Here is a 288,358-nt window from a genome sequence, read left to right as displayed (position 1 = left end):
ATCGCCTTCTGTAATTGCAACTGCTTTACTTTTCAAAGTCACTTCTGCTGTAATCTTTTGCCCACCTACTTTCTCCTGTGCTCCAGGCAGCAGCGTTATAGGAAAGTGCCAGTCAACCATTCAGTTGCATCCTGGAGGCCATTGGTGTTTAAGACAACATCTCAATATTGAACATGAGCATATTAACTATAGTTACTGAGTCAAGAACAGTTTTGTGCTGTACTGCAGTTGGTTTTGCAGGAGTAATTCATATGATTGACTACAAAATGATGAAATGGTACACATGTCTATTTGCTTGCAATGTCTTTGCTTACCTCTGTTGTGAAGTGTATTATTTCATGAATGTTCGGATGGTTTATAAGGCAAGTAATCTCAATGAATTACAAAGTGCCAACAGCCAGATCAGCATAATGTGACCAGAATATAGGTGAGATGACAGCTTATTGTGAACAATATTCACCCTGGCCAAAGGTATGTGCTCATGATAAACAAAAGGCAAAGTACTACAAATGTAGGAAATCTAGTATAAACACAGAAGTCCCTGGGAACATACAGCAGGTCAGGCAGCATCCATGAATTAACATTTCAGGTCAATGACCTTTCATTAGAACAGGACAGTTCTGACGAAAGGGCATTGACCTGAAATAGTTAACTCGTTTCCCTCTCTCCATGGATGCTGCCTGACCTGCTGCGTATATGTTCACGAGTTTGTTTTGATCCCGATGGTACATTCAGGCAAAGACTTGGGATGTTATAATCAAGCAATATCAGTTTAATTAACTCACATTAGCAAATTATATATCTAGTAGTTAAAGATGATGCTTACAACTGCCATGTGCAATTCAGCATTGCTAGGCAATCCAGTTTGCGTCCTGGAGAAGAGTCAGAGTTAGCGTCTTTTACTGTTGGCCTGTGTATCCTTTGCTTGCAGTCAGTGAGTCTGTTGCTCTTCTTGCTCTTCTATCATTGGGCACATCATTATCCCTTGTAATAATAATAATAATCCTTGCATTTGATATAGCGCTTTTCACGTCGGGAGGACATCCCAAAGCGCTTCACAGAATATACAGTAAAGTGAATTGACTGTATATTTGTGGGCGAATGCGGTAGCCAATTGCGCACAGCAGTGTCCCACAAACAGTCATGGATTGAAAATGACCAATTTATTATTGTATACCTTAATTGGTCGAGCATACCAGTCTGATCTCGTCAACCCGTCTCTCTGAAACAAAGCGGATTCTTTGGGACTGATCCCATCAACCCTGGCTATGAGTCCAATATGGATTCTTTGGGGCTGATCTTGTTAACGGAAAGTTGACCTTGTTACCTTCAATCATTGTTTTTCTCTCCTGAAGGGTTCTGGATCTCACAGTCCATTCTCTAGTTGATTGGCAGACTTAGTGGCTGCCTGTATAATTTAATGATCTTCATGATAACTCCATACTTCTCAGGACTTTAGACATGATCACCTTCATGTCCCTATTCAATTAACTTCCACAGATGCTTTAATTTAATACTTTCCACTTCCTTATTCCCATGATTGTCAACTTATGAACTTTTGTGTTAGTTTGTTTCACCGTTTTACAAAAGCAACATATCGTTATTACGAATTCAATAATCAATACAAATTGTGTGAATACAAAGCATTTAAAAATTAATTCTGTCAAAGTTCCATTGATTAGCATATCATAATCTTCTTCAGTAAGTAGTTCACCTAAATCTGTCTTTGCTTTATTCACAGCTGGAAATGCTTATCAAATGAATATCTTTTCTGTTTATTAATTGTTCTAATTTAAATGACAGCAGTGCAATAGTTATATTCAAATCAGGTGCATAATCGTTCACACCTATTGGACCTTCAGCATTAACCATACTTTGATTGTGATAAACGGGAATGGAGTGATAAGGTGAGACCCATCCTGGCAATATGGTGGGTTATGAAACAGAAGTTTTCTTGGGCTTTGCAAGTTATATTTTTATAGAAAAACTCTCTTTGGTTAGCTACCATGCAGTATTGTCCAGCCATGTTATATGTTACTTTTGTTTGCCTATCTTTCCATTTTGTCAATTTTATCAGACATTTTGTTTGTAAGTCTTCTGTGTCATTCTCCTAATTCCACGTACATACTCATTGATATTAAACACATCACATCTGCACACATGCTGATTTCCCATCTGAGTACAACAATCCATATTTGAAGCTTTCCATTTTTGATCTGTCTCTGTAAATACCAAGAGTGTTAGGAGGTGCACTTGTTGCTTATACATTTCCTTCTCCAGTATTTCTACAGAATGTGATTTGGCAACGGAGTCATAAACATTGAGCTTAATATCAACTTCTGGTATTGACAATATGAATGATAGGTAGAGGTCATCTTTTGGTTTTGTCTTTTCTCCGTTTTCAGAGCTTGTGACTAGGTGTAATGTAGTCAATCCCTGGCTTCAAATCGTGGCCAGCGGAGGTATGCTGTATGCACACTCTCATCCCTTCTTTGGGCAGTACTATTTTGTTAATTCCTCATCCCTCATCAAATCCGGTACATTACCGTCCGCAACATCCTCTAACCACCTGACCACATTTTGTAGCACATAGGTTCCATATGCAGTTCAAATCATTGCATGACTAATTTTGTCTACACTTTCTTCCAAGCTGAATAATAATTCATCAATTTTTCTTGGGTTTAGGTGAACAATTCTGCAATATTATACATGGTACATATTGTTAATCTTTCTCTCTGCGCCAGGCCTTATATGCCCGCCAGGATTGGGCGAGTAATCCCTTTCACCGATGCTTGCTCAAAATGGTAGATATGCTGTTTTATTAACTGTACATCTACCCTATTCCAAATGGACATTCCTGGTCCAGAAATGCCTCATACCGCCCCCACCATGCCCACAATAACTAACAGTTTCCTTGTCTGAATATTCCCAGATTGCGTTGTCTTTCCTTAACTTTAATCATTTCCTGACTTTTGAAATGGAATGGAATTCCATTATTAAATTTATTAGAGAAGTATTGCATACCTGCTATGGCTGTAAGGTTGGCACAAGTGCCGCTTTACTCCATTGGCCATTATGTTAAATTAAACAGAATTGGGGCACAGATATAATTGACAGATATAGACAGTATGGACCCATGTAACACAGTCCAAATGGGCCAGGAGAATCATAAACCGTCAGAGTGACTTGTTGGTCAACACCAAGTTCAACAGGTTTGGCCATGTCGTCCAAATACATAGCATTACTGGTTATAGATTCGGCTGTGTTGATTGCGACAAATAGATGCATGGCATTGAGATACGTCAACAAGTTGGAGACCTATTGCTCATGAGTATTTCAGGGTCACTTTGGTTGAAGAGTCTTAAGTGTTCTGTTGGATGAATCTGTTGTCCTGTCGTGATTTCATGTGGGGATAATTTAGTCATTCTGGATCGTTTTGAGTGGATAGCCATCTGATACATTGGGAGCAATTGATCTCAGCAACAGGCATGTGTTAATTGTCCAAGTCATATGCTCCACAATTCCAGATTATTGTGGATGGTAGGAAATGTGGAATTTCTGTTGGATACCCAGGAGTTGCATTGAGTGTTGTATGACTCTTCTGTTAAAATGTGATTCTTGGTCAGAATCAATTGTTCAAGTTAGTCCCCACCATGTAAAGACGAGTTGAAGTAAAATTTTAGCTGTGGCCTATGCTGTATTATTTGGAACTGGGAATGCTTTAAATGTATCTATTACCACTAAAATGTGGCGATTGCTATGTGCAGTGGGGGAAAGCTCCCACATGATCAATCTATAGGTCATTCCAAAGACCTTTGGTTGTCCGTTTATGCTGTACAAATGCCTTTTTGGCATTAGGATCTGTGTTGTACTAGGTTGTACTGTGCACATGCAATGCAATTCTTACAATAATGCTCGACATCATAATAATAATAATTCTTGCATTTGATATAGCGCTTTTCACGTCTTCTAGACGTCTCAAAGCGCTTCACAGAATATACTGTAAAGTGAATTGACCGTATATTTTTGGGTGAAACGCAGCAGCTAATTGCGCACAGCAGTGTCCCACAAACAGTTGTAGATTGAAAATGACCAATTTATTATTGTTTTGTTTTTGGAGGGATTATTATTAGGCATGTGGAGTAAGGAAACTTATGTTGTTGAGCTATTTGTATGATGGCTTGTAAGAGGAATGCAGAGGGTAAGGAATTCCATCTGCAGCTACTCATTTCCTAGCTTCCCATATGGGTGAATATTCAGTGAGTGAATTATATATATATAATATCTATATATACAATAAATCTGAGTAAATAGTCAGGGGTAGAATGAACATACTGATATTTTGCAAAACATTATCAATAGCAGCTAATTCTGCAGTTTGTGGGTTAGCTGTAATTTGAGTTTAAGATTCAAATTGGGAGAGTATACTCCAAAACCAATGAATCGCTGACCATCTTTTAGCAAGCCAGCTCCATCCACATAGACTTTAGTGGGTCAGGTATTTTGAGGGCTGCAAAGGAGCCCTGCATGTGCAGGGTAGAATTTATCTGACAAAAATTAGGCTCTCCCTCATAAAACAGCTAAAATGGAGGGTGAGCCAAATGTTTTACTGTTGTGTCTCTGCCCTGCAATAGCAGAGTCTAGCTAGCCAGATGCACTTAGAGATGGATCCATTCTTGAGATGACCATCTAATAATAATTTGGTGGGGTGTGACATGTTAGTAGTACCAATGATGAGAATCCAATAAGGTAAGTGAAGTGTTGTCTGCCCAAAATGTAGCTAATAAATGTCCCTCATAAGTTGAATATTGGCGTTTAACAGGGCTTAGAACCCTGGAGGCATAGGCAATTGGACATAATTTATTGTGTTTGTATTGTAACAAGATAGCTGAAAGCCCCAAATCGGTTGCTGTAGTTTTGAGATAAAATGGTAGTTTCCTATTTGGTTTCTGCAATGTAGGGCTGTAGCTTAGGGGTTAGAGCACTCGACTCGTGAGCGAGAAGGCCTGTGTTCGATTCTTGAGGGACAGGGCACAACTTTGGGCAAGTTTCCTTACTCCACACGCCAGTTTACCAGTAAGTAGGAACCCGGTTGTTTGTTGATTGGCTGATCGCTTTTCTGGGGTAATAATTCCTTAAAAAAATTAATTTAATCATCACTCAATCCACCAACTGTTTGTGGGACACTGCTGTGTGCAATTGGCTGCTACATTTCCCCAACAAAATTTAGTCAATTCACTTTACAGTGAAGCGTTTTGAGATGTCTCAAAGTCATGATAAATATCAAATGTAAGGATTATTATAGGGTGGAAGTTAAAGCTTATTCCAGTGTCTGAACATGCTGGGGTCTAATTAAATGAATTCCCCTTTTTTACCAGTGCCTACAGTGTGCTGATATTGGCAACGTTTTGATAAAATTGTGGCAGTACCCCACTAGACCTAAAAACAATTGGAGTGACGTCACGGAGGTCAGTAGTGGTCTTTGTATGGTTTGTATTTTATGGTCATCAGAACTGCCATCGCCTTTGCCAATTTGGACTCCTAAAAAGGTTACAGTGTCCTGGGCCACTCAAGCCTTTTTATGGTTAACTTTCAATCTCTCTGCTTGTAAACAACAAAGGGGAAAATCCATCATCCTGAGTGGAGGAGGTTTAACAGATCATCCAACAGCTGAATGTAGTTTCCATATCTGGAGTATGTAACAACAAACCGTCGACATAGTGAACAAGCGCACTAGGATGGATAAATTACGAGAAGCAGTATTGTTTCTGTGGATAACGTGGATCTGGGCCAACAATTTAACTTGTCTTTCCATTTTCTTACAATCGTGTTTATGGCCAGCAAATGTAGCTGTGTTAGACGTTAGTACTGCTTGTACATTCCTATCGGCATGTTTTAATAATGCTTGTTCATTTTATCCTTCAGTTTTGCGATTAAAACACAGCCACAGCCTTTCAACAGTATAATCAGTAAAATGGCTTGCGATTGAAGGGAGGTAAATTCAGAACGCATCAACGGAGACACTATTTCTGTGAGGGAATAGTAAGCCTGTGGTATATATGTCCTGAACTACTTAGGTAGTTCGCGACATATGTGCATGCGACTGCCAGGAAGGTGGAAGGTGAACTAAATGGACCTTTGCCTTTTCTCGTCCTTCATTTCTTATGTTTTAATTTTTCCTGTATCTCTAAGATTTTGCTTCTTGCCTCTCTAAACTCTTTATCATTAAATAATTTGTTTTTTAATTGACTATTGTGCAAACTTAGTGCTTTCTCTGGTCTCTTCATTTTTTTCTCTGTTTATCTTCACCGTATATTGTTGTGCTTATTGCAACCGGGATTGGACTTTTTAGTGTCCGGGTAAATTGTTCCTCATGATGGGTAATCTTTTCCGCTGTATATTCTCCTATCCTTTGTTCCATATCTATTTTACTTTGTCTTATCCTTCTATTGTACTGGAACCTTAAATTCAAATTATCCCGTTCTGTGCAATCACTCGCTCCGAATGGTAATTCCTTTATGCTTCTAATTCTATGCAATACCGGTCTTAATCACGTTTGTTAGTCTTGTTAACGGTATTATTTCTGGTGTCTATCTACCTTTAAACCATAGGGTCCTGCTCGGGCACCAATTCTGTAAGCAATATTCACCCTGGCCAAAGGTATACGCTCGTGAGTTCGTTTGGACACCGATGGTAAATTCATGAGATGTTATAATGAAGCAATATTTATTCAATTAACTTGCGTTAGAAAATGATATAGTAGTTAAAGGTTATGCTTACAATGTGTAATTCAGTATTTGGAGTCCTGTAGCTCAGTGGTTAGAGCACTCGCCTTGCAAGCGAGAGACCTAAGTTCAATTCCAGGCAGGGCGAAACCTTGGGCAAGTTTCCTTACTCCACACACCTAATAATAATCCCTCCAAAAACAAAAATAATAATAAATTGGTCATTTTCAATCCACGACTGTTTGTGGGACATTGCTGGGCGCAATTGGCTGCTGCGTTTCGCCCACAAATATACAGTCAATTCACTTTACAGCATATTCTGTGAAGCACTTTGAGAAGTCTAGAAGATGTGAAAGGTGCTATATCAAATGCAAAGGATTATTATTATTATAACTGCTGGGTAATCCAATCCATGTCTTGGTGAAGAGTTCAATTATCGTGTGCTCAGCTGGCACAGACCTCTTGTTTGTCCTTTATCCCCTCTGCTCCACCATCAGTAGCTGTGCTTTCAGCCATTACACTTTGAAACCTTGGACTTCTCTCCCTCAATTCCTCTGCTTTGCCCCCTCCTTCTCCATTTTCAGATCACACTTGAAGACCTTACTCTTCGGCCATGCTTACAGTCACCTCTTGATGCTGGTGAGCCAGGCTGACTGTGCTGTATCCCCCACCCCCGGCCAAGAGGATAGTCACTAGTTGGTCGCACAATATGCGACATTTGAGCTTGTATTAGGTGATGGAGGAGGTCATATTACATTACTGCTGATTCACTATGTAATCCACAGAATCCTGCACAACACAGATAGTATGAGGCATTGTAAGTCAAATGTTTAATTACTGAAAGAACGTTTGACTTGATTAACAATACAGTCCAGTTTTCTAGAGAAAGAGGTGCTCCTCAATGTGTCTCACAGGAATGTAAAATCTTTGTTTGCTATTTACTGCACATTATAATCATTCAAATTGGCATGTCTATGGAGTTAACTGAGGAAAACAATTATGGAAATTGTTGTGTTAATAATAAGAATAATCCTTGCATTTGATATAGAGCCTTATCACATCTCAAAGCGCTTCACAGAATATAGCATGAGGTTAATTGACTGTATATTTTGTGGGAGAAATGAGGCAGCCAATTGCGCATGGTAGTGTCCCACAAACAATCATGGATTGAGTAACCAAACTATTATTATTTCTGAAGAAATTATTACCCTGATTTGCCAATCGACTAACAACCAGGTTCTTACTTACTGCTAAGTAAACAAAGGCGTGTGGAGTAAGGAAACTTGCCCAAAGCTTTGCCCTGCATGGAATCGAACCCAAGTCTCTTGCTTGTGAGGCGAGTGGTTTATCTACTGAGCTACAGGGCTCCATGTTAAAACAGGAACAATAATTTACATTTGTATTGTCCCTTTCAAGTTGCGAGAAGGTCTCAAAGGGCTTTATAAAGGATGAGGTAAACCCAAGATGGAAATTGGTGGGGGAGGGGGGCAAAATGTCAAGACTAGGTGGTTGAAGGCAGAGTCAAAGAGGTGGATTTGAAAGCAGAGGGAGAGATAGAAGGACTTCAAGTGTCCCAGAGGGCAGGGGCAATGTGGGTAAAAGCTTATCTGCTGAATGTGGGAAGGAGTAGGAGGGGACAAGAAGCAGGCCAGAGTGGAAGTAGATTGCAAAAATAGCAGTTATCAAGTGCAGGATTTAAACTTGTATTCTTGGCTGATTTACCAAGTGCAGTACGTACTGCTGCAATGTCAGAGATTCGATTCAGTATGGCAAACTGTGAGACATAGTTTGGACAGCAGCATAGCTGATGGAATGAATTCTAAATTGGAAAGCGCAACAGAAGGTAGATGAGCAGAGAGATCTAGAAGTCCAGATACATAAACTATTAAAAGATAGCTTGCAGATGCAGGAAATTATCAAACAGCATGTAAAAGGAAGGATGTAGTGTTACAGTTATTCAAAGTGGTGGTAAGATCTCATTGCGGTATTATAATGATTTTAGAGACCTCACCTTTGGAATGAATGCTTGATAATTTGGCCCTTAATATTTGTGAATCACCTTCTTGATAATTGTTTAGTAATCAGGTAAACTTTGAACTCTCTGAAACTTGATTTGTTTTTTTTGGTTCAGCCTCCACTTTGTGAAAATAAGTAAGGGACTCGCGTTTTTATATTGCCTTATCTCAAAGTGCTTTACAAGTTACTACTGTGAAATGTGGTGACAGTTTTTCGAGCCAATTGTCGCAATTACATTGCAATAGTACTCAAAATCAATTTGTAGGAGTAAAGCGATACATTTAGAGCTTGTTAAACTGATTAAAATAATTATTGGAAAAGTCACTTGATCATGTGGTTTGACAGTAGTAGTGATACATCAAGAGTGTTAAAAAGTCAGCTAATCGTGTTGGCACTTGATTGATAGTTAGGTGTTAAAAAGGCCAAATAAACATAATGACCAGCCATTGTTGTTGACTTCCCTCTCCAATGATGCTACAATATTAGTACTTGATAGTTAAGCAAAAATATGTTTTTTTTAGAAAAATATAATTAAATTGAGAAAAATTCTATATAACGAATTGTTAAAAGGGAATCTTAATGATGACATTAATTTCTGAAGGGTTCATTTTCACTGTTCCAAAAACTAATGCTCATATCTTTCAGAAACCTAATAGACTAAGAGTGATTATTCAAAGGCCTGTAACATTATGGAATATCCCATTACAATTCACACCACCAAGGCCTTAAATTTAAAGACCAGCAGATAATCTGCACTTCCCCAAAGTTTTTAAATTTACCAAGCTCATATCTATTATAATTTACCAATAGATCATAATTTTTTTGTCTGAATTAGATAGTCGGACTCATAGGGTTCGAGTGGGCTACCTAGCAAAACATAAGACTTGCAAGAATACAAGCCTGATGGAAATGTCAATGTATTATTACTAATTCTGGTTGTTTAGTGGCTTGACTGATTTCAGATGTAATCCATATATTAGCTTTGTTGAATTAATCTGCAATTTTAATTGAGTACAATCAATTTAGATAAATGTATACCTGTTGTAAGCAAATTTGTAAGCAATCCAGTCAGTTGCTTTTCTTTCATTGTATGGAATTCCTGATAATGATCATGCTAATCCATAAATTTTATAAAACGCCTTAGGTCAGTGTCTCAAAGGGCTTCATAGGATTTATTGTAGTGTTGTATACAGTATTTTGTTGGCAAATGGTTAATTTGCCCACAGAAGGGTCCTACATATAGCCATGAAGTGAATGACCAATTTTTTCCTGGGGATTGTTGGCCATGACGCTAATTTAGTCATAGTTTCTGAATGCCAGAGATCTGCTAAAAGAATGCTTTCTCAAGTATGTTTATTAAAATGAATATTAATATTGCAGTGTACAATGTAACTAGAGCACAGCAATATGTTGCAAACACTAACACATTCTTTGTTTTTCATAACAAGCTGGTTTGTTTTCCTCAATGCTCAGTTTAGACAGTCAGAAACAGAATGTTATTGCTTCCTGTAGTAAAGTGATCATGAAGTGTAAAGTTTGATTTATATTTTATGGAAGAGAGTTCTGCTTGAGCACAACTGAGCAATTGCGCAGAGGTCCATTAACTGATACCAAGTGCTGAATAGTTTTCAATGTAAACAAACAGTTGGAAGTGCGACTTGCTCTTTAATTACAATACAAATGGTCCCTTAATGTTCTTGATCCAATTCACCACTATTGAGTGAAGTTTGAATTGATTTGCATGGGTGCAAATTGATATTCTGGTGAAACTCTCCTTAAGGAATGGTTTCTCAATCGTATGAATTGAAGCTGATTTCCACTGCGGCTTTGGCACTGATGAATCATGATGAATCAAAGGTACATTATTAAGTGAAGAAATTGACATTGAATTACAAGATTAGTACATCAATTAGACATGAATGATCTTATACAAAGTTTACAGAAACTAAACATATTATCTTTGCAAAAATATTTCTATTGACATTCTAATTATATTCATAAGCTTTCATTTTTGTTGTGTAACAAGAACAACTTGCATTTATATAGTGCCCTTCATCTGGGGTAGCATCCTGCAGTGTAAGATTTACAAATGTATGTAATACAGAATAAGAAATTAATTAAACTTCTAGCATTACAATAATATGGTCCCAAGTTCTTATTAAGAAAGCTATAAGATTACCAGAACTGCAACAATCAGCAAATGTATTGCATTATTATTACTCTTCCATCTTCCAGACATTTTGCTGGTGTATGGATTTCACTTTGTTAAAGATCCAATTGTTAGATCTTGTACTTTGTGTGTGATTTTCAGCCATTCCGTGATTCCTTTCCAAATGTTCATAGATATTTGTAGCTCAGTCGTTTAGTTCAGTGGTGAGAGCACTCGGCTCACAAGCGAGAGACCTGGGTTCGATTCCCGGCAGAGCGAAACGTTGGGCAAGTTTCCTTACTCCACACGCCTGTTTACCTAGCAGTAAGTAGGACCCGGTTGTTTGTCGATTGGCGGACCACTTTTCCGAGGTAATAATTCCACGACTGTTTGTGGGACACAGCTGTGTGCAATTGGCTGCCGTGTTTCTCCCACAAAATATAATCAATTCCATTTACAGTATATTCTGTGAAATGCTTTGAGACGTCTTGAAAATGAGATAAGGTGCTATATCAAATACAAGGATTATCATTATATTTTATAGATATCTAAAATCTTTGGATCTAACAAGATCATTCAGTTAAATTCTAGCCCACACCCAATGAGCATTAATTTCACCTGCAGCTAACAATGTCGCCACTGTCAATGTATTAATCTTCCCGCAGCACTTGTCATAATTAATTCCACCAAGGAAAGAAAAAGGACAACGTATTTCAATTCTTATTTTCTGGTATGAAACAAATTATTGAATGCAATGGTTAGACAAAAGGGCATTTACACGCAAGGCTGAGTGCTTTCATTCGACAGAGGTGTTCTATTCAATAAAGGAACTTTCATCTTTATAGTCTTCAGTAGATATTTTGATAGATTCAGTCAGTGTACAACATTTCAGATTTAAATAAAATTCGTAGAATGCTGTACTAAATCATGATTTAAGTGTTGCTTGTTAATTAATTTAAATACATCATTTCAATAATCTGTCCACTAAAGACATAAGGATAGCAGTAGGACATTTGTTCTGGAATAAGGCCTTCATATCCATGGAAAGTGCATGAGCTATTCTTCATTTGAGCTTAACTATGCCCATAAAGGGGGTCAAATTTGTATTTCTTCAATCAGATTGCTTATTAAGGAAACCAAGAAAGGACATTCTTCAGAGGAGAAAATATTCCATCTTCTATGATCCCACTAGATCTTCCTCCCACTGAAACTAAGCAATCCTTAAGATCTTCCTGATGGTAAGTTACTGATCCTCTGAGGTTCTGCATAATGCTCATTGGTGTCGACCTGATTCAATTGATAGTATTCTCGCCTCTGAGACAGAAGGTTATGGTCAAGCCTCATGTCATGACTTTGAACTCAGAGTTAAGATGGCTTTCCAGTGCAGTGCTGAAGGAACGTTGTATTGTCGGAGATTCTGTTGTTTGGATGAGATGTTGAAACTGAGGTCATGTCTGCCTGTTCAGTTGTATGTTTAAGGTCCCATGGCACTATTTACTTCAATAGAAATGTGCTTCAAGACCCCACTTGTCTGATGGGTGCTATATAAATGCATATTCTAATTAGTAGATTTCTCCTGGTCTCTGAGACAATTCCCGAGCAAAATTGATCATTCACTTTATGGCTGTTTGTAGGACATCTGTACGTACAAATTGGCTTTCAATTTTTCCTCCAAAAAAAGTCTCCACATTTCATAGTAAATCTTATGAAGCACTTTGAGATTTCCTCCAGTGTGAAAGGTGCTATATCAGATGTAAGGATTGATAATTCTGAGAGTTCCTAATTGATTTTTCACCACTAAACTAATGTCTTGTTAGGCACTATTTTTTGTTTTTGACATTACCCAATGTGGGCAGCAGAGAAGAACAGTAGTGTAGGCAAAGAAATGGTAGCAGTGGTTTTAAAAAAATCCATATGAATAAAAAATCCTTGACAACTGGCAGAAGATTACTGGCAAAAATTCAATCTTAGGATGCAAATGAATATCTCCTCAAGCTTGCCTCTCAAGATTTATGATGCCATCCTAACTCCTCGATTGTAATCCTCTCCCACCCATCCGTTTCCTCCATTTATTCCACATACTTATTGCTGCCAATGAATTAAGCATTTTGCATGTGGTTCATTCATTACTGACTAAACTTGACAGTAAAGAAAAATGCTAAACAGGACTTTTCAAATTTGAACTTCACCTTCACAATCATTCATTTTCTTGCTCAATTAGTTACCCATTTATCCTGTCACTTAAGAAACTAACAAATCTTTCCAAATCTGTTAGTTTATTGAGAACGCAGCGCCATTTAGATTCTCTCATTCAGGCCTTTTGCTGCAGTATCTTGCAACAATTCTCATAAATTTTATTCCCACCCTTCCAGATCCCCCTTTTGCACCCATTCACTTTACCCAAGAGATTAGTAGCACTACAGATTCCCCAGCGAACAATATAAAGCATTGATGGTGTCTCATCCTCTTTGTAATGGTTTAATAATCCTTGCATTTGGTGTAGTGCATTTCACATTGGGAGAGGACATTCCAAAGTGGAATGATTGTGTATTTGTGGGCAAACACCATCCAAATTCTTTGACTGTATATAAAAAATACCCAATAGATAATTACCGTAGTTTGATTGGATTTTATTTAATCGGTGAGCTGCAAATGATTGCATTATTCTGATGTTTTTGCTTTCCATTCCAAGATTGTATCCCTGTTCAACAATTAAAGCCCATGGACTAAGCTGAATCTCTAAATACATGGTGCTGTCTTGATGCTCACTTGTGCCTCTTATTCTCCAGAATAATAGATTGTTTGCATTTAAGAAGGAACATGAGTAAGCCATTTAATCCATAGCAATTGATGCTTTTACAGTCCCCAACGGGGATATTTCACATCAGCAGAAATAAAAATATTGCACAATATAGAAATACTGCTTAACTATCACACCAAACCATTATGGCTATGAAGACAAAATAAGCAAATATCAGAGAATTAAAAATTTCATAAAAGCAACCAACCTTCAGCATGATGAGCATCTAGAATCAAAAACAATAATTTGTGCTTATGTAGCACCCTTCAATTAGGGTAGCATCTCGGAGCACTTAACAGTGGTGGAATTTAAAGCCGAGCAAGGGAGAAAGGGCAGGCGACAATAGACATGGTCAAAAAGGACCATAAGGCATGATTTTTTAAGAGAAAGTTGATTTACATTGCCTACAATTTACAAACAAGTTTAAAATTCATAAGGTCTGTATAGTTTAATCTCAGAAAGACCTGTGCCTTGGATTTGATCAAACTTTTCTGAATTATTATTGTTTGATAAATTCTCTGACATATAGAAAAAAATTAAATTTCACATTTTAAGATATATTAGTATTTTCACTGATACAGAAATACAGAAATTTGATCTGTTTCAGGAACTTGTGATATAGCTTTCTTCTTTGCTTTGAGTGTATTTTTATCTGTTCTACATTACATTTTGTTAAAATCCATCTCTTCAACAGCCCACCTTTTGGTAATTAATGAAACATTCATTTCTATGCTTTTTGTTGTTTTGATTTAATCTTTTCTGCAGCAGTGTTCCTCTCTTTACTATGAATTGCATATTTAACGAGGTCTGCGTGCTTTCTTCAGTTAGATTGTCTGATACAACAACAAAATTACATTTGTATAGCGCCTTTCACGTCGGGAGGACGTCCCAAGGCCTTGGACAGTCAGAGTTTTGGGCCCGAGCTGGGGGTTGGGATCGGGGAGGGTGGAGGGCAGAGGAGGGAGACTGGGTGATCAAAAGCACGGTCGAAGAGGAGGGTCTTGAGATGGGTCTTGAATATGGCAAGAGAGGGGACAAGGTGGAGGGACAATGGGATGGAGGTCCAGAGGGTGGGGGCGGAGTGGCAGCAGGCCTGCCCGCCAATAGTGAGCTGACCGAGATGAGGGACGTGAAGCAGGCTGGAGCCTGCTGAGTGGAGGGAGTGTGCAGGATGGGTGGAGGTCGCAGAGGTAGGGGTGAGCAAGACCATGGAGGGCTTTGAAGATGAGGATCAGGATCTTGAACTGTATCCTCTGTGTGATGGGAAGCCAGTGGAGTTGGGTGAGGATGGGGGTGATAGGGTCATGGAGCCTGGTGCAGGAGAGGACACGGGTGCAGAGTTCTGGATGATCTGCAGCCTATGGAGGGAAGAGTTGCAGAGGCGGACAAGCAAGGAGTTTGCCGATGTAATGAAAGCGTGTATGAGAATTTTGGCGGCCTGTGGTATGAGACAGTGGCAGAGCCGGGTGATGTTATGGAGGTGGGGGAAGGCAGAACAGGTCATGGCACAAATGTGGGGTAGAAAGGATAGTTGAGGGCCAAACAAGACACTAAGTTTCTGGACTGGCTTAGCAAGGTGGAGTTTGCAACCATCGATGGTGATGCTGTCAGTGCCTGAGGTGAGGAGGTGCTGACAGGAGCCAATCAGGAGAGCCCCAATCTTGCTGACGTTCAACTGAAGAAAATTAGCTCTCATCCAGGCTTTGATGTCTGACAGGACTGTCAGGACAGCAGTGGTCGTGGAGTCCACGGTAGAGGCAGAGAGGGACAGTTGGATGTCATCCACATACATGTGGAAGTTGACCCCATGTCTGCGGATGATGTCACCAAGAGGGAGCATATAGATATACTGAAGAGGAGGGGACCAAGGACAGAGCCCTGAGGAGTGCTGCACAAGACAATGCGAAGGCTAGAGGAGAAACAGTTTGAGGAGATGGAGTGGAGGCAGTGTAAGAGGTACGATCTGAACCAGTCAAGGGCAGAGCCATGAAGGTTGAGGTGAGAGGAGAGTCGGTTGATCAGGATGGAGTGCTCGACAGTGTCAACGACAGCAGGGAGGTCAAGGAGGACGAGGAAGCATAGGGAGCCCTGGTCGCAGATGGACAAAATGTCATTTATCACTTTGACCAGGGCTGTTTCTGTGCTATGGGCTGCACGAAAACCCAAAGGGTTCATGAAGGGAGTGGCGGGAGAGGAAGGAGCGAAGCTGGGAAGCAACAACTCATTCCAGGACCTTGGAGAGGAAAGGGAGGTTGGAGATGATGCGGTAGTTTAAGAGTAGAGATGGGTCTAGGGAGGGTTTTTCAAGGATAAGAGTGATGACGGCCATTTTTTATGGAGTGGAAACAGTACCAGTGAACAGGGAGAGGTTTATGATGTCTGTGAGTAGTGGGGCAAGGAGGTGGAGCTGGGAGGTAAGGAGAGGGATAGGGATGGGTTTAGGGAGCAGGTGGTTGGTTTCATACGGGTTACAGTGGTGGTGAGAGAGGAGTGGGAGACAGTTTTGAAAGTGTGGAAGGAGGGATGGTTAGGGGTCAGGGTGGGAGTGGGAGATGGGGAGTTGTAGTAGATGGAAGGGCAGAGGCAGCTGAGCCATACACTTTGACTTTGGATTCGAGGAAATCCTGCAACGTCTCACAGTTGGCATTGGAGGTGAGAATGGGCAAGGCATGCGAGGATGGGCGGAGGAGCCAGTTGGTAATGGAGATGAGTAGTCTAAGGTTGTCCTTGACCTCCAAGATTGTCTTGGAGTAGAACGATAATTTAGCGGAGGGACGGTGGAGCTTTAAGATTTGATGTGGTCCAGCCAGTTCTGCTGATGGACCATTAAGTTTCATTTAACCCTGGTGCTTTCAGCAGCATGCACCTGTGCTTTAAGGGCGTGTAGGTGGCTGGTGTACCATGGTGACTTACGTGAATAAGAGACAGTTCGGGAAGAGAGGGGAGCAAGATAATCGAGAGTGGAGGAGAGGGAGCTGTGGAGAAGAGTGACTGAAGAGGATAGGTCATTGCAGGAGGAAGCCCAGAGGGGAAAGAGTTCAGATGACTCCAAGGCAGCCGAGAGGAAGGGGGGGAGATTTTTTTTCAGGGGCGGTAGGAGATAGAGGCTATAGAATAATTAAAGCTATGTGTCAGGAAGGTCTTGTACACTGGGATAAACTGCATTTTGCCCACAAAAAAAATCCACTTTGCAATATAACCTGTGAAACACTTTGAGACATCTCAGTTACATGATATATTGAATGCACGAATTATTGTTCTTTCCAAAGTGTTCTATTTCTTTAAGCAATTTTCTATTCACCATCTTTTCCTCTTTCCATTTGGTTTGTTTTCCCTGTGCCATTTATTAAGTTCCTCCCTTAAAAACGGAGCTGATGACATTGATGCAGATTTCTTATGTGGAACCATTATAGCATCTAAAACATATTTTAAAGAGACCTTCTTATTGTTTAACACAAGGGTAATATTTAACTGGAGGAATACAGACAAGAAAAAATATGGTGAATAATTCTGCTCCATGCACCCATATTATGTGTATATTTATGTGATTTTAGCACTTCAAGATGATATCCTATGTGAAAGTTACTATATAAATGCAAGTTGTTGTTTTAATGGCATTCTTCACCATTTGATATTTGTTTTGCAAATTATCCCTGAGTACTTAAAATAACTCATACTGGAAATCTTTAGTTTTAAATTACTCTATATAGGAGCATGACTTTAGTAACATTTTTACTGTTGAATCCATATGAATCCACAGGCATGGGTTCAACTTCCATATGTATGTGGATGACACCCAACTCTATCTTTCTGCCTCCACCCTCAACTCCAGGACCACTGCTGTCCTGACAGACTGCCTGTCGGACATCAAATTTCCTACACTTGAATGTGAACAAGACTGAGGCCCTCCTGATTGGCTCATGCCAGCGCCTCAGCACCTCAGGCTCTGGCAGCATCAACCTCCTTGGTTGCACACTACAACTCACCAAGGCAGTCAGGAACCTGGGTGACTTGTTCGACCCTCAACTGTCTTTTCTTCCCCACATCCAAGCCATGACCTGCTCTGCCTTCCCTCACCTCCGTAACGTCACCCATCTCTGCCACTGCCTCATCCCTCAGGCCGCTGAAATTCTTGTTCATGCCGTCATCACCTCCAGGCTCGAATATGCAAATGCCCTGCTTGTCAGCCTTCCCAACTCCTCCCTCCACAGGCTGCAGATAATCCAGAACTCAGCAGCCCATGTCCTCTCCCGCACCAAACTCCGTGACCCCATTTCCCCCATTCTCGCCCAACTCCATTGGCTCCCTATCCTTCAGAGGATCCAGTTCAAGATTCTGGTCCTCACCTACAAAGCCTTCCATGACCTTCTAACCCCCTACCAACCCACCCGCTCTCTCCACTTAGCCGGCTCTGGCCTGCTCCACGTCCTCTGACCCGTCCCGCCCCACTATTGGCAGGAGAGCCTTCAGCCACTCTGCTCCCAACCTATGGAATTCCAGCCCCCAATCACTCTGCCTCAAACCCTCCTTAGCCTCCTTCAAGTCCCGCCTAAACACCCTCCTCTTCAACCATGCCATCGATCACCCCCCTTCGCCTCCCCTCCCTTCTCCCTCCCTGACCCCAGCTCATTGTAATCTGAAATGCTGTACACTGTTCAGTGCCTTGGGCCGTCATCCCAACGTGAAAGGCGCTATACAAATGTAATCTTGTTGTTGTCGTGTTGAATGTATCAAGCAAATTCAGTTCCAAAATTGTTGTTTGTACTGTCCTGTAATAACCATCGTCTTTCACTGGAGCTTGTATTGATCCCCATCTTCGCTCTTAATTTATCTTTGAGTACAACATTGAAGTTTGAACAGCTGCTAAATATTAGGATTCACATTGTTCCTACAGTATTATCCAGTGTCATATATTTCACAGTATCTCTTCCAGAGTGAGAGTCTAAGAAAGTCCCTGATGAGATCACGTGCCATTTGGAGCAATTGAATAGATTGCTGATGCAGTAAAAAAAATTTAGGCTGCAATTTATCAGTTGAAGTCATCTATAAATAATTCTCTTTTCAAATCCCCATTGTTTTAAAGGCTTGGTTGTAAATTACACTTAACCTAGTTGTATGTGAGAAAGAAAACTGTCCCAGATCTGTGGTTGTGGAAATAACCTCCAACTGGTTGACATACTGTCCTGGTGACTTGTGAAATTGGCCATGACAATTGGAGAGACTCACAGAAATCAACGAGCACTACTGCTTCCTTGACCATTTCTGAATTTGCACATTTTGTTCACTGTTGTTTCGGTTAAACAAGTCCAAATTGATTCTAGTAACGGTAAGAATTAACTGAAAATCTGGGACCTGACAAATTTAGCCCAGAATGAAATTAAAAACTGCTAGTCTGTGCAGTCAAGAGCGTTCGTCTGAATCTGGGATAAGATGGGGGCAAATTGGAGTTGAAAAAGGAGCATACTCAAGCCCTGTGGTTACTGCGCTAATTCTGATCATATGACTCAAATTGCCTGAAAAACTGGAAATTGAGATCGTACAACTTCATAGAAAAAAGTAAGAACATTTCAACATCCTATCACATTTGGAGAATGATGCTGTCCTATCCACTCACTAAGAAGTTAAGGCACAAATAGAATATTCATACGACACCTATTCAAAAGTGCACTGCAACTATTCAGAAGCCTAACATTGCTGCCAGTGATATTTCAAGGTTAAGTGTATTGACAGTGTGGGGAAAATAAACCATGTAATTGTATATAGAGTCCATAGTGTGAAAGAAACAGTTGAAGCACAGACCATGTTGGCATTCACCCAAAAAGATGATTGTCGCCAGGCTAAATCTGGATAAGGAAATCAAAGACAAATCTTGCCAGGTTAACAAGAGCAAATAGAAGAAAAATAATCTGAAGAGATACATGCATTGTTGCTGCTTTACTGTTTAAAAAAAACTTTTTTGTAAATGGTTACCATAGAAATGATTATTGTGAGAATTATTCCCCATCTGGTTTAGAATACTTTATACATATTTACTCTGAGTATATCATACATGTATCTCACATATTAACTATAATAATAATAATAATCCTTAATAATAACTATAATAATAATAATAATCCTTAATAATAATAATTACATATTAACTACTGCCAGAAGCTGTGGTTGAAGCAAATAGCGTCAGTGTATTTTATTTCTGGAGGGAAAAGGGAATATAGAGGGATATAAGAGAGGAGAATAAGAAGGGTGGGGTTCATATGGAGTATAAACACTGGCAGGGACTAGTTGGATTGAATGGTTTGTTTTTGTAATACATATTTGTGGAGTCCTGTAGCTCAGTGGTTAGAGCACTTGCTTTGCAAGCGAGACACCTGGGTTCAATTCCAGGCAGGGCGAAACCTTGGGCAAGTTTCCTTACTCCACACGCCTAATAATAATCCCTCCAAAAAACCCCAAAACAATAATAAATTGGTCATTTTCAATCTACGACTGTTTGTGGGACATTGCTGTGCGCAATTGGCTGCCGCGTTCGCCCACAAATATACAGTCAATTCACTTTACAGTATATTCTGTGAAGCGCTTTGGGACGTCCTCCCGACGTGAAAAGCGCTATATCAAATGCAAGGATTATTATTATTATATTTCTATAATTCTATGAATATAAAAATAGTGGAAAACCGGAAGAAGCCATATAGCCCATTATGCCTATTCCACCAGTTTATGAGATCTTGCTGATCTTTTATTCCCACTGGATCGCCCTTCCACCATATCCCGTTTTACTTTTAAACAACCATATCCATTAAATATTTCATGTTTTTATTTTCAATCTAGTCCGAGATGGCAGCAGGGTAATCATACAGAAATATGCTTTTATTATTGTATTCATATTTGCTTTCCTTATGGACTGAGAACAAAATGTATTGTCATCTGAACAAATTTGATTACATTTTACTTAACACTTATCTATGGAATCTAATTTGTAGCATTTCTTAACAAAACATTTATTAAGAATTGCATACCTGTCAAATTTCTAAAACATCAAAATGTAATGATCCATTAACGTATTTTATATAAAGAAATCTGTTAGGAGCAATAGGTTTAAACACTGTGGTCCAATGATGTTCTGATCACTTTCCCGTTTGACATCAAGGTTTGGTTGTATCGAAATTTCCTGCAGCTAAATATGGACAAGACAGAAACCATCCTCCTTGGCTCCCGCCAACATCTCCTCACTTTTTGCTCTGACCTCTTCAACCTCTCACTGTCACTCACACTCAAACTCACTGAACCAGTGTTCAGCCTTGGCGTCTGGTTTATTCCTCATTTCTCCTTTCTCACTAACATCAGGTCTCTGACCAAGACTGTTCTTCATCTCTGTCCATTGCCTGCTCCACTCCTAACTCACTTCAAATGCCACTAAAAATCCACTCCTTTGTTACCTCCCAATTCAAGTTGGTGGGAGTGAAGGATGAGTTCAGTCTAATTTGTATGATCTCCAGAAGACAACAATGTTCTTCAATTTGAATAAGTTGATTTCATAGTACTGGCAGATCCAACAATGCAAAGGTTACACTTCAATTGAATTATAAAGCTAATGAAAGGAAACATGGTTGTCAGCCAGGAAAACTGAGCTTTGTTGAGGATATCCTGGATGTTAACCATACTGTGAGAATATAATGTAGTTAATACAGAGAGGAAACACAACCTGAGCATAGTTTTCAGTTAATGTAAATAAATTAATGAAACTTAAATTAAAACATTCCTACTTGACTGAAGAGCATGCACTGTCTTGTCTAATTGAAGGAAAGTTGGAAGATTGATAGACTCTCCCTTTTGTCTCATGTTACATTTCTGTAGCCTCTGTTAGGAAATACTCTTCCGACAGCCCAATCAGCTCATAACTATTTTGTTTTTGTCTTCTCGGGAAAATTCTGAGAATTCAATCTTGGATCTGAATAGGTTTGCTTCAATATATTCTGAAAACTTTTTTGGCCAAGTTGAAATGGTTTTGAAGAGCAGTCTGTAACCTTGTTGAAAAAATATGTTTCACCCCTGAGGAATCTGGTCTGGACAGATAACAAAACAAAGTGATGGGTAAATGTTTTGACAAAAATAATTTTGTAAATGTGTGTGTTTGATCTCTCCAATTTCACATATTGCTGGGTGCACATGAATTCAAGCTGTCTGTTTGTGATGGTTTGGGAGATTTATTCCTCCAATCTATTGATGTGCTTGGCCTTCAAGTGCTCTTAATCTGGCCATCAATTTCTTGTTGACTGAAAAAGTCTGAAGCTGTTTTCCTCTTGCTTGTACAACAACAAATTGCATTTATGTCGCACCTTTCAAATTGGAAGGAAGTTCCAAGGTATTGGACAGAGAAGAGCTTGCATCAGAGCTAGGGGTTGGATTCGGAAAATGTACAGCAAGGGGGGTCCGAGTGGGGGTGGGGTTGGGTCTGAGTGGAGGGAGGTGGGTCCGATTGGGGAAGTTCCGAATGGAAGTGAGCGAGGGGTGGGTCCGAGTGGGGGAGAGGGGGCGTCGTCTGTCCCGGGCGTGGGGGTGTGGACCTGGACACCGGTGGCCGGTCCCGGGTCGGTGGTGGTGGGGTTGTCCCAGGTGAGGGGTGTGGGAGTGTCCTGGATGTGGGTGGGGGTTGAGGGTATGTGGTTCTCCCGGTGGGTTGGTGCGGTTTCCCGGCTGGTGGAGAGTTGGTGGTTCCGAGTGTCGTTGGGGCTGGGAGTGGGGTTTTCGAGCAGGGCAGTGGGTGGGCGTTCCCAGTGGGGAAGATAGGCTGAAAATCCAGCTGCCAATAAGTGAGGCAGATATGGTGGGAGGGACATGAAGCAGGCAAGTGGGTGGTGTGAGCGGGTTATGGGGTTTAAGAAGGTTGCAGAAGTAGAGTGGGACAAGATTATGGAGGATTGAAAAGTTAGGATGAGGATCTTTAACTCAATCTTTGGGGGGATGACAGATAGTGGAGTCAGATGAGGATGTGGGTGATAGTCTCACAGAGCCTAGAAAATATGAACTTGTAGAGTTCTGGACGGTCTGCAGTGGGAATGCTTGCCAAACAGCAATATCAATGTGTGGTTTTAGCTAGTTAGACTCCAGCAGTACCCCAATGCAAACCCTGGGGTTCCCAAGCTTTGGTTCTTGCCAACTTGCACCTAATACTTTCCGGAATTAGCTAAGTGGGATGTGTCCCTCCAGGGAGAGTGTGCACATTCCATTCCAACAATCTATCTCTGGAATTTGCATGTGTAGGTGGGCTGCATGAAATTCCCAGTTTAGTTTGGATTCTCTTAAAAGCATGGTGATACGTTTTCAGATGTATCAGACGCCTGGCTGAACAAAACAAATTAATTACTTTTGCTGTTTGTCATCAAACTGCCCTTCACAACCAAGTCAATCTTATTGTTCTGTGGTTTTAACCCAAGTAGCCTGAGTGATCCCTGGAGCTATCCAACTCAACAGCAAGTTCCTTTTCTTACTGACTATGCTGCACTATGATTGTCCCAAATGCATTTCAGAACAGCAGCAAATTAAAGCAAATTGCATTTGATACTTGTGCAAGTTGAAGGGCAAATGATTCACAGGACAGAGCCTTTCTGATACAAATCAGTGATGGGGAAAAAAGGGACGCAGGGGATAGTTACTGCTGGAAACTGTGAACTTGGCAAACAGATAAGCAAAATGTCTACGATGTGACAGTAAAGAGCGAGGAAGATCACACATATCATCCAAAGAGCGAAAGAAGAGAAAGTCTTTCCAACAAGCTGTCAACATCAGCACAGAAGGGGGTGCAGAATTTTATGCCAGATGAAATGTATTTTATTATTGCTCCATATGGGGTGAAAGAAGGATTCGAGACTCTCTGTTTCATGTATGTGTGAGAGAATGTCAATGTCAGACATTTTTTGAAAAAAAATTACATACCTATTAAAATAATGTTTGAAGATGTCAAATAGTGGTTATGTGTTATATTTGGTGCCAATCATGTTTACAGTTCTGGTTGGTCAGAAATAAAATATATCAAGTTTGTGAAGTCACAGTATTTGAGGTCCACATTGTGTGAAAACTGAAGCTTTTTTTTGAAGAGTTGATTATAAAGTAATGTGATTGTGCAAGAGTGGAATACTAGCATTATTTTTTTACTTCAATATGCAATGAGAAAGATGATAATTTAGTAACTCCCACTGCTTGTGTGTGTTTCAGTTTTAACGTTTCTACAGTACCATATGCTGTAAACTAAATTAGATATATACTTACCATGGGAAAGCTGATACAACATCTGTATAATTGGTGGACATCCTTTCATTCACACTAAGGTGAGTGACTCTTATGGTATGTGGTATGATATATTTCTAACTAGGCAAAAAGACTGTTCTGTTATAATGTTAAGGCATATAAATTAACATTACTCGCAGCACATTTATCAAAATCAATGTCGTCTCCCATTAAGGCCTTCACTATAAATCAGCCCTTGAACAGGCAGATGTCATTTTGTTCATCACAGATACTAAAAAGTGTCCAATGTGCAATATGTCAATATTATGGGTTGTTGCAGTATTTATTTGCATTAATTCATTGGCAATCAAAATCTAGGAGTTAATTCTACAATGTGTTCATTTTCAGCTGAGAATGCATTCTGAGCTTTCTTCAACCTCACTGAAGAGATTTTCAAGTCATTCACTTCAGTCGACTCGCATTGTTGCATTCTGTGCTTGTAATGAGAACATATCATCACAAATAAATCAAGGCATAATTTAATTCATTATTTCACAAATAAACTAGCGTGCAGATGGTGTACAAGTTGAATACCCAATGGGAAAACTGTGGAACAGTAATAGTCCGCTCATGATAAAGACAGGATAACTGTAGGAATAAAATCTGTATTCTCCCAGTTCCCTGTTGAATATCATCTTATTCATTTTCCATGACTGAAATTTCTCTTTTATTAGAATAGGGAGAAGGGACATCAAGTAATAAAGGTATCAAAGACGGTCAAACCAGGCAACCACTACTTCTCTGGAACAGCCCTTTCAGTGTATGTTCACACACCAACGAACCCTTATTCAGAGGCCACCAAGTTGCTATATCAAATGCAAGGATTATTTTATATAAAGGCTGCTTTGAACTAGTCCCCTGAGAGGTTGTTGAAGATATATTTAACTACTTATTTATATAATATATATAATATAAAAACACAGAAGTCGCTGGGAACACGCAGCAGGTTAGGCAGCATCCATGGAGAGAGTAAAATAAGTTAACGTTTTGTTAATCCTTTTGTCAGAACTGGGGGCTATTGGAAGGGAGCAGATTATAAAAGCAAGCAGAGAGAGGGGCAGGGAAAAAAAGACTAAAAAAACATTTTTGGATGGAGGACAGAAAATGATGAGATAAGAGGTGTTGAAGGTGCAAGACAAAGGAAATAGGGGATTATAGAATGGACAGATGGACCCAAAACCAAATGAGATCTCTCTCGTAAATATAGCATATGTTAATAAAACTTCTGATTTCAAGGCTTTAATCTCGCTTTGTAGTCCACTTCCATCTTCATGATACAAGGGAGAAAAAGGTGATGTGAAAGTTATCACTGATTGATTTTCCAGTGAAATGGCACTGGAATCCTGGGTTCAACAGGATGAATGGGCACACTGGACCAATACGTTGATAGCCAGAAATAGACTGAGCATGCATCAAAATGAGCGGAATTTCTGATGATCACTGGTGTTAATTATCGCATCACATTTTTCACCAATAATGTGACTTGTTAAATGTGTTCCTTTATAACTGCCAGATGTCAATCAATCTATATGTGCACCATTGCATCCAAACAAATCACTGTCTTGCAGCCATTGTTGGGTATTGTGGAGTCCTGTAGTTCAGTGCAAGCAAAAGACCCGGGTTCGATTCCTGGCAGGGTGAAACCTTGGGCAAATTTTCTTATTCCACATGCCTGATAATAATCCCTCAAGGAAAAAAATAAATTGGTCACTTCAATCCACGACTGTTTGTGGGATACTGCTGTGTGCAATTGGCTGCTGTATTTCGCCCACAAATATACAGTCAATTCATTTTACAGCGCTTCGAGATGTCTAGAAGATATGAAAAACGCTATATCAAATGCAAGGATTATTATATTATATCCATCAACCCAACAATGGTCACAAGACAGTATCTTGTGTCTTGTCCATGTATAGTTAAACCATATGTAGTTAAACCTGCTTTCACCAACCATGCAGAGGACTGGACCAAAGTGGTCATTCTGCAATGGTGGCTTCTGCGTAAGGGTTTGTTGACTGACCCCAACAATTTTTTAAAAATATTTTCACTGGCCCTTATGATGACTCCTGCTGGACTCCTATCACATTTACCAATGGCGCCTCATGTACAGCTTCCCATCTCACCAGTGAGAGGGGAAGCTGTAGGGATCATTCAGGCTGCTCACCACAGCTTTGGCAAATGCACGAGGAGTTTAGCGGGAGTCTACACGAGAGCCTGTGGAAATTGGTAATGAATTATCAATAAGTTCACTTCAATTCACTTAGAACTGGATGCTGAAAAGGGTTTCTATACATTCACAGTGACTTTTTTAAAAAAAAGAGTGGCCACTGGTTGTGTTAGACAAGTGGTTGGTAAATAAAGATGGTTCCTTAATATGTTTGACTATCATTTCAGATGATCCAAAAAATAAAACTGACCGACAAGCATTTCATGAATATTCTATGTTAATACTGTGAAATGTTCTTAATTCATAATCTACTTACAATGCAAATGTTATTGATAGATGTTTAGATTTGCAGGAAACTGTAACCTTAGCCAGGAACAAAATATACATTTTCTTACTGTTAAAAATATTGTCTAATTTGTGATTTGTTTTAATATGTGGAAGCGGTGCACTTTTTAGCTCTCCTACAAAAATGGTACCTCTCTAGTGCTATATTTAGCTCAAGCTACCAGCAAAGCACTACAGTACAGTAATTTGTGCAAATTATTTTCTATTTCTTCCTCCTATTTAAATCCTCTGTGTTCTATTACTCCCACTGGCACTCAGCAATCAATTACTGGGAGATGTGCAAACTCGGTCTGAGGGGATCCCATCTTGCACTCTCTCCCCAGCTGCTGGGAAGAATTTAGCCATTGTTTTACGTGGCCCCTGATGTCATGTGGGAACTGCCCCTTGACAACATCACTTTATAGTTTGTTACCATCTCTGAACACAATTATAAACTGGGGCTCATCCAGTGCACCCATGCTGCTGTAAATTACTATCCCTCTGTGTATCAGTGTACAAATATTGTGTAAAAGAATAACTTTAAATAATCCTTAGATATTGAATAAAAAGTGAGGAGAAACACAGAGTTATTCTGCTATTTTTACTCCAAGTAGCAAATGTATTGATGCAGTCTAAGCACTATGTGATACGATTGCGTTTGTGCATTTTTTAAATTTTGCCCTGTGTTTTAAATAACATTAGGATACTAGAGCAGTGGTGGCCAACCTTTATAGTCAGCCAACAAAAAAAACATTTTCTTGATTGATTATTTCTTGATTGATGGCACAAATCAAGAAATATTCAATCAAGAAAACCCGAAAACAAGCCACTATTGAACACTGACACTTGTGAATGTTCTGGGGTGGGGGTTTGGGGGTCTGCTTCTTGAAACCCCCCTGGGCCACAGGTTGACCATCACTGTACTAGAGGTTTGCCTGTAGCTTTTGAACATTACCTCCAGCACAAGAACATAAAGCTTTGAGCGCTCCATGTTCAGACTTTGATCTCACAAATAGCTGATATTATCTAATGCAGTGGTGGAGTGTGCTGTATTATTGGAGATGGTGTCTTATTATGTTGGCAAAAATGCTTCACAGGATATGCTGCAAAATATAGTGACTGTATTTTGTAAGCAAAAGCGGCAACCAATTTGCACATAGCAATTCTAACTGGGTGTTGTTGACCAGGACACAGGGAAAACTCCCTTCTCAATAAGAATAATGCAATGGGATCTATAATGCGTACCTAAACAAGGCAGACGGGACCTCGGTTTAGCATCTCACCAAAAGGACAGCATTTCTGACAATCCAGTGCTCCCCCAGCACTATATTGGAATGTCAGCCTAGACTATGAGTTCAACGTTTTGATGTGTGGCTTCAACCCACAATCTGCTGACTTGGCAACAAGAGTAAACCAGGCATATTGCATCCATTCTTATGATCAATCCTGTTCATCTGTCAAGCTTTACAACTCTATCCTTGCAAAAGATGAAACTCAGTTAACCCCACCTCAAGTCCTTCTTTCACACATAGTCATGTTACTGTGATGGCAATCATGCCAATACTTTCTCTTCAGGAGAGGAGGGCTTAATTTGGAAAACCTGGGGGGTTGGAAAGCTATAAACATGTGAGGCTTTTAAGTTAGACATCTGTGGTTTATAAAATATATATAATTGTAATTGGCACTGCCTGAATATTTGTAGTGTCTCTGCCTATAGGGCCTACATACAATAAAAAGCTCTAAGTCTGTTGCTTTGCTCTTCTGGGACATTGACCCTATTCATTCTAACATTCTAAACTGTACAGTATGTCTGTTCCATTCATTATAAATTTATATTCAACAATGTCTACCACTGTCTTCAAAGAATTAAGAGGAGCTCGGTAACTGTGTCATTATCCTGTCTTTCTGTACCATCCGAATTCTGTTTCATTGGTGAATTGTCTCTCTATTTGGCTCTGAAGTTTGCTTTGTAGTTTTGTTCTGACCATGAAAACAAAGTTAATGCTATAGCTACAATAATTATTGCAAACTTATAGCCTTTCTATAGAATTTTCAATAAAAATAAAATGTATTTAATTTTATAAATTAATTTTATATATTTATATATGTAAAATAATATAAAAAGTTTACAATATTTATTGTAGCCCCACCACTAACTTTTGTCACTTTCAGAACAACGTTACAAAGTGAAATTCACAACGTAATAAATAGAGACGATATACCAATGAAATTGATTTCGGGTGTCACGGAAAGACACCTTATATAATTCAAAGGCCAGTGTTATTTCCTCATTTAAATAAAATACATTGAAATCGCTGGAAGTCTATGTATTTGTTTATCAGTATTATCAATATTAATAATTTTTGGAGAAATTGTTTGAAGTAATAGGAATTCAATGAAATGTGTCCAATATAATAAACATTAATGATTTACTTCAATGGATCCTCACAAATATCTGTGCAGGCTTGAATGTCCAAGTTAGGAAAACAACTCAAAGCACTTCACATATTTAACTGGGAACCTTGAGCTGGCTGAGGGGTGGGAAGCTGGGTGGAGCAGGGTGGTAGATGGGCAAAAGTGCAGTCATTAACTAACATCCAACAATTTTTAAAGCACATGCAGTGTACAATTATGACCTTCACCAACGAGGCATACATTTTGCTTAAATCTTGTTGTAAACCTGAATATAAGTATCTGTGTTTTCCTAGCTTTATTCCTCAGGCTTCAAGGTGTGAAGGTCATTTCTATAATTTTTCAATTGCTTCTCCTTCCTCCCTTTCTTTTTGGAAGGCAATAATTCATGGTTCCACAGATATCAGCCCTCTGATGTCTTTTCTAAATGGTCATTCTTATATTGTGATCCTAGACAGTGACTGATAACGGATGGTTCAACCTGACAGCACAGCTGACCGATTTCTGTTCTCACAATCAGGAGAGAACCAGGGCCAATCTTCCTCCACCATAGCCCGGAGCCATGGGCACTAAACTCTGTAATTTGATTAAGGTGAGCACAATTGAGATAACCAAAACAAATAATTCTGAGGTTCTGTAGATCATCAGGGGAAGCAATTCAGAGAAGAGTAACAAAGATAATTTGTGATTTTGGCTACAAGAGAGAGGATCACAAAATTTAACTTGTTTTCATTAAATGAAGGAAGATTGCGAGGGACACAATGCAGGTGTCAAAGGAAATCAGAGACAGATATAGTACAGCATGTTATTTAAATTGGAATGTAATTGTGGAATGAGAGGGCATAAGTCCAACAATAACAAGGCTCAAGCGAGACAAGAGATTAGAGGAAATTTTTTTTTCCCATAGTGGATACATTGAACAAAAACACAGGTAATGTTCATTGATTCCTTTAAATAAAATCATGGATAAATACCTGGTGAGTAATAAGATTGATTGTGCACAATGAAAATCTGAACCACAATGGTTCCTGGTACCCTGGAATTACAAATGCACAGTATCAACAGTAAAATCCTGTGAAGTCCCATGAGATAAAGTGTAGGGGACTTATCAAATGCAAAGTTACAACTATATTTAGTATCATCCTATGGAATACAACTGGTGCAAGATGAATAAAATAAATTACAAGATTAGAGAAATATTCTAGATTTTTTCATGAAGTTGAGCAGTGATTGGGTGAGGCACAACCTTGCCTAGAATTCTCATGTCTCGCAGTGAGAATTACAAGACCAGCAAGTTGGAGAATGTCAGCAGGAGAAAGACCAAGACATTCACATGTGTGAAAAACCCATTGTTATGCTAACAAGATATGTTGTTTAGGCAAACTCATAGATTGCCAAAGAAGTGTGCCTCACATGCCAAAAAGGTCATCAGACTCCAATGAGGGTAGGATGAATTTTACTTAAATAAAATACATTGTCTAGAGTCCATGATACTGAAAATTGTGTATGGCTGTGAAAGAAGAGATCTAAAAGCAGAGGCATTTTTTTTCATTCCAAATGTTCTTTCAATTATACTGAGCATAATAAAGGAGTACCATAAACAACATGGGTACACCAAAAGGAGGAATAAATTTGACAAAATTATTATGTTGATCAATACTGTATGCTATTTGGCAGGCTCACAATTCTAGATTGTGTCTGTAGATACATAGGGTGCTCACCTTTTAAACTCTGTTTTCTGTTGACCCCCATTCTTTGATCAGTATTGCAGCACTTGAATTTGAGTAGCACTCACCTAATGCACTTCAGTGGTGCCTAAGTGTAATACTACTTCACCAGATGAGTGGTTGGATCAATATCAGGGTGGTGATTCAGTTAGGTCAAAACTTGAATGTAATTGAATTTGGAGATCTATCATTCTATATATTCAGAAACTCAAACTCCTGGTATCCAACGGGAACAGTTAGGTGAGTTCAATAATCAGATTATTTTTTATATACATCTGAAATGCAACAATTTTCACTTGTATAGTACCTTTCAAGCAGGGAGAACATCTCAAAATGCTTAACAAGGTTCCATTGGGAGTGGAAACCTGAGCTGGGAGGGAGGGGACTTTAGTGGTGGAAGGTGCATCAATGGATTTCTAAACAAGAGAGAGGGCTTGAGGTGGAGGCTTTTCAGAAGAGAGTTACAGAAAGCAAGGACAAAATGACTAAAAGCTCGTCTGCTTATGAAGGGGTTGGGGGGGCGCTTGATGCAGACTACAATTGGTAGAGCTAGGTCACAGTGAACAGGGTCAAATTGCCACAGAGAATAGCGTGGGGCAAGGCCATGGAGGCATTTGAAGTTATAGACAAGGAACATAGTCTATAGGCTGAGGCATAGAGTGCTAGAGGTGTTGGGTAAGGATGGGAATGCTAGGCTCCTAAGAGCCCAGGATGTAACAGAATGTGGGCTGCAGAGAGTGGAGCTGTGGATGACATGGTGCTGGGGAGGCCAATGAGAAGGGCATTAGAAATGCCAAGATTGGAGATGGCAAAGGGATGGATGAGATGTTGAGCTGCATTGGGGTGAGGTAATGGCGAATGCAGCGATGTTGTGAAACGGAGGTAAGTGATTGAGTGGCATCCACATACAAATGGAAGTGAACCCTGTGTCTGTAAATGATGTTCCAAAGGGATGAGAAAAGGGAGAGGACTGAAGATAGAGCCATTAGGAAAACAGACACTTGTCCATGAAGGGGCAAGATAAATCATTAGAGGAGATGAAGCAATGGTGCTTGGACAAGTATATAAACCAGATGTGGGGATGCATTAGGGAGGAGAGACAATAGAGAAGGATGATGTGGTCAAACAGTGTAAAAGGCTGCAAACAGTTGGAAAAAGAGACACAATGAACCCTGTAGCTGGTAGATAAGTTATTGTTTGTGACTTTGACCAAGGTTGCTCTTAGTACTGTGAGGGAAGCGAATGCCTCATTGCATAGAGTGAAGATGGGAGGTAACAATACATTCCAGCACCTTGGAGAGGAAGAGCAGACTGGAGATGGAGTAATAACTGAAGAACTTGGAGGGGTGCAGTGTAGATTCTGAAATAATTCTGTTCACCTATACACACTGGAGACTCAAAAGGGTTTGTTTTACATTGAAAAATAATTCAGAAGTACAAAAAGCACAACATAAATGACTTCCGTGGTCAGAAAGAAAGCCTTTTTTTTCAATCTAGAGAAACTATAACTGGCAGAAATGGCTGTCAAACTGTTAATGTTGAATGTCCCATCGCTTGACTTCTTATCTGAAGGATTGGTTAACATTATACTGATCAAATTTATAAATGAGGTTTTTTTTAAATGCATGATTACATACATTCCTAGTTTTCTCAATTTGCTTGTAGTCTTGGAAACCTTACAATAACAATTTGGAGCATTCTATTTCTCATAATCTCTGCTTAAAGGACACTGCCTTTTCTTATTTCGTCCACTGTAAGGCATAAGAAGATCAATCACATTGAAGAAAGGCTCCTGCCAAGCATTGAAGGATAGACTAAAGTAACTGCTTGGCTCCTCTAATTCAGATTGTTCTCTTCTACTGACCAAGCTGCACAACGTCTAGGAAATCTGGCGTCTGTGTTGATTGGTTTCTCGGTAAAGAATCACACAATTCAGATGTTTACACAGTAAGTGTGATGAAATACACATCTGTATTCCATATGTTTTGGAAACAGTATAGTTTGTATAATCCTGCAGTATATTTTTTCCCTTTTCTTGGAAATTGTTTCCACCTGTTTTCTCCCCTTCCCTTTTTCCTTTTCTGAAAGTGTTTTACCTTTAACTGGGATGCAATGTCACATCCTGTGTCACCCTATGCTACCTTATAATAATAATAATAATAATAATCCTTGCATTTGATTTAGCGCTTTTCACATCTTCTCGATGTCTCAAAGCGCTTCACAGAATATGCTGCAAAGTGAATTGACCATATATTTGTGGGTGAAATTCGGCAGCCAATTGCGCACAGGAGTGTCCCACAAACAGTCGTGGATTGAAAATGATCAATTTATTATTGTTTTTGTTTTTGGAGGGATTATCATTAGGCGTTACCTCGTGCCATTCCAGGAGAATTCCGTTATCTCAGTACTGATTGGGGATTGTTTCATGATTCTATCTTTTATTTAAAACCTAACACAGTAATAGAAGAACACTTCAAAAAAAATCTAATCACTATAATAACATTGGAAAGACTAGTAAAATTCCCTGGAAATGTAACACGCATTGAATCTAGGTTGGAAATGTAGTGTGAAATGTATTTTCTCCCTCCTTTCCTACCCCCCTCCCCACCTCCCCACTTTCAAATTCGGCCTGAAGACCTTCCTTTTTGATCGTGCTTATAGTCACCTCGGTCAGACACCGCCACTGTCAAGCACTCTGGGACACGTGAAGGGCGCTACATAAATGCAAGTTGTTGTTGTGACTCTGCCTTTGAACAAGGGGCATAAGTACAGTAGAAACAGCTGAGGTATAAGATTCCTAATGAGGAATCTGAGTCATGTAAATGGGCACTCGTATCTTGCAACCAGAAGTCACACATACGCACAAGAATAGCATTCCGGCGTGATCTCATTCTGGAATGGAGTTCCTGTGGCTCGTCAGGAATTCTACTGGGATTTGTCATTGAGGAATACGTTAAGGAATACCTCTGAACAAGGTGCAGCACCCATGGAGGATACAGAGTCATATAATGCTACATTACACGAGAAAAGGCATCCTTCTATGAATATTTCATCTTGTTTGACACAATGTGAATTTTTTTCATTGCATATTGAATATATTATAAAACACATGTAATCTGGACCTGTGGTCGAGATCTTTCCTTCCAAGATTCAGAAACTGTTCTTCCTGTTAGCATTGCTGTTGCTACCATTCTTATTTAGGCAGGGGGGATCCTGTGGAGAGCTTTACACATGCTGTCAATACCCCTTAGTGATCAGCTGAGGAGGTGCACATTGCAAAGATAGGATTGTTTCCAACACTGTCATTTCCTGGAATGATTTCTGCATGAGTAAATCGTTCAATTCAGTCCTCTCAGTCATGCCATCGGGGGCTAATGTTTAATCAATAATAGTAAAATAAAATCAACAGAAATGGACAGGAAAAATCAAAGGTCTAAATTTAATCATCATTTTTCATAAGAGTTTGTGGACAACATCCCAGTGCCTGTTTAATGCTGATTAAAGCAGACGTGGGAAGCTGGAGTGAGACTGTGAATTCTACATTTTTAATTGTTGGAAGCTTTTATTTTTCTATATAGGTCCTCTGATGTTTTTCACTTTTATTCTTTGAAATAATTATATTTACACAGCTCCATGAAGGAAGTCCTGTCTATATTCATTTTAGTAGAGGGGACACACTTGGATGATGTATTGCAAAGGGATTCTTGTGCAAGCTTGCCTGCTGCACAGTATTGACACCAGTGGTTTGTTATTTATGAGATGTTTACAGACTGTATTTGAGCCATTTTGAATTCCTGTCCCTGCTGAATATTTTCTAAAAATATTAGATATAAAGTAAACCTGTGATAAAATTACATAAACATACTGCAACATTGACTGCTGATAGTCATTACGGTAAATTCTGTGAAGCTCTTTGAAACGTGAATGCAATGCAAGATTATTATAACACGCCATTAAAAACAGCAACTAAGGAATGAGATGTTGATATTCTATTATGAAGCATATAATGGCTTTTCATAACCATTTTAATCTGATAATTATCATTATTTGTCTACTTTCCATAACATGCCAGCCTAGCTCAATTGATAGCAATCTTGCCTCAGTCAGAGATTATGGATTCAAACCCCACATCCGACTTTAAACTCATTGTTCAGTGCAATGCAATGTTGGGAGAGTGCTGCAGCATTGGAGGTGCTGTCCTTCAGGTGAGTCATTAATTGATATTAAAGACCTCATCACACTGTTTGAAAAGAAAGGAATTTTTTCTGGTTTCCAGACCAACAATCTCACATGAAAGCTACATATTTTACGCTAATTTGTGTACACCCCCTTTGGCTGCCATCCCCATCTTTACTCCTTGTCAAAACCTCCTGCAAGTCAAAACCTCCTGCAAGTCAAAACCCTAATGGATAGGGTGGTCCTAGCTGGACAAGTAATGGGAAGTTGCCGGACAGTGTCTGAATGGCAACCTATGTGATTTTAGCTGGTTAAATTCCAGCATTATACAATGCATCCTCTGGGGTTCCAACATCTTGGCTCTTGCCAAAGTTAACTAAGCAGGGCGTTTCACTTCAGCGATATAGTGCATATTCCACACAAAGGGAAATGGAGGTCGGTGGCACAAATACTCTACCTGACTCTTAAGCATGGTAATGGGTTTCTGCAAATGTCAGACACCTCACTGACCAAAACCAATATGACTAAACAGTCAATTCATAGGATACCACCCTAACTAAAAAGACAAAACTGTAAAAATTAATGTCCTGCTAACCTGTGGCCAAATCACATCTGGCTTTTTGGCACAGCCATTGAAAGTGTGTGTGTGTGTTTGGAGGAGGAAGGGAAAAATCTGCCTCCAATATCACCCCCTTGGATGTTAATGTGTCATAATTTTAACACTACACATTGTAGATTACCATGTATCTTGTTTTCTGAAATAACAAATTAATGTCGATAAAATAAATGATCTCATTCAAATAGAGTAAGGTTTGTTTTTAAATAATTTACATTCTGTTTACAGAAAGCCAGTGTAAAAGGCTAAGGCTTTTTTATGCTATGCACTATTTTATACTTCATGATCATCCAAAGTATTTTGAAAGTCACCAGATTGAGGCATGAACTGTCTGTTTATAAATTAAATATATGAGACTGGAAGACACATTGAATAACATTAATGTGAATTTGCTTTTGAGTGTAAGTGGCATTTCAGTGAGGAAGATTAATAAATGGGGCAGTCTTGAGGCAATCTATAATCTCAAAGATAAGATCATTGATAATCGTGGAGTCCTGTAGCTCAGTAGTTAGAGCACTCGCTTTGCAAGTGAGAGACCTGAGTTCAATTCCAGGCAGGGCGAAACCTTGGGCACGTTTCCTTACTCCACATGCCTAATAATAATCCCTCTAAAAAAGAAAACAATAATAAATTGGTCATTTTCAAACCACGACTGTTTGTGGGACATTGCTGTGCACAATTGGCTGCCGCATTCGCCCACAAATATACAGTCAATTTACTTTACAGCATATTCTGTGAAGCGCTTTGGGATGTCTAGAAGACGTGAAAAGCGCTATGTCAAATGCAAGGATTATTATTATTATTATTTATTATAGTAAGAATTTAAGTCTCAGCCTAATTTGAAGGGGAACAAAAATATTTCTTCCATGTAAACTCTCTTTCACAGCAGCTGAGAGGTATGGTTTGTTTACTGATTTGTGCAGAAGGACATCCAATGACATTAATGTTGTTAACAAGAGCTTGTTTTAGTTAGTACTGTAACTGATTGGAAGAGACGGCTCACCAACCTCATGTTGAAATGAAGAGACATTTTTGTTGCCACTTTAAACCAATGACTTCCTAGTCAATGTCAGCCTGGCTGGAGCTGGCGTTAGGTCTAAAACTACAATAATGATACTACAATAATGAAAGCCACAAAGCTTTCTCATCAAGGGATGTCCAAAGCAGCTTCTTCTTTTAATACTTGATCGATGATTGCTTCTCACTAGTTTTCACTCAGTGGCTCTTGCTGAATATTTCTGAGGTTTATACAATAATGGCAACTTGTATTTATATAGCTCCTCTGGTCAACTGACACTGGCCTCCTGCTCGTTCTTTGCACCCTTCGCCCTACCATGGGAGATTGCGCTTTCAGCCATTACGCCCCAAAACTCTGGAACACTCTGCCTCAATCCCTCCTCTCCCCTTTTTCAATACCCACCAGAAAACCTTCCTCTTCGACCGTGCTTATGGCCACCTTACCCACCCCCCCACTTCCAGTTCAGAGTCAGGCAAGTTGTTGTTATATAGCGCTCTTCACAAAGGATAGAGTCTCAGAGCACTGAAGCAGGACATTTGTAGATCAGTGGTTAGAGCGAGAAATCTAGGTTCAATTCCCAGCAGGGTGAAATGTTGGGTAAGTTTCCTTACTCCTCTGTTTCCCTAGCAGCAAGTAGGAACGCGGTTGTTAGTCGTTGGCTGATTGCGTTTCCTGGAGTAATAATTCCTTAAAAAAAAAATTGGTCATTCAATCCACTACTGTTTGAGGGATACTGGCTGCTGTGTTTCACCCACAAAGTATACAGTCAATTTACTGTATAGCGTATTCTGGAGATGGCTCGAAGACGTGATAAGGCGCTATATTAAATGCAAGGATTAATATTATTAATGGTGTTAGTACTTTGAATTCAAGATCCTCATCGAATTCAAGATCCTCATCCTCACCTACAAGGCCACTCACGGCCTTGCCCCCTCCTACCTCTCCGACCTACTATCCCCCTACTTACCTGCCCATACCCTCCGTTTCCCTGGCTCCGGTCTGCTCCACATCCCCCACCCCAACTGCCCTACCATCGGTGGCCGGGCTTTCAGCCTCTCAGCCCCTCGGCTCTGGAACTCCATCCCCCAGTGCCTTCGCCTTGCTTCCTCCCTTTCCTCCGTCAAGGCCGGTCTCAAGACCTTTCTCTTTGACCGTGCCTTCAGCTCCCCTCTCGACTCTCTACTCACTCCGCGCTCCCTCCCTTCCCTCCCTTCACCCTGACCATTTCCCCCTTGCTCGGGTCCTGACCCAACTGTCCAGCACATTGGGACGTCCGCCCGACGTGAAAGGCGCTCTATAAATGTTGTTGTTGTTGTACATGACTGGCCCCAGTCTGTATTGGTAGACCTTAGCCATTATTAGTTGACGTGATGCTGTAACTGGCTTTAATACCCTCGGGAGAGTAAATCAATTGATGGTCTAGCTCCTGATTGCTATCCAGTGACCACTGTGGGAATGTACACCAGTGGATATGCTATGTTAACAGGATCAAGCTCGGCTGTGAACGTCTCCTGGGTTAAATGGTCTGCCGTTGATCATTGCCAAAGCTCTTGCAGGATGAATGGTGAATGGGTTAGGGCTCGAGGGCTGCCAGACACCTTGGGACTATAACTTTTGCAAGAGTTAAGAGCTTCAGGAAGGAGAGAAGAAAATTACAAAGAAAAGTAAGGGAAAATGTTCACACACTGGCTTGTGCTATAGTTGTCTCATTTAACCCCAAGAAATCCGATGTCCTTATTGCCCTAAAGCTTCAGTGTAGCCAAGATAGCTTTACCTTAATTAAATTTCCAATACCTTTGCATCTCTGTACCTGTGTTTTATATTCAGAAGGGTGAATCAACGTCTCGGTAAAGCCACCTCCTCAAAGTGATTTAGGAAACTGAGCTCCAGCACTAATCTGATTGATGTAGTGTTTGTCACAATGTTTTGAAGTGGTAAACACAATTTAAAGTAACATGAGAAAATATTGGATAAATAACCCAATAGGACTATTTGCTGGGTCTATATTGCATAGCTTTATTCTTTCATTAAATTGACAGAGCTCTCAGTTTTGTTGAATAACATAAAATGCAGGACTGAATTTAAAACCTAAAACTATATATTTTAGCTGCATTGCTTTTGTTTGTTAAAAAAGTTTGTGTATTGAATGTTTGAAAGATGAAGGTTATAGATAATTAAAAGCTTCCAGATGGCAATACTGAAGTGTTTTTCTCACTTCAGAAATACTGTACTAATTTACTTAGAGTGACTTGTGGACTAATAGACAATGAAAGGTAGTAGTTTTCCTCAATCAGCAGGGAAAACAACAGTACTTTATTTACAGGCTTGAAGGGAAATTGTCAATGTATGCAGTTCATAAATTGGCTCTATGGCAGACATTGTTCAAACCACAATGATATCTTACAATGTATAATAGTTGAATGCAAAATCAAACGTTGGAATTAAAATTTAGAATAAATATGCTTAAAGTTGATGATATCTATTATGCTCAACAATGGGGGCTATTGTTCATCTTTTGCAGTTTGGTTGAAGACTTTTATAAAATTCATGAATGCCATATGGCAGTTTCCCTGCTTCTTTAATCTGAAGTTGTGTTCAATTGTTGCAGGAGCACAGCTGGTGAAGGTGACATGCATTTTGTGCCACAACCAGACTGCTGGGACTCAACAGATGTTTGGAGAGCCATGAGCTCTTTCCCATCATTCTGTGTGTAGATTTACAGACATTAAACTATGTGGCCAAGTTTTCATAAACAGGAACTCTCTGTCAGACAGACATACAATTAGCAGCTAATTGCTGCAGTGAACGTGCTCCACTACTAAAATCAGCTTTGCCTTCCCAGCATGTCTCTCCTTCAATTATTAAGCATTTAAACAAGGTAAATATTTTCCTATTTGTCTAGCGATCGTGTTGTTCCTTCAGGGCAGGATATTCAAATTGGAAACATGAAGGAGCCATTTGACAGAATGCCAATGCCCATCAACTATTCTACATGTTTTGTTTATTTTAACTAGAATCCCTTCCAATACAAAATTATTTTGTCTTACACAAAATTCCTTGTAAAAATGTATATTTCATTTTAACAGATCCATCTGTTGGAGTAATCACAGCTATCAACCAATGAGGAGGCAATTTTCTATTTCATCTGCAGACAAATGCATCCTTAGACAGCTCAGAATAAAGCTTTCACTTGTAACAGACAGTTTTAATAATAGATGCTTGAAAGTGAGTACAAGGCAGCAATCTCATCAAGAGGGTTAGATAGGATCCTAAACGGTGAAAGCAAAACCCCCATCTGTTCTTTGAACAGTGACTCCATTTTTTTTGTTATAATACTTCTAACTTATGTGAGTTATTCTTTTAAGGTTTGGGTTTTGAGGTTTTACCTCAGCAACACTCTAGGTTTCAGCTAACAGCCATTGCACTCCATTTTGAAGCAAGGGTTAACAATCCCTTCAAAAATCATACTTCACAACAGCCAGTATGTGTTTTAAATGTCTATTTCAGAGACTTTATGACCTCCTTACATTATAATTGCATATGTCATGTCAACTGCACTATTTGTTTAACCTGAGGCAGTAAATAGTGAGGCTAGGGTGAATCACTGCTCTCACTGCCTGATCTTGCTCCTCACTTGCTAAAAAGAAAAATGCACCTGATATTGAATCAGCAGTATGTCTAGGTGAAACCCTTCTCTCGCTCCCAAACCTGTCATTAAAGGCAGGTTTTAAGGACATGTTATAATTGCATTATCACTGTTGATAATTGTCACATTTTTGCATTTTTCGTTCAATAAGAAGTTGCATTTGTATAAGCACCTTCCATGTAAATGGGCACCTCAAAACACTTAGGTAGTAAGCTCTGAGCTGTTAAATATAAGGCTTAAAAATGCTGATCAAAGATTTTGTCAAAGAGATGTGTTTTATACATACGTGCATGGTAGGGAGAGAGGTATAAGGGTACAAATTCTGTTCAGTGTTACATACTAGTATTTTGGGCCCAGTGACATGATGGTCCAAATGTCCATTTGTATGGCATAAATTTATAATGTAGCATTTTTGATGATGCACACCTATAATAGGAAAACTTATTAGTATCTGACAATACCAAGTGCATTGCCCATAGTACTAAATAAAATGCTTACCCTATAATCTAGAATTGGGAGAAGTGAATAATATTCTAAACTGATACTATAATAATAATCATAATATAACGAACAAAAGCGAGTTTCTCCTGGTATCCTGGCCAACAATCCCCCAAATAAAATTGGCCATTTCTTTCTTGTCTGTTTGTGGGACACTGCTGTATATAATTAGGTTTTGCGTTCGTCTATAAATGCAGTCGCTCAACTTCACAGCATGTCAAGCACTTTGGGGCATCTCCCAATGTGAAAGGCACTATACCAAATGTAATCATAATCCTTGCATTTGATAAAGTGCCTCATAAGGTCAATAAAAGGTCTTAACACACTTTATAGGATTTGACTCTAAATTGTAGTCACTGTCTATTTGCAGGTGAACTAATGAAATAACTTAATAAACCGATTAATAGCATTGCATTATAAATTGGCATTGGTGGGATAATGATGTAAACAAACTATTTTTCTCATCACATTTGACCAACAGGGGCAAACTTTAATTAGCTGCTGCATCACAAGCCAAGAGCATTTTGGGCCTGTACCGCACAACAATCTGCTGACAACAACCGCCAGAAAAACTCAACCAATAAAAGGGCAAAGGCTGAGAAACAACATCAAACCAGACTAGACTGGGCAAGCACAAGACAGAAAAGTATAATTCCACCTTTAGTCAGAAATTCCTATGCCACCAGACCATCACGGCACTCAAATTACATTCATTCATACACTGGAGCACACAAATCACACTACAAGGTAACAGCAAAATCTTAGTCTCCCCCAAAATAAGTGCACAATTTTCCATTTTCCTGCATTGTCTGGCTAAGTTGGTAGCATCTTTGCCTCTAAATCAGCAGATTGTGGATCAAAGGCCCACATCAGGTCTTTGAACTCTTCTGCTCTAGGCTGAAACTCCAATGTAGTGCATGTGCTGTATTGTTGCTGTTCTTTGGATGAGTCATTAAACCAAGATCCCGCCTGGCTGTTCAGGTCGACAAAATACATAGTCAGTCCACTTTATAGTATATCGTATGAAGTGCTTTGAGATGTCTGAATAATATGATATGTGCTATATCAAATGCAAGGATTATTATATTAACATTAAAGATCCCATGGCACTGTTGAAAAAGAGAAGGGAGTTTTTTCTGTTGTTCTGGCCAACAATGCCCCAGGTAAAATTAATTACTCATTTCTGTTTGGGGAACATTGCTATGCACAAATTGGTTGTCGTGCCCCGGAACTCTGGAACACTCTTCCTCTATCCCTCTGCCTTTCCCCTTTCTTCCCCATCTTCAGGTTATGCCTTCAAACCTTCCTCTTCGACCTTGCCTATGGTCACCACCCCTCCCCCCGGCTCGGAGTCATGCTCCGCCTCTGTCAAGCGCTGGCATGCTACCCTGCTTGAGGGGCGCTATATGAATGCAAGTTGTTGTTGTCATCGGGTTTGCCTTTAAAAACAGTACTTGAGGCATCTCAAGATACATCAAATGTAAGGATTATCAATTTTCCATACAAATTTCAATTTTAGACAAAATAACGGATGTGGCAGGAGGGAATCTTTAACAAACCATTCTCCTAAGTTTTGATGCAAAAGAGATTCTACACAGAGAATAAAAAAGTGGGCTAAACATATTTGTAAAAAGTAAATTATTATGAAACAAGATGAACAATCCAATGAAAGAATGACTTTAATCTAAAGAAATGTGACCCGAAGGAAGGAGTAAGTAATCATAAAAACAAATCAGGCAATTACAACTCTGTTAAACTGACAAATGTCTGATTTTCCTGCTTAGCAATATCTACCTTGTCATTTGTGAGTTATGAGTTGGTCTTCTCACAGGAAATAAAATTCCCATAAGGTACATTCTGCTGATATAACAGTCATTTCTCGGATCACTTCCTTTTCAAAACAAGATCACACCACATTGTTGTAAAGTTTGAAAGTGTGGAGGGGAATGGGGGCTTGATCACAAAGTAAAATCAAATAAATAACCTACCCATCTGATTAAAAAAAAGTATTGATTTGTACAACTCCCCCACCCTTGCCCTAACCAAATAAACATTTTAGGGTGAGGGCTAAGAGAGGCAGGTGGTTTGTTTGGATATTATCTCTTCCATGGGATCTGGGTTAGAATTCTGGCAGGTAAATATCTCATGGTATCTTGAAGGTTGTAACAATATTAAGTAAAAGCACTTTAGCCAATTACAATTGGCATAAATCCATATCATAAAGTGCTGAAAGGTTGGCACTAATTGACATGAAATGTGTGACCTGTGATGTGTTAATTATCATAGTTCAGAATTGTCACATTGTAGATAAATACAGTCAATGAGTGGAGTTGATGACTAAAAACTTGCTCCAGGTGTGACCGACCCCACTCCCCTGGCTAACTGTGTCAAAACGTTTTAGCTGGCACACACCGTCATTGCACTTACGGCAGCAGAATCATTGCACTGGATTATCGATTCTAATGATAGTGCCTTGAGTGGAATCCAGCTGTTTGTCATTAAAGTTGAATGTGAGAGACAGCATACAAAAATGACATAAAAATGACTACTGAGAAGAATTTTTGTGTATGTGGGAGAGGGAAATCTCATCTACAGCCAGTCTTCAATTATGGATAATTCTATTGAATTATAACACAAGCCACAATGTTCAGCCCGAAGTGAGGATGAGTAGAGTAGGAAATGTACAATGCACAGGACAGACACCAGGACGTTTTCTTTCTTTACTCAGAGGGTAGTCAATGACTGGAATAGGTTGCCAGGAAAGGTGATAGAGGCCAGGACATTGGACTAATCTTAAAAGCAGCTTGATACTGTGATAGAGGGATGCTAAGGGGATGCTTTGAAAGCATGAGATCAGATGGGCTCAAGGGCCTTCTTCATCCAAGCCCATCTTGTGTCATTTCCCTCATTTATGCTCAAATGCAGATCATGCATTTGTGAAACTGTCCATGTATACCACAGGCCAGTTTCATGAACAATACAGTAACCAAGTAGCTTCACTCCCATAAAAGTCGATGTCTGCTCCTCATCTTACTCAAATGTGCTATCAGTTGCCTGTGAGGCACACTAAGTTACAATTCACAAATGTGAGCCAAACCATTTGATTCTGTGTTGGTCAGAAATTCTCAAAATAATCTTACTTAGGCTTTAAAAAAGAAAAACATCAAATGTTCTTCCTCTCCTCCTTTCCTTTTTCTTTCCAGCGGGGTATTGTTCCACAACTGCTGGCCACTGTTCAGGATCTTGCCTGTTATTTGTATACAGGTCTTTAGAGCAAATGCTGACAGGTTGGTCAACCACAAAGTGCTCGATCCTGCCTTCCCCTGATGCCTACATTTCCAGCCGAGAAATCTGTATAGCCATAAGGAATGGGACTCTGATGGATTTTTCTACCCCTAAAACATAAGTGCGTTAAGATAATTGGAAGTGACCCAGAGATTAGCAAACTCCGCACAGACCAGAAGTAAAATGTGTATCCTTCCAGATTGTATGGTTTGGTACTGCACCAGTGAGGGGTTTTTAATCCACACAGTAGGGTATTTAGGTAGCTAAGGCTGGGAGATTTACTGATGATCAGAAAATTATCCCTGATTATTTGGGAATAAACAGAAAATGTTCATCTGTATTCTGACCATACTATTCCTGGTAAAGGGAGGATGTGGTGCTGACCTTTGGTAAAGAATACAGGAGGCTGTTTGAATTTAAGCTCATAGATCACTCGCCTTTCAAAACTCAATTGAAAGAATTAAATTAAAGATCTGTGCTGACATCCTGCTTACTCATGTTTTGTTTTTGAGATTAGCATTCTGGATACAGATCTGATAAAAATTCAGGTGGTCTGAAACCATACTTGAACTTTTAGCTTGGAATCTGAGTTCAGAACATAAAACCTATCAAGTACTGACTTCTGCTTCTGAGTGATTACAGAATATAAATTTGACACTTCACATTCTGCTCTTTTCATTAAAATTCACACCTTTGAATGAAGTTCAGTAACAGTGAGTTTCATCTGTCATTGCAACAGCTGTTTAAAAGTACTGCGAAAGCCTCTCATAAGTGAATTAATCATGCACAAACCATATGCTGCAGTTTATCCTGCTGTCTTGCTACAAATAATCAGACCCAATTATCTGATGTAATTTTGGGATTACCTTTTAATATTTTATCTGCTAGCTATTATCAGGAAGAACATTCATATTAGGATGTGTGCAGAAATATACAGGGTATGTAGTGCTGGTGAATGCTTGAGAAATGGACATTGTATATCACTGTGTATGCAGAGTCTTTAATGTGAACTCGTTTTGGTCTGAAATCCGCCTGAATGTTGTTGCTTCCTTCTCTTCCATGGTTATGATTCAAGTGGTTCCATTCTGACTTTCTCGAAATATATGAAAGTGCAGTATTTAAAAATAATCTGTTTCCAGAGTGCACTGAGTTAATATCATAATGAATTCTGAAGCACCCCCTAATATTCTATTTTTGTTTATAGTGTACCTTTGCTCTGAAATTGATATTTGTATGGTTTGCTTTTGAGTAGGTTGCACTTTTTACACAAATTTGAATTATTGGTTCTGATAACTCTCTTCAGAGCTGACAACCGCACTATTACCAAATGCTTAAAAAAATCTCTCAGTCATGTTCTATCATGCATATGTATAAGCTTTTTAGAGCATTGCATTAATATGTTTAAAAAATGAAGTCACCATGTTATTAAATTGCACCATTGCCAAACGGCATTATTATATATTGCTGATTTTCAATGGGAGACGCATCATCCAATTTAAATATCTTTTTAACACATTAAACAGGAAAATAGTCCTTTTCAACAATTTGACAAGCATAATAGTGTATGAAAATGATTTGCAATCTGTTGCTTTAGAATCTTCAAATTCATCAAATTTAATTTGTGAATTTTTAACCTTCGTGTCCTACAATATCCATTTCAAACCATTTCAAACCAATGATACAATCTGTAGTAGATGTATCAAATTCCTTTCTAACCATAATGTGTAGTTTGATAAGGAAAGGGAATGTGGATGTGAGAGAGGGAAAGAGGCAGGGTAACAAAGGGGTGAGTGAACTCGCTAATTGAGCTCTTGTATGCTACCGATGGTTGATAATTACTTCACTTACTATGTTCATGTACAATACACCTGCTATTCACAAGAAATAGTAAATAGAATATCAATGAAGGAAGCTTTCAATTCACGGAAATAAGATTGAAAATGCAATGTTTCAGTGCATTGAATCTTATAAGAAACAGACCAATTTCAATTGATAAACTGGTTTCAAATATGTACACGTCTTCTCTCATTGATGAAACAGTTTGGTTCAAAGCCAGCCTGAACCTCCAATTACTGCCATTGTTTCTCTTGCTAGCAGCAATTACCATTGTTTAAGATCACAGAGAATGCCACTTGACCTCCGCTTCATCAAATGCCAACCTAATTCACCCCTAATTCACTCAAGTATTTGATCAAAAACCTAATTGAGCAATATGAGTCATTTACAATTTTTTGTAAGAAAGAAAACTTTGAGAAAGGCCACAATGGTCTTTTCTGGACCTCTACATTACTATGTTCCTAATCCACAGCTGTAATACAGTACCATGGTGATAAAGGCCGGGGCACTTCAATCATTTTAAGAAATTGCTTTATGCTGAGATGAGAAAATGGTAGAGCAATATTCTGAAAGGATGAGATTAAATGGACCAGGGGGCTTTCCTCATCAAAATCAGTCTTGTTGTCTTTTGAAAGACAATGTTGGAAGGTCCTATTTTGGAGTAATATTATTTCCTGGGAGAACAGACAGTGTGATACTGCAACGTCCTTTGGGAATTAGCAGCACAAAGCTGGATCTCTAGGTTCCAGAGGAAAGGCAACAAATTGGGGTTAATGTCTCAGCAGTTGTGTGCAATGTCATTGAGACAATGAGGCAAGTAGCTTGGTGGGTTAAAGAGAGACAGGGAACATATAAGTTGGTCTCCGACAGTCTTACAGCTGTCATGCCAAAGGATTAATCAGGAAGAGATATCTGTGCTGGTGGTTGGAAAGAGCGTTACCAATCCAAAATCGAAAACATCTACTGGTGAAGAAATCACCAACATACTACTCACAGAATGACACTCACCAGCACACTTATCAAATATGAAACATGACCAACAAGAATGAGCAGGTTCAACTTGTGCTCTCTGAATATATTTTCCACAGGGCATTAAAACAGAAAGAAAGGTATGACACTCATTCAATTTGTTGGCACTGCATCATGATGCTAATCTTTTGGATGGGAATTATCAGATATATGGTAATGTTGCCATCTGCTCACTGCTGAGCGAAAAATTGTAATTTTGGCAGGAAGAATACTTTTGGCAGTATTACTGCCACACCACCTTTCCTGACGAGGGTTTAAACTGTTGTAATTGATATCAGATTGTGAACTATAAACACCAACTAAGCCAATTGTAAAGGAGAAAATCTTATTTAATTACTGATATTGACATTTTCCAAATGTTTAAACCATTAATTGCAGAAGCACTGCTGAGGTTGGCTTGAATTGTTTACTACAGATAGGATTCTGGCCTTAGCTTGCTGGACTAAAAGAGAACTCTGAGCAGTTACAAATGAAAATGCATGTTAAATGTTGGAATTAACATTTGAACCCTTAGTCCTGTAGCTCAGTGGTTAGAGCACTCGCTTTGCAAGCGAGAGACCTGAGTTCAATTCCAGGCAGAGGGCGAAACCTTGGGCAAGTTTCCTTACTCCACACAGAGCCTAATAATAATCCCTCCAAAACCAAAAACAATAATAAATTGATCATTTTCAATCTACGACTGTTTGTGGGACATTGCTGTGCGCAATTGGCTGCCGCGTTCGCCCACAAATATACAGTCAATTCACTTTACAGTGTGTTCTGTGAAGCGCTTTGGGACGTCCTCCCGACGTGAAAAGCGCTATATCAAATGCAAGGATTATTATTATTATTATTATTAGAGCAGAACTCAAGAGTCCTGTAGCTCAGTGGTTAGAGTACTCGCCTTGCAAGCAAGAGACCTGGGTTCAATTCCCAGCAGGGCGAAAACTTGAGCAAGTTTCCTTACTCCACATGCCTGATAAATAATCACTCGAGAAAAAAAATCAATAACAAAATTGGTCACTTCAATCCACAACTGTTTGTGGGACACAGCTGTGCGCAATTGGCTTCTGCGTTTCGCCCACAAATATACAGTCAATTCACTTTACTGTATATTCTGTGAAGCGCTTTGAGACATCTAGAAGATGTGGAAAGCAATATATCAAATGCAAGAATTATTACTGTTATTTGTTTAATATTGCTGTGTTAAATTACCAGACATCAAGCTCAATTGATGACTCTGTGGTAAAGTCACTGCCTGTGTGAAATAGCCACACAAACCAGGAAGGTCCTAGTTTTGATTCTGTATTGATCTCAGCAAAAGTGACAGTAGGTGCCCTATAATTATAAATATACTTTTATGAAACAATTCTTACATTAGGGTAGGGTCATGCTGGGAGGTCATCTCAAAGTGCTTTAAAGAATATACTGTAAAGTGTAATGACTGTATTTTATAGGTACCGAATTTGCATGCAGCAATGTCCAATAAACATTATTGAAGTGATCAATATTTGTTGGGGGATTGTTGGCCAGGACACCAGGAGACACACCCTCATATTTTCAAAAAATGCCATGGGATATTTAATATCCATCTAAACAGGTAGGTAGAACCTTGATCCAAAGGACAACACTTCCAACAATGCAACACACCACAGTATTGCATAGAGTGTCAGCCTGGACTATGAATTCAAAGTTCTGATGTGGGACCTCATGAGTTATCAAGAATGATAATCCTGGCATAAATGTGTTTGAGCCAATCAATAATTATCAAATTGCTGCAGATATAATTCTTCCCAACTCTATTACAATGGTGACATGGTGAGCCTCAATGCCAGCTCAGCTAAACAAAATAAACCAGCCAGGATTAGCATTCCTGCTGATTGCTATTCCCTGCCTCCTGCTAGAACATCTCAACAACAGTGCCTTATACACCACTATCAAATAATCAAAAGAAAATTGAGCCACAGAAATATAGGGGTGAAAATTCTGAGTAATATGATGATGATAACAATCACAGGTGATAATTATCCAGAATATAGAATTATCATTTGTGATAATTGTCACATAGATGTGATTGAACCAATTAATAACTATTAAATAGCTACTAGTGTGATTCTTCTTGACTCTGGTCACAATGATTCTTTTCACAGCCAGATATTTCTAGATGCCATCTTAACTCAGACAATTTTGCTTGTTAACCTAGTGATCAAATCTGGCTCTCGGTTATTACTGGTATTGCAATGGCATTATTGGAAATGTTTATTTATGTTTTAAGCGTACTCACATATTCAGAAACAACTTTGAATATCATGTCTTTATGATCTATTCCATCACTTTCATTATTATTATTGATATGACTGTACACAATTAATACAGGAATACAATAAGAAAGAGAGAAATATCAACCAACCAAATAACCCACAGAAGGGATCACAATAAACCATTCACTTGCAGCCGGATTAATCATTACAGCACTAATATCACAGGACATGCTATAAAAACGTCATTTCTGAGATGTAGGTCTGGGACCAATGTGCTTGGTCCTTCTGCCCATAATCTTTTTTGAGTCAATAATCTGTTAATCTATCCTTAATGTAATATTTTACAGGACAGATCATGGGTTGGTTAATTTCCTTTCATTTCCTCACATTGAAAGGAAACATAAAATACTAATTACTGGAAGCTGTCATCATCTATTCAGTTCCATTAGGATCAGCCTCTCTGTGGCATTCTCAGCTCTTCCTCCCCAGTCAGTAACAGATCAATCAAATCCCCCCAAAAAATTATCCTAATGGGTAATCAATTGTTTATGCCCAAGGTCATGCAGCATAGAAACAGCCAAAATGTAATTTAACATCTGAGGTATGAAGTACAATGATTTGACCAGTTACCCTGTCTGATTTCCACCAGTTTAGATTTCTATGTACTTACCAACATTATTCTATTGAGGACCTGAGCAGTATTTTAAACTGTAAAATGTAATTGGAATCACCTCCTCTCTCCTCACAGCACTACCCGCTGCCTCCACTCTATTGACTCCAGCCTTTCCTTGTCCCTCAAATCCTCCGCTCCACCATCAGCTGCTGTGCCTTCACCCACTATGCCCCGAAGCTATGGAACTCCCTCCCTCAATCTATTCGCCTTACCCCTCTTTCCCCATTTTCAGGTTGCGTGTGAAAACTTTCCTTTTTGACCGTGCCTATGGTCACCTTCCCCCTCCCCCTGGCTCAGTATCAGGTTCCACCATTGTCAAGTGCCACCTAGCATGGAAGGCACTACATAAATCCAAGTTGCTGCTGTTGTTATGAAGGCCAGATACACTACCTTATTCTTTCAAGGCATAGTCTTCCTTTTCAGAGTATGTTGCCTTAAAAATTAAGATTGAGCAGAATTGTGGACAATTTTTTAATTCAACCTTAATTTGGAAGCTGGTACTTTTACGGACTGCAAAAAAGGGCTTCTGACTAAAGACTGAATTTAAGAATATTGCAGAATTTTGGGCCATCTTAAATTTTAAAACACAATGGCATTGCAGGCTAAGACCAGGTGGAAGTTTGGGCCTCAGGTGCCCACAATTTGCAGAATCCAACAGATATTTCTATAGGGTTGATAAGGAATTACACAATTTAACTCAACGAGGTCTTGCTGCAAATTGATACCTCTTTGCATCAACGTGGTGCAAATAAGATCACACACAGGAGATCAGTTTGTCACATTCTTTGTTTTCTATTATTTTTCTGACATTTCTTCATAGTTGACAGCAACATTCTTGTCAGTTGCTAGTTGTGCTCAAGGCGTGTTCAAATGCCTTGCTCAGTTATAATAATGTTGTTCAGTTATAATAGGAGAGGACGATATTGGTGAGTGGATTTGATTTCTTCTCATCTTCTCCATAACTTGGAATACTGGATGAAAATCAAGAAATATTTATCTGCTGATGCAATTTACAAATCCAAATGATCACCTCCAACAGTTAGCGAATATGAAAGACATCTAATTTCTGAGTCAGGACTTTAGTTTTTCCAGTCTGGTCACTCATGCCAGTAAAAAGCTTAGGATTCAGTATGACCCTTTTATCCTGAAGACCACTAATCCATTGATTACTCCTACCGTGGCACAGATAAACTCCTGTTTACTGTCAAACAGCTGCCCAGGTTAAAGAAAGTTTGGTCCTAAATCTTTCACCAAAAACAATGAATGTGCATACATTTAAAGCGCTCTGAGACGCCGTCCGGCGTGGAGGGCACTTTATAAATCCAAATTGTTGTTGTTGTACAAAGGATTTCTCATGATTCTGAATTGACCAGTGAAATAAACTATTAACTGTTCCTCCAGTTACTGAAATAGAACATTTTTATCTTGGATTTAAATTGTGCACTGCTGTGCTGCTTGATTTATTTTTAACTTTGCTTCCTGAGTCTTGAAACGGTATGAGATGGACGAGTGCTCAGGATTTATTCTTTCTGTGTTGGTTATATCATGTGTTCCTCCTTCTCCATTGCTCAGGATCCAACTCCGCCATTGTATAGTGCTCCAAGAGACTATCCTGTATGTAGGGTTCTACATCAATGCAAATATTGTTGTTGCACTGAGAGGAGATTAAGTGATGTGGAACCTCCTCTGTAGGAGATGTACCTCACTTTGGATTGGTGGCTGGGGGGGGAGGGGGGTGTTGGAATCAGGTGGTATCCTCAAACCACTGATGCTACCGTTCAATTCAGAAGAACCCTGTCAAGGTCTCAGAAGTATTTCTTTTGCTGATCTGCAGCTACAATTGATGTGTGCTGAACGCAAAAGCATGGAAGTGAATGAAAATGCAAAACTTTTCATGAATAAATATTATAATCATTTTCTGCTCTGCAAGCGCCTAGCCATAGATAAATGATGGTGGCACTTTACAGATTGTCTCCAAATTTCTAACTTTTCATGATTGATTCTTGAGTCCCCAAGTAAAATATTAAGTATTGTATGGTATTCAGTCACAGTTGAATAGTGGATCTTATGTATGGAAATAGAAAAAAACACCCACATAAAGATTTTCTTTGAACAATGTGAAACTTTTTTTTCTTTTAATCCCTATGAATCATTTCCTATTATCATAAAAATGGTTAGAAACTGAGGTTTACCTGTTTTTTTTACAACCACATTAATGTGTTGCAGTTCTAAAATGTTAATGGAAAGCTTTTGGAGGTGTTGGTCAGTGCATGATTCCTTTGTCTTGTAATTGAAGAAAATAGATCGCTCAGTTACAAAAAGTGAGCTTAATGGTCTTTGCAATGGATTTATAAATTGTTTGTGTCCATTCTTAAGACTCATTTTTAATCAATAATCAATAGAAATTGGCATTGTTAATCTCCATTGTCTTTAGGGTCTTGAAGAGAGTCTAAAGGCTATAAGTGAAGCCTCTGGAATTTCAGTTATTAAATGGGGATAAGTGTTTGAATCAATTAGCACTTCAGGAACAGAATCTATCTTCTATCTTCTATTTTTTTTTTTTTAAAATGCTTGCTCTAACCTACCTCCCTTAACTATTCTAACCATTTTAGAACTAGGAGAAGCTATTTTTAATGATAATTCTTCATTTTCTGTAAACTTGATCTGGATGGGAAAAAAACTCCCCGATCATAAATATATAAAATCTTTCCCCCAAAAAAATTGTTGTGATTGATGTGGTAAATTATAAATTATGGATGCTGGTGCTAGGTAATAGAACACTTTGGGGACCCTTTGTCCCCTAGTGCACCAATATAATGTTTTCCAGCTCCAATTCCTGGTTTGTGCTAAGATCCCGTTGATCATAGTTAGGTAAGCACTGTAATTCGCTTCTGGACTATGAAGTTAAAAGACACCAGGCCTCCTTCATCTGTGCTCACTATCCAGAGACCAGTGATGGAACATATAGGTGTATGACCACATCACTCCCACCCTCGCTCGCCTCCACTGGCTCCCCATCCCCCAGAGGATTGATTTCAAGATCCTCATCCTCACCTACAAGGCCATTCACGGCCTTGCTCCCTCCTACCTCTCCAACCTACTATCCCCCTACCTACCTGCCCGTACCCTCCGTTCCTCCGGCTCCGGTCTGCTCCACGTCCCCCGCCCCAATCGCCCTACCATCGGTGGTCGGGCCTTCAGCCTCTCAGCCCCTAGGCTCTGGAACTCTATCCCCCAGTGCCTTCGCCTTGCTTCCTCCCTCTCCTCCTTCAAGGCCAGTCTCAAAACCTTTCTCTTTGACTGAGCCTTCAGCTCCCCTCTCGACTCTCTTCCCCCTCCTCGCTCCCTCCCTTCCCTCCCCTCACCCTGACCATTTCCCCCTTCTCGCTCCCTCCCTTCCCTCCCCTCACCCTGACCATTTCCCCCCTGCTTGGGTCATGACCCAACTGTGCAGCGCCTTGGGACGTCCTCCTGACGTGAAAGGCGCTTTATAAATGGAATCTTGTTGTTGTTGTTGTTGTATGAACTTGATCAGGCTCATCGGTGATGGTTCCTATGGCTCAATCACATACTGCCACTTGCTGTCTAGTTTCACAAATGAGGAATTGTCTTGGGTGAAGTACAGCATTATGACTACTGACCATGGAACTGCACTGCAACATGAGTCGGCAGCTTCAGGAGAGAAAATATAAAACAATAAAAACTAAATATGCTATCAGGAACTCCACTGATACAATAGAATCTATATTTATTTTGCTTTCAATATCCCTCTTCAGGAATATCCTTCCGACTTTCTATCTCCCAACATGAGGAGTTATCCTATTAGAAACGATTTTTAAGTGAAGGTGTTGTTATTGTTGAAGGCCCTGCAAAATGTTTAAATGAGTATAGGATGGATGTTCTCTTCACTGATGTATATGTCCTGCTTGTGACCCAAATCTGTTAGATCAAACCTGGTATAGAAAAATTGCTGTGCGATTAAGCATGGAAATGGCTTGTTACTTTGTGGTACAAAAATGAGGGGTTAATAGGTGGAACAATGCTATAGATAAAGAATTAACTAGCAACACTTAGGACGAAACTTTCTGCAGCCAAACAAAACAAAATTGTGAAATTCTCTAAGTTCACATTAAGTTGAAATATTTAACCAGTAGCATGTCATCAGATATTTTTTATAAAGGACTTTGAGACTAAGTATTTCCAGTTTCACTCTCACCAAACAGGGATGTTTAGGTGAGTGGTAAATGTTGCCAACATCAGGATGATAGTATGTGTGCAGATAGCCCAGATGAGGAGGTCTCCCTCTCTCTCCTTTAGTTAACTAAACATAGTCAATATTCCTTCAGACTAATGGGTAGATAAATACACATATAATAACTGCAGCTGATAATGTAGCCACCATGTTATATGGAATGGATATGGCAAAATCAGCATTTGTTTTGAGTCAGCAGAGATCTTGTTGTAACATTTTATGTTGAACTGATGATCTTCTGTAGAATCATTAGCCTTTATACAGAGTACTTTAGGTAGAAATACAACACAAAAGCAGCTGTACATTTCAAATTGAAAGAAATCAGCCAAGCACATACAAGCCCAACACAGATGATCGAAAGGACGGTCAAAGAGGAAAGTTTACAGAAAAATGTAACTACCAACTTCCTCATTCTGTTATTGGAGTATCCTATATTAATACACCAACTACAGTAGTTCGTCAAAACTCTTAAAACCGGTCACCATAGTTTTAACAGTAAATGTGTCTTTACATAACAATAACAGGCAAACATCTCTGTGACGGCACTTCCCATTACAACTACCCCCAGCCACTCAATCTGCAGCCTGTTTTGTCTCTCCATTATCTATAATACTGGTAAAGACTTTAATCAGCTTTCAATCCAACTTCCAATCAAGATACACCATATCTCTCTTATTATCATAATGCTTGATTATAAATTTTGTGAGCTAATGGTCTCCACTCTTGATTAATTCTTTATGGTCTATTTTAAAGGTTATTTAACTCATAATCCATTGTGGTTTACAACATATTTTGATTGCACAAATCTGTTATCCAAGTACCACTTACTATTAAATGATCAATTGCTTGTCCCTGGTGTACAATCCATTGATGCAGAACTGGTACTGGAACATTAATGCTTTACTGAGCTGCCTGACAAATGATATATGAGTAATGAAGGAAAGCTTTATAAAGAAGCTTTGTACTTTTCACCTGTAAAATTGGGTAAGTGAAGAATCCTTTATAATGCGTAGTTATAGCTTTGGTGGAGATACTGAAAATGGATGATAATGTAAGAGTAGAAGTCTCAAGTACTAGTCCACTGTAGTACTGGGTCTGTGAGAACTTAAGCCACATGATACTTAAGCCAGGAGATGTAGTACATTTTGAAAAATACATTCTTAATGGGGATGATGAGAGACTGGGTAAATATGAATAATATTCCCTAGAGCTGATGAGGTTAAGTGGTTAAACACTGATTCAAACGTCTAAAATAATAAGGGAATTGGCAAGGTAGATAAGAGATGACTCTTCATTATAATGGAGAGATGCAAGGGACATTAGGGGTATAATCTGCAATGTTTCTTAATGCATTTCTTGTGCTAATTATACCACGGAACCCAGCACAAAAATTTGTTCTTTGACTAGATAGCAGTGGTGTAAAGTCACCTCACTTATCTCAATATCGAGAATACTGCTCCTCCTCAGCCACACAACATGATCCTAAAGTCTATCCACTGTTTTCAAAATCTTTGGAAGCTAGGAGTCAGCAGTTCCCAGCCGGCCTCCAAAGCCCACTAACAATCACGTTAGAATGCTGCCACAGGCCGATTTATCAGAGTATTAAGGGATATGGAGAAAAGGTGAAGAATTTGGATTAAAATCTGGCACAATCTAATAAAATGGCAAAACAGACATGTATTGGTTTCTCCTCTTCCTATGATATTTTAAACATTTGCTGATTCGGTTCCTGGTTTGTGTTACGCAAAGAATAATTTGAGAATTTAGCATATTGAGATTAAACCAAACTCACCCCCAAAGAAAGATTTGATTCTTTTCTTTTTAAAATAAATTCTTAAATGAAGGCCTTTCATCACCCAGACTATACTGAGATCCAGAATTCATATTCTAGAGCAGAATTAATGTGAGCATATCACCTACAACCCCTATCTTGATCACTGTTAAAGCAGTTTAAGGATTTGATTGCTTCCAGAAAAGGCACTCACTAATCCTGTATAGTTTTGCTTTTGCTTTCTTTTCCTTCTCTGCTTTTGAATACTCAGATTGGTCAATGCTTATCATTCACGTGAAGGGTAGTTGACCATATACAGGAAGGAAGGAGGCAGACAGACTTGTTCTTTAGTTGGCTTATTTTTTTCTCCAGTTTATGAAAGGTTCTTGCTTATTCTGTGGTATAGTGGTTACATTAGCAAATGTTTATGCCTCTGAATGCAGCTCAAAGCAGAAGCAAGGTATAAAATGGCTGAATACTTGATTTACAGTTCCATTCTATTTCCCCAGTTTTACAACAGCATTACACAGTCAGCTGACTACTAAATGAACCGATTTTGTTCCAGCTTCCTATATTGTAAATTCTGCAACATTGTACATCATAAAAATAAAATAATATACAAACATTATGGGAAATACTTTGTTTCTTTGTGCTGTTTCTCAGGTGACTTAGTCTTAGCTAATCTTATCACATAGCAAAACAAAAATGTATTTTTTTATATAAACAAATGTAGTATAATTCAAGTTGAGAACATTCCTACTAATGGACATTCCACTTTCAGGGGATACCCTTTAAGTATAGATGAATAAAACCTGAAGTTGCTCATGAATTTTCATGATATTTGATGCATACAATGACGAGATGGTTTCATTTTTTAAGAAACCTACATCAAGAAACCAACACTGATTGAATGCTTTTAGAAAGATGAACAATGTTTAGAGTGCGTGAGCATTGACTGTAAAACTGCATGCTAAATATACAAGAATGAAAGTTGCAGGGTGGGATGTGATCACAATGTCAAATTATATTTGATTAGTTGAGAATTTTGTGCTTTTTTCTCTCCACCCCCACCCACCCAATGATTTTGATAAACTGGTTAAGTCTGCGGCTGATTGCTACCATTAGAGTTGCTGGCTGCAGACCAAGGTATTTGAGTATCATTTGTTGTAGTACCTACTTAACTCATATTTTAAGGTCAGTCAGTAACCTGTGAAACTCCACGCAAATGCTGCTGGCATTCTTCAATGATAGATTCAGTCTGCTGAAGTCTGAAGTGGGTGGGGGGGGGGGGGGGGGGGCAGCAGGCGAATGAACAAAGGCATCACATCCATGACATTGAATATGCATTTATGCATTTGCTCCCTGATGTCTCAGACACAGCCCAGACTGTTAGAGAAACAGATATATCAAATTTGTAGACCCAAAAGACAATGTGGAAATGGGATAAGTCAGATTAATAGACCTTAACTTGAATGGAAACAAATCACTGTTGCTGGATCCAGTCAACCTTCAAGTAATGGAATAGCTGGATACGTTACTAAAGTACTATGTAAATTAAATGGAATCGATGGATACATCAACGCAGGACTAAAATATGACATACTATGGTTGTCAGACTGTATAACAACTATTTATATTTTATAAATGATTGGAGCAAGTGAGGTTTGTAATCAAGCTAATTTGTGCATGTAAACTAAATCTGATTAACATAATTCATAAATACATTTTCTTTTTAGCATACCAAATATCCCCTCTAGATTTAATTAAAAATAACACTTAAATAGTTTTCTTATTTATACTAGAATTAACTATAATTAACTCAATCATTCATGTTATCCCTATTGGCATAATAAATCAACAATCAAGGTTTCATAAAGACAGGCCTGATGATGAGATTATTCTGCTTCATTGTTTCAAATTCATTGTCATGGTTTTAGAGCCATTCAGCTTTATTTGCTAAGTGTCTACCCTTCATAGCATGAAAGCATGTATTCGGCCCATCGTGTCTGTGCTGGCTCTTTGAAAAGAGCTACCCAAAGCAATCCCACTCCCCCACTCTCTCCCCATAGCCCTGCAAACTTGTCCTCCACAAATAATTAACTACCTCTCTCTTAAAAGTTGTTATCAAATCGGCTTCCACCTCTCACTGTGTGAAAAATAATTTCCTCATCTCCCCTCTGTTTCTTTTAACAACTATTTTAAATCGATGTGCTCGGGTTACCAATCCACACGGCAGTGGAAATAGTTTCTCCTTGTTCACCTATCGAATTCCCTCACGATTTTGAAAACTTTTATTAAATCTCCTCTTAATCTTCTCTGCTCCAAGGAGAATAATCCTAGCTTCTCTAGCCTCTCCTGATAACTGAAGTCCCTCATTCCTGGTACCATCCTGGTAAATCTCCTTTGCACCCTCTGCAATGCCTTGACATCCTTCCTAAAGTGTGGTGGCCAGAACTGAACACAATACTCTAGCTGAGGCCTAACCAGTGTTTTATAAAGGTTCATCATAACTTCCTGACTTTTGCATTCTATGCCCCTGTTTATAAAGCCTAGTATCCCGTATGCTTTTTTGACAGCAATATCTACCTGTCCTACCACGCTCAATGATTTACTTAAAATGAACCGCCAGGTCTCTCTGTCCCTGCACCCCCTTTAAAATTGTCCCATCTAGCTTATATTGCCTCTCCTCATTCTTCCTCCCAAAATGGATATATCTAAATAGTTTTTAAAACAATGATTTGTTATAGTTGGAAATAGTCAGAATCATTCCATCTTGTAGCCTGTTTATATTGCCTCTTGTGCATGTGGACCTCTAACAGAGCTTTTTTTTACTTTCATCATTACTCATTTCTGTTGACCATCAATGATCATCAGTATCGTAGAATCCGTTTTACAAAAATGTCCTAAGGAATTTCCNTTTTTTTAATGTGGGAAGCTGGGCAATTAGCACTGGTATCTGAGTGTACACTTGTGCCATAAGTGTGTCAGCTTGACTCAGTAGTAGTATTCTCATCAAAATATTGTGGGTTCAAATAATATAATAATAATTCTTGCATTTGATATACTGCCTTACAATATCTTCGAGACATCTCAAAGCGCTTGACAGGATATACTGTAAAGTGAATTGACAAAAGTTCATAATTTTGTATGACATTGGTATGTGCAATTGTGCTGCTATGCTTGCCTACAAATATACAGTCACTTTGTTTTACAGTCTATTCTGTGAAGCATTTTGAGACCTCCTCCTGCCGTGATAAGGTGCTGTACCAAGTACAATAATTATTATTATTGCAATAAATGGACCCAACTGCATTCCAACATTGTGGTCCTCTAGTTATTTGCATGATTCAAAACTGATGGCATCCGTGCGTAGAAAAAAAATTGTATATGCACAAAACAGAATCCAAATGATCCATTCAGGTATGAACACATTCTTTAGCTAGAACACTTGTGCACAAACCTGTAGTATGTGGGATGCAGCAAAAAAAAAGACGTTAATGCTACAGTGGCACGATTTGAAAAGAAATGGAGTTTCTCCTGGTGTCCTTTTCACTTCATGGGACAATATTGTGTGGAAATTGGCTGCTGCGTTCATCTACAAAACATACAGTCACAACACTTTACAGTATATCCTATGACATGTCTTGAGAAGTCCTCCTGATGTGAAAGCCTTTATATCAAATGTAAGGATCATTACTATTTACCATAATTATTAACCAGTCCACTATGACTCCTTGACTAACACAAAGATGTAAAGCATGAAAACAAAGATGTGTCAGATCTACATGAAAGTTAAAGGACTGTCTTGTGGATACTGTAGGGAGCCATAAATATGGAACAACATAAATTTAATTATTTTTCACGGAAACTACAATCTATAAATTGTGTTTTTAATTAAATATAGCAATTCTCCTCCATATAATAATTAAAAAATAACTCAGGCTGGATGAAATGGACAAAAGCCAAACTTGTCTTTCATTTTCAAGTGAATTTTTTTTAAATTACCTTTTCTGATCTTTTCTGCTGTCCTGAAGATGTTGGTTCATATTGGGGTTGTCTCTATAGTTGGGGTCCATTTCAATACCTGTTTGCAAAAGTATTCTTCTTTGTGAGAGAACATTTGAGGAGGGGAAAATATAGTTTGTCATATTATCTCTGGTATTAAATGTTAGATAAACCAATACAGTCAAAAGCAATCAATAGATATCACTGCTCAGGAAGGATAAGGCATAGGGGAGCGGGCAGTTCAGCCCCCAAGGTCATTGATAGATTTTAACTCTGTCTAGACACAGTTTTGGTCACTATGATATTTATCACCATGATAATATCACAATTTGTATTTCTGTTTATAATATTGTAGTTGGGGCTGATATGGCCACACAAGCAGACTTTCACTACAACACAGGTTTACTCCAAGGTGAGGGAAAACCAAGAACAGCAACACAACAACCACAGAGGAGTTGCAGGCTCCTGGGCTCGTGGGCGAAACGTGTCACCCTTCTCACAAACCCGCTCACTCGCAATAACACCTTCCCCCCTCAGCCCCCGCTAGCCACACGGCCTAGGCTTTTCTTTATCATCCAAAAATAGAACATGCTACTGCAAACATGGGAGGAAGGGATGAAATGCAATGTATGATGAGGACATAGAAAGTGTGCTTTGTGTTCTTAAATCCTGCTCTTGACATCAAGGGCTTCCGCTCCCATTTAATTTGCTCCTCCCTCTAATGCCCAGCATTTCTGCATATCTCACTTGAAAACAACAGGAAACTGACTTTATAGACACAATAGTCAAGCCGATTATGCAAGTATGCAATACTTGCATTATACAGTAGTATGCAATTTTAGGTCCAAACATGAACTTTAAAATCAGAATTTCTTTTCAATCCTACCATTGTGCCGAGATCTGGGATAGAGTCTGGAGGAGCTCCACAGATTATATGAGTGAATTTCAACATAACGTCAATTATTCAGCAGAAATATCAAACCACTTCATACTTTACACTGGCACTAAATAACACATTGAATGGGTTAATGAACTGTTCCCATTATGAAGATGTACTCCACTGCAGCAGCAAGAGCATCATTCAGCTGTAAGAGTTAAACAGTGCAGAAAACACCCAGATTAATGATTTCAATTTTGTCAAGCCAACTTTCTCAATTAAATATACAACTGTTCCCTTCACAAGGCATACTGTATTGTCAGTTTTGACGTTAAAGTAATTTGTTTGATATTATGTCAGGTAAACCACAGAGTTACTGTATTCTTGTAAAGTGAAAACAAAGGACCAAGGGATGTGTTCAGGAGGAGACAAATCACTTTGTTCAAGGAAGGATTATTTATTGCAGTCCCAGTGCTACAGTGATGCATTGAATTCTTGCTGTTACTGTACAAAAATCAATGGAATTCAATCTAAGAGAATTGTGTTGCATGCATTCAAAGCTGACGGTTGCAGATATCAGTACTTTTTTAAGTGAAACAACCCAAAACTAAACTATAATGATTTGCATATCTTTGGGCAGCCAACTATGATTGACATATTTTTCTTGATAATATTTAATTTGTGTTGCAGTTCCGCTAATCTGAGACGAGTGCATTGGCCTTTTCTCAAAGTTTGAAATATTTATTTTAGCAGCAGCTTTGTTGGCAGAAGCATGTTTTCTCCAAAAGGACACAGGGCTGTGGTAGTGACATTCTCCAAATTGCTTTTGCTGTGTCCCCTATGTCAGCTGTGGCACCAAACACCGCAGTGCTGTGCTGGCATGTTCCAATCTGTCAGTGGATGATGGGTTTCAGAGGTTCTTGGCCATGCTGCTAAGTGGGGCCTCCCAGCTTGGGGTTTAAGCTGCCACTCAGTCAACGTCACCCTGCAGTTATTCTACCTCCTGTGAACTGAACTTTAGAGCGACAACTGGCATCAGAAAATTACTGAGGGAGAATGAGATTGAATGAAGGTGAGTGAGAGGAAATGTGAGAACAGCAAAACTTTTGTTTATGTCCTACTTAAGATATGGATCATAAAATGTATGAATTCAGTGGGGAACAATGTCAGTTAGTTGGCATTAGATATTTTCACCATGAATATGACAAGAAGCAGCTTCAGTTTCATAGCATGAGTGCCTTTGACTTGATCCTTTTACCAAGTTGATGGTGCATCTGTTTGCATCTGCTAACAAGCCAGTCATTATGTCGATATATGTGTGTTTGCTCAGTCAAGCACTGTGAGTTAGCCCTGTGAAACAGACCATAGCAAACATACAAGAACTAAATAATGCATAATAAAAATAACATGTAATTGTGCAGAACACAATGTATGTAGCACAGATGAGTCAATATTGCATATCTGTTCTGTTGCATTATTTTGACCATGAATGCTATTGTGATTATTTTGTGTGGAGGACGTTCTATGTTAGATTCGTTAGTTTCTATTGCTATCTACTTAGCACCTCATTTCAAGCACATAAACAATATATTGTCTTCTTTTGTAAATCCAAACTAACTGTCCTTGAAGATAATCTTTGAATTCCTAGCCCTAGCTTTTGTTCAGGGAGTAACTTTAATTTTTATCTTGCTCGATATTCCTATTTTCATTTCATTTGTCTTAATATTTTGGTTGTTTTTTTCCATTCTTTTAATTTTCTCTGTATTTTCATTCATATACATTAACGTATTAGTTGAGCCAATGGAAAAGTGCGAACATTTTTACAAAAAAAATTGTGGAACGCTTCACAAATCACGGAGGGGGGTGCTAAATTTTGCAGGGAGAATGCTGTGGGTTGATTGGTGCTTTTGAGGTACATTTTACTGCTACATTTTTTTACTTTATTGATAAAAACTAAACAGAAGGATATAACATATTAGATTCTTGCAAAAAAAATATTAATTGTTTCCTTAACTAAATTGGGTGGCCATTTTTTTTTGTGTGTGAGTTGTGAGGGGAGGGGGGGGGGCAGGTGGACACCAGCCATGCTACAGGAGATCTCAGGGTTCAGCACAGACCCAGAGAGATAGACAGACACTCAGAGACACAGAGAGAGACACACATACTCACGGACAACAACAGACAAAATTACAGTTGTGTAGCACCTTTCACATCAGGAGGACATCCTAAGGCACTGGACAATTAATGTTTTGGACCTGAGCTGGGGGTCGGAATCGGGGAGGGTGGAGGGCAGGGGGTAAGGATGATGACTAAAGGCATCATCGAAGAGAAGGGTCTTGAGATGGGTCTTGAAGGAGGCAAGGGAGGGGGCAAGGTGAAGGGACTGCAGGATGGAGTTCCAGAGGATGGGGGCAGAATGGCAGAAGGCCTGCTCTTAATAGTATCTATTTTAGAGTGAGACTGAAAGGGTTTTCAACTGAACACAGAAGCAAAGGATGCAGCTAAAAACAAAGTACCATTGCTTTCAAAAAAAATCAGGAAGATAATAAGGGACAAGTGGAAAGCTTATCCAAAAAAGAATTATCAATATGGTGGAAAAACACAAAATATAATAATAGTAATAATTTATAATTATTATAATCTTTGCATTTAATTATCAAAGTTTCTTATCAAGTCACCGAGACGTTACAAAAAGCTTTATAGGATATACTATAAAGTGGATTGACTGTGTATTTTTTATCTGGCTTTCATGTACGTGGAGACCTGTAGCTCGGTGGTTAGAGTACTAGCATCACCGGGTTTAATTCCCGGCAGGTCGAAATGTTGGGCAAATTTCCTTACTCCATACGCCTCTAGCAGTAAGTAGGAAGCTGGTTGTTAATTGATTGGTGTATTGCTTTTCCTGGGATAATAATGCCTTCAAAAAGATATAAATAAAAAATAATAATAATTTGGTCACTCAATCCATGCCTGTTTTTGGAACACTGCTGTGAACAATTGGCTGCAGTGTTTCGCCCACAAAATATACAGTCAGTTCACTTCACAGAATATTCTGTGAAGCACTTTGAGACATCTTGAAGGCGAGATAAGGTGCTATATGAAATGCAAGGGTTATTATTATAAGGATTTTGCTCTGAATCACTATTGGTGATTCTTGCTGGAAGGTTTCCTTGCATGGACAAATGAGGACAGGATTGGACTGAACTGTGATATACTCACCTCATGGATGAATAGCCTGAAATCACTCACTAGGATTTCACATGCAGGGTATAAATGCTGAAACTTTGCTGTAAGCGCCTATAATGTGAAATTGTAGCCTATGCTAGTTCCCACCATAAGAACATAAGAAATAGAAGCAGGAGCCTACTCCGCCATTTAATAAGATCATGGCTGATCTTCTAACCTAATTCAATTTACCTGCCCTATCCCCATATCTCTTAATCCCTTTAGTTTTTAAAAATCTATCGATCTCAGTCTTGAATATGTTCAATGACTGAGTATCCACAGCCTTCTGGGGTAGGGAATTCCATAAATCTGAGTGAAGAAATGTTTGAAGAAATGCTATTTTACCATCAGGGTCTTGAGAGATGGATCTTGTGCCCTCTTAAAGAAATGCCGCACCCATCCCCCGCCCCCACCCTCCCCCCCCAGTCACGGAGTTAAAGTAGTCGAGCCTGGATGTGATGAATGCATGGATAAGGGTCTCAGCGGCTGAGGGAATAGGCAGTTGTGGGGGATGAAGCGGAGGTGGGGGAAGGCAGAACGCATGATGGCACAGATGTGAGGTAGGAAGGACAGTTGAGGGTCAAACAGGATGCATACAGGTAATCATACAGGTAATCAAGGTAGATGCCAAGCAATGGAGATGTAAGCTTGTGTTCATGAGCCCATGCCCCAGGTTCTCTGCTCCAAATAAGAAAAGGAATGGTACAGGATACTTTAAATACACAGCCATTGGATCACAATAGATATCAGCCATTCTTTATGGATAATCAGCAATCGAAGAATAAAACCACCAGTGACAATCAAGCTATAGACACCAGAAATCTGTAACATTGAGCAAGTCACTGCCAATCACACAGGAAACAACGAGCACACAAACCCACACAAGTGTTAGCATGTCTCAGTGTGTTTATTCTATTTACACTTTGTCAGTGTTCCAATTCAAATTGTATAAATTGGGGAAGAAAGCTATTTTTCCAAATGACATAATTTAAATTATTTCAAATATTGTTTGAAACTAATCCTATAGCATGCACATCACGAATAAAGCACATTTCCTTTACTGAGGAGAAATAAGAAGATAGCTGTCCCCACTCGTGTGTACACAAAAAAAATGTAACTTTGTTGTACATGACACCCACAAGTGTTCAAATCTCCACACAGATTTGTGCTGATGAAAGATTAGGCTTGTAATTCAACTTGTAATTCCACCGTAGTATGAGGTAGATAGTTTACTTCATATGTTTTACTCATGTTAACATACATGAAAGCTAATTTATCTCTTGTAAAGGCACAGACTATGCAAGTGAACCAGATGTACAATATAGCTTTGAGCAATGCTGCTTTCAAATGCACTTATTGGATAGTGACTTCACTACAAACACTGCAGCGAGGATGAATGTATAAAATGGTTCACTAATATAAGTAATTAAAGCGATGCTGTTCACTGAAACTGATTTTTAAGATTCTTTTCCAGATTGCAAACAGAGAACTGCTCTGTGATATAATTGTGTTACTGATTGAGTCGTCTGGTAAAATTAATTCTAAGCATAAACCAAACATAATTGTGACACAGAATTAATTTTAACATCCTTTGCAGTAACAACATACTGTGGTACCAACTCACCATTGGGTTTGAGTGATGTGTTCAGAGAAGGTGCTCGTGGCTGTTCCAGTAACATAATCTGTCCCAAACACTCACCAAGTCGGTGACAAATGGCTCTTTCAAAAATCCAGTCAAATGCAATATGCAGTAATACCATAAAAAATGGGGTATGGTTGCAACAGTGCAAAAGTCACATTTTTATGCTGGGTGGCCAAGCACGATCAGATTGTTTTTGCACAAGTGTATAAGGAATACGTCTGAGGTCATAATGAAAAATCTTCGTGTGAAGGTGTGATTTATGCAGTGGATTTTGTGATGAATTAATGAAAACACACAGCGGACCAACAGACAAGCGATTAAAAACCTGCATTCTAAAATAATATAGAGAGTGGATCAAACCAGGACTACAGGAATCCTGAAATAAAAACAAAATTTGCTGGGAACACTCAGCAGATCAGGCAGCATCTATGGGGAGAGGAAAGTGAGTTAACATTTCAGGTCAATGACCTTTCATCAGAACTCCTGCTCTCTGCGAAAAAAATATTAACATACAGCAATTAGTAAAATTCATGAACTAGAGGAACCCAACTTTCCCCCCCACCTACCCCTCGATGCAGAAAGAATCTGAGAAAGCAAAATTAAACAGAAAGCAGTACAACAATGCTTTAAAATGTATCAAATGAAATGATTGTCAGCTCAGGTTCACAAAATGGCGGTATGGGAACCAGGAGTGAAAAAAACCAATGATGCGGTGTGGGCGCCACCTGTTGGTGTTCCTTTAAATGTTCCTTAAATAAGTTAAAGAACACTTTAAGGAATACTACAAATTTTACCTCTTTATTTCTGAAGATATTTAATGCGATGGACAACACCCCTTGGGTTAATTTACAACCCTTTTTTTATTGCAGCATTGAAATCACTGTGTTTATCCTAACCATAATACTTTGTCTGATCCACAATATTTATTATGCCCATTCTTGTGAAGTCTTCATCACTCGTTTACTTGTCACCCAGGCTGATTTAGTTTGCTTATTGAATAATAAGATGCTTCTTTAATAAAGCCTTAAATAATAAAAGAATGCCAAAGTGTGATTAATGGTAATCTAGTTTATATTAACGCAGGATCAGTACTAAGGGTATTTTGACAGAGAAAGCCAGGTTTTTAAATTATGTTGTTATGGGAAAGCTGGAGGACATGGCTGAAAAGGATTTTACATTCAGTGACTCTGGCAGGGAATCTTACTCTCTATAAATAACCTATGGAGCAGCTGGCAGATCCTTACTATCTAACTTCTCGTTAACGTATACCATTAATGAAACACAAGCTTAAGTCAGGCATTGTATTTGTACTTTTCAATCCAAGACTGTTGGTGGGACACTGCTGTGCACAATTGGCTGCTGCACTTAACCCACAAATATACAGTCAATTCACTTTACAGCATATTCTGTGAAGTGCTTTGAGACGTCGAGAAGACGTGAAAAGCTCTATATCAAATGCAAGGATTATTATTATTATGTTTCAGGCTGCATTGTGGAGTGTCAGTCATGTTCCCTTTATGGAGTGAAACATGTGATATGTGAGGGTAAATCTTGCATTTGATATAGCGTTGTGAGGATGTCTCAGACAATTTTACAGGATTTTTCTGCAAAGTAGAGTGAATGTATTTTGCAGGCAAAACACAACAACCTATTCCAGTACTATTTTACAATACAATCTACATTTATATAGTGCCTTTCACAAGCGCTTAACAATCCTGAATTTGGCACCTGAGCTGGAAGTGTGAGCTGAGGGAGGTGGGGAAGAGAAACATAACTGAAAGCACAGTTGAAGAGGTACGCCTTCAACAAGGGGAAGGAGCAAGTCAGAGGGACTCTGAAATGCAATTTAATCTTTCTTCAAGAGGTGATTTTTAGTTTTTCTGAGGCAGCATCATTGTGGTAGACAAACATAAGCATGTGCTGCAGTGACCCATCTATGCCAATGCCAAGGCTGGATGTCACATATACAGAAATCCCTTGTCATCCTTAAGTCTTTAGTTCCAGCAATCGAGAACTGATAGAAGCTGAATTTTTGTTTGCTTGTTCTAGAGTGTGCAATCCTTTTTCAAGGACTGTTCACGAATCTAGAGAATACTGGTTTGGCATTTGCCAAGGCATTAGAGATCCAATTATTTCAGGACATTTGTTATTCTTTTAACACATGGAATCGAGCAAATACAATATTGGGGAATCAACAGTAAAATTGTGCTCTGAAGCCGGCAATTCTAATAGCAGCCAACAAGGACTTTGGACATAACCATTTCACCAAAGTCTTGAGGTGGGGGAGGGAATTTATATCATGTCAAGAATTAAAGGCTTACCTTGACTAAAGTTTCCAATAACGTGATGATTATTAAATTTGGGGTGCCGTAGCTGAAGAAGAAACCATTGCTACGGTGGCTGACAGTTTGATTGACAAGTTATCAGCCAGATTCGTAGCTATCCAAATGTAATTTTGTTGTTGTTGTATAATTAGATTGATGTTTGAAAGGCTATCTCTTTTTATTCTGGATGTAAGGTGTTCAAACAGAGTTCCATGCATCCCACTTACACATGGATATTCCAGAGATATTTATTGGAATGGAATGACCACTCTCTCCCTCGAGGGAAGCATCCTGCTTACCTATTCCGGAAAGTATTCGGCACAGGTTGGCAAAAGTCAAGGCTTGGAGACCCCAGAGTGTGCATTGGGGTACTGCTGGATTCTCATCAGCTAAAACTTCATAGCTTGCCATTGAAAGCACTGTCCAGCTAGGACCACCATATCCGTTGGGTTTTGGCTTGCATGGTTAACAGGAGCTGAGTGACTCTTCCAAGTCCTGCTGATGAGCCAAGTTGGCTGTGCTGTCATCAACAGTGCCCTTGAGCACTGTGGACCCATTTGGCTCAGGTACTGGACTACTGAGATCGCCACCGACTTGTTGGTTCGATTATGACTTGATTTCAAGATCCTCATCCTCACCTACAAGGCCATTCACGGCCTTGCTCCCTCCTACCTCTCCAACCTACTATCCCCCTACCTACCTGCCCGTACCCTCCGTTCCTCTGGCTCCGGTCTGCTCCACGTCCCCCGCCCCAACCGCCCTACTATCGGTGGTCGGGCCTTCAGCCTCTCAGCCCCGAGGCTCTGGAACTCCATCCCCCAGTGCCTTCGCCTTGCTTCCTCCCTTTCCTCCTTCAAGGCCGGTCTCAAAACCTTTCTCTTTGACCGAGCCTTCAGCTCCCCTCTCGACTCTCTTCCTCCTCCTCGCTCCCTCCCTTCCCTCCCCTCACCCTGACCATTTCCCCCTCCTCCTCTCTCCCTCCCTTCCCTCCCCTCACCCTGACCATTTCCCCCCTGCTCGGGTCATGACCCAACTGTGCAGCGCCTTGGGACGTCCTCCTGACGTGAAAGGCGCTCTATAAATGGAATCTTGTTGTTGTTGTTGTTGTATGACATTCCGTTGCCAAACGTGTCATCTTGGAGCAAGTTCAGCCCCAAGGAGAGCATACTTGCCCCCCTCTCCGCCGGATGATAGTCACTGGTGAACTGTTTGACATCTGACAAGTGTAGTTTTGAGCCCTCACTCAGTTGATGATAGGTACCAGGAAATCTTTCCGAGCTTCCTGGTGGGTAACACAATTCAGCATGAAATGTGTGATGGTATTGTCATCAATGTGGAGTCCCGTAGCATAGTGGTTTGCACGCTTGCCTTGTAAACAAGAGAACCTGGCTTTGATTCCCTGGCAAGGCGAAACCTTAGGCTAATTTCCTTACCTAAACACTCCTCTGTTTACCCAGATTAAGTAGGAATCCGGTTGTAAGTCGATTGGCATATCACCTTCTGGAAGTAATTATCTCTACCCCCTCCAAAATTAAAAAAAAATTAATTTGGTCACTCAATCCATGACTGTTTGTGGGACACTGTACACAATTGACTGCCGTGTTTCGCCCACAAAATACATAATCACTCCACTTTACAATATATTCTGGGAAGTGCTTTGAGACATCTCAGCAACATTATAATAGACTATATCAAATGCAAATATTATTATTATTATCTTCCTGTCCACATCTTGGGCATACGTCCCTTCCCATTGAATGATGGTTAGAAGTGTGGAGTTTAAACAGCAGGCCAATCAAAGTGGATTCCAGGCACTGAATGTACGAATGTGTGTTCACAAACTCGGACTCCAGGTAACACCTGCCAGCAGCTGCCACACAGGTTTGGTCAATATCATTTCCATGAAGACATTGCCGTTTTCAGAAAATGTGGGTGCTTCAATCCAGTTCAAGTGTTTTGATACCAGGTTCAATGGTGTGCGGCCTCTGTAAAAAGTGGTATGTCAGCCAATAATTTAAGATGTTACTGAGCATAAGACAACTGTTCATTTGATTCTAGTTGCGGTGCTCAGCTGTATGCAGATATTTAATTGTTTGTATTGTTTAGTATAATTCCTGTTTAGCATTGGCCTGCAGCACTGTTCTCTGTGTCTCAATAATCTACTTTTATTTTTCAATGCATTTGAGCCCAGTACTTATTTGGAGCTTGGAAACAAAATGGAGTTAGAGACTGCTGTGAGTATCAAAGTGTGAGATCATGAAACCTCCTGCAGTGCATTCTCCTCCATATTTTCCTCCAGTGGTGCCAGGACATACATTGCATTGAAACATCACAAGGAACGAGGCTTCCTTTCACCACCCTGTGCTACATCACCAAGCAAAAAAAAAATCATGTTAACTTTCCTTGTTCAGCCAATCTCAGTTTACTGCCAGTGATCAGCTAATTTTTAAAATAACCTTTTGAATATCACTCATTAAAATACTTGCCTGTATAGAAGTTTCTTGTACTACAGATGTTAACTAATTATCTATTACATTGGGATAGGCTTGATATCAGTCCGGCTTTTGGAGAGCACTAAACCTCACTATATGCACAATATCAGTTTAACTTATGTAAAAGTATTTGTGAGTGAAAAATGTGATATGCAGTCTCTGTCCTATTGGTATGATTTTATACCCTTCATGCATTTTGTTCATAAATGCCTGTTTTATTATTAATTCTAGATTGTGTAAGTAAAACTACATATGCTTGGTAAAACAATATTTAATATGAGAAATGTGATAGTTATGGTCCATGCCATTTTAAATTATCCTGGTTCAGTTGATAGCACTCTTGCCTCTGAGTTGGACGATTTGGGGTTCAATCCCCACATGAAAACTCACAATCTAGTTTGACATTCCAGTGTTTTGCTGAGCGTGTCCTGCATTGTTAGAAGTGTCGTACTTTGTATAAGATGTTAAACCAAAGTCCTGTTTGCCTGTTCAGGTGAACATTAAAGATCCCATTGCATTTATTGAAAAGGAGAAGGGAGTTTCTCCCATTGTCCCTGCTAGCAGTATTCCAAAAATATGTGGTCATTCACTTCAAGACTATTATTGCTATTCTGTGCATAACTTGGCTACCACATTTGTCTGCAAAGACACACTCACTACACCTTACAGAAAATCCTGTGAAGTACTTTGAGATGTCATTTTGATGTGCAAGATTCTATGTCAAATGCAAGGATCATTATTAACTATGGAGTAAAGTCACAGTTAAAATTAAAATAAAAATGTGGTGACATTACAGCACAATGGTTTCAAAGTACAGTAACCACGTAGTGAAGTTGAAGTAACAATGGGGGGGACGTTTTTTTCGTAACACTTTATAAAATGTTACAAATTTCATCCCATGGTGTTGTGTCCATCTAATCACATTTGCTACTGCGATAAATATCATAAGCATCATTGATGCTAATCTGTTATTTGGACCCATCTCAATTTGCATGGTATGCACTAATGAAAATTCACGTCATCTCCCTGCCAGGTCAAGAGTGAACCAAATAAAAATGAATCAATTTAATGTCCCCTTTAAGTGTTTGCAGTTACTAAAAACTAATCCCTCGTCACTTTTTGATTTTTAAAAAATATAAAATTGCATTGTTTTATGGGATTTTTATTCATGCTGTCCCATAGATTTAATTAAAATATCCAGAATATTTTGCTGATGTTCATTTCAAGGATTTATTTTTAAAACTTATTTTTCACTTGTATTGGAATAGCCATAAATTATCATAGGATAATACTGAAATATAATAATCCTTGCATTTGATGTAGGGCCTTATCACGTCATTGAAACGTCTCAAAGAATTTCACAGAATATATTGTAAAGACTTTATATTTTGTGGGCAAAACAATGTATGACAAAATTTATAAGAAATTACTGAAACAAATGTAACATTCAGAGTATTCCTTAAAATCTTCTTTAAATTAATTATAGAACAATTTAAGGAACACAAGCAAGTGACGTGCTTCTTCAGGTAAGTTCCACTTGAAGTTCTAAACTATTGTACTTGAGGGGAGGGAAGTGGGGTCTCCTTGGGGCTGAGCTGACTTCAAGGTCACAGAGAAAAAAATGAAGTCTATTACTTAGTTTGGAATAACTATGAATCTTTTATTATTCAATGACCAGTTTAAAGAATTACAAAATTATTTTCAATTCCTGAGCCAGGTGGGTCCACCATACTTCAAGGCGATGCTGATGACAGACCATCCGTAGTCAATGGGATTTAGATGGGCAGTGATTCTTCCCATTCAGCACCTGTTAAATCTACCATCCAAAGCAATAATGGGTAGGATGGTGCAGTGGCAAAGTTGCAAGACAGCGCTCTTAATTGTAAGCTATGTGGTTTGAGTTAAGCTCCAGCATGTAACCCAATGGATACTCTAGAGTCCTCAAGCCTTAGCTCTCATCAACCTACAACTAACACTCTCTGAAACTAAGTAAGCATGGTGTACCCCTCCAGAGAGAGATTCTGCATTCTGTTCCAGCAGGGAAATTTCCATGTGTATGTGGCATGCATATGTGGAATTCTCAGTCTGATTTGGATACTCTTATGCATGTTGATGGGTTTCTGCAAAATCTCAGAATCCTAGTGCTGTCATGTTGTCATTTATTGTTCCTGAGTTTATTGTGATAATGTTATTCTCTGCATTTGGCTCTAAGTTTTTTGTTTAATATTTGCTGGTTTTGACGTTCTTAGGAGAAATAAAACCCCACACTTTCAGAGGCCAAATGATTAACTTTAAGTTGCCGGGCAAGGCCTCAATCTTACAAGGTGATTGCTAAGAGTTATGAGTTTGGCCTAAAAGTGTAGGTTTTAGCTTTCCTGGGCAGGTCAACCCTGGGAAAAAAACAGTAAACAAAAACAATCTAAATCTTGATCTAGGGCCTAAAAATTATAAGATATAATTGCTTTCTTCAGGATTACAGAATTGTGCTACAATCCTGACAGGAACAAATCACTTTCTTGACGAGAACATGATATTCCTTAAAGCATTCCTCAACATTTAAGGAACACTAAGGATTTACCTTAAATTCTGTCCAACCATTCCAATAATAAAGAATGACTCGTTTTTAATGTTAAACACATTCTCCTTATAGATCATATGAATGATATTAGCTACATTATGAGTTGGGATGCTTGCCAAGCATGGATCACAGTTCCAAAAAGTCAGCCAAAAATAGGATTATATTTTAATAAAATAAATTCTGCACAGAATTAGACTTCAGGCACAAGATCAACAGTGAAGACACAACTGGCTGCGTGAGGATAGATAAGAGGAGATTAAACTTTATGGATTGGATTATTTTCCCTGGGTGAATGTCTCATCTTTGTTACCTGTTGAAGACAAGTATAACTTGATTTGTCTCAACACTGTTATTTCAGCAAACAGATTTGTTTGAGTTAAATTGTTTTAGAACCAAGAGTTTTAGAAATAAAATGGTTGAACTTGAAACTCTTGTTGGGATAGGGGGATATGATGTAATAGCATTAATGGAAATGTGGCTTCAGGATGGGTAAGATTGGGAACAATACATTCTGGGTATAGCATTTTCATAGAGAATGAAGAAGGGAGGTAAGATGGAGTGGTGGTGCCATTATTCAGAGCTTTGTTGCAATTTGGGGATATACAGCCTTGAGGCAATGGTATGCATACTTGGGTAAGAAAATACATAGCATTATAGTGTTTTAGATTTTTGGGATCAATATGCATACTATTGAAACAGGTTAAATATGCCGACATTTTTTATTACAAAAAATTAGAAGAATGTCATGCAGGAATTTTGCTGTGTTCAGATCCACTTTTGAAGTTTCCACAGCATTAAGTGCATGATGTACTTTCAGTTACCAAAAATAGTCCCTGCTCAGCCTTCATATTATAGAATTCTGTTAGAAATCACTGCATCTCCGGATGAAATTGCTTTATTTATGGTGTTGACTATAAGGTAAGAGTTCCACTGCTCAACTTGTCACATTGTGATTAATCTTTGAGGACTCAGCAGTAGGATCATGTCAGACAGATGCATTAAATCCCTACCACAGATGGATGTCCCACATAGGTTGTTGTTGCATGACATCACAAGACAAGTAGCATTTGGTGACAGTATGCATTGTCTTAGAAAACAATAATGCAGCTTTTTTAAAAACTGGTATTATTTGGAGACTACACTGGACTGTTAACATAGACAGAAGTTGAATCCCAAAATAGGACTTGAACTCACCCCTTCTGACCGAGAGGCAACAATGACCCTAACTGAGCCAAGCTGACAAACAGTTGACAAATTAAGCAAACAATAAACAATGCTTCATTTTGTGATGAATGGTTTGTTGACATATGTTAGTGGTTGTTACACGATTAGTTTTAAACATAGAGTTGGAACAGTTTTTCATGGTTACCCAGTGTATGACAGAGAAATCTATGCTGCATTGGTTATTCCTGTACCTGGCAGACTCCTCAATGTAGTATTGACAATTCCATTGTGTGAGACGTGAGTGTACAAAGGGAGAGGAATTATTGATGTCAGATGCTTCAGATTAGGGAATCTGTTTCTAAGTTTCTCATTCTAAAACGTTCCTTTTGCATTATTGCAGTGTTTTTATTGTCATTCTGGAATACTTAGTTAACATCCCAATGGATCTATTGGTGGATGTGAAGAATAATAAATAAGTGGAAAAGAATAACAAGATAACTGAAGGTTTCAGGGGGAAGCATACCTCATTTAAACACTATATATACCATCTGCATGTTCTTCCATAATAATTCTTATTTTATACAGCAACTGAGTTTGGGTTGAAGGGTGGAAATTGTCAATTTATGATTTTTATCAACTCTTCAACATTGTTTTAGATCTTTGTGGACTGACATCAGCAACTGTATATTACAAACATCTCGGTGTCAGCATAAATGCAATCAATTAGTCAAGCAATTGGGAGAAAGGGCTTCTATTTGACAGATGAGAAAGACCTTGAATTATGTAACTGTTCATATTATAGGAGATGGAGTTCTTTCATCTGCAAATATTTCTCCATTATTATGACTAGATTGAAGCCTGCAAGCATATTCCTTAATCTTTAGTATATTTTTATATTCAAATCATACTTGAACACTATAAAAATAAGACAACAACATTCAATAAATCCTTCAAAGGACTGAATAATATGACAAGAACATACTATACTGCATCCTAATAGACCAATTACATATTAAAGCAAGCTATATTACCAAGCTAAGACAAATCATAAGCATAACTTATCTATGGTTCAATGCAGTTAGCTTTTTAAAAACAAATTTTAATAGGTACAGCAGCCTCATACCTCCCACTCCATGTCCTTACCAGCACAGGAGCTAAAGGTGCCATACATACACCAACAGATGCCGAGAAGTGGGGGTTTGCCTCTCAGTTGGTGAGGAGTAAATGCTGCAAACTTACAATGACACTTTCCAGTCAATATTTTCACCCAAAAAATACAGAGTCAATTCACTTTACATTATTCTGTGTGAGACGTCTCAAAGACATGAAAAGGCACTGTATCAAATGCAAGAATTATTATTAGCATCAAGTTCCAGGTTAGGCTACCAGTTGAAGATGGGTTTGCTCTTTCCATTTGTGTAAGAAAGAAGGAATTCCACTGGGATTTTATCCTATGAATATGAAAAATGTGACACGAATAATTCACTGGAGAGCTTTATAGTTACAGCAGCATTCTGACATTTTTAATGAATACATTTTCTAAGCCCTGCACTAGTGCTAGCTTCATGTTTCTTCTGGATAGAAAAGATCTGGACAAAGACGTTTTTTGCACAGAAGAAATATGATGCTATGCAAATAATCTTGCTGCACTTGGATAATAACTTCAGCTATTGTCAGAACATATAAAGGAGACAAGTCTGAAAGATAGTAAAGGAGTTGTGGATTTTGCCTGGCAGCAGTCAACATTAGCACACCTGTAACTGTCTGTGTGCCAACTGTCTGACACTCATGGCACAGCCCTGCACCTGATTCAGAAGTCATGCTATGCAGAACAATCTACATCCCTTTCCCCTCTTGTCCCCCATATTTTCCACTATCTGCTAGTCACTAAATAAAATATTTTTATATCCATCAATTTGTGTGCAATTCACTAAAAACAATGACTGCAACTTTCACAAGGATGTTGGGTACACTAACAGATTAAATGAATTGGGAAAGAAATTCTAAAATGCAATAAAATGCATATCAGTTCATATGAGGTACTGGTCAGTAATAGGGGAAGAGATGTAATAGTATACTCCATATACACTGTAATAAGAAAATTGAGAAATGAATACCAAAAGATCAGAAATAGAAGTAACAATACACTGGGGTTATTTTGCAGCCTGGTGAGTTGTTTTGCTTTTTTGCCCTTTACAGTGAAAAGTAATTCACCCATAGTTAAGCAGTTAATTGATTAATGAAATTTTCTAACCCTGTTGCAACCTTTCCCACAAGTCTATGTCCTACCTACAAATATCATCCTGACACATAAACTATCACCAACCACATTATTGTTTTTATTAACAATTATAATATATAAACGTGATATAATTTGTCTGTGCTATACAGGTATTGATCTTGAAAAAGGAGATTCTGAAAGAAAGTCTTATTAGTTAATAATATTATAAATGCTAAAGATTGATAAAATATATCTTAACCAAAGGTTGTTAAAGCTCTTTCAGACATCACGTCAGGATGATCCAATCATGAACTAAAGCAAACAGCATATCCGTTTCATTGCTAAATCAATGTTCAGATCCCCAGAAATCATGTTCAAGTTACATGGTGTGTGATTATGTTACACCTGGAATACTGCTTACAATTCTGGTCAGAGAATATAGCAAGGCTTAGGAGGTGCTGCAGAAGAGAGCAACAAAGCTGATCTTAATGTTGGAAAGATAAGCATTGTTGAATGATTAGATAATGTAGGGTTCATCCATGGGATATAATAAAAAGAGAACCAAATAATAATAATAATCCTTGCATTTGATATCGCGCTTTTCATGTCTTCTAGACGTCTCAAAGCGCTTCACAGAATATACTGTAAAGTGAATTGACTGTATATTTGTAGGCAAAACGTGTCAATTGCACTCAGCAGTGTCCCACAGACAGCCGTGGATTGAAAATGACCGATTTATTATTGTTTTTGTTTTTTGGAGGGATTATTATTAGGTGTGTGGAGTAAGGAAACTATATGTTCAGAGCGCCAAGAAAGCAGAGGTTCGGGGGATTAAAAAGCAATTCTAAAAGACGTATTTCTTCACACTGAGGATAATCATTAGCTGGAATAGAATACTAGGGGCGTGGTTAAGATTAGAATACAGAACTCATCCAAAAAACAACTTATGTTTTTGTGTTCCTAAATGCTACCCCACTAGCAGGACATTTAATAAGTGGAAGTTGCTACTGTTGATCGTATAATGGCAAGATACTAGAGTTATTGGTATTTTGGAAGTTTGGATCAAATGGGCCAAATATTCTTCTTCCAAAAACACAAATTCCTCTGTCTATCATATGCACTTAGAAAGGGAGTAGGACACTGAGAGTAGCAGCATCCATACCTACTGTTTGTTGGAGGATAATTTGAAATAGTATAGGGCAGCACTGCAAACAAGTTTTCTCTTTGGTTACAAATCATCTCCAGTTGTGTAACTATGTGAGTTGTTTTTGCTGGATTGTATATTGTTGATGGCTGTCTTTTGTGATTTTTTTTAACTTTTCATTTATAAAGTTAAGAGTCAGTCCTGACCTAAATGTGGATTTATTGATTCCACCTCATTATCGTACAGCTATGGTTGACTATTTCAGTCAAGAGAGATTTCTTAATATGACCTCTCACTCCCTAATGGATTCAAACCTTTTTAAAGCATATCTTTTATATTTGGGGGTTGATATGCTTTGGTTGGAATTAGTTAGCTACAGAGCAAATATTATTATGTTCTCACAAAAAGGAAACTTCAGTAGCTTCTTTCATGTAAATAAACATGCTGAAGTATTTGTTGGATTTAGTAACAAGTAATGAGTAGAGAAAAGGGAGCTTTAGAGATTTTCACCAAAGGCATGAAGGAAGAGATGTATTTTAAGAGGGTTTTAAAGGCAATGATAGAAGCAACGTGACAAAGTGATTCTGGAGGAGAGTTGCAGAGGACAGAAGAATGGTCACTGAAGACTCTGAATGGCAGAACAGAGTGAACGTCAGCAAACAGACCAGAAATGGAAGAGTGGAGAATACAGTCAGGATAAGGCGGGAAGGGAAGAGAATATATAGACATGGAGGAGGAGTTCATGAAGAGATTTGAAAGTCAGGACAATAATTTTAGTCAATTGCTTGGATACTGGGAGTCCATACAGCTTGACAAAGATGGGAATTAATAAGTTTGCGGGAAAGAACTCAGTCAAAAATAAGTTCAGTGAGTTTGATCTTTGGAGTCTTTCTTTTCAGTATGTGAAATTGTAAAAATGAGTTGGAAGTGAAAAGAAAAATACACTGGATACAGAAATGGTGAAAATAACTTTTTATATAAATCAGAAGATAACATTTCCATGGGTAACTAAATAAATTCTGAATTGCAAATTAATTCATTATTGTGTTCCGTACCTTAACTTTTACATTATTACAAAAGTTATTTAAAAAATGGAAAGATTTCTAGACACAATGTGAAACAAACCCAGTAATGTCCACAACCAGAAAAATACCAAAGAGTGGAAGATTTCTGTAATGCAATAGATCTCAACAATAAGTATTAAAGATAAACTCCATGTAGGTGTTGTTTATACATGGCATTACCGTTGTCTGTAGGGCATTTGATTGACCCATCACTGGTGTTTGTATATACTGCACAATTAATGTCAATCATATGCATGGTGTGGAAGTTAAAAGTAGAATATCAATCAGTTGTTTGGAATATTGATCTGATTTGGAGCCTGAGGTGGTTTCAGAAATGGAGCCTCAGAATCAAATCAATGCTCCTAGAACCTGATTTATGCTGTACGTTTGGAGTTCAACATAAAACCAGCATTGAATTCACACGAACTGCGCAGTAAAAAAATGGTGCATTAATGAACAAAGGTAATGTGTTGTGTGTTTGGATGGATAAGGATTTAATTTGTTACTTTCACTTGCATTGGAACTTCATTTAAAATAAACTCCATTATATTTTCCATTGTGGACGTCAAAGTAATAGGCCTACAAATTCCCAGATCTTGTTTCTGACCTTTTATAAAAACTTGAATATGAGCTATTTTGCAGTTTGTAGCTATTATCCCTACAGTCGACGATTCAGATTCTACTTCTATTCCAAATTCTTTACCTGCTCTCAGATGAATTCCATTTGTACCTAGATATTTATGGATATCTAACACATCTCATTCCTCTACAATTACTGACCTGAGAATACTACCAACACTTCACCATGAAAAAAGTATTGAAAAGTTCCACCACTCTGCTAAATGTCAATTGTCTCATCTCTCTTGTTTGTCAGGGGTTCCACTTTTTTGATACTTTGCAGCGCATCAATGTACCAAAGAATCTAATTTAATTTCCCCTAGTGCCCATTCAATTTACTTTTCCAATTTGTTCTTTTCATCCATGATTAACTTTTGCCATCTCTTAATTTACAACCTTCTTCTTTCTTCATTTACTTAAATCTTTGAAGACATTTTTTTCTTTTCCGTTCACAGTTACTTTAACTTCTCCATTTAACCAATCAACAAAACAAACTATTTCCTTATCTGATCAAACTGAGGTTTTTCTTCTCAACAATTCCAAGCTGGGCGGTCTGTCTCCACACACCTTTGTGATAACAATACAAGACAAGCAGGAAGACAAATTAAAATGATGGTCAAAATGCAGATCAGACAGGAGAGGAGGACAGAATAAGTTTAGGACAAAGTGAAATGGTTTGTTTAACCTTGAAAATTCGGACTGTGATTAAATAAATGCAGATGACATGGTCAGTTAGGATAGTGACAGGAGATTAGGGGAAGGAAAGTGTTGAACCCAAAGGTCATCCAAAACTCTGCCTGACGCATTCTTACCCACACCAAACTCCGCTCCCCGATAACCCCAGTCCTTGCCAGACTGCACTGACGGCCTGTCCTAGAGAGGATCAATTTCAAGATCCTCACCCTTGTCTTCAAATCCCTCCACTCCTCTGCACCCCCCCTACCTTTCTGACCTCCTCTCTCCTCACAACAGTGCCCGTTGCCTTCACTCCACCGAGTCTGGTCTCCTTGTCCCAGAATCCTGCGCTCCACCATCAGCGGCCGTGCCTTCAGCCATTACGTCCCAAGGCTATGGAACTCCTTTCCTCACTCCCTTCGCCTCGTCCCCTCTCTTCCTATTTTCAGGTCTCAGCTGAAGACCTTTCTTTTCGAGTGCGCCTTTGGTTACCTTCCTCCCCCTCCCCCAGGCTCGGCCCCGGGATCCATTACTGTGAAGCGCTCTGAGACGCCGCCCAGCGTGGAGGGCGCTATATAAATCCAAGCTGTTGTTGTTATTGTTCAAACCAAAGTAGCACCAAAGGTAAGGGGTGTGGGTGACATAACAACAATAGTATGAGGCTGAGACATCTTTTGGTAGTGATAAAATGAAGTACATAGCACGGTATTAAAACAGAGACCTCTCAAAAAAACATAACATTTAATGGTCATGTTAATTGTGTAGGTTATCAGTGCAAAGAATATAAATTGCATGGAACTTATCCAACCTCACCCATTTGGATTTTATCTTAGATGACTGAGGTCACATCTAAACTTCCGTCATTTCATTGATAGCTGCAGGTAGCTTGGTGAAACATGAATACTGTTTTGGCTTAGTGCAGATTTCTGTTCACCAGGCCTCTTGAAATGTTAGGAAAATTTGGACTCCAAACCCATAGACTCCAGCGATTCAAGTGCAATCTTCACCCCATAAAACGTAAGGGGCAGCATTGAGGAATATAACATTTTTAAATAGATTTATAATCCTGACTATAACCTTAAATAATTTCAATAGATTACATGCATATAGTCTGACGAGGATAGGGTGGGAGAAAGCGGACTAGCCTTGCAGATACTGACTGGAAGCCAAATACCAGTAACAGACATTAAAGTGTTAGTCTGTAAACAACATCTGAGAGAAAAAGCAAGGATTAACTGATTGAACTGATAACTGAAGCAACGCTGAAGAAGTGAAGCTACAGGCAGATGGAGGTCATCCTGTTAAGAAGCAATGAGTAAATGCATGAGGCTGTCGGAAGCAATCTAATAAATTCTGCTTCTGCAGGTTAATGGTATAGCACTAGAACAGCAACACATGACAGTTAGCAGCATGGTAAGATTAATTTTAGTGAAGGACATAGAATGGTCAAGTTTTTGCTAGGGAGCAGCGTAAGCATCAACATAACGTTCCAATACTCCACTTATGAATTGATGCAGCTAGTTTGGCAACAGCCGTGATTAGAATAGATCCCTACTCTTCCAGATTAACTGTTGGTAAAAATGTGTGTAGATGGAGGATATTGATTTACAAATGATAAAATTATATTGAATGTAAGTGTACGTGAAAGCTGGGAGCATAATCACAAGATCACAAAATTGGTTTGGAATGGAGAAGGGCCTTCTGCCCATCTGATCTCATTCTTTTTGAACACTCATTCATCCGTAATCCTGTAACACCATTCCTCAGTCATTTTTAAATAAGTAAGGAATATAACAAATCAGGAAGGCCCTATATGTCTGGTTTGTCGCATTTTTAAAAAATCATTGCTCTCTATCTCTCATATTCACTGTCAGAATAAAATGATCTAGCTTGCTCTTTAAATGTTTCCAACAGTAAATGTTTGCCCTGAGGCGATTATCCAGACTTTGCTGATGAGATGTCCATAAACTGGCTGCTAAATTAGCTGTTAATTTCACAAACTGGAAGTCACAGACTGGAAGTTGAGAATACAACTACAAATCTGAATATTGTAATTTAGACCTCAAGATGCACAATGAATGGTTTGACAATGCAGCAATATCCCTGCATTTGGTATAATGCATTTCACATTGAGAGGAAATCTCTTCACAGGATTTATTGTAAAGTGGAGTGACTGTGAACTTGTGGGCAAATGCAGAACCAATTTGTGCACAGTAATGTCCCTCAAAAGCCATGAAGTGAATGACCTCGGCCCGGGAAAAACTCCCTTCTCTTTACGAATAGTACCATGGGATCATTAAAGCCTACCTGACCAGGCAGCTGGAGTGTCAGAATAGATTGTGAGTTCAAAGTCTTAACCTTGGGCTCGAATATAAGGCTCTGACTCAGACTCGAGAATGCGACCAACAGCCAGATTGATGCTGATGCGGTGTATAGTGTAAGCAACCAGACAGTTTTGAAGTCTTCACTTGTTTGATAACTTGTTTTGCTTGGGGAAGAGGGAACAGAGCATCACCTTTTATGATAATAATAATAATCCTTTGATATAGCGCTTTTCACGTCTTCCAGATGTCTCAAAGCGCTTCACAGAATATGCTGTAAAGTAAATTGACCATATATTTGTGGGCAAAACGCAGCAGCCAATTGCGCACAGCAGTGTCCCACGAACAGTCGTGGATTGAAAATTACCAATTTATTATTGTTTTGGAGGGATTATTATTAGGGATTATTGTATGTAATATTACATACATTATTGTATGCAATATTACATACAAATAATGTATGTGGTGATGCTTTCTGATGTGATTTATGTGCATGCTTTTTCATGGTTAGAGAAAAGGTTTCTCTTTTCATATTCATCAAGATACTGTTCCTTTACTTTCCTTAATAACAAGCTGGCATTGAATCAGACTCCTGTAGAGCTGAATTATTCACAAACTGTTAGATCACCAGATGCACACCTAGGTGTGAGATATACCAACCTCTTTAGCACAGCAGCAGAGTGGAAAGCCCTTGTTGAATCCACTGAACTTCAAAGCTGTACAAGGTAGCTGTAATTTTTTTAAACAAAACATAACTTTTATTTAGCCAGTATCTAAATAAAATAAGAATAAAATAAAAATGTAGCCAGTATCTAAATAAAAAAATTCTGATCATTGTCTTGCCTTGTCTTCTCCGTTGCTCTGCAAATTTCACTCCCTGACACATACACAAATCCACACATGGAGAAGAATTTGCCAACAGGTCTCTTAGTGTTTCGGTGATGTTGAGAGAAGCAAACAGGATTTGAAAAGAAAAAAAGAATTAGTGGGGTTAGAAGAAATTAGAAGGTTAAACTTATTTTGTGATAAGAGAGAAATTTGTTTCATTAATGAGCAGGGTTTATGGTTGAGGAGCAGTGGACCCAATGATTTAAGATGATCTTGTATATTTTTGTCAATTTGGGGTTCGCAAATTTTCTGTAATTTTCCCAATCCATATTTGAAAACTAGAGGTAGAAATTCGATTAAGCACTAGCTACATTGCCTTTGGCAAAGTCAGCCTTTAATAGGATTTCCCATTATTTACACAGAGCGGCCAATGGAATTTTTACCCATGGAAATCACAATTAATGCAGTTTTTAAAATATTCCAAATTATATCGCATTATTACAATAATACATAGAAACACACCACTGTAAGCCTCTCAGAATTATAAGACTTCAGGCATGAATAGCAGAATGCACAGAGATAAAGAACTTTCCAAGAACAAAAGGCAGCTATGATCTTTTTTTCTATCTGAGGCTGTCTAACAATATGTTTCAGTGTTGTGTTGTGCAATGTTTCACAAACCTCAGCACGGACATTGTGGTTCCAGAGGTACTTATAATGTTGCCTGTAATGGCACTTGCAGCCCACCACTCTCTCACCAATTGTCTTCAACAGGTTTACTGGTTGATGCATCTGTTGGGGTGATTTTCGAGGCTGAAAGGTATGGGATACTAGAAAAGATAAAAAAGCTGATTTTAAAATTAAGTCAAGAAAAAAGTGTTGAAAAATTCAATGTTTCGTAACAAATATATAATTGTCATAATGACTCTGTTAAGAAACAACAGAATTTCAATCAATAATTATAGAATAATTTTGTCTGGTAGGTATCCAGCCTGGATTTTGGCACAATGGTTTGGTCTTAAAACAACTTTCAAAATTGCTCAGTCACCAACTTGAATACTCACTCAGTAATAAAAGGGTTGACGTTGAAGGTTGTGTTAGCTGGTATCCTATTTTAAAACTGCTAAACCGTGAATAAGAATGTAAAAGTCTTTGGATCCAGGCATAGGACTGAAGTGAGAGGAAATTCTGGGTTGTGCTCTTCCCCCTGGGAAGAGGTAGCACTCATGCTCTTAGTCAATCTCATTACATTTCATATTATCAAATGCGGAAAGATAAACCCTAGTCTATTAGCTTATCACTGTGCCTCTAATATTTTTTCAGATAATTTCCATACTGATTGAAGAATTATTTCACACACAGAGCAGTTAGGATATGGAATGTCCTTCCGAGAGTGGTTGTGAGGCAGAAACAGAAAAATAGGGAACTAGAAAAATATCTAAAAATGAGTAAACTACAGGGGTATGAGGAAAGGGCAGGAAATGGTACTGAAGGAGTGCTCTTAAAGGAGCCAGACAAATGGCCTTCTTCCATGCCATGCATTTCTATGATTTCAATTTTTCTGTTTGAAAACCCACCTCAGTCTATTTAATATGCAACATAAAATAATGCTGCAGGGATTTTAGAAGTTCTTGATCATTTCTAACCTTTCAAGTTAAACATGTATACATCATGCTTTTCCTAGAATTCCTTCAGGGACTTTCTGCTTCAACCTAAATTTCTGGCAGTGACTTCCATATCCTTACCACCCTCTGTGTTAATGAATTCTTCCTAAACTCTCTTACAGCTCTGCTAGAGGCTAACTTATATTTATACACCTTTGTTATGGAATCTCCTCACAAGTAGAATCAACCTTATTGAATCCACCTTATTGAACTCTTTCATAATTTTAAACACCTCTGTCAGGTTCCTCAACAATCCTGACCAGCTTCCGACCATTTGGTTAAACCATGCATTTCAAAGACTCAAGAGTAATTAGCACACTGGTCCAAACAAATTGTTTCCACCATTCCTTGTTGCTTTCGACCATTTGTTCAAACCATATATTTCAAACACTAATTAGCAACACAGGTCAAACAGTTTGCCTTGACCATTCTGTTTGATCTTTGAAAACCTTTGAATTCAAAGCCATAATTTCAGTTGTGATTTATACAGTAAACAAATCCACAATGCTTTGGGTCTTCTTTGGTTCATTCCACATGAACTCTGGGATAATTTACACTATCTTAACTGACAGGGAAGGGCAGAAATGAAAGGTTCCAGGTTTAGCAGGCTGCTGGGGATAGGGGAATGGAAATGAGTGTCTCCTCCCTCTGTTTGTAAGCACTGCTTTATTACTAAAACTGACTGCAGCAACTGGCGAGGTGATCAGCTTGTCAAGAGGCTACTGCAGTATGACACCTGAGAACATGCCACTGAAGGTACTGGCTCAACAGCAATGCTGTACAGTATTAAATTGTATTTTGAAAGCAATATTGTGTGAACAGAAAATGATTTAGCGAGCAACAATGTTGCAAAAGATGGATTAGAATAGCTAATGTTCAACCTTCTCTACAGTAAATGATAACACAGAAACCCCAGTTTGCCGTACAGCATCCAAGGTCAAGACTCTATTAAGCAAAAAAAAGAACAAAGTGGCATATGCTTCAGTTAGCAGTTACTTTCCAGTTATTTACTGGGAGGTGCAGGGCCTTCAGATTCCTGGACTTCATTATTGCTCAGACATAAGATACAATTTTTATTTAAACACCAAAGTCGGCTCGCAGCCAAAAACAATGTTGTAAATGTCATAAATGTCATGCACAATGGCATGTATAGCTCAACACAGTAGGAATTTATTCTTTATTTTGCAGTTTCACTTTGTTTCATTTTATTTTCTCAGCTTCACACACACACACACACACACACGCACACACACCAGCTGTAACAAAGCAACTGGACGAAACAAAAGAAAAGATTTTTGTTTCTTTTAATTTCCTCACTAATCCAGGAATCTGCAAATTATAGGTAAAATCGTATTAATACCAAAGTATTTAAAGGTTGCAATAGTTTTGTTTTATTTGGCGGTATGCATGAGGCAGTTTTCCTCAGTAGCTTCATTTTCATTGCAACCAAGCATATCAAAGGCAAATTATTTAGTGAGATAACGCATGATTACTATTTCCTGTGCTTATGAGCTTCCAATGCATACTACCTTCTTGATGCATCTCAGTGTCACCCTTAATATGGTGTGAAGAGGGCGAGAAAGCCTTTCCTGGCAAGTTATCTGATAACAACAATTCCAAATAGTGTAAGTAATATTCAGCAAAAGCTGTTCATCGCTTGACTGGTTTTGGAATTGACTAAAAATATCTGAACGGGTGTATGATGCTGTAGGCACATTTCTGTTATCTAGAGGTCGAACAGAGCTTGGTGATTTAGAATGTGTAGAGCTGGCATCTGTCATCGAGGTGCATGACTTTTCATCAATAAAAAATGGATGAGCATTCCTTGTACTCACTAGTTTTAGTGATAGAATTGATACGCTTGAAACAGGGTGGAATGTTGGGGGTTTTGAAGTCTATTTCCACCGAACTTGTGTGCAATCTAGGCTTCTGGTTCGACCCCCAGATGTTCTTCCTCCCCCCACATCCGGTCCCTGACCAGGACCGCCTTTCTCCACCTCCACCACATTGCCTGCCTCTGACCGTACCTTACCCCAAATGCAACTGACACTCTCGTGCATGGGTATGTCACCTCCCGCCTGGATTACTCACTCGCACTCCTCGCTAGTCTCCCGAGGTCCACTATTCAAAAGATCCGGCTCATTCAGAACTCTGCTGCCTGCATACTGACCCGGACCAAATTCTGTACCACATCTCATCAGTCCTGGCCAGGCTCCACTGGCTTCCCATCACAGAACGGATGGACTTTAAGATCCTCACCCTCATTTTCAAATCTATTCACTCCCTGGCACCCCCTACCTCTCCGACCTCCTCTCACCCCAATCTATCACCCGCACCTCAGCTTAACTGGCACTGACCTCCTGCTCATCCCTCGCACCCTCCGCCCCACCATCGGAGGTCGCGCTTTCAGCCACTATGCCACAAAACTCTGGAACACTCAATCCCTCCGCCTTACCCCCTTGCTTCCTTTTTCAAGTCCTGCCTGAAAACCTTCCTTTTTGATTGTGCTCCGGCTCAGAGTCAGGCTCCACCACTGTTAAGCGCTTTGAGACACTACCCTGCATGGATGGCGCTATATAATTGCGAGTTGTTGTTGTGCTGTTGCTTCTGGCAATCCCACTACTCTAAAATTGGCATAATTTGACCAAAATAGACAATTTAGAATGTTAAGGCTTTGTAAAAGGCCATTAATGCGGAAGTGTTACAGGCAGAGAGGGTTCAGTGAAACAGCCATTACCGTCAAACTAGAGCCTGTGTCAAAAATCAATACCAGCATCAGAAATTAATTGAATAGAACTATTTTCTACCTGACATCATAGTGCAGTGGTATTGGTGGATATTTGTAAATTTAGAATTTTTCATGACAAGTGTATTTTTGTTTGTTTAGATTGTCACAGGCTATGAAAAGATCACTAATGACAAATAACACATTGATCAAATATCCAGGCAAAAGAAAGTACTAGGCATGCGGTTAATTCCTTACTTCAAGGTTGTCTCAGGAGATACTGAATTCATTTTAATGTTTCATTATAATAGTTCACCACAATTTTGATTGTTATAATAATAATTAACTTTGTATGTTGCATTTTCCCTTTAAATTGTATTTGTTCCATTTTAAAAGCAATTGTTTAAATAGAAGATGAATTATAGGCAAGAATGTTGTAAAGAGAGTTTAGGATAATTGGCAGGGTGAAATGTTGGGCAAGTTTCCTTACTCCACACGCCTCTGTTTAACTAGCAGTAAGTAGGAACCTGGTTGTTAGTCAATTGCGAATCGCTTTTCCTGGGGTAATAATTCCTTCAAAAATAATAATAATAAATTGTTTACTTCAATCCATGACTGTTTGTGGGACACTTCTGTGCGCAATTGGCTGCCGCGTTTCACCCACAAAATATACAGGTCAATTTACTTTAGAGTATATTCTGTGAAGCACTTTGAGACATCTCGAAGACGTGATAAGGCGTTGTATCAAATGCAATGATTTTTATTATTAATGTCCAACCTTCTCTGAAGTAAATTGTAAAAGCATAGCATTTAAGATTAACACAATATTAAGCCAAAGAAAAGGGACAATATGGCATACATTTAACTTTGAGTTTTCTTCTCAGTTTTTTGTTGAGCCAAAAATTTAAAATTATTTTAGCTGCAAAACCATTTTATATTAACATTTTGGATTGTGCAGAATTATAGAAAATTGTTACATTCAGTCTTATTTTGGAAGCCAAATTTTTGCAGTTCTTTAAAAGAACCAGCTTCCGAATTGAGATTGATATTACGAACTTTCCAGAATTCTGCTCAGTTTTAAGATTTAAGTCTGGTTCACACTGGTTGGAATTCCAACGCAGCAGTGTGGACATGATTGTCATTCAGTTAAAAGGCACATTGTTTTATTTAAACACTGATGTGGCAGCAGAACAAGATATTATTGATAAAAGCATCAAAGTAAGATCAAATTTAAAATTTACCAAAATTCAGTACATCCATAGAACTAAGACACTAAGAACTTTGTGGTTCAAATCAAATACAAGTTGAGTCAAATCTTATCCCCAGCCTGCTCACATATAATAGCCACTTTACACAGGAATTCCAGGAAAGCAATCAGGACTAGGAAGCCAAACTGAATGTCTGTATCTTTATTTGTTTTGGTCAGTTGGGTGTCTGACACATGCAGAAACCCAGCTTAAGAGAATCCAAACCAGCCTGAGAGTTCCATGTATGCCACTTTTCTTTAAAGTTTATTGAAATTAATTAGGACCCTTTCCATTCCCTCCCTGACCACTGGAATCTAGCTTCCCTGAATGTTGTACAGGGTGACCAAAAAAGTTGCGATACCATTATAATGTCTAATAAGTATTAAATAATGATTTTTTTTAGATAATATGGTAGTTATCTTGCCTTTTTGGTCACCTTGTACATTGCCTTCTGAAACATCAGGGAGGGCATGTTAAAAGTAACCTCTGTATTTGATATAAAGCCTATAATGTAGAAATGTCTCAAAGTGCTTCAAGATTCATTGCAGTGAAGTGGAGTTTTTGAGCATTTGTAGGTAGCCACTTTTGCTTACAGAAGTGTTCAACCATGAAGTGGTGTTCCTCAATGCCAGAATGCCTTTGAAAAGGTAGATTTGTGTGGCCTACAGATTTGATCTGTTTCAAAACTGAATTGAGTATGTTACGAAACTTGCAGAATTTTGCGAGAGTGGAGAGAAGAGTCATTATTTGAACATCAATACATTTAATAACCTTTTTGGCCAGGCCCACTGGTTTTTTACTGCTCTGTAAATTCAATGACCTTGTGGAGTCAGCTTAAAAAGGATACTCATAGCATCAAGGTTAGTAAATTAGTAAACTTACCAACCAGTGGAAAATCACATACACTCTCTTCCTCCTCTCCCCTAGACAGAGAAAATTAGCCAAGGTTAGAGGCAAATTGTTACAAGATCTCTCAGTGTTTGTGAGTGTTTATCTAGCTGTATCTTCCAGAACTTTGTAACTATACTGTTAACATAGCCATGTGAATTTTAGTGTTTGCCCATTTAATTAACAAAAACAGTGTTTTACAAGTTGCTCAGTGTTTTAGATGGTAATTCAATCATGATAAAAATATGATTGTATTATTGCAGTTCTAATTTAAAAATGATTTTTATCTGTGTTGCTGGTTACTGGAAAAAGTCAGAAAGTACTTTGCTTTTTAATTAAATGTATTTTCCCTATTTTTCATGTAACTGTTTTGTGAAATGAGCTGACTTGCAAAGTGAGTGGTACATGGGTAACATGTGAATAATGAAATTAAATCAATGTTTACTGCAGAATGTGTACAGAATTCGATTTCCAGGCAGGGCAAAATGTTAGGCAGATTTCCTTACACCACATTCCTCTATTTTTCTAGCAGTAAGTAAGAACCTGGTTGTTAGTTGATTGGCAGATCACTTTTCCGGGAGTAATAATCCCTCACAAAAAATAAATAGAAATAATAATTTTATTATTATTGTGACTCAATCCTTTGTGGGACATTGCTATGTGCAATTGGTTGCCATGTTTCACCCATAACATACACAGTCAATCCATTTCACAGTATATTCTGTGAAACACCTTGAGAAGCCTTGTAGACATGATTAGGTGCTCTATCAAAGTAAGGATTATTATTATTATTAAGATAAAGACTCTAGCTGTTGAGTACCTATGTAAAATCACACAAATTTACTGTTAGAGTCAATAGACATATATCATAATTAAATCATAACTTTGCTATGCAGTCACTTCTTCCAAGGAATATATGAGGTGCTCAACATAAAGCATCCTTTATGTTTCCCTAACTGCCAGGATCTCAAATTAGCTGGTGTGAAATAATGACAGCGGGAAACAAGAGCTTTTAGACTAGAAATCAACTGGACTTTCATCCATTAATGTTGTGAAGGTAATATTTATGACAAACAACAAGAAGTATTGCTTCAAAACGCTGGCACAGGTTACTAGGAAGAATGGTGGAGGCCAGGATGCTGGAACTCAAGGTGACCAAAAATTCAGGATACCAGTACATTGTTTAATAAGTCTCAAAGAAATTACGATTTTTTTTAAATAATAGGGTAGTTATCACGACTTTTTGGTCACCCTGATTGTAAGAAACTGCTTGATTCTGTAATGGGAAGACAATAGGATGATATTCTGGAAAGATGAGATCAACTAGACACAAAGGCTTTCTTCAATGCTATCTCTTTTGTGATCAATACTGAGAAATGTTGTCCACTAGCTTTGTGAATTTATTCAGTGAGTAACCGAGCCTCACAAATGGGAAAGTTCCAAGGTTTAGTTGACGCTTAGTCAACTAAAGTTAACCTCGGCATTGGTGGTAGGAAAATAAAAAGTAGTAATAATCCCTAGTCCTGATCACAATCCAATGACAATAATAAGGCTTGCATTTGATATAGCGCCTTATCACGTCTTTGATACGTCTCAAAGCGCTTCACAGAATATACTGTAAAGTGAATTGACCTGTATACTTAGTGGGTGAAACGTGGCAGCCAATTGTGCACGGCAGTGTCCCACAAACAGTCGTGAATTGAAGTGACAAATTTATTATTATTATTTTTGCAGGAATTACTACCCCAGGAAAAGCGATCTGCCAATCAACTAACAACCGGGTTCCTACTTACTGCTAGGTAAACAGAGGCATGTGGAGTAAGGAAACTTGCCCAACATTTTGAACTGCTGGAAACAAAATCAGGTCTCTCACTTGCGAGGCGAATACGATAACCACTGAGCTACAGGACTCCACAATGATCCCTGCTGGAGGTGCACATGTTTGTGATCATCAACCGAGGGCAGGATCGGCTTAGTTGAGATTTTCCCTTTGGTGAATTTCCAGGATTGAGTCTAACGTGCAAACCTTTTATTCTATGCATACTATGGGAAATCCCATTATGTGTGAAATCTGTTGTAATCACAGAATGAAAAGTTCACAAGCATTAGCGAACAGCATAAGCTACATCACACTGTGAAAGCTCAAACTAAATAATGACTCTTGTGGCTTTACACCCAGTAGAACAAGAGTCAATTCTACTAGGACGTAGATTTGCTCTATTTATGTAGCTTTTTTGAACATCCAGAATTTAGCAATTTGTTAAATTTAGCCTTAGCTTTGAAAATGATTTTCTAAAGTTTTCAAAAGAACTGACAGATTTCAAAATTTAAAAAAATATTGATTTGTTGTAGCAGTATTGAAGAATTAGTGAAATTCTGGGCTCTCTAAAATAGGCTCATAAATGAAACAAATCATGACCCAAGAACAACAAAATTACATTTGTATAGCTCCTTTCACGTCAGGAGGACATCCCAAGGCGCTGGACAGACAGAGTTACAGACCCGAGCTGAGGGTTGGGGTGAGGGGAGGGCAGGAGGGAAGCAGGGAGATTGAAAGCACGGTTGAGGACGAGGGTCTTGAGGTGGGTCTTGAAGATGGTGAGGGAGGGGGCGAGATGGAGGGACTGCGGGATGGAGTTCCAAAGGATAGGCGCAGAGTGGGGGAAGGCCAGTCCACCGATAGTGGGGCGAGCAAGGCGGGGGACGTGAAGCAGGCCAAAGCTCGCTGAGAGGAGGGAGTGAACAGATGGAATTTCTCCCACAAAGGCCTTTAAGAATGTAGAGTACAACAACAACAACAAGATTATATTTGTATAGCGCCTTTCACGTTGGGAGGACGTCCCAAGGCACTGGACAGAGTACAGCATTTCAGAACCGAACTGGGGTCTGATGGGGGGGGAAAGGAAGGGAGGGGAAGGGGGGTGGCTGATGGAATGGTCAAAAGGGAGGGTCTGAGGTGGGACTTGAAGGAGGCTAAGGAGGGGGCAAGGCGGAGTGATTGGAGGATGGAATTTCAGAGGTTGGGGGCAGAGTGGCTGAAGGCTCTCCCACCAATGGTGGGGCGGGTGGGTCTGGGGATGTGCAACAGGCCAAAGCCAGCTGAGCAGAGGGAACGGGTGGGTTGGTAGGGGATTAGGAGATCGCAGATGTAGGGTGGGGAGAGGCCATGAAGGGCTTTGTATGTGAGGACCAGGATCTTGAACTGGATCCTCTAAAAGATAGAGAGAGTCAGTGGAGTCAGGTGAGAGTAGGGTAGATGGGGTCACAGAGTTTGGTGCTGGAGAGGACATGGGCTGCAGAGTTCTGGATTATCTACAGCCTGTGGAGGGTGGAGTTGCGAAGGCCGACAAGCAGGGCATTTGCATAGTCGAGCTTGGATGTGATGAAGGCATGAACAAGAGTTTCAGTGGCCTGAGGGGTGAGGTAGTGGCAGAGTTGGGCGATGCTACGGAGGTGAGGGAAGGCAGAGCGGGTCATGACTTGAATGTGGGGGAGAAAAGACAATTGAGGGTCGAACAAGACACCTAGGTTCCTGACTGGCTTGGTGAGTTGTAGTGTGCAACCATGGAGGTTGATGCTGCCAGAGCCTGAGGTGGTGAGGCGCTGGTGCGAGCCTATCAGGAGGGCCTCAGTCTTGTTCACATTCAACCGTAGGAAATTTGCCCTCATCCAGGACTTGATGTCCCATAGGCAGTCTGTCAGGACAGCAGTGGTCCTGGAGTTGAGGGTGGAGGCAGAAAGATAGAGTTGGGTGTCTTCCGCATATATGTGGAAGTTAACCCCATGTCTGCGGATGATGTCACCAAGTAGTAAGGGAGAAAAATGGAAAAAATCAGATAATAGATATTGAGATGTAAAAGGACCTTTGCAATAACATTTGCATATTTTAACACTTGCGTTATATTAGCATATTTAGATACCAGTCAATAACTGATTTACAATTGATACCTTCAGCAATCAAGGAAATAATCTGGGTTCATTGGTTTGGTCCAATTTGAATCAACCCAAGTTCTTCACTGATGTCTGCCCCAGTTCCCATATATCAACTCCTGTCTCTTCCAGTCCCCAAGTCCCTTTGGCAATTTGTCCTACCACCGCATTTAGACCATCTCAGTCCCCAAGTCCTTATCACTGATGATGAGCAAACTGTCTGCACTTGACATCACCCTTTAAAGCAGCAAACCCTTAATATTGGTTGTTATATTCTGTGGAGAACCACTATAATTCCTCCAAAATATTTGAAGGTTGATCTGTTTTAATAATGATAGTGGCTTGTTTATAATGTAGCCAAGGGGAAATAAAATGCCATCAAAGTGCAAGCAAACCTGAATCTTTAAGAACTAATATGACTATTCCGGAATGTCAGTATGAATACTCACACAGTCAGAAGAGAGATTCAGAAGAAGACCCTTCAACCTATTTAATCTCATTCTTTGAAAATAATAATAATCCTTACATTTGGTATAGTCCCTTTCACCTGAGAAGACATCTCAAAGCACTTTGCAGGAAATATTGTAAAGTGTACTGACTGAATTTTGTAGGCGAAATCACATATTGCAAACAAACTCTGCCAGTTGTCTTTATTATATTCTGACTAGTTATTGCATTACTTTCATATTTGGACTCAGAGCTGCAAAGATACCTTTTTTGAACACAAAGCTTATGAATTGTCTTGGCTCCTCAATAGTGTTTTCAAAAAAAGGTAAACTTTGTTATTTCAGGACTCATTGCTCAAGTAAATTATCTTTCTCCTGATTGCATGCACCAGCTTTGCCTTTTTCATTTGCTACAATGAACTGATGTCTCAATCTTTTTATGTTTTAAAACTAATTTGCCCATTCTATGTGATTAGATTACACCTCAAAATAGACATGCTCAGCTCCGCTGCTGATTTTTCTTCATGACCTGTCTCATCTTTAACTTCTTTGATATATGTGTCTAAACCAATAGCACTTCCTACTCATGGTATTGTCTTTCTGTCAAATTCTTCTACTTTCTTTACATTGACAATATGCCTTCTTATACAGTCTTCCATCCATGTCATTCTGGGTCTGAAATCTGAATATCAGTTGTCAATGGTTGCAGGGAGTTCAGCATTAGTCTTTTTGTCTGTTGAATTGAAGTCATCAGGTTTGCTGTCATTGCTTTATTGTAAGGCAGTCCTTTCCGTTCTTCAATCAACAGCTGATTGTTTCACTGCAGTTCACCTTTACTTGTTATTCCTATATATTGAAACCTGTCACATCTCAACACAGTTCTTACTGTGTTAAGACGTAAAAAAAACACTTCATTTTTTTGTTTTTTTTGTTGTTTTTAGTCATTATAACTATTATTCTCAAAATAACTGACTAGGTCTTAGCAATGATCTGACCTAAGCAATACAACATATCATATTCTATTGTGTGACAGCAGATGATTTTTGCTCTTGTTTGGTTTAGATAACATTTGTTTGTTGTATGAGTGCCATAAATATCTGCATTCCGTAAAACACACAAACCATTATGCAAATTATTCCCTTTTGAAGTCGGAATTTACTAATGACCAGATGTTAAATCAGCTGACCGGTTCTGCCTTAATTAATTGGTGTGCTCCTTTGCCTCAGTTCTTTCCATGAGGTCCTTGAACCAACAATCTACTTTTTTTTATTCTAAAGTTCATACAGATGTTAAAGTCAAATATTGGGATGCATGCTGTGTAATTCAAATAGTGTCTGCCTGGCTTAGTTGGTAGCCATTTTTCACTCTGCTCTCTTTCAAGATGCATCTCAAAACATACCTCATTGACTGTACGTTCAGATATCTTTCCTCTCCCCATTCCCCTCAACTCACACCCCCAGCTCGGGTGCTCATCCAGCACTGGGAATGTGCTTTGGGACATCCTCCCATGAGGACATGAAAGGCACTATATCAATATAAATTATATTGTATTTCAAAAATGTCCTACCCAATTAATGTTAGGTATGTTTTTTTCTGTAGATATGTATGTTTGACCTACATATCATTAGCAATATACTGATAAATCTATGAATTGGTTTGTTTGGCTCTGCATGCTTAAGATAATTGGAAGATTTTACAAGCACTAATCATAATCTATTTCAAACATTTCTTTAGCTTAAGACCTTTAGCAGGTCTTAAATATCTACTGTTGTTCTAGCTTGATCATCATCAATCAACTGCATTAGAACTAAGTATATTTAAGAGACGTGCTTAATTATCAAAGTTATTGTCTGAATAAAGGGTTCTGACAATAAAGCATATGAAAATATTGTAGCTCTAAAAAGGTAATCTCTACGCAATAAGCATCACAAGAACATCTCAGAAAGATCTAAACTCATGAATTTCAGAAAAAAGAAGGCATTAAATAAATCAGAAAGAGATGAGAATCATTAATTACCTCTAATGTTGTGTCCCTTGAGCAAAATCTGAATATGCTCAAATCTTTTGTATACTTATATACACATGAATAGAATAATTTTCCTGGAAGCATAAAAGCTTGTGAAAACACAATGATTCATTTGGAAATGTTCTGAAGAGGGGATAATTTTGCAATCATTAATTGTTCAGCTTTAAAAATCTAATAAATCCCAATATGTCATTTAATTTTAAAACTGTATATTAAGCAGTTTTTTTTATTGGACTTCTCACCCATAGTAACATGCTGAGATCTGTACATCTTAGGTTTTATTGGCTGCAATATGTATCTAAGTGATAAGCAAATGAAGTAACAAAGCGGTATGGAAAGTCAAAGAAGATTGCAACCAGCTATGAATTATTAGCAATAAAAGTGGTCAAAAAAGAATCTGGAATGGCTCAATGACACAGTGTTTTATAGACAGAATGCAGTGGTGGGTTTGGCTAAATGCCCACTTGCATCATCTGGGAGCTGCTGATCTCAGTTGCGCTATTGTGAGAAGATGCAAACAGATTTGAATAATTTGAAGAGTCAAAAACGAGGCAAGGAGGAAATATCATCTATGAATTAATTTAATTGTTTAAAATAGTCTCCTTTACTCATGCTTTCCTTTAAGTATTTCTGCAGCACATACTATGCGCACCCAAGCAGTTTTTTATCAATTCCACTCTGAATTCTGTCACTAAATTACTGTATTATACTAAACTTGTTATGATGGTTCTTCCAGTACTTTCAACCTGGGAAGATCTTAGCTGATACTTCTTCACAATATTGCATTAAAAGTGAACTTGGAACCAATGCCTTGCATGTACTATACAAATGTAACTTTGTTGCTTCATCTTGCATAAAAACACAATAAAAGATCGCACTAAGCTTTAAGGCACCCAGCCATTTGACCAAATCCTAATAATTAGCGCTCTGAGTTGTATAATTGAACAATGTCACTTAGAGCTATTTACCTTTGCATTTAAAGTGAATTTCTGAGATTACCTGCTGCACTCTTCAGAACAGGCAAGGCATTAACTGAACAGATCTGCTACATGGAAGGAACTGAAGCGCAAAAGTATTTTCAGTGCAAATGGAAGTACTAAAAACAAGTAAAATGATGGTATCTAGTAAACAAAATACGGATAAATGGAAGCAATTCTTAAAATAATCATGAAATGAAATATAACTACATCAACGACAACTTGCATTTACATAGCTTCCTTGACAAGAGGTAGAGTGATGTGGCAGCTGGGGTGGCTGCTCTGGGACAACCCTCGCCGAGTGCTCTGGTGAGCCCGGTGGAGGATGCCCAGGCTGAGCAGAGGGAGACTGTGCGAGAGTTCAGGAGGGAGAGAAGACGGGGAGTGCGGGAGGAGAGAAGGACTGAGTGGGAGTAATGAAAGTTGGGGTGTAGGAGCGGGGGCATTTGGAAGGGGCTGGCTCAGGTCAGGCACGCCAAACGCGTACACCGCCACACATTCTTCTTCTTTTAGAAATGAGATTCAATGTGTTATGAAATAAACTCCGAATACCTTTTGAATAGTGGCCGTCCCCCAATTTGGCAGAAACAAATCAAGTTTCCTCCAACTTGATTGCCACTTAACCGAGATAATATTTGAGCCTATGCCGGTTCAATATCCTGTGAATAAGGTGGAGTAGCCATTTCTCTTATATAAAACCATTTTGCTGAAATATTTTTCATACACACAAATGGCAATAGAAAGCCCTGTGTTTGGGCTTTCTATTACCATTTGCGTGTATGAAAAATACCTCTCATCTTATTCACTGACACTCACATTGAATTGGGTCAGCAGCTCTTGAATGAACTTGCAAAGGTCTATTTTAGAGCTTAAATATAATTCATGTTGAAATATAAATCAAAATCCAGAGTATAGTTTCAGGCTTGAGTAAACTATTAGTCCGTCTAGTGTACCTACAACTTCACATATTTACTTCAAAAACAGAAGTCACTGGGAACACTCAGCAGGTCAGGCAGCATCTATGGAAAAAGGAAAGTGAGTCAACGTTTTGGGTCCACGACCCTTCATCTGTTCTAACGAAGAGTCGTGGACCCGAAATGTTGACTCACTTTCCTTTCTGCCTGACCTGCTGAGTATTCCCAGCGACTTCTGTTTTTGTTTAAGATTTCCAGCATCTGCAGTATTTTGTTCACATGTTTACTTCATCAGTTAATAACACAAGAACATTTATTTCTCAGAAATGTTATGATATCCCTTTTTCACCACTTTGGTGGAAGAAAACTTCCTTTACTTTCTGTTCAAGGTGTATCTGTTTGACCTTGTTTTTTCCTCTCATCCTTCCCCTCCCTAGCTCAAGTGCTTAGTCAGCAGTGTCGAGCACTTTGAGATGTCCTTCTGAAATGAAAGGTGTCGTATAAATGTAATTTGTATTGTATTTTTTCATTTTTGCTTTTTTGGGTGTCTGTTCATTATCAATCTCGAAAAAATCCTCTGATAATTTTTCAGCTACTGGGATTTGTATATATCTCAGTGCAGTCAACTGACATGCAATCACATGTTAGCAGATGACTTCTGATCCCGAAACCTGCACGTGCTTCAGGAATCATTCTTGGTGCTTCAGTGTGTGGCTTAAATCGATCATAATTATTGCTTGTAATATGAAAATAAAGGAGCTGTTTGGAGTTGTGCAGTGAAAAACCTTGTGGTGTTCTCTGACAACCCTCAGCATGAGCATGATCGGTGGCAGATTTGTACAGATTTTCATCAAATTTCCCCACAAATTTTTAGGTCAAATATTGATCCTCAATATTATTAATTTTTTTGACACAAATGATAGACGATAAATCCCTCCCCAAAATATCTGCATTTTTATTTTGTGGATAAAAAATAACTTGAATGGTATTCCGTCATACTAGGCTCACTCATTACTCTGGAGTTTCAGACACTAATGTAATGTCATTAAAATACCAGAATACATGTGAAACATATTCTTTGTTTCTAAGTATCAGAAGAATATCACCCTCTTTTATCTTAACATTTCTATTTTATCTCTGTTATAATTTCATTTGTGGAGTCCTGTAGCTCAGTGGTTAGAGCACTCGCTTTGCAAGTGAGAGACGTGAGTTCAATTCCAGGCAGGGCGAAACCTTGGGCAAGTTTCCTTACTCCACACGCCTAATAATAATCCCTCCAAAAACCAAAAACAATAATAAATTGGTCATTTTCAATCTACGACTGTTTGTGGGACATTGCTGTGCACAATTGGCTGCCGCGTTCGCCCACAAATATACAGTCAATTCACTTTGCAGTATGTTCTGTGAAGCACTTTGGGACGTCCTCCCGACGTGAAAAGCGCTATATCAAATGCAAGGATTATTATTGAGGAATTAATAATAAACCTTGCATTTAATATAGTGGTATATCATGTTGTCAAAATGTCTCAAAGCTATTCATAGGATTTTACTGTAAAGTGCAGTCATTATGTACATGTAGGTGAATAGTAATATAAGTAGCAATAGACTTATTACTGCCACATATTTTCTGCAAATTCCTTGTGCGTGCTGTTGCGAATCAGATGTATTCCTTGCCCACAATTACCACAATTTGGCAGCAATCTTGAGCTAAACACTGAGGCACCTTCTTCTGGTGCAAGATCACTAGTAAATTGGATCAATTCATATTTTTTGGTAGGTTAGAAGAGACATTTAAAAGGCTGGCAGCCATTTAAATTATAGTATCTTGTCACCTGGGACATTTCTATCATTATGTTTGGGTGCTACAACAGTTGGCAATGTCATTTAGAAAACTAGCTGAACTTTAGCAACTAAAACAAGACTCTCCAGATTGTGAAAGTTTATTGATTGATAGGCCACACAACAAAATATTATGAATGTATATTACTTGCATATGTTTTTATAATTTCCTTTTTTTCCACTCTATCTCTAGGCATTCTGAATCAGTTGGAGGTTATTCCTTTTCCCAGTCTATTTGATATTCCATAACTTCACCTAATGACATTCTTCTGCAAGTGACACCAAGTAAGTTGCTTTGAAAGAAAATTACCTTTCTATCCCAATTAAGAACTGAGGAATGATAACCAACACTGACAGATACATTCGGGAGTTCTGCATTGTGAGCTCCATAATGTGATCCATATGTTTCCCATGTCCACATAATCTACGCATTGTATTTAGCAGCAACAAATGAATGTGTGCTCAGTATTACAAAACTCGGTAAATTGGACAACATAAAGTTGGATTTGATCATCTTTCACACTATACTCAATTTGAAAGGGATTGCAGACAAAGTACTTTACTGCCCCTGAATTTCATTTTGATGATTTTTACATATCAAGACTTTAATTTTCTTCAATCCGTTCTATTTGTAAAGAAGTCCAGCTCCTTATCATTGTAGTTTAATCCAGTATAACATACCACAACTGTGAAAATATCTAAATATTCTTAATTGAGTTCACTTCTATTCAGTTGGAAACTAAGGACATTTTATCAGTTTGGCATCTTTTGTTTGGTCAGCCGAGTGTCTGACACATGTGGAAATGCATCACCATGCTTAAGAGTATCCAAACCAAACTGAGATTTCCTTGCATCCCACCTAAACATGGAAACCCCAGAGATAGATTGTTGAATGGTATGGACACTCTCTCCCTGGAGGGACGCATCTTGCTTACCTAATTCCGGAAAGTATTAGACCCAGGTTGGCAAGAGCCAACGCTTGGGGTCCTTCAGGTCTGACACTATGTCAAGAAAATTCCCCTCCACTGACAATAGTAGAGTTTGAGATGATCCTGATTATAAAAGTACATTTTACGATTTAAAATTCTGTTCATCAAAAGTTGACAATGTAATAATTGTTTCCTGTAATTTTGTAACCACAATTTGCTGAAAGTTGAGAGATTATGGGGTGGGGTGGGGGGGTGGGGGGTGGGGGTTGCTAGGTGGGGACAGATGCCATAGGAAACAGAGCAGATTATAATGACTAATTTTACTACTGGTGAAAATTCACGTCAACTTTTAATCACAAATTTCAAACCATTTCGTACTTTAAGTGAGCATTAATTAACACAATGAACAGGTTAATGACGTATACCCTATACTCCTTTAATATTGCTACATGTATCTATAGTGCAAGAAAACTAACCAACTCTTACATACTGTCAGCTTATTCTTTTTGCAGCATGTGCACACAAAGATTAACTTAACATTCTGACATGGACACCTTCATGTGCAGGAATTGTTGATGTTTTTTTCAGACAAGAGGAAGGTAGTATTATTAAACAGAGCTGCTTGACTTCTCGCTTGTCTTCTAATGAAAACAGTGTTAAGTGCAGCAAGTGAAAATTGTCAGCTTTGCATATTCACATTCATAGATCTTGGATAAATTTGTGATGCACTCATTGGCAGATGTTTCACGTGTTTCATTCAAGTTCTATAAGCTGTAGAAAGTAAAGTCACCAAAATGTTTCACATGCTATTGCTGTCTCCAGCTACTGCCTTTCCCTGCACCAGAATAAGATGCTCCTATCAGCCAACAACAGAAGCTGACTAAATTGTACAATGCGACATTATGTTGTCTCTAGCTGCCAATAAATTTCCCACTCTAGCAGGGTAAGATGATTAAACTTTGCCGTATGGAGGCATATGTTAAAGATGCTCCTACCTGCATCATTTGCTCACAATGCCTTGGTTGTTTTTAAAACCTCCGGTGACAGATAAACTGTATTTAATATCCCAGCAGCTTTTCATGATGCAAATACCAGGAGCAACATGTGGACTGAGCTACTAATGTTCAGGCTGTGATAAGTAACAAAATTTATTCAATGGGATCCCAGCTCGCTGGGATTATTTTGAAGTTAAGCGTAAGGTAATATGACGAGGGTGGCGTAAATAAATTTGTTAAAGCTTTTAATTCACTCTTTAAGCTGCTGATTAAGTCCGCTGATGCCGCTGATTAAGCTGTGGAGTCCTGTAGCTCAGTGGTTAGAACACTCACCTCGCAAGTGAGAGGACTTGGATTCAATTCCCGGCAGGGCGAAACACTGGACAAGTTTCCTTACTCCATATGCCTCTGTTTACTTAATTGTAAGAAGGAACCCAGCTGTTAGTCGAATGGCAGATCGCTTTTCCGGGGATAATAATCGCTTCAAAAAAATTTAAATAAAAATAATAATAATTTGGTCACTCAATTCATGACTGTTTGTCATGTTTGCCCCTGCTCGGGTCCTGACCCAACTGTACAGCGCCTTGGGACGTCCTCCCGACGTGAAAGGCGCTCAATAAGTGGAATCTTGTTGTTGTTGTTGTTTGTGGGACACTTCTGTGCCCAACTGGCTGCTGTGTTTTGCCCACAAAATGTACAGTTAATTCACTTTACCATATATTCTGTGAAGCGCTTTGAGATGTCTCAAAGACGTGATAAGGCGCGATATCAAATGCAATGATCAAATACGAGGATTATTTTTATATTAATTAGAAATCCATCAAATTGGGACTGTTTGGGGGAATTCTTATGTGTTCAGAAGTTATTTATGTAAAGCCAGAATATAATCCAATTCTGTTGCTTTAAGGTTCCTTTACTTACATAGCAGATCCTGAAAATATAGTCATCTCCAATATTATAGACCTCAAACACAAAGTTGTACTTTTCCCAACTTCACTCATTGAAAGTTTTATGACCAGCTGAAAAATTAATGAATCTGTGAAGTATTCTTAGCATACTTAATGGCCATTTAATAATCACTGTGATACATCAGAGCATCTGCTTGGAATATTCCTCTTCACTGGGTTATTAGTTCAGATTGAGAGTTATAGAAGCCAAGAATCATTGCAATTCCCATGTATGATGATCATCTTGGCAACAAATACAAAGTTGTGCTCATAGTGTGCAACTGCTAGCATTCTTGAAAATTCAACAAAGAATTAGTTTAGCTGTTGCTTTGTTGAGATGACGATGTAAAGGGAGGTCTGTTCTTTTCATGAATATTGGGCAGACGTGCTGCACACAGGTTGGCACATGTAATGAACTGATTGATGATAAGAAATCAAATGTATATTAGAGCATCAGAAATTCATTAGATCCATAAAAAATTATATTGCATCCAAGTTCCTGACATCAGGGAAAAATACAATAAAGTTATTCCAATTCTTGTTGCAAAAAACAGAAGCAGATGGTTGAGAATGCCTTTTTGATAAATTTAAATCTGATGTTTCAATGTTGATCATAAATAATTATGTAGTCACTGCTAGCGTCATAAATCTCAGCAATCAAGAATGTATCACATAGAAATAAGGTGCTTCCTCACAAAATAGGAGAGGTAAATTGGGGCCTTCAATCTTATCTCTGATGCATCTTCGAGTGGCCAGATATAGAGTAATTTTAGAAAAATGTTCAGGAGTAGGTAGCCTTCCTCCCTCCCAGTGATGAATAGTGGGAAGTGAACCTAAATAGACTGAAGGACAAAATAACTATGAGAAAGATGGTCACATAATTTACAGAAATGTCCTTTCTCAGAATAACTTTCACTTTGGTCCAATTGAGGGATGCGGACACTGGAGAATTGGACACTTTCCAGCTTGAGCACTTCTTGTCAGCATCAAACATTAAATGTTATGTATAGAATGGCTTGATACAAAGTGTGTTCTTTGGGCAGCTGAGTGTTGCTCTGTATCCAAACCAAACTTGGAGTTTTACAAATCATTGCCACCTACATATGGGAATTTTCCTGTGTCTGCAAATGAATGCAAACTCTCTCCCTGGAAGGATTCACCCTAATCATCTAATTCAGGAAAGTATTAATTATTGACCAGAGACAAGGGTCAGGTACCCCTGAATGTGTGTTGGGGTACTGTTAGAATTTTACCATCTAAAACCACATAGCTTGCCATTGAAAATACTGTTTAAGGAATCCAATTTGAAAATGCAGTATTTGATGAATCCCATTAATAAGGATTTAAAATGCTTTAAGGACTTTCAAGCACTTGGGACTAGCAAACTTGTGAAATGTGTTCAAAGTGAACTGGATTGGTTGTGTTAAGCATAAAATAAATATTGTCCTGTATGTTCCTAAAAATCCTATAGGATTACCCTTTGACAAACATGACACCAAATGGTTCCTCACTTACTTTCAAAGTCTGCTGCGCTTGCCTACAATGGACACAGTCACTGCATTTTACAATAAATCTTGTGAAGCCCTTTGAAATGTCCTCTTGAAGTGAAGGCACTGTAATAAATGTAAGGATTGGTTTGCTCAATAAAGATTACTGTTATTAGTTTAATATATCTCACTGCTTTAGCTTGGTTACATTTCAGATAATTGTGCTGTTTGCCAGCTGTAGACAATAAATCACTGTTAAGTGACATAAACAGAACCTAAAAGAGATTTCAAGATGTGCAGGACAAAAAACACATATACTTTGTATGTGACAATCAGGCAAAAGACTCAAATCAAACAATATTGCGTAAAATTGCTATGGATAAAACTTACTGATCTCAGACAATCTTCCAGTGGGTGTTGAGTGCCTCTTTTGGCTGCAATTCTTATTTCAAGGCAGTTGTAAATGAGATTGATGTTTGTGCAGAGTTCTGGCGGCAGGTCAGTGAAAGACACATTTAGGAACTTGCAGGATTCGATATTTTGAGTTCCTATTGCACTCTGCATACACTTTGTTCACTTTCCACTTCACAGGCCCTCGAGAGAGAGTGTGGGATTTGATTCGAATTCCACTCATGTTGACTAACACTATTGTTCTCAAGATGAGACAACATGAAACCACCATCTGAACCTTGATTTTGTTGTCAAAAGTCATGTATAGAAGAATGACCACTCCCTTGTTACATTAGCTATTTAGAGTTGAAATTCTATTGTTCTCAAGATGAGCCAACATGAAACCACCATCTAAATCTTGTTCTTGTTGTGAAAAAGTCATGTATAGAAGAATGACCACTCCCTTGTTACATTAGCTATTTAGAGTTGAAATTCTAAAACTGAGACAAATCCATTGCCCCACTACTGGAAAAGACCACAGCAAGCAAAAACATTATAAATTTGCCAAATTGAAGATTTGCCACTGAAGCCAATTAGCATATTTTCCAGGAGTGATAGTCTTTTCTTTCCTGATGATTTTTCTGGATGTGTTTCCTCAAATAAAATAAAAATATTAATCCCTGCATTTGATGTACCACCAATATTATCAAAACGCTTCAAAAGAATTCACAGGTAATTCCTGCAAAAAACATTGCAAATGTGTCAGCCTATTTGCACGTAGCAGGTCCCACAAATAGCCAAACAATGAATGATCAATTTATCTAGAGGATTGTTTGTTAGAAACAAAGGTGTCATCAATTGAGCAAAGCTTAGATATTTGCCTCTGTTTGCCCAATGTAACAAATTCATTGATGTGTGCAAATTGCTATTTTCTTTCTTTTCACTGCATTAAGCAAATGTTTCAGTGTATGCTTAACAAGAACCTGGAATGTAATTTTAAGTTATAAATGTAAGTTTTATAAATGTAAATGCAAAATTCAATTATTTATTAAAAGTTATTTACGCGCACACAGGGTCAAATTCACCCACAGTGTACAGAGCAGAATAGTGCTCAGCTCACTTGAACACATTCACTATATTAAGCAAACAGAGCAGAATAACCCCAAAGAGATGATTTACGGATTATTCTTCAGACCTGCAGCCAATCTATATGCATTTTTCTGAAGCAATAAACATTCCGACACAAGGCATTTGTGTTTTATTTTAATGACGACCTGTGGGGAAGGAAAAGTGTATGGCATTAAAGATTTGGGTGCCATGTCAGTCTGCCCTCAGTGCTGTATTGGGCAAATTGTACAGCACAATTAGTTTGCATTCTGAGCCTTCTCTAATTGTTCATTTGGTTTGTGAAATAAATATTTGAACGGAGAGCTAAAAAATGCATCTGGACTCACAGCTAGGAAATATATTTGACTTTCCTGAGTGAAAATCTATTTTGTAATTCAAATTTAGAAGATTATTGAAACATTTAAATCCCTTTCACTTTCTGATTACAAATTATTGTTTATTGCCAAAGGCAACACTGCTAATTATAGAGCTGAAATTCAACCTCTGCCTTTTTATTTGAATTTATTTCATGGGTATTTTTTCCTGTTCCTATGGCTGGCGCCACAGTGTGAGCTCAATTACAGAAGATACATGGGGAACTGTGAATATCTCTACATCGTCCCTTTGTGCCTAAGAAGTAGGGAATGCAGTATTGGAATTGGACATGAAGCTTTGGTTTCTCCTCTCTCCCTCCCATTACTTTATTTTCACACAAAATGGATTCAACAGTGTATCGAATAGGGAGGCTGAGATCAGAAACTGACCTTTTGGTAAAGCAAGTGTTAGTTGATGGCAAATCTTGGTCTTGAAACTGGCTTATTCAATCCACTAAAAATCAAACTAATGTGCATCTGTCTCGGTAAAACTTGTTTTTTTTACAAAGAAAAGTAACACTGTTACCACGTTTCATAATTAACTTTAGAATTAAAAGATGTCTTCATATTGACTGCTGTTATTTTCTTAGTGTGCTTATTTCAGCTCTCAGAGCACTATTGTTGAGTATGACTTATATTCCATTATCGGGCCATAAGGCACCATATATTGTATGTGCCAATGCATTCTGTGTACAAGCATTTGCTTCAGTGGATTAGACTCGAAGTTGTAATTTATTTTCTGTTATAATTAATGTAAAGTGTGAATTTCCTATGATGTTAACATATGCCTAAAAGACTAAAAGATAGATATGCCAAAAGGATACAGATAATTACTAAAAGATAATTGTGGTGCTTTCATTTGCCTTAGCATCCCTAAACTTCGAAGGAAAAAAAATCTGCTAGATTTCAGTTTCAACTAATAATAATACTAAGATTTGATTTTCCTACTTTTCATGTCAGGAAGATGTCTGAAAAAGCTTCACATGTTATTATTGTAATGTGGTGTGATCCACAAATGTCCCACACACAATCATACAGTGTATGACTAATTTTAACTAGAGGATTGTTGGCCAGGACATAAGGAAGAGCTCCTCTCCTCTTTTCAATTAGTACCATGGGGTCTTTTGATTTTCAGCTGAACAAGAACACAGGACCTCGGTTTAATGTATTGTGATGGTTCTCACCCCTTGATGTACGGGCAAATTTTATTAATGCTTTTGTGCTAAGTGGCCTCTGCTTCTCTCCTAACCCTGTTAGTGTAAGTCCTTATTTCAAAGGTGACTCAACCAAGTCATAGTCACACACAGACAGGTAATCCCAGTTAAACCCAATGCTCAGTAACCGGAATGTCTAACCGGAGTCTCCTCGCACAAGTAGACCTCTGATGTTGACAACTACTCTGAAATGCTTACTCCTTTTCTTGTTTAGACTACTACAGAGACTTGAGGATACATTCGGTAGAAACAACAGCTTTGTTAAAAACTAGCAGCCCTAGGTTACCATGCATATAAGGAACACAACAATGGAAGATATACAACAATGTGAGCAAATATAACAATCACATATAACTGTAATAAATGGCAGCAAAACACTACCTCAGTAAAGAAATATAAAACCAACCCTGACTGTACAGTAGTCCTGTATGCGTCAGTACATACCAGATGACAACCATAATATACAATCAATTCACTTTACAGTCTATTCTGTGAAGCGCTTTGGGACGTCCTCCGGACGTGAAAAGCGCTATATCAAATACAAGGATTATTATTATTATTATTATTAGTGAACGACCACGAGGAGCGCTGAGCATTGCCTTACATAGGCGTCTGGGTCCACCCACCGTATGATGCAAATGTAAGGATTTTTTCCAGCGCTAGCTCCCAAGTGTTATTTTACTCTGCAGGCTGCACGTTAGTGACTGTTCATCAAGCAGCCGTGGATCTATAATTTGTTGCAAACTCATGTATGCTCCTTGATAACTCTGTGCTGCAAGCAGCTTCTGCAACTTCAAATCTTTCATAATCCATTTAAAGGGGCAGGCCTCCCAATTCCCTTAAATAATATTATATAGTTTTATATACATATTATTTAAACATAACAAAAGACTGCAAGAATAAGGTTATCATGACAATATCATCCAAAGAATGCCACTTCCAACAATACAGCACACCACAGTACTATATTGAAGTGGTACTATGGTCAGCTATATTATCGTGTATTACAGTGTCCCAAGTGTTGATGTGGGACTTGAATCCATAACCTTGTGACTCCGAGACAAGAGTGCTACCAACTGAGCCAGGCTGACGCATAATGTCCACTAACCTTTCTGTAATTGCTTGGTTCAATTCCTACTTAACCAACCACCTCCATTTCATTTCAGCAAATGGTTTCTCCTCCCACCCCTGCTTGGTTACCTGCAGGGTATCCCAGGGCTCCATTCTTGGCCTTCTTCTTTTCCTTATCTATATGCTCCTTCTGGGCAATATCATCCGCAGACACAGGGTAAACTTCCACATCGATGCGAATGACATACAAATATAATTTGCCACCTGCAGTACCAACTACAGGTTGCTGATGTTTTATCAGCTTGTCTGGCAGACATCAGGGCCTGTATGAGTGTAAACTTCCTGCAGCTGAATATGGACAAGACGGAAGCTATTCTCCTTGGCTTCCGACAACGTTTTCACTCCTGCAGATCTAAACTCCTCAACCTCCCTGGGCTCTCCCTCAGACTCACCGAACCGGTGCACAATCTAGGCATCCAGTTTGACCCCCAGCTGTCCTTCCTCCCACATCCTGCTCCTGACCAGGACTGTCTTCTTCCATCTCAGCAACAGCCCGCCTCCGACCGTACCTAACCCTCGTCATCTCCTGCTTGGATTACTCAAACTCTTTCCTCGCCGCTCTCTCCAGCTCCACTATTCAAAAGATCCAGCTCATTCAAATCTCTGCTGCTCACATGCACCAGTTCTGACCAGGCTCCACTGGGCTCCCCATCACCAAACGGATCGACTTCAAGATCCTCACAATCGTGTTCAAATTCCTTCACTCTCTGGCACCTCCCTACTTCTCCGACCTCCTCACTCGCCAATCCACCACTCGGCGCCTCCGCTCGACTGGCACGGGCCTCCTGATCAACCCTCGCACCCTCCTCCCCACCATTGGAGGTCATGCTTTCAGCCACTACGCCCCAAAATTCAGGAACACTCTCCCTCAATCCCTCCACCTTGACTCTCTCTCCCCTTTTTCAAGTCTTGCCTGAAAGCCTTCCTCTTCGACTGTGCTTACGGTCACCCCAAACCCCCAGCTCAGAATCAGACTTAGCCACTGTTAAGTGCTCTGACACGCTACCCTGTGTGGAGGGCGCTATATAAGTGCAAGTTGTTGTTGTTTGGTTATTTAATTTTTCCTGGAATGAAATAACCTGCTAACTTTGGCTGTCTATCAAAAGTGGAGAGTTGGATGAGTATTGAGGGATGCTGTGCCCTGGTACCATATGGTAAGGCAGTGACTTTAATGACTTGAGTCAGCGAGAAAAATTCATCTTATTTGACTGATAGAATCAAGTGAACAAATTTGCAAATGTATTTTACAGTGTAACACTTATTGTTTTTCTGTATTTTAAATGCTCTCAGTTCTCTTCAATATTCTCAGAAGTTTCAATCTTTCAATATGCTGACTTGCACCAACACATCAGTTAAAAATTAAAGCTTGCCTTCATTTCCAGTTGCATCCCCTAACTGCACCAATGATGGAATTTATTGAGCAAACTAAGCAGTTGTGAAATATTTTACTTGTATTTTGTGACTGGCTTAAAGAATTTTACTAAACTGAGTGCAACACAATGCAATTAATATATTGAATTGCAATGCCTAGATTTGGTAGCTTCAACAGACGGAATGTAACATCTGCAGTTTATCTCTCAAGTGAAGCAGTGCATGAGACTATAATTTTGACAAAATGGGGGGGAAAATTGCATGTGATATGATATTTCGTCATAAGGACAGAATTTGCGGTTATTTGTGTCCAGAACGTAGAATCTGGTTGGTGGCTGAAAACCCTTCCAACTTCTTCAGACTACAAATGTGTCCTGTAGTTTATTGGTTAGACACTCGCCTCACAACTGAGAAGACCAGGGTTCAATTCCCGGCAGGGCGAAACATTGGGCAAGTTTCCTTACTCCACATGCCTCTGTTTACCTAGCAGTAAGTCGAAACCCGGTGTTAGTCGATCGGCGGATGACTTTTCAGGGGGTAATAATTCCTTCAAAATAATAAAAATAAATTGGTCACTCAATCCACGACTGTTTGTGGGATACAGTTGTGTGCAATTGGCTGCCGCGCTTCACCCATAAAATATGCAGTCAATTCTCTTTACAGAAAATTCTTAAAGAACTTTTATACGTCTCAAAGACGTGATAAGGTGCTATATCACATATATATATATATATATTCCACATGTCCTCCCAACCTTTCACTTTGGGAGGACATGTGGAAGTCTTCACACATCTAACTGTGAGCAGGAGCTGGAAGGTGCTGAGGAGGAGGGGGGTGAAAAGAGGATTTGATAATTTACACCTTCAGCTGATTCAGAACTGTATTGAATTTTAATATAATTGATAATTTTAATTCAGGAATTTTAAACAGTCGATAATTTTAACCTTAATTTTTTGCAAATTTATGTTAGGCCACTATTTAGTGAAGAAGTGTGGAATCTGTACTTTCAAGTTTTTGCAGATTTACCAAGCTGGTGATAATTAATACATCGCATACCACAAATTTCTCCCTACGTGTTACACATGTTACTTAACTCTCAATGAGCGGTGTTGTTTTTCTTACATTTCAGAGTCCCTGTATGCATGAAACGAGTAATAATCTATTTGCTAATATGAAATTTGACTTGACCAACTCAAGACAAGGTAACAGTCTAATACCAGTATCTGAATCTTATGATAATATGCACATCTCTGCTGTTTAAATAACCCATTCTATCTGCAGATTGCAGCAACTTCTGACTGAAGCCTCTGATCACACGTCCAATTGCGAGATCCTTAAGCTCAAGGACAGGCGAGATATTATGGTATACACTTCCACTTCAGTAGCTGCACAGCATGCTTGTCATTGTAACAAAATTGGAATTACATGTTTAAAATTCACGGGAAGCAGAACAACCCGCAGTCCTGTAAAGGTCTCTGAATACTTTGCTGCCTTCAGTCCAATATGGTAACACGGCAGGGTATTAATTCCATTCTGTTAGTGGTAACAATGACAGGTGCTTGGTGGCAGAGGGCGACTTAGGTGGTATTCCGGAAGAATAGTCAGACACCAGGGATGTCATCATATCACTATATATGTGTTTTTTGTTTTGTGCTGAGGAGTGAGTGAGAGTGTTACTTGTTCAGATACTGTAACAATGAAAGAGATGTTTGTGGATGTTCATGAAAATAACCAGCTTCCACATTTAGACCGAATTGAGCAATTGCCCATAATTCTGAAGAACCTTACATTTTAAAACAAAATGGCCTTTAGGTTAGGCACATATGGAATCTGGGGCTTCTGCTCCCCCAACTCCACCATCTGTTTGTCCCTCGTCCTCTCCGCTCCACCATCGGTGGCCGTGCCTTCAACGATTATGTCCTGAAACTCTGGAACTCTCTCCCTCAACCCTACTGCCTTGCCTCCTCCCTCCCCACTTTCAAATCCTGCCTAAAGACCTTCCTTTTTGATTGTGCTTACAGTCACCATCCCTCTCCCCTGGCTCCGGGTTAGAATCCAACGCTGTCAAGCGCTCTGGGAAGCTACCCCGTGTGAAGGGCGCTATATAAATGCAAGTTGTTGTTGTTGTATTGCAATGATAAAACTGATCCCTCTATATTGCAATTGGTGAGGCTGACATAGACCAGCAGATGCCTTCCCAGCATTATTATTATTCTCTCTTCACAGTAACAGCAGCCATTCCCATAGCAGGAATGAGAAAGCCAATAACTGTTTCAAAGAACTAAATTGCATCATGATATATTTAGAAATCTAACACTGTAATAAGCCCCTCAATTCTATTAATCTAATATGCTTAAAAAAATTAACTTTAACATCCTTCATAATCCTATCGCATAAATGTGTCACATAAAACGGATTATATAACCTAGCCTTGTCAAGAGCTAAGCACTATCCCTTAATCTCAGACACCTGGATTTAAATATAGTTCAGGCTGATGAGGTGAAGACCTTTCCTTTGATTGATGTAGATGGTGCATCACAATAAAGTGACATGGAGACTTTCTTCCATTATGTGCTCGCAGTGTAATCCCGTCACAATAAAAAAATGTCAAAACATGCCTAAAAAGTACAGTTCCAAATATATATGATCCAGACTGAATACTAATTTCACTGTTAAGCCTCACACATGTCAACACTAAACCCACATGAATTTCCATTGATAGCAATTTCCCAATTTACTTAATTTAAGGCTACCTTAGGTATTTTGACTAAATGCTAAAAATGATCTGGTTAATGAAGGAGATTGTTACCAGCTGAATTAAGATCATTACCATCAAAACAAAGGAAAAGGTTTGGAGATTTTTCTTTTACATAGAGAGCTATTAGGGCATGGAATGACTTACTAAAACCAATGGTTGAAACAGAATCAATAACAGGGAATTAGAAAATTTTTCAAAAAGCAAAAAAACTGCATGTGGAGTGAAATTAAATGGATAGTTCTATCACAGAATCAACACAAGTACAGTGATTCAAAGAATATCCTCCTGTGCTGTAAAATGTTCTGACACTTAGTCCATGGGTCTTATTTCTGCCATTCCCTTTACGGACCCCTCCAATTAGGTATTCAAAACAGCCCTGGTCAAGGTGACAAATGACATTCTGTCCAACTGTGACAAGGGCTCCCTCTGTCTCCTTCTCCTCCTCGACCTCTCTGCGCCTTTGACACTGTGGAGCACTCCATCGTTCTCCACTGATTCTCCTCTTACCTCAACCTTCAAGGTTCTGTCCAGATAATATTTCTCACACTAGCTCCACTTTGTCTCCACAAACAACTTTTCCTCCAGCCCCCACACCATCTCATGCGGTGTTCCTCAGGGCTCTGTCCTTGTTCCTCTCCTCATCAACCTCATCTCCCTCTTGCTGACATCATTCACAGACAGAGAGTCAACTTCCAGATGTACGAGAATGACACCCAACTCTATTTTTCTGCTTCACCCCTCATCCCCAGGACCATTGATGTCCTGACAGACTGCCTGTCAGACATCAAGTCCTGGATGAGAGCCAGCTTTCTACACTTGAATGTCAGCAAAACCGAGGTCCTCCTGTTTGGAGGAGGGTGATCACACCCACCCTCGCCTAACTCCACAGGCTCCCCATTCCTCACAGGATCGAGTTCAAAATTCTCGTCCTCACCTTCAAGGCCCTCAATGGCCTTGCCCCCTCCTACCTCTCTCACCCACTAACCTCTTATCAACCTGTACGCTCCCTCAGCTCAGCAGCCTCTGGCCTGCTCCATGTCCCTGCCTGCTTCGCCCCATCATCGGCGGTCGGGCCTTCAGTCCCTCTGTCCTCACCCTCTGGAACTCTATCCTCCATTCCCTTCACCTTCCTGCCTCCCTTGCCTCCTTCAAGGCATGCTCAAGATCCTCAATTCACTTGACAATATATTCTGTAAAGTGCTTTTTGAGACATCTCAACGACGCAATAAGATGCTATATCAAAAGCAAGGATTATTATTGTATTATAATCATTGCATCAAATATTTTATGAAATATCACACTCTTTACTTCTTTGAGTTTACTTCTTAGAGAGCTTTACTGTAAATTGTTTGTGCTAGAATCTCCACTAGCATTGCCTCAGAGGAACATCCAACGCTTTCTGAACCAAAACCTGCTGGACAAAAAATATCCTCAACAGTAGTGGGGGGGGAGGGAGCTGGAGGAATTAAGTGCAACTGTTCCTCACCTGGAAATAATTCTTCTGACAGAAATAGACTGAACATTTACCAAACACTCTTTCCATTTTTTTTCCAACGGGGATAAAACGGTGACCTCTGAAAACCAAGAATAACTTCGGATGTACAGAGAAGACAACCATCAATAAAAAGGAGTTTGATTTCCCTGTTACAAACTGTCAGATACATCACTACTTATCTGCTCAGAAGTCTTCTCTGTTTGTTCATATGCAGCACTTTGCGTCAGCTGCCGACAAGTACAGCCTATTACCACCAATAGCACTGGAACAATTCATGCCAAAGGGCCATTACTTAAAAAAAACATCAAATATGTGCCATGTCAACGTTTCTGAGTCTCCAGTAACTGCTTTCAGGGATCATTCATAATGCATGGCTGATGGCATGCTGTATACTGAATTATGGATCTTGCCAAAAAACAAGTAATTTAATTTAAAATAACCAAAAGCATAAAGGTCCAAATTTTCACTTGCATGTCAAAATGTGTAGTGTGCACATACGAAAAATACTCCATAAAAAGCCATTGCAATTTAAAATAGAGATGGAGAGTGAATACATGAATAATAATAATCCACAATAGTCTCTTTATAAAAAGTGAAAATTCATATTTTTTTATCCCTGCTTGTATATTATAATTTAGAAGATCCAGCTTTATACCCATGTTGTGTGAGTTAGTGTTATTTTAGGAACGGTCATAAAAAAACAGATTTGTATTTGTATTTGTAAAAACATGAATTGCATATAAAATTGCGAGAGAAACAACTTAAATGGTTAATGCCATCTCTTCATGGGGCTGCCGCAAAGATGTGCAAAACATAGACTGTCTCTTTCTGAAATGAACACGTTGTATGGAATACACATTGGAACCCTGTATAGGCAATTTGATGTTGGGCGGCAGTGTGCTGAAACAAGACTGTTTATGGGACACTGCTGTGCACAATTGGCTGCTGTGTTTCACCAACAAAATATACAATCAATTCACTTTACAGTATATTCTGTGAAGCGCTTTGCGACGTCCCAAAGGCGTGATAAGGCGCTATATCAAATGCAAGGATTATTATTACAGCATAAGGCAGACCAATAATGCAACAATGCAAGTAATCCAGAGACAAAATAAGGTAAAACCCAGATTACAATTCGTGACTGTTTTAAGAATTAATCTCACCATCAGTTCTCCTTTAAACAATTTGGACTAAATGATGATTACCATTTATATGATTTTTTAAAAAATATATAAATTAATTTCATTTGATTATATTTCTCTCTCCCACTCTCCTTATTCCTGACAGATCTTTCATGAATGAGCAGGCAAATGGCCTGTTCCAGGCTCAATATTATAACAAGCCACCAGAAGGTGTACAAGATATACAAGAAGAAGGATGTTGGACATTCCTTTAAGAGTAAAATGACAATTAGCAAAAGAAATAATAAGAAGTGCAGGAAGTAAAAAGGACACTGCGAGTGGGGCAAAGTGCATGGTTTAGAGTGGTTGATTATTTGGAGTTTGGATTGATAAATAAAGAAGTTACTAACAAACCCTTGATTTGGATCGAGTCATATTACAAAAGGCAGTGATTTTCTCTCCCTGTAGAGAAGCACACAATACCTTATTGTCTCCTTCCCAATATGGTACAAATTAGATTGGGAACTTGCAGGACAAGAAATGGTAGGAATAAACCCAAATCATACTACTCCAAATAACACTTATTTTAATAGAATGCTGATGACAATATGGAATAATAATAAACTTTGCATTTGATATAGCACCTTTCAAATCAGGAGGATTTCTTAAAGTGTTTCATGGATTTATTGTAAAATGTATTAAACAGCAGCCAATTTATACGCAGCAATGTTCCACCAACAGCTTTGAATAACTAATTTTATCCAGATGATTGTTGGACAGGACACCAAGAGGGACTCCCTTCTCTTTTTGAATAGTTTTCATGAGATATTTAAGATCCACCTGAACAGGTAGATGGGATCTGAGTTTAACATCTCATTCAAAGGATAACACCTCATACAGTGCAATGGACCCACAGCACTGAATTGTAGTGTCAGCCTAGACTAATGAGTTTAAAGTCCTGCCGATTGCCAAGTGCTTAGAGGAATTACTGAGATGAGAGGGATAATTGAACATGTGGAGTGGAGATGACATGATCAATATAACACTTGGGGCTATAATGGCATATCCTCTACTTATATCAATTCAGTTTTTTTACCTGCACTATTTTAACAGAATAGACACACACAAAGTTAATCATAATCATTTATTAGCTATTTTTTTTAAAAAAGGATGCTATTTGCATATTATGTCTTTGAAAGAGGTAACAACAATAGAACCATTTCAATATGAGCTTACACATGCATAACTGTACTGTAAACTTTATATGCTCTCTGGATCAGCATCCAGGATATAACAGCACTGTTCTTTCAAAGGATTACCTAATTCACTGGCTTGTTTAAGAATGGTTACAATTTATCTGAAATGTTAAGAGGCTGAAATCACTCATGTTGCTAAGCTTAAGTACACTTTCATAAAATTTACAATTGTGTGGAATTTTGGAAAATTATATTTCAATTTTCATTTTGACACTGATTTCCTGCAGCACCAACAAGAACTGTGGATATTTGGGTTACTAATTAGGACTCAATTTAAGGCTGGTTTCCAAAAAGTTATGTTTTGTGACAATGGTTTTTGGAACATTGAGTATTTCAGTTCCCATGGTCACAATTTCTAAAAAGTGGACTTTTTTTAAAAAATGGGCTTATAATAAAGAGTACTAATAAAAAGAAGTAATATTTTCAATATTTCTATTATTATTATTACTATTCCTTCTTTAAAATGGCAAATCAAACCACTCTGGCTAGCAACCAATAATTACAATACTGGAGCTAAATTGTTTTTCTGCATTGTACAACCTACAGCAAAATGGCCCCCAAATACTGCTTTTGGTACAAAACACTATTATTTGTACCACAGATGCAAATACATTTCTTTTGTGAACAAGTGAATTATGCTTCCCATAGACTGCAATAAACACAGTTTAATTCCCACTTTCCTCAGAGCATCTGGTACCAGCACCTTATCCACAATACGTAATAGCTAGTTAGGAAGAAAGCACAGAAGAAAAGTAATGTGTTCATGGGAATCTATGCCCTTTGGGAACCTTGGCGCTTGTTGAAGTTGGCACTGTGTGACAAAATGGAGTTGGGATTTGGAGATTTAGTTAAATCACTTGTTAAATCCCAGGTCTACTAAATCTTTCAAAGGTATCCCATTTTTCAACAACAAAAAATAAAGATTCAACCTATTTTCCCCAGTAAAACCAGTAGGTGTCCAATGCATTGTGTTCTCTGAAACAGTTCTGCCCTTTGTCTTAACCATTACCAAAGATTTACCTGAGGCATGTCATTTTTTCAGAAAGAGAAACTGCAGTGTGCAGATCTTAAGAAGCAAACCCTCTCAATGCACTGTTTCTTTAAAATAATTTATCATTTAAAGTAGAAAATAAATAGGTAATGGTAGTGGGGAGGAACAAAGCAGTGCAAACAGTTACTTGAATGATTAAGTCTTGTCTGTTCACTACTGGATCCGGACCTATAGGTTCAACATATTTGTAATAATTCTGCCAATCTGGATAGTATGTCTGATTGAGATTAACTGTCTGCACGAATAACTCTCTCATTCAGAACGACTAGAAACAGTTATCATCCAGTTCCCTATAGAAGCCACAAATGGGTTCCAGTAATCTCATTTGTTTAATTTCCAATTCTCATCAGTTGATTCTGCAATGGCTTTAGCTTAAAACACTTGAAAGTGTACTTTTGTTACTGAATGCCAATATTAGACATTTTTAATGTGTTGCTCAGTGTGGATGGTGATGTGGAGTTATATCAAGTTCACTCTGGAAATGAGTATTGTCCCAAACCCCATTTGTGTGGAAAGCTAGCAGTCTGTGTGGGAAGAGATTGCAGCTATTTATTGTCTTTCTCCATGTTTTCAACTGCTCAAGTAACAACAATAAATTATATTTGTATAGCCCCTTTCAAGTTGGGAGGATGTCCCACTCCTTGCATTTGAGAAAGCACCTGATCACGTGTTTGAAATGTCTCAAACCACTTCACAGAATATACTGTAAAGTGAATTAACTTTTTTTGTGGGAGAAATGCAGCAGCCAATTTTGCACAGCAGTGTCCCACAATCATCGTGGATTGTGTGACAAATTATTATTATTATTACTATATTACAGTTGTTAGTTGATCCACCAATTGACTAGCAACTGGGTTCCTATTTACTCCTAGATAAGCACAGGCGTGTGGAATAAGGAAACTTGCCCAATGTTTAGCCCTGGCCGGGAATCGAATCCCAGGTCTTCTCGCTTGTGAGGTGAGTGCTCTAAGCACTAAGCTACATGACTCCAGGTGTACCCTTTTGATCAAATACATGGACTATACTGTACCATTGATGTTTTCATTTTCAATTCCAATTTTGCACCTACAAAATATACAGTCATTAGTCAATTGTGGTTCACATGGACGTTTGGTGAAGTTCTCCGTACATGAAAGGCAAAAAATATTATTATCATTTCATCTGCTTTTTATCTGCTTATCACCTGTATATGAAGTTTGTCTCTGAGATGTATTTTCATATTTAAATGCTGCCAATAGCTTGATCACCAGTTAAAATAAATATGAATCTCTTGACTGAGGGGTTTGGTTTTCCACATTTAAGAGGAAACTCATGGTCATTTTAACTATAAGTGAATGGCAGGAGTTAAATACAATTCAGTTTACAATAAAATCTGTCCTGAGGAAGGGAGAAGCTGAAATTCTAGCTCACAAAATAGCCTGCTCCATTTTGCAAAATAGATCTATTTTTAGTTAAACCGAAGCTCAAATGTACAGCTTTTTAATGTTTCATACTTTATCAAACTCCAAGATAGAGAATGGGAAAGACTAGCTAAAAGCTCACAGGCAAATGGGACCTTGCTTTAATGTCTCTTCCGAAGGACAACATCACAACAATGCAACACTTTCCTAGTACTGCACTGGTGCCTTGCCAGCCTGTGGCCAGTCCGGGTCACTCAGAGGCCAGATGAGTAGTTTGGGTAAGAAGTGTAACAGTCAGAGATGGAGATGTCTTCTGAGGTAGAGTTGACAGTTAGGAAACATTGCCAGGTCTGAATGGAAGGACATTCTCCTTCTTGTCTTCACTGACTAGAAAAAGATGAGACCGTTTCAATCCCACAAACAATTATTTTCACAACTGTACTATGGAGTTCATGTTCCTTCGAAGCTTTATGCCCCCACAAATAAATATGGTTTGCTGTCATATTTGCCACTCAGCCATTTTATAAAAAAGAAAGTGGAACAGGACAAGAATACAAATCTACTTCACCATTTTCAGTCCATCAATCCTAGTCCACCATTTTATTAATTTGTTAGCAGCTTTTTAGCTTCATGATTCCATTTTCCTGCCTTATCTCCATAATCCCTTAATGCCCTCACTACTCATCTCAAATACCTAAATTGAATCTTTTTCTATGATCTTCTCATAACACTTTGTGTAAAGAAATTATTTCTGCATTGAATTTAACCTGGTTTAGCTCCCTGATTTTAAGATTATATATCTATTGTTCTAGCTTGCCCTGCAAAAGCAAATAGTTGTTTGTTCTCTACCTTGTTAATTCACCATTTTAACAACCTCTATCAGATCATACTTCAGTTCCTCAGATTTAGTGAATGTTCAACCCATGTTTATCTAGGTCAGAGCTGATAACTCTTTATCCTACTTACTCTCATTGTCACTGGACTTGCTCCAAAACTGGTAAATCCTTCTTAAGGTAGAGCTATGATGGTCTTGTCAATTCTATTCAGGTGGTCATGGATACAGTGAAGGTCACTGAAATGCATTCTAGGAAGCAGCAGGTTTAGGAAGTATCAGTCGCCATGATGCATTTTAAAACAAAATTGAACACAAATGATTTCTCGTAACATAAAGCACCTTTTCCATAAAAAGTAATTTAAAAATCTCTATTGGCACTTACTTACAGAATTACTCATGATTCAGTTATTTTAATAGTATTTAAAGATGTCCTATGAGACACACACCTGATCAGGGTAATCCTTAAATTTAAGACCCTGAGTGGGAATGAGGTGAGAACTGGGTATTAACAAATTTAATGTTCTGCTTTCCACATCTCAGTGCTCCAGTTGTTATCTAATCTCTGAGCAACTTCCTGTTAGTGACTTTTCCCCTCAAAGGTATATTCCAGTGAATTCCCCAACTAATCTTTCCTTATAATTATGTATTATTGTAATTAGCTTGGCAATGTCCCACACTGGAGAATGTAGCGGGCCTTTTAAAATTAATTTGCTGGATCTCTTGAGATAACTGCTGTAAACAAAGAAATAAACACAGGATGCACTTAACCCACTTTACCCCAATTCCTCTTTAAACATGTCTAATCCATACAAACCTGGGGCAAAGAGCGAATAGGGATTAGTGTTAATACTGTAACAACAACAACTTGCCTTTATATGATGCCTCTCATGAAGGGTAGCGTCCCAGAGTGCTTGAAAGTGGTGGAGCACGGCGATAGATACAATTTAAAGTAATAAAAGGTGAAACAAAGCAAGTAAATGATTCAGCTCCTATTTATAGCTACAAGCATAAATTGATTTTGAAGGAAATAAATATTAGTTTATTCTGATTCTGCTAACATTTCAATTGAAAGAAATACCAAAAATGTATTGAAGTTATTTCAATTTTTTTTAAAGTTTGGGACCAGTTAATGGACTGTGATGGTGATTTCCTCTCCTGTACATCTCTACATTCCTGTGTTAAACAGAGAGATTTTATATCAGTCAGTAGAAGTACTCCTGTACTTTGTCCACACAACCATCATTTATAAGTGAGACTTGACACTGAGTGGCAGCGACAACAACTGCAATATTTTTGGATAGTGTCCAGGATTGGGAAACCTGGCTGGAATCAGTTAACACAATCTGGGACCTTGGTAAGTTATGCTTTACTCATTTGATTTTTAAAAAAATCCCATTTAACTTAAAATGAAGTGGAAATTTGCTTTGCACATTCAGCAGCATGAGATACACACCTCCAGGGAATTGGGACATGTACAATTTTTTGACAAATATCTTTTTTGCTTTATTTTAAAACAGCTGTGCCCGCTACAGCTACGGTTGCAACTAAATGATCCAATGTGGAACGTAGATTGACACACAGATGGATATTTCGCCTTTATACTCATCTGGGAAGACTCCTGTGGGAGGACTCGTTTTGGGAGGACTCATGGGGAGGTCTCCTCTTGGGATGACTCCTGTGGGAGGACTCCTATCAAAGCTATGCTAATCAAAGTGGTTTACTGTGTGATGCAACAGGTCCTTGAGTTATTGCGATGCATCTGTATAAATGACATTTGCAGTTTTCACGTGGCATCAATTACTTTACCACCAATCTTGTGCCATTGCATAGCTTCGGTGCATCTGGATTCCTCAGCAGCATAAGTATCCATTCAAGCTTTAGTATGAGTTTGTGTGCAGGTATACCGGATGGTTCTAAAGAGTTTAAAAACTCAATTGGGTAGTTGACAGCATTTTGTGTCAGGAACAGTATGTATGGACTTCTACACAGTTTTTTGGCCAGCTTGAGTAGTTGGGAATTGATCTTGCTGGCAGATTCACTTTTTGGAGCAAGGATTGCTCGTTGAGACAACCACTTATGATTTGCGTAGTTATGGCTGAGGTACTGGAAAATCCTTTTTGAGCTCTGCTATATCTTGTACAATGGTACCACAACCTTGGGGTATTTGAATTTGGCCATCTGTTGGATCCACTGGAATTTTGCCATCCCCAAATTCCAGAAGGAGATCGGCATATGCCCCAGATGCGGAACTGCCATGAAGATGGACTCGCATGTTTGTTCTGAGGTTCATCTTCTCCACACATACTCACAGTTTGGCAGCCTTGAGACTGGCATTGAGTTCATCGGCACGGGTACCACATTTTATGACAGGTAGCGTCTGTCGGAAGTCTTCCGACAAAATAAGTGTCATCCCTCCCATCGTCTGGGCATTTTCCCTGATGTCCTGAAGTGTGCTGTTCAGAGCCTCAAAGGCATGCTTGTGCAACATGGTGCATTCAACCCACAAAATGGTTTTACAATCCTTGATCAATGTGGCTGCAGCTGTACCATTGTACATGGAACAAAAACAGTAGAGAGGAAGGATTTCAAATCAGATAACCAGGATGTAGAGACGGTATGGATAGAATTATGAAATAACAAGGGGTAGAAAACATTAGTGGGAGTAGTTTATAGACCCCCAAACAGTGATCACAGCATAGCGCAGGCTATTAATAAGAAATTAGAGGAGCATGTAGCAAAGGTAATACAGTAATAGTGGATGATTTCAATCTTCAAATAGATTGGGAAAACCAAATTGGCAAGAGTAGGGTAGAGGAGGAGCTTATAGAATGCATGAGAGATAGCTTTCTGGAGAAGCATGCTGCGGAACCAATTAGGGGATAGGCCATCCTAGACCTTATTTTGTGTAATGAAACAGGGCTAGTCGGTAAAATAGATATTAAGGCTTCTCGAGAGCAGAGCAGTGTGGAGTCCTGTAGCTCAGTGGTTAGAGCATTCGCTTTGCAAGTGGGAGACCTGAGTTCAAATCCAGGCAGGGCGAAACCTTGGGCAAGTTTCCTTACTCCACACGCCTAATAATAATCCCTCCAAAAAACCCAAAACAATAATAAATTGGTCATTTTCAATCTACGACTGTTTGTGGGACATTGCTGTGCACAATTGGCTGCCGCGTTCGTCCACAAATATACAGTCAATTCACTTTACAGTGTGTTCTGTGAAGCGCTTTGGGACGTCCTCCCGACATGAAAAGCGCTATATCAAATGCAAGGGTTATTATTATTATTATTATCATAACATAATAGAATTTAGTATTAAGTTAGAGAGCAATGTAATCAAATCCGAAGCAAGGGTATTAAATTTAAATAAAGCTAACTTTGCAGGTATGCGGGAAGAATTAGCTAAAATAGACTGGGGAATTAGATTAATGGATATGACAATAGACCAACAATGGCAAACGTTTAAAGATGTAGTGCATAATTCTCAGCGGTCACATATTCCCTTGAGGAATAAGAGTACCACAGGAAAAGCAGTTCATCCATGGCTAACTAGAACAGTTAGAGAAAGTATAAAACTAAAAGAAAAGACCTACAAAACTGCCAAAAAGAATAGCAAACCAGAGGACTGGGAGTGTTTTAGGGACCAACAAAGGAAAACCAAAAAGCTCATAAAGAGACAGAAAATGGATTATGAGGGCAAGCTAATTGTAAGAGTTTTTATAAATACATTAAGAGGAATAGGCTAGCAAAAGTAAATGTGGATCCATTACAGGCAGAGACAAGAGGAATTATAATGGGGGGTAAGGATATGGCAGAGTCCCTAAATAAATACTTTGCTTTTGTCTTCACGTTAGAAGACACAAGAACTTTACCAGAAATAGAAATGAACCAAGGGGCTAATGATAATGAGCAACTTAGGGAAATTTACATTAGCAAAGAATTGGTGCTCGGGAAATTGTTGGCATTAATTTGTGACAAGTCCCCTGGACCTGATGGTTTGCATCCTAGGGTTTTAAAAGAAGTAGCTCATGAGATAGTGGAGGCCTTGTGTCTGATCTTCCAAAATTCTTTGGATTCTGGAACTGTTCCCATTGATTGAAAGATTACAAACATCACACCACTATTTAAGAAGGGTGGGAGAGAAAAGTTGGGGAACTGTAGACCAGTTAGTCTGACATCGGTGTAGGGAAAATTCTAGAATCCTTAATTAAGGATGTCGCAGTGGGATACTTAGGGGATCACAATATGATTAGACAGAGTCAACATGGTTTTACAAAAGGGAAGTCATGCTTCACAAATCTTTTAGATTTTTTGAGGACATATAAAGCAGATTAGATAGGGTGGAATCAGTGGATGTAGTGTATTTAGATTTCCACAAGACATTCGATAAGGTGCCGCATAAAAGGTTGATCCACAAGCTTAAGGCCCATGGATTTAAGGGGAATATATTAGCATGGATTGAAGAATGGCCACGGGAAGAAAACAAAGAGTAGGGATAAACGGGTCCTTCTCAGATTGGCGGGATGTGACTAGTGGAGTGCGACAAGGATCAGTGCTTGGGCCTCAACTATTTATAATCTACATCAACGATCTAGATAAGGACATTGAACTTAATATATCCAAATTTGTGGATGACACTAAACTAGTAGGGAGAGTAAACACCGAGGATGACATTAAAAAAATGCAACGAGATATAGATAGGCTAGGTGAGTGGGCAAATAGGTGGCAGGTGAAGTATAATGTGGGGAAGTGTGAAGTCATCCACCTAGGTGGCAAAAACAGTAGAGCAGATTATGTTTTAGAAGGGGAGAGAATTGATAGTATTAGCATTCAGAGGAACTTGGGTGTCCTTGTACACCAGTCACAAAAAGTTAGTTTGCAGGTACAGCAAGCAATTAGGAAGGCTAACCGTATATTGGTATTTGTTACAAAAGGGTTAGAATATAAGAGTAGGGAAGTCTTGCTGCAACGGTATAGGGCCCTGGTGAGATCACACCTAGAGTATTGTGTGCAGTTTTGGTCTCCTTATTTAAGAAAGGATGTACTTGCCTTGGAGGGCGTACAATGTAGATTCACTAGGTTGGTACCTGGGATGAGGGGGATGAGTTATGAGGATAGGTTGAGCAATTTAGGCCTATATTCTCTACAATATAGAAGAATGAGAGACGATCATATAGAAATCTGTAAGATTATTAAGGGGCACGACAGAATGGATAGTGGAAGACTTTTTTCCCCTGGTTGGAGAAACTATAACCAGGGGTCACAGTCTTAAAATTAGGGGTAAGCTCTTTCCCACTGAGTTGAGGAAAAACTTCTTCACTCGGAGGCTAGTAGATTTATGGAATTCTTTACCCAAAGGGCTGTAGCTGCTCAGTCTTTGAACATATTCAAGACTGAGATTGATAGATTTCTTGGGATAAAGGGATTAAGGGATATGGGGATAAGGTGGTTAGGTGGAGTTAGAATAGATCAGCCATGATCTTATTGAGTGGCGGGGTAGGGTCGAGGGCCCGAAAGGCCTACTTCTGCTCCTAATTCTTATGTTCTTATGTTCAAGTGAACGTTCCCGAATATTCGCATCTGTAAAAAACACCTTTGCTGTTTTCAAGGTAAACCTGAAAGTTGGACCACTGGATGTCGAGCAATTATGTAAAAACCCAAAGTTCTCCAGATTGTTTCATTGGTGCACACATATCTGCCCATCCGATAGTACGTTACGTCGTCTCTTCGGGCTTCCTCCCTCTCGAGTCCAAACAGAGCTATGTTGCATCCCTTATTCCCATATTTGCACACATATTTGATGTTCTTAATAGAGTTGCAAAACTCAACATTGATGTGAGTGTTGAAAAGCCGAGAGCGATAGGGATTGTATGGGACAAGCCAACGATTGTTGTTTGTCAGTACTGCATGGAATCTTCCACTTCCACATCTGCCTATACAAAGGATACCCATCATGACCTGTTTGGATCTCCTGTACAAAGCTTCTTGGATATTGCTTCGACCCGGACCCATCTTTCATGCAGGGAGATTTTTTGTTGAATTGTCCACATGGGCCATGAAACATGTGTTTGTTTATGATTTCAAAGAGTACAGGGTCTCGGTCTGGATTTGATAGTTCTGCAGAGATGACATTGTCGATTTGGTTAGGGCGTATTTTTTCAGTGAGCTACAGAAGATTGGGTGCATGGGGAAGACCACGCTTTTGCCACTCAATGGTGTAGAGGTAGCCACAGACTTTGCCAAAGACATAATTTTGGTGCTGAGCTCCATCAGTTTAGCTCCAATTGTTCCAGGAAACATTTCCTGCTTGATATCCTCCCAAATATGTTCGCAGGTGAATGTGATGAACAGGTCAGGTTGACTGTACGCTGGCATATAGCACAAAGCTTTCGTGCATAAATCCTGGCCCCCCCTGTGAAACTGGATGGCAAGATGACCAGTTAATGCACGTTGCTGGGTCACCATCATTTATAACTGCATCGAGTAAATGAATGTACTCCTAAGGCCTGAGTTTCTTCTGGTTCAAGTGAGAAAAAATGTCTCTCTGTTTTGATCTTGACATACATGTCTATAATGAATTGATGGCAGAGATCTTTTATATGCAGAAGAATGTTGTAATCGCAGACTTGAAGCTCCTGACATTTGTGTTACTGGTATGATGCAGATCTAGTATGAGGGCTCTGTTGACCCCGAGAACATTGCTTCCACACTGTATGGCTTGTTCTTCTTGGTTCGTCATAAAGTAGATCTATAAGAATTTTGGTGACTCATTAGGCAAAGTGTTTAGAGATCCCAATAAGTGAATAAGTGATATACTTGGCCTTGCACTTTAAATGTTGGCACATAGCCTGGCTCTTTAATTTCTCTAGTTGCGCCAAAAGAGGTCATCTGGAAACAAAAATTGTATTTTCTAAGGTTTGCTAGAAATGCTCAGAATCACTCGGTTTTCAGGTGTTCAAATGGCTCTGTGAGTTGATTTGGTTTCATTTTTCCAAGCGAGTAACACATGGAAGGAACTTCTTTTGCCCTTTTCATGGCTCCACAGTGGGCACATATGTTCGACATTTTTCCAATATGATGGGTGCAATCTGATTCGTAGTCTCTGCTGGATCATAGTTGAGCTACGCTGTTCTTTGTCCTTCAGTTTCATTTAATGGACCTTCTCTCTTTTGTCTAGCATTTTTACTTATCCTTGAAAGGTTTGATTTTCACTTAGGCATCTTTATAATGATAAATATAAATATATAATTTATAATCACTGTTGCGTCTTCCTGATGTGAAAGGTGCTTTAAAAATGTAATTTTGTTACCGCAGCTTAGCTTTGTCTGTGTTCTTTATTTTGTTCCTGCCACCAGTTGGTTACGTGCGCGCTCTGTAATGTAGGATGCCACAGCACCACGGACAGCCAGTGCGGCCACCAGGTGTAACTGCAGAACTGCAGCATGTGCGTACATACAAAGGTTCTCTTTGACGCACGATGCCACAGCCACATTTTGAATCAGCAGCCACAAGGTATAAATGCAGCGAAAAATGCAGAACTGAAATACCTTTCAGTTCATAACTCATGAACGATAGGAGATACCCGAAAACAAATATGCCTATGTCACTCCCAGGTACAAGACCTTTTTGATGCGGTAGAAATCTTTACGTCTCTACATCAATCAGTTATTGAAATCCTTCTTGAAGTACAGACATACATTGTTGTTTTATTAGTATAGATAGAAGAAGATTGGTTGAATCCAATCAGATAAAAGTGTCAGGTCAATCAAAAGCAGATGAGGGAGTATGTTGGGCAAGCAGCATGATCGAACTAGGAGGAAGTGTTAACACAGAGGACGACATTAAAAAAATGCAGCGAGACATAGATAGGTTAGGTGATTGGGCAGGTAGGTGGCAGATGAAGTATAATGTAGGGAAGTGCGAAGTCATCCATCTAGGTAGCAAAAACAGTAGAGCGGGTTATTTTTTAGAAGGGGAGAGATTGAAATGTGTTAGCGTGCGGAGGGACTTGGGTGTCCTTGTACACCAATCACAGAAAGTTAGTCTGCAGGGGCAGCAGCAATTTCATTACGAAAGGATTAGAGTATAAGAGTAGGGAAGTCTTGCTGCAACTGTATAGGGCCCTGGTGAGACCACACCTGGAATACTGTGTGCAGTTTTGATCTCCTTATTTAACGAAGGATGTACTTGCCTTGGAGGGGGTGCAGCGCAGATTTATTAGGTTAGTACCAGGGATGAAGGAGATGCGTTACGAGGATAGGCTGACCAATTTGGGCCTATATTCTCTAGAATATAGAAGAATTAGAGGGGATCTTATAGAAACCTATAAGATCATCAAAGGGCATGATAGTCTAGATAGTGGGAGATTGTTTTCCCTGGTTGGAGAAACTAAAACCAGGGGTCACAACCTTAAAATCAGAGGCCAGGCCTTTCGCACTGAGTTGAGGAAGAACTTCTTCACTCAAAGGGTGGTGAATGTATAGAACTCACTCCCCCAAAAGGCTGTTCACGCTCAGTCTTTGAACATGTTCAAGACTGAGATAGAAAGATTTCTTATTGCATTGATTAAGGGATATGGGGATAATAATAATAATAATCCTTGCTTTTGATATAGCGCTTTTCACGTCTTCTAGACGTCCCAAAGTGCTTCACAGAATATACTGTAAAGTGAATTGACTGTATATTTGTGGGCGAACGCGGTAGCCAATTGCACACAGCAATGTCCCACAAACAGTCGTGGATTGAAAATGACCAATTTATTATTGTTTTGTTTTTTTGGAGGGATTATTAGGTTATTAGCTGGAGTTAGATTGGAAGATCAGCCACGATTGAATGGCGGGGCAGGCTCGAAGGGCCGAATGGCCTACTCCCTCTCCTACATGTTATGTTATGTTATGTTATGTTATGTTATGTTATGTTATGTTATGTTATGTTATGTTATGTTATCGGGTCTTTGTCGTATTATGCTCATTGCTATTTTTCCCCCCGGTTCATGATACTGCCTAGAGCATCAATGGGGTGATTTCAGGAAAGAGTTTCAAATGCATAAATCAGGTTGCTTGCTTGGGGGAAAAGTATGAGAAATCAATTGCCATTTGAATGCCACAGATAATTACTCACCTGGCAAGTTATTGTTGAGCTATACCAGACCCAAAGGGTACAATTTTTCATCTCACCACCCCTGTGCCTGATTTGAAGTGTATGTTGGGGGGGGAGGGTGGGAGGTGTGCAAGGACATGTTCTAATTATCGTCATTGATATTTATTCCAATGATAGAAAATTGAGTTATTTTGTAACTGTGACTGTAGAAACCCTAATGATAGTTAACATGTTGAATACTTCTTGACAATTGGGAAATGGCACATTTTCAGCTATTCAGAATTGAATCACTGCCATGTTTGAAGTTAATACAGTGAATATATCCTTTTTGACTCCTAAGGTCTGAAATGCCACCTGGCCTCAGCCTGTTAGACTATTTTGTCTTACAGAATTGTGAAAAATTCTTAACTTCATTCTTAATTTTAAATTGTCTATTTTTGAGATGTATGGGAAACCAGATTGCAAAATTGAGATAGAATTTAAGAATTTTCCGCGTGATTGTTTGCAATCTTAAATTTGAAGACAAACTGATCTCACCAGCTAAAACTGGATTTTGGGTATCTGACTACTCGGATTGATTTTGAACTTAATGTTTACTTTTAAAATTGCTTCCAAACTACTATTTGCTGAAAAGTGCAATATCTGTGTTTTCGTTGCTGGATTAAAGATTTTCCTGATCCTCTTGAGAATCGTAAATCTGGCTGCAAAATAGTTTGGCCTGAAGCCTGCAGCCACCTTATTGTTGTTGCTGTCCATGGAGTAATGTCTGAGTCTCTTCCAATACTGCACTCCTGCAACTGATGTCTGACTATTTCTAGCTGCGTAAACTTAGTTTACAAAATAAACTGCTTCTCATATTACGGATTTACCAAGCGGTAAAATATCCAAAAAGAGAGATTACTAAAGCAAAATTTTTAATGAGAGTAAAATATTGCTGTGGACCTTGTAAAACAATTTGTACTGCTTAATCAGGACTGTACTAACTGAATAATGGACATATTAGATCATTGTTGAAAAATTGAGGTTACAGTGTTTTTGCTGGCTGACAGGCTGTGCACATTTTTTCTGCTTCTCATGACTGTCGGAACATTATAAAACCCTCAGCGGGCTTAGAATGTTAAATTTGAAATTTATTCTTTTGTGCATTACGTCTCTAGCAGCTCATCCTGCTGCTGGCGCAAGTCACTGTCATTTTTCACTCAAGCTTTGTCTTTTATTAAAAGTGACTGGCAATAGTGGATCTAACAAGAAATAGTTTCTGCAATGAAATAGCAATTTTTAAATCCAGGACACGTTGTCACTGTAATAAACCCCATTGTATATATGAATGCCTTGTTCAGTTTTGTCTAGTTCATGATTTTGAATGTATGTGTGTGTGCCTGCAGGCCCACATTTAAAGAGCGAATCGAGTGGGTGAAGGAGTCTGGAGAATATTGCAGAGGTAGAATGGGGCAAGAGCATAAAGGGATTTAAAGGTAAGCATGAGGATCCTGAAGTTTACACATTTTATTGAAAGCAATGGTTTGGATCATGCAGCAGGAAGCTTGCCAGACAGCAATTTCAAAAACAAGCTATGTGTTTTAGCTGATTAAACTCCAACAATACACCAATACATACTCTACGTACTTTGCATCTGTCTTCACAAAAGAAGTGGATGCACCAAATGCTGCAGTACCTGAGGAGAGGGTAGAGGAAATGGATAGGATAAGTATAAACAGAGAGAAAATACTGAAAAGGTTGACTGGGCTGAAGGTAGATAAATCGCCCGGTCCGGACAGGATGCAACCAAGGTTACTATGGGAGGCACGGGTACAAATAGCGGAGGCTTTGGCTACAATTTTTCAATCTTCATTGGACACAGGGGAGGTGCCAGAGGACTGGAGAGTGGCCAATGTTACTTCCCTGTACAAAAAGGGACAGAAGGACAAACCTGGGAACTACAGGCCAGTCAGCCTAACATCAGTAGTGGCGAAACTCCTGGAGACTATAATCCAGGACAGAATAAATCTTCACTTAGAAGAATATGGGTTAATTAGGGACAGCCAGCACGGACTTGTTAAAGGCAAATCTTGTCTAACAAATCTAATAGAATTTTTCGATGAGGTAACGGAGAAGGTGGATGAAGGTAATGCAGTTGATGTAGTTTATATGGACTTTCAAAAGGCATTTGATAAAGTGCCACATGAAAGATTTGTAAGAAAGATAGAAGTCCATGGTATAAAAGGGACAGTGACAGTATGGATTCAGAACTGGCTGGGAGACAGAAAGCAGAAAGTTGTGGTGAACGGCTGCTTTTCTGACTAATACCAATCATACTAATACCAATCAAGGACCACTGCTCTTCTTCATATATATAAATGATCTGGACATGGGTATAGCAAGTACCATTTCCAAGTTTGCGGACGACACAAAGTTAGGAAGGGTGGTAAACAGTGAGAAGGATAGGAGCCAACTGCAGGAAGACATAGACAGAATGGTAAAATGGGCAGACACATGGCAGATGAATTTCAATGTGGAGGAATGCGAGTTAATGCATTTTGGAAGAAAGAATCAGGGGAGACAATATAGGCCGGTAATACAATCTTAAAGGGGGTAAAAGAACAGAGAGACCTGGGGGTGCAGGTAAATGAATCCTTGAAAGTGGCAGGATAGGAGATAAAGCTATAAAAAGGACATATGGGATACTAGGCTTTATAAATAGGGGCATAGAGTACAAGAGTCTTGAGGTTATGATTAACCTATATAAAACACTGGTTTGGCCTCAGTTAAAAAACCCCGCCCAGTTCTGGGCACCACACTATAGGAAGGATGTTAAGGCATTAAGGCATGTTAAGGGTGCAGAGGAGATTTACGAGTATGGTACCAGGAATGAGGGACCTTGATTATGAGGAAAGGCTGGAGAGGCTGGGATTATTCTCATTGGAGCAGAGAAGGTTACGAGGAGACCTAATAGAGGTCTTCAAAATCATGAGGGGCTTTGATAGGTTAGAAAGGGAAGAACTGTTCCACTGGTGGGTGAGGTCACAGATTTAAAATAGTTTCTAAAAGAAGCAGAGGGGAGGTGAGAAGAATTGTTTTCATGCAACGAGTTGTTCGAATCTGGAACGCATTGCCTGAAAGGGTGGTGGATAACAACTAAATCTCTCTTGTATCTTATGATCTTTAAAATGCTGAGAGGGTCAAGTTATATAAATGTAGGTAGGCTATTAAATGTGAGCACATAAATGTTTCATGGAATGTAATGGCTCCTGTTATAGTGGATCCAGCAATGGAGGGGAATGTTGTCTATGGAGGATAGCAGCTTTGGTTGTATGGTGAGGTTGCAAGCATTGTTCTGGAGTTTTATTGAAATTGTGGAGTGACTGCACATCAATTTCTCAGAGGAGATTGAGTGGGGTGGGATGGAATTCAAAGTAGTTTGTTCAGCCTCTAGAAAGTATGGGTTGGATGGACGTTTGCTGATCCATGCAGTAAAATGCTTATTATTTGGGTATGGTAGCTGACCGATTGTTGTGAAGGTGTCATCCAATAAAACAACTTTCATTTATATATTACCCTTCATGCAGGAAGGCAGGTTGGAATGCTATGTAAAAAAAGTGGCAGTATGAGCAAATCCATAGAATCAATGTCCAGGTAACTGACATTTGCAATCTATGAAACATTGGTTACAACAACAACAACAAAATTACATTTGCATAACATGTTTCACATCGGGAGGACATACCAAGGCACTGGACAATCAGTGTTTTGGACCTGAGCTGTGGGTTGGGATCAGGGAGAGTGGAGGGCAGGAGGGGAAGCAGGGTGATCGAAGGCACGGTTGAAGAGGAGTGGGTTGAGACAGGTATTGAAAGAGGTAAGGGAGTGGCGAGGCGAAGGGACTGTGGGATAGAGTTCCAGAGGGTGGGGGCATAGTGGCTGAAGACCTGCCTGGCAATGGTGGGGCAGGTGAGGCAGGGGACATGAAGCAGGCCGGAATCCACTGAGCAGAGGGAGTGGGCTGGTTAAGAGGTCATAGAAGTAGAGGGGAGCAAAGCCATGGAGAGCTTTGAAGGTGAGGATCTTGAACTGTATCCCCTGGGTGATGGGAATCCAGTGGAATCGGGCGAGAATAGTTTGATAGGGTCGCGGAGCCTGGTACGGGAGAGGACACGGGCTACAGAGTTCTGGATGATCTGCAGCCTGAGGAGGGAGTAGCTGGGGAGGCCAACAAGCAGGGAGTTTGCATAGTCAAGCCTGGATGTTATGATTGTGTGTATGAGGGTCTCGGTGGTATGAGACAGTAGCAGAGCTGTGCGATGTTGCGGAAGTGGAAGAAGGCAGAGTCATGGCATGGATATGGGGTAGAAAGGATAGTTGAGGGTCAGACTAGGTGCCAATGTTCCGCTTGTAGAGATGAAGTGGAGATGGTGTGAGTGGTATGATCTGAACCATTCAAGGAGAGAACCATGAAGGTTGAGGTAAGAGGAGAGGCAGTGGAGGAGTTTAGAGTGGTCAACGGTAGCAGAAAGCTCAAGGAGTACGAGGAGGCAGAGGGAGCCCTGGTCGCAGATGGACAAAATGTCATTTGTCACTTGGACCAAAGCTGCTTCTGTGCTATGGGCGGCACAGAAACCCGATTGGAGGGGTTCATGAAGGGAATGGTGGGGGAGGAAGCAACGAAGCTAGGAAGCAACAAATCGTTCCAGTACCTTGGAGTGGTCTAAAGTGCACTTGGAGTGTTCTGTCATAGTATTTACCGAACGATAATGAGGCACAGAAAAAGAACACAGATTGGTCTAGGTATATTAAAATATTGAGCTATAAGAGCGATCATCAATAATAATAATCCTTGTATTTGATATAGCGCTTTTCATGTCTTCTAGACATCTCAAAGCGCTTCACAGAATATGATGTAAAGTGAAGTGACTATATTTGTGGGCAAAACTGAATGCCAATGTTAGAAATTTTTAGTGTGTTGCTCAGTGTGGATAGTGATGTGGAGTTATATCAAGCTCACTCTAGAAATGAGCATTGTCACAAACAGCATTTGTGTGGAATGCTAGCAGTTTGTGTGGGAAGAGTTTGCAGCTATTTATTGTTTTTCTACATGTTTTCAACTGCTCGAGCAACAACAAGAAATTACGTTTGTATAGCGCCTTTCATGTTGGGAGGATGTCCCAAGGTGCTAGAATAATAATCCTTGCATTTGATATAGCGACTTATCACATCTTCGAGATGTCTCAAAGTGCTTCACAGAATATAGTGTGAAGTGAATGAACTTTTTTTTGTGGAAGAAATGTAGCAGCCAGTTGCGCACGGCAGTTTCTCACAAACAGTCGTAGATTAAGTGACCAAATTATTATTGTTTTTTTTCTTGAGGTATTATTATCTCCAGAAAAGCGATCCACCAATGAACTAACAGCCGGGTTCCTACTTACTGCTGGGGAAACAGAGGCGTGTGGAATAAAGAAACATGCCCAACATTTCGCCCGGCTGGGAATCAAACTCAGGTCTCAGGCTTGCGAGGCGAGTGCTCTAACCACTCAGCTACAGGACTCCACAATCTGTTCTTATACTGGAAATAAAGCAGTTAAAGGAGAAACCACAAAACATTTATTTTTAATTGTAAGGGGAATCAATCAGATGGAGAAATACTTTGTGCAGAATCAAGAAGAGAGGACAGGGGACACATTTCTAAGCATAGCAAACTACAAACTAAATGTAATTTAAGGAGTAATGACTTTATACTGGCTACTGGGAGTTGTTAACATGGATCAGGCTGCCCCTAGCACAATGAATTCAGACTTTGTTGAAGCCTTTAATGACAAAATGGAAAGATTTCTGATCCTCCAGGGAAAGGAGAAATGAGCCAGGCATCAAGGTTCAAGGCTAAATTAAAGTGAGTTTTTTAGCACCTGAATGTGAATTTAAATGTTTGGGGATGTTGACAAAATTGAGCTTTTCTGCTTGTAACCTTCTTACACTCCTGAGTTATATAAAAAACACATTTGCTATAATAATAATAATAATCCTTGCATTTGATATAGCGCTTTTCACGTCTTATCGATTTCTCAAAGCGCTTCACAGAATAGACTGTAAAGTGAATTGACTATATTTGTGGGCAAAACGCGGCAGCCAATTGCTCACAGCAGTGTCCCACAAACAGTCATGGATTGAAAATGACCAATTTATTATTGTTTTTTTGTTTCGGAAGGATTATTATTAGGCGTGTGGAGTAAGGAAACTTGCGCAAGGTTTTGCCCTGCCTGGAATTGAACCAAGGTGCCTCGCTGGCAAGGCGAGTGCTCTAACCACTGAGCTACAGGACTCCATGGTTATAGAAGCTCTATATTTACTGCATGTACAGTAAAATCCGCATAAGTCGTATCAGTCGGGACCATAACTTTTAATATGACATAGCTGAAGTATGAGTTAAGGCAAACTTGTATAAGTCAGATTTTATACAACTAACACCTAACAATAAACCAATGCTTTGTTTTCCGCACTTGTTTCAATGCAGTACCTTGTACTGTATTGCACAAGCAGTACTTAATCACTGCAGCTGGTAAATATGCATTGCGGTGACAGGTCAAGACTTTGCTTCGCACACTTGTTTAAAGAGGACCACTGCATATGTATATTTCAATGCAGCCAGTAATGATGGAGATGATTTGCAAAGGATTTAAGAATTATATGGGGCCAAGAAACCATTACGATTTAATTGTTTATCAGATTTTTAAGATACAACTAGTGCAAAGAAATCTAAGTGTTTTTTTGGTAGGAAACTGAATGGGACTTGAATTTGCAATTTACACGATTATATGATTTATAAAGAGAAGATTGTTACTGTATTACATACTTGACCCAAACATACAAATCTATATGACCCCAATTTTAAAGTTATAAGGGATCTGGTTATGCAATTTCCTTGCATGTCGGAATCCTTTATTTGCCTTTCTATTGATTCTGTGACAAGAGAAGTGTGAAGCAGTCTTCAAATGACACCGACTTTGTACACATTAAGTGCAACAAACGCACATGTGTTTGCTGTTGAAATAATCCCACAACTACCAGTGTTTTTCCTGATGTTAAATCTACAGTTTATTGGCCTTGGAGAATGAATGAAGCAACAAAATAATGTCTGCATGACCTTTATCGTATTGCTGGATCAATGTGGAGAGGTATGGAGCAATTGTAGATAAGAACATGTGTTTGGTGTGTGATTTTTCTGTTGTTAGTGCAAGTAAAATAGAATATTAAAACGTACTGTGTCTGGCACCCTTTGGAAACATTCTACACTTTAGGATGTGACTTCAGTGTGACTGATAAAAGCCTTTTCAACAAGGTTTGGACAAGAGCCTTATGAACAAGCGAGAAATACTCTCCCATTCTTAATCTAAAAGCTGACCAAGAACAGTAAAAGAGCCTGTGGCAACAAGAGAGACTAACCAGCTACAAACACGAGGTAGAGAGGGGGTGATGAGGATGGGAGCGAGGTAAGGGTAAGATGTAGATATTCCCCTCTCCCTTTGGCAGTATAAAAGATCAGTTAAAACATCTCATACAAAAAATAAGCCCAAATAGTTCATATAAGGAAAATGAGCTCAGGTGCAAGTAAAATTGAACAGGGGCAAAATTCCAATCTGGAATTCCAATCTCCAATCAAACCTCAATTAAGTAAATTGGACCACTGCTCCTCATGCGGTTAGAAGGAATGTTATGGAGGTTACACACTCCCTTTAGTGCTTTTAGCAGCTACTGAATATGCCGCAACTCTTTACTCAGTCTTGTAATTTAAGTGATAGTCACCAAGGACATGTGTGACTGGTAAATGACTGACATATATAGTTCACTGATAGCAACTGGGAGCAGGATATGTTTTTTAAACAAAAAGTGTGTACGGTATTAATGGGGAAGGGAAGCATCTTTTGTAAATGGTTTGTGCTGTCATTTGAAGCTTGATTTGCTATGGCTCTACTGAACATTTGTGTGAGCCACTGGACAAGGTGATTGAAACAGCATTGTTTTGTATAGACCTTTAAAATTAATCTGCATTACTCTCCAGGCACTAGAGAGTCTGCCTGGGGCAACTCTGGTACAAACCCAATTTCTTGCTCAATTTGGCAAAGCAATATGGGAAAATTGTACCTCAGATATCTCAATTCTCTCGTGATTAACAGGAAAAAAAAGTCTTCCAAAATTGTAAGCAACAACCAAAGGAATGGCAAGGGTACAGTTGACCAGGAAGGTATGTTTGAAATGCTATTGTGTAATATAAACTCACAGCATTGTTATTCCGAACAGTTATTTTTAGAACCGGATGTTAGAACACGACCGTGAGGTACTAGTTCAAAAAAAGTAGTAATCTTTTTATTACTTCTCTAGAAAGGGTAACAAAAACAATGGCAAGCTATCTGATTTTAGCTGGTTAAATTCCAGCTGTACCCCAACACACACTATGGGGTTCTCAAACCATAACACTCACTAATCTGCCCCTAATACACTCTGGAATTAGGTAAGCAGGGTGCATCACTCAAGGGAGCATTCCAGTTACAGAAACCTTCCATGTGTAGGCGATGTACATGTGTGGAATTGGTTTGGATATTCTTAAGTACGGTGATGGATTTCTGCATGTGCCAGACATCAGGGGGACCGAGAAAACCCATGAGCTATTTATATTAATGAACAATCTAAAGTTATCGAACACCTTTCATGTGGGAAAATATCTCAAATTGCTTCACAGTGACAGAATGAATTGAAGATGCAATCTCCATAGTCCATGCCTCTGTTTGTGAATTTATAGTGTAGGAAGTGATCGCATTATTACCTGCTCTATTAAAAGTTCTATGTTGTTGGTGTGCTTCAGGTCACGTAACCTATGTATGTTCAATGTGCAGCTTGGTTTTCTGCACAGTGATATGCTGGACACTAAAATTAGGGACCTTTCTTGCTTCCTGCAATGACTAAAGAATGAAAATAATTACTTACGATTAACACCATTCTTTCAACATGGCACCTGGCTGTCCCATTCAAAGAAGTAACATGCTATACATACTCAGTGTACATCCTCACCAAAGCAAAAACAAACTAAAATAGTAAGGTGAAAATTTAGAAACTGATAACCAAATTTCTTCATCATAATATTAAGAAAAATAAAAAAATTATTCATAAACTGTGGGATTGGAACAATAGGTCTATAGAAATCTGGTTTGATTTGACTATGACATGCATGGTTATGAGTGATGTGCTTTTGAAATGTATAAGTTACACATCCAAGTAAATGATTTGCTCTGCTGACATGATTGATGCAACTTTGAAAGCTTATTCTGAGGTCTACATTATCCTTCTAAACCTTGGAAAATGTTAATTTACTACTCTCTAAACTATCTTGCTGATGTCTAGAATGACAAAATGTACTAATTTTACTGACAGCAGGACAATGTGGCCTTTGGTTAGATCAGAACTACCTCCTCTGGTGTTTTAAAATGAAACTAATATCCCACTCAGTTTCTCACACGATTGGTAAAGGAGAAAGCTGTCATAATGAATCAGGGAAATGCTATACCTCTACAGTGTCCTTTTGTGAAAAGGTGACAGCTTTGCCTGTGGTTCCACACATTGCCCTGATTCTGCCGATCATAGGGTGATGAGGTTAATTCCCCTAAGTCAATTCGCAGAGAGATGCATTCTACCAAAGCCATTAAAAACTATTCAACTCCATATTCCCTAGGAAATAGACAAGTGATGAGGATCTGGCAGGTTTGTGTGTGAGGGCTGGACCTTTCTGATGGCTCTGACTAAAAGAAATGATAGCACCCCGTGGAGACACGGCAGCTCTGAGACTATGTGTTACATGATGATAAGATATCTTTCATGTTCAAGTCCTATTATTATTATTGAAAATAAATGGTGGTCTTCAGAAAACTGTCCAGCAAGCTCAATAACCTGTTACATGATGCCTGGGATCTCAGAAATATTTAATGTAGCTCCAATCATAAGGGCCACTGAAAAAGAATCAATCAAAGCAATTAACTTGGCGACCTTTCCTTCAATTCCTCGTAGGCTTTCTTTTCACATTCCCAAATGTGTGAATAGAATTACTAATAGAAAGGATTGTAAATCGGCATTCAGTAGTTTGAATCCAGTTAAAGCTCCTATTTAAGTGTTACCATAATGCTAAACTGAACAAGGATCTGTGATAATGCAGATCACATTACTGGTGCTTTCGATCACACTATTAATACAGTGCTGCACAACGCATTTCAAGAGTATTTAATTACAGTTGAATTTGCACGTATGCCATATTACCAACTTAAAATTAATTCCTCATGAAAATTATTTTGATGTGTCCTGTTATATACAACCTTATATAGATCTACATAATTGTATAGCACAGAAGCAGGCCATTTGGCACAACTAATCCATACTCCACATGAGTCTCAATCCATTCCTTACTCCTTCCTTATTTTCCTTCATGTGTATATCTAGTTTCCTCTTAAAAGCATCTATCTTATCTGTTCCTTTTTTTGTACTTCACCAGCTTGTGATTTGTGATTTGCTGTTTTGAGATTCTCACTTGAATATTAGAAAACAATATTCACAAACCAGAAATATAATTAACACAACACATGCAGTTTTCAACTATTGCATTTTTGACCCCTGTTAAAATTCACTGTAATATCACTGTGAAATCCATTGTAATATTATTGAATGAAAAGATTGAGACCCTAATGACAAAACATTAATGTGTAGGAAGCTGTCTTTGACTCTGTCTCTGTATATCATAATTTTCTTTTTTTTGTTATTCTTACCTGTGATAAACAACATTTTCTTTAACCCAAATGATACAATTTATCTGTCAAATTTATTCTCAACTGTTTGTATATTCGCTCTCTGGAACTCTATCACTCCACATTGTCCCCACCTCTGTGCCTTCAAAACCAGCCTTAAGAAATTTCTTTTTGGCTGCTCTTTTAGCCACATCCAAAACTATTTGAAATAATTATAGACTTAGTGATGCACAGATGGGAAACAGCTTTGTAGTTAATACATTGAAGGATAACTAAAGATTTAAAATGATTTTTAATGCCTTGCATGATATTTGCTATAATTAGATTTGGGTGCAGGAAATATAACTTCATTTGGTTTAGAATTAAAACATTGTTTTCTCAATCTCTTCAGCCACTTCTTCAGGAATATGAATGGTTGATGCTGCATAAGTGGCCTTTTAGTTTTCGATGATGCAGTTCTGAGATTCATTTAAAAAAAATCAGTCAGCAGAATGAAACATATGATTACTGCCACTGCCACAAAACTTCAATATAGAATATCAGTTGCACCAGCAAAATATAACACCAACAGAGTGTAATTTATCATTCACTTCATGGCTGTGTGCAAATTGATGTCGTGTTCACCTACAGTATACACAGACACTACACTTTGCAGCAAATCCTGGGAAGTGCTTTGAAGTCCTCCCGACATAAAGCAATGCTATATCAAATGGAAAGATTTTTATTATTGAGTGGTATCTAAAGAAGGAAGTCTATCATAAGTAAATCGTTTTAGGATGTGTGGTTGCTAAACTGAAGCAATTTAAAAGCCAACAAAACAAACATGAATGAACCAAAAGAAAGTAGGAAATGATCCTTTGACATAGGAACAACAACAACAAAATTACATTTATAGAGCGCCTTTCACATCGGGAGGACATTCCAAGGTGCTGGACAGTCAGGGGTCAGGAGTTGAGCATGGGGGAGAGGTGGGGTAGGGGTGAGGGAAGGCAGAGAGATGGGAGGTCGACTGAAGGCACGATCGAAGAGGAGGATCTTGAGACCGGCCTTCAAGGAGGCAAGGGAGGAAGTGAGGCGAAGGGACTGTGGGATGGAGTTCCAGAGTGTGGGGGCAGAGAGGCTGAAAGCCCGGCCACTGATAGTAGGGGGGGGGGGTCAGGCACTAGACATGGAGCAGAATGGAGCCCGCTGAATGGAGGGAGCGGGCAGGTTGGTAGAGAGTCAGCTGGTCAGAGAGGTAGGAGGGGGCAAGGACATGGAGAGCCTTGAACGTGAGAATGAGGATCTTGAATTCGATCCTCTGAGGGATCGGACATGAAGACGTCGAACCTCAGAACAGCATCCCCTTCTACTCCAGCATGAATTATCCATTTCTGAAAACAACTCACCTTCTGGCCTGGCAGTGAGACTGCCAATTTACTTGGAATTTATGATAGATTATAGGCAGATCTATGCTATGAGTAAACTCTTACACAAAACAAACACTAGGGCAAAAAAATTGAGCCTACCCAAATTAGAATCATTACAGTCTACAGTTTTCATGATTTTTAGTCTGTGCTGGATTTAAAACCAAATGCCAAAAGTGAAAGAACAGTGGCCCCATTGTTCCTTTATTCTATTAATAAATGCAATCGAAATTTCTTCAGGGCTTAACATTCCTAAGTTTGTTTGGGGATCACAGCGTCATGACAATATATGGATAATGAAAATGGATATAATTTACAAAATAATTCAGGAAAGGTGGAGGAGTTTTCTTATATATAAGAGCCATTGGGAGGTTAAAATATTTGAGCCAGCATCACAGACAAAGCCATAGTATGTTTTATTTTTGGTTAGATGTGTGGCCAGACATTTGCTACAGAGTTCCAGGCCACAATGAGGAGAGCAACTTAATAATAATAATAATAATAATCCTTGCATTTGATATAGCGCTTTTCACGTCGGGAGGACGTCCCAAAGCGCTTCACAGAACACACTGTAAAGTGAATTGACTGTATATTTGTGGGCGAACGCGGCAGCCAATTTCTTTAACTTTAAACTTGTGACTTTAATAACAATATCAAAAACATATGTGAGAGAAAGAAAATAATACTGACTGGGGATTTCAACCAGCCCAACATAAACTGGGAATGTCCAACTAGAAAGGACTTTCAGCATGTCAACGCAGTGCATGACTGCTTTGTGGTGTAGTCCATCAGGGAGATTGAAGAGGTAGTTCTCTTTTTTATGTAGGGCTTTGAGGGTTAAGCTTAGGGAGACAGACTGGAAGGCACCACTCGCAAGTATAAATAAATTATTCTTCAAAAGTATCATGTCAACAAATACATACCCAAGTATGGCAAATTAAACAAACATGGGTCATAATGGATCAATGGAAAAATAAAAGGGGGATTAAGACACATTGCAAAATCATTCTGCTACATAACATAATTGACACTGATATTCTCACCCAAGCACATTAGAAACAAGTCATTAAAAAACTTCAGTGTCAGAATGTATGGCATTGAGTAAACAGCAACAACAACAAAATATGTATTAAAGGAACCAAACTTTTGTCTAGCACAAGTGTTATTCAATAGATCAAATAACCGAGAAGCAACACAGCAAAACATATTTAATGTAGATATTGTGGTTAATGTGTCTTCCATGAATATTCTACAGTACTTGCATTATTGTAGGAAATCTCTGCATTAACATCAGTGTAAATAAAGAAAGATGCAATCTCCTGCAACAGTTTGGGCAATGACACAGTGTGTCAACATCCACTGGAAAATATCCACATCATTAGAAAAGTGACCATTGCCATATAGAAAACAGATAATTTAATCTGAATCTTTTACAGTGAATAATCTGCCCAATTTTGAAACAGCACTCAATTTTCTGACTATAAACTCTGCAATTCTGAAGTACTGTATTTGAAAACCATATTAGTCAACAATGAAAGAGATGCTCAATTTTCACAAGCTTTTATTAAACTATAATCAGCTATTTGATATTCTGAATGATTATGACTTGCTAATCACATATCCAAATGCCAGTTTGAACAGATTTTATTACAATTCACCCTATCCTCTTGCATATACCCTCAAAGGTAATGCTGGGAAGAAATGTCCATTGTAATTTAAGTTACATGAACAGGGTTCTCCTTGGAATGGGATTTAAAGTTGTGCATAAAAATATTTTCTGGTATAATACTAAATAACAATAATCCATACATTTGATATAGTGCCTTACCAATTTGTTTAGGTGTCTCAAATTGCTTCACAGAATACTGTAAAATGGTTTAACTATATTTTCTGGGTGAAATGTGGTAGTCAGTTTGTGCGTAGCCAGTATCCCAAAAGCACCTGTAGCTCAGTGGTTAGAGCACTCGCTTTGCAAGCGAGAGACCTGAGTTCAATCCCAGGCAGGTCAGGGCGAAACCTTGGGCAAGTTTCCTTACTCCACACGCCTAATAATAATCTCTCCAAAACCAAAAACAATAATAAAAATTGGTCATTTTCAATCTACGACTGTTTGTGGGACATTGCTGTGCGCAATTGGCTGCCGCGTTCGCCCACAAATATACAGTCAATTCACTTTACAGTGTGTTCTGTGAAGCGCTTTGGGATGTCCTCCCGACGTGAAAAGCGCTATATCAAATGCAAGGATTATTAGGATTATTAAGTGTACTGACTGTATTTGTGGGTGAATGTGACAGACAATTTGAGCACAACAATCTCCCACAAACAGTCTTGAAATGAATGACCATTTTTATGTAGGGGATTGTTGCCCAGGACACTGAGGGGAACCCCCTTCTCTTTTTGAATAGTGCCATGGTATGTTTAATGTCCATTTGAACAGACAGACGGGACCTCAGTTTAATGTCTCCCTCGAAGAATGGCACTTCTGACAATGCAACACACCCCAGCACTGCATTGGAGTGTCAGCTTAGGCTGTGACTTCTTGACGTGGGACTTGAACCCACAATCATCTGACTCAGAGACAAGAGTGCTATCACTGAACCAAGCTGCCACATGCTTTATTTCCAACCTTGGAGGCAATCTTGGACCTATGTAGATTGAACCAACATAAAGGAGATTTTTAAATAATTTTAAATAATTAGCTGTCTAATTTGCAATTGTGTTAACAGGATTCCTTAGTGAGAAATCCCATTAGAATTCTTGTTGACCATTGGTCTGTAAATTTACCCCAGATGTAAATCACACAGGAACAGAGTTCTCCCAGATCAAAGTGCTTTTAGTTACCAAAGTGGGAGCCTATTTGTTTTCCTTATTAAAGAATCCTATTAAGAAATATTGTAAGTTAGACCCACATCAGTTGCCTCCGAACCTCAGGCATTAAGTTGGCTAGCCATTGGAAAAAAACAAGTGTTCCAACAAGAAGATATACAAATGCAAGTATTATTGTAAAAAATCAACAACAACTTGCATTTATATAGTGCCCTTCACGCCAGATGGCATTTCAGAGCACTTCACAGTGGTGGAGCCCAACGCTGAGCTAGAGGGAAGGTAACCATAGGCATGGTGAAGAGGAAGGTTTTCAAGCATGATCTGAAAATGGGGACAGAGGGGGCAAGGTGAAAGTTTTGAATAAGAGAACGTTATAGCTTTGGTGCATAGTGGCTGAAAGCATGGCCACCAATGGTGGGACGGAGGATCCAGGGGACAAGGAAGAGCCAGTCGAGCGGAGGCAGCGGGCCGTAGTGTAGGGAGAGAGCAAATTGGAGAGATGGGGGGTTGCCAGCGTGTGAAGGGAGTGTGAAGTGGAGGAAAGCTGTTCTGCTGAGGGATGGAGGATTGAAAGGAAATCTGGGGATTGAACCTGACGTCAAAGTTACGCACAGGTTGAGTGAGTCTTAGGGAGAGATCGGATTGGGTGAGGAGGTCTGAACTGCAAAAGAGAAGACATTGACGGGAGCCAAAGACTATGGCTTCCCTCTTGTCAATGGTTAGCTGCAGTGGTGATTGATAAATGATTCTCAAATATGCTGCTGGCCTGATTCTTTTTGAAGTCATCAAGTTTTCCATCCACAATAATGGCCTTGCAATGCCACTTGTCAGGATAACAATTTATATAGCTTGACATCATACAGTGAGACATTTGAAAGTCCACTCCCTCTGTGAAAAACAATGAGCATGGTAAGCACAAATCCAACATTGCAGCTCCAAGCATTTTTAGACCGAATTGAGTATTACCATTTGGAGAAAATCAGGGGAGAGAATGATTCAAAGGCATTTTGAAATTTCATAATAACATTCCTTAAATAAGGAATGGACTGTGTTTAAGAATACTGCAAATCAGTTTCAAACTTTTGTTTGTAATTTGCTTGATTAACGTTCCCGATGCAGTTTGCTACTGATTTCAAAAGAACCTTATCAGGAATCAATGTACCACCAAACATCTTCATCCTACAGTAACTCTCCATTAAGTCTTTGATAGTACAATGATTCTACTCATGTCCAATGAAATGCAAAAATTACAATAACATTTTCCCAATGTGGAGCACCAGTGCACACCAGCAGCAGAACTACATGACTTTTTGAAATGCTGTACACTGTCCAGCGCCTTGGGACGTCCTCCCGACATGAAAGCACGACACAAATGTAATCTTGTTGTTGTTGTTATTGGTTGAAACTTAAACATTTCGAGTTGCAACAAGTGAAAAAAGTGAGAGCCTCAGTGTTGTTCAGTTGCATTATGAAAACTCAAAGAAACCATGCAGGAGAACCCAGCATCATCGTGATTATGGAAGTCGCTGCCGTTATATCAATAATTGTATATTCCAAAAGTTTCAAAGATATACTTTTGAATGGAAAGAAATCCTAAATTGTGTGTTGTGCAAGATTGGAATGGAAATTATTGAGGAGCAACATTTGTAGCATTTTTTAATGCCTTCCTTTCCTCATATATTTTTTCTTTTATCTTTCTTTACATGGAACTATAGGGCCATAATGGTAGTGATCTGGAAACAATAAATTGCATTTATATTAGCACTTTTCATGTTAGGAGGACCTCCTAAGGTGCTGGACAGTCGAGGATTTACATCTGAGCTGGAGGGTTGGAATCAAGAGGGGTGGAGGGCAAGGCTATGGTAAAGGTTTCAATAGAGCTTATAATATAGTTCTTTTTCAAGATGACGTTGTAGAAAATAGAGCACAGATGATATTTCAGGACCTACAATTTTGGTTCAGTACCAGTATCCTTTTGTCATTTTTTATCCTCCCTCAACAATCCTTTCTGTTGGAAATTAAGCTTTTACTCTGTTGTGAAGTGTGATATTGAAATGATTTATAAAGCAAAGGCAAGCAATACAGAGCTAACGTATTAAAGTTGGTAAGTTTCTCTTTATACTACTAATCATTTTGACAAATATGCTCCCATAGTATTGTTCGTTAGAGAATTTCTGGACTTTGACAAGGCACCAATGAAAGAAAGGAGGTTTATATCCAAAGGACATCTGTGAACAACAGTGTTTCGCCAACAAAATACAGTTCTTACAAGTTACAATATATCTGGTAAAGCACTTTTGTGACGTAGCAGCGATGTGATAAGGCGCAATATCAAATACAAGGATTATTATTATTATCTGTCCCTTGTGTAATATCATTAAAAATTGTAGTACAGCATCCAAGCCTTTGGGACTGCAGTATATAGGAATTAATGGGTATTGTCCTCTAGCTCAGTGTTTAGAGCACTTGCCTCGCAAGGGAGAGGACCTGGGATCAATTCCCAGCAGGGCGAAACGTTGGGCAAACTTCCTTACTCCACGCACCGTTGTTTACCTAGCAGTAAGTAGGAACCCAGTTGTTATTCGATTGGTGGATCGCTTTTCTGGGGGTAATAATTCCTTCAAAAAATAATGATAATGATAATAAATTGGTCACTTCAATCCACGACAGTTTGTGGGACACTGCTGTGCGCAATTGGCCTCTGCGTTTAGCCCACCAAATATATAGTCAATTCACTTGACAGTATATTCGGTGAAGTGCTTTGAGACGTCTGGAAGATGTGATAAAGTGCTATATCAACTGCAAGAATTATTATTATAAGTCATGAAGGTGAATAATCTTGGAGGTGGTGGTGTTCACATTATATATTTGTCCTTTTTCTTCTTGTAGTGCTTCCCTCTGTTGTGGGTATTATTTTGAACTGTAGTTCAGTTGATTTGGAGGAAGAGACAGGATCACAAACACTTGTTAATGGTGTTGTATCAGATCTCAGGGTGGCCAGTACAGTTGCTATGGAGTGCTCTGCGATTTTAAATGATGCAGCATTGGGTACATGGCCAGGGCTCTATCATGAAAGATAAGTGGATTAAAGTAAATATTCTCATGTTGGTTCAAGTACAAATGTTACTGATGTACTTTCTGTCTGGTGGTCTATGCACAGCATTGTGGAAGCCACCTGCTCATAGATGCCAGTTAATTCCCCGAGGATAGAACACTGAGCATGTAAGAGATTTCTAAAATATTATCTCATGGTTGACTGCAATCTTTGCCCAAGATTTTCCAAATCCTCTTTGGATATTGGAACACAATTAAGAAATAACAGCAGGGAGAGCATTTGTTTGCAAAGTTTGCGTGGTATTAAATCCTTCAGTTGTAATATGTTCCATTGAAGCCAACTTTATATTTAAATGGTTGGACCTGAGGGAATTTGGTAGGTGATCTTTCATAATTAAGATTGTTGCATCCCATTATTTTGTGTTATCATCTTTAAATGTGGGTCTATAATCTGCACATCTCTTCTTTACATAATGGCAATGAGTCTTGAACTTCCATGATTGCACAATGGCTTTCTTCCATCAGTCTTTTCTGTACAGATGAATCTGTGGAGACAACTGCACCTTAGTGTGAGACCGTTTACAGATAATTTACGCTATGTTGATTTGCCACTATCACCTGGTGATTCACAGTGCAGCTAAACTACCAAGGTCAAATAATTTCCTTTTCACTCCCTGACTTGCATGTAACATTTCTTCATACTTTGTTCTCAACGCACTCCTCATAGCAATTTCAGACTTACTCCGAACTCATGATAAATGCCCACATGTTCAGTAAGCCTTGAAGGCAGAGGAAACCTATCGATTTGGCTTTCTGCATCAATTAGATACTTTAATTGCCGCTACAATTGTGTTTTCAATAACCATGAGTTGCCAATCATAACAACAAGCATACAACTTCCATTTTAAATGGACAAGATGATTGTACTGCCAAAAATCCAATTTCCTTCCTGTTGCTTTTTGAGCGTAAAGGTTACAACTAGGAAGAAAATTACCCCTGGCATTCTTCAAAATACCTAATCACCTATTTCCTATCCACTACCTTGCTTGGGTCTCCACATGATGCTTTTGAAGCATTTGAGATATTAGCCCGAGCGAAAAGTGCTACATGAGGAGTGTAAGTTGTACTCTGTTGATTTAGACAGTAATTAACCATCCTTCAGTTCCCCATGTTACACTGCATGAGTAGTAATAAAAATAATAATCCTTACAGTTGATATAGCACCTTTTCACATTGTTGAAACATCTCCAAGGACTTCACAGAATATATTGTAAAGTGGATTGACTGAGTATTTTGCTGACAAGAATAACAAGAAACTGGAGTTTTGTTCTTATGACATGACTTTTATTGGATTGCTGCCATACAATCCAATTCTAGTCAACCAATGTTCTTTGTAAATCCAATGATCTTTACACATCCAATGGTTAACCATATGTCCACAATTGAGTCACTGATGGAGAACCATCTCTGCAGCATTTAAAATTTATTGTCATGTGTTGTAATTCCTTGGAGGCTGATACTGTTTGACTAAATGGATATGCCTATTGTTCAGACAGTACATGTTTTACTAGATTTTCTTTTGCAATGTATGTTTGTCATGAACAATCAAACTTTATTCCAGAATCTTTGCTTTCAGTTGAAACTGAGATTTATAGCCCTGAAAATCGAATAGTTTATAGAATCCTAGAAATTTACAACACAGGAGGAGGCAATTTGGTCTATTGAGTTTGCACCAGCTCTCAGAGCAAGCTGTCCATTGAATCCCATTGCCCTGCCTTAGCGAAGTACCCCTTAGTTTCTTAGCTCTTTCATAGTTAAGACAATGAAGGGATCGAATATGTAATATTTCTTAATGGGATTTCTTAAGAAGGCATCTTATTAAAATTTCAGTTAAACCATGGGAACTTCACTTGATTTACTTCCAGAGTAGAGGTGGTGTTATATACTTCCATTTACCAGAAGGAGCCCTACTTGTGCAACTCAGATTCCTTATCAAGGATTTCTTTTAAGAAATATCCCAATTGGACTCCATTAGTTGGGGATGAGGAGGGAGGGGTTCAAATTCCATTTGTTGAGTAGACTAGGCTTGTAATCTCTAGAATATAGAAGAATTAAAGGTGATCTTGTAGAAACCTATAAGATTTTTAAGGGTCTTGACAGGGTAGATAGTGTGAGACTGTTTCCCCGGTTGGAGAATCTAAAACTAGAGATTAAAGGTCAGCCCTTTAGAACATTTCTTCACTCAGAGGGTAGTGAATTTATGGAATTCTCTACTCCAGAAGGCTGTGGATGCTCAGTCCTTGAACATATTCAAGACTGAGATCGATAGATTTTTTAAAACTAAAGGGATTAAGGAATATGGAGATAGGGCGGGTAAATGGAAATTGGTTAGAAGATCAGCCATGATCTTATTAAATGGCAGGGTAGGCTCGAGGGGCTGAATGGCCTACTCTTGCTCCTATTTCTTATGTTCTTATTAATGTATGCCTCTGTACTAAAATATAGAAAGTGATGGAAACAAAACTCAAACAGCAAACAACTCAGGAATAATCGCTAAAAAGCGTTTTCTCAATTTATTAATAATACTCCTTGTTTGGTAGAGTGTATTTCACATCAAGAGGATATCCCTAAGTGCTTTACAGGATCTACTTCACAGGATGTAGTGACTGCATATGTGTGGGTGAATATGGCAGACACTTTGCAAACAGCAATCTCTCACAAACAGCCATGAAATGAATGACCGATTTGATGTGGGAGATTGTTGGCTAGGACACCAGAAAAAGCTCCCTTCTCTTTTCGAATAGTGCCATGGAATCATTAACGTCCACCTGAGCACGCAGATGGAACTTTGTCAATCCTTCAATTTGTTGTAGTGCCTTATCACATGGCTGAGATGTCTCAAAGTGCTTCACAGGATATTCTGTAAAGTGATTTGACTGTGTATTAATAATAATCCTTGCATTTGGTATAGCACCTTATCATGTCGGAAGGATGTCTCAAAGTGCATCATGGGATTTACTGTGAAGTGAAGTATTTGGAGGCAAATATGGCAGCCAGTTTTGCATCCAACAACATCCAACAAACAGCCATGAAATGAATGATCAATTTTATTTGGGGGATTGTTGACCAGGACAGCAGGAGGAACTCCCTTTTCTTTTCGAATAGTGCCATGGGATCTTTAACATCCAACTGAACAGGCAGATGGGACCTCCATTTAACATGTCAGCCATCTCAGGACAGCATCTCCAACCATGCAACACAAACCTAACACTGCATTAGAGTGTCATCTTAGACTATGTGATTTCAATACGTGATGTGAGGCTTGAACCCACAACCTTCTGCCTCATAGGGAGAGTGCTACCATTGAGGCAGGCTGACGCACAAAGTATTTAAGAAAGTGGGTATGTAATTTAGAAGTTCAAAAAACAAGCAATAAGAAACCTGGAAGGTTACATACAATTTGTGACAGTAAAATAAATTTAAAGCAGTTACAGCTCAATTTCCAGCTGTTGGCAGAATTCAAAGACAAGCTGGTGGAAATGAAGGAGAATAGAAAGGTAGGGCAGACCTACTCACTAACAAACTTCTCTCTGATTGACTTTTTCTCTATATTTTTTCCCATGGGTAGCTGACTGCTTGAGTGAGGCAGAGAATGTGCGACCCTCCAGGGAGACAGTGTGCGTCCCATTCCAGATACAGGAAATTTCCATGCGGAAGTGACATACAAATGTGAAGCTCTCATGGTTGGGATATGCTTAAGTGTGGTGATGGATTTCTGCATCAGTCAGACATCTAAAAAAATACAATTCACTGCTTCAAACTGAACCAATTTGCTTACATTTTTGTGTATATAACAAACCCAGGAGAACAGTTGGCTTCCAGCCAAAAGGTAATGTACTTTGAACCTGCCTCTTACTAGACTTTACCCGTCTCATGTTGGTGACTTGTCAGTTCTTGTTCATGCAGTATGTGAAAGGGAGATCAACCATAACAGTGTTCAGGGGAAAGTATACCACTTCTCTTTGCAAACAATGGAAATTGTGACTGAGAATTACTTTAGTCAACAAAATTGAATTTTATGGCTGTCAGAGTCAATTACTTGTATTTTCCGGCTCCGACACTGTCTCACACAGCAGACCACCGAAGCCCTCATACACACCTTCATTGCATCAAGGCTCGACTATGCAAACTAACTGCTTGTCGGCCTCCCCAATGCCTCCCTCCACAGGCTGCAGATCATCCAGAACTCTGTGACCCGTGTCCTATCCCACACTGGGCTCCGCGACCCTGTCCCCGTCCTTGAACAACTCCACTGGCTTCCCATCGCGTGGAGGATACGGTTCCGGATCCTGGTCCTCACCTTCAGGGCCCTCCACGGTCTTGCTTCCCCAGCCTCTCCGACCTCCTGGCCCCCTACCATACTGTTCGCTCCCTCTGCTCAGCGGGCTCTGGCCTGCTTCACATCCCCCGCCTTGCTCACCCCACTATTAGCGGGCGGGTCTTCCGCCACTCTGCATCCACCCTCTGGAACTTCATCCTGCAGTCCCTTCGTCTTGCCCCCTCCCTTGCCACCTTGAAAACCCACCCTCAAGACCCTCCTCTTTGACCATGCTTTCAATCTCCCTGCTTCCCACGCTGCACTCCCCCCTCCTCCACCCCGACCCTCAGCTCGGGCCGTAACTCTGTCTGTCCAGCGCCTTGGGACATCCTCCCGACGTGAAAGGCGCTATACAAATATAATTTTGTTGTTGTTTCCAGATTCATGCCTAAAATATTATTGACAAATTTGTCAATAAATTGCACTGAAGATAATTCTTAAATATTTCTGACCATGTGCATATGTGAATTATGACATTTTATGCTTAACTCACTGCACAAATAAGCAACCATATTTAATGGCTATTTGAAGCCTCAATTGAATTATCTTATGCATATCACATGAACATGCACTTCAAATATGAAATCAAGAGCAGTGTTTTTAAACAAGAAGTAAATAGATATTCTGTTGATGTCTGTCAACAAAGGTTATGCATGATAAGTTAGGTATATGTTCTGGAGTACAGTTTGAAATAATGCAATTGGATTTTTTAAATTACCAGTAGCATATTGCTAATCTGTATATGTCCATAATGTTTGCAGCTTTTTCCGTTATTCTGTTGATTATCTTTATTTGCTGATTCCTGGGACTCAATTTACCCCACAGAGACATCCAGGTCTGGATAAATCATTTCTATTCCTGAGCTCCAAAAATCCACTTATTCTTAGCCTGTGAAACTATTTTGTCTTAAAATGTAAGATTGCAGAGTATGGTGGAAAATTCGAGACGTCCTGGCCAGGTCAATGTGGTGAAGATGGAGTTGCAGGTCCTGGCCAGAGACCAGGTGTGGGGTACGAAAGATATCTAGGAATCGAACCTGACCCTAAATTGCTCACGGGTTCAAGTTCGCTCACATCTCTCCCTCCAACCCCTCCAGTCCGCTTTCCTCCCTGCCCACAGCACAGAAATAACGCTCATCAAAGTAAAACATGATGTCCCCTCTTTCTGTGACCATGGCTCCGTCTGCCTCTTCATCCTCCTGGACCTCTCCACTGCATTCGATACAGTTGACCACATCATCCTGTACCACTTCCTCTCCTCCCTTATCCAGCTTAGCGGGACCTCATTTGTATGGTTCGAGTCCTGCTTGACTAACCACCAAGAATACATCTTGGCAATCGGTTTCTCCTCCTGCCCCCATCCGGTCACCTGCCGGTGACCCCAAGGCTCCAACCTTGGCCTCCTCCTTTTCCTCATCTACATGTTCCCTCTCGGTAATGTCATCTGCAGACATAGGGTCAACTTCCACATGTATGCGGATGACACTAAAATCCACTATTCTTCCTCCAGATCTCCTCACCCTCCCTGATCTCTCCCCAAGACTCACCAAACCTGTGCGCAACTTAGTCATCAAGTTAAATCACACACTGGCAAACCCTATCTCTCCAATTAGCTCTCTCACTATCCGCTACTCTGCTCGACTGGCTCCAGCCTCCTCCTTGACCTTGTACCCTCTGCCGGACCGTTGGCAGTCGTCCTTTCAGCCACTAGGTGTGGAACTCTCTACCTCAATCGCTTTGGCTTGCCCCTCTCCCATTTTCAGATTGTGCTTCGACCGTAGCTACGGTCACCTTCTCCCTCCCCCTGGCTCAGCATCGGGCACTGTTAAGTGCTCCGAGACGCTTTCTGGCGTGAAAGTTGCTATACAAATGCAAGTTGTTGTTGTTATCTTTATGCTACAGGCTGCACTTAAGGACCTATTAATCCATGTATGCATTTGAAAGTAATGCTAGAAGACACTTGTTTCTCCAGAGAAGACTAGGAAAAATAGACTTCTGACTGCAAAATACAATCAGCACACATTTTGTAGTAAAATCAATACGTTTCTATTTGTCCATCATGTAAATATCACTTTTTAGGTTTCCATAAGGTGTCTACATTATTTCAAGTTCTGTCATTGATATTCTCTTCCTGCCCTGATTTACAGAGCTCTCCAGTACATTAAAAGAATATGGATGACATGTCAGTTTTAGGTACTTCTCCCACTTCAAGGCACCTAGATCTTCTTTGAACAATATCTAATTTTAAGCACATGTGCCTTCCTTGCCACAGTCCAGTTCAAATCTATAATTTTTTTCAATTAAAAATTATTCCCTCAAGTACTGTCCCTTTTACCGTAGCTAATTTATTGATTACAAGGTCTGGAAACAATTTGCCATATATCTGGGTCAGGACTTGATGATGATGTGCTATAGATATCAGATTTTTACCAGACTATTTTTATATTCCCTCATCTACATTGCAAAATTATGTAATGTTTTTCTTTGTGGACATCTAACCTATGGATTCAGCAGCTTCTCACATATCTAAGATGGCATGGTGTTCTAGTGTTTGCCATCATTAATGATGGCTTGATCTCTCCACTACTCCCAGGTTCATACCTTGTCCATAAACATTTTGATCACCACTTAAATAGAGCACATCTAGTTGGGGTAATAATGTTTGAATGCTCCAGAATATGCTGATCCCATCTTCAGAAGCACTTAGAGCTTTGATATTTTGTGGCCCTGTCAATGGTGTTCCACAATATGCTTGAATGACTTGAGGGGGTGATATCATTTTAAATATTGGGTGCAGTATTGCAATGTGTGAATCGGTTTAGTATTCATAGCCAAATGCCCATCAGGCTTTAATGAATATTCTCGAAAGATATGCCAGCAATTGCATATGAGGATTTATTTTCCCCCCCAAAATATGCATGTACATTGTGATGCAAAATATGTTGTCATTAGTTATTAGCACTTTTGCTTCTGAGTCAGAAGATTGTGGGTTCAAACCTCACATTAGGACTTTGAGCTCACAGTCTAGGCTGACACTCCAGTGCAGTGATGTTTTTAAGAACATACAACATAAGAACTTAGAGCAGGAGTATGCCATTTGGCCCCTCGAGCCTGGCCCTCCATTCAATATAATAATAATAATAATCCTTGCATTTGATATAGCGCTTTTCATGTCAGGAGGACATCCCAAAGCGCTTCACAGAACACACTGTAAAGTGAATTGACTGTATATTTGTGGGTGAACGCGGCAGCCAATTGCGCACAGCAATGTCCCACAAACAGTCGTAGATTGAAAATGACCAATTTATTATTGTTTTTGGTTTTGTAGGGATTATTATTAGGCGTGTGGAGTAAGGAAACTTGCCCAAGATTTCGCCCTGCCTGGAATTGAACTCAGGTCTCTCGCTTGCAAAGCGAGTGCTCTAACCACTGAGCTACAGGACTCCACGAGATCATGGCTGATCTATTCTAACTCCACCTACCCGACTTATCCCCATATCCCTTAATCCCTTTATCCACAAGAAATCTATCAATCTCAGTCTTGAATATGTTCAAGGACTGAGCATCTATAGCCCTTTGGGGTAGAGAATTCCATAAGATCACTGTCCTCTGAGTGAAGAAGTGTTTCCTCAACTCAGTGCGAAAGAGCTTACCCCTAATTTTAAGACTGTGACCCATGGTTATAGTTTCTCCAAACAAGGGAAAAATTCTCCCACTATATATGCTGTCGTGCCCCTTAATAATAATAATCTTATAGGTTCCTATAAGATCACCTCTCATTCTTCTATATTGTAGAGAATATAGGCCTAAATTTCTCAACCTATCCTCATAACTCATCCCCCTCATCCCACGTACCAACCTAGTGAATCTACATTGTACATGTACAAGGTGAGTACATCCTTTCTTAAATAAGGAGACCAAAACTGCACACATTACTCTCGGTGCGGTCTCACCAGGGCCCTATTCAGTTGCAGCAAGACCTCCCTATCCTTATATTCTAACCCTTTTGTAACATACCGTTAGCCTTCCTAATTGCTTGCTGCACCTGCAAACTAACACTTTGTGACTGGTGTACAAGGACACCCATGTCCCTCTGAACGCTAACACTATCTAGTCTCTCCCCTTCTAAAACATAATCTGCTCTACTGTTTTTGCCACGTAGGTGGATGACTTCACACTTCCCCACATTATACTTCACCTGCCACCTATTTGCCCACTCACCTAGCCTATCTATATCTCGTTGCATTTTTTTAATGTCATCCTCAATGTTTACTCTCCTTCCTAGTTTAGTGTCATCCGCGAATTTGGATATATTAAGTTTGATGTCCTCATCTAGATCGTTGATGTAGATCGTAAATAGTTGAGGCCCAAGCACTGATCCTTGTGGCACTCCACTAGTCACATCCCGCCAATCTGAGAAGGACTCATTTATCCCTACTCTTTGTTTTCTTCCCGTTAGCCATTCTTCAATCCATGCTAATATATTCCCCTTAATTCCATGGGCCTTAATCTTGTGGATCAACCTTTTGTGCGGCACCTTATCGAATGCCTTTTGGAAATCTAAATACACTACATCCACTGATTCCCCCCAATCTAGTCTACTTGATATGTTCTCAAAAAAATCTAAAAGATTTGTGAAGCATGACTTCCCTTCTGTAAAGACATGTTGACTATATCTAATCATATTGTGATCCTCTAAGTATTCCACTACGACATCCTTAATTAAGGCTTCTAGAATTTACCCTACCACCGATATCAGACTAACTGGTGTATAGTTCCCCATCTTTTCTCTCCCAACCTTCTTAAATAGTGGTGTGACGTTTGTGATTTTCCAATCAATGGAAACCATTCCAGAATCCAAAGAATTTTGGAAGATCAGACACAAGGCCTCCACCATCTCATGAGCTATATATCACTTTTCACGTCTTCTAGACTGCTCAAAGCACTTCACAGAATATGCTGTAATGTGAATTGACAGTATATTTGTGGGTGAAATGCGGCAGCCATTTTATGAAAATTTATAAAAATGCAAACCATCAGGTCCATGGGACTTGTCACTTTTTAATGCCAACAATTTCCCTTGCACCAATTCTTTGCTAACGTAAATTTCCCTAAGTTGCTCCCTGTCATCAGCCCCTTGGTTCATCTCTATTTCTTGTAAAGTTCTTGTGTCTTCTAACGTAATGGACCCACATTTACTTTTGTTAGCCTATTCCTCTTAACGTATTTATAAAAACTCTTACATCTGTCTGAATGTTCCTAGCTAGCTTGCCCTCATAATCCATTTTCTCACTCTTAATGAGCTTTTTGGTTTTCCTTTGTTGATCCCTAAAACACACTCCCAGTCCTCAGGTTTGCTACACTTTTTGGCAATTTTATATGTCTTTTCTTTTAGTTTTATACTTTTTCTAACTGATCTGGCCCATCCTCTCCTCAAACTCCAACTATGAGGAGATGCTGGACTTCCTCAAATCTAAAATCGAGGGGATATGTTCGGCCACCTCAGCCCCGTCCACAGCCACCCCACATCACCTCTCCCTCATGATCCACCCCCACCCATCAACCCCTATGCTCCTTTGACCCTTTCTCTCCCTTCTCTCTCACCACGACTGTCCGCAAACTCAAACCCAACACCTGCTCCCTCGATCCCATACCCACCTCTTTCCTTGTCTCCCAGCTCCACCTTCTGGCCCCCCTCCTGTCTGATGTCATCAACCTCTCCCTGTCCATTGGTTCATTTCCCACCCCCTAAAAACAGCTGTCATCACCCCCATCCTGAAAAAACCTCCCCTGGATCCATCCCTCCTCTCCAGCTATCGCCCTATCTCTAACCTCCCATTCCCCTCCAAGTCATTGCGCCCCAACTCCACTCCTTTCTTTCTTGCCATTCCCTCTTTGAACCCCTCCCATCCGGTTTCAGCACTGCCCACAGCACGAAACAGCCCTGGTCAAAGTCACTAATGACATTCTGAACATCTGTGATCAGGGCTCCCTCTGCCTCCTTGTCCTCCTCGATGTCTCTGCCGCCTTCGACATTGTCGACCACTCCATCCTCATACACCACCTCTCCGCTTTACTCAATCTTCACGGACCTGCCCTTGCCTGGTTCAATTCTTATCTTTCTCACCGTTTCCACTTCGTTCCTTCTAACGGTTTCTCCTCCAGCCCCCGCACTGTCACATCTGGCGTCCCCCAGGGCTCTGTCCTTGGCCCTCTTCTCTTTAATATCTACATGCTCCCCCTTGGTGACATCATCCGCAGACATGGGGTCAACTTCCACATGTATGCGGATGATACCCAACTCTATCTTTCTGCCCCCACCCTCAGCTCCAGGACCACTGCTGTCCTGACAGACTGCCTGTCGGACATCAAGTCCTGGATGAGGGCAAATTTCCTACCGTTGAATGTGAACAAGACTGAGGTCCTCCTGATTGGCTCGCGCCAGCGCCTCAGCACCTCAGGCTCTGACAACATTAACCTCCATGGTTGCACACTACAACTCACCAAGCCAGTCAGGAACCTAAGTGCCTTGTTCGACCCTCAACTGTCTTTTCTCCCCCAGATTCAAAACATGACCTGCTCTGTCTTCCCTCATCTCCGTAACATTACCCGACTCTGCCACTACCTCAGGCCGCTGAAACTCTTGTTCATGCCTTCATCACCTCCAGGCTCGAATAGGCAAACGCCCTGCTTGTTGGCCTTCCCAACTCCTCCCTCCACAGGCTGCAGATAATCCAGAACTCTGCAGCCCATGACCTCTCCCGCACCAAATTCCGTGACCCCATCTCCCCTATTCTCGACCGACTCCACTGGCTCCTTATCCTTCAGAGGATCCAGTTCAAGATTCTGGTCCTCACCTACAAAGCCCTCCATGACCACCTAACTCCGTACCAACCAGTCCATTCCCTCCGCTCAGCTGGCTCTCGTCTGGTCCATGTCTCCCGACCCACCTGCCCCACGATTGACGGGAAAGCCTTCAGTTACTCTACCCCCAACCTCTGGAATTCCATCCCCCAGTCACTCCGCCTCGTCCCCTCCTTGGGCAAGTTTCCTTACTCCACACGCCTAATAATAATCCCTCCAAAACCCAAAACAATAATAAAATTGGTCATTTTCAATCTACGATTGTTTGTGGGACATTGCTGTGGCAATTGGCAGCCACGTTTGCCCACAAATATACAGTCAATTCACTTTACAGTGTGTTCTGTGAAGCGCTTTGGGACGTCCTCCCGACATGAAAAGCGCTATATCAAATGCAAGGATTATTATTATTATAGCCTCCTTCAAGTCCCGCCTCAAGACCCTCCTCTTCGACCATGGCATCAGCCACCCGCATTCCCTTCCCTTCCCCCTCCCACCCCCAACCCCAGCTCAGGTCTGAAATTCTGTACTCTGTCCAGCGCCTTGGGACGTCCTCCCGTCATGAAAGGCGCTATACAAATGTAATCTTGTTTTTGCTGTTGTTGTTGTTGTAGTTAGCCATGGATGAACTGCTTTTGCTGTGGTACTCATTCCTCAAGGGAATATGTGACCGCTGTGAATTATGCACTACATCTTTAAACGTTGCCATTGTTGGTCTATTGTCATATCCATTAATCTAATTCCCCAGTCTATTTCAGCTAATTCTTCCTTCATACCTGCAAAGTTAGTTTTAATTAAATTTAAGACCTTTGCTTTGGATTTGGCTACATCGCTCTCTAACTTAACACTAAATTCTATCATGTTATGATCACTCTGCCCTAAAGGAGCCTTTATATCTATATTACCGACTAGCCTTGTTTCGTTATACAAAACAAGTTCAGTATGGCCTGTCCCCCAGTTGGTTCCTCATAAAAAAAATTCGGAATGAACTTTGCACCGAGGTTCCGTCTGCCTTTTTGGGGCATTAAACATGGCACTGTTCGAAAAGAGGAAGACAGTTTTTTTGAGTCCCCTGGCCAACAGTTACCCAGATTAAATTGGTCATTCACTCTATGCCTGTTTGTGTGATATTTCTGGGGGCAAACTCGCTATTGAGTTTCCCTAAAAAACACTACACTTCACAGTAAAATCCTGACAAGTGATTTGAAATGTCTCATCAACCTGATAAGAGGTTATATCAAATGAAAGGATTATCTCATTATTTTTATTCCTTCTATCACATATTATTAGTATCTTGACTGCTCCAATTTCATTCACTTAGTTCATTCTGCGAGAAAGATTGTAGCACCACTGTAGCAAAAATACCATTTCTAAGCCCATACTGCCATTTGACACGTATGTGTATGTTATGTTCAGAAACATTGATGCTTTAATTACATAAAGCTAAACTAAAATATATATTATATATATATACGGTCGACCATTCTATCCTCCTCCACCGCTTTTCCTCCCACCTCAACCTTCAAGGCCCTGTCCTTGAGTGGTTTAGGTCGTACCTCTCCCACCGTCTTCACTTTGTCTCTGCAAACGACTTTTCCTGCAGCCCCCGCACTGTCTTGTGCGGTGTCCATTAGGGCTCTGTCCTCGGTCCCCTCCTCTTCACCCTCTATATGCTCCCCCTTGGTGACATCATCTGCAGACATGGGGTTAACTTCCACATGTATGCGGATGATACCCAACTCTACCTTTGCTCTTGTACCCTCAACTCCACAACCACCGATGTCCTGACAGCCTGCCTGTCTGACATTGAGTCCTGGATGAGAGACAACTTTCTTCAGCTCAACGTGCACAAACCTGAAGCCCTCCTGATTGGCTCACGTCAGCGCCTCCGCACCTCAGGCGCTGACAGCATCAGCATCCAAGGCTGCACTCTCCACCTCTCAAAGCCAGTCAGGAACCTCGGGGTTCTGTTCAACCCTGAGTTGTCCTTTCTTCCCCACATCCGCGCCACAACTGGCACTGCCTTCCACCACCTCCAGAACATCACCAGATTACGGCACTACCTCACCCCTCACGCTGCTGAAACCCTGGCCCACGCCTTTATCACCTCAAGGCTGGACTATGGGAACTCTCTCCTCGCCGGCCTTCCCGGCACCTCCCTCCACAAGCTGCAGGTCATTCAGAACTTTGCAGCTCGTGTACTGTCCCGCACCAGGCTACGCGACCACATCACTCCCACCCTCGCTCGCCTCCACTGGCTCCCCACCCCCAAGAGGATCGAATTCAAGATCCTCATCCTCACCTACAAGGCCATTCACGGCCTTGCACCCTCCTACCTCTCCGACCTACTATCCCCTCTGACCATTTCCCCCCTGTTCGGGTCCCGACCCAACTGTCCAGCACCTTGGGACATCCTCCTGATGTGAAAGGCGCTCTATAAATGCAATCTTGTCGTTGTTGTATATATTTGGCTTTGGTTACTTTCACAAGGTTTAACCCTAATGCTGGAATCTTCACCCATTCTGTTCATCGGGAGGAACACTGTTTCTTCTGTTCCGTGTCCAGGTTTGCCATTATATGGTGGAGGTTCAGGAAGTTTTCCCCCGCTCCTCTGGAGGAATCTCGTTAAACTGGTGAACATGGTGCTGGATCCCCATGCATCCATCCCTTGATTAGGCAGACACCTGAGAACTGGCAAATTTGTCAACTATGTTGGCAATTGCAAGGACGTTTTGCTCCTGCTGATCCATCATCTGCTTGAATAACCTGATAGGGTCCTGGTTGCTAAAATTTCAACAGAGGCCAAGTTTTCTCTGCTTCTAATTCCTTTCCTGTTGGTAACTGCATGAACAGATGGGATTCAAGTGCTGCTGAGCTATAGGTTTCTGATGATGCTCGCACCTTTACCATCAGGTGGAAAGAATTGAGGATGGAATGATGTAGGAACAAAAACAGATTATTCACTTGGAAACAAAATTCTCTCCCATTGATTAGAGCAAGAGAACAGTAATCCCCACAAATCAAAGATAAGCGATTCTATTGAACAAACTCTGACTCCAAAAAATAGGATTGGGTTTTGGTGTCCAGGCACTCATAGTGATGTTGTTTGAGTCCTGTAGTTGGTGGAGTCTTGTAATTTAGAGGTTAGAGCACGCACCTCGCAAACGAGAAGGACCTGGGTTCAATTCCTGGCCAGAGCGAAACATTGAGCAAGTTTCCTAACTCCAGAAGCCACTGTTTACCTAGCAGTAAGTAGAGAATCCAGTTGTTAGCTGATTGGCAGACCATTTTTCCGGGGATAATAATACCTTCAAAAAAATAATAGTAATAATTTGGTCACTCAATCCATGACTGTTTGTGCGACACTGCAGTGCCCAATTGGCTGCCGCGTTTCGCTCACAAAATATAAAGTCAATTCACTTTGCAGTATATTCTGTAAAGTGCTTTGAGACGTGATAAGGTGCTATATCAAATTCAAGGATTATTATTATTATTTTATTATTATTCTTTAATCCTTAAATATCAGGCCAACCATTGTGAAACCACATTCACAAAGCAATGGATTATTACCAGTATCGGCACTATAATTCCTTGAATCCTGTGAGCAAAAGATGGCAAATAAGGTATCTTCCACTCATGTGATTCAAACAATCTGAATCAAATTTGATAACCCTGGCTGCAAGGATGGTAAAGCTGCTCAACACAGTGTGGTGAAGAAGTGAGCAGATGGGAGTCTACACGTGTGCGGGCTCACGGAAATTTTAAACATTTTGCAGGGTCAGGGATCATACCCAGTCTAGCTAGGTTTAAATTCCGGATATCCAGAGTCCAGTAAACCTGGAGCTTCCTGTGCACAGTTAAATCACTTTACAGATTATCCTGCGAAGTGCTTTGAGACATCACGACAAAGCGAAAAGGCACTATGTCAAATGCAGGGATTATTGTTATTATAATTAATTTGATATTATGGAAGAGAAATTGTAGATTTCAAGAGGAAAGTAGGCAAGTATATGAGGCTTGAAGGGATATGAGGGATAAAGCAGGGCAATAGGATTGAACGCACACTTTGCTCTGAGATTACCAAATACTAGATGCTCTAAAATGCTAAGTAAATAAAGTAAATCTAGTCCCAGGTGAATTTCTACACATATCTTCTCACACCTGAAAAATAAACCTGAGGAAAAAAAAATCTTCCTTGAAAAATTCCTTACAAAAAAAGCAGTATGCAACTGTATAGGAAATGAAGATATATTGATGGAGTCTTGATTCAAGGATGCATTATTCAGGATTTTCTTTTCATTTAATATGGAGCTGAGAATGTTTCAAAGTATTAGAAAAAAACTTTGCATGAGCTCTATATTGGGGTTAATTTAGCAGTCCATTGAATATTTAACATATCGTGACAGTAGACTTCTGGCTCAGGGATCGTGGCTTTTTATACAACAAAAAAAAGCTGAGTGTAACCAATATGCTGGTATGCATGGCAATGATTTGTGTGTCAGACTGGAATTCAGGCCAGACTACAATATCAGCATTGTGAATGGTATTGGACAGCCTGTCTCACCCAGGCATATTCAATGCAATAAATATTGCATGTACAGATAATTTACCACCATTATTCTAAATAATGAATAACACTGACACTTCGTACAATACAGTAAGAGATAATAAATACACACCAGTCCTGTTTCAGCTCCAACTATTTAATCTTTCAGCTTGCAATTTAGAAATACATTGCACAGCAAGTGATCTCTAAATAGGGATCAGACCTTTTATATTATGTACTCCAAAGTGTCTCAACTCTCAGGGCAAGTTAAGTACAGGACAAACAGAAATTCCTTTCTACAAATACAACATCCAGTAGAGTTTAATAGAGTCTAAACTGCACTGAACATAGTGCACCACACACAGTAATTATATTATTGTTCCATCACCAAGCTAATCAATTATTGAACAACACATCAAATATATGTTAAAGAGTAATTGTAACAAAAGGAATGCTAAGTGTTACAAAAGATATTGTTGCGGCATAATTGTTACGCATAAAAATATCTCTTTATTCATGAATTGTTAAGCCATGAATATTTAAAGAGAGTTTATCCTTGAACCACAAAAGGGACAAAAGTCTGATGCTGTGAAGATGGCTGTTCCACAAATAAAACCTTAAATGTTTAATTCAGTCAATGTTGTGGGGATGGGACAAATTTTAACAACAATAACTTGCACTTATATAGAGTCCTCCATGCAGGGTAGCTGTCTCAGAGCGCTTAACAGTGACAGAGTCTGATTCTGATCTGGGGGGAGAGGGAAGTGGCCGTCAGCATGGTCAAAGAGGAAGGTTTTCAGGCGGGACTTGAAAGAGGGGAGAGAGGGGGCAAGGCGGAGGGATTGATGGAGAGTGTTCCAGAGTTTTGGGGTGTAGTGGCTGAAAGCATGACCTCTGATGGTGGGGCGGATGGTGCGAGAGACGAGCAGGAAGCCGGTGCCAATTGAGCGGTGGATTGGGGAGCGATGAGGTCAAAGAAGTAGGAAGGTGCCAGGTAGTAAACGGATTTGAGCACAAGTGTGAGTATCCTGAAGTCGATTTGTTCGGTGATGGGTAGCCAGTGGGGCCTGGCCAGGTCTGGTGAGCTGTCAGTACGGAGTTTGGCCCGGATCAGTATGCGTGTGCCAGAGATCTGAATGAGTTGGATTTTTTGAATGTTGGAGCTGGGTAGACTGGTGAGTGCATTGGAGTAATCCAAGTATGAGAGGACAAACACATGCACAAGGGTTTCGGCTGTATTTAGGGTAAAGTGGCGGAGGTGGAGGATGGGGTCCTGGTCAGGGACCGGATGTGGGGAAGGACAACTGGGGGTCGAACCAGATGCTTAGGTTGTGCACTGGTTCGGTGAGTCTGAGGGAGAGCCCAGGTAGTTTCAGGAGTTTAGATCCGCAGGAGTGAAGAAATTGATGGAAGCCAAATAGTATGGATTCCATCTTGTCCATATTCAGCTGCAGGAAAGTTACACTCATCCAGGCCTCGTTGTCTGCCAGACAAGCTGATAGAACATTTATGGACCTAGAGTTGGTACTGGAGAAGGCAAAGTAGCTTTGTGTGTCACCCGCATACATGTGGAAGTTCTCCCTGCGTCTGCGGAAGACATCACCCAGAGGGAGCATATTAGATAAGGAAAAGAAGAGGACCAAGGATGGAGCCCTAGAGTATCCCGCAGGTGACCGGGTGGGGACTGGAGGAGAAACCATTTGCTGAGATGAAATGGAGTTGGTTGGATAAGTAGGGCTCGAACCAGGCAAATGCGGTCCCAGTAAATTAGATGAGGGAGGCAAGGTGGTGGAGGAGGATGGCGTGGTCGACTGTGTCGAACACGGCAGAGAGATTCAGGAGGATGAGGAGGCAGAGGGAGCCCTGGTCACAGATAGAGAGAATGTCGCTTGTGACTTTGACAAGCTCTGTCTCTGTGCTGTGGACAGAGCAAAAACCCAACTGCAGGGGCTCGAGGAGGGAGTGGAGGGAAAGGCGTGATCGAAGTTGACCTGCAACAATGTGTTCCAGGACTTTGGCAAGGAAGGGTAGGTTGGAGATGGGAGATTAGAGATTAGAGGGATCGAGGGTGGGTTTTTTGAGGAGGTGTGTGATGATAACGATTTTCAAGGGGAGTGGAACAGAGCCTGAGGAGTGCCTCAAAAACAATCTACTGTAAAAAGAAAATATTCAGATTAAAAATAAATCGGTCATACATTGCTTAACAAAATAAGGTAAGAAAGTGCTAAAGGATCTAGATTCTGCTGAGCAGTGTAAGGTGTTGTCTTCTTCCTGTCCACTGTAAAAATACTGTACAATAAAAAATAGCCTTTTATTGTACAGTAATTTTAGGGTGGGCAGGAATTTATCCTACTGACATGTGCACTGGTGATAAAACTGGAACAGAATTTCAATTGTCTGTCTTAACCATTATTTGGTTAAAAGCATTGCTACAGCAATGTTAAAAAGTTCCACATTCCTATGAGACAGAATATATCGAAATTCATTGTATTGAATTCATATCATTTTGAGGGCAAGGAGAGGATTCAAACCAATGGATATCATATCTCTTCAAGTTTTAAAATAATGAAAAGGTTCAATGTAGTCTATTCTATAATATATCATAATGTTTATTTTTTATATATCTGTACTTAATTGTCAATATAAGGAAGGGCTCAAAGGAGCTGACTAGAAATCTAATTTAGTATTTTGTGTTCACTCAATTACATTGTGCTATTCAAACACAATAAGCAGGAGGCCTGTATTGGGACAAACAATACATTTTCAAACAAATCATTCTTCAAATCCTATATTTCTGTGATTTTGATCTGGAGAGATCTCAACCTTTTCTTAACACCATTTTCATACTGATTATCTAATTAGAACATCCTCCATCCAATATCTAATATAACTGGCTTCAGAAACTGTTGACAAGGAGCACATTGATTTCCATCAGCAGAACAGTTACTTCACAAAATCCACGTCTGCTCTTATACTTTGTTTGATGAAAAATACACTGATTTGATATGAGTGAAAGTTACAGACTTTGTCTATCCAAATTGGAAATTAACTCAATCATGTTTCTCCGATTCAAAGTCACCCTTGGAATCTGTTGTGGCTCTAAACTTCTGATCGCACTGTAGAAAGACTTATATCATCAAGCACTGGTCAAAGGTGTCCATTTACCCAGCAGTAATACTGATTAATGGAAGCCAAATATCTTCTGTATAGATTACTGACCTGAGTCTCCTCCTAGACCTTTGTCACTATCAGTTTTCTTAAATAAAAACAGTACCTGCAGGAATCTGATATACATACTCTCATGAAAGGTGCTGCATAAATTCAGGTTTGTTATTGTACTATGCTTTCTTATGACACCTTGCACAGAAATATTAAACATCCAGTTGATCAGCATTTTTGGTTGTCGGTACATTGCTGTAATCAGATTATATAGTAACTTCAGTAGTTCTATGGGTTTTCCACTCCTGGAAACAAATGAACATTGTTTCTCGGAGCTTAGATGACAGCTTGAGATTCAAGGGTGTGATCAGATGATGAGCTACACTGGCAGGCTGCTTTAACTCCTCAAAGAGTCAGAATTTTAAATTTTTTTGTGTGAAATGACTGGTTGGTTTTAGTCTGATTTGTGGGAAAAGGGCAGAAGATATTTATAACTTCCTCAAAATTTCACAGCAGTTTTTCAATTACGCTTTTCACGATGATGCAATTTAACAGGAAGAAGCATAAATGTCAAGTTAAATACAATTATGATTTTTAATACTTTTTAGAGCAATGCATTTCAAATGTATCCTGTTGTGCAGGGAAAATAATACATTTTGATCTCCCAGTTCTGAAATGTATTTATTTTGGATATCTGTCAAACGACTTTCTAAAATTTGGAAGCCTGTTAGCTGAACACAACTTTGAAGAGTTTGTTTCCTACGTTATTGAAGCATCAGCATTCATTGAACTCCCTCCCACTCATAAGGGGAATCCATATCTTTGAATTTACAATCTTATAGTGGAAGTGGTTCACCCTGCTGTGCAAATGTGCTTCTGGCTGTGCAGAGCTCATTGCAAGTGCAACAGATAATTTAAATGCCTCATGATTCTTATAAAATTACATCCTGACTTTCACTTAACAGTCATATCTGTAACATAACAGTATAATAATTTGTGAGCTGATTTGTGTCACGCTTATCCTTTTTGTTTTGCTTCTTAAACTACACCTTATAAACATAGACAAATAATTCTTTCAGATTGACTTGTTTGCACTAAATGTTTATAAGCTCTTTGCATTTTCTGCCAAGAAGTCTGAGGTGATTTTTCTGCAGTGTCTTATTTTCAATACAGATTATATTAACGAAACAGGGTGAAGGAACCGGACAGTGATTGGCAAAACGCAAAATACTGCAGATGCTTGAAATCTGAAACAACAACAGAAGTCTCTGGGAAATCTCAGCAGGTCAGATAGCATCTATGGAGAAAGGAAAGTGAGTCACAGTTTCGGATCCATGACCCTACGTCAGAACCCTTTCACAGATAGTGATTGGATTTATTATCCTCTGCCAATGCCACCAAATGATTATTCTTCATGTAAAAGCACAGGCAGTGAGTGTCGACAGGTCATTCATAGCCTGGGCTGATTCTGTTCACATCAGGACAAAGAATACTTACTGATATTTTCTCTATTTTGGAATATTGAGAGCAATTTTACTTATAGACTTATACTAATATTGCATTGCCTGAGATTGGCTGACTCATCACTGACAGGTCTGAACCACAGGTCTTTATCTATGTGGTTCAGTATTACAACAAATGGTGCATTTAACTACTGAGGCTTCAGTATATTCTTTGTTATAGAAACAGATTGGAGTTTAATTAACCACTGCTAAGTATTCCCAGCGATCTGTTTTTGTTTTCAGATTTCCATCATCTGCAGAGTATTTAGCATTTTGATTAATTAACCACTATCTGATGCAGGAAATAACAATTTGAATTTTGCTCCAAACTAAGAAAAATCTAACTTTTATATTGTTGAAGATTGGATAAAAAATTTGTGAATTTATATATATATATATATATATATATACACATAGGGATCGAAATAATCTGCCCTTGAGGGACCTGCCCTTAATGGACCACTAAATGAATCTTACTTCATTTAGTGGTCCACCTCTTCATCAGTCTGGGATGTCGGCCTGGCTCATTTGGTAGCATTCTCATTTCTGACTGTGGATTCAAGCCCCATGTCGGGATTTGGAACTCTAGTCTATGTTGACGCACCGACAAGGTGCTGTGGGGCTGCTGCATTGTTGGAGGTACTGTGCTTTGGATGAAATGTTAAACCACAGCCCTTTCTGCCTATTCAAATGGCCATGGAAGATTCCATGGCATTAAGAGAAGGGAGTCTTGTTAGAAAATAAAATCAGCCAAATCTGTAAGGAAATAACGCTAATTCCTCTAACCAGATATCAGACTGTTTTATTATTATTTGTTCGTTATTCCCCAATATCCCGATGGGTCAGACCAAAGGCCGGTACAATCAACAGATCTTATAACAGAATAACACCACTATAGATATCTCGAGTTCAAGATTTCAACACTGTGTCTTTCCAGCACACAAGCTTGATTCTTCATGCTTTCAGTCTTCTTGCTTACAGCTTTCAATCTTCCATCTGATATCCTCAGTCTTAGTGTTTCCAGCTCTCAGTCTTCCATCTCCATACCCTTGTCTCCGCAGCCCGGGATGGCTCCATCTCCCGTACCCTTGTCTCCGCAGACTGGGATGGCCTCATCTCCCGTATCCTTGTCTCCACGACCCGGGACGGCCCCATCTCCCGTATCCTTGTCTCCACGACCCGGGACGGCCCCGTACACAAAGTTAACGGAACTCTTATACCGATGTTCGTCCAATCATGGTGCGGACATTAGATCACCTGTCGAAATCATGCCGGGTTCACGTGAACACCTCATGGGGTGTACGTGCCTCACACACATACACATTGTCCTTAAGTCCCCTATTATCTGATCTAATTGTCTAAGATAGAGGATTGATCAGTTTAGGATTGGATCTGGTGCTCATTATTTTGTGGTGTGGGATCATTAGTACATTCCTTTTAAGTGACTGGTTATTTCTTATCAGTATCCCGGGATGGTACAAAGGTCCTCTAGTTTAAGCAACTTGCTCATTAATTGCTATTCTTGAGGGTTGCCTTCTGTCGGTTGGCAGCCCTGTCAGAATCTAGCGACTTATTGCTAAGTCGAGATCCTGTGTCAACTGGTACTTTGGACCGTTACCTCTGTGGCTTGTTGTCATTTACTGATAAGAGGTGACCCCCTATCCTGTCTGTTATTCTTTCAAAAACAGAGAAAACCAGATGACAGTCCCATGACTGTCAGTCCGGTTGTCCCCCACACTTAACTTAAAGGTTAACCCATTCACAACATCTATTATGATTCTAGTATTATACAAAAAGTGTATGTTCTAACAGCTTCTCCCAGTATCCTGAAGGACAACCCTCAAATACAAATTGTCATTCACTTCATGGCAGTTTGTGGATGTTACTGTGCACACATTAGCTGCTACATTTGCCCACAAAATACAGTCACTTAACTTTACAGTATATCCTGTGAAGTACTTTGAGACATCATCCTGATGTGAAAGACACTATAACAAATGTAAGGATTATTATTATTATTAGAATCTAACGTAATTGCTCCAAAGAAACGTGTAATATGTAGTTAAATTATATTCAGTTTGTTTATGTAAAATGTACATTTTTAAAGGTTGCAGTCCTCTCAGATCTTTTTATCATCTGAATTGAGTGGAAAATCACTAGTGCTGGGTAAAGTTTGTAATTGAGATCAATGGTTGCAAAATGCTTATGTGCAATGACTTTGCCCACTTGTAAGTGGGCAGATATCTGACAGGACACTGGCCTGTGTAAAGTAAAGAATACAGATTTGAATACATTTTAACATTAGTACTGTGACAAATGTTCAGTATTCAGCCACTCGAATAGGTCAAATGTAGTATTGTGTATATATGTCTTGCAAATTTCCTGACAAAATTGATGGAAATGTCATTCCTCGTGTGTTTGTTTCCACAACAATCTGTCCTATTTTTCTCTAATAGGGAATCCATAACACATATAACATGGATGGACACTTTCTAGCATTACTACACATATACCTCTTATGCAGCATGACTAGCATATGTATTATTTTGACATATTTAATAGTTGCAAAACTGATTCTATGAAATAATGCTTTTAGAGTCATTATCTGCACATTTTCACAAGAACATCTATGTTTAATGTGATAAACACATCTTTGCTATAGAATGCACTTTAGTGTAATTAAAATAGAATCTAATTTTCTGCATCCCGTTGTCAAAATAATTGACATCATTGTTGCCAGTAGCCAGCAAAGTAGTTTCCATGGTAACCACCATTTTATCCAGCATTTTTGAAAAAATGTTTGTCCTAGTGGGTGCAGATGAAAACTTTCTCAGTGATTGAAGTGCTTGATGTGAATGGAAATGTTTGTCCTTCACATAACCTTACTGTTAAGAAACCAAACAATTTAGTCATAGAGAGATCTTGCACCATTTGTCCTCTAAGCTGTGCAATATATACACATGTGTATCACGAGTATGTGTTCGGTAAAAATACATCATTTTCTGTATGGAAATAAAAATGGCATAATGTGAGTTGAACAAAGTAATAATAATCAAAGTACACAAATGCACAACATTCCTAACTGTCAGAATGACTATTTTGTTAGTTTCAACAAATTTATATCAGCCACTATAGAGGCACTTTCTAGATAATTTATTTCAGAGCCACAATTGTGTCTGATTTTTTTTTAACCACTGAGTGCAACACCACACACTATATTTACCCACTATGCTATGAGGCAGTTCCAAATTCATAGGCTGTGGAACATTGCTGTGTGCAATTGGCTGCCATGTTTCGCCCACAAAATAGTCGGTTCACTTTACAGTATATTCTGTGAAGCACTTTGAGACGTCTAGAAGATGTGATGATTGAATGATTGAACTCCTGCTCATACATGTTATGTTTTGGATAAGGCAATATATCAAATGCAAAGATTATTTATTGTTCATTTATTTATGTCAATTCTGTTTCTACTACATAATGAAGAGACAGATGCGACATTTGATAATTTTGTGATAATTATCAACAACAACAACAACTTGCACTTATATACCGCCCTCCACGCAGGATAATGTCTCAGAGCGCTTAATAATCGTGGAGCCTGACTCTGAGCCGGGGTGAGGTGGGAGGAGGCCGTAAGCACAGTTGAGGACGAAAGTTTTCAGGCGGGACTTGAAAGAGGGGAGAGAGGGAGCAAGGCGAAGGGATTTGCTGAGAGTGTTCCAATTTTGGGCTGTAGTGGCTGAAAGCACGATCTCTGATGGTGGGACGGAGGTGCGAGAGATGAGCAGGAGGCCAGTGCCATTCAAGCAGAGGCGCCAGGTGGTAGATTGGAGAGTGAGGAGGCCAGAGAGTTAGGGAGGTGCCAGGGAGTGAATGGATTTGAACACGAGTGTGAAGATCTTGAAGTCAATCCGTTTGTTGATGGGGAGCTAATGGAGCTTGGCCAGAACTGGTGAGATGTCAGCATGGAGTTTGGTCCAGGTCAATATGCGGGTGGCAGAGTTTTGAATAAGCGGGATGTTGTGAGGACCAAGGATGGAGCTGGGGAGATCGGTGAGGAGTGCATTGGAGTAATCCAAGCAGGAGGTGGCAAACACATGCACGTCAGAGGCAGGCAATGTGGTGGAGGTGGAAGAAAGTGGTCCTCGTCAGGGACCAGATGTGGGGGAAGAAGGACAGCTGAGGGCCAAACTGAACGCCTAGGTTGTGCACTGATTCGGTGAGTCTGAGGGAGATCCCAGGGAGTTTGAGGAGTTTAGATCCACAGGAGTGAAGACATTGACAGGAGCCAAGGTGTATGGCTTCTGTCTTGTCCATATTCAGCTGCAGGAAGTTTACACTCATCCAGGCCTTGTTGTCTGCCAGACAAGCTGATAGAACATCGGCGGACATGGAGTTGGTACTGGAGGAGGCAAAGTAGATTTATGTGTCATCCGCTTCCTCGTGGAAGTTTACCCCGTGTCTGCAGATGACATTGCCCAGAGGGAGCATATAGATAAGGAAAAGAAGAGAGCCAAGGATGGAGCCCAGGGGTACTCCGCAGGTGACCAGGTGGGGTCAGGAGGAGAAACCATTTGCTGAGATGAAATGGAGACGGTTGGTTAAGTAGGACTTGCACCATGCGAGTGCGGTCCCACAAAGGTAGATGAGGGAGAAGAGCCGATGGAGGAGGATGGTGTGGCCGACTGTGTCGAGCGTGGCAGAGAGATCCAGGAGGACGAGGAAGCAGAGGGAGCCCTGGTCACAGATTTTCATGGGAGTGGAATAGAGCCCGAGGAGAGAGACTGGTTGACCGTGAAGGCCAGCAGTGTGTCAAGAAGTTGAGTGACCAATAGCTGGGTTGGGAAGGGGTTGATGTAGCAGGTGGTGAAGTTCATCCAGGTGATTGTGGTTGAGAGGGAGGAGGGAGAAATGGGAGCAAAGTAGTGTAAGGAGGGGGAATGGTAGGAGCCGTGGCAGAGGGAGAAGGCGGTGTGGATGGTCTGGGTGAGGTCGAAGGGAACATGGGGTAGGAGGACCATGCAGCCAAGTGGATGTTTTCAATTTTTGAGGCAAAGAAGTCTAGGACCTCTAGACTTCTTCGCCTCAAAAATTGCCTCAAGTCTAGAGGTTCTTTGGATTGTCCTTTGTCTCCAGGATGACTTTGGAGTAAAAGTCAGTTTTGGCCTGTGAAAGGGAGAGGTGGTAGCTGCGGAGTTTCTCGAGCCACAGCTGGCTGTGAACTGTGAGGCCGGATATCTCCCATCTGCACTTGAGCATCCGGGTTTGTGGTTTGAGTGAGCCGAGATGACTGTTGTACCAGGGGGAGTGGGTGGGTGTGGAAACAACCCTGGACTTCAGGGGAACTAGGGAATTGAAGGTTGTGGAGAGATGGTCATTCAGCAGCTTGATGGCTGCATCAGGATCGCTGTGGATGGAGGGCCAGAGGGAGAGGAGTTCCGAGGAAGAGAGAGCATTTGTGAGGTACTCAGGGGGAAGCTTTTTCTGGAGGCAGAAAAAATTGGTGGAGTGTTTGGAAGAGGGGAGGGAATGTGGGAGTAGAGGGAGATGATGAAGTGGTCCGAGATGGCTTGTCTGTGATTGACAGGTCGGAAATGTCAATGTCATGTGTGTTGACGAGGTCGAGGGAGTGGCCACGGTTGTGGGTTGGCGAGTTAATGTAGAGGGTGAGGTTTAAGGAGGAGAGGAGGGACTTGAAATCTGAGGAGGTGGTGCAAGGGGAATTTGGGTGGAGGTTGAAGTCATTCATTATGAGCAGGTGTTCAGTGCAGAGGGACAGGGATGAGAGGAGAGAGGAGGTATCGGTGAGGAAGGAGCCAGGAGTTTTGGGGGGTGGTAAACTAGGAGTATTTTGGGAAAGAGAGAGGAGGGATGGTAGAGGGTGAGATACTCAAAGGAGGAGAAACAGCCCGAGGAATAAGGGGATAAACCAAGGGAAGCTTGGGAGATGAGGGCCACCCCACCACCATGTTGGTTGGGGCGGGGTGTGTGGTGAAAAGTGTAGCCAGGAGAGGAAGCTTCAGCGAGGGGGAAGGGGTCAACGAGGGAGAGCCAAGTTTCTGTAAGCCCAAGAATATCAATGTGCTCATCCAGAATGAAGTCATGTAAGGGCTTTGTTGGAGAGGGAGCGGACATTTTGGAGGCAAATAGGAATAGGTTTGCTGGTGGGGGGGACGGTGATGGGGACAGTGGTATAGAGAGAAGTTGGGGTCATGGGGGGGGAAGGGACCATGGAGCTTGATGAGCAGGGAGAGTTGGAGAAGGTATGGATGAGGGAGAGGGAAGGACATATCCCATAATATGCCATATTTTTCTTAACTTAAGTAACCTCTTACTGAGATGTATTTTAAATAGGCTGCTAACAAGTTTTCTACCCACATTCTCATGAATGCAGCTGTTTAAATTGTAACATGCCATGGCGTTTAATTTTATAAATTGAGATGCACTTCTTTTAATTTATGCAAACCAATGTTGCATTCCTCGGTGCCATTTAATTCTTATGAAATATATTTAGTGCAAAATTATAGTATGTTTATAATATTATGCTTCTTTAATCAAATGCGTTTTATAGTGCGATCATAATTTTAAATTGAAAAATGCCTCTTCTTTAAATGATTTTCAATACATCATGAATTATATAATATTGAAGGATAATGAGGGTTTATCGTATTATAACTCAAATGAGATTCATATTTATGCAAAAACAATTGTGATAAAGTACATTATCAGTGTAAGACTTCAAGTCTAAAAGTTGCCTTCAATGTTATTAAACCAGTTACTCTGAATGCAATGGTATCACACAGTGAACATTTAAGCAGGAATTTCAGGCCAACCCATCAATAATTTCTCACATTGGAGTCTTAAAAACATTTTCTCAATGTCCACAGGTATTGGGCCAAATGTCTTGCTTCCATCACGCAGTGTAACCAAATCACTATCCTGATCATATTACTGACCAACTAAACTCTGCAAAACAATTAGTCTTCTCTTCGTAATTATAGGCTTAGAGAATTAAGATTCCCTCTCACAAAACAAACTCTCTGGTAGATAATGGAAAGTATCACAACTTCTTCCAATGTCTAAGCTATGCAAGACCACATGGGTTTCTTTGCATGGAGATGCGGGAGAATGTTGTACGCAATGTAATGATTATCGCAGATGAAAATGATCACGAGTGCCAAAAATGTGGTTAAAATATGCCCTTTGTGTTTGTTCTTTTTTCCTCGGGCATTTTCGGAATCAAAATGTCATCGTCTTTTTTCTCAGCTAGCAACAATCACCAAAGCAAAAAACAACCCTAAGCTTCAGAGAATGCTTTTTAACTTTTGATTTGAACTGTTAATTTTAAAACCGTATCTGGAAAATAAAATTGGTCATTTAATCCATGGCAGTTTATATTGCTGTCTACAAATTGGCTGCCATGTTCACCTATGAATTATATTACAGTTTATCCTGTGAAATATTTAGAGGCATCCTCCTGATGTGAAAGGTGCAATATCAAATGCAAGGATTATTATTGTTAATACTTTTTGTATTATATATTCACCTGACCCTCATTATGAGGCTCCAAGTGTAGCACTATTACACAGGTTTAGCTCTTCACTTTTTAATCTTGGATTTTATGCCATGAAGGTGGACATTAGTGTCGTGTATAACTCATCAAACTGACATTCAAAATGCTTGGCTGTCAGGGATTGGATTTTAATGAGAGTGGAGTATATATAAAATTATTCTTGTACAAATAACAGAAAGAGCTGTCGAAAAGTGCTACCAGCTCAAACATTTGTTAGCTGTCATGTTTCTCCTTGTCTTAATGGCACAATGTCACTGTGCAGAAGTGGTTTAACACCTTAAAGGAGTTTTGTGCTTGGTTTTTGCAATTGTACAATTTTAAAGGCGAATCATCTATTTATCAAGTATTTGTGTGGCATATTGCTGAAGGAGAAGTCTGTCAATTTTGGTTTTGTTCTGTCTTCACCAAGTGACACGCAAACAATTTAATGTTAGTTTAAACAAGGATCTAGTAACACAAAAGAGCTTCTTGAATTAAATATCATTCCCATGCAGTGAACAAGTGTAAACAATAAGGCCTATAAACTTGTTGAGATAGATTTAAAGCTTTATTTCATATGTTCACTACATTGGCATACTATATCACTGTTTACTATATCACTTCAGTGCCGTGGGACATCCTCCCGAGGTAAAGGGCGCTATACACGTGTAATTTGTTGTTGTCGTTTTCATGTTCAGCTACAAAATCCACAGACTCGTGAAGCCCTTTGAGATGTTCTCCCAATGTGAAAGATGTTATATCAAATGCACATATTTGTATTATTTTCCCTTCTCCTTGAACCTTGTCTCCAGTTTGGTTGGAATGAAAGATAAAATAAACAGCCTTTTTCTCCACTGTGTTGATGAAAACATATAGCTGCAGTCTTCTTATTCAGAATGTAGACCATTTGGAAGTACTACTCCGCCTGCAATTAGTTATTTACAAAAAGGATTAAAATAATAAAATAATAATGATTCTATTACCAGCAATGAAGGAATACATCCCTTTTTACTATTTGTTTCTAAGGGGAGTTAAATATTTTAAGTCTTCAAGCAAACTATATTGAATGTAATTAATGCACAACAATCTTTAACTTCAAAGGGAAGTATGAAAAAGCAGAATGGCTCAAAACATCATGAAACTAGTCTGAGCTTTCCACAAAACAGTCCAACTTTGTTTGAAATAAATTATTAAATCTAATAAATTGTGGTATTAAATAATTAATACCAATAAATAATAACATGTTTCTCAGATCACTAAAGCAAGCCTCTGTTGTTTTCATATTCCATGATATTCCAGGGTTCCATGTTGATGGTTTTGAAATTAAAAAGCTGGTCAACGAAGGTCACACTGTAATTCATTTTACAGTGAGTATCCATTTTAGCACAGATCAAAAGCAGTAGCTGAAGCCATCACAATGTTTTGTAACGGCAAATTTGCTTTGTAATTTTTACATGGGACGGTTAATTTGCGGATTGTGCATGTGCAAAGAGGGAAATGATCTTCAATTAACAAATATTGAAAATGATTTACAGAACCTGAAATCCTTTTCATGGATTCTTAATTAGGAAATTAAGAACAACTGTAGTTTCTTGTTTGCACAACCATTTAATGATGATAATAATAATCCATGTGTTTGATATAGTGTCAATATATACATTGTCGCAATGTCTCAAAGCATTTTACAGGATATACTGTAAAGTGGATTTGACTCTTTATTCTTTGGACAAAACGTGACAGTCAATTGTGCACAGCAATGTCCCACAAACAGTCATGGAGTGAGTGATTGATTTTATCTGGAGGATTTGTTGGCCAGAACACCGGTAGAAACTTCCTTCTCTTTTTAAATGGAGCAATTGGATCTTTAACGTCCACCTGAAAAGGCAGATAGGACCTCGATTTAACATCTCATCCAAAGTATATCACCTCTGACAATGTAACACTCCCCGCCACCTCTCCCCTCCCCGCACAGCACTGAATTGGAATTTGATCTTAGACTATGTGATTCCGAGTCCTGACATGGGGCTGAAACACACAAACTTTGATTAGACTACCACTGAGCCAGACTGACGCGCTGTGCACATGGTTCACAAAACCCGCAAATTGGACCCCAGTGTTACAAGAAATACCTAGAATGTCATATTAAGTGACATTGGTTTCTCCCCATAGATTGTGGGAATTACTTTGTTATCTTTTAATATTTTGTGGCATAAGTATTTTAAAGAAATGCAGTACAGAAAGATTCATTTATTAGTTACCAAAAGCAGACCACAATATCAATACTTGGCTAACAAGGTAAATAGCAGAATAACAATTTACTACTATTGCCATGAAGCTGGTAATAAAATTGCTCATCATTATAAGGCCAGGGAATGCAGCAAACAGGCAGTAAAACTATAAGCATTTAACAGCTCATTCAAATGGTCTTTTATTCCACTTTTGGAAATGTATAGTTGTCAAGAGTGTGGCCTGTAAGGAGATTATTAAGGTATGTGTTCAGATATATCACTTCTCTTTTCCCCTATGGTACTGTTGTTATATTAATGACCACATGCAGAAAGTTGTGTCATTAGTGAGCTGCGAAACTGCACCCATGGTGCGATGAAGATTGTGTGATAGACAGGTAATCATAGAGCTCAAGTTCAGCTACATTTCAAAATACTGAGAGCTCAAAGTCATCTAGCATAGTGCAGTACTGTGAACTTAAAGCAAGTTTTTGAACAATGCAACTTGGAATAAGGCAACTTCAATTTAAAAAATACGTAGAGAAATGTCTTCATTTCATTCTGAGAGAGTCCCTGTGACTTTCCCAAATGCTTTACTAGACCATTTTTCTGAGTAAATTATGAATGTTGCCCTTTCACTTCTGAGACCTGAGTTCTAATCCAGCTCAAAGTCATTAGAGAGATAATAAAGGAAAATTAATTCAGTCTCACTGAAATAGTCATTTGCAAGAGCACTCTACAAAACACAGGCATTACATCATTGACACTAAATCAGCAAACTCATTTATCTAACTTACAGTAGCAAACAGACCCAAATCAATGGGAAAAAAAATCTGAATGCTATGGTGAATTAACATGCCAGCCATCAGGTCCAGTCCTCCTACTTTCTACTTGCTTCCACCCTTTCACTTCTCCCTTACTCAGCGTCCACCTCCATCTTTGTGAAGCATTTCAAGGCTTTAAGCCAATGTGGAGGATGCTATATGAATGCAGATAATGTTTTCTTCTGTGCTGGCAGAAATTCCAATGGTTTCAATTAATTTACCTTGAGTCTCTTTTTTTCAATGGGGTTACCTTGAGTCTCCTTGCTTTCAATGTAAGAAAATAAAGAGGTTCTTTGAAACAGAGAAAACTGGCTAAGGAGCATTTGAACTGGAATAAAGACAGGTTCTACAAGGCAGAAAGCAGCAATTTAATTGTGTCTATAATTATTTTGCCATTGTTGTGCTGATGTTTTTCAACCAGCTGTTAGTGGATTTCTCAGTTCACCAATAGAAGTTACGTATCTCTACCAAGTTACGTATTCACTTTCAAATTCAGCTCCTCCATATAAATGGAGCTCCATAAAGGTTATCACTTGACTGTGGATATTGGCAAAGGAAGTATCAGACTGACCTAGGAAGTTGTTCCTCTTAATGTCAATGGGTAAAACACAGATAAATACTTCTATTTTCCATTTGTTCATTGATTCCCAACACTTCATCAAACTTCTTTGTCAATATTTCTAAGCATACAATAAGAATAGAATAGCTTTGCTGCAGCAATCCTGCATGAGAGAGATGAATTATGGGTCAAATAATTGCAAGTGTAAGAGGAGACACACTTTGAACTTTAAATTTCAACATTAAAGGCGCTGTAAGATTCTTCCTTCCTTTTCCTTTTTTCCTTTTGTTTGGTTCCATTCTTGAGATGTTGGCTCTATCTGTAACAAATCAAAGTCGAGAATAGTTGTCCTTTAGGGATGAGTTTATAAAATGTCCTTAATCAAATAGGTTCAAATAGTATAAAGCAAAGTAATGAAATTTGTGGGAATCAAGGTCACTCCTTACAAGCTGTACAAATCCTGTAATTTGCTCTGTCTCCTTGAGGAAAACCTGCATACAAACTCCCTGATACCCAATGTTAATCAAACTAACATTCTACAATATATTTTCTCTTCCACATTTTCTATACTGGAAACTCTGTATACACACACACACACACAAACTTTCCGCACATTCACTTACCACTATTGAAACTCGTGTAATTGGGAACTGTTGCAACTGTAATGTAAGGCATATGTTCAATCAGGAATTTGTTGCAAATAAATAATAACAATAACAATAATTGCATCTGATATAGCGCTCATCACGTCATTGAGATGTCTCAAAGCGCAAATATAAAGTTAAAGACAGGAAAAGATTCTGAGAGAAAGAATGAAAGTCAACCATCTGCAGTGTGTTAATGTCTTTTTGAAGGTGCTGACGTGTCTCAACCCTGAAGCTGAGTTTTGCCTCAAGAGTAAAACCCATGTTGTCTTTTTTTTATGATACATGCATTGTTTCATTTATTTTGGCTTTTTATTCAATTGTTGAATAGTGTTGTACCACTCTTAGTTGACAGCACGGTGTAAGTGGTTGATATATGACTTTTTATGACATTCACAACAATGTATTAAATTGTTGTGCTGTCAGCATAAAAGCATTGCAGATTATTGTAGGTTGATACGTCGGCTCCTATTGTAGGAGTACAGAGTAGTTGACAAACAATACTGCGCTAATGAAACCTTATGATCAGCACAAGCACAATACGACTGAATCATTGGTAGAGTTTGGCTTTTTATTTTGATATGGTTTGTTATTGGGTCTAACATGCTGTTTAAACTAAAGATGAAAATATGTAAATACCTATGGATCAGTTGATGTGTTAATTATCATAAGGTGGCTAAATTCAATTCAGATATTAATTAGCACCATCAGCTTATCACATCACACATTGCAATTTTCACCCCAAGATTCCCTCTGTCTTAATTATGAGTTGCTCAGATTTACAAGGAGCTGGATTCCTGCACTGACATCCTGAGGCTGCGTCACACCTTTGACTCCCAGCTCACGGATCAAAGCTTTACTCTGAATTTAAATTAAGCTCAGGACTCGATATCAAGTCAGCATTGAGAGTTCCATAAGGGAGGAGGGAAGGAGGGTGAGTCTGCCTCCAGGACATCTGAATAATTCAGATTCACTTAATATAGGTTGTAAGTTGTACCCCTCCCCCTCCATTGTATTGCAATTCTAAATATTGTACCATGAAATATCTTACAGCAAAAGGGATATAATTATATATAATATTGTCCCACTTATTGTTACACTCTGGATATTGGTATGTCAAAATATTTTGCCCCGCCAAATGTGCAATTTAGCAATATTGTAGAAGCAATCAGCATGTCATCAATAGAGGGAATGTTTGGAAGAAATAATTCTCCCACCACGTGGCCTGAGCATCAGCTCTCGCTCAACTCTTCAAAATAAGCTCAGATGCAGCTGCACCATCTTTAAGTTTCAAATAAATGGGAGGCAATTTTTCTATTAGCACGTTCTTAACTTTAGAAATGTCACAGCCTGTTGGAATATGCATGACCACCACCACCAACACCAACAACATGCATTTTTATAGCGCCCCTCACGCAGGGTAGCATCCCAGACCAGATCTCAAATGTAATGGGCAGCTTCCAGACTGCGCTGTTCTCAGGAATGTAATCCAATACAAAACTGTTGCAGTAACTATTGCGGTGAATACTGCCCTTAAAATTTTAACTTATATATTTAGCTACCTAAGAGGTAAGTAAAAAGAGGGGTTTTAGACAGGGAGGTTTAAATGCATTCTCAATTAATAAAAGTGACGCATGATTTGCAAAAGACATAAGATAGAACCTGTAATTTTTTTGAAAGGGAGTTCAATGCTCGAAAAAGAGAAATATTAAAGACCATGGTGAATGAGAAGAGAGAGTGATGAGGTCAGATGATTTTTTTCAGAGAAAAGCATCATGCAGACTTAATGATATATCTGAGTGATGTACAATGCAGGTTACCTTTTTTTCTCAATTTCTACGTTGTACACAGAGAGCCTCCTCAAGTGATATTTGTTTCAAAATATTACATTCCAAGAAGGAATAATCATTGAAAAGCTTAGAGAAAACTGAAATGCTGACTTTGTCATAAAACTGCCAAACACATCTAGGAGGATTTCTGCCTCCAGTCCTGCCAGCAACTCTCACTTCTACTCTAAATAGTCTGGCCCTAGGTGGATTACACTGGGCTTTATGTAGCATTGAGCACTCGCACCAAAAAAGTCTGCACCCTATTTCATTCATAAAATACTCATTGTTTGCCTTTAATTTCAGCACTCAAGGCTGCAGCTGAAAATCTGCATATAAATAAGCATTTTCACACTGGAAAAAAAGGTTTGAGAGGTGAAATGATTGTATTTTTTAAGATTCTAAGGGGATTGGATAATGTAGACCGTGATAAGCTGTTATATCTCGTGCAGAACAGTAGAACCGGAACACATGGCCTGCAATTGAAGAGGGTAAATTCAAAACAAATCTGCGGAAATTATAATTTAGAAAGCAAGTAGTAAATGTATGGAACATGCTCCCAAGGGAAACGGTGGAAGCAGAAAGGGTTGATTCTTTCAAAAGCAAATTAGATAGATTTATTTTAGAAAATAATATCTTGGGATACAGTATATAATAATCCTTGCATTTGATATAGCGCCCTATCATGTCTTTGAGATGTCTCAAAGTGCTTCACAGAATATACTGTTAAGTGAATTGACTGTGTATTTTGTGAGCGAAAGTGTCCCACAAACAGTCGTGGATTGAGTGACACATTTTTAAGGAGGTAAACTTGATGGACCAAGGTCTTTTTTCATCTAGCAATTCTTATGTTCTTATAGCATTTTCCATTAAAAACAGGTAACAAATAGATGTTTATTTTTAGTGCTGATGAATGGAAACTGCATGGGATGGGACTTGTTCAGGAAGAACATCCCTATGTATTAGAGCTTTGGCTTGCAGGGTTGTGAAAATACAGTAAAACTTGCATAAATCTTAACTTTATGAATCGTATAATCACCTAAGCTGTATTCACCCAGGTCCCATTTCCTATAAAAATCACCTAGGTGTCTTTGCATTACTCATGTTAATCACCCTGACTTGTAACTCCCCTACCTTCCATTAATCACCCACTTACCAGCTGCCGTGAATTGCAGGAAATGACGTTCTGACCCTTCAATGCACATGCATTTACCAGCCGGCTGCACTGAATCACAGAAAACATAGTCTTGATCTATCAATGCATCTGCAGAAGATCTAAATTTCCTGTAATTCAATGCAATTCCGATATTTGCAGAGAAGTGCGCATGTGGAGACATGTCAAGACACATTGAATTGCGGGAAATGTAGTCTTGATCATCACTCGTTTGGGCACCTATCGGCTGCAATGACAAACTACCACATGCACATCTACTAGAGTAGATTGTTGATTAAATTGTATTTTCTACGGTTTATACAATTTGCCTGCAACTCGAACTTTGCGCAAGTCATATTAAATGTTATAGTCCTGATTCATACAACTTATGTGAGTTTTACTGTACCTGTATCTTAAAGACTAATTGATGAGATCCACAGGCTGGACAATTAACAGACATCCATTACTGCAGACCAACTTTGATCTCCACTGAAACAATTCAACTCCAGGGAGACTGCTTCCCAGCTTCACTCCTTCCACTCCCTTTACGAACTCCTCCAATTGGGTTTCTGTGATACCCATAGCACAGAAACAGCCCTAGTCATGGTGACAAATGACATTCTGTCCATCTGTGACCAGAGTCTCCTCATTCTCCTCGACCTTTCTGCTGCCTTTGACACTGAGGACCACTCTATCCTCCTCCACCGTCTCTCCTCTCACCTTAACCTTCAAGATTCTGTCTTTGAATGGTTCAGATCCTATCGCTCACACTGGCTCCACTTTATCTCCACAAATGGCTTCTCCTCCAGCCCCCGCACTGTCTCGTGTAGTGTTTCTCAGGGCTCTGTCCTCAGTCCTCTCCTCTTCTTGATATCATCGACAGACATGGGGTCAACGTTCACATGTAAGTGGATGATAGCCAACTCTATCGCCTTGCCTTCACCCTCAACCTCAGGACCACTGATATTCTACAGACTGTCTGTCAGGCATCAAGTCTGGATGAGCGTCAACAAGACTGAGGCCCTCCTGATTGGCTCCCGTCTGTGCCGACACACCTCAGGCATTGACAGCATCACCATGCAAGGATGCACACTCCACCTTACTAAGCGGGTCTGGAACCTTGGGGTCTTGTTTGACCCTCAACTAGCCAATTCTCTACAGTTGAATGTCAGCAAAACCGAGACTCTTCTGATTGGCTCGCGCCAGCGCCTCCGCACCTCAGGCACTGGCAGCATTAGCATCTATAGTTGCACACTCCACCTCACCAAGCCAGTCAGAAACTTAGGTATCTTGTTCGACCCTCAACTGTCACTTTGCCCCCACATCCGTGCCATGACTAGTTCTGCCTTCCCTACCTTCTGCAATAGTGCCTGACTCTGCCACTGCCTCACCCCACAGGAGTGGAATTGGTTAGAGCACCCATTGACCTGTTCCTGATTACAATTATGTGGATTTTGTTATAAACTGTGCATATGGTTATGAACTGAATTGGACATCATTATGTTCCTCCCCGCCCCACAAACAAATAGCTTTTAGAAAATGGCTAGTTGAACAAGGTACTGGAGGGCAAACAACTTCTGTGAGACTACGTCGGTTGAGTCAGCACATTTAGAAGAGAGTGGAAGGATACATTTTAAAAAACGATGTAGGAATTTTAGCTGATATATAAACTGTTAGTTTGTCTTAGACTATAATACTCTTGCCTATGGGTCAGAAAGTTTTGGGTTCAAATCCCAATATTAGGACTTTAAGCTCATAGTCTAGGCTGACACTTATACTAGGGAAGTGTTAGAGAAGGGAGGTGCCGTTTTTTTAAATAGATGCTAAACCAAGTTCCATCTGCTTGTTCATGTGGATGTTAAAGATACCACTGCAATATTTGCAAAGACAAGGGAGTTTCTCCCAGTGTCCTGGACAACAATCCTCCAGATAAAATAGATTGTTCACTTCATGGCTGTTTGTGGGATATTGCTTGGTGCAAAATACACAGTTAATGTCCTTTACAGAAATTTTGTGCAGTACTTCGAGAAATTATAGGCATGATATAATTTGGGATGCAATTAGTATATTTATACCTTGCCCTTGCCAAGTGCAGGAAAATTGTAGCAAGTCTCTCCTACTGTAGGCCCCGCTGATATCATTTATCTCTGACATTGAACTTGAGATCTTCCTGATATGCACATTTCAGTACCACACTGACTGGTGCACTAATTTACTGAAACTAGCAATGAAAAAATAAAATAATTCTTTCAAAAGGAAAATTGAGGCACAATAAACGAATAAAACCAAAAATGTATTATTTAACAGATAGAAAAGTAAATTCAAGCACCAATAAGCTGAGTAGTAGAGCATGACACTTTTTCAAAAGGAAAGAGAGTTTGTGTGTTGGTTAACAATTTTCAGTTTTAATTGATCATGACTGTTTGTGGGAATTGCTTTGGGCAAATTGAATGTCACCTTTGCCTACAAATAGACAGCCACAATAATTGAAAGCAATTACCCCTGAAACACTTTGAGATATTTCAATGGCAAGGGTGCGATATCAAATCAAGATTTTTTTTATTTTAGTATGATATGGGATCCTTTCTGTGGTTTTCCCCTGTGCTGAATTCCAGCTGTTTCGGTTGTGGGGAGCTGCTGAGTGGAGGATAGGCATTTTTAAATGATTTTATTTCTTCAAACTAGAACACGTTTCCATGGGGGCTGGTCATCCTCACTCATTTGCCTGTTATTCATGCTTGAGTCTTGACACCGTTGGCAGACTTTTGAGTACAGGAGCATCACAGCCAAGCCCAATCATGTCTTTAACCAATGTTGGCACATCTCACCTTGCAGCAGAAATCTCTGAATTAGAAAGAGGATCACAAAAACATCTTGCATGAAGAAGATCCTGCAGCTATATTACCTCATCTTTCCAGAATACCCACCCTAGCATACTCCCAAAACAACATGGAGTTTTTTTTTAATCCAGCGTTCTGGCCTCAATCATTCCTTCTTGATAACTTTTTCCTGTTGTTAATAACCTTCTGGGAAATGAAAACGTTCCTGATGTTTGTGTTGAAATTGCCTTTGCAACCTTAAACCTGTGTTTATTTGTTCTGGTGTCTCAGTGCATCTGAAAGTTTTGTTGTGAGTTTACTTTTTCAATCCCATTTAACATTTTATAAACCTGTATAAGGTCCCCTTTGAAATGTCTTCTTTCAAGACTGAAAAGTCCTGATGTTTTGGCAACCTGTCTGTATGCTGTAGTTTTGCATCAGGCATTGCCTTCAATCAATAAGCTAAAAGAGAGCATCAGACCCCCAAAAAGAAAGAAAAGAGAATTGAATTAAGAATGAATAAAGACAGAGAAAATAAATGCTGAATAGCAAAGAAATATGTGTTGATGGTCATGTTACAGCCCTTGAGGTCAGTGAAATGTTACAAAACTGATCCAGAGCTAGGGTTAAAGTAATTTTAATGGAATACTTTTAGGAAGTTCATTTTTCAGAATGAAACCTTGGAACTGTGCTCTTGACCTGGTTCTGTGCAGTGTTTTCTATATAGTGATGAATATGTTAACACATGGAGACACATTAATACGTGACAGATAATGGAGAGCTGTATATATTAACTTTGACTCTAAAGATTACTAGCTGAACAGGGGAGGCCAACAGGAATAATGGACGCTCCTTATATTGCTCAAACAATGCATTTCAACCCCCGAAAGAGCACTTCCTTGCTTGGGAATGACTTTCATTCGATCAATCCTAGGGTTTTAAGACTTGGGACCGACTAATTGGGCACTAAATATAGGATGGTTTTATGCTGCAGTATCCTGTCCTTTGTAGAATAGGTTGAAACTGTCAGAACTCAATTTATCTGTGACCCTTTAAAGATGATGGATTTGAACCTAGGTCTCCAGTGGTGAAGTGCAATAGATGAGATTAATGGCTTAATCAGCTACAGCATCCATTCCCTCAAACTAAGGGTCACAGATATATCAATATTCCTGCTAGTTTGGTATTTTCTTTTCTCATCCTATTCAGACTAAAAGATCAGCAGCATATGTGTTTGAAGTTAAAATGACCTTGCTGTTTTTCAGGATTTAAGAGATGTTTTCTAATAGACATACAAATGTTCCTAATACTCTTCTAAGATGCTCTGTGATAATTATCTGTTCTGGGCTTAAAAGGTAAACCTAAGAATGAAAAGAGACAGAATGATGTACCAGAGAATGAAAAGGAATCAATGAACTATCCCTTAAGAAATCCATTGAGCCGAGCCCTAAGGGAATGTTTTTCTTTCTTCCTAACGCTATTCAGCTGAACCCAAGATAAATGAATGGAAGAGAGGTTTTTGCCGAAGACCTGGACAATGGCCAGGACTCGAGCACAAGAGAGAGGAAAACTTTGCGAATAGAAAATGTAATTAACCTGCAGCTCAAATGTACAATTAAAGAATAGAACCACTGAAATGTACCACACAGTAGGAGGCCATTTGGCCCATTTTTTTATGTGTTTGCTTCCTCCAAAACGCTATTCATCATAATCCCAATTCCCTGTTCTTTCCCTGTACCCTTTCTCTGCACATACTTGTCCAGTTCTCTTTAAATAGTTCCCAGTCAACTATGCTGTAACAGCCACCTCTGGCAAATCATTCCATATTCTGTCATCCCGCTGGGAGACTACGTTTTTTCAAAGCTCTCCTTTTACTCCTCTAGTAACAATTTTAAATTCACCCTTTAATCCCCTATCAGCAGCAAGAGATATTTCCATGATTAATTCTTCCAATTCCTTTCAGTTATCTTAAACATCTCAATACTACTTTGCTTTAATGTGTAGTCCTAACCTTTCTCGTCTCTCCTCAACGCTATATTTTTTCATCTCTAGTATCACCTCATGAACTCACATTTCCTACTTCTTTTGTAGATAATCCAAATTACACCTTCATATATTTTCTTCATTGGAACATAGCTATAGAGCTAGCTTGAATGGAACCCAAATGAGTTTGTCGCTTGGTATGGTGTGAAAGTGAACCATACAGACATTGAAAGAAACAGCTCTAAGGCCCAATTTATGCTGAGTTCTCATGACAGAAGTGGAGTGCTAACATTGGCCTCTGTAGCCCTGAGCAACCTTCACTGGTCTCATAGTGACATGGTTGAATCACCAAACCTTGATCTATTCTATGCCGTTTGATGAGGCAAAAATAATCTTACTTCTTTCAATATCTAAGTACAATTTATTCATGCCTCTGGAGATCTAACCAGAGTTATCAGCTCTCATTCTCAATGACTACTTTTCATAATTCTCTGTCTATTGACATTTGGAGTTTTAGTATCTCTCAGTTTAAGTGGAGATCTCATATGTTCTCCATTGCCACTAAAGCAGCTTCCCAATACCTCCATTTTCTCACTTATACCAAATCCTTATTTCATCTCAATAGCACATAACTCTTCCCTTTGTTTTAGTCTTTGACAACTTTTAGGAATCAAAAGACAATACAATTTTGAGTCTTGAAATTGTGAATTATAAACCATAAGTTGAAATTTGATGCATAAAATCTTGTTAGTGACTGCTGTATGCTAGGCCCCCTGTGGTTTAGCACGCACTAATTACTACAATTTTGTCATTTTCTTACTTGCATATGGGAAATTTAAATAACAAAATAATAGTACTGTGTTTTAATAGTTGGCATATGATAGACATCACTTTGTTTGAAAGATAACTCATTGCACTCTCTCCCTCTACAGATATTTTTGTACCTCTAGAGTTATAGGGAAAAAAACTTATTTTCTCCCTATAACTCCAGATTTACCTCCCTTAGTCTTTCTTCCTCCTACAATCTACAGATGTTTAATATCTAGCTTGTCATCACTTAACACTTCATACTGACTTCAAGTTTCTCTACTATATTAACCTTGAATGGTTTACTGCCCCAACAAGGTTGACCTTTCACTTATAATGTGGAGTCCTGTGTAGCTCAGTGGTTAGAGCACTCGCTTTGCAAGCGAGAGACCTGAGTTCAATTCCAGGCAGAGGGCGAAACCTTGGGCAAGTTTCCTTACTCCACACTCCTAATAATAATCCCTCCAAAAAAAAACAATAATAAATTGGTCATTTTCAATCTACGACTGTTTGTGGGACATTGCTGTGCGCAATTGGCTGCCGCATTCGCCCACAAATACAGTCAATTCACTTCACAGTGTATTCTGTGAAGCGCTTCGGGACTTCCTCCCGACGTGAAAAGCGCTATATCAAATGCAAGGATTATTATTATTATTATAGGTACGCAATAAATAAAAACTTATTAACCCTCCATCCCGCAATGGCTGTAAAAGATCTCCTTAATTGTAATACCTACTTAATAGGCTGGTTAACAATATATATAGAATCATAATAAGTTTACAACAAAGAAAAAGACAAATCTGCCTACGGTGTCTATATATGTGAACAACAATTAGCAGATGCCCATTATTCAGGCTATTTCCATTTAAAAATACCATACAATTTACATTTATGGAGCACTTCTCAGTTCGGGAGGAAGTCTCAAAGCATTTGAAATATCCTATTTCTCAAAATTCTTAGAATTCTCCTTTCTTTTCTTGCAGTAATAGTCTGTTATGATGGGATTCTAGTGATAGCAGTTTGTTATAATGGGAGCTTTGCAATGTCACTGACTGTCATAATGGGAGACTTACAGGAGCAGAATCTTTTGTAATGGGAATCCAGCTCTAATGGGTGTTATAATGAGACCCTTGCAGTCACAGTCTATTATAAAGTGAGCCTTGCAGTCATAGTTTCTTATAATGTAGTATAGCTATTATTATACAGTTCAGATGTCCTACGGAAACGGGTAGTACTAGCAGCTAGGCTGTTTTATTTTGTACAATTGATTGGACTGGGGATCTTATTCCATTAGGCAATGCTGTGTTTGTACATTATTGAACTATTCATTTGTATTTAGTCTATCCTGGAAAGAAAACTTGATAAGAAATCCCTAAAAACATCATTACTTTGTACATTAGACTGGTGCGCATGAAGGTAAAAAGACTGATGTGCTGTTTGAATTAAACGGGGTTTGAATAGCATCTTCTCAAAGAGAGAATACTATGACAGGCTAATTGGCTGGAGACAGGATGGATGCCTTCAAGCTGAAAATCTTATCGAAGCTTATAAGGTGGTGCAATGGAGAACTGAGTACCATATATCTTGGGGTTATTCAGTCAGAAAGTATTGTTGCAGATGTGCATATTGATATGACATATGAAGGCTCAGCACTGTATGTTATGGTGCCTCACTGCCTAAGGGCATGACTCTTATTTCACTGTTTGAGACTATGGTCAGGACTTTATGCTGTAGACAAGAAAATGTTTTGCAGGCAGCAGAACAATACATAACAAGGACATTTCACACAATTGACTCTGAACAGGACTTCATGGTGAAACATGAGAATCTGTTAACCTTTAGATGACTGTCGGCTCTGTTCGCAGTTGTCTCCAGTGCCAATTTTGTTACTAAGATGCCTTTGTTCTATATTTGCTTTGGCAGCAAAAGCAAAACAGATTCTCATATAATTCACTTATGTATTTGTAGTCATGATATTTTGCCAGACAACCCATTTACAGCAGTTGCATTTTGCAGGATACATTATTTGAAGCGATGATATTAGCAATTTATTTGAACGAGATTTTGCAGACATGAAGCTCAGAAGGCTGGATTGCCTCTGCAGTAAATGATAACAGGCCTCCTGCTGTATATACTGTTTAAAAACCTCCACTTCCACCAAATGCGTTAAATGTATCCCTCTGACAATGGCCTCTAATTTAAACATGTAAATATCCATCCAGTGGATTTTCCATGTTTACAAGTCAGTTCTTTCACAGCCTGCTTGTGTGCAGTGGATGTGAAGTCCATCTCTACAATACTTATTTTAAAATATAATGTTATACTTTTATCCCTATCAATGACTAGAAATACTCCTATCCTAGATGAGAAAGGGGAAAGATTGGAACTGTATTGGAACTTATTTCTGAACAGCATCATACGTATGTACATTCACAATTGGTGGGGAGATATTGAATCTTTCAGAATAGCATTTTTTTAATTGAATTCCATAATTTCAGTTACAAATTGTATGTCACAATTAGTGTGCAGACTTTCAAGACCATCACGCTGATTCCCACTTAATATAGTCACAGCAAGTTCTATATGGACACGGTCTATACATCATAAGAGGTGGAGGGAAAATGAGCTCTAGAGAACCAGAGAACTAATATATAATGATTCCAACAGGCTACTTCTGTTTTGAATGGTGCAATTGCAATTTTCCATTGTGACGAATTTTATTTAGTGGCTGAAATTCCAATCTCTGCCGTACAAAATCCAATGACAATTGTTAATTACACTAATTGTTAATCTCCTTGATATTATCAGATACACCAAGTTCTAAAGGCAGCTGGAAGTCTTGATAACCTATCTTGAAGCTTAAAGCTGGAACTGATCCCAGTTTCAGAGTTTGTGCTATGGTTTAAGCTGATTGTGGGATTTATCATCAAGCTTCTCACTGTGGCCAAGAGAATCTCATTACAATGTCTTTAGCCAGAGAGGAAGGGAGAAAGATGAAGATGAACCCTACAGAAGAACTCTCAATTAGTTGGATTGTGAGTCTTGGCAACGTGCTCAAAGTCAAGTTTGACAATTTAATTAGCTGCATTAGTGTCTGTCTTCAGTGTTTTTTTAAAAACGTTTTGAACCTTGTAATATATCTGAGAATTCAATACCTCAAAATGCAGAAATATTGTTTTTCTACCTATTATACAGGGTACTAACTACAGAACTTACATACTTTGATTGCTAAAATTAACAAACTTTTTTGCTATTTCTTTACAATGGGATTTGTCATTATAAACCTGATGAAGTCTCATCTCCAAATGCTACAAGAATCCTTGTTGAATTAAATGTATTATTGTTTTGCTGTCGGTGTTACTGCTTGTAGTATTGAGTAATTCAAAAATCTACTTTTATTTGGCAGGGTTACATTTCTGCTGTGTAATATGCAAATAAACCTCTGAATATTTTAGTTAGCACAAGGACCACAATAATATTGCTGGAATGTTGGTGAGGAATGTCGCTAGCAGGGCCAGGAGTTTAATTAGTTGTCCTCCATAATGATTTAAAGAATTACAATAACATAAAAATACCTGAAATCCCACCCAAGAAGATGTGCATCCCTATTATTTTTCTTAAAAATAAATATTTGAATGCCAAAGTAAAGGGTAATTTGTTGGTAAGACTTCTCTATGTGTGGGTCTGTTTTTGTTTGCACCCTCTTCATACTAGCAGAATAAATATTAGGATTGAAATATGAAATGTTATCATTCAGATGTAGCAATTGTATCCTTAATATTGAATGTCAGCTCTCCTCAATTAATAGCAACCTTGCTTTTGGGTCAGAAGGTTATGAATCAAGCCCGAAGTTAGGACCTGAGCTCGTGGCCTGGGCTGACATTGTACTGCTGGGTGAGTGCTGCATTATCAGGAATGCTGTTCTTTGGAAGAGACGTTCAGGTGAAGTCCAATCTAATTGTCCTTCTGATTAATCTAATGTTAAAGATTAATTTAAGAGAAGGGATTTTGAATCAGTGTCTGCAGAAGCCATTCTCCAGATTAATTGATCATTCAACCATTGGTTGCTTATGGGATTTTGGTGTATATAAAATGGCTATGCTTGCCCATAAAAGTTATAATTATTCAACAGCATGTGAAATGCTTTTTGATATTTAAAGCTCCTATAAAAATACATGTTTCCCTTTTGAAGGTGCCATAATAGTAATTAATTTCAACTCTTGTGTACCTAATCCTAAGGACACATGGACACAAATCTCCCGAATATCGAAGCGGATGGAAAGACCTATGAAAAGATGCTATCTCACCTTTTAGCAGTGTGATATTATGCCTGCAGTTGTAGTTTATTTTTTATCTGATGTGGTTAATGGTTTTTAAGGGTGCTCATCCGTGTGAGCCACACACCATGTTGTTTAGCCTTCAGTCCTGGATTGATGCTGATTCTTTTCGTTGTTAAATACCTCATGAGTAAAAGGAAGTAATTCACTATGGTACTTTTTATTCTAATTACTTTTTATGACTGTCTTACAATATACATTTTGGAGATGGAGTTCAAGTATTTTCCTGAAAGGTATTAAGTCACACTATAACAATATAACAATAAAAAACCTTTCTGCCTATCTTTATTATTTTGGGTAGTGATTACTGATGAACTCATAGAGTAAAACATTAATCCTTCAAGTGCCTAATCTTGGCAATCCCAAATTGGGAGATAACTACAATGAGAATGTTTTAGTTTGAAGCCTTTTTGTCACCCTGATTAAAGCTGAATGCCCAGTTTCACAATCACATAATGGTGCTGAGTGTAATATTGTTTGTGAATGTTTGTGATATTCTGAAATGTGTGTCAGCCTGGCTCAGTTAGTAGAACGTTAGCCAGTTGGGTTGTGGGTTCAAGCCCCACATTGGTTCTTGGAACTCATATAGCCAAGCTGGTGGTCCAGTATTGTGTCTTGGGTGTGCTGCATTGTTGGATAATAATAATAATAATAATCCTTGCATTTGATATAGCGCTTTTCACTTCTTCTCGATGTCTCAAAGCGCTTCACAGAATAGACTGTAAAGTGAATTGACTGTATTATTTGTGGACGAAACGTGGCAGCCAATAACGCACAGCAGTGTCCCACGAACAGTCGTGGATTGAAAATGACCAATTTATTATTGTTTTGTTTTGGAGGGATTATTATTAGACATGTGGAGTAAGGAAACTTGCCCAAGGTTTGGATGTGCTGCCCTTTGGATGACGTGTTTAACCAAGGCCCTGTTTGCCTGTTCAGCTGGACGTTAAAGATCCCATATAATACATAATAATAATCCTTACATTTGATATAACGCCTTATCACGTCTTTGACACGTCTCAAAGCGCTTTGCAGAATATGCTATAAAGTGAATTGACTATATATTTTGTGGCAGCCAATTCCACACAGCAGTGTCTCACAAACAGTCATGGATGGAAGTGACAAATTTTTTTTTAAGGAATTATTACCGCCGGAAAAGCGATCCGCCAATTGACTAACAACTGGGTTCCTACTTACTGCTAGATGAACAGAGGCATGTGGAGTAAGGAAATTTGCCCAACATTTCATCCTGCCAGAAATAAAGCCCAGGTCTCTCGCTTGGGGGGCACTATTTGAAATGAGAAAGGGACTGGTATCCTGGCTCTTTATCTTTTGAGTTATTTTTAATCATACAATATAAGTATATTTATTAATAATAAGAATCCATGCATTTGATAGAGAGCCTTATCACATATTTGAGATGTCTCAAAGCACTTCACAGAATATATGGTAAAGTAAATTGACTATATATTTTGTGATGGTGAATACTGTCTCTACCACTTTCATTCCATTTTCCTTCCCTAGTCACATATTAGATTTCTGACAAAGGAGGACATAAGGATAATTTTAATCTGTGCATTACAGAACACCTGAACTATTGTCATTAAAACCCAGTCACCACACTTAGCAATAATTACTGTAAAGTGGTTTGAGACATTTTGACTTGATGAAGTGCTATATCAAATGCAATAATTATTTTTCCATTATATCATCAAGTTGTTTTTCTTAAACCAGCCTAGTCTTTTGTTCTCAACCAGCCTTTCTGGTCACCCATTCCAGTGGTTGGTTACCTCCTAAAATTGTCACTCACAGCTCTGAATATTGCCTCTCTTGTCCTTGGCATGTCTGAAAGTATTTTTATGGATTTACTTTACCAATCATATTTAGCATCTATATATTGCTATAAAGTCCCCTCTGACTAAGTGCCTTTCAATTAATTGTTCCTCCTGCCTCATCCCTCTGACTAAAATCATCAACTTTTTTCACTGCATTACAAATTTTATCTTTCTCAGTTAAATTTCCTCCTGTGTTTTGACATTCATTGTCTCCTTTTTATTTTCTTCTGCTTCTCTTCCCCTTGTTTCATTCTCTTTGTTTTTCTCTTTTTGGTACCGCTTTCAATCTGCCCTTTTGTTTCTATTTCTCTTGCCTCTTCCCACTCTGTTTCTCACTGTCTTTTCCTACTTGCTTTCAGACTTTGTTTCTTATCCTCTTCTGCCTCCAGAAGAGTGCTTATCACGTCTTCGAGAGGTCTCAAAGCGTTTCACAGAATATACTGTGAAATGAATTGACTATATTTGTGGGTAAAATGCAGCAGCCAATTACACACAGCAGTGTCCCACAAACAATTGTGGATTGAAGTGATCAATTTATTATTATTTATTTTCTTGGGGGATTATTATCAGGCGTGTGGAGTAAGGAAACTTCCCAAGGTTTCGCCCTGCCGGGAATCAAACCCAGGTCTGTCAATTGCGAGGTAAGTGCTCTAACCACTTGCATTCATTTAGCACCTTTCACATAGGATAAATAAAATAGGTGTCGCAAAACATCAACATTCCAGAGTAGCAAATCCTAGCAACTTTCAAATTATCTATGTCCACAGCTATGATCCATAAATTCCTTGCCTCTTTAACCAATTTTTAACAGCTACATCTTAAATCTAATCTTCTTCACTTGGGCAAGGATCATATAATGTTGCATAGCACATCATGAGAAATTTGTTCATAAAATTACTCCCAAAACTGTTAGTAACCTTATGAAATCCTTTGATCAAAAGCTGGAAAGCTGTATCTCTGGATTTATGCACTCAGGTTTGACAATTTTCATTTTCACAGAGCTTTGTTCTTTCAAGCTTTGCAGAGTAAATCACAATTCTGAAGACACCTTGTCACTTTTCAAAGTTGATGCATTAAGTTTATTTGCTCCGAAGGTAATGAAATCCATATGCAGGAAGCCAGTGAAAGTCACGAATGTGCTTTGCAATAAATAAAGTTCCTCAGACTATATTTAGCTGCGACAAAAATGATTCCTTGACTACAGGATACTTCCAGCCACTACAGTTTGATGTGCATCGGACACTGACATACACTGGAGATCACCATCATTTTACACTGCAGATGAAATGTGTTTTCTTTGTAAAGAATGTCATTATAAAGGCCCAGTGGTATCATCAATCACCTTGTGATCTGTGAATTATGGCCATGGATTACTGCTGTGTGACTGAGTCTTACCATTTCCAGGCAAGAGAATGTGTATTGAACAGGGTGTGAAAATGTAATTTAATATTTTATGCTATCAAGATATGAGGTTAAATGTATTTATTTCTTTGTAGAAAGTCTATGTTCTAAAAAGTCAAAAACAACAATAGGAAATATAACTAATGATGGTTTTGGTTAGATGATCATATTTTGTTGAGAACAGTAAATCTTTCTGTAACAACAACTATCAAACAAAGTCTGGCATCTTGGGATACGTCAATATTAGGTGAGTTCCAACATCACAATACCGCTACAATGAAGACATCCACAGATTCAAATAAATTGGCCATTGTCAATGTTATCTACTAGAAATATCGGAAATTCAATGTTCTACATTTCAGTGAAATTAACCCTTACTGTTCTAACGGTGAGTTATCACAATTGGTTGCAATTGTACTTATTTCTGCAGTATTCTCCATTCATGTCCTGCAGCATGCTGCAGAAAGTTTCCTGATCAAGTCTCCTAGATAACCAGATCAAAAAGTAAAACAGAAAGTGAGAAAGTGAGAAACTGAGAGCGAATAGAAAATGGTGATCAAGGAAACCAGGTTAGCTGATGTAAGTGGTTATATTTTCTTTTAAAAACACATATTTGTTGTACTAAGGTTACTATTGCAGTTAGAAATAGCCACGTCATACTGATTTGCATTTCCCAGTCTCTCAGGGACTTCACTGCAAACAGAGTCAACTATGTGGGCATGATGGAGAGCCAGAACAGACTAAACCTCACCAGGAGGCTGACATTGCAAACATTTCTATGAAGAGCTGCAGGGAGAATCTACTAATGCCAGAGAAGATCACCAATGCCCTCCATTGATATTACACTGGAAGCTATGATACACCCATAGGACATCGTAAGGGTCATTCAGTGTGTTCTGACATGCTGAGTTAAGAAGTTCATTAAAGCGATATGTTGTCGCTGTATGGAACTCAGCAACTATCAGCAGCAGATCAGCTACCCTCTTGGGCAGAGAAATACACAACAGAGGGTCCTAAGGATCAATGAGATACTTGGTCCGTTATTCCACTTCAGAGTAAATACAGGGGTATGGGAAAAGGGCAGGTAAATGAGATTAAAAGGATTGCTCTTAAAAGAGCAGCACAGACATGATGGACGGAATTAATTTCTTCTATTTTGTAGATTTCTGTGGTGTTGCAAGAGAGCAGAGGATACTTTGCAGTATTGAGGAATGTTGCAGACTCCTGTGAGTTTTGAAAATCAAAGTCTCCGAATCAAAGAATTTGATTTGGTGTCAGAAAAAGCAGTGCAAGAAAGACTGCTGAGAGAGCCAAATCTTAACTTTAGGAAAATTATATCTATAATAATTCTTGCATCTGATATAGCATCTTATCACGTCTTCTAGACATCTCAAAGCGCTTCACAGAATATACTGTAAAGTTAATTGACTATGTTTTGTGAGCGAAAGGCGGCAACCAATTGTACACAGCAGTGTTGCACAAACAGCCATGGATTGAGTGACCAAATTATTCTTATTATTTAATTTATTTATTTTTTTGAAGGGATTATTACCTCGGAAAAGTGATCCGCCAATCGATTAACAACCGGGTTCCTATTTACTGCGGTGTGTGGAGTAGGGAAACATGCCCAATGTTTCACCCTGCCAGGAATCAAACATAGGTCCTCTTGCTTGTGAGGCAAGTGTTCTAACCACTAAGCTATAGGACTTACGGATGGGAAGAACATATGGTAAGAGAAGCAGAAGTTGTTTAGGTTCAGATTTATTTTTAGCAGCTGGGTGCCTGCCACATGCGAAAACCAATTGCAATGCTTAAGTGTAACAAAATCAGTCTACATGTGTATGAAGATTCCTCATACACATGACACCTACACATTGAAATGTTCCTTTATTTGGAATGGAATGCACAGTCTCTTCCTGAAGAGATGCACCCTAGTTATCTAATTCTGGAAAGTATGAGGCACAGTTTGGAAAGAGTTTGGTGACGCTAGAATATATGCTGGGGGACTGTTGGAGATTAACTACAACATCAACAACAAGATTTCATTTATAGAGCGCCTTTCACATCGGGAGGACGTCCCAAGGCGCTGGACAGTGGGGTCAGGACCCGAGCAGGGGGGAAATGGTCAGGGTGAGGGGAGGGAAGGGAGGGAGCGAGGAGTGGGTAGAGAGTCGAGAGGGGAGCTGAAGGCACGGTCAAAGAGAAAGGTCTTGAGACTGGCCTTGAAGGAGGAAAGGGAGGAGGCAAGGCGAAGGCACTGGGGGATGGAGTTCCAGAGCCGAGGGGCTGAGAGGCTGAAGGCCCGGCCACCGATGGAAGGGCGGTTGGGGCGGGGGATGTGGAGCAAATCGGAGCCAGAGGAACGGAGGGTTCAGGCAGGTAAGTAGGGGGATAGTAGGTCGGAGAGGTAGGAGGGAGCAAGGCCGTGAATGGCCTTGTAGATGAGGATGAGGATCTTGAATTCGATCCTCTGGGGGATGGGAAGCCAGTGGAGGCGAGCGAGGGTGGGAGTGATGTGGTCGCGAATCCTGGTGCGGGACAGTACATGAGCTGCAGAGTTCTGAATGACCTGCAGCTTGTGGAGAGAGGTGCCGGGAAGGCCGACGAGGAGAGAGTTCCCATAGTCCAGCCTTGAGGTGATAAAGGCGTGGACCAGAGTTTCAGCAGCGTGAGGGGTGAGGTAGTGCCGTAGTCTGACGATGTTTTGGAGGTGATGGAATGCGGTGCCAGTTGTGGCGCGGATATGAGGAAGAAAGGATAGCTCAGGGTCGAACAGAACCCCGAGGTTCCTGACTGGCTTTGAGAGGTGGAGAGTGCAGCCTTGGATGCTGATGCTGTCAGCGCCTGAGGTGCAGAGGCGCTGACGTGAGCCAATCAGGAGGGCCTCAGTTTTTCGCACGTTGAGCTGAAGAAAGTTGTCTCTCGTCCAGGACCTGATTTCAGACAGGCAGACTGTCAGGACATCGGTGGTCTAGGAGTTGAGGGTAGAGGAGGAGAGGTAGAGTTGGGTGTCATCCACATACATGTGGAAGTTATCCCCATGTCTGCGGATGATGTCACCAAGGGGGAGCATATAGAGGGTGAAGAGGAGGGGACCGTGGACTGAGCCCTGAGGGACACCACACGAGACAGTGCGGGGGGTGGAGGAAAAGCCGTTTGCGGAAATAAAATTAAGACGGTGGGAGAGGTACGACCTAAACCACTCAAGGACAGGGCGTTGAAGATTGAGGTGGGAGGACAAGCAGTGGAGCAGGATAGCGTGGTCGAGGAAGACGAGGAGGCAGAGGGAGTCCTGGTCGCAGATGGTCAAGGTGTCATTGGTGATCTTGACCAGGGCAGTTTCTGTGCTATGGGCAGCACGGAAACCCGACTGAAGGGGTTCGAATAATGCATGGGTGGAGAGGAAAGAGTGAAGCTGGGAGGCAACAACTCTTTCAAGGACCTTAGACAGGAAGGGGAGGTTGGAGATGGGTCGGTAGCTTGAAAGCTGCGACGCATCAAGGGAGGGTTTTTTTCAAAGTGGGAGTGATAGTGGCAGTTTTTAGGGGAATGGGAACAGAGCCACAGGTGAGGGATAGGTTGATGATGTCTGTGAGAAGTGGGGCAAGGAGGTGGAGCTGAGAGATAAGGAGTGGAGTGGGGATGGGGTCAAGGGAGCAGGTGGTGGGTTTCAGAGACAGGATGAGTTTGGTGACAGAAGGTGGGGAAACGCGTTCAAAGGTGTGTCAGGGAGGATCGGTGGGAGTCGGAGTGTGGGAGTGAAGTGGTGTGGGTTGGGTGGAAGTTGGAGGGGGAGTGACCGCAGAGCGGATTTCCTTGATTTTGGATTCAAGGAAATCCAGCATCTCCTCGCAGTGAAGGTTGGAGGAGATGACCTGCGCGGGGTGGTGTAGGGGACGGAGGAGTCGGGATGTGGTAGAGAACAGAATCCTGGGGTTGTTCTTCGCCTCCAGGATTATCCTGGAGTAGAAGGACGACTTGGCTGAGGCTAGAGTGGAGCGGTAGATTTTGAGGAGGTCCAGCCAGATTTGTCGGTGGACCGTTAGGCCAGATTTGAGGCAGGTGCGTTCAGCGGCCCGCACCTGGCTCGTCAGTGAGCGGAGGTGGGTGGTGAACCAGGGGTAGGAGCGAAAGTAGGAGAGGTACGTGAGGTGATGGGGGCAAGAGTGTCGAGTGTGGAGGAGAGGGTGTTGTGGAGGAGGGTGAGAGCAGAAGAGGGGTCAGTGAGGGTTGAACGCCAGAGGGAGAGGAGTTCAGAGGACTCCAAGGCAGCGGTTACGGATTGTGGGGGTAACTTCTTCCAGGGTCGGTAGAAGATGGTGGTGGGTCTGGAGGTGGAGAGAGGGGCGGAGGTGGTGAAGGAGATGAAGTGGTGATCGGAGACGGCCTTGTCGGTAATGGTGACATCCGAGAAACTGAGGCCCCGGGTGATCACCAAATCGAGTGGGTGGCCGTGACTGTGAGTGGCGGAGTTGATATGGAGGGAAAGGTTGAGTAAGGAGAGCAGGGAGGAGAAGTCCGAGGAGATGGAGCAGGAGGGGGTGAAATGCAGGTTGAAGTCGCCCAGGATGATGAGGCGATCAGAGCAGAGGCGGAGACTTGTTAGTAGGGTAGAAATATCGGAGATGAAGGTGGGAGAGGTTTTAGGGGTCCGGTAGAGGAGGAGGATTTTGAGTGAGAGGAAGGAGGGGTGGGAGAGGGTGAGGTGCTCAAAAGAGGAGAAAGAGCCAGAGGAGTAGGGGGATAGGGCAAGTGGTGTCCTTGAGATAAGGGCTACACCACCGCCACGACAGTTGGGGCGAGGGATGTGGTGGGAGGTGTAGCCGGGTCGTGTCACCTCCGTGACGGGGAAGGTGTCGCCTGGGATGAGCCAGGTTTCCCTTAATGCTATGATGTCAACGCTCTCATCAAGGATGAGATCGTTGATGACCAGGGTCTTGTTACAGAGGGAGCGGACGTTTTGTAGTCCGATGTGGAGGGAGTGGTTGACAGAAGGGTGTGTGAGGAGGGAGGGGGGTCCAGGTTGTGAGGCAGGGGTGGGGGGAATGGGGATGAGGGAGGAGAGGTTGGCTCCCCGGGTCTGTGTCCGGGGTGGGTGGCGAGTGTGGTGGGGAATGGGGCAGTCGGTGTGGCTGCTGCTGGACAGCCAACGCCGAGTGTCACGGTGAACCCGGCGGAGGATTCCCAGGCTGGAACAGAGGGAGGTTGTGGGAGGGTCAAGTGGGGATAGAAGGCGAGGAGGACGGAGAGAGAGGAGGACATAGCAGGAGAGATGCAGAGGGGGGAGGGTTTGGGGGGAGAGAGGAGGGGGGAGGGAGGGGATGAGGGTCAGAGCGGTAGCCATATTGTGCACGCGGGGACCGGGAGCGAACGGTCAGATGGATGGCATTAGCCCATAGGCTGGGGCTGGGGCAGCCAACCCAACAGGACTAGCTGAAGCGGCACAGTTTACTGTTACAAACACTGTCTGGTAAGCTTCCCACTGCTTGTCCACACCACTTGTTAACTGGTGGCTTCCAGGGTTACAAAAATCCCTGCCCCCCCCCACCCCCCAGGGACTGGCCTGCCCTTTCATGTCTGGCATGTATCAGTCTGACTGGTCTGCCATGAGTCAGCAATGCTTTGGAGTATTGCTTACCTGACTGTCTGAGGAAGCAACCAGACTGCTCAGACCATCAATGAGAATTGACCTAATTCCAAACTACTTCACCTTGAAGCCATAATAGTCTCAAGGAGACTCAATTTACCTGACCTAAGGAGAGAATACACCAGTCTCAGAAAAATCAGTTCAGTAAGAATGAAAACTTCCTACCGTTAGACGAAAAGGAAATGTGAAGAAGAAACCTATTGCATTGTGTCCAAGGAAATATACTATCATTGAAGTAAAATGGAAAATTGCTTTTACATCTTCAGAGCAAGTGTTCTGTAGCCTATGAAGGAACCAACTTATGAATTGGCTGTAACAGAGGCGCTCATTTCTGAATAATTGAAAGATTGTATAGAAGTAAAGTATAGTGATAATAATAGAATCAAACAAGATGGGAATCTGGATTGATTCTAATGATTTAAATTGAATAATTAAGAGATTCTATTATCTACCTCAAAGAACTGAAGAAATTACCATACAATTCAGCAAAGCCTGATTGTCTGTTCAAGATCTCATAAATGTGTTTTGGCAAGTTAAGTGGGTCAACAATTCCAGTTTATAGACAAGCCTCAATAGTCCATTTGGAAGGCATTGGTGGCTGCACACGCTGTTTGTCATTAAATTAGTTTCAATTATTAAAGGTAATTGATGAGACTCTTAAGAGTGGATGTCATTGTAGATAACATTTCAGTTTATGAAGAAAGAGCTGATCCTAAAAGCACCATAGCAAACTAGAAGGAGCTCTGCAACCTGCTTGAGAGACCAATAAGGGAGAGAGAGAAGCCTGAGACAAGAAGAGTCTTAATTTGCATCATACAGAAGTGCTATCTATGCACTTGCAGCTAGTTAACTACTGATGGATTTGAACCTGATCTAAAGACAATTTAAGTTTCCTGGAGTTATCTGACTTAAAATGTATCTAGTCAAATATTTGGGGGGGGAATGACTTTTACATTTTTGGACACATTTGTCAACTGTAACTGAATCTTTAGAAATTAAAGATGTGGAATTTGTTGGATAGATAACCCTGACTAAGTAGCTATTCAGGGGGAGAGGGTGATAATCACATCGTATTCAGTTCTTAGATGTCACAGGAATAAGTGCAGGTTATTTTGCTCTTTGAGCTTCCTCTATCATTAAGTCTATGACAATTCTTTGATTCACTCGACTTTGTATTAATTGCCTCCTGAGACAGCGCATTTCATGTTCTTATGACCTTTATGTGAAGATTTTATTTTGCTGGACTTCGTTTACACCAGCTTAATTCTAAATTTAAAGTTATGAAACCTGTGAAGCTATGATCCAAAGGTGGATGTCAATTCCAGTGTGAACCTGTACATGGGAAGGTGGGAATGTAGAGGAATGGAAAATATCATTGCAGTTCATCTGGGTGCAATGCATCTGCTGAGGCTTTGATGCAAAACAGCCCTTGAGATTACTCACTCGAATAGACTGGAACTATGCATACATTGAGAAAGAGATCCTTGCCAATGCTGTATAGTTGTGAGAGGTTACTGTTAATTTAAAAAGGTACCACCAGACCTATTCCATTGAACACTGGAAACAAGCACTGACAGTTTTATTTCTGTGCCTGAGATTTTAACCCTTGATTGGAATGAATTCTGACAGTATAATTTTAATATTACAGTAACAATACTTACATTTGATATAGTGCCTTATCGCAACATCAAAACATCTCAAAGTGCTTTACAGGATTCACTGTAAAGTGCTGTTACTATATATTGTAGCTGAACGCAGCTGTCCCACAAAAAGGCATAAAGTAAATACGCATATTTATCTGAGGAATTGTTTGCCAGGACAAATGGAGAAAATCTCTTCTCTTTTTGAATAGTGCATGGGATCTGAAATGTTCACCTGGACAGGCAAATGAGACCTTGGTTTAACAACTCATCTGAAGGACAGCATATTTGACTAAAGCAGCACTTCTCCAGCAATGCACTGCAGTTATTTTAAAAAATAGTGCTGATGTGAATTATCAATGAATTCAGATGCCAAGATAATCAAGGATAAGTTGCAAAAGTTTTATGGATGTATGAATTGTACAGAAAGACATAATTACCAATCCAGATAACCTCCCAGTCTACTCCTGTTAACCCCGCAAGCCAAAGCCATAATGGGTAGCATGGTCCTAGCTGGAAAAAAGCAGGAAAGCTTCTCAGACAATGCTACCAATGACAATCTATGATTAGGTTTTAGTTGGTTAGAGTCCAGCAGTGCACAATCTAACTCTGGGGTCTCCAAGCCTTGGCTATTGCCAACCTGCACATAATACTTTTTGGAATTAAGTAAATAGGCGTGTCCCTCCATTCCAACAATCCATCTCTGGAGTTTCCATGTGAAGGTGGGATGCATGGAATTCTTGGTTTGGTTTGACTACTCTTAAGCATGGTGATGGGCTTCAACATGTACCAGACACCCAGCTGACCCTCAAAAAATTACAGATCTTATTTTCACACATACCATCTGTTTGCACATCCTCTTTTCACACAATTACAACAGACATGGTCAAGGATGTTAAAGTAGTTTACACATTTCTCATTAAAAATACTGACCCAATTCACAACAACAAAGATTACATAGAAGTACAAGTGTTCAATGGTTTTCCATTGTAACCACAATGCACATCATAATGGTCAATTTAACAAAGTGGCATCAATCTACAGTCTAACAATGTTAAAGTGATTACAAATTGATATTTCAAGCTGGCAAATTAAGACTCACTTAATATTCTCACAAAACATTATTCTTTTATCAGGAACAATTCACTCATAAAGTTTCACTGGGCATTAATCTCACAAATTGTAAACAAATGGAAAATAGTTCAGATCAGCCTAACCACAATAAATTGGAGTGTATTAAAATATTCTATTTAAATCCAAATAATTATAAAGATTTGTAAAAAAAAACCGAAATACAAGCAAGCAAATGCATGAACATTGCTAATACTCAAAGTAGCACTCAGCATTCTCTGGACAGAGAAAGCCAAAGACTGCCAGAGTTTGCAGGTACTCCTGACCAAAGCTGAAGACAAGCTTATTGAAGTTTAAAAATATTAACATGATAATATATCCTCTGTCTTCAAAGAAATGCTGCCTTCTATCTGCTTGAAAAATGCTCTGTTTATTTTGGTTCTTTTACTTGTGTCGTTGTAATTTCCGAAGCACATGCTATTAAACACACAGATTCACAGTCACCTTTTCCATATTTCTGCAGCTGATAATTTTATGATTATTGTAAGCACATAGAATAATTATTAATTTGCTGTGCTCTTTGAATAAATTAAAGTATCATGATCTTGATTTTTTGAATGACATGGGTAAATAACTGTAGTCTTCATCGAATCTTTACAAGAATTTTTAACATGTGGTTTGTTTCCACTTCAAAGCTTCTTGTGATGTCGCAGGGAATATTTGTCTCCTTCACACATCCATGAGTTTGCTCAGTGTGCGTCTGATGCTTGTGGTTAAATGTTTCATTAAGCTGCCAGGTAGGGTTCTGTCACAGTTTTGCAATTTTAATGAAGGTGACAAAATGGCTGGTTGTTCTATTTCCGCCTTGCTGAGACAGACGCACTTTAACTTCATGTATTGTGCCACAAGCTCCATTACCAGCAATTGCAATGTGTTGGTGTTAGCTACAAATTACACAGCTCCACCAAACTCCTTCAAGGAGACCTGACATTTCAAGGTGGATAGATGCTCTGAGACACATTTCTGATATCAGCCATAGGCTCAGTCACAGAATGTCAGCACTGACAGAATAGGGATCAGTGACTTTTTATTTTCATTTCTAAGTGTTGAACTTGAGCCATCAGTTATTTCCTAATCTGCTGAACACTATTGTGCATTCAGCCAGATCTGATTTACGGATTGAGTGACAGCCTTGGATTGGCTTCAGGAAATGAAAAATACATTGACCCCCAACCACCTCCGCCCCCACTATACATTCAGTGATTGAGTCCATGTCCCTTTCCCTTTAACTAATGTTTCAAATTGCTCTCTGAAATTCATCAATCAGTGAGTTAGAATATATTCAATATATTCACACAAAAATTGCATTTAAGGCACTGGAATTGTCCATTGCAAGACACATACCTCAGGCCGCTGAAACTCTTGTTCATGCCTTCACCACCTCCAGGCTTCACTATGCAAATGCCCTGCTTGTCAGCCTTCCCAACTCCTCCCTCCACAGGCTGCAGATAATCCAGAACTCTGCAGCCCGTGTCTTCTCCTGCACCAAATACCATGACCCCATCTCCCCCACTCTCGCCCGACTCCATTGGCTCCCTATCCTTTAGAGGATCCAGTTCAAAATCCTTGTCCTCACCTACAAAGCCCTCCATGGCCTCGCCCCACCCCATCTCTGTGACCTCCTAACCCCCTACCAACCCGCCCTCTCCCTCCGCTCAGCCGGCTCTGGCGTGCTCCATGACCCCCGACCCACCCGCCCCACCATTGGTGGGAGAGCCTTCAGCCACTCTGCCCCCAACCTCTGGAATTCCAGCCCCCAATCACTCCACCTCACCCCTTCCTTAGTCTCCTTCAAGTCCCACCTCAAAACCCTCCTCTTCGACCATACCATCGATCACCCCCCTTCCGCTCCCCTCCGTTCTCCCCCCCTGACCCCAGCTCAGGTCTGAAATGCTGTACACTGTCCAGCGCCTTGGGACATCCTCCCGACGTGAAAGGTGCTATACAAATGTAATCTTGTTGTTGTTGTAAGCAGCATTCAAATAATAATATTAATAATATAATAATATTAAGATGAAGTAATGAGGCTCATATTCTGTCTACGAAATTAGCTGCATCTACTGGATGTGTGGGCTGAAAGTATATTCAAACTAAACTGTAATCTTGCAAAACTAAGTCCAAACTTTCTGACTTGTGTGACCTTAAAACAGCGTGCTGTAATTTTGGCAATGAAGGTTGAGAAACAGTGTTTATAATAACCTCCAACCTCTGCCAGATCTCTAATCACATTATTGAAGTTGGAGCATACTTAAGGGAAAAAAGGGCAAATTAAAAGAGATTAGGTTCTTCCCAGATCACAGTTTCATTAAAATTTACAATGATTAAGATAAATACATTAACATCCATCTACTTTGGGCAGAAGGGTTTAATGGGGATTGCATTTGCAGCACCTTCTTTGTTCATAAAATATTGCCGTGTGAAAATCTTAGTTTCTGCAACTGTCACAGACCGCTAATCTTACCTTCATTTTCAAATATCTGTGGCATGAAAAATGTGCTTTCAGATTTGTCATTTTTTCAGTTTATGGAAAATGGATTCAGAAGAACTAATGTGCAGACATAAGTAGGTTAGTATTAGATGCCCTGAACCACATGATTAGCTGAATTATCAAAAGAATTATGGGATCAGAAAAGCATAACAACCATTAGGTCTGCTAGTGGGACAAAATGCAGATTGATTACACGATTCAGTTTTACATTAATACTAGACATAACCAATTTAGCTTGAAAAAGTAGCACACTGCAGCTGAATGGATATTTGCATAGCAAGAGACCATAAATTATTGACACTTACATAAATTCATAGCTTATAATGCATTTTGATTCTTTCAACTTGCACTTTTAACTCTCAGTAATTCATTGCATTTGTTATATTGTAAAAAAATGTTGTTTGTACCGAAATGGAGAAAATCTCAGAAGAGAAAAAGTATATTACGCAGTTGAAAAATGCAAAAGAAAAGAAGCATCAATCTATTAACTGAATGCACGTGTGTGTTTTTGTAAGAGACTGAGTGATGAAGCAATTAATGATCTCTACTTTTTTCAGCATTGTTTTATCAGTTCTAGTGAAATTTGTGGCATTTTATATTGCATTTCTTGTCATAATTGTGATGAAACACCACTAATTTGACCCCACCATTCACACTGCAGCCTCAAACTAATATAAGCATTACTTGAACAACGTATCCCATTTGTCCATTCATAGTAATCAATGAGAGTAACAAAGTTGTTCTGTTTAATGTTGCAAAGATGAAAGATCGACATAATTAGATGAACAAAGAAAAACTGCAAAAAAACACTTGTGTGCCAAAAGCTTTCTGTGATATTGAAAGCTGTGTGATAGCCATTCAGAGCTGTTTAAAGTGCAGATGATTCAGTGGTGGTAAAATGATTGCTTGAAATCTTTGAGTGTTGCTTCAAATCCCACTAAAAGCTAGGATTAGTCTGTATCTGCTTATGTTGTCAGGGGCGTCAATCGCGTGATTGTGTTAGACAAGATATTAAAAAGGTTCTTGCTTGCTCCTCTCTTACCCAGCTCATCTCTGTGCCCTCACAACTGCTCCCTGTGCCTTCAAAGTAAGAGTTCAACTGAATCTACAGGACTGAACTGTGGGCCATAATCCAGCCAGTGAGTGTGAGATTTTGTTGAATGGCTATTGTGCTGGGGTAAATTATTTATGGTGAAAACAATGGTAATGATATTGTCAAAAAGAGTTCCCAACTGCTGTTGGCTATGAGCCAGCAAAATATTGTACAATCTAATCTCACAAGATCATATCACCCAAGTTGCCTTCATGTAATTACCCAAGTATCTGTTAATGAGACACATTTTATTAATGTTCTCTTTGCCTTTGTATGTTTAGACAAGAAACTAATCAATGGTGTCTTTTCAGTAAACTGCAAAGCACGTGGGCAGAAGGGCACAGGGGAATAGAGAGGGTCGTATAAGAAACTGCCTTTCACTTTTGCAAATTTGCATTTGAATACAGCTTGTGGGCGAACAAGACAGAGATGGTTTCCATCTCATGTAGCGATCACAATTGTAATCAGTTCTAACAGTACACAGTGGCTTTGTGTCCTACAGCCACGTTGTATCCCATTGATGTCAGCTTGCCGGTCACACCTCTTCATTTTATTGATGTAAATGTACGGAGAGGAAACTTCAGCAATTTTACAATCTATTTGATTCCCAATGTATCACTGACTAACTAATATTTGGATTCCCAACAAGCACTCATTTGTCTTAAAATAGGCTCCCATAATAATCATACTGATTTTAAAAAAATTAAAGAGAATTAACAAGAACACCTTTGGATTAGACCCTTTCTCATTTATTTCTGATTCGCTATACTGCTTAGTAGTCTGATAACACAAATAAAGACACTGATTATCATTTGAGCGCAGCAGAGAGTTGTGAAGAGGTTGCGTACGAATTGGGGAGGACTGAAAATCCATTTTGACCTTGTTTCGATTTTATCACCAAGAATGAAATTCTTACTAATTGTCCTCAAAATAGCATGGATCATTGCTTCAGTGATTAAAAAAAAGCATTATTCGGAGGCTGGCTTCATGCTGCGATGAATCTGAAGGTGTCACAATATTTACAAAATGTGGCTGTCAATCGCAGTCCTGCCTGCTTTAGTGCTTTGATATTTCCTCTTGCGGTCATTCTGACCCACTCATTGCATTGGGAAAGTTGGTTAACCTTATTTTCAGCTCCGTTAGAAACTGTAGGTGTATGTTTGGATATTGGTATCTCAAACCGGGATTTACATTTTTTCACCAGCCAAATGACCCCCCAAAAATGCAGCAAAATTCTGCATGTGTCAGAAAAAAATGTCTGGCAGATGAGGAACTCACCGACATGTTTAAGAGTATACAAACCAGACCGAGAGAACCATGTATGGCAACTACTCATGCAAAATCCCATGTTTCAATTGGAATGCACCCTCTCTCCAGAGGGATGCTTATCTTATTCTGGAGAGTAGCAGGCATAGATTGGCAAGAGCCAAGGCTTGGGACTCCCAAAGTGTGCATTGGTGTACTTTAACCAGTTTAACCAGCAAAAAAACACATCCCGTTGTTTGTCCAGCTAGCCATTAGGGTTTTGATTTGTTGGGGTAACAGGAGCTGAGTGGAATGAAGCCATGCCTCTCCAATGCCAATCTGCCCCTCCACCTCCTGCCAACAAGCCAGACTGGCTGGTCTGTCATCAGTGGTGCCCTGTAGTACTGGGAACCCGGACTCAGGAACCAGGCTATCAAGTCTGCCAAAGAGGACTACCTTCATTCCAACATTCTGTTCCTAAGCATGTCACCTTCGAGTCAGTTCAGCTCCAAGGAGACGCTGGTATGACCTCCAGTAAAATAGTGTAATATAATTCATGGTGGTCATTTTATTTGTATGGATCTTCATACAGAAGGTTCCATTTATGACAATACATGTCAAGCCTTAATACTTTGTAAAATTCAAGTCCACTTGTATGCAACTTGAATGTGTCTAATAGATTTTACACGAAAGTGTCCTGCTGATTTTTTAAAGGTTACACGTGGGTGTGGAGAGAGCAGGAGCCTTATTGGAGCAAATTAGGTTCTCTGGCTACACGCTGTGTGCCCAATTGGCTGCTGTGTTTCGGCCACAAAGTTTAGACTATTCACTTTATGGTATATTATTATTATTAAGAACTCTGCTTTAGAAGAACTCATAGGAGTGGATTTTTCACAGGTAGGCAGGATGTATTTCTAGTTACCGAATGGAGATTCAATTTGCGTGACTTAGATTCCTTATTAAGGATTCTCATAAAAAATTGCATATTTTAGTCTATTATATTAGCCTCATCTTAAATTGTAGGCACAGTTAAGGGTGCTAATAAGATGGTTGCCCTGAAATCCCTTGGTTTTTGTGATATAGTGATACCACCCCACCCCTACCTGAGGGAGCACTGATTTCACAAGAAATTATTGTGTGCATGATAATTTGATTCTATCACATTCAATTTTGTGTCAGCGTAAAAATTTAATTTTTCACATGCACAATAATTTCAAACAAATGCAATTTTGTATTGTATAGCTGGTAAGTCTATTGGAGAATGTTGGGGGTGAAATTAGAAACATTTCAAAATGTGTTCATATCAAATGGATTACCAAATATCATGAGTTTTTTTCCCAGGGTCTGTAAACTCCACATCTGTTACAAAAATGAATATAGAAGCATTCAAGGAGATAGATCCTAGATCTGACTTGTCACATATAAATCTTTACTATAAACCGGTAAGCCAGATGTTGAANTTTTTAGAGTGGACTGTGTACATGTTGATATGCGAACGGCAATAATCTGTTTGATACTGGCAGCTGTATCTTGCACTCTCTTTGAACCAGGGTAAAGGTTATATTGAACATAAATGCAAAAGCTGATTTTTATACATATGTGAGTCTGGATTCTGGCTTCTCTTCATTCATTAAACCTGCAATGAGCAAACCGAGGGGAAGTAAGATTGTTCATAGTCGTTTATTTACCTTACCACAAGAGAACAGTTTGCTCTGGTAAAATATAAAATCTTATTTTGACCAACAAGTGTCAGGGGTAGGAATCAGAAGTTAGAATCTTTTCATAAGGTCACTGGTGGAAATGTGCACCATTACCACTTGTTAGTCTGTATAGGATATAATAAGACTGGTGTGGTAGCCAGATACACATTATCCTGTTAATCTTCTCTGCTGTAAATATCCACATGATTTATGTATGTGCCTTGTAATCTAAAGTAAATGCAATGTCCTTTTATGTCCTAATGTCCTTACTTTGTGCCATTCACTTTGCCACCTCAATGTTTGCACAGATGTTAGATGCCTGTTAATTGTGTTCTCAGCTTTCTTTTATTTAAATGTTAATGAGAATGTAATTACTCTATGAATACTTCAACAACCTGGGGGGAGCTTGATATCGTTATTAGGAACTTGACAAGCTCCTTGAGTCTTGTAATGAATTAGTGAGCTGACCACATGGGAAGAATAAAATGGTTTGAGCCTTCAAAAGTGACACTAGATGAATTCACTTGACCCCCTGCTATGTGGTAGTTGTCATATCACAGAAAGTAAAATTGCTTCTAATAATCAACCAGAACTAAAAGTTTGACCAAAGTACCAGCTTGAAAGTGTCATAAAATTCCCTTCATTAGTTTATTCTTCTTCTCAGCCTGCTTTCTTTAAACATTTCTGTACCAATAAGTAGGTTGTCTAAGTAATTTAGTAATCATTTAAAAAAGATTGAATGCTGGCTGTTTGAAAGATTGATTTCTTCTTTGGTAATATATGCTTGATTATATGTATCATATGAAATTCAATTTTCATTTTCATGATCTATGATTGCGGTTGATGTATACCTCTATAAAACTTTATTGAACAAAATGCTCCCAATGGTTTCACAGGATTTTCAGGATTCATTTTATTCAGAAAATTCTGGAACAGAAAAAAAATCATTTAAGTTATATTAAATAAAAGGTTAAGAAATAATAGGAAATAACATTATGGGATATAGTACCTTGGTAATTTGGGACATATATGCATGCAACCTCCAGGAAGGTGGAAGGCGAACTCAATGGACCTTGGTCATTTTTTGTTCAGCGTTTCTCATGTTCTCATGTTCTTAAGAACCCCTTTCCCCACATGACAAAATTATTTTGCAAAAGGTTTTACTTTACTAACTCTGACATAATAATTCTGCTTTCTTAAAGCAAGCTATAATTTAAAACGTTCTTAATAATGTACTACAACTGCAACAGATTTTCAAATTAATAATATAACACAATGGAACATGCTACACATGAGTTGGCACTGACACTAATTGTTATATCATTTATTGCCTATAGGTAAATAAGAAAAACACAAAGTAATGTGAAGCTTGGTAGCAGGTGTTACCTTTTTCCTTTATTCTGCTTTTTCAGTTTATTTGTATCCAAATTGTCATTTCGCTGTTTAACATGGTATGTCAAATGAACTATGCATTTGCCCGCTAATTTGGCAGATGTTTGATCTCCAATTGGAGCACTAATTTAAACATTTTAAGCTTTCGATTTCAAGCAAGTCTTTGGATTGGCATGAACCCACCTCTGACTTGGATCCGAGACCAAGACTAATTTGGAAACTTGACCACCAAAGGTGCACATTTATTGTACATCTCACTTTATGCTGTGAACACTGGGAGACCCTAGTTCCCCATAACACGCTGTTGTTTTAGCAGCACTGAATCCTAGCACTATCAACTAATAACAGCAGCAGCTACAATATGCTGGTGAAGAGATACAGAGTGTGGGCTAGAATGAATAGAGATTGAGAATCAAATGTACAAGACTAAACAAAGAACGGTAGGCAGATCGGTAGTTACTTCCTTCCCTTCAGATTATTGCATGCAGATACGTTTGACAGTACCATAACAAAAAGTAAAGCTGAATACGGTAGAGAAACAAAAGAAATGTTTAATCCAAAGCAATATTATTTACGTTACTCTTAACTTCTGTCCATCTATGTCCCTATATTTGCAAGCTCTCTTTCTCTGTCATTGTTTTCAGTTATATCAGTCAGTAAGGTCTATCATAAACTGAAACCTATTCTCAACAAGAAAACAAACACCTTATTTTAGTGATGAGGCATGATAGCCCCATCTAGCTCTGTTCTGCCTTGGTTCTATCTGTGACTGATATTCAATCATCTTTCAGTCTACCTCTTTTAATATTCCTGGATTTATTTTCAGGTCTGCCAGAGATACTTTCCCATAGGTAAATAATAATAATCCTTGCATTTGATATAGTGCCTTATCACGTCTTTGAGATGTCTCAAAGGGCTTCACAGAATATACTGTAAAGTGAATTGACTGTATATTTTGTGGGCGAAAAGTGGCAGCAAATTGTGCACAGCAGTGTCCCATAAGCAGCTGTGGATTGAGTGACCCATTTTTTTTGAGGGATTATTACCCCGGGAAAAGCGATCCGCCAATCGACTAACAACTGGGTTAATACTGCTAGGAAAACAGAGGCGTGTGGAGTAAGGAAACTTGTAGTACTTAGAATGTAAAACAATTTCACAAATTTAAACAATGTAACCAAACCTAAATGGCACAGCTGAGTCCTGCTGATCTGCATTCATACATTTTTGAATCTGCTTATCTCAGGCAGCTCCAGCTGAAACATTGATGCTTTTTCTGTGTCTCTCTTTCTCATTTGAACCCAAATCTCTTTCCTTCCAGAACACCACAAACGTACTGCATACAGAAACCTTATATGGAGAGACAAACTCATAAATGATGAACCACTTCAATGCAAAGTGTGAATTGGCAAGCAATTGTACAAGTGGAGTGGGCTCTCGGTTATTGGAATTCAGTGGTCTAACTGCTGGCTAGTCAACACCGGTTTGTATTCTCAGAACATATCTCAATGGTAATACTAATAACTTCCATATATGTAGCATGTTTTATATAAAATAAATGTCTCAAAGTATTTAATGAAAGTTGTGGGTTTGCTCCAAAAATCTCTTTAAACTCAAATTGTTGTTATTCTCTTTAATTTTTGGTGAATTTTGTGCTCATTCTTAAAAATGTTATTAATGCTAGGAATACATTCCTTCACAATTTTCCAATGGCTAATCAACCTGAGCGTATTGGTCACCATATTGTCCATCTCTTAAAGATAGTTTCATACCATGAAATCAGTCTCCAGTTACTAGCTCTAGTCTGTCTAAGCATCTCCAACCAGTGGAAGCTATCTTTCCATCTGTTTGGGCTAGATTTTCAATGAGGTTCCAGGACTGAAAAGTTCAAATCCACTACAGCATCCAAATTATTGCAGTGTCTTCACTGATAGTATCCAAGGCTTCTGGTCAGCCTGAAATAGAAATAAACATGGAACAATGCTTGAAGTTTGCAACCAGATTATTTCTTGATCACAGCAAAACATTTTCATCCGAGCAAAATAGACTTTACACTGTGGCGCAGCATTACAGTAGTAATTTGACCACTACAGCTATTTGGTGGTAGATGCTGCAGTGTCAAACAGATAAATACATGTTATAATCTTCTCATGCTTTAATTAGCATCTTATTCCATAGTCTAGTGTAGAAACTGCATACTCCAAAAATCCAACCGTATTAGGAGTTATTTTAGTAATTTCCATAAGACCATCATTTAACATGACTATTTAATTGTACATTAATATGCACCTGAATTAAAAACATAAAAGGTGTAACAGGCAATACGATACCATATTCTTTTCCTTCTATCAAAACACACTGGGATTTCATGAATATGATAATTTCCAGGACTCCATTGTTTTTAAAAAGATGTTTGTAGGTGAAATTCTCTGGAGTGGCAGAACTGACAAACTATTTAATTAAAACATTTTTGAACTGCAATGCCTAGACATCTGTTAGATTTTGCTTGCACAGTTGTAGCTTTCTGTTATCAAAATGTGAAATTAACCCTTTTACTGAAAGCATTAACCTTACCATAGTTTTGATTAAATAATAACTGATATAGTAATAATTGATATAGTGACTTGTCACGTCTTCGAGACATCCAAGAGCGCTTCACAGAATACACTGCAAAGTGTAGTGACTGTGTGTTTTGTAGGCAAAGTGCGGTAGCCAATTGTGCACAGCTGTGTCCCACAAACAGTTGTGGATTGAGTGACTAAATTATTATGAATTTTTTTAGGAATTATTACTCCAGGAAAGCAATCCACCAATCAACTAACAAGCAGATTCCTACTTACTGCTCGGTAAACAGAGTTGTGTGTGCAGAGTAAGGAAACTGCCTGAGGTTTTGCCTCCCTGGGAATCGAACCCGGGTCTTCTCGCTTGTGAGGTGAATGCTTTAACCACTAAACTACAGGACTCCATGTAACTAGATAAGCTCCTCACCCCACAAACATTGCCTACTCTTGCCTTCTCAGAACCACTCTCTCTCCTTAAAGATCATTATCCTCATCAGGCAGGGTGGGCTCTGAGGCAGCCTGTAACTCTCGTATTGATCAGCGAGCTGCGTGTCCATCTGTATCTCAGGGAAAGCGAGCACCAGCTTCCTCGCAAGGCATAGGAAAGGCTTCTCAAAGTTATAGTTACTCTTAGCTGAGATGTCTGTAATAGCTGCATTACTTAGCTGTAATACTGCAGGTTTTTCTTGCGTTGGAAGACGATGGATTTGGCTTTGACCTTATTGTCCTTGATATCGACCTTGTTACCACTAAGCACGATGGGAATGTGCTCACACACTCACACCACAACAACAACAAGATTTTGTTTATAGAGCGCCTATCATGTCGGGAGGACTTCCCAAGGCGCTGGACAGTTGGGTCGGGACCTGAGCAGGGGGGAAATGGTCAGGGTGAGGGAAGGGAAGAAAGGGAGTGAGGAGGGGGTAGAGAGTCGAGAGGGGAGCTGAAGACACGGTCGAAGAGAAAGGCCTTGAGACCGGCCTTGAAGGAGGAAAGGGAGGAAGCAAGGCGAAGGCACTGGGGGATAGAGTTCCAGACCCTAGGGGCTGAGAGGCTGAAGGCCCGGCCACCGATGGTAGGGCGGTTGGGGCGGGGGATGTGGAGCAGACCGGAGCCAGAGGAACGGAGGGTACGGGCAGGTAGGTAGGGGGATAGTAGGTCGGAGAGGTAGGAGGGAGCAAGGCCGTGAATGGCCTTGTAGGTGAGGATGAGGATCTTGAAATCGATCCTCTGGGGGATGGGGAGCCAGTGGAGGCGAGCGAGGGTGGGAGTGATGTGGTCCCGAAGCCTGGTGCGGGACAGTACACGAGCTGCAGAGTTCTGAATGACCTGCAGCTTGTGGAGGGAGGTGGCGGGAAGGCCGGCGAGGAGAGAGTTCCCATAGTCCAGCCTTGAGGTGATAAAGGCTTGGACCAGTTTCAGCAGCGTGAGGGGTGAGGTAGTGCCGTAGTCTGGCGATATTCCGGAGGTGATGGAAGGCGGTGCCAGTTGTGGCGCGGATATGAGCGAGAAAGGACAGCTCAGGGTCGAACAGAACCCCGAGGTTCCTGACTGGCTTTGAGAGGTGGAGAGTGCAGCCTTGGATGCTGATGCTATCAGCGCCTGAGGTGCGGAGGCGCTGACGTGAGCCAATCAGGAGGGCCTCAGTTTTTCGCACGTTGAGCTGAAGAAAGTTGTCTCTCGTCCAGGACTCGATGTCGGACAGGCAGGCTGTCAGGACATCGGTGGTTGTGGAGTTGAGGGTAGAGGAGGAAAGGTAGAGTTGGGTGTCATCCGCATACATGTGGAAGTTAACACCATGTCTGCGGATGATATCACCAAGGGGGAGCATATAGAGGGTGAAGAGGAGGGGACCGAGGACAGAGCCCTGATGGACACCGCACGAGACAGTGCGGGGCTGGAGGAAAAGCCGTTTGTGGAAACAAAATAAAGACGGTGGGAGAGGTACGACCTAAACCACTCAAGGACAGGGGTTGAAGGTTGAGGTGGGAGGACAAGTTGTGGAGGAGGATAGCGTGGTCGACCGTATTGAATGCAGCCGATAGGTCGAGGAGGACGAGGAGGCAGAGGGAGCCCTGGTCCAATTGGGGATGTTTTTGTATGTGACATGATACATAACGTCAAACATAATAATAGCACATTGTGCTCATATGTGGTAACCATCTCTCAAACCCCAGAATTTTTCTTGGCCTCCTGTGTCCCAGACATTAAACTTCACCTCACCTCGGTTTGTGTGAAATTTAATAGAACGAACTTCCACTCCAAGGGCAGTTACATATTTCTTCTAAAACTCTCCTGTGATGTGCCTCTTGATAAACATTGTCTTTCCAGTGCCTCCATCTCCCACCGGAACAAATTTAAACTCCAATGCATTAGTTGAAATTGGTTGTGCTAAACATTGTACAATCTTACAGTGCCTCAGTTTTGCCCAGCCTAAGATGTCCAATGAACAAAGATGAAAAAGGATTGAGAAAAATGATGCAAGCCTGGCAAAAAGTTATCCGCTTGTTTTATATATATGATTAATTTTGATGCAAACGTTTCACCCACAAAATATACAATCAATTCCCTTTACAGTATATTCTGTGAAGCACTTTGAGACATCTCGAAGATGTGATAAGGTGTTATATCAAATGCAAGGATTATTATTATTATTTAATGTGAATATCACTTTCTTATCTGGGTAGTTTTGCTTCAATGGATAATTAGCCAGCTAGATTAAAACTTCTGTTCTTTTCAGCCTCTCTTTTCATTGAACTCCTTTTGTCTTTCCAGTGCCTGTCTTTCACTGTCTACAGTTACAGGGACAAGCTCTTAAAATATGTCCTAAGTTAGCCGCTTAGCGACCTACATTCAGCAGCTTTTGTCTTCCCTAAGCAATGTTTTCACCTAACAGTTGAGTTCACTTGTAAATCTGATTTCTTTTTCATCACATTGAATCCTGAGTGTCTAATTTCCCTACAATGGTGGAACTTGCATCAAAGGACTCATCCAGGAAATTGATTTTCCTATCAGACAAGAGAGCTCTTTTATTCAAGTCATGAGACTGAGAATTTATTTCCCCCCAGATCATCCAGCTAATGACCTGCTTGTAAGCAAAAAAAATGAAGGTTATGATATAGTTATGGTGCAAATTTTCAATAGGTCAAAGTGATATGTCAGAATCCTCTGTAGTGTAACATTTCTAAGATATTTGATGATATAGTGCAGTAGCATAGATTTATTGAGAGCAATGTTTACAAATGTAGGAACAATCAGACTTCCATTTGGTAGAGATGTGTGCTGAATTGAATCTGTTCGGAACAGCTAAATCCAAACTTGCCTCAGTGCAACTGGGTTTGATCAGGTTGTGATAGATCTTGGTACCTTTTTAAAGCTGGGGAGACTTCCCCCGTTGCTTGGTGGGTAAATGTGTCCTGAACCACACTGAACCGTATATATTAAGGAAAGTCCCAAATTCAATCCCAAGCCTATGTGGATTTAACACTCCTCTGGCTTTGGCACAGTGATTGGTCTAAATATACAATTAAGGAGAACAACAGACAGGATCATATAAAATTTTGATACCTGCTTCAAGATTGTGACCTGTGAGGTTGTAATTAACTAGTGTTAATTATTACTTCATTTCCTACTGAATATTAGATACCAAAGCTAAATTTACAGAGGAAAGAAAAGTAGGAGCAGCAATAAAGCTTTCTGACTTCATTTTATTTAAATTGAACTTTTCAAGAATTACCAGATATACCAAGAGTAAATATTTCCCCAATTAATAATTTCTTTTCAAACAAGTGTTATAGAAAATTCACTTTCTTGTTCACTGATCAAACACTTTCTATCATTGTCCTTCACTTTTGAATGTAACAAATGTTTCAATTGAAATTGCTCTTTGAGTGTGGAGTGCCCAATTGTAGATTACTTGTGAAAGGATGACTATGCCAGTATGGTTCAATCAATCATTTGCTTCATTAATCCACAATACAATACAAATATAAAATTGCATTTGTATAGTGCCTTTCATGTCAGCAGGATGTCCCAAGATGCTGGATAGTCAGGAACTTGGACCTGAGCAAGGGGGTTGGGATCAGGGAGGGCAGGGAGGGTAGGGGTAGGAAGGTGGCCAAAGTAGTGGTCGAAAGAGCAGGGTCTTGAGGCATGCCTTGAAGGAGGCAAGGGAGGGAGTGAGGTGAAGGGAATGTGGGATGGAGTTCCAAAGGGGGTGTAGAGAAGTTGAAGCTCCGACCACCGATGGTGGCGCTGGATGGGCGGGGAACGTGGAGCAGGCCACAGCCTGCTAAGCGGATGGAGTTGACAGGTTGCTTAGGGGTTAGCAGGTCACAGAGGTAAGACGGAGCAAGGTTTTGGTGGGCAGTGAAGGCGAGGACAAGGATTTTTAACTCTATCCTCTGGGGGATGGGGAGCCAGTGGTGCAGGGCGAGGATAGGGGTGATGGGGTCACGGAGCCTGGTGCGGGAGAGGACATGAACTTTGGAGTTCTGGATGAACTGCAGATTGTGGAGTGAAGAGTTGGGAAGGCTGACAGGAAGGGAGTTGGAGTAGGTAAGTCTAGATATGAGGAAAGCATGGATGAGGATTTTGGTGGCCTGAGGGGAAAGGCAGTGGCAGATCCAGGCAATGTTGTAGAGGTGGAGTAAGGCAGAGCTGTTCATGTCATGGATGTGGAATAAAAAGGAAATTGAGGGTCAAACAAGATGCCAAGGTTTCGGACTGGCTCAGTGAGGTGGAATATGAAATCTTGGATGGTGATGCCTGAGGTGTGGAGGCCCTAACGGGAGCCGATTAGGAGGGCCTCAGTCTTGTTGACGTGGTAACAATCTCAATCTAAGAATACTCAAGTACAGTTATGACAAATCTTTATTCAGATAGCTTAACATAGTAGAGACTATATTATTCTCTAACTTAGGGAATAATTGGTAATTGATCATTTTACTTTCTCTGAAAGGAGGGCGGAATTGCCTTTGGCCAATATCTTTTGAGCCATCTCTTTCACCGAAGTTTGACCAAACATAAATTTTTATACCCTAAAGTTTGGCCACATGATGACTCTACTAAAAGGATGGAGCCAGACGGTAGTTTATCCAATTAGAGTTCACAGATTGCTTATCCAGTCATATTCCCAAACTGGTTCATGCAATCACCTTTCCACACACAGGTTACACCGTTAGGTTATCATTTGACCTTAAAGGAATTTGGGGTCCTTTCATATTCTGATGTACCAAGTGTGAGGAATTCATCTCAACACTTAACTCTTTTGGCACCTTGGAGTCATAAAATCCTGGTTATCCTGCTGTTACCAGACTTCTAATAATCCCTCCAAAACAAAACAATAATAAATTGGTCATTTTCAATCCACGACTGTTTGTGGGACACTGCTGTGCGCAATTGGCTGCCGCGTTTCACCCACAAATATACGGTCAATTCACTTTACAGTCTATTCTGTGAAGTACTTTGAGACGTCGAGAAGACGTGAAAAGAGCTACATCAATTGTAAGGATTATTATTATTATTATTATTCTAAGCACCTCTGGTTACATCAATCAAGACAATTGCTACGCTTACTGCCCATTTACTTTTTGTTAAAATGTTGTTGAACCAAAAGAATAACATTCCTAGAAGGAAACATTTGGTATATCCCTTAGCGAACTTTTGTTCACCCCACGATCAGCATATTGTTCCTTTATGAATATTATTTCTTACGGTTCCTAACTTCAATTCTCCCTTTTAGCCTTTCCTTACACAATGCAGCTTCACGAATGTCTTTCCACAGAAATTCAGGGCATTTCCATAGCATTCCTTCTAGCACAGCTACATTCCAAAATGTTTATGAGCCTTATACATGCTTTCAAAAGGTCATGCAGTGGTTGAGGCTCAAGGACAGAAAAGGTATTAACTAAATTTGTAAAGTATAGAGAGAGTATGGTATATTTGAACACTGTGCGAAAGATTTTAAAAAATAATTTTATAAGGTAGGCGCAATTTTATGTCAGAATCTTTGACATGTGGATAGTTTTCACTGCTTTAAAATATTTAATTTTATAAAATGCTTGGACAAACCACAGTTTATTATGTTATGGGATATGCTTGAAGAGTGAACAAAAGTTTGCTTTAAACATCCTGCTAAAATTTTAACAAGGTTTGACCTATCTCTGTTGAGAAACCAGTAATGTTAATTTGACAAAAATTATAATAAGATACTATCACTGATTTAAAAAGAAGACGGTTATGATTGGTTTGTAATATACTGGTGCCCCCAAATCACGTGGGATTAATTAAAGTGGGATCTGATGTAATGTAGTGTTTCTACAATTGTGCTGCAAATCTTCAGCAAATCATGCCAGAAAAAAGTAGCCTTCACAGAGAAAAATAATGAGGCAAACTGCAGATTAGTGGAAGCTTTGTGAATAGGGGTTTCTGTATCTTATGAAGAACACTTGATAATGATTGTTATGCTAGTAAATTAACATCATTGTGAATATCAAAGTAGAAACATCACTGCTAATAATTGTATTTTTCCATACATAATTTACTATTGCACTCCGTAATGACAGAAGTGCTTCATATAGCACAAATTACTTGAGCAGAAACTGCAAAAATTTAATCTATCTTATACTTAGCAGCTCCACAATAAACAGTCACTTATAGGCCTCCAGGCACCATAAATTAAAGGCTCCAACACAATATTCAATCTTGTTTGCTTCAATGAATCACATTATAAAATGTATATCTGGAGTACTGCACAGCAGATAAGAAATAGCTTCTAAAACAGATTAGACCATTGTGAATAAATCTTGAGGACGATTTTATCCCTGACAGTGATTTTATATCTAGTTCTTTTTCAGACTTGCTTGTGAAAATTACCCCAATTAGAATTTGCCGCTGAGTTATTATCCACTGATGAGCCTCTATAAAACAATACTGTATTTTAAGGTGCACATTGAATTCAAGCAAGCCAGATTTAAATTGGCTTAAAAAATTTAATTGTTTTCCTACTGTGTTATAACTGCACTGTAATCAGCAATATATTTTTCTGAAAAGCTTATTGACCCACTGGTTGCTTAGTTTGCTAAGTCTAAACTCCCTGCTTCACAGTATTTGCCTATGCATCTGATTTTTGCTTTTCTCTCTGTCTCTGCATTGTACAGCTTTCTCTATTTATATTTGACCTTCTCTTTCTCACTTTCATATTTCTACCTTCATCATTCCTTTTCTCTTTTTTCCTTTCATAATAGGTTACCATCTGTCTCTGTACTGCATGCCTGCACTGTTTGACTCTTGCTGTCTATTCATTGCTTTTACTGTCATTACTTTCCTCTCTCACTTATTATCTGCCTTGTTTTCTCTTATCTGTCTCTCACAAAGATTTTGCTATGTACTATTATGAGGCTTCTATATACACCGACTCTATTAACATTAAAAATAATTACCAGAAACATGTCTGATAAGGTAGTCAAATCTAATTTTATTCTATCCAGGATTGTGATTACTTCAAAAGACAGATGGAAAGTGACAGTTTATTAATTAGCACTTACAGGTTCCCAGAAAGCAATAAAAAAAGAGTGAGAATGAAGACAAAATTATTTTTATTTAATTCTTCACCATTCATTCCTCTTCTGGCTTTATAACTGCAATTCTTTGAACCCTTGCATTATATTTTCTATTCATTTTTCTAATACATTCTGGTTTTGTAAATCTCTTTATTTTCTTCCCACATTCACACCCCTTCGAAAACTGCTGTCATTCTGTTCTGTTATACCTCCAAAGGTAATGGCACAATCTATACCCGAGATATGTGAACAAAGCCAGCAATTGCAACAAAAGGTTATTGAGTGACATATTTATTTCTCAAAGGTCATAAGAGAGATTTGGATGAAGATTTCAACTCATTTAATCTCACCCACAAAAACACAGTCACTTCACTTTAGAGTAAATCCTGTGACACTCTTTGAGACTTCCTCCTAACGTGAAAGGCGCTTTACCAAATAAAAGGGTTATCATTATAATTAATTCTTTCTGTGGGTGTCTGACACATGTGGAAACCCAGCACCATGCTTAAGGATATCCAAACCAAACTGAGAGTTCCATGCATCCCACCTATACTTGGAAATTCTAGGGATGCTTATTGGAATGGAATACACACTCTCTCCCTGGAGGGATGCATCCTGTTTACCTAATTCCAGAGAGCTTTAGGTGTAGGTAGGCAAGAGCCAAGGCATGGCAATCTCAGTTGGGGTACTGCTGAAGTCTAATCAGATTAAACCCATAGATGACCATTGTATGATGAGCTTTCCCACTGCTATTTGTCGAGCTAGGACCACCCTACCTGTTAGGGCTGTGACTTGCAGGGTTAACAGAAGCTGATTGGAAAGAATTCCTGCCCCTCATGACTGGCCTGCCCTTGCGAGTCCTACCGATGCTTGTGCTGTCATTAGCAGTTCCCTGGAATACTGCAGACCCTCCTGGCTCAGAACTGGAACACTGAGATGGTCACAGAATACTGGCTCGATCTGCAAGAGTCAATCTCATTATTCAAGAATACCAGCCCTACCATCTTTCTAACCTAAAACTTTATTAAATTAGCCCAGTATCCTGATTTCAACAACCCTTTTTGGATAACCCGTTGTAACTGTTGATTGCCTTTGCTATAAATAATTCCTGGTTTCTATCCTAAAAATGCCTTTCACAACCCTGAACATCCGCCCTCCTGTCCTGTTGCCTTCGTATAAGTTTTATTTTAACCAACTAATTGATTATGAGGTTCCCCCCAACCCCCCCACCACAAACACACACACATACACACAAACACGTAGGTGTTGCATCCTACCCTTATCTTTGTAAACTGCAATGATAAAATGCTATAAGGATAAATAATAACTTGAAGTTAAAGCCTTGTATTAGAAGGAATTTGTCACAGTCTTTCAAACTCATTTTTCAACTCATCAGTCTATGAAGTACTGCTATGATTTGAGTGTAAATAACTTCTTTATTCTAAGGAAGGTAAATATCCAAACAAAATTTTTGTTGCATTGTATGTTTTGATCAATTATGCGCTCTTGTTACTGTTTGTCAAGGTAGACTGAAGCCAATCGCTCAAACTGTCACACAGTCACACTTTGGTAATACGTCTACCGTTGCATTACAGTTATGGACTGTCACATTTAATATAAACAGCAACCTGACAGACATTAAAAGAGCTGACTTTTGAAAGGGAAACTGCTAATATGTTTTTCAACCATAGAAACAATGTACTTTTGATGAGTGTGGCTATTTCTTTGTTACTAGCCATAGGTCAGGAAAACCTAATCAAATTTAAGGGTCAGCAGCATCTGCATTGGACGATTCAAGTTAATCTCTATTCAATATAGATATTATAATGTCAGGATTTCCCTTGGTAATTTTTTTTAAGTTATGCAGTTCTTTCAGGACCTCTTATCAGATTCCCTGAAAAGCCAATACAATATTTACATTGTCCATGATATATTGCTACACATTTTTCTTTGTAACTACATCTACTGATGTTACTCGATCAGAACAAGGATTTGCAGGGTCTTGTCACTGTGTCATTGCCTCCTGGAATTTCACGCTCCATAGCTGGATTAAAAGGACTAGTTTAAATGAAAAAGGTTAGATCACTAAGATATTTTCATGAAAATTATACATCATTCAAGCTGTCTTCTCGTTTACTGCCATGTTTGCTTGAATCCAGACAGTTTGTTAATGGGCTTTGTTTCTGTGTCTTTTTTTTAATAATTATGGGTCCCACCTCTTCCAGTATTTTGTTCTCTGCTCCTGTCTGTTTCCAGCACTGAATGCACAGGTTGAGTCAATGTAATAAATTTCTTGTCCAGCCAACTGTGACCTATTTAGCCTTACACATACATAAATATTTACAAACATGAACTTTTCAATTTGAAAGTCTTACAATTTAAACACGAGATGTCAACAAACTATAATAATGTCCTATATTTGGTATAGCGACTTTCATATCAGGATAATTATATTATATCATATTATAACTTTTTATTCCTAATTTTCAACAAAGAAAACAAATCTAATGAAAAATTAATAAAATACATTTCCAATAATAGAGGGATTTCTGAATTTCTACCTTGTTTTAGCATTTTACAAACTCCGTAACTGTCTGTCCAGCACCTTGGGTTGTCCTCCCGACAGAATTTTGAAAAGCTTGAATTGCAGTTTTAATTTGTAAACCAATTTTCTGAAATTCTTAAAAAGAACTGACATCCATATTAAGTTTGAATTTAAGATATTTTTCACAATTTTGTAAAACCTTGAAATTTTAAATCAAAATCTTATTAAGGATAAAAACAGTGAAGTACTATCTTAGACCTCTAGATTTATTAGATACAAAAGATCACATCACATTTTAGCAATTAAACGCTTACACAATTAAAGATAAATTCATCACTAAATCCATCCAGAGGGAATTTGCAGATTCTGGTAATAAGTCTATGAATAATAAAAAAGGGCATATTCTGATATCTTAATATAAATCGAAGGCCCTTTTCCATTGCTGAAACATGTGGCAAAAATGGTAATTTTCTAAAGTGGCAAACTTTTAAGACTGCACAGCACACAGTTTTGAATTCTGGTGATTGTGGAATTCTGATATATTGTGATTGTATAATTAGAGAGAGTGTTAAAGGCACTTTTGAAGTCCATGAAGTGTGTCTGCAGCTACAACCATACAATTATTTATATCAGTTGCAAAAAATAATAGCGACAGTACTTAGGTATGTGGAGTCCTGTAGCTCAGTGGTTAGAGCACTCGCCTTGCAAGCGAGACACCTGGGTTCAATTCCAGGCAGAGGGAGAAACCTTGGGCAAGTTCCTTACTCCACACGCCTAATAATAATCCCTCCAAAGCAAAACAATAATAAATTGGTCATTTTCAATCCACGACTGTTTGTGGAACACTGCTGTGCGCAATTGGTTGCCGCGTTTCGCCCACAAATATACGGTCAATTCACTTTAGTCTATTCTATGGAGTGCTTTGAGATGTTGAGAAGACGTGAAAAGCGCTATATCGAATGCAAGGATTATTATTATTATTTAAATTTGATTGGAGAATGTGTTGCTTTCAACAGTGTAATGTTGTATTAGAGAGACCTTGGTTTAGTTGCCAAGCAAACATTTCTTTCATCTCCTCAGCACTAACATAAAGACCAATTTCATCAGCAACCTACTTTGTGCAGTTAATTGGCAATTTCAGGACAGACAGGTTTTGTTACATCAAACAGATGTTGTCAGCATAATTTAGATCCTTAAAGGACATTTTGCCAATAGAATGCAAAGGGTGTTAACTTTGTCATACTGTCATAGAAACCAACATATTCTATCAGTGTAGTTAACACAATCTGACTCATACAATTTTTTAGTTTAGTTTGTCTTAACTAAAAAGCCACTTACATTCTGTTTTAAAATTGAAGCTGTTTCCTTTCAAGAACTGCTCAAAACCAGCTTCAAAATTAAGAATGAATTTAAGAATGTTCCAGAATTTTGTGTGGTTTTAATTTTCCAGACAAAATGACTTGATAGACAAGACTTGGTGGAAATTGGTCTCAGGTGCTCGACCCATTCCTGTTGGACACTAATTTCAATTAGAAATTAGCCCAAAATGGCTCCACCCACTTTAAAAAAGATAATAGGCTCAGGATACAATATTGTAGTAACCCGATTTGGCGAACATATATCTTAGATACAATACAAATTAACATTTATATAGCAGCTTTTACACTGTTTCCGTGCTGTACAGTCGATGTAAATCTATGTAAGGATCATCTAATGAATTTCTCCGAAACTGGAATCAACTTCTTGAAATGTATCAGTAATATCAAATGGTTCTGTTCCCAGTTTATTTCTTTGCTAGTTGTTAATGTCTGCACAACAATTTGCCTTGCAAGGGAAGGGCAACTATTTTCAGTTTATTTTATCAAATGATGACAGCTGAATTTGCAATCCATTGCAGCAAACGTATACGGAAACAGCTTGATCATTATGAATTAAAACAAAATGTTTTTTTCTAGTGACTTCAACCATTGTTGGACATATGCATTTCCTATATCAATGCCATGGGCACCATCAAGGCCCAGAACTGTTCAACTGCTTACAAGGCACAGTACCTTATGATACCAAGGGAGGCATGCATATGATGAGGCATCTGCAACAAACCATTTATGGAGCAAACATAATGTTCTCTGACTGGACTGTGTTCCACAACATTTGGAGCCATGCTGAGCAGATTGGGATGTACCTGGACATAGTGAAGATGAGTAGGTCTAACATTCTGCTCCTCGAAGAGTCAAAAGAGTCAAAGACGTATTAGTGAAATTCAAGGGTAATGCTTTGAGTTTCATTCCACCATGCTGCCTGTTTATAGTCTTTGATAATCAGGTCAGCTGAATGGAAGAGAGTACTCAAAAATAATCTAGTCTCTTCTAAACCAATAAAGCACTCCTGCATCTATGAAACACATTTAATGAAGGTTTTTAGAGTGAATTACATAGAGATAATTTAGCAGGAATGGATAATTTTCTCTTTCAATTGTTGAATTTGTTTGATTCATTTTACGTTTGATTCTATACTTTCATAGATTTGACTATTAGTTCGTGTCAATCGTGGTATAAGGGGACCCCTGTTCAGTCCCATCCTGTTCTTTTCTTCAATCCAAGTCATGATCTATGAGCAATAATTAGACAATGACAAACAAGAACAACAAATTATATTTGTAAAACACCTTTCATGCCGGGAAGACATCCCAAGCTAGAGTTCTTCAATCTTGAGGGAAGAAGTGCATTGGTTTAGAATTGCAAAGGGAAATTTCAGAACAGATACCAAGATGTTTTTTTTTTCAGAGGGTAATTAACAACTGAAACAAATTGTCAGGAAAGGTAGTTGAGGACCGGATACTGGAATCATTTAAAAAAAAATAATGCAGCAATGGGAGGACGCCAGAGTGAATGTTCTGAGATGAGCTGGATTGAAGTATCTTCTTCATCCAAACCAATCTTGTGATCTCGTGACAAGCACTCACAGCAGGGAGAGGAGCAATCTATACAGTTTCGCCCACAAAATATACAGTCAATTCACGGTACAGTATATTCTGTAAAGCACTTTGAGACATCTTGAAGACGTGATAAGGCGCTATATCAAATGAAAGGATTATTATTATTATTATTTCAGGAGCAGGAAAATTGGCTGAAGACAACTGTAGCACTTCCCTGTGTCTCCTCGGCTGAAATGACTAATTCTGTGTAGTGAAATGACCTTCCCACTCTGTGTGGCTCAGCTAGTAGCTGGATAAGATTGCTGAGCCCTTGGTGAGGGAGCTAGCGGATAATAATTTTTAAATCTGCATTTGTTCTTTAATTAACACTTTCTATATATAGAGAGAAACTTAATAAAAATGCTATGTGTAAAACATATTTTTCCTCACACCATCTGCTTTGGAGATATTTAATTTAGTGGAGATAGATATCAGTGATGCTTGGCTTGAACACTAATAGCACTGACTTCTGTTCTTTACCCATGGATTGGGATTCTAATTTGCAGTAATCGAGGATCATACAGTATAGGTCAGTAGCATGAGAACAGATATAGCTTAAAACAGTACAATATAGATGTAACTTATGTAACAGCAAGGTTTGAAAACTCAAATATTTCTCCCTTTTTGCACTTTTACTATGGAACATTTGTGGTTAAGTTTTACATGATATGTAGCTTGTAAAATTATAAAAAAATTTAAATTAGCTAATTTTAATGGATTCCCCTTCAAACAGTCATTAATGTTGGAAACCTTACCCGGGGTAAAAAGATCAATGTTATGCAATGTTTGATACAAAGTGTATCTTTGAGATCTGTGTATCTCACAGATACATTCTGAGAAATTGCCACATATTTAAAAAAAATTGTCTCATCAAAGTGAAGGAACCTAAATGTTTGGGGAATGGAAATTCTTCCCATTTTCGGCACCCAAGCCAGATAATAGCAGAATCGGCTCCAAGGTAAAATATTCTTCTGGAACATTTTCCCATTTCAGGCACCCAAGCCAGATAATTGCACTGTCGGTTCCAGAGTCAAGCTTTCACAGCTCTGCCCCAACAATGTGTCACAGCCTCAACCTTAGAGCACCTTACTGGCAACAAGATGACATTTCTATTTTCCTCACCAGTCATGCTTGTAGTTTCTCTGGGTTACATTGCCAGTTCTGACAATTGTGCTATTAGCAAGCACTTAATGGAAACAGGCAAGCGCAGTGAGCTCACGAAGTGCAAGTAATTCTGATCTATTGACACCAGGAACTAAGAGCATCAGGAACAAAGCTGTGTTCCTTGTGTTCTTTTCAGTTTCAGTTGTGAATAAAGTAATAACGTTTCTAACTCTTTATCAACCAGGCGTCCACCTGATTCAGTTGGAGTTGTCAGCTGCTGGCACTCTTGCCTCTGAGTCAGAATATTGTAGGTTAAAGTCCTGCATCAGGGATAATCAAGGATAAGAGTCAAGTACAGTATTGATGAAGCAGTGCATTGTCAGTGGTGCCCCCTTTCAGTATGAGACATTACACCAAATTGCCATCTGGCTGTTGAGGTAGATGGTTAAGATCTAAAAGTCAATACATTAGAAAAAATTTAATCAGAATCTGGGAACCGATGAACCAAAAGGCAACTGAGTAGTGAAAACACAGGATAAGGTAAAACAAAATGAAAATAACATAAAAATATACATTTTGTGTTTTTTTGTGTAAAATGGTTCACTGAAGTATTTTAGTACTAATTAGCTGCAGTCAACACGAGGAGCCTTTTTGTTGGGGGAGGGATGGGGGGGCAGTGGCCCTATATTTGTATCTCAGGGGTGGCAAACCTAAGTAATATTTAGGTTAGTACAGTTAAATGGTCATATACAACTCAAAAACAATGCACACAACAAACATTTTAAATTCTGTGAAATAATGTGCTGGCACAAAACTTCTGAAAATAACATCTGGTGAGTTGGTTTGATGAATTTGTTCATTGCCCTGAACTATCATTTCAATCTGTTATCCTTGGAAGTAGCTGCAGTTTATTAACTGTTAAAGAAGAGTTGCAGGCTCACCTGAAGCCTATTGTAGAAGCTCTGCCTTAACAGGAACAAGTACTGTTTAAATACAGTAGCTCTTCTGAAGCAGCAAGCTTTCATACTCTGATTGAGTTCAGAGCCATCTAGAGCACAGGCTGAGCAAATACATGTATAATATATATATATGTATATATATATACATATATATATATATACACAATAGATCCAATGATTGCAGGGGCTGGGAAGCAAGGGAATGGGCTAGTTATAGTGCTATTCTGCATAAAGAGGTTAATTGAAACACAGCCTCTGACTTCTCCTGGTTCATTTAAGAAAACAAAAAGGAAAAGCAAACAACACCCGAGAGAAAATATTCCTCTTCCTCCTCTCCTGATTTTAGCTACTCCAAAGGGGCCCAGTTACTTTAGCTAACTTAAACACTAGCTTGTGGGAGGCACATTTTCTTCTTCGTGACATTGTTAACAGAAACACCATCGTTAGCTAACTCCCTGAGGGTACTAATCATTCTTTCTTCTCATTAACTGTGTATGCTTCATGACCCTATTGGGAGTAATACTCTCCCTCCTTCTGCCATGATTAAAAGGGGCTCCAACTCCCTGGAGGACTTCCCCTGCACAATTAGCTAGCCAACTGCACTATTCTGGAGAGTAATGTGCTGCCGTTACCACTGTAAAAGTGTCAAATGAGCTTTACGGAGTCCAAAATGTTTGTATTCTTAACCAAATAAATATTTCCAGCTATTGGCAGATAATTAAAAATATTCGGAAGCTGAAACAACTAGGATGACTACAAAGCGATGGCTCTTGAACAATAAGGAGAGAGGCTGGAATTGGTGAAAAAGAAACTTGTGTAATATGCAAATATATTTGCGCTGTGAATGCCGCTAAGCCCAGTTCATCCTTGTTGTCTCTGCCTTCCCTCACCCCTCCCCTATGCTCGGGTCCTTACCCCTGACTGTCCAGCGCCTTGGGATATCTTCCCGACGTGAAAGGCGCTCTATAAATGTAATTTTGTTGTTGTTGATGCGGAAATAGTTGTTGACAAATCAGCGGCCAAAATGACATGAAGAATTCAATATATAAATGTGTCTACATTTAGACTATTCTGGATTCTGAAGGATATAAATAGGAAGAAGCAACTAGATAGAACTTTTTGATTCACTATAACCATGGTGTGTCTCTCTGGTTGAGGTCTTCACAAATGATTTCCCCACCCCAACATCTGGCATTCACAAGTCCTATATAAACTTAACTTGTATTTGATTTTTTTTATTAAGCTGATGACCCACTGTTGAATTAGAAGTTTTAATTCCATTTAACAGTTTAAGTTTTTAGCATTGGTGGTTTAACAGGGGAATCTCTGAATTCTGATTGGCCAGTGGTGGATGATACATCTGTTTTTTCTGGAAGTCTGGATTGTAACAGCAGCGAACAGTACATTGCATTTATATAGGAGGAGCATGTGGGGTAGCATCTCTGAGCACACATACCCAGTATGTGTTTGGTCTCTAGTGTTGTGGTGAAGGATGTTTGCCATGTACTTCAATTACATTACAGAACTCCAAATAAGGTCTGACCAACACTCTATATAACTGAAGCAGCACCTCCTTACTTTTATTCCAAACCTATCTGAATAAAGTACCTCTTCATTGGCACTCAGCCAAATAACCTCCGCTGAAACTGAGCACATTTAAGTGATCACTGTAGTTGTAACGTAGGGTTTGGGGTTATTTACAATAACTGGAAAAGCAGTGGGAAGGGCAAATTGCAATTGCTAATAATCACCAATTGCACTTTGTAAAAGTCACCAACTTAAAAAGGCCTGATATCAAACCAGGTAGAAGATGGCATTTCGGAAAATTATCCCCCAGTGTTATATAGTGGACTGAATGTTGTGGAATTTAATTATTTGTTCAATGTGATTATCTCATGGAAACACAACATAGAATCACCCCAATATAGTTTCAAGAAACACAGATTTCAAAAAAGCACATCTCCCTCTCATACCCCTCAGTAACTTTATAAAAAAGTTGTCTAATCCTGACCGCCTGAATTTGCTTATATTATATACCTCTACCAGATCTATGATTCACACATTCACCACTGTTTAAAGTGCTTAAATATGAACTGTCTGTTCACCTTCCTTCTTCTGAGCTTGAATCCATAGCCTCATATTATGTACAGTAGAAATAATTATATGCATAATGGTAGATAACTAGGTATGATCTTCAATCCCTGAGCACCACCATAACCAACATATAGTTTTGATGGAATTATATGCATCCTGAGCAGTTAAACGTTCAAGAGGAAAATGTCAGTCTCCAAATTTGACATTTCAAAATAGGCCAGTTTGTCTTTGGCCTGTTTTTTCATACTCATCTACTTAAAATATACAGTTAATGTTCCTGTGGGCATGAGATATTGACTTAGCCTGTGCTTTTCACATTCACACATATTATTTCAAGACCTAAGAGAGATGGGATAAGATCTGGTCCCTGCTGAAGAGACAGCAGGAATATTTCCACGAAGAGGTTCATTCTTTCTGGATTTTCCACTTTGTGTCCTCAGCTACTTTTAAACCCCACTCGCAAATCTGTACAATAAATGTGAATATCGTGCCACCTCTTGATGGTTTGGATCACCATTTTTATTGCTTTTATGCAATACGGCAATTATGCAAGATTTTGCATAAATTAGTTGAGAATATCAATTTTTCAAAATATCAACGTTCAAAATATGTAAAATGCATCCATACCTGTGTAATAATCATCATGAGGAAATTAACTTTTGTTTGATATAAAGAGTTCAATCAATAATGGTTAATATTGTATCTCTCTGATGCTTTATTGGATGCATTTCTAGATGTGAGCTAAATGTCAAATCATATCTGTCTCATGTGTGCTGTTTTAGAATGCGAGCTTTCCAGGGCAATTTTTTGTTAATTCTGATGAACTTTCACTGTCACGTGAGGCATTGGACTTTGTAACTTGGAAGATTCTATCTAATTCTATTAAATTCTATTCTTTTTGATCGGTTGGAGGTAACACGAAACAAAAATTGGAAGCTAAATAACAAGGTCTGATCCACGTTATTTGAGATTGCATCTGATCTTCCTCCTTTGCAATGACCCCTTATTCTTCAGAAAATACAAAATAATATTTAGAACATAAGAACAAAGGAATTTGCTCATCGAAAGAAGACCAAGATCCATCTAGTTCACCTTCTACGATCTTGCCATTCACTTGACATGTCATCTCCTGAACTATATATTGTATCCGAAATATTATTTTCTAGTAGAAATCTATCTATGAAACAAGCAACACTTTCTACTTCCACTGTCTCCCTAGGGAGCCTATTCCATAAGTTTACTACTAGCTCACTGAAGAAGTGTTTCCACAGATTTGTTCTGAATTTACCCCCCGTCAATCGGAGTCTGTGTCACTGGTTCTCCTGTTAACATTTAACATTAATCTGGACTTCAGTTGTCTATCACGTAGTCTGCTTTTTTACCCTACACCCTGGACATGATAAGATTGAGCTTATACTTTTGCTACTTCATATTTTAGTGCACTGGCAGTCACATACATTGAACAGTCATGTGGAATTAACCTGCTCTTGTAGTTTTCAAACTAGAATCATGTTACGGGAACTGAAGTGATCCTGTGGCTTTGATGAATCACATTTTGTATTGAGGCACTTAGAATCAATTTGGTACAACACACTTCACTCAGGAGTCACATGCAGTAAACTCACTGAAAATAAATCTAATCTGATTATATCAAAGTGTCTGATGTCACACTGTCTCAATTCATTCTGTAATTGTAGAGCAAATTAATGAAGTTGGCACAAATTATAAAATGTCAGAATTCTCCATGGGTGTAAAAACATTGTCATAGACAGTAGGTTCATGCTAAATAAAAGCCTGTTTGTGTTTTAATGTAGCATATCTTTATCTACAATTGACAAAGTTTACATTTAGACTTTTGGAGTCAGCTCCATGGCCAAGTGAGTAAAGTTGCTTCCAGTGCAGTGTTATGACACTACACAATTGGCCCAGTTAGGAGTTAGAAATTAGAAAATCATATAGTGTTCCTGCTCTTGAACCAACTCCTCCTGCTAGAATGTGCACATATTGGATGTCGTCTGAAGCCAGAGTAGGATTTTGCTGCAATGCCATCTACAGTCAACCGAATTGTTGATACTCACTGTTGAGGTGTATACAGGAATAATAGCAAAATACCAGCAGGTGGCTGGTATCCAAAGAACCAGATCCCAATGTAATGAAAAAGAATCAATGCCATCAGGAGGGCGGGAGAGCCAATTGGAGCAAAAAAAAATGGTGAGGGGAAAAAATCCTGATGGACTCAGTTTGTCTTCTGTATTTTTAACGCTATTATATTTGGCTATGTTTTACTGCTGTATTATATGTAAAGTCATTTTTATTCACAAAATAAACACCAATATTTTGTTTTTAGGGGGATTCTATTTTTTCTGTCAAAAAAATGGGAAAACTATTTAACACGAAATTGGGTGGAAATCAGGATTAATTTTGGAAAATCAGCTTAATGTGTATATCTTTGCCCCACCCCTCCGTCCCCTCCCCAAAAAACCCCGTCTCCAATGCCAGTTGGAGTAAAAAGCTTTTGCAAGAATTGCCACAACCAGTCAGACGGGTATTAGGACGTGTTCGCAGAGTCGCAGACATCATTTATCAGTAAAAAATAGATTTAAGAAACTCACCTAAATGGCCCTTTTAATTTTGTTGTGTTATATTGCACTGGCTGCTTTTTCAGCATAAACATTAGTTTGTGGAAATATTTTGTTTTCCTTGCAGGCTAAACAAATTATGTTACCCTAATTAAGATGAGAATTAGTTTTGCTTTAATAATAGAATAATGCATATGTGAGCCTATTTTCGTACAATTTAATTTATTTACTTTTCATGTTTTTTAAATGGAAGGAATGTGTGCCATATATTATTATTGTTTATAAGGTTACTTATTTTAATTATCAACACTTGATAGACCCTTATATTTCATGAACATGATTGATTCCATGTTAAAATGATCCTGCTTATTGGAATCTTAGATATCTGAAGCACAATATAACCATCCAGTTCTGAGAATGCTGCCAAATACTACATATTTGGGTTTTGGAGGCAGATATTGGCATCCAGTACAAATTCCTTTCAGATGAGCTTTGGGATAGAATTGAAGATGGGCCTGCTTGCTGAATAGAGCCAGATGGGGGTTAGCATAAATAGGCCTTCTTGCATAGCAGGAGCAGGTGGTTGGTGTAATGAGGCCTCTCTTTTTTTCCAATGGATTATGGAGCTTCTTCTTCACTCCATGGATTCTTTATTTGGGATTCAAAACTTTGCTGTGGACTCTGTTTGACTGTTCCTCTCTAGGCATTGAATCCACTCCAGGCATTGAGTTCACTGTAAACACCGAGTCCATTCAATTCCAAAATTTACAGCAAATATAATCACATCTCCCTTTAAAATCAGATACACAAAAGATCTTCAATGAAGGTATGGTCTGTCTCTTTTATTCCTAACCTAAGATGATATTGGTTTCTTGGAGCTAACAAATGATTTCTATGATTTTTAACTGTTGTTAATATTATAGCTAATAGTCTAAGGTGACACTCCAATGCAGTGCTGTGGAGCTACATCATTGTTAAGTGCCATCATTCAGACAAGACATTAAATTAAGATCCTGTTTGCCTGTTCAGGTGGACGTTAAACATCCCATGACACTGTTCGAAAAGAGGAGGGAGATTCTCCCGGTGTTGTGGCCAACAATACACCACATAAGATTCATCATTCAATTCATGGCTGTTTGTGGGACATTTTATTGCACAAATTGAATGCAAACACAGTCACTACATTTCACACAGTAAATCCTGTGAATCCTTCAGATGTGAAAGGTGCTATATTAAATGCAAGCATTATTATTAACTGACTCTTTTACTGTTGCACCTTTCATAATTTTAGCCTTTAAAGCTTTGCTGCCCACATCACAGAAACAGCTTTGTCAAAGTGTCAAATGACTTTTTGTCCTTCTGCGACCAGGGCTCCATCTGCCTCCTCATCCTCCTTGATCTCTCTGCTACCTTTGATACCGTTGACCACTCTATCCTCCTCCACCACTGCTCCTCTCACCTCAACCTTCATGGTTCTGTCCTTGAATAGTTCAGATCCTACCTCTCACATCATCTCCACTCCATCTGCACAAACTGTTTCTCCTCTAGCTCCTGCACCATCTCATGTGGCATTCTTCAGGGCTCTATCCTCGGCCCCTCCTCTTCAATATTTTTATGCTTCCTCTTGGTGACATAATCCACATGTATGCGGACGACACCCAACTCTACCTCTCTGCCATCATCCTCGACTCCAGGACCACTGCTGTCCTGGCAGAATGTCTGTCAGACATCAAGTGCTGGATGAGAGCTAACTTTCTGCAGTTGAACATCAACAAGACTGAGGCTCTCCTGATTGGCTCTCCACAACTCAGGCGCTGACAGCATCACCATCCAAGAATGCACACTCCACTTCACTGAGCCAGTCCAGAACCTTGACATTTTATTTGACAGTCAACCATCCTTTCTACGCCACATCTATGCCATGACCCACTCTGCCTACCTCCATCACGGCAACATTGCCCAGCTCTGCCACTCTGTCACACTGCAGGCAGCTGAGACACTCATACATGCACTTATAACATCCAGCCTTGACTCTGCAAACTCCCTGCTTGTCGGCCTCCCCAACGTCTCCCTCCATAGGCTGCAGATCATTCAGAATTCTGCAGCCCGTGTCCTCTCCCACAACAGGTTCCGTGACCCTATCATTCCTATCCTCGCCTGACTCCACTGCTTTCCCATCACACAGAGGATACAGTCCCAGTCCTCACCTTCAAAGCCTGCCATGGCCTTGCTCCTGCGTACGTCTGTGACTTCCTGACCCCCTACCATTTTGCACGCTCCCTCCGCTCAGCGGGATCCAACCTGCTTCCAGTCCCCTGCCTCCCCCACCCTACGATTGGCAGGCGGGGCGTTAGCCACTCTGCCCCCACCCTCTGGAACTCCATTGCGTAGTCCCTCCACCACACCCCTCCCTTGTTTCTTTCAAGATATGTCTCAAACTCTCCTCTTCAACCATGCCTTTGATCACCCTCCTCCCCCTCTGCCCTTCACCTTCCCTGATCTCGACCTCCAGTTTGGGTCCGAAACACTGATTGTCCAGCACCTTGGGACATCCTCCCAACATGAAAGATGCTATACAAATGTAATTTTGTTGTTTGCATAAGCTGGAATGTTTCTCTTGTCACACAGTGTCCGTACGAAACTCATTAATGTGCCGTTGCCTTCTTCAGCAACCCTTTGACTGCAATCCTTACTTTGCTTTTCACCTGTGTATAGCTTTAGCGAAGTATCACTTGAGAAACAGGTTTCCAAACAAATGTCATTGAATTCTAAGTCTAAGGCATTGATGTCTTTTATTGTCTAGCTAAAGGGAAGGGTATTTGTTAGGGAGCTAGATCAGTTGGTGAGTGGAGTATTTCAAAAGTTTGTACTGGGGCACCTCCGGTTCAACTTTACAAAACTGAACCTGAATTTGCAGACTCAAAGGAGTGAGCTTTTCTTCATGTCATTTGTAAATCACAAGTTTATAACAGCCATAAATAAAGAACAGTACCTTATTGCATCCAAACATTTCAAGGATAATTACAGTTCAATATAAACTGTTTTTTATCAGCCATTTGCACCAGCAAGTTCCCACAAATGCCAGGAGGTGAATGTTCTGTTAATTTGGAGGATTCTGGGCCAGATTACTGTGGAGAAAAATGTTCTCTTATCTTTAAAAATAACGTAATTTTATCATTCACATGCAACTGATTAGACTAACAGGTCGGCATGTCTGCAAGACAGCCATCTCCAATAATACAGGGTTCCCCCAGCAGAATAACCTGGTCTATGAGCTGAAGTCCCAATTTAGGCTTAAACACACATAAACTTCATACCCAATGGAAAGAGTCTTACCGTTTGAATCAAGCTGGCATACAATGAGCTTTGTGGATAAACTAGGGATCTTGAAAACAGATGTTGCAGTAGGGGGCACGGATGTTAAATGATATACACATAGGCAACTGGACAAGAGGGCACAGGCTCAGGAGTGTGAAAAGCAATTGTAAGAGTTGCCAGTAAGTATTTATTTATAGAAATTTGCGTTAACGATGGTTGAGTCAAAGATGCTAATGAAAGAGAGTGATGATATTGGGAAGCTGGTACATCTGGTGTTCTGGAAAGATAAGACTGAAGCGCTTTATTCATCCAAACCTCTCTTGTGATTCCCTCTAATCTGTTTCATTTAAGGCTGTGTAGTCCCGTTACTATATATAAACCTCCATTAGTTTCTTGAGTTTAACCATTTGCTCTTTCAGTCCAATGGTCTTTCTCTTGCATTACTAACAAAAATTGATTACATGTCAGTGAACTTTCTGCTCCACAATTCACAGGTTGGTGTGAGGAGCATTCTCTAGCACATTAGCACTGTGATTAGTCATCTTCCCATTCTCTGTTGTTTTTGCCTCACGCAGTTTTCCTCCTCGACTGACCATATTTCTACAACTTTTCTATAATTTGTTGCTGTTTCTTACAACCTACTGCACCCCGCACCCTTACCTCTGTCAAATGATACCTTCTCTGACTCTTGCCTTAAAGAGGTACACAACACTTTAGATCCACAATACCCAGACAGGCTGCACAGAGCTGGAGATCTGCTGCATGGATGTTCACAATTGTCTTGTACACATTTAGAGCTTCCCTATGGATCATGGTAAAGAGGTGATTTATCCTACAGGTATCTCTTTTTTCCTTTGTTTGAACCACTTCTGCTTCTGGATTGGCAATTTTTATGCTCCGAAATTATTTAGCCATTGATGATCCACATGCAGCCACCACGCTACTGGCTTATAACTTCTATATTGTCAACATACAGTTCAGTCACTACTTTTCAGCACTTCTGACACTACATGGTGGCTCTTATTACAACATCTTCTGTAGCTTCTTTTCAGCCAAGTGGGCTCTTTATTTCTGCTTCATAATAACTCTGTTGGGCTCTTTGTGACTCAAAATCAGCTTGCAGAAAACTGATGTAAGTTGTGACCTTCAGAACACTAACACAACAAGCAATATCATTACTTTTGTTGCTTCTAGCCAAGCAAAGCTTGCAAAGCAATTATTGGGGCATTTGGAGCTGGGGAGACTTCTACAGTCATAAAAGGGTTCTGCTTTATTTTTTTTCCATTTTAGTTCCTCCCCTCCTTCTGTTTAGTGGCTCTCTCCCTTGTTAGCAAGTAAATTAGCAGGAAATTGGGAAGGAGAACTGTAGCTTCCTCTTTAATGCTGACTCTCTTAACGTTATAAGAGCTTTAGTTAGTAGTAATAATATCAGCCTCAACGATATATATTGTAGAACATGTCAGTTTTATAAATAATATAAAAATAATAATCCTTACATTTGATATAGCACGTTTCACGTCTTTGCGGTGTCTCAAAGCGCTTCACAGATTATACTCTAAAGTGAATTGACTGTATATTTGTGGGCAAAACACAGCAGCCAATCGTGCACAGCAGCATGCCACAAACAGTCGTGGATTGAAGTGACCAAGTTATTATTGTTTTTTTTATCTGAGAATAGAAGCTTTGGGATAAATTTATAGTTTAATGTTTAAAAACTTATGTGCAAAATGCAGGAAGCAGCTTCTGTTTTTTCAGTTTATTATAATTGGCCTGTTTACTTAATCTCTTGAATAGTCTAGATAACAATTAGCATCAGTAGCTAGAAGCAAGTGGTATGAATGTACTATGATACAAATATGGTCGAATGTGGTGTGTCAGGATCATCGGGACATAGTGCCTAACATTACAAGAATGGTGTAAATTGCTTGCAACATCATACTATTAAGAAGAAAAAAATGCAAGGTCAGATGTTGAGGGATACAGCCGATACCTAATTGGGACCTGGATTGAATCCTAATGGTCAGAAGGCTGTCGATCGCTCTGAGCATTAGATGAAATTTAGGATTGAGGAGAAAAGAGAAGTGAAATCAGACAACAGTTCATTCAGGGACTGATTTTTGAAACAAATGCAAGCTGCTTGTGACTTTCAAATTTCACTGCAAATCTCATGCCCCATTTATACTGTAATAGAGAATTAATGCAATTTCCAGCATGCTCCGTGCCACAATTGACAGAATAAATAACACAGACTGCCCTGCAGAGTGGAATGCATTCTGTATGATTGTCTAAAAAATCAATTTCAGGTGGAACTGACACAAGTCCACAGTCATCCCAGATCCCCCCACATCAGGAAGAAGTCTAAATGGAATATTACTTCAAAGTGAAACATTTCGACTCGTATATACATATACACGCAATTTTCTTTTCTACCAATTTTCTTCATCCATGTAGTGTCATGGATGCTGCGTTCTCCCCTTTACCTCAAGCAAGTGCCTATTATATGTGCCTGGCTATTTGATTGTGATGATATTGCTTTCACAGCATTGTTTTTAGTGTTAAAGAAGTGTGTCTGAAGCCTCCTACTTTCAGAAGCATCCAAAAGAGTGAGTTTTAATTAGCTCAACTTTTCAGTTCACACCAAAGATATAGGGCAATCCTATTAGAATTTGACCTAGTTTTGCATGGGACCTCCTCTCCTGAATCCAACCCCAGCTCAGCTGCAAACCCTGAACTGTCCAGCGCCTTGGGACGCCCTCTCAACTTGAAAAGTGCCATATAAATGCAATTTGTTGTTGCACCAGCATACTGTGATTCCATTCTATACTGAAGCATTTACTAGATGTCATTCTGTGTGAAAAGGCACAGAACCTGTCATATTCAAGTGATCAGATCATCACAAATGTCACTTCCTGTTGAGCACATGCCCACTTATAGCATTACATACCACTGACATCAACAGTACACTAGAAATTTACATTTATACAGCACCTTTCAGGTCAGGGTGACATGTCAAAGCATGGCAATGGTGTTTGTTGTGCATAGCATGTACACAAAATGCACAGGTAGTGACATCAGTAAAGCTTCCTGACATAGGAAATGCACAGGAAGTAATATCAGCAGTGACCTGATGAGCAGGAAGATGACCCTTTTGCATGTTTTTTTTGAATTCATGCAACTATGGACCCACAGCCCTGATTCATAATTAGTTTCCTGTACAACGTTAAACAGGATCTGAATCAACAACAAGATTACATTTGTATAGTGCATTTCACGTCGGGAGGACGTCCCAAGGCACTGAAATCATCTTTTATTTGCCCTCATGTGCTATTATAAATGGGATATAACACTTGCACCTAAAACCACTCCAAGTAGCAGGTGCAAAATGGGTCAAGTGCCTTTGTAAAATCAACTAGTTTGAAGAAATGAGCCTTAGATACCATTTTTCTCTTTTGTATCTTGACATTTAACTATAGGTTTACAGGTTACCCTGCTTAAAGGAATTGGTTAAAGATGTATCTGATAAAGAGGTATGTGATTTCTAGTTATTATTTGAGGGGCGAGAATAAACTACAATTTCCACTTCACTCAAATGCTGATTCAACAGTTACTAATTTTAATTGCATTAAATTTTATTAGCAAAATCCAGTAAATATATTCAATCAACAAAGCTGGGAATAATAACAAATAATAGAAAGTTAATGTTTTCTCAAGATAAATAAGTATGATACATTCAGGAGCACCTGTTCGGAATAAATTGTTTTTTTGCCAAATTATGTGCAAAATTACGTATCTTTTTCTTAGGGTTAATTGTATTTATGGAAAGGAGAACAATAGAAAATAGGGATAAAATAAATGACAAAAGATAATGGAGAACATTTTGCCTGAAGGAGCAAAAACAAAATGAAGAAGAACTCTGTCTTAGTGATTGTGCTTTACTGCCAATTGTAGTGTCAGGTGCAAGAATATATTTCCTGTGGTTATGCAATTTTCTTTTTTGAATAATATTATAGATAGACAGTGTTTTGGCTTACACTTCAATCCTCGTTCAAGAAAAGATGTTTTCAAAGTCCACAGTGCTAGCTTACGCGATGGTTGTCACTATATTATTGCTGGGGCTTTCTAGTTATGTTTGTTCAGCTAAATCTACCTGTATTAAATAACAGTGTTTTATAAGATGTTATCCTAAATGCATTAAAGGTTTAGTAGGAAACAAATGAAGATTCTATTTTTTCATTAATCTTGACATTTGTCTTGTGTAGAATGTGACTTCTCCCTTATCTACTACAAGAGCAATATTCTTTCTTTATTCATATGTTCTAATTTCTGTAGGTTCCTGCAGTTTACTATTTCCTTATGAATTACTGTATTTACTCAATAAGTCTGTGCTTTTTGTACTGAGAAGTAGACAATCCTTTTTGATATAAAACATGGTGCTGAATCGTTTCTGATTTAAAATGAATATTTTTCACAAATATCAGATAACATTTCCAGCAATTTTTATTGTGGGGGATTTAAATAATCCTCAGATTTGATAAAGCACCTTATCACATTGTCGAGATGTCTCAATGCACTGTATTGAGATTACTGGATTACTGTAAAGTGCAGTATTTGTAGGTGAAAATAGCAATCAATAAGACTCAGAATTGTTCTACAAAACAGCCATGAACTGAATAACCAGTTTTACCTGGGATTGGCCAGGCCACCAGAAAAAAACTCCCTTCTCTTTTCGAATTGTGCAGTGGGATTCTTAAGGTGCATCTATAGATGGTGACAGGATCTTGATTTAACATCTCATCTGAAGGACAGCACCTCTACCAATACAGCATCCTCTAAGCATCACAATGCACTGTCAGAAAAACAGAAGTCGCTGGGAACACTCAGCAGGTCAGGCAGCCTCTATGGAGAAAGGAAAGTGAGTCAATGTTTCGGCTCCACGACCCTTCATCAGGACATGAGGAAGAGATTGAATCAAACTGTCCTTGATATTGATATATATGGGGAAAGAATATCTGTGTACAATAATCTGCAGTATTTGTTTACTTTCTTTCCATGCATTTTTTCCTGGCACAGTATGTCTTCTCTTGAGATGTATTTCTTTCTGTGTTGTTCTTTCTTCCCATCATTGTATGCTTATCTTTTGGCACATTGTGGCTTTAGTGCAAATCAGGTGTGTAGGTGTTGTATACACAAATGGATAGCAATGATTGGAACTCAAATGACTCGCTGTTGGTTTCTTTTTCATTTTCACTCATCTCTGAAATCCTACCATTTAGTGTGTATCGTGAGTAATCAGCTTTAATACTGGGAAGCATGTGGTTTACAGATTGATAGAATTCTCCAAGGATGCATCTACAAAACTAGACTAATCAACCACTTTATTTTTAAATCTATTCAATTCAGCATTGTTTCCATTTCTCCATCACTCAATATCACTCACAAAGTACTTTTGAAACTGAAAAATAAGTCCAATTGCCTGTAGCCTTAAATTTTAATTCACTTTTGTAAAATATAGGTTTTGCTTGTGTGATCCCATACTGCTGCCTCTCGTTCCCTAATTCTTTCAGCTGCAAATTTCTATACAAACATTTGTTCAAAGATGTTTTGTAATGGGATGATATGCTGTTTATTTTTTCAGGATAGGAGTGATCCAAGTAACATTTTCCTCCCTCAAGGTGGATAATTCTGCTACTGAAAAATGATCCATCCCATAACCCAACATACATTAGTAAAAAAAAATTGTTAACCAGGACATTAGGAAAACTCTCCTTTATAGCATTATAAAATGTTTAATGCCCACCTGAACACAAATAGGGAACTTTGGTTTAATATCTCAGCCAAAAGGTTTCTCCAATAGTTCAGCACTTTCCCAGTACTTCATTGGAATGTTCACCAAAACTATCATCTTGAGTACCAACGTAATGTTGATTGTGAGATACAATGAACAAACATTAGGCTATGCTTTCAGGTCTATACAAGTTTGGGATTCAAACTATTCACCTTCAGATGGGGAGTATAGGGATTCGTTTTTGGCAGATTCATTTCTGCAGTAGAATGTATCATTTAGCTTGAAATCCAAATGCTTACAGCATGCTATTAAGCCTTTTTTCTTGGGAATAATATTGAGCATAGTGCTTTCATATCGGTGGTAGTTAGTGTTAACACAATTTGAGTCATTCAGACATGTAATAGCATCAGAACAGATCGCCTACATTGTTTGTACTATGGCTTTATGTGTCATTCTGCAGGAGAAATCTATGATAACGTGACCCCTTGACAATCATCACACAGCAATTATTGAGCATCAGTGATTGAATAGGGAGCACCGAAAATGAGAAGAGCTTGCTGTGCCTGAGTCTATTAAAGACAATCAAAGGGCCCTAAATAGTACTTAACACAGCGGAAGAAAATGCTGATGTTCTGAATGGGGTTGAGAAAAAAGATTTAGAATTGCCAACCTCTCTTATGAGGAATTTTCTGTCAGCAGATCCCTTTGATGTTTTTCCATCTGATTTTTATTTTACTAAAACAGTTCTACTTTACAATACTTTAAATATGGTTCTTGATTTGTTTTCGCTGAAGAAAATTAATTTGAAAGAAAGCAGCCAGATTAAATAATCCTCAAAGCCTAGCAGATCCAAAGCTGGTGTTTATAGAAGACCTCAGTTCTTCTTGGTGCAATACTGGTGCAGTGTTGACAGAAGAAGTCTCCTTTACTCTCCAAGATGAGAGAGGCTTTCAATATGGAATGAAAATGACATTGATTCTTGTGGAAACAAGAAAGAAACTGTCTTAAAGAGGATTTAGAGCTTGCTACCAGTGGACAAATAAGAAAGAGCTTTCATAGGTGAAGAAAGTCAAATACTTTTGATAGCACCAATTATGTTTGTTGATTTAATAGCCCTTCTTAGATGGTTATGGATTAGGTGGTAAGTATGGTCAAGGATAGGTTGAGGACCACTTTGCTATTGAAACAGATAGAAGCAACCTTGGTTTAACATCTCATCCAAAAAACGGTACCTACAACAATTCAACATTACCCCAGTACTACCAGCTTTATATGGAGTTTGAATCCACAACCTTCTCACCCTAAATGTGCTCCAAACCAGAAGTTTGCCATTTAAGATGCCGTATTTACATTTTTAATGGTGAATCAATGTGTTTGGCAGCAATTATATTTTTGCAACATAACTGGACCTCAGTCTCAATTAGATACACAAACATACATACATATATTTGACAGATGCTCTGTAAAGCATATTAATATCAGATATATTGGAAGAAGTAGCTTGCTGGTTATCTTAGCCAGGATCTCCTTGTATGAGGAGAGAATATAAGAACAAAGAAAATAATATTTAGGCATCAAATGAAATGAAATGTTGGTGAACAAGTAAGAAAGAGATTGAGCAATTAATGCAAAAGATGAGAAAAATTCACTTGCTGTTTATTCAAAGACCAGTTTAATGTTCAAAATGATATTTAGCGTCATTGCCACTGCACTCTGGTCCTAGGAAAATGCCAGATGGTGTTATCAATGTAATGCAGAGTGGATGCAGGATGTAGCTGGAGGTGTCAGTGAGAGTATGTACTGAAGCAAGACAAATTAAAGACATTCACACCCAGGTAAAGTGTGAGAAAGATGTGAATTATTATGTAACATTTAATGCAGCCAAGGTACAGAAATACTTTATCAGCAATGGAAATAGACATCAGTTCTATTTCATAACCTGACAAAAAGGATTGACTGTTCTATTTTAATTAGACATATTTTGAAATGTATTATGAAGCAGTAAAGAATATATTTAAAGGAATACTACAGGCAAGGCTCATGGATAAAAATATGGAGCCTTCCCTTATGAACTGGCTGATATTAAATTCATAAATTAAATGTAAACTTATCTGCAATAATTTATTTTAATATTCTTTTCGCTCATTTCCACACTAATTTTTAGAGATGAAAAGCTAAAAGTCTATCCACTGGGAGGGCAGAGTGCTACTGTAATAACATTTTATAGTAAATCAATGCTTGGCTCAGAACTGAAGTTGGAGAGTGGGTCATTATAGCAGTATGAAAATGAGCACAGGAATTACGGAATAGCTTCACCCATCCCGAGACACAAATGGCTGCTGCAATGTTTTTAAAAGACTTACTGGAGAGTACATTTACATAAAATTTTACCACTTATCTTGCATCAGGGAAGGCCTACAAATACAATTTGGAAAACTTCACAAGAGTATTCCTGCTAATTTACTGGATTTTCGGAAGAAACTAAAACACTGTAATTATGCCACGTATTTGATTTCAATGCAGAAACACACCTACAATGCTCAAGAGCTTAGTTATCTGGGTCACTGAGGTACTTTAACCTCAAATAAAAATGTAAAGTAATCAACAATGTGATAAAATGTACAGAATTGATAAGTATATGTTTCAATTCCTAAGGTGAGAAGTAAATTAAATATAATTTGATAACTGAAATGGACTGTATTAAATGAAGACATTTTCAGCAAAGAGGAGACCATTTGGCCCATTGAGTATGCACTAAATTGCCTGCGCTCTTTTAAAATTACCTTAACATGATCTTCCAACTTGCATATATCACTGAGAGTAGCCTTTGTGAAGGATTTATCTCACACCCGTGCAATATTTTATTCTAAATTTGAAGGACTTTGTTCTTGTAGAATTTCCTGCAACTGTTGTATCATCTTTCTGTAGTCTCAGATAAATAGGTAATTTGCACAGAAACTGTAGCTCATAATTGTTTCGATGCAGACTAAATTACACTAGGGTTAATTAGTACTGATGAAAGATCAGCAGGAGCTCACACAACTTTAAGGAGATTAAAGTATTTAATAATGTATTTTATAAGGTTTAAAAAGGATAAACAGGACAAGTGGAAGCAATGTCAAATTTACCTTTGATCCTCTCAATATAAAGTATATGTATTCTAAATATCTGTATTAATTTTTTACCCAACCATCATGTCCCATTATCTTGCCATCTGCTGCAGCAGCTAAACACCAAAACATTTTTACCAAAAGGGTCATTGAGCAGGAAAATAACAACATTTTACACATTCTATTTTAATGAAAAGAGAATGTCCCAGTCAATGAACAGATGCCAATGGAATCTTTTTTTCATGTGAACCAGCCAAAATGGTGGGTGCCAGCAACATAAATTCTGGTGCCAGCATGAAGAACATTTGAGCATTTTCAGAGATGAATTACTAACCTTTGCACAGCCAGAGAAAAAAAAAGAGATTTTCGAGAGCCAACATAAAAATGACACTGTGGATAGCATGCTTTATCCTAGTTATCCCTGCTGAAGCGCAGCTCTATTTTTTGTGGTATAAATGATTGGAGCTGTCAAAAAAAGTTGCTGTGTAGTTTCATTAAAAACTTTTCTCATGCTATTTCTATTCATCAGAGGCCCCAAGAAATTTCAAATCGAGACTTCCATTTTCACATGGAAATTAATAGCACCGGAACATCTTGTTAGCGGTGATGGTTATCTGCTGCTGTTCAAAGAAAGAAATTGATAAATGTATCATCAGGAAATCTATACTGAGAAAAGTGTTACTACAAAATAATGATAATTCATGGTAAAGTATGTGGGGGTGATTGCTTACACTGCCTGTCCTTGGCTGCAAAGTATTGGTTTTTTGGAGAAGGTAAATTTAACCCATTCACCACACACTGACAATGCTCACTGTGAACTGAACTGACACAGCATGACCTCAATAGAAATATCAATTACCATATTTTGTGAGCGAGCAAATAAGTCAATTCTCTGCGTTCTCCTGTTCAATAGCAGTGTAAGAAGGTGCAGAAATCAACAAGTTGGTGAAGATTACCTAATTTGCTCATCTTTTAAAGGCATAGTTGTAATAATAATCCTTGCATTTGATGCAGTGCCTTATCACGTCTTCTAGACATTTCGAAGCACTCTAAAGAATATACTGTAAAGTGAATTGACTGCATATTCTGTAGGCGAAACATGGCAGCCAATTGCACATAGCATTGTCATGGATTAAGTGACCAAATTATTATTTGTTGTTGTTTGTTTGTTTTTATTAATTAATAATAATTAGTAGAGATTGGTTTCAGACACATATTTAATCTGTTTAAATGTCATAATTCTAATGCAAAACATTAAGGCTGTTGGTTTTTCATGACCTATTACTTTTTTCCTTTTGTTCATCTCTGACTTTTATACTTATCATTCTATTTATCTGATACGGTTTCTACTGTTCCTTGTTTGAATATCTTCTCTGCCCTTTATTTGCCTTTTTTTTCTTCTTGCAGTTATCACATTATATGCCACAATATTCACTCCTACATTCCAGTGTCCAAAACTCAGCACTAATATATCAAATAAGGTCTACAGAAATGTTCTGCAGATTTTTATCCTGTTTTGAAATGTGCTATAAATTAATAACTATTCTGCAAGAGATGTCTTTGACAATTTGAATGACTCATCCATGCCCCCATCACCCTGATCACTCAACTGATTGGACTATAATTCCGATTGCAGATACATTCAGATTGTATACCCTGAAATGGGGCAGGTCACAATGCTCTTAAAAGTAAGAGCACAAGGTCTCTTGTTTTTTTTTTACTTGATAACATCACAAAGGTAGGTATCTTGACTGGCTAGAGGAACAAACACTCTGAGTCCAAAATTAGTTCAGTGCACATAAATTAATTTCATATTTAGTAGGCTGTTAGCTAGTGTTTGTTAAAGTTAATTAGTTATTTGTGTAATTCATGGTTGTATAATTCATTGTTATTTGACCTCTTTGGCCGTGCTTACGGCCACCTTCCCCCTCCCACCGGCTCAGGCTCCGCCACTGAGACACTGCCCTGTGTGGAGGGTGCTACGTAAATGCAAGTTGTTGTTGTTATATTTGTTTAAATCACTTGAGAACTATTCAAGGAGCTTTCAATTCTGAACAAGCCGTAATAAAAATACTGTTGAGTTTTCTTAACTGTGTCTCATTCAAGCTTTCTGTTAATTTTTGATATAAGAGGGCGTAACACAAATAGGTTCAGCCTAGGTCACAGAGGTATTCAAAAATAAACCTCTGATTGACTGAAGCTTCCCAGTTTGCATTGATTAAAGATCAATCTGGTAGTGCTTGTTTTTGTGAAACAATCTCAGTTAGCAAGAAACACTTAGAGATAAGCTCTTACACACTAGTGAGAATTGATTACAGAAGCCACCTGGTACACTCTGCGAGAGGGGAGCGAGCCATATATTGTGGAGATACAAATTAAGGGTGTAGAACTGTCTCAAACCAAGGGACACAAGTACAAGAGAGCAACTAGAGAATCTAAAGCCAGGAGGAACTTCTTCATGCAGAGGGTTGTGAGAGCTTTGTGTGCAGCTTGCTGCATGAAATGATGGTCGAAGCAGATAGTATAGATGCATATAGGAGGAAGCTAGATATACATGTGAGGGAGAAGAGAAGGGTATGTGAGGGTGTAAGGAGGGGTGGAGACTCTTGTCGACTGCAATTATCGGCACTGACACGGTGAGCCAAACGGGCTGTTTCTGGGCTGTACAGTCTAGGTAAATCTATGAAGAAGGCCTTTTGGCCAACCTGATTTCATCCTTCCAGAACACAATGTCCCATCACAGAATCAAACTGCTATTTTAAATGAGTCCAGTGAACTGGCCTCAACTACGTTCCCTGGAAACCTATTCCAGTTGTTGATTACCCTCTTGAGTAGCCAGAGGACTTAACCAAGATAATATATTTAGTCAATGTTCAGTGGGAGGAATGAAGAATAGAAATTATTGTCTGCACGGTTTAGGATAAGAGTTTTGACGCAATACCTATGATATTATGCTTCCACAGAAACAAAATACATCTCAGGGCATGCTGTCAATGGTAAACATGATTGAAGTGATTGAGGTTTAAGGGGATGTGTTTTGACTCCATCAAATCTTTTAATCCCATAGTAAAAATAATCCTTGCATTTGATATAGCCCTTTTCACATTGAGAGGATTTTGACAGGGTTTACTGTAAACAACAAGAACAAGATTACATTTATATAGCGCCTTTCACATTGGGAGGACGTCCCAAGGCATTGAACAGTGTACAGCATTTCAGAGCTGAGCTGGGGTCAGGGAGGGAGAAGGAGGGGAGCGGAAGGGGGGCTGACTGACGGTATGGTTGAAGAGGAGGGTTTTGAGGCGGTTAGTAGGTCGCAGAGATAGGATGGGGCGAGGCCATGTAAAATGTAGTGACTGAATTTTGTAGGTGAACACACTATAGCCAATTTACCACAACAATATCTCACAAACAGCAATATTTACCACAATATCCATGAATAACCAATTTTATCTGGAGGATTTGTTGACCAGGACACTGGGAGATACTCTCTTTGTTTAAATAATGCCAATGGGATCTCTAATATTCACTTGAATAGGCAGAAATGGGAATTTGAAGCTTCCCATCAGCACTATTACCAATGTCTAGATTCTTTATATCCGTAGTGTGACACATTGAAGTTTCTGCTCTTAAGATTATTTGACTGTTACTGACACTCACAGAACACAGTCGGAATCTATAGCTTCCAGATTTACAATAATCATAAAGCTCCATCATGGGTAAGTTAATTGAACCCATTCAAGTTAAACACTTCAATACATTTTCAGCATTTCATTATGAAATGAAAAGAAATCCAACATTCATATGTCAAAAGTCACACATATATTTTAAAATTATCCTAAGTTTTTTTAATAAAAAAATCACACTTTTGATTTTTTTATTAAAAAAACTTAGGATAATTTTAATTCACATCTGCTTTATGTGGAACTAGGTTTGAATAAAATTAAAGTGAAAATACAGCTTTTACATGATTACTGTTTGTAATCATTAATTTTTTGAAATAATATCATAAGCATCCCTGCATTTGATAGAGTTATTACATTGTCAAGACCTCTCAAAACAATATAGGTATCAACGAATATCCTGGTTTTATACTTGGATGACTTCTGGGGTTCGGGGAGTATCTGAACGTGCTCTCATATACTTTCTGTTAGGTCACAGAGTGGTGAAGTCAGTAGCTGTGGCCTTGATCAACTAATGGCCATTCTCATTACATATTTTCTTACATTTTGTGTCATCAGCAATTCTCTAAGTTCATGACTACATAGCTTTAAACTCAGAATTCATCCAATAATGTATAATATATACTTCACGTACTCTTAAACATCATCATTAACAAGCATTTAAAATTGGTTTCAGACACTTAAATTTAATCTGTTTAAATGTCATAATTCGGCTACCAAAATAAAGATTCAATTTTTTTTCTTTGTTTATGACTTTTTCTTTTTGTTAATGTCTTAAATTTTTGGGGGAGGTATTCGGACAGGTGTCTGACACATATGGAAACCCATCATCATGCTTAAGAGTATCCAAAACAGAATTCCATTCATCCCATGTGCACATGCAAATTCCGGGGGAATTTTGTCGTGATCTACTCTCTGGAGGGACACATTCTGCTTGTCTAATTCCTTACAGTATTAGGCACAGGTTGTCAAAAAACAAATCTTGGGGACCCCAGAGTGTGTGTTGGAGTACTGCTAGAGTCTAATCAGCTAAAATCCATATTGCTTGCCATTGAGAGCACTGCCTGACAAGTTTTCTGCTTGTCCAGCTAGGGCCACACTACCCATTAGGCCGTTGGCTTGGAGGGTTAACGGGAACTGAGTGGGATTTGTGCTTCGCCCACAAATATACGGTCAATTCACTTTACAGTCTATTCTGTGAAGCGCTTTGAGACGTCGAGAAGATGTGAAAAGCGCTACTTCAAATGCAAGGATTATTATTATTATTAAGAGTCCCTCCCACCAGTGACTGGTCTGGCTTTCTCTTGATTTTTATGCTTGTCTTTCCTCTTTTCTGATATGATTCTTGTTGTTCCTTGTTAGAGTATCCCTCCGTCTCTATCCTTTAGTCACTTTTTTTAGCAAATTAATCCAAATAGTGGCCTGCAATTTTGAAATGACATTTTTTGTTGTTGAAGTGCTGTTCCATTAGTTACTGATTTGCTGGTATTTCTGGGATCAAGTTAAACACAAAAATATTTCACCAAAATGCCAAGATATAATTGGGTCGTGACAATTTGTGAATGACATTGTTTTGCAATGACCCACTGAGGCTTTGGATACATAGCCGTATTTTTGTAAGATTATTTTTCTCTTGAGGAACAATTACTTTATTTTATATCAGAGCTTTGCCAAATGAATCCAAATTGTAGGAACAATTCACATAGAGAGTAGAGCTGTAGAACCATTTACTCCCATAGTCGTTAGGATAGAAAAGTACTGTGCGCCACATTTCACTTTGTATTTAGCTGAACTACAAACCAGGAGACCTGTACCAATCTGGTATGAATACTGGACACACTATCTTAAATATCTTAATGTTATTTTTGTGCTAAGCAGCTAATGTATTCTCCACAATAGAATAATGGAATTTAAGTATAAACTCCCCTGACCTGATGAACTGAATTAGGGGGTTTGGTTTATGGAGCTATAGTATCAAATTATCTCTACATAGTAATTTCAGACAGGGAAAGACCAATGAAGCCAATCTTCCCAGATAACCGATAGATTTATTCAATGCACCTATGTCTCCATCGATAAATCCTGAGACTTTTGAGATTAATTTTTAAGATATGCTTTAAAAATACAGATTCAATATTTTTTTCAGAGCTTCATGTGGATGAACATTCTCTACTCCTAGATTTTCGAAACAAAAGATTTATTTTAATTTCCAGATGCTGTGGTAGCCGTCAAGGCCGAGTTTTCATTCTCTCTCACAGATTGAACATTGTTGGTGCTCTGTGTCCATTTAATGGTTTGATAAAGCACCCAATTTAGATGTGAAAGAGAATGACCTTCACATTGATTAGCTGTTAATTGACTTTATCTTGTTGTCGACAAGGCAATGGCCTGGGCCTTGCAGCCAATCATAGCCAGCGCACTTCACAAAGTATTACTTCTTAGTTTTCATGGGTAATAACATATATGCTTCCTGATGAATGCAAATCTTTGAACTTCCACTAATGGCACACAAATCAAAAAAACTGCTTAAAAGCCACGGGTACCCATTACAGTATTATCAACATCTGCTGCAAATGTGGATCCCTGCAGGCTCCAAGGGATCCTTACATTTATTTTTATGTTATTGACAGATGCATAAATCTAATGGATAAATAGTCTTGACGATCATATATTATTAAGAGAAAACTATAAATTGTGCATGGTGTTATTTATAGCATTTAAATAATGTGACTGGTATGATCCTTGGTGTGAAAACACCCTAATTGAAAGTTGCCAATTCAAGCAGCTCACTTATCACCTATTGAATTTCAATGTGTGTGTGGGTGTGTGTATCTGTTTTTGGGGTGTTATTTTTTAAAGTACATTTCTTACCCCTCTTATATTGCACTAACATTAATTTCTATTTTCCAGACAACAGGTCAGCCAAGTGACCTGGGCACAACTGCTCGTCAATGCCAATTTGAAATAATGTGCGCAAAAGCGACCTGGTGATTTAAACTTCCAACTTTTCTGCGCTAAAGGAAGGAGGGGAAGAGAGTGGAAAGGAAGTGCATGCATAATCTTCATTTTCCGAGTGGCACACTCAGAGCCATAGAGACAAATCTGGAGGAGAGGAAGAGGGGTGGGAACCCAGAATCTGTTACTTCACTACACATAAATCACACAAATGCATTGATATGTGTAGTGTATAACAAATTTATAGTTTTCCTATCAGAGAGTGAGATGACTCACAAGATGTTAATAGCAAATTTAGCGGAAATCATTCTTGTAAAGCTCATGGTAACTCAATGATTTGGAAGAGTCATAATTGCAAGCTCAACGTAAACCTCACATATAAATAATAATTATAATAATCCTTGCACGTTCATATAACATTGATGGGAGGACAGCTCAAAGTGCTTTGCAAAATTTACTGTATGGTGTCATGAATGTATATTTTTTAGGCAGATGAAGCAGCCAATTGCACACAGCAATTGGGCGTGTGGATAAATTATTAATTTCTAGAACCAAAAAAACCTTTGGAAATCCTAAATGCCTTGGGACCACCACCCAATGTGAAAGGCATTAAAATATATAAAGTTGTTGTTGTTGTTTTAAAAGAATAGGGTTGTGTATAGAGAAAATATTGTATAAGTTTAGACATAAAATTGGTGATAGTTGTTTGAGATGAATTATGTGATCTAAAAGATTCAATGAAAAACACTTGGAGGGTTCAAAGCTCAGAGGGGGATTGAGGACACAGAACAGATTAAGAGGAAGCTGTAAACGTAGAATGCAGAATACAGTTCAAATCTTTTCAAGTTTGAGTGAAAAGTGTTGTTCATCTTATTTGAAAGGTGTCACACAGAAAGAAGCTTTACTTGGTTCCAACCGACAGTACCTTAAAATTGTTACGAATAATAAGAAACATAAATCATATTGGATGAACCACAAGATTAAACTGACAGCATGAGATTTTCAAAACACTGGCTGAACTCAGTAACCCTTTAGTACTATTGGCAGTGCACCTCACCAGCGATGGAAATTAAATCAGTGGAAAAAAAGAAAAGGATCTGCATTAAACAAAAAATTAAAAATCCCTTTCTTTACATGTAAATCGTGTTGAGAAATAATTTGATGTGAATTTCCCATTTTACCTCCATTCTTTTAGATATTGCACAATCTAACTTATTTGTTTTAAAAGCAGACGGAGATCATGATGTTAGTTTATGAACAATAACTTGTATTTATATAGCGCCCTTCACCGGAGCGCTTGACAGTGGCAGAGTCTGAACCCGAGCAAGGAGGAGAGGGAAGGAGGAGGTAAAGTTTTTTTTAACAAAAAAGCAGCATCGTTTAACAGCAATTAACAGCATCATTAAACATCAACCTGCCTGTATATTATTACATTGGACATATCTTGTATTAAACTGGAACATAATACCTATCACAATAGTAAGTCCCACCCATTTGAAGATTAGGAAGGGGGTGGAGGAGAGATTGTATTATTATTTTTTGGCTGGAAACCATTAGATAAGTAGGTATATTATTACTGATTCATTCACAACATATTTGACAATTGAATAGTGATGGGTAAAGTACCTTCTGAGTGGTTACTGCAGGCAGCCAGGCCCAAGTTGCATTTAATTAATATTCTGTACAATACCTGAAATAAGGGGTCACATCTCCCCTTGAATGTACATCACAGCATCGTTAAACAGGTAGAAGGAGAATTCAATGGCGAAATCTTGCTTTGCCTGGTCAGTCTAGTTTCAAATTGTGATTCCATATGGTCTTTATATCGTCAGATTCCTTTAACTTACAGGGTTGTGTATAGATCTCCTATAGCAATGCTATCTAGAGAGACACAGAGGTGATGTTGTCCCTTAAAGCTGTGTCTTGTCACTGCACTAGCATAGGATATAATAATTGGCAATCACTCAATAATTGAGTAAAGATTGTTCCTCAATTTATTTTAAAAATGGGAGGCGATTCAAGTTTTAAGATTGACCTCATCGTGAATGGGCATTTAGGTGGCTTTGTAGACCAATCCTAGAAAGACAGATTTCACCACAAATGTGAAAGATGAGAGATGAGCCAGTTGATGGTGTGTTCGCAGCAGATTAACCCTCCTTCCTTGGTCTACATTTTTCTTCTTCCTTGGCAATCCTAGCTTTGTCAAAATCCCCACCTACATATGGATCACTACAGTTTGCCATCTTTGGAGGTTTCCTTCCATGTATTGGTGTCAATACTGCATTTCTTCAGGTTGGATTTCAAAAAATCTTTATATCTCTTTTTCTGGTTGCCAACAGTTCTTTAGCCAGAGTTCAATCCAGGATATAGCAGTTGTTTTCGAAGTCTGGAATCATCCATTCAGCTTTCGTGACCAGTCCAGCAAAGTTGGGCTGTAATAATCATACCTTCAATACTTGTACAATCAGATTTTGAGAAATCACAGGATATATAGTAAAGTGATGTCACTGTATGTTTTGTGAGCGAACGCAGCAACCAATTTGCACACAGCAATATCCCACACACCACCATAAAATGAATGATCAATTTTTATTTGGGCGGATTGTTGGCCAGGATACCTAGAGAGATTCCTTTCAGTCAAAGTACAACCATGAACAAACAGCAGCATTTCTTCCTCAGTTCATTAGGGAAACCAAAGCACACTAAATGGAATGTATCCATTTTAAATAATTTGTATCTGATTTGCAAAAAAAAGACATAAGTTGACATTAATTATTGATAATCTAAAAATAGCATCCTCACTTACAGAAGATGAGCCATCACCTCAATGTTCCGGTTTCTCTGCATTCCTTTAAGATTCACCCTGAGCTAAACTAATTTAGTGTTCTATTTTAAAAAGAACAAATACATCAGTTAGGCATAAAGCACATCTCATCTTCTTTAATTGTCAACCAGGCAGGAGTACAGTGGGGTCGTTTTCTTTTTCTAAGAGCACAACTGTTGGGGCATGAATGATAGATAATATCATTATGGGTCTGTTAGTCGCAATCCCTCGTTCCATTTATGCCATTTTAATTTGACGATATTAATCTGAGGATTTTTTATTTCCCCATAGAAACTGTGAATAAATGGTTTTAATTTGATCTAAGTAGGTCCTTGGGATGTCAAGATGTACCATTGAAAAGATATAATTCAAGCTGTGTTGTGTATTCATTTTGAAGCAGTTAATATGTCCCCATTATAAGAGCTGATCCAACACTGAATGTCTTCTATTCTATTCCCATGACTGAGTGCAAGCTTCAATAGACTTATAACAACAACAACAGCAAGATTCCATTTATAGAGCGCCTTTCACGTCGGGAGGACGTCCCAAGGTGGGGTAGTGGGGTCAGGACCCGAGCGGGGGAAATGGTCAGGGTGAGGGGAGGGAAGGGAGGGAGCGAGGAGGGAGTAGAGAGTCGAGAGGGGAGCTGAAGGCACGGTCAAAGAGAAAGGTCTTGAGAGCGACCTTGAAGGAGGAAAGGGAGGAAGCAAGGCGAAGGCACTGGGGGATGGAGTTCCAGAGCCTAGGGGCTGAGTTCCAGAGCCTAGGGGCTGAGAGGCTGAAGGCCCGACCACCGATGGTAGGGCAGTTGGGGGGGGGGGGGGATGTGGAGCAGACCGGAGCCAGAGGAACAGAGGGTACGGGCAGGTAGGTAGGGGGATAGTAGATCGGAGAGGTAGGAGGGAGCAAGGCCGTGAATGGCCTTCTAGGTGAGGATGAGGATCTTGAATTCGATCCTCTGGGGGATGGGGAGCCAGTGGAGGTGAGCGAAGGTGGGAGTGATGTGGTCGCGAAGCCTGGTGTGGGACGGTAAATGAGCTGCAGAGTTCTGAATGACCTGCAGCTTGTGGAGGGAGGTGCCGGGAAGGCCGATGAGGAGAGAGTTCCCATAGTCCAGCCTTGAGGTGATAAAGGCGTGCACCAGAGTTTCAGCAGCGTGAGGGGTGAGGTAGTGCCGTAGTCTGGCGATGTTTCGGTGTTGTTGTAAGGCGGTGCCAGTTGTGGAGCGGATATGAGGAAGAAAGGACAGAACCCCGAGGTTCCTGATGGCTTTGAGAGGTGGAGAGTGCAGCCTTGGATGCTGATGCTGTCAGCACCTGAGGTGCGGAGGCGCTGTCGCGAGCCAAACAGGAGGGCCTCAGTTTTGCACACGTTGAGCTGAAGAAGGTTGTCTCTCGTCCACGACTCGATGTCGGACAGGCAGGCTGTCAGGACATCGGTGGTCGTGGAGTTGAGGGTAGAGGAGGAAAGGTAGACTTGGGTGTCATCCGCATACATGTAGAAGTTAACCCCATATCTGTGGATGATGTCACCAAGGGGGAGCATATAGAGGGTGAAGAGGAGGGGACCGAGGACAGAGCCCTGAGAGACACCGCACGAGACAGTGCGGGGGATGGAGGAAAAGCCATTTGTGGAAACAAAATGAAGACGGTGGGAGAGGTACGACCTAAACCACTCAAGAAGGTTGAGGTGGGAGGACAAGTGGTGGAGGAGAATAGCGTGGTCGACCGTATCGAATGCTGCCAATAAGTCGAGGAGGACGAGGAGGCAGCGGGAGCCCTGGTCGCCGATGGTCAAGATGTCGTTGGGCAGTACGGAAACCCGACTGAAGTGGTTCAAATAATGCATGGGTGGAGAGGAAAGAGCGCAGCTGGAAGGCGACAACTCTTTCAAGTCCTTGGACAGGAAGGGGAGGTTGGAGATGGGCTGGTAGCTTGATAGCTGCGATGCATCAAAAGAAGGTTTTTTTCAAAGTGGGAGTGATGATGGCAGTTTTTAGGGGAATGGGAACAGAGCCAGAGGAAAGGGACTAGTTGATGATGTCTGTGATAAGTGGGTCAAGGGAGCAGGTGGTGGGTTTCAGGGACAGGATGAGTTTGGTAACAGAGGTTGGGGAAACGGGTTCGAAGGTGTGTAGGGGAGGATGGGTAGGAGTTGGAGTGTGGGAGGGAAGGGGTGGGTGTTGGGTGGAAATTGGAGGGGGAGTGACCGAGGAGTGGATTACCTTGATTTTGGATTCAAGGAAATCCAGCATCTCCTCGCAGTGAAGGTTGGAGGAGATGACCTGCGCGGGTGGCGGGGGGGACGGAGGAGTTGGGATGTGCTAGAAAACAGAAGCCTGGGGTTGTTCTTTGCCTCCAGGCTTATCCTGGAGTAGAAGGACGACTTGGCCGAGGCTTGTTCCTGTTCAAACAATGAAAACAGTCCTGATGGACATTATGGATCTGAAAACAAAGCAGAAAGGAATGATAAGAAAATAATCTTTCATGATTGTTTTTAAATATAAGGGTGGTCAAAAGAACAAATGCTTCAGAACAGGATTCACTAATAGCGACACAGTTTCAAACAAGGAATTCTGCTAATACCCAGCAGTAAATTAGCATTCCCATTCCAAAGCGCTAGAAGATATTTTAGGATTCCTGCAAGTCAACCTGCTGATTACAACAACATCAATAACAATAACAAATTGCGTTTATATAGCAACTTTCACGTAACCATCAGGAGGGCGTTCCAAGGTGCTGGACAGTCGTCAGTTTGCACCCGAGCTGGGGGTTGGATTAAAGAGAGGTGAGGGGGAAGGGGAATGGGGTGGGAAGATGATCGAAGGCCCAGCCAACGAGGAAGGTCTTGAGATGGACCTTAAAGGAGGAAAAAAAGATGGCAAGATGAAGGGACTCTAGAATGGAGTTCCAAAGCGGGGTGGCAGAGAGAAACGTTGAAGGCTTGACCACTGATGGTAGAGCAGGGGGTGCGGGGGACATAGAGCAGGCCGTGAACTTTGAGCGGAGGAAGTGGATAGTTGGTAAGATTTTAGCAGATCTTGGAGGAAGGGTGATGCAAGACCATTGAGGTCTTTAAAAGTGAGGATGAGAATCTTGAACTTGATCCTCTTGGGGATGGGGAGCCGACGCAGTTCGGTGAAGATGGGGGTAATAAACTTACAGAGAGGACATGAGCAGAAGAGTCCTGAATAATCTGCAGCTTGTGGAGAGAAGGGTTGGGAAGTCTGGCAAGCAGAAAGTTGGCAAACTCAAACCTGGATATGATACAAACATGGATAAGAGTCTTGGTATCTTGAGGGGAGAGGTAGTGCTGGAGACAAGCAATACTGTGAAGGTGGGGGATATCTTTCATAGGATATCTCCATAATGCGTGGCAAGTGGTGATGTATTCAACACTGCATAATACAAGGAAGGCACTGACACACACACAAAACATTGCAGAGGCTGAAAGGGAAAGGATGCACACGGAGTATAATTGCCATTAATTATCCACAAGAATGGTGATGCTAATAGGACCGAACAATTTCAGTGGCTCTTAAAAGGTGTTGCTTTGCATAGTTACTGGATGTATATATATTGGAAGCTCATGGTTTGATCAGGACAAATGTATTCATCAGTGATTCATTAGATGACATCAAGGAGGAAGGGATTGGTGTATGCGTTCCAGGCATTTATTACAGAGTTGCAGCTCTTCTGCTTCCCACTGATACCGTGGTGTTGAAAGATTCACCTGATGCACTGCATTCACCATCTTGGAACACTGGGCCATTCAGTGGAACAAAACGGTGAGTGCCCCAAATGCGGTATTATGGTGCTGCATGGCTCAAGAGAGACCAGGAATTGTACTGTATAAATAGGAAATCTGTTCTGTGAATTTAATATTATCTGACAAGGAGCATGCTGATTTCACAAAATATGTGATAATTATTTGATGTTAACATGTCTCCCTTGGTTTTTTTTGCCAAATAATGTAACTGAAGAAAAAAGATGAAGCAGAATCTCCTTTCTTACAACTAGGGGTCATGAGTTCCCTTGGTAATTAAACTATAAACACTTGCTAAATGTATTCAAGCTATACAATTGCAGCAAAAATCAAATCAAAATGTTGAAGAGGTTCTTGACCGTTAAGATTAGATTCCTACATTAATTTGATAAACAAGTTAATTTGATGGGTGAATGAGGGTAATACATTTAATCTTAAAAGCTCAGCATGACTTAATCGTTACTGTTGGTGGCAAATTTGCTAGGATTGTGAATCTAACATCAATAAATGGATCGCAAGATGATATACTTTACAACAGTTGATTATTCTTTAAAAAATGATTTCACTACCAGACTCTAACCATCTTCATTGTGGATATCTTGACTTAGCTGACTGTGCATCTTACTCATCTGCAAAGTGAGTCTTTTTGTCATATTCTCAGTGAGAATCTGTCAGAAATGACAAGATCAGTAATATGTCACTAACTCACACGGTTCTCACTCCCTCCACCTACCTGACTTCCCCTTAAAAAAAACCTCTCCAATTCCGTACGCAACCTAGACGTCAGGTTCGACCCCCAATTATCCTTCCTACCTCACATCTGGTCCCTCACCAGCACCGCTTTCTTCACCACCTCTGATGCATCGCCCGTCTCTGCCAATACCTCACTCCAAAAGCCGCTGAAACTCTGGTCCATGCATTTGACACCTCTCGGCTGGACTATTCAAATGCCCTCCTCGCCGGTCTCCCCTCCACTACCATTCATAGAATCCAGGTTATCCAAAACTCTACCACCCCCATTCTTACCCGCACCAAACTCCGCTTCCCGATCACCCCCAAGATCCATTGGCTCCCAATTACCAAACAGATCAATTTCAAGATCTTTTCACTCATCTTCAAATCCCCTCATGCCCTCACACCTCCCTACCTATCTGCTTCCCCCCCGCCGCCCCCCCCCGCCCCCCCCACCACCTGCTGCCTCCGCTCGGCTGGCTCCATTTCCTGTTTGTCCCTCATCCACTCCGCTCCACCATTGATGGCTGTAACTTCAGCCACTACAACAACAACACCATGATTACATTTGTATAGTGCCTTTCATGCGGGAGGACGTCCCAAGGCGCTGGACAGTGTACAGCATTTCAGACCCGAGTTGGGATTGGGGGGAGAGAAGGGAGGAAGGGGAAGGGTGGTAGCCGATGGCATGGTCGAAGAGGAGGGTCTTGAGGCGGGACTTGAAGGAGGCTAAGGAGGGGGCGAGGCGGAGTGATTAGGGGATGGAATTCCAGAGTTTGGGGGCAGAGTGGCTGAAGGCTCTCCTGCCAATGGTGGGGCGGGTAGGTCAGGGGACGTGGAGCAGGCTGGAGCCGGCTGAGCGGAGCGAGCGGGTGGGTTGGTAGGGGGTTAGGAGGTCATAGAGATAGGGTGGGGCGAGGCCATGGAGGTCTTTGTAGGTGATGGCTTTGTAGAGACACTATGTCTCGAAACTCTGTAACTTTCTCCCTCAATCCATCTGCCTTTCCCACTCACCTTCAAATCCCACTTAAAGACCTTTCTTTTTGATCATGTTTATGTTCACCTCCCCCTCTTTCTTCCCCTGGCTCATTGTCAAACTCTGCCACCATCAAGCATTCTGGGCTGCTATCCCGCATGAAGGGTGCTATATGAATGCATGTCATTGTTGTTGTTGTTTTCCAATGATTTGTTTCATACTACTGTATTTGTTTCTATTAGCTGGATTTACTGGAGTAGGAGGTAAAATGGATGGAATTTTGTATTATCTCTGAAAACCTGCCTACTTCAGATGAAATGAGGGGAATAGACCATGATTTTATGCCAGTAATACTTTGGTGTTTCACACCAACGAAGAAAACTAGATTTTTTAAAAAAGTGTTTTAGCAAAATACATCTTGCAACTTTTCCTCAAACTCTATTACTTTCTAAATAATTTGAAATTTTGGCACCGAATTTCAACCTTCGCATTTTGCATTTTTGATCCAAACATTTTATAATAATCGATGGAATATTTTTAGAATTGTTACTCTTTGTAGCCAGCTTGATACTTATTTTGCGAATTTGAATATTGCATTAATTTACATGAAATCATATGATTTATATCTAAAAATCATTCCTGCATCTGACATCTTCACTTTAAGGTAAAACCTTTTATTTATCTCGTTTCCAGAATTGGATTGTGTTTAACATCTGTCTGTGCTCTGAAGACCCCAATCTACAAGTCCTAAATTAACACTGGTGTAAAAAGAGAACTCTGTGGAGGTCTCAAATTGATGCTGATTCAGACACATGTCGACACCTGCCAGTATCAAGCAGAATTTAAACTCCAATCCCAACTGTTGTTTGCCCTCTCCCACCCACACACAACTCCCACCAAGCCCATCTCTTCATACCAGATGGCCGAATTGCAAACTCAGAAATTATCTGGTGCATACACAATATCTAATCTAGACAGGTATATAGACATACATGAGTGTGCAGATAGACACAGAATAATTTTTCTTCACTGTTTTCCTCTTATTCCTTCTTACATTTAGGTAGCAGCTCATTTGGCTTAGGCAGCAGTGCTCACTGGAATCTCATATCAATTTCTATTTGTTATGTGTAGGACTAGACTGTGAGCAATAATTGAAGGATCTCTTAACATCCATCCATGTGTGCTATCCAGCAGGAGTTGATGCATTCGAGTCAGGAACAGGAACCCTGATGCAATGTTTCATTTTTCCTTTTTCCTAACCGGAGGCCAGTAATCTAGTTACAGCACCCCCTAAACTGCCATTGTGTCTGAGAAGAATTAGGACCCAAAATGTTGTCATAAATTTAATAATAATATAATAATAAGCCTTGCATTTGATATAGTACCTTATCATTCCGTCAAGACATCTCAAAACGCTTCAAGGATTTGCTGTAAAATGGAATAACTATCTATTTTGTGGGTGAACACAGCAGCAAATATGCATGCAGCAATGTCCAACAAACAACCATGCAGTGAATGATCAATTTTATTTGGGGGCTTAAAATTCTGCAGGATTATCGAATTCGCATTATCAACATATAATTCTTAATTTGACTCTTTAATGGGTTATGTTCAAATCATATTTTTTTCATAATTTGCGTCATTTTAGACTGTTTTAAGACAAGTGCTGATTTACAATCCATACATACTGGTTTAAACATTTTGGATTCTATTATAGAAGGGGCAAATTTGGAGTGCTGGACAACAGGTAAGATGGGGTACATATTCCTTTAAGTGAAATTATCTTTATTTTCAGCTATTTCAGCCTTTTGCCTGATTATCTTCCTCTTGCACCAATGTACGTTTTGTGTGCAGTGAGGTTCAGCTCCTTACCTGACCCTTCTCTGCAGGTAGCATTCAGAGACTGTTTACCCTACTGATCATGTCCTGTGGTCCAAAGTGTAATAAAACATTCTTGGCACCATCAGCTGTGTTTTTAATGTTTTTCAGCGGTACTGTGTGAGAGATTCACAAGGCTGGTGTATACTCATGACAGAATAAATAATGACAAAGTGTAATATTTCTTACGTGATACAGCATCTTTCGAATAAAGATGAGTCTTGAAGTGATTCACAGGTATAATGATCTGTGCATTTTTTAGGTGAATTGCAGAGTAAAGGCTGGCTAGCAAGGCTTCCAGAGCATGGCTGGATTTAAATAATTTACTAGTTATGGGATGAATTGAATTACTGTGTTCAAACCTTGGGCATCTCCTCACCATTGCATCATTGCTAACCGATAGTACACCATTAGGTAAATTTGGTTGAAGGTAAGCCCCTAACATGCCAAAGTGATTGGCTGTGTTGCTTCCCAGTTCTGATAACTCAGAATATTTGAGCACAAGAATGAACTAGCGCAAAATGAAAAACCTGACAATAACTCTTGTGACATTTGTCTCCTACAAATGTTGACCTGTTAATTCTATGCAGATTACTGATGAAGGAAGAAAAATTATATCAGATGACAGGGATTAATGATGGAATTTTAAGAGTTAACCAGTTCCTATTGATAAAATAAGAAATTCCAGAGGTCTTTTTCAAAGTGCCCTGCTTTCCATAGTGACAAAGATAACAACTAGATTTTCAGCAGGTACAACAGAGTTACTAAATTTTGGTTCCTCTCAACTATCATTGATAGTAGTGGCCATGTTGTCATGGGGAATTTTTGTTCAAGTTTCAACATAAGACACGTGTTTTATGTTAAGTACTACTCTAAGAATGTTATATTGTTGGGAATCTGATGCAATAAAATAAGCCTTTCTGTGTTTGCAAGCTAGCAGCTAATGTACGTATCCAGGGTTAGGTTTAACATATCCAAGAGAATTGCTGAATATATTTTGTAGAGTCTACGCCTCTCTCTGCTGCTTCAGAGAATTATCCTAAACAAATTTCTCTTCCTATTTGTGAATGATCTTCTTCTGTTGTGAATTTCTAAAATAAAAAAAGGTTTCACAGATCAACAGCTTTATTCAAGGCATATTTCATATTCTCTTTGTCTTTTCTTTCCTGTCCAAGCAATCAATCATTTTTGAAAAGTTTCATCACCGACATCCATTCCTGCACCTCATTGTTTATCCAGAAAATGCATGAGATAGCTCAGCAAACACACTGCTGGCTCACAAACATATGGGTCTTTGAAATAAGATGATGTCACCCACCAAACATACTGCAAAGAATTGTCATGGTTTCACTATTAGATGAATGAAACAAGTATTTTAGTTTGCTATTTGCACATGTTATTAACATCCTTTATCTTTTTTGATTTTGTAATTACCAACCAACATAATTTCCACTTAGATCAAATTAGTATCTGGCATTTCTCTTTGAGCAACATTGTTAACATTAACAAACAATATAAAGAGGCAAACACAGCATTGAGAAGAATAAAGACAATGCACTGGTTTGTAAAGATTGTAGGTGAGATTAAACTCCTCATTTCAGTCATGTCACAAAATGTGAGATGTTTTGTGTAATGTAAGTCTTTAAGGCAGCTGTTCTGCCAAGGCAGAACATAAACAAAATCACAAGAGAAGTTAAAACATGATATTCATTTACTACATTTATGCTTTCTTTATTTCCTAATCTGACTAGTCAAATGTACTCCTTGCCAGTCTTACTACTCCCACCAACCGTAAGCTCCAAGTAATATAAAATATCGGACTTGCTTTGCCGTATGTCCCATGTCCTCTCTGCCCCACCATCTGTGGCTGAGCCTTAAGTAACTATGACTGTAACCTCCGAAACTCCGTTCATGTAGCTCCCGTAGGGTTCTAGATAAATGCAAGTTGTTGTTGTAAAGTATTTCCATGATCAGGTTTGAAGTAGGAGCTAAAAATAGAGCCATTATGCCCAAAGTAGCACCAGCAGAAACATTTAGCAAATCATCCTGTCAGATGGATGGCCCTATATCGATACTCAGAGACACTTGACTATCTTGGCTTAGGCTTCTCTTAATTTCAGTTCCTTCTCCTTCCTTTACTTTATTTTTTTTCCTTACCTTGATTTTTCATTATCCTCTTTGAAGTGCTTTGGGACATCCTCCTAATGTGAAAGGTGTTATATAAATAAATTATATTATTTTATCACCTTTTTCTTAATTTGTTATTAAATCTTTGTTTATGTTTAATTCATTTGAAAATTTTCTCCATCACATCAAGGACTTTATTTTACACAATTTTTTTTACTGTAAACATTTTCTTTCTTCTTCCTGTTCTGCTGTTCCCATTATGTCTGTTATTCCTTACTTTTTTCTGAACATATTTATTTCATTAGACATTAGATTATAATCATTTCAATTTTAGTAATAATTAGCTGTGTTGTTCAGGGCAGTGTGATATTGAAGCCTGTCTTCCCAGCATATTTTGCATTCGCAGAGCTAAAGCCATTATTAAGCACTGAAGTAAAAAATGTAAGTGCAAAGGAAATTATGGAGTAAATCCCCTGGTAGCATTGCTTATTATCAATTATTATACAACAACAACAAAATTACATTTATATATCGCCTTTCACATCCCATGGCGCTGTACAGACATTACGGACCCGAACTGAGGGTCGGGTTCGGGGATGGGGGAGGGCAGGGGGAGGGAAGCAGGGAGATCGAAAGCATGGTTGAGGAGGAGGGTCTTCAGGTGGGTCTTGCACGTGGCGTGGGAGGGGGCGAGATGGAGGAACTGTGGCATAGAGTTCCAGAGGGTGGGCGCAAAATGGCGTAAGTAAGGCCCGCCCACCAATAGTGGGGCGAGTAAGGCGGGGAACGTGAAGCAGGCCAGAGCCCGCTGAGCGGAGGGAGCAAACAGGATTGTAGGGGGATAGGAGGTCGAAGAGCACTCGCTTTGCAAGTGAGAGACCTGAGTTCAATCCCAGGCAGAGGGCGAAACCTTGGGCAAGTTTCCTTACTCCACACAGAGCCTAATAATAATCCCTCCAAAACAAAACAATAATAAATTGGTCATTTTCAATCCACGACTGTTTGTGGGACATTGCTGTGCGCAATTGGCTGCCGCGTTCGCCCACAAATATACAGTCAATTCACTCTACAGTGTGTTCTGTGAAGCACTTTGGGACGTCCTCCCGACGTGAAAAGCGCTATATCAAGTGCAAGGATTATTATTATTATTATCATAGGGGGGAGCAAGACCATGGAGGGTTTTGAAGGTGAGGACCAGGATCTTAAACTGTACCCTCTGTGTGATGGGAAGCCAGTGGAGTCGGGTGAGGATGGGGGTGATATGGTCACAGAGCCTAGTACGGGAGAGGACGTGGGTTGCAGAGTTTTGGATGATCTGCAACCTGTGGAGGGAGAAGTTGGGGAGGCCGACAAGCAGTGAGTTTGCGTAGTCAAGCCTCAATGTAATAAAGACTCAACCAGGCTCAATTATAGAACAAAATTCATGGGATTGAATTACAAACCTCAAACAATTATCAATTACATCTTTCTATGTTTATGTATTGTGATTTGTGGGACTTCCTAGTTAAAATTTTGGCTTTAAAGTTTACATTTTTTGCTACTCCTACCAATGTTACGGATACTGTTATTTCGGAAAGTGAGTGTTTTATATGTGGTTTTGGAATACATTATAGAAAGAGGGAATTCTACAGGAGTATAAACACATAGGGACTCCTCAGTTAACAGGAGGGGCAGTTTACTAGAATACAATATATGCCTAAGGAAGGACTGTTACATTTAGAAAGCATACTTGGTACCCTTCCTGGATATTGCTCTGGTTAGATCACAGCTATGTTAGAAAATAAAATCAGCCAAATCTGTAAGGAAATAATGCTAATTCCTCTAACCAGATATCAGACTGTTTTATTATAATTCATTCGTTATTCCCCAATATCCCGATGGGTCAGACCAAAGGCCGGTACAATCAACAGATCTTATAACAGAATAACACCACTACAGATATCTCGAGTTCAAGAGTTCAACATTGTGTCTTTACAGCACACAAGCTTGATTCTTCATGCTTTCAGTCTTCTTGCTTACAGCTTTCAATCTTCCATCTGATATCCTCAGTCTTAGTGTTTCCAGCTCTCAGTCTTCCATCTCCCGTACCCTTGTCTCCGCGACCCGGGACGGCCCCATCTCCCGTACCCTTGTCTCCTCAGCCCAGGATGGCTCCATCTCCCGTATCCTTGTCTCCACGACCCGGGACTGCCCCATCTCCCGTATCCTTGTCTCCACGACCCGGGATGGCTCCATCTCCCGTATCCTTGTCTCCGCGACCCGGGACGGCCTCATCTCCCGTATCCTTGTCTCCACGACCCGGGACGGCCCCGTACACAAAGTTATCGGAATTCTTATATCAATGTTCGTCCAATCATGGTGCGGACATTAAATCACCTGTCGAAATCATGCCGGGTTCACGTGAACACCTCATGGGGTGTACGTGCCTCACACACATACACATTGTCCTTAATTGTCTAAGATAGAGGATTGATCAGTTTAGGGCTGTATCTGGTGCTCATTATTTTGTGGTGTGGGATCATTAGTACATTCCTTTTAAGTGACTGGTTATTCCTTATCAGTATCCTGGGATGGTACCAAGGCCATCTAGTTTAAGCAACTTGCTCATTAGTTGCTATTCTTGAGGGTTGCCTTTTGTTGCTCTTGAGCGTTAATCATGAGTGTCAGTCCAGTTGTCCCGCACACTTAACTTAAAAGTTAACCCATTCGCAACATCTATTGTGATTCTAACATTATACAAAAAGTGTAAATTCTAACAACTAGAATAGAGTGTACAGTTTTGGTTGCCATAATTTCAGGGAGCTCCCCAAACCTTAGAGACAGTGCAGAGGAGAACAATGAGGATGATAACAATAATAACCCTTGCATTTAATATAAAGCCTTATCACATCTTCGAGATGTCTCAAGGCGCTTCATGGAATATACTGTAAAGTGAATTGATTGTATATTTTACCCAGTGTTTGAGAAATAATTAGATAAGCCATGGCTTTTCAGTCTATGAAACAAAAGTCTCAGAGGAGACAGTAATGAGGGAACCAGCCTTTAACTTATACTGCCTTTCTTACTTTCATACTATCACCCATGTCTGCAATAATGTCTCAGATGAGTCCACCATCCACCAAGTGAGGGCTCCAACCCCCACTTGGTGGATGTCAAATTCACTTTATAGTATATTCTGTCCAGCGCCTTGGGATGTCCTCCCGATGTGAAAGGCGCTATACAAATGTAATCTTGTTGTTGTTGTTGTCATGACTATCCTATTTTGTGGGGGGAAGTAAGCCGTGTCTCCTTGGATCTGAACTGGCAACAAGATGACATGTTAGGAAATGGAACATTGAAATTAAGACCATCTTCTCTCTGTGGCAGTCTCAGTAGTTCAGTTCCTGAGCCAGGCAAGCCCACAGTACTCCAGGGCACTGCTGATGACAGCACAGCCAGGCTGGACCTGGAAAGGGAGACAACTTCCATTTATATAGTGCTTTTCATGTGGAGTAGCATCCCAAAGTGCTTCAGACCAGTCACTGGAGTAGGGAGTCTTCCCACTTAGCTCCCGTTATCCTTCCGAGCAAAATCCCTAAATAGGATGGTCCTAACTGGGCAAGCAATAGGAAAGGTTGCCAGATAGTGCTATCAATAGCAAGCTATGCAATTTTAGCTGTTTAGACTACAGCAGTACCCTAACACACACTTTAGGGTCCTCAAGCCTGGGCTCTTAACAACCTACACCTAATACTTTCCGGATTTAGGTAAGGAGGATGAGTCCCTCCATGGAGAATGAGCATTCCAATCCAGTAAACATCATTGAATTTCCATGTGTAGGTGGGATGCATGAAATTCTCAGTTTGGTTTCAATACTTTTATGCCTGGTGATTGGTTTCCACATATGTCACACACTCGGCTGACCAAAAAGATTATAGTGATCAACCTTATATTTGGCATAACTGCTTTCACTTCAGGAAGATGTCTCAAAGTGCGTCACTGGATTTACTGTAATGTGGAGTGACTATCTTGGTGGGCGAGATTGAATGAGTTGAAGAGCCTTCTGATACATCAATCTCTCTTATGACCTCGTGACCTTTGACAGTTGCTATTAATTATTCGTATATCTTAGCTTGTGCTATTACCTTTGTAGGTATGACAGAAGAGTATGACAGCAGTTTATGCAAGGGGTGTGAATATGGGATGAAAATAAAGAGAATTACAAAACCAGAAAGCATTAGAAAAGAGAATAGAAAATATAATGCAAGGGTTCAAAGAATTGCAATTACAATTTCAGGACCAATATCAAGATGTTGTTCTTTAACCAGAGGGTAATTAAAATCTGGAACAGGTTATCAGAAGGACAGAGGCTCATTTAAAAATCAGTTTGATGCTGTGATGAAAAGATGGTAGGTTGGGTGTTCTTGTGGAATGAGATCAAATAGGCTGCAAGGTCTTCTTCATTTGAACCTCTCTTGTGATCTTCTTTGTCTTATCTATATTCCAACCATGTTATTTTTCAACTAAAGTGAAGCAACTTTATTTTGTCTAACCTGTAAAAAAAGATATTCAACAATGCACCAAAACAAATTGAACTGTGATGAACATCAATCAGCACTAAACAGGTTCTACCAATTCTAATACTAAACACATCAACTATCCAAATATAGAGCGGCTATACTGCTGCCAAACTACTATTTTGATTGCAACCTGCTAGCTATTAACCATCTGTCAATCTGTAGCTTTACAATTAATACTCTTCTTATCTAAGTCTGGTTTGACTTTGCATTACACAAAATATATGCAGACGCATGAAGCACAGATGGTGTTGTGTATGAGGAAGCCGTTGTAAAGTTTAAACAAACACATGCTTGCTGCAGTCTTCTGAAAAATCAACGTTGGAACACAAAAATATATAGGTGAGTGGGCATGTAAAGGGTTTTGTATATGTAAGCTATACCAGTTCTCTCACAGAAGTGGATTTTTAAGATCTTACCAGAAAGATATATCATTTCCGATGTATAAGAATAACATAATAAAGCTTTAGCCGAGCAGTGACTATCTAATGTAAACATTATATGTACAAGAGGTCACATAGTCTGGATATACAGCAACAACAAGATTTCATTTATAGAGCGCCTTTCACGTCGGGAGGACGTCCCAAGGCGCTGGACAGTTAGGTCGGACCCGAGCTGGGAGGAAATGGTCAGGGTAAGGGGAGGGACCGGAGGGAGCGAGGAGGGGGTAGAGAGACAAGAGGGGAGCTGAAGGCACGGTCGAAGAGAAAGGTCTTGAGACTGGCCTTGAAGGAGGAAAGGGAGGAGGCGGCGAAGGCACTGGGGGATGGAGTTCCAGAGCCTAGGGGCTGAGAGGCTGAAGGCCCGGCCACCGATGGTAGGGCGGTTAGGGCGGGGGATGTGGAGCAGACAGGAGCCAGAGGAACGGAGGGTACGGGCAGGTAATTAGGGGGATAGTAGGTCGGAGAGGTAGGAGGGAGCAAGGCCGTGAATGGCCTTGTAGGTGAGGATGAGGATCTTGAATTCAATCCTCTGGGGGATGGGGAGCCAGTGGAGGTGAGCGAGGGTGGGAGTGATGTGGTCCCGAAGCCTGGTCCGGGACAGTACACGAGCTGCAGAGTTCTGAATGACCTGCAGCTTGTGGAGGGAGGTGCCGGGAAGGCCGGCGAGGAGAGAGTTCCCATAGTCCAGCCTTGAGGTGATAAAGGCGTGGACCAGAGTTTCAGCAGCGTGAGGGGTGAGGTAGTGCCGTAGTCTGGCGATGTTCCGGAGGTGATGGAAGGCAGTGCCAGTTGTGGCGCGGATATGAGGAAGAAAGGACAGCTCAGGGTCGAACAGAACGCCGAGGTTCCTGACTGGCTTTGAGAGCTGGAGAGTGCAGCCTTGGATGCTGATGCTGTCAGTGCCTGAGATGCGGAGGCGCTGACGCGAGCCAATCAGGAGGGCCTCAGTTTTGCGCACATTGAGCTGGAGAAAGTTGTCTCTCGTCCAGGACTCAATGTCAGACAGGCGGGCTGTCAGGAGGTAGTGTTGGGTGTCATTCGCATACATGTGGAAGTTAACCCCATGTCTGCGGATGATGTCACCAAGGGGGACCATGTAGAGGGTGAAGAGGAGGGGACCGAGGACAGAGCCCTGAGGGACACCACACGAGACAGTGCAGGGGCTGGAGGAAAAGCCATTTGTGGAAACAAAATGAAGACGGTGGGAGATGTACGACCTAAACCTCTCAAGAACAGGGCCTTGAAGGTTGAGATGGGAGGACAAGCGGTGGAGGAGGATAGCGTGGTCGACCGTATCGAATGCGGCTGATAGGTCGAGGAGGACGAGGAGGCAGAGGGAGCCCTGGTCGCAGATGGTCAAGATGTCGTTGGTGATCATGACCAGGGCGGTTTCTGTGCTATGGGCAGCACGGAAACCCGACTGAAGGGGTTTGAGTAATGAATGGGTGGAGAGGAAAGAGTGAAGCTGGGAGGCAACAACGCTTTCAAGGACCTTGGACAGGAAGGGAAGGTTGGAGATGGGCCAGTAGCTTGATAGCTGCGACGCATCAAGGGAGGGTTTTCTCTAAGTGAGAGTGATAGTGGCAGTTTTTAGGGGAATGGGAACAGAGCCAGAGGAGAGGGACAGGTTGATGATGTCTGTGATATGTGGGGCAAGGAGGTGGAGCTGGGAAATCAGGAGTGGAGTGGGGATGGGGTCAAGGGAGCAGGTGGTGGGTTTCAGGGATAGGATGAGTTTGGTGACAGAGGGTGGGGAAACGGGTTCGAAGGTGTGTAGGGGAGGATGGGTAGGAGTCGGAGTGTGGTAGGGAAGGGATGGGGGTTGGTTGGAAGTTGGAGGGGCAGTGATTTTGGATTCAAGGAAATCCAGCATCTCCTCGCAGTGAAAGTTGGAGGAGATGACCTGCGCGGGGTGGCGGGGGGCACGGAGGAGCGGGATGTGGTAGAGAACAGAAGCCTGGAGTTGTTCTTCGCCTCCAGGATTATCCTGAAGTAGAAGGACGACTTGGCCGAGGCTAGAGTGGAGCAGTAGATTTTGAGGAGGTCCAGCCAGATTTGTCGATGGACCGTTAGGCCAGATTTGGGGCAGGTGCGTTCAGCGGCCCGCACCTGGCTTTTCAGTGAGCGGATATAGTGTGAAAGCTAAAAGTTTTAGATGCTCATGCAGGAGTGTAAATAAAGCAGTTCTCCATCCTTTTACATCAATCTTTAACCTCTTGTCAAGCTGACATCAGAATGCTCATCCATTAATATATTCACAACATACTGGGTTAAAATGTGATAGTTCATACAGATTCGATAATACATTTAGTAATTAGCAGATTTGTTATGAGAATTGCACTTTTCACCCTACAACAACAACAGCAACAACAAGATTCCATTTATTGAGCGCCTTTCATGTCGGGAGGACGTCCCAAGGCACGGTACAGTTGGGCCAGGACCCGAGCAAGTGGGGGAAATGGTCAGGGTGAGAGGAGGGAAGGGAGGGAGCGAGGAGGGGGTAGAGAGTCGAGAGGGAAGCTGAAGGCACGGTCAAAGAGAAAGGTCTTGAGACCGGCCTTGAAGGAGGAAAGGGAGGAGGCAAGGCGAAGGCACTGGGGGATGGAGTTCCAGAGCCTAGGGGCTGAGAGGCTGAAGGCCCGGCCACCGATATTAGGGCGGGGGATATGGAGCAGACCGGAGCCAGAGGAACGGAGTGTACGGGCAGGTAGATAGGGGGATAGCAGGTCGGAGAGGTAGGAGGGAGCAAGGCCGTGAACAGCCTTTTAGGTGAGGATGAGGATCTTGAATTCGATCCTCTGGGGGATGGGGAGCCAGTGGAGGCGAGCGAGGGTGGGAGTGATGTGGTCCCGAAGCCTGGTGCGGGACAGTACACGAGCTGCAGAGTTCTGAATGACCTGCAGCTTGTGGAGGGAGGTGCCGGGAAGGCCGGCGAGGAGAGAGTTCCCATAGTCCAGCCTTGAGGTGATAAAGGCGTGGACCAGAGTTTCAGCACTCTAGAGTATACAATCCGTAATATTCCCAAGGGCAGCATCTATAGTGAAGAGGAGCCCAAATTGTTTTCCTCAGTGATGTTTGTTATAAAAAACTTGAAATAGCTGTTCTGAAAATGGAAGATGCTTCTAAGGATTTCAAAGCTGATCGACGATAAATCCAATAACCTTCTGGAGAGAAAAAGAAATCATAGTTATGGCAACTGATCCATTCAGTCCTGTTTTATTCAACATTTTTTTTGCTGAACCTTTTACCTCATTTATAATGAAAAGAAATGGAAGTACAACTGACAATGAAATGTTGTGACAATGAAGATACTTTTGTAGCAAAAGTAAATGGTGTATTGATTTGCTGCACCAGAGGAATCTGATGTGCTATGAGCTGAATGCAGAGCTGGGCCAAATGAATATGGCAATTCTGTGTGGTATAAATGTATGGCTTTAAAATAAAGCTTCAGGACATCTATGGAATTATAAAATGTCAATATAATGGCATGATTTTTTGTTGGGAGAATAATTAAGAATAATTGAAATGTTCCTATTATTAGGTAGGAACGTGCGTTTCTGTGAATTGAATGTACTCCAATAAGTGCCTATTACATATAGTTCCTCCATTTACCACCACAACTATTGGTTATTTAGAGGTAATAAGATTTTTTTTTGTGTGACTGACTGACATAGTATTACTTCAGTCTAATGCAGAAGTAATGTTTAAGGAGGTACAGGCTGTCAAAGTTCACAGTTACTGAACTGTGCCAAAATGGTGCAGGGAATAGCAAAGTCTCATCTGGAACTGAAATTTCTTTGCCACTGGCTATGGAAGCCACAGCTGTACTGTACTTTTTTTTCCACTGAATCATTCCAATCACCTGAAGGGGATATCTCAGGTATTATTCCAAGAGGTATGTCCACCTGCATTCAGGGCACAGCTGTTCCAAGGGGACAGCAAGTTCATCCATTTCCACAACCAAACCAACAATCACAAAGATAGTAAGAATTCTCTGCTATTTGTGTCTTCTGTAAGGTTTTGATTGTCATGAAATTAGACCAATTTCAGCACACACGTTTCCATTTCATGAATTCGCAAAGATATTTCTGATGCATAATGAAGAATCGTACATATCAATGCACAATTCCCAGGATCAGCATATGACTCCTCATCTTCAGCTGGTAATTTTTGGCAGTGGTATTTGAATGTTAACAAATGCCTCGGGTTGCTTGTTAGGGGATTTGAGCAAAGGCCTGGAAACTATGGCTTATGACCCCAATGCTTAATACACAGGCACTCAGAGAACAGCGTTACAGTAACAAACAGAATCAAGGTTCTCTGATGGGAGAGAAGAGTGAGACTTTACAATGCTGCAGTAATGTTTCTCTACCAGATGCAAATGCTCCCATCATCCAAACATTCTGCTGCCTCAGAATTTGGTAGAAAATGTTAAAAGAGGGACTAAAGCAAAATGAAAGATGGTGACTTAAGAAAATGTTTGTTGTGTTTCTCAATAATGCAAGAAATGGTTCAATAGTTTTTGTTCATGATGTAGACTTTCCGCATGCACACATCACATCTGATAAGTGTGCTCCCTGGTTGGCCTATGAGCTCTAGAATTAGCACATTCGTGAGAAGTTGTTTCTCCAAATGCAGGCAATCAGATCCTTCAAAGAGAATGGTGGCAAAGGTTGGACATCTGATGGTGTAATAGAGCTGTACCTACCCATGATCAAACTGATTGTTTACTTATTTAGTATTGTCAAAGCACCATCACCAGAAGAACTACAATGCTTGAAAGATGGAAAGAGAAGGTCCACTATAGCTTTCTCGGGGCAACCAGAGGTAGGCAAAAATACTGGCCCTGTCAGCATTGTCCACATCCTCCCGACGTGAAAAGCGCTATATCAAATGCAAGGATTATTATTATTATTATATCCTGAGGCAGAATTTAAAAAAAATCCCTTTGGATAGATTCTCCAGTGGTCAAAAGTATATTGTACTGTACAACAAATAGGCCCTGTACAAGTTCAAATTTCCAGTAGCTGCAAACATCGCCAAGTACAATATTATCTGAATATTCGGAGATGGAAACAGAGAACCATATAATACTTAACATTTGAAATCTTTCACATTAACTTGTTTTATTGAAATTTAAGTATGCTGTCTTCAGACAAAATGAGCTATAAACCTTTTAAATTAAATTTCTTCAATTTGCCAGTTGGCAAGACATTTTAATAGTAGCTCAATCAATATTAGATTATTTCAATTAAAATCATTTTATTTTAACCATATTTTTTAAAAAATCACTTCCAATTTTCTCATCCTCACTGACATATGCTTGAGTCTAGTTATATGATGCCAAGCAATGGGAAGAGGTAGAAGAAGAATCACCACCAAGTCCAATCTTCTCTTCAATTCAAATTCATACTTTATAGTAGTAGTCGTTACATTGTCTGATTTTCCCTTCCTAACCCAAGAAGACTGAGGCCAGTCTCCACATGAGTCATTACAGGGTGGGGGGGTTTGGGGGGGGTGTGTGGGGAGGAAAATATTGGATGTGAAATTTTCTGAGTCTGTCTGGTTAAGTTTTATTCTTGCCAAGAGATAGATTTTCTTTAAAGCGATTGTTTGAGGTTATGATAAGTGATGGGTTTGCTTTACAATGCGGTGGCTTCTGCCTTATTATCGGTCAGCAAGCACGTTACCCTTCAACAGCTTTCCTTAGCAGTGCACCCACTGTCATTCCTGTTTGAAGTTGTTTCTATGTTTTTTTTCCCCACATTATTAAACCATAAATAAATCTACTTTGCTTTTTTTCACCAGAAAAAGGCAAGAAAACCATATGTACAGAAACAAAGAATCTGAAAAGAAAACTACAAAGAAAATACAAAAAACTTCAAAGGACATACCATCTAAGCGGCAAGTCAAATTTAAGATGTACTGAGGATAGTTATATCTCCCACATTGCAGACACATTTTGAAAATAATTGTCTCATCATAACTGAAGGTTGCAGTCTTTAATGGTGATCATTTTTGCCATGTCCACATCCTTACAAGGAAAAGAACATGACCTAGCTTTCATTACTCTTTATCAGTGTTAAGTTTGTTGAAAACATCGTATCAAATCTTATCACTGATAATGGGCAGCAAATAAATCAGAGAGAATTTTTCAGAATCTTGACTGCAGCTTCCTTTTCTGAAGCTCCTCTAAGTGTCAGGTTAAGAGCAGTTTATATTCGTTGATCTGTACTAATAATAAGTTGTCTGCAATGATAAATTTTAAGGTTGATTTCAACGGAATTTGAATTTACTTAACTTCAGATCTGAGCGGTTTCTATCAGAATCCAAATCTACTTTCAAAAGTCCAATGTCTGGAAAATTGTCACAATGAACAATTATATCGCCAGAGCACGAGAACAAATTAAATAAATGCTAAAGATAAGTAAGATTTTTTTGCACGTTAATGGTTCAGATGGATACACCCACCCACATTGCAGGAGATTTGGTACTGTGTTGGAAATCAATCACCTTGGAAACTGAACAAATGGGCAATATATTATAAGTGGGAAAACATGATTAGCTTCTAGCATCAGAAGCCCAAAAAGGTGCATTCGCCCTATGACAATGTTAAGATTGTTCTTATACACACATCGGACACCTTCTTGGTAAAGTGACAGGTGAATTCTAATCTGAATATGAGTAAGGCCAAAATCCAGAATAGATGGTAATTAAGTCAATTGATAATGATTGATTGTAATTGAATGTCATGATTACAAGAGTTAAATTTACTTGTATGGTTAATAGCTCTCAGTGAGGGCATGTTCATGTAATTTACAGAATCTAAATTTCAATGTGGATCTCCTCAGCAAAAGACACTGACTACAACTACTATTTGGCATCACAGCAATGTCTCTAATTCATGTAAATTTCCGAAGCTTTGAGGTAGATTTCCATAATGTCAATCTTGTTGCTCTGATTGCCACTTCGTTGTTAGTTTTCAAAGCCATATGCTGAGCAAGTAGCTGTTTTAACAAAAATAAAAGTATAAGCAGAATTTTACTGACAGCCAATTTAACACTGACTTTCCAGTTTACCTTTAAGTATTGTCTCTTTGATGATTTTTTGCTGTTTTAAAGTTTTATTTTAGCAAAAATTGCATTGCTTAGCAATGCTTTCATCTGTTTCTTCTTTCTTCACATGAAAGCAAGGTTCCCCCCAGGTACAGATTGGACAAACTTTAGAAAAGATTGTGAAGTTTTCTACTTTTGTAAAGATAGAACTACTTCAAGTTGAAAATAATAATAGCGACGACTTTTAATGAGGGCCTGATCTGCATTCTGCTGTCATTTTTATTAAATACTCAGTCAAATAAAGTCTCTTTGTATCTGAATATGCAGATTAAAATTACTAAGAAATTTGGAGGATGAAAATTGTGACGTGTTAATTCTCATCGGTGATAGTCATCAGCGCGTTGACAAGTGTGGTCAGTGAGAGCAATTGATAAGACAGGCTGCGAGTGCGAAATACATTCAACTTATTCTCAATAGTTGGTCCCCAGAATCCCATCCCAAAGCATCCATTGTACTTTTGGCCTGTGGATCACGGCACTAATGTGCCGGTTCAATGAAGTCAAGGATAACTGGCATTCGATTAACCTTTCTCCAGGGCAATGACAATCTGGCCAGAAATGCAATGGTCACCACAGGATGCCTTTGAAGAAAACCATTGTGGGAGAGGAGTTCACATCTATATCCAGTCTTATCTCTTGACCTTATTGAACACATTTATGAACAATATGTGTCAACTATCACTGGTGAGAATTAACATCACAATTTTGAAAGGAATACTGTATTCGATTAATTCAATGTGTTACAGTTCATGTTATCCTCAAAATATAACATTCTTAACCCATGGTATGTGTACGTTCAGTTACTTCTTGCCATGTCAGAAATTGTGTCTTTTAGAAGAAACAGGGAAATTAGTTTGATTTTTGAGACTATTCCATCCATAGACTAAGAATACTGGTGATTATCCCAACCATACAGTAAGACATGCATGTCATTTTAATGACCATGAGAAGATTTCTCTATCTGCACAAATGGGTTATGGTTTTAAGGAAAATAATGGCTTAATGGCATGTATGGTCCTGAGGGTTCTTGTTGATTAATAAATAGTGAACTTGTGCATGGTCCAATCCCACTCGGGATTTTCAAATGTCTTATCTCATAGTTTGCCTCACATTAGAAATGAACAAAAACAAGTACCCTGTGACTCATCTCTGGTCTCTGGATCAGTGAGAAAAGGCGACAGGGAATTTGGAATCTTTCAAATTGGTTTGAAAATGCAGACTTGTAATCTGTGACGCTTCCTAAGGGAGCTACATCTTACTGAACAGGAAGAAAGCGTACTGATGACTAATCCATCTTTTAAAAACACACAATGTAACTACAGTATAGTGCTTGGAATGCCTTTAACCGCAATCAGCAAAACAAGACACACAAACCTATTGGGCAAAACTGTAAAAATGTAATATAAGCAAAGCATTCTTTATGGGAGACCCCAATCCACAAGAGACCTTGTGGCTCATTCACATCAATGTTCATTGAATAATTTAGCAGCCTGAAAGTGCAATGAAACACAAGCCACTGGTGGAATCATCGGAACAGTAAAGCGCACTGATCTGCATGTATCCCAGAACCAACTGGAATAATCTGTATGGTTTAGTGATGCTATATAGTAGGTAATTTAGACTTAATTATACAAATAATTTACTGACTTTATAATTGATAATGTGTGGTTAACAATCAGTTGTCAATAAGGATCAATTGAAAAGTCAATAATTGTTTCCATAAATAATCCGTGCTGGTCAGACTATTGAAAATTTCAGGATGTTGCTTTGAATGTGGTATGATCACATTTTCAGTTCTCAATTATCTCAACTATAGAATAAATTCATGGTTATGACTGTCACATTCACCTACAAATACATAGTCACCTCACTTTACAGTAAAATTCCTTTGAAGATATTTGGCAACATGATAAGGATGTATATAAAATGCAAGGATTTTATGAATCTAAGGCCAAGTGTAATTTTTCCTTCAAATATGTGGTAATTGTCACATTTAATCTGTAAAGAAACATCGGGGTACAATTTGCAGATGTATACTAGAAATTTCTTCTCAACATTTTTCTCTCCAATAGAATTTGTGAATGTTTCTTAATTTTGTCATTTCCCACTTAATTTTGTACTATTTCTGACCATGTAGCTCAATAATAGCTTGGATTTATTTTAGACATCACCAAATTATTAGTCCCACGAGGATAATTTGTCAAATTTGTTCACTGCATAATCTGCACATCTCAAAAGCTTTCCTCCGGTCGAGTTTCTATTTGAGAGATGACCCATTATTGCAAACACTGAACAAAGTCAATGCCCTTTGAAACTCTCAACTATTGTGGAGTTCGTAGCTCAGTGGTTATAGCACTCGCCTTGCAAAAGAGAGAATTTCAATTGGTTTCAATTCCAGGCAGGGCAAAACCTTAGGCAAGTTTCCATACTCCACACGCCTAATAATAATCCCTCCAAAACAAAACAATAATAAATTGGTCATTTTCAATCCACAACTGTTTGTGGGACACTGCTGTGCGCAATTGACTGCTGCGTTTCGCCCACAAATATGCAGTCAATTCACTTTACAGTATATTCTGTGACGCGTTTTGAGACGTCTAGAAGACATGAAAAGCACTATATCAAATGCAAGGATTATTATTATTATTATTACTGTGTTCCCCTGTTAAACGAAAAGCACAGAAGTGGGTTGCTCTAAATCAAGAAATCTATAAACAAAAATAAACTTATGATTGTAAAATTAAACATGGAGGGCAAAGATAGATGAATTGTTTAATATGGAAGATTGTTCACTGGACCCAATAATTTTTTTTAATGGTTTGATTTCATTCACGCATTTATCACATCTTAGCTCGAATACGCCATCTCCCAATGGTTGGCCCTCCCAACTCTTCCCTCTGAAAGCTGCAGATCATCCAGAACTCTGTCGCTTGTGTCCTCTCCCATACCAGGCTCTATGACCCTATCAACCCCACTCTCGCCCAGATCCATTGGCTCCCCATCCCCCAGGGAATAGAGTTCAAAATACTCGTCCGCGCCTTCAAGACCCTCCACGGCCTTGCTCCCTCCTACAACAACAACAACAAAATTTAATTTATAGAGTGCCTTTCACGTCGGGAGGACGTCCCAAGGTGCTGGACAGTTGGGTCGAGACCCGAGCAGGGGGGAAATGGTCAGGGTGAGGGGAGGGAAGGGAGGGAGCGAGGAGGGGGTAGAGAGTCGAGAGGGGAGCTGAAGACACGGTCGAAGAGAAAGGTCTTGAGACCGGCCTTCAAGGAGGAAAGGGAGGAAGCAAGGTGAAGGCACTGGGGGATGGAGTTCCAGAGCCTAGGGGCTGAGAGGCTGAAGGCTCAGCCACCAATGGTAAGGCGCTTAGGGCGGGGGATATGGAGCAGACCGGAGCCAGAGGAACGGAGGGTACGGGTAGGTAAGTAGGGGGATAGTAGGTTGGAGAGGCAGGAGGGAGCAAGGCCGTGAATGGCTTTATAGGTGAGGATGAGGATCTTGAATTCAATCCTCGGGGGGATGGGGAGCCAGTGGAGGCGAGCGAGGATGGGAGTGATGTGGTCCCAAAGCCTGGTGCGGGACAGTACACGAGCTGCAGAGTTCTGAATGACTTGCAGCTTGTGGAGGGAGGTGCCGGGAAGGCCGGCGAGCAGAGAGTTCCCAAAGTCCAGCCTTGAGGTGATAAAGGCGTGGACCAGAGTTTCAGCAGCGTGAGGGGTGAGGTAGTGCCATAGTCTGGCGATATTCCGGAGGTGATGGAAGGCGGTGCCAGTTGTGGTGCGGATATGAGGAAGGAAGGACAGCTCAGGGTCTTACAGAACGCCGAGGTTCCTGACTGGCTACCTCTATGACCTGCAAACCCCACATCAACCTGTCCGCTCCCTCCGATCAGCAGGCTCCGGCCTTCTCCACATCTCCTGCCCGGCCCACCCCACCATCCACAGTCAGGCTTTCAGCCTCTCTGCCACCACCCTTTCAAACCCCATCCCACAGTCCCATTGTGTTGCTCCCTCCCTTGACTCCTTCAAGGCACATCTCAAGACGCTCTGCGACCGCATCATCTTCCACCCTTCTACCCTCCCTGTGCTCCACCCCTCTGATCCCAACCCCCTGCTCTGGTCCAAATCCTTGATTGATCAGCGTCTTGGGACGTCCTCCCGACGTGAAAGATGCTGTACAAGTGTAATTTCATGTTGTTGACCCTATCACCCCCATCCTTGCCCAACTCCACTGGCTTCCCATCACACAGAGGATACAGTTCAGGATCCTGGTCATCATCTACAAAGCCCTCCATGGTCTTGCTTCCCCCTACATCTCCAACCTCCTAAACCCCTACCACCCTGTTCGCTCCCTCTGCTCAGCGGGCTCCGGCCTGCTTTACGTCCCCCGCCTTGCTCACCCCACTATCGGCGGGCAGCCACTCTGCACCCACCCTCTGGAACTCCATCCCGCAGTTCCTCCATCTCGCCCCCTCCCTTGCCACCTTCAAGATCCACCTCAAGACCCTCCTCTTCGATCGTGCTTTCGATCTCCCTGCTTCCCCCCCACCCTCCACCTTCCCCCACCCCGACCCTCAGCTTGGGTCCGAAACTCTGTCTGTCCAGCGCCTTGGGACTTCTTCCCGATGTGAAAGGTGCTATACAAATGTAATTTTGTTTTGCTTGTTTTTATGTTTGTTGTGTATTAATGTTTCAGAAGGAGCCTTCTCTCTTCCATTGTCACATCTGTGTTACAAATACAACATAATATGTACTATCTATCAACTGTATTGCTGTACTACTTTTGCAAAGTAATGGGCAGACATTTGTAACAAGTAGCCAATTTAGGAACACAAGAAAGCATGAAATGAGAAAAAAAAACATTGACTTCATCCACTTATTCTGTTCCCTGGGGGAAGTTTTATAAAGATATCCCTGATTCACACAGGTAATCAAGCAAAAAACTCCAGAATATTTGTCAATTCCCACATATCGGCTGTTCAGTCGTGGTCTCTTTCCTTTCAAAATGAAAGTTAAATTCCCAGCCTCAGCAGCAGTAACCATTATGCAACAACAACAACAAATTACATTTGTATAGCTCCTTTCATGTCGGGAAGGACGCTCCAAGGTGCTGATAACTTATCTCTTCTGACGAGTGATAAATTGCTCCTCAGTTCCATTCAGAAGGGCCGGTGTTGTTTCAGTATACATTGCTTTCTTTAATACCCAGCTAAGAGGGCTAAATTCACTATTTTTATGGGTCAGCACAAAAAGCATTTGCATTTGATAAAGTGTCTTTATCAAGTTGAAATGTCTCCCAACTTGAATGTGTGGCCTTTATTAAAGTTTTTGCTTTGTTGGGCTGGGTATTTGACACAACTAGGTGCCCAGCACCAACCCTAGGAGTATCCAAAACCAGCATTTCCACATTCCACATGAGAGTTCCACATTTGAATGCCATCTACACATGGAAATTGTTGTGTGTCTGAAATGAAATGCGTACTCTCTCCCAGAATACACTCTGCTTTCTGTATTCCAGTAAGTGTTATAATAATGATAATAATACTCCTTGCATTTGATATAGCACCTTATCACGTCTTTGAGATGTCTCAAAGCGCTTAACAGAATATACTGTAAAGTGAATTGACTATATATTTTGTGGGTGAAATGCCCACATGGGTAGGTTGGCAATAAATAAGGCCTGAGTGCCCCAGAGTGTGTCTTGGGTTATGACTGTACCTTAAGCAGCTAAAATGACATAGCTTACCATTGAGAGCACTATCTGACAAGTTTTGTGCTGCTTGTTCAGCTAGGACCATCTTACCTGTTAGGGCTTTGGCTTGCAGGGTTAAAAGAATCCTTGGCCCCAGTGACTGGTCTGGCTTTTCAAACCAGGCTGGCTGGTCTCTCATGAGCAGTGCCCTGGAGTACCTCAGACCCATGAGAGTAATCCTACAGGATTCTGACATTCTGTTGCTAACTACAAACAAAACAACAGCAACAACAACAACATTACATTTATAGAGCGCCTTTCACGTTGGGAGGACATCCCCACAACAACAACTTGCGTGGATAGGGCCCTCCACGCCAAACGTATATCACTCTGGAGCCAACTCAGCCACTCAGCCACTCAGAGACCCTGCTTACTCTTCCCCGAAGGAGCACAGTTTCCTTTTTTAAAGGAAGTCCAAAAATAAATGATTGGTCAGTCATAAGATACATGTATAATGGATTCCACAAAATCTATTTAATTTTCCAGAGAAAGGTCCTTCAAAATGTCTCTCTCATGCCCAAAAGTAATCAAGGAAACTGCTGGAATAATACTCACAGCCTTCATTGTTCAACCTTGACCAATTGCTTTCTGCTTATGATACATAGAGCACAAAAAACATTCTATTCTATGGAGTACTAAATCATAAATGTTTGTAATTATCTTTATAGTTTCCACTCTAATCTTAACAAGACATTTGTCCAGCTCATTTGTAAAGGATATCATTAACCCAATATTGGCTACCTCTACTGGGATCCAGTTTCCCATATTCAGTGCTGTGTAAGAAAATGAAACATCTCTGTTTGGTCATTATCCACAATAGCTTTCTGTGTGAAAGTGGCAACTTAGTTCTGAGTTGTGGACAATGTTTATGCTATGGACCCACATACTCAAGAAAACTTATGTTGTCATTCTCTAAATACACTTCACATGGCACCGAAAAGCTCACACTAATCCCAACAGCATGGACTTTCCTTATTCCATATTTTCTTACTTTTGGAGCAATGGTGATGCCTTCAAAGGTGTTTCAGAAGTAAAGGAAATTAGAAACAGAAACATTATTCTAACCATTGCTTTGTTTTCATAATTAAAATAATAATCTTTGCATTTGATATCGTGCCTTATTATGTCTTTGAGACATCTCAAAGCGCTTCACACAATATATTGTAAAATGGATTAACTGTGTATTTTGTGGGCAAACTGCAACAGCCAATTGCACATAGAAGTGTCCCACAAACAGCTGTATATATTTGTATATATCATAATTTGTTATTTTGTCAATATTGTTTGACAAAATGACAAACTATGATATGTAATTTTTTGTTTGGTGCTTTTTATTCTCAATACCGATGATTAAAATATTCATATAAGTTACTTTGAAGTGCTTTGTAGTGGTTGACAGCAGTAAACACAAGTTAAATCAAATAAAATTGGAATTGACAGGTGGGGGCTGAATTACACCAGGAGGTATTTCTTTAGCAAAAACAGAGAGAGCTGGGAAAACTCAGCAGGTCAGGCAGCATCTATGGAGAAAGGAAAGTGAGTCAACGTTTCGGGTCCACGACCCTTATCAGAACTGGGGTACGTTGGGAGGGAGAGGTTTTTAAGGACAAGTTGAGAGGGGAGGCAGAAAGCCAGGCCACCGATGGTAAGGCGGGTCGGGAGGGAGACATGGAGCAGGCCGGAGCCCGATGAATAGAGGGAGCAGGCAGGTTGGTAGGGAGTCAGCAGGTCAGAGAGGTAGGAGGGGTCAAGGCCATGGATGGCATTAAAGGTGCGGACGAGGGTCTTGAACTCGATCCTCTGGGGGATGGGGAGGAGTGGAGTCGGGCGAGGATGGGAGTGATGGGATCAGGAAGCCTGGTGCGTGAGAGTACATGAGCTACAAAGTTTTGGAAGATCTGCAGCTTGTGAAGGGAAGAGTTGGGAAGGCCGATGAGGAGGGAGTTCCCGTATTCAAGCCTTGATGTGACGAATGCATTGGTTGAAGGTTTCGGAAGCCTGAGGGGTGAGGCAGTGGTGGAGTCTGGCAATATTGCGGAGGTGGTGGTAGGCAGTGCCGGTCATGGTGCGGATGTGGGGGAGAAAGGACAGTTCAGGGTCAAACAAGACACCGGTTCCTGACTGGCTTAGTGCGGTTGAGTGTGCAGCCGTGGAGGCTGATGCTGCCAGCGCCTGAGGTGCGGAAGCGCTGGCGCGAGCCAATCAGGAGGGCCTTGGTCTTGCTGACATTGGGAGTTGGAGAAAGTTGGCCCTCATCCAGGACTTGATGTTGGAAAGGCAGTCGGTCAGGACACCAGTAGTTCTGGAGTTCGGGGTGGAGGAGAGAGGTACAGTTAGGTGTCGACCGCATATATGTGGAAATTTACTTCATGTCTGCGGATGACGTCACCAAGGGGGAGCATGTAGAGGGTGAAGATGAGGGGACCGAGGACAGAGCCCTAAGGAACACCGCACAAGATGGTGCAGGGGCTGGAGGAGAAGCATTTGCCGCGCCAAGGCGGAGGCGGTGTGAAAGGTAGGACCTGAACCAGTGAAGGACAGAACCTTTAAGGTTGAGGTGGGAAGAGAGGTGGTGGAGGAGGATTGAGTAGTCCACGGTGTCAAAGGTGGCGGAGAGGTCATGGAGGACGAGGAGGCAGAGGGAGCCCTAATCACACAAGGTCAAGATGTCGTTTGTGACCTTGACCAGAGCAGTTTCAGTGCTGTGGGCAGCACGGAAACCCAATTGGAGGGGTTCATGGAGGAAGTGAGGGGACAGGAAGCGTAGCTGGGAGGCAACAGCTCTCTCAAGGACCTTGGATAGGTAGGGAAGATTTGAGATGGGCCGGTAGCTAGATAGTTCTGATGGGTTGCCAGATAGCTAGGTTCTGAAGCTGAGCCTCCAGCAATTTCAGAGAGGTAATGGGCCATTATTTTAAAAAAATGAACTCAGTAATGTAGAAATAAAGCTAACCTCCAGTTGTCCTTATCTTGGATGACATTTAAAAATTGGGAGATGAACTTTTAATTTAATTTGATTTTAGTCTGGTTTACACAACCTATTATCCAAAATGCTCACTCTCTTTTCGCTCAAAACTACTTTTAATAATAATCAACTTTACATTTGATTTTGTAATCTTTCTGTAACTGTAAGCATTCCTGAAACTATCCAGGAGTCCCCCCAGCTGATTCATTCCCTCCCTCTCCACTTTCAAAGCCACCTCTAGATTTACTTCTTTGACTGTGATTTTGGTCATCTTTCTTTTCTCACCCTCTTTAGCTCCCACCTCTTGGCTCATGTGCCCAGCCAACTGCGTAACATGCTTTGAGAGGTCCCCCCCCCGATGTGAAAGGTGCTACATAAATGTAAATTGTATTGTGCATAGAATGCTAACATTGCTAACTCAAACTCTAATCTTTTTTAATATAGGTAGACCAAAATAGTTGTAATACTTCCTTCAATGCTTATCATCTGTTCGAAGACAGATATTTATATATAATCAACAGTGAATCATTAATCTTAATTCAATTCTTAATCTGTCAATTTGCAATACAAAGGACATCTAAATATAATAATAAAGCTGAGTTTAATACAGTACTTATTATACCCATTATTCCTCCTACACGAAAGCCTTCATAATACATTGAAGTCTCTCACAGCTTACCTGTTCTGCCAGGCAGGAAATAAACTGCTTGCTCTTCCGTTCCCCACTGCACATTCTATGCCTGTACTTATTTCAATTTTACCTCTGCTATGAAGCTCAGTAGGTAATACTTAATGGAACTATTATTAGGTTTGAAAAGATTTCCAAATCTGTGGGTATATTAGACTTAAATAGTTTATTTTAATCATGTTTGGATTTGGATGCACCTGTCCTTTAGGAAACTGACATTGCATGTGCGTGATGGAACACTTTATTCCCTTTTGTAATTCTGTGCATGAGTGACACCATATTAGAAGAATTGTGACAACTGTTTTCAAGCCTTAGTTCTTGATTCACTTCTGATGTCAGCGTATGGAAGCGAGTGAAGGTCAGGTATATGTTTGCTTTTTTCTTGATTTGTTTTTAATTGATGGCAATGTGCCCACATGATGAATCTGTTCTTTGTGGTGGGTTGTGGTAATCAGCTGAGCCATATATTTTTGCTACGGACCAGTGGTTCCATGCATCTGTTTCCCTAGCAGAATAGAGGAATGAACAGACGTTCTGTTTCATGGTGATGTACTATAAATCAGGTTAATTTTTATTGAAGCTTTGAGATACATCCATTTATGCCATTTGTCTCCATGGTATCTATTTATTAGTAGTAGTATGTGTTCAAAGGGTTTTCTAGAGATATTTTAGCACTCTGAAATGTAAACTTTTTAATAATAATTTTTGAAGGTATATTTTCCGTGATTGTAACTGGTAATCATATGTACAATTATTAGCAGATAGAACTTGCTTGCGTGAATATTATACAAAGTATTTATTAAAGTCTTTTTGTACATGAAACAAAATTAAATATGAAAGATTATTGCAAAAATAATATATTATTGTCTAATTAAACGTAGAGTGAATGTCATTAATAGTATTGTACCCTCACATATCCATGTCATTTATAAACCATAGCCAAGTTTTACATGTTAAATGAATACTGATATACTGTCGAGCCCCAAATTACCACAAACATAAAAAATAATGGTAACCTTACAACAACTCATTCTCCATCAGTAACCGCAAATAATATGCATCCCATAGATTGTGAATCCGTAACAGAAAGACAAGTGGCCTGTTTCAATGCTGTACATACAAAGGGTTCTGAAAGCCATAATTCAAGGCCACGTTAAAAGCCTGATAAAAGAGCTAATTTGAATTAGAAAATACCGCTGCTCTGAAGTCCATTCTTTAAGAGGATCAATTAAGTTTCTTATTGTAATAAGGTGGAAATATTTGGACACGAGAAATCTGATGGAATTTGGTAGATATTTTAATTAATTATATCTTGCACTTTCCCTTCAAATTCCATTACTTTTAAACTTATTTTGTACAAAATTACATGGAATTTCACCTGGCTCTAGATTTACTCTTTTCTTTTAGTATTTCACAGCATCCAACTTTTGCAAAATTATTAAATGCAGTATTCATATTAAAGCTGTTTCTGTCAGCATATTTAAGAATGATGAAATACAGCCAACCCAAAATTAACACTAAATTCAACAATTTGCCATATTCTGCAGGCTCTGAACTGCAAAGAAAATATAGTAAATGTAGACCGAGGCGCAATTTCTCTCTAGAAACATTTCTACCCTTTAGTACTCCATATATATTCTATATGGGATGTATGATCAAAAGAAATGGTACTCTCTTCCCCCAACTCCAAAATGAATTGCACTGACTGGCACATTAAAATCCAAACAGCACAAACATAATAAAGATCACTGTATTCAGTTTAGCACTTTACTTTTCCATTTTAATATCTCGAGAACAAAATGCATTGAAATATATTATAAATCTGAAATGAGAAATGAATTCTCCAGTTGAATCAGATACTGGATTCAGATTTGAACATTAGATTAGATTGGATAATGTATGTTGCATTGTCTGAGGTATCGTCCTTTGGATGAGACATTAAACCAAGATCCTGTCTGCCTGTTCAGGTGGACGTTAAAGATTCCATGGCACTATTCGAAAGTAGAAGGGAGTTTCTCCAGTGTCCTGCCCAACAAATACAATTGGTCACTCACTTGATAGCTGTT

At 39.7% G+C, this 288,358-nt stretch overlaps 2 long non-coding RNA genes and 1 pseudogene across 3 annotated transcripts; 1 reads left to right on the top strand and 2 right to left on the bottom strand.

Moving 5' to 3' along the window:
• The first annotated feature begins 61,424 nt into the window (after positions 1 to 61,424).
• LOC103176880 lies at positions 61,425 to 212,799 on the top strand. The gene is made up of 4 exons (XR_487636.2): positions 61,425 to 61,598; positions 99,672 to 99,763; positions 129,820 to 129,909; positions 212,560 to 212,799. It is a non-coding gene; the product is annotated as an uncharacterized LOC103176880 (long non-coding RNA).
• On the bottom strand, positions 175,289 to 202,685 carry LOC121848924. Of its 2 annotated transcripts, none has more exons than XR_006085066.1 (3): positions 202,633 to 202,685; positions 178,321 to 178,419; positions 175,289 to 175,417 (listed from the first exon to the last, which is right to left on the bottom strand). It is a non-coding gene; the product is annotated as an uncharacterized LOC121848924 (long non-coding RNA). The 2 variants fall into 2 exon arrangements; XR_006085067.1 differs by lacking the exon at positions 202,633 to 202,685 and adding an exon at positions 178,724 to 178,753.
• Positions 212,800 to 214,273: 1,474 nt separating the features above from the next.
• Positions 214,274 to 221,119, bottom strand: LOC103176928 (annotated as a pseudogene).
• Between the last annotated feature and the right edge of the window lie 67,239 nt (positions 221,120 to 288,358).

The sequence above is a fragment of the Callorhinchus milii genome, unplaced genomic scaffold (genome assembly GCF_018977255.1).
Source record: "Callorhinchus milii isolate IMCB2004 unplaced genomic scaffold, IMCB_Cmil_1.0 Scaffold4, whole genome shotgun sequence".
Lineage (NCBI taxonomy): Eukaryota > Metazoa > Chordata > Chondrichthyes > Chimaeriformes > Callorhinchidae > Callorhinchus > Callorhinchus milii.
The sequence above is the reverse complement of the archived record's forward strand: the minus strand, read 5'-3'. Positions and strand labels throughout refer to the sequence as shown.